At 42.9% G+C, this 288,358-nt stretch overlaps 9 protein-coding genes and 1 long non-coding RNA gene across 27 annotated transcripts; 3 read left to right on the forward strand and 7 right to left on the reverse strand.

The window, feature by feature from the left end:
- Positions 1 to 7,481: 7,481 nt before the first annotated feature.
- LOC148685997 (uncharacterized) lies at positions 7,482 to 11,706 on the reverse strand. The gene is made up of 3 exons (XR_015949789.1): positions 11,582 to 11,706; positions 10,961 to 11,140; positions 7,482 to 8,508 (listed from the first exon to the last, which is right to left on the reverse strand). It is a non-coding gene; the product is annotated as an uncharacterized LOC148685997 (long non-coding RNA).
- Positions 11,707 to 11,832: 126 nt separating this feature from the next.
- ATP1B1 (ATPase Na+/K+ transporting subunit beta 1) lies at positions 11,833 to 42,254 on the forward strand. Its single transcript, XM_035114434.3, has 6 exons — positions 11,833 to 12,335; positions 18,858 to 18,986; positions 34,984 to 35,142; positions 37,343 to 37,527; positions 38,810 to 38,890; positions 40,846 to 42,254. The coding sequence occupies exons 1-6, from the start codon at positions 12,239 to 12,241 to the stop codon at positions 41,110 to 41,112; spliced, it is 918 nt and encodes a 305-aa protein (XP_034970325.1). The 5' UTR covers positions 11,833 to 12,238; the 3' UTR covers positions 41,113 to 42,254.
- On the reverse strand, positions 42,065 to 114,636 carry NME7 (NME/NM23 family member 7). 5 transcript variants are annotated; one of them, XM_088668781.1, is made up of 13 exons: positions 114,416 to 114,559; positions 101,274 to 101,381; positions 99,263 to 99,361; positions 97,033 to 97,199; positions 95,852 to 95,962; positions 94,545 to 94,595; positions 92,288 to 92,495; positions 87,055 to 87,160; positions 82,125 to 82,189; positions 80,150 to 80,218; positions 74,609 to 74,710; positions 61,111 to 61,218; positions 42,065 to 42,342 (listed from the first exon to the last, which is right to left on the reverse strand). In XM_088668781.1, exons 4-13 carry the CDS (start codon positions 97,191 to 97,193, stop codon positions 42,310 to 42,312), a joined length of 1,014 nt encoding a protein of 337 aa, XP_088524907.1. In that variant the 5' UTR covers positions 97,194 to 97,199; positions 99,263 to 99,361; positions 101,274 to 101,381; positions 114,416 to 114,559; the 3' UTR covers positions 42,065 to 42,309. The 5 variants fall into 5 exon arrangements, with proteins under 5 accessions (XP_088524907.1, XP_088524908.1, XP_034970320.1 ...); XM_088668782.1 differs by lacking the exon at positions 114,416 to 114,559 and adding an exon at positions 102,255 to 102,400; XM_035114429.3 differs by lacking the exon at positions 114,416 to 114,559 and adding an exon at positions 101,856 to 102,031.
- Positions 114,637 to 115,282: 646 nt separating this feature from the next.
- On the forward strand, positions 115,283 to 123,642 carry BLZF1 (basic leucine zipper nuclear factor 1). The gene is made up of 7 exons (XM_035115054.3): positions 115,283 to 115,369; positions 117,656 to 117,718; positions 118,271 to 118,698; positions 119,317 to 119,516; positions 120,909 to 121,037; positions 121,473 to 121,695; positions 122,328 to 123,642. Exons 2-7 carry the CDS (start codon positions 117,691 to 117,693, stop codon positions 122,511 to 122,513), a joined length of 1,194 nt encoding a protein of 397 aa, XP_034970945.1. The 5' UTR covers positions 115,283 to 115,369; positions 117,656 to 117,690; the 3' UTR covers positions 122,514 to 123,642.
- Positions 123,643 to 124,205: 563 nt separating this feature from the next.
- On the reverse strand, positions 124,206 to 132,981 carry CCDC181 (coiled-coil domain containing 181). 9 transcript variants are annotated; one of them, XM_088668774.1, is made up of 7 exons: positions 132,822 to 132,981; positions 131,359 to 131,519; positions 128,820 to 129,770; positions 126,913 to 127,059; positions 126,777 to 126,794; positions 125,371 to 125,525; positions 124,206 to 124,600 (listed from the first exon to the last, which is right to left on the reverse strand). In XM_088668774.1, the coding sequence occupies exons 2-7, from the start codon at positions 131,494 to 131,496 to the stop codon at positions 124,438 to 124,440; spliced, it is 1,572 nt and encodes a 523-aa protein (XP_088524900.1). In that variant the 5' UTR covers positions 131,497 to 131,519; positions 132,822 to 132,981; the 3' UTR covers positions 124,206 to 124,437. The 9 variants fall into 9 exon arrangements, with proteins under 9 accessions (XP_088524900.1, XP_088524902.1, XP_088524899.1 ...); XM_088668776.1 differs by having other exon boundaries at positions 125,371 to 125,522; positions 132,711 to 132,827; XM_088668773.1 differs by having other exon boundaries at positions 132,711 to 132,827.
- A 2,110-nt stretch (positions 132,982 to 135,091) lies between these two features.
- Positions 135,092 to 151,966, reverse strand: SLC19A2 (solute carrier family 19 member 2). 2 transcript variants are annotated; one of them, XM_035115043.3, is made up of 6 exons: positions 151,622 to 151,966; positions 147,309 to 147,890; positions 141,972 to 142,194; positions 140,943 to 141,135; positions 138,068 to 138,209; positions 135,092 to 137,451 (listed from the first exon to the last, which is right to left on the reverse strand). In XM_035115043.3, exons 1-6 carry the CDS (start codon positions 151,820 to 151,822, stop codon positions 137,326 to 137,328), a joined length of 1,467 nt encoding a protein of 488 aa, XP_034970934.1. In that variant the 5' UTR covers positions 151,823 to 151,966; the 3' UTR covers positions 135,092 to 137,325. The 2 variants fall into 2 exon arrangements, with proteins under 2 accessions (XP_034970934.1, XP_034970938.1); XM_035115047.3 differs by having other exon boundaries at positions 147,420 to 147,890; positions 151,622 to 151,965.
- Positions 151,967 to 158,770: 6,804 nt separating this feature from the next.
- F5 (coagulation factor V) lies at positions 158,771 to 195,342 on the reverse strand. The gene is made up of 25 exons (XM_035115560.3): positions 194,451 to 195,342; positions 190,756 to 190,847; positions 186,827 to 186,949; positions 185,290 to 185,502; positions 184,739 to 184,882; positions 184,407 to 184,628; positions 183,423 to 183,588; positions 181,377 to 181,554; positions 180,397 to 180,499; positions 179,165 to 179,376; positions 178,250 to 178,400; positions 176,444 to 176,656; positions 173,090 to 175,712; positions 171,487 to 171,646; positions 169,908 to 170,144; positions 169,247 to 169,454; positions 167,410 to 167,589; positions 166,507 to 166,623; positions 165,449 to 165,520; positions 164,224 to 164,318; positions 162,577 to 162,732; positions 160,830 to 160,974; positions 160,572 to 160,720; positions 159,749 to 159,931; positions 158,771 to 159,179 (listed from the first exon to the last, which is right to left on the reverse strand). The coding sequence occupies exons 1-25, from the start codon at positions 194,741 to 194,743 to the stop codon at positions 159,033 to 159,035; spliced, it is 6,582 nt and encodes a 2,193-aa protein (XP_034971451.3). The 5' UTR covers positions 194,744 to 195,342; the 3' UTR covers positions 158,771 to 159,032.
- Positions 195,343 to 198,991: 3,649 nt separating this feature from the next.
- Positions 198,992 to 219,365, reverse strand: ATG3 (autophagy related 3). Of its 2 annotated transcripts, none has more exons than XM_035115960.3 (12): positions 219,154 to 219,365; positions 216,149 to 216,190; positions 211,771 to 211,820; positions 210,527 to 210,597; positions 209,475 to 209,582; positions 209,135 to 209,184; positions 206,973 to 207,051; positions 204,678 to 204,712; positions 204,294 to 204,446; positions 203,181 to 203,308; positions 200,721 to 200,789; positions 198,992 to 199,274 (listed from the first exon to the last, which is right to left on the reverse strand). In XM_035115960.3, exons 1-12 carry the CDS (start codon positions 219,223 to 219,225, stop codon positions 199,193 to 199,195), a joined length of 939 nt encoding a protein of 312 aa, XP_034971851.3. In that variant the 5' UTR covers positions 219,226 to 219,365; the 3' UTR covers positions 198,992 to 199,192. The 2 variants fall into 2 exon arrangements, with proteins under 2 accessions (XP_034971851.3, XP_088524909.1); XM_088668783.1 differs by having other exon boundaries at positions 211,771 to 211,856.
- A 176-nt stretch (positions 219,366 to 219,541) lies between these two features.
- SLC35A5 (solute carrier family 35 member A5) lies at positions 219,542 to 235,455 on the forward strand. Of its 4 annotated transcripts, none has more exons than XM_035115027.3 (7): positions 219,542 to 220,023; positions 221,878 to 222,030; positions 222,636 to 222,734; positions 223,624 to 223,757; positions 228,335 to 228,402; positions 229,311 to 230,100; positions 232,592 to 235,455. In XM_035115027.3, the coding sequence occupies exons 2-7, from the start codon at positions 221,901 to 221,903 to the stop codon at positions 232,658 to 232,660; spliced, it is 1,290 nt and encodes a 429-aa protein (XP_034970918.2). In that variant the 5' UTR covers positions 219,542 to 220,023; positions 221,878 to 221,900; the 3' UTR covers positions 232,661 to 235,455. The 4 variants fall into 4 exon arrangements, with proteins under 4 accessions (XP_034970918.2, XP_034970919.2, XP_088524906.1 ...); XM_035115028.3 differs by having other exon boundaries at positions 219,887 to 220,032; positions 232,592 to 233,298; XM_088668779.1 differs by lacking the exons at positions 219,542 to 220,023; positions 221,878 to 222,030; positions 222,636 to 222,734 and adding an exon at positions 224,942 to 224,989 and having other exon boundaries at positions 223,669 to 223,757; positions 232,592 to 233,298.
- A 3,317-nt stretch (positions 235,456 to 238,772) lies between these two features.
- On the reverse strand, positions 238,773 to 260,265 carry CCDC80 (coiled-coil domain containing 80). The gene is made up of 8 exons (XM_035115025.3): positions 259,497 to 260,265; positions 257,108 to 258,975; positions 249,530 to 249,686; positions 246,186 to 246,322; positions 244,707 to 244,855; positions 243,155 to 243,258; positions 242,060 to 242,140; positions 238,773 to 239,786 (listed from the first exon to the last, which is right to left on the reverse strand). Exons 2-8 carry the CDS (start codon positions 258,962 to 258,964, stop codon positions 239,440 to 239,442), a joined length of 2,832 nt encoding a protein of 943 aa, XP_034970916.1. The 5' UTR covers positions 258,965 to 258,975; positions 259,497 to 260,265; the 3' UTR covers positions 238,773 to 239,439.
- Positions 260,266 to 288,358: the final 28,093 nt, after the last annotated feature.

A 288,358-nucleotide genomic window follows, 5' to 3' on the forward strand; every position in this document is an offset into this window, starting at 1 on the left:
GACCGAGGCCATTTAGGGCTTTAAAGGTCAACATTCTATGAACCCACCCTGCTAGCACGAGCCTCTCAAGGCAGTGAATGAAGCAATTCCATCACCTTCACTTTACGTACACGTGCACCCACACACATAAGTCCTTAGGATTTCATCTTTATGTTTAATGAATAAACTGGCTTTTAGGAAAACGCTCTTCATAAAGCTCTTCATAAAGTCTAGCAAAAACAACCAATTCATTACCTACTGTAATAAATCCAAAAAGTCATCATGAAAACAATCAGAGAGCTCAGCATAAATTCAGCATGCTGACTTTCGGCAATGTCAAAGGAAGTTAGGATGGAAATGTGCATTGTTGCAAAGCAGTGTGGTTACCTGTGCAAGAGCTGATAGGAGAAAAGGGGGAGGATGGGAAATGCAAATATGACCTATTGCATGGCAGGAGGAGTGGAGAGAAGTTCTTCTTCAGGAGGCCACAGTAAATTAGGAGGTTGTCCTCTGCAGCAGGACACTGGGAGGGGTGTCTGTGATTTAATTGTTCCTTATGTTTTTTGAGAGCTAGACATCCTTGCTCTTTGATAATAAGATGCCTCTTGGTTATACAGCAAAAAAAAAAAAAAAAAACAGGGAAAAGAGAACAGTGGATTGTTTCCAATATGGTACCACATGTGCCTGATTTTCATGCACCACATGACAACTGCAATGTGCATCTCCATGCTGCCCCTTCTTGGAAGATCCAACCAATATTTGTCTTGGCAACAAGTGACATGATGCTTGTTTGACAAGATCTGTGTCATGGCCCCAGACCAGGAATCCTTGGAGACAGAGTCCTTCAACAATGGCAGCCCTGAGGAGGAAAAGGATTATCCCCCATGTAGAGCTGTAATCAATGGAACGACAATGTTTGGTCCACAGACTCCCTGGAAAATCAAGAGACTCCCAAGGAGGCATACTAACAAGTCTAAGGAAAACAGCTGCAGAAGAAGACACTGGCCCATTAACTGGCTAGATTCAGGGATGCAGCCTCTAGTCAATAAATACTTAGCCAAGGCTATAAAGATCAGCCAGTTGCCCCAGTACAATGCTGAGACAACTTGTATGTTCTGCCTCAGTTACAGGATTATTAACTTGGTACTGAAACCTGCACCTCAGTCCCTCTCCAAGGTGCTGATCCTCCATTATTTTGCCTTCTTGTCGGTTTGGGACCCTGGAATTACCAACTTTGCCCTTGCTTAGGCCACCACCTATCTATGGGGGCAGGCATCCCTATGGATCAGGACAATTTGTTTCCCAGGGAGGACACATTGCTTGGTATTGATTGCTACACACCTGAGAATTGGTGGCATTCTTCAGCTCATCAAGGGAGGGAGGGACATTCAGATCTTCCAACACAGGCAGAGTTTGTGTTCCCTACAGAAGGTTCAATCCCCGGCATCTCCTGGTAGGGCTGGGAGACAAACTCTTCCCTGAAACCCTGGAGCCACTGCCAGTCAGTGTAATAGACAATGCTGAGCAAGATGGATCCAGGATCTAACTCAGCGCAAAGCAGCTCCTTATGTTCTTCCTATGTTCCTAACACAATTCCAGTTATCTAGATACATATAAATTTACTGGGCATTTCCTATGTATTTCTACATCAATATAATATGTGCAAGGGGCACTCCTATTTGCCCAAACTCCTGACTGCCCAAGTGCTGGGTTGTTTTCCATATCACTCTGATAAATGAACTGTGATACATTCCCACTTTTCCCCAGGAAAGGGTAGAAGCTCTGAGGTGCTTATTACCATATTTAAACCTAACATAACTACATTAATCTGTTCCATTCTAACAGAGGAAGCTGTGCTTTTAAAGGAATTTTATTATATAATCAAAAACAAGCAATATATAATTGAGAGAAGCACAAGTATAGTAACAATTCATTTCACTTCTCTTTTTCATTTCACTTTTCTTTTTGCATTTGGATGCAAGACTTTGGTATATAGACTTGTCCAAAGTAGAACAGCCAAATAGACTATGCAGATCCAGAATCGACCTGTTGTGAAAGATATGGGCAGATCCAGGCAAATTCAACACGCGTTCAAAACCATGACTTCCCCAAAAGGATTCTAGGTTGAGTAGATGCTCAGAACTTTGCATTTTAACATCAGAAATAAAAATAAGATGCAATCCGAATCCGTGCAGCCACAGACATCAAAGGAGTGGAAATAAAAGGCAGAACATATAAAATAGGGCTCTTTGCAGATGACCTAATGGTCACAACATCAGACCCCTTAAACACAGCAATCTCCCTAACCAGAGAACTCAACACATTTGCAACGGTGTCAGGCCTGCGAGTAAACTTTGCAAAATCAGAAGCCATGTGCTTCAACACTCCTCCCCACACCCAGAAAGAACTCACTAATATCACCAAAATAAAACTCTGCCACACCAAGTTCAGATACCTAGGGGTACAAATAACCAAAAATCTCAACAAATTATACCTACACAACTATAAACCCTTGTGGCGACAAATAAACAAAGACCTGAAGAGATGGGACAACATGAATTTCACCCTCTCAGATAAAATGGCAATGATCAAAATGATCACTCTCCCAAAATTAACCTACTTATTCCAAACCCTCCCAGTCTGGATCCCCCCAATTCAACTCCGCAGATGGCAGAGAAAACTGCACTCCTTCATCTTCTCACATAAAAAACCAAGAATAAGCACCAAATACCTGCACCTCCCCACCTCACAAGGAGGATGGGGAATCCCTAACATAGAAACATATTACAGGGCCAATCAAATACGACATATAATCCCGTATATACTGGAAGATGAGACAAAACAATGGATACACTTAGAGAGAGACACAATTGAAAATATCAGCACCACAGCATACCCATTCCTCCCAAACAAACTAAGAAGGATCCCCACAACACTTAATAGGTACACACAAACCATGTTCAAAGCATGGAAAACAGAAACGGACAAACTAACCCCAACCACATCCCCACTACTCCCCCTGGTCTGCCATCCATTATTCCACAAGGCAGCACAAAACATCCAAACTAAAACTTGGCAAACCAAAGGCCTATATCGCCTAACAGACTTCTATAAAAATAACATACCTCTGACAACACGAGAAATACAGGATAAACTAGAAGACACCCAAATACCCTGGTTAGCACAACACCAATTACATGCCCTCTTAAACAAGCCAGCAATAAAATTAGCAGCAACAAGACCCCTGACACCTTTTGAAAACCTCCTTCTAACGACAAAGGGTCACGGCAAAGGGATGGTATCTGCAATATATAAAATACTGCTCCAAAATTCCACAAACTCCCCAGACGCAATAAAAAAACAATGGGAAGAAGATATAGGCTATGAAATCAACCCCACTCAATGGACCAGAATGTGGTCTAAACCCCCATTTAAATCCATATCAGCAAAAAGGAAAGAACTCACTCTGAAAACCATCTACAGGTGGTACCTAACACCACGAAAACTAGCACTAATACGCCCAGGAACCTCATCAAAATGCTGGAGAGGATGCACATCAACAGGCACATATTTCCACATGTGGTGGGAATGCCCCAAAGCCCAACAATTCTGGAGAACAACCGTAAGAGAAGTAGGTAAAATAACCCAACAAACATTAGAACTTACCCCAGAACTGGCCTTGCTAAACATCTTCCAGGACAATAATGCCCACCTACATCACAAAGAACTCATAACCCACTTACTCTCAGCTACCAGAAACACCATAACCAGACACTGGAAAGACCTGGCAGGAGTAAACATGGACCAATGGTACCAGACGGTATGGGAAACAGCCCTATTAGAAAAATTAACCAATAAGTTGAAATTGACACGGGGTCAAATAGAAGAAGACGGCTTCACCCCAGTATGGTTCCCCTTTATCACATACACAGCGCAACAAGACAACGACAGAAATCCACCAACAGCATACAAATCAATATGGCTAACCTGACCCGCCCACCCTACTCACATAAAACAGACCTCCACAGCCAACCACAAAAGAAAACTATATCCTAGGCCAACCCCAACAACTCTCACCATCAAAGGAAAACAAATGCACAACAAAGAACCTGCACAACCGATGCTGACAACCCCCCCCCCAACACACTTTAAGTAAACTAGAAACATTGTCACACTACCCCCACCCCCTCCCCTTATCTACCGCTCTCCCCCTTTTCCTCCCCAATGTCTCAACAATTGAAACTGATCTGTAAAAATGCTATGAGAGACACTGCCCATGTCTTTGTAAACTGAGAAAACCTTTAATAAAAATAAATTAAAAAAAAGAAAAGAAATAAAAATAAGATTTCTTTTAAAAGAAGGAAAATGAACACCGGGGGGGGGGGGGGGCAGCCTTGTTTTGTACCACAATTCAACTGGACTTATTTTGAGTCAACATTCATTCATTTGTATTGTTTCATTAGATTGCGAATAAATAGCACATATTGCTAACACAGTTTTATATAATTTACTGTAAGACAGTACATTTTAAAAAATCACCCAATCGTATCAGCAATCTTGGGATGAAGGGTGTATTAATTCATTAACCATGTTTTTAATCTAGCTGCTTAGAGGGCCATGGAAAATTTAGCATCTTGACTTAAATAGCTTATCGGGGGGTATAATTACATCTTAGCCCAGTATTGTCAACACTGACTGGCAGTGATTTTCCAGAGCTTCAGGGAGGAGTCTCTCCCATAATTCCTGGGAGATGTCAGGGATTAAACTGTAGACCTTCGACATGCAAAACAGACGCTCTACCCCTGAGTAGCAGCCTCCTAGTTGACTTGCTTAGTTAATGTTATGCCACCCTATATCTAAAGTTCTTTGAGCAGCTGATAAAAGCAATCACATTGTTTTACAATAAAAATACAATAACAGCTAACCATATTCTAACAGGGACAGGATGTTGGCTGGGGTTGATGGAAGTTGGGAGTCCACAGCATCTAGAGAGCACCCGGTTGAAGAAGACTGACCACAAGCCATACAATGGAAGTGTTGTGTTTGTGTTTTGGAGTACCAACAAGTTTCTAATTAATCAGGGAGCAATGACTAAGGTTTTTCTAGTCTTATACTTGGGAAAATCTGCTCCTTTATAATGTAACTTCACTGATTTAACAACTCAAGCAGAATTAGGTGGGAAGTTTTGTCTCTTTGCATTCCATGTCCATGCACTCGAATCATCTTATTACATTATTTCAAGCACCATCCTCATACTTGGTTTTTTGTCCCATTAACCTTTTAACCACGAGTTTCTAAAAGGGTATATACCTTTTTGCCTAATGTAGTGTAAAACCCCCTCAGGGGCAAAACCCAATATGTTCTAGAAAGTGAATTATAAAGGAGAGGTGGGGGGGGGAGGAATGTATTTCACTACTTTTAATAGGTACATAATACATACTGGCACAATTCCTTTCCTTTTGACAGAAGAGGAGAGTGATTTTTGGCCAGTATCAAGCCTAGGAAGGATTTGAGAAGTTTCAGCTGCCAAACCCACCTTCGGTGATGGCTGCCTGTCTTTACACTGGCCGGCTGCCACAAATGAAAGAAAACCGAGAATGCCAGAGTTGATCAGAAGTTATGTGCTAGCTACACTACAATTTATTCTGCAGGATATGTGGTTCTTCCCCGAGGGAACTTGTCTCTGTATTAAGCAAAAAGGTGGATGGTGCCAAACTTTATGGAAAGAAAAGCTTTCCTACATGCAAGCCTGCTACAAAGTTTACTAGAAGTGTTTATTCAATATAAATTTTTGGTTTTCAGTGAGAAGGCAAAGTCCCATTCCATTGAGTTTTGTAAAGGTGATATTTTTAGGCACACTGGATCTACCTTATACCAGGTCAGGTCCAGCTACCCCTGTATTGTCTGCTCTGACTGGCAGCAGCTCTCCAAAGTCTCTGGCAGAGGTCTTTTCCATCACCTGCCAACTGACCCTTCTAACTGGAGCTGCCTAGGATTGGACTCTGGGCCTTTCTTATGCATAGCATGTCATTAAGCCATGATCCATTGTTTTGGATAAAGGACAAAAGTTTCTTTCACACACACACACACACACACACACACACACACACACACACACATATATATATATATATATATATATATATATATATATATATATATTACTAATTTTCACAATAAACAATCATTACATTAAAAAGAAAAAAACACAAAATAAAACAATTAAAATATCTATATACACTCTTAATATTGATCCATATTTTGGGATTCCTTGAATCCCACTTCCTTCCCTGATTCCTTTCTATTATTTTAATTTATGCATGTCAACAACAAAAAATCTTTATGTCTAATTGCTTCCTTATTTAAACATTAACCATAACATTACAAATGTTTTTTAAAATAATAATAATAATCCTGCTAATGTATTGACTTCCTTACATTGCTTTTGTATATAGGTAATAAACATTTCCCATTCTTTTGTATATTTGTTGTCGTCTTGATTTCTCAATTTCCCAGTTAATTTAGCCATTTCCACATATTCCATTAACTTAATTTGCCAATCTTCTTTAATATGGACTTCTAAGGACAAAATTTTCAGTTAAGAACACAGGCAATAGCTGGCAGCCAAAACCAGAACTTTGGAAAATGTGTGGATAATACATGTGACTGAGCACCACTATTGCAATTGGGGGAGGGGTACTTTTATGGGTTTTATGGCTCAGACAGCATAGAAATTTCACTGCTATGAGTGGTTAGCTCACTGCACTATCCAGACACACTACCCAAGAGGCTGTATTTTCTGTGACAAGTTATACAGTATATATATATTGTGCACAGGATGGTGGGCAGAGGATGTGGAGCATAACATATTGTTCTCTAGATGGGAAAAACTTTGGAAGTGAAGTTGGAACTTCACCACCTGTAATGTGATCAGAGAGAACTTGTTAAAAATGTTTTGTAGGTGGCATATAACCCCACACATGCTCTCCAAGATGTATAAAGTGTGCATAGTACCAGCTGGAGATGTAAAGAAGTTGGTGATCTGTTTCACATCTGGTGGAAATGTAAAAAAAATAAACTATTTGGGGATGAAATCTATTTAGAATTTGAAACAATATTAGCATTTAACTTTCACAAATCACCAAAAGTGTTCTTACTAGGAATCACAACTCCAGATATACCTAATAAATCACAGAATTTTTTTCTATACGGCACCAATGCAGCAAGATTCTTAGTGGCATCCTATTGGAAGAGTGACAAAATACCTAATAAAAAAGAATGGCTTCTTAAAATTGTAGAATATATTGAGTTGGCTTTTCTATCAGAAAAAAATAAAATAAAATCCGAGAAATAAATTTCTTGAAGAGTGGAATAGTTTTCTGTTATTTAAAAAAGAGGCCCAACCTCAACATGGTTCATGCATTGGATTAACTCTTGTTGTACAAATTTGAGAAAATAGTGATAAAATGAATTGTTAGATTATGATTAGCTACAAAATAACATGTGTTAATCTTATGTTTTTTATTTGTTAAATCAAAGGAGAGTTGGATAGGGAAGTCAATGCTTATATATACAGTAATTAAGTTCCTTTTGTTTATATTATTATTTAATAGTAAGGTCATAATAAAATTGTATGAATATGTTATTTTTGTAAACTAATATTGTGACTTTTCTTCTGTATACAATTATGTATTAGAACATATTATCTATTTGTGTAATAATGTTTAAATGATGTAAAGATGTATTTGTTAAAATTGAATAAAAAGATGTGTGTGTGTGTGTGTGTGTTGTGTGTGTATAATTCTCTTCATTTGTTTTGTGAGAAAAAGTCTGTTTCCACCTTTCAGCGTTTTTAGCCAATGAATGAAGCCATAGCAAGGATGAACGTTTAGAAAAGTAGTTCTAGCCAATCAGACAAAGAATATCACAGTGAAACACCCATTATCAAGACACTCCTTTGGATGTAACTGGCTTGAAGAAAAATCCATAATGATGCCCTTCAGAGGTCTCTTGTCGAAGGCTTGATATGGATTCACATTCTTATATTCAGTGAGTTTATGATGCAGATGGAATTTGAATCAAGGCATCCTTCTATGGAAGACTACTAGCAGCCATCTAGATCCCTTACCCACACAGTACATGCTGGAATGAGTCCTCTTTTCCATTCTCTGAATGTGCTAGTCTCCAACCCAATCAGTGTATCAGGAAAGTAACCCACAATGCTGAGCAAGTGAGAAAAATCAAGTGCTTCACTCGTTTCTCAATCAGAGATGAGATGTTGTTCCACCCACTTCCTGCCTTCCTGGGCATGTGGGATGGAGGATGATAGCATAGATGAAATATATTTCAGTCCCATCTGTTCCATGTTGTCAGCCTACCAAATGTTTGGCTGGAGGTCCCTTCCTACACACTCGGGAGTCGTATTTTCAGTGCTCAACAGCAAGTAAAGATTGGGGAATCCTGCTTTTCTGAAGGTGACACCTCAAAAGATAGGGAACCCCCTATCCCCAAGTGGAAGCTGCAGTTCAGCTGTTGAAACAAATGTAGTAATAAGGAGTTATTAGACCATTTTTATTCTGCTACAGCATGTGCATGTTCACCAATTATTTCTACCTCAAGAACAGGTGTGGATCAATCAGATTCAATAAGCAATGCTTTTGCTTCCACTTCTTGATTTACTAGGAATATTCCTGGAGGCAGAATTGTGTGTTCATGAGGAATGAAGGCTTATTATTATTATTATTATTATTATTATTATTATTAATTTGGCCTACACCAGGCCCTACACAGAGGATTGTATTTAACAGAGTGCTAAGGCTAAGATTAAGCCAGCCCACCTTACACAATGGAACTTTCTTCCCATCTCCTGCCTCCTCCTCCTGACACCCTAATTCCTCCAACCCTCCAGAGCAGATTTGGGGACGGTGCACTGGCTTCCACCAACACAACAATCTAGTTGAATATGGTCCATAATGAGTAAAATCCATTTGCACAGACTAGGCCTTAGTAATATAATTAACTGGATGCCCGCAATACATTGGTGGGAATGCTTGAAATCTGCTGCATGGTGCTCTGGTATTTCTGAACATTCTACCATGGGGAGGGCAAAAGGACACATACACACACATTTATTTATTTCCATTTATGAACCACTTCCTGTACTGTAATGTAAAACATCTCAAAGTGATATAACAGTATAAAAAGGTTGACTACTCCTGATTTAGACAGATGGACCTTCCATCTCTCTGCTACTTTTTAAATTTACCTATTCCTTTCCCAAATCTTGCAACTTTCTGTTTCTCACCAGTGTTCAAGAGGAAGCGATGAATATTCTCACCAATGCACTCGCAGACACCTGGATCATTAGAAAGCCTTTATAACACGAGCAATTTGCACTGGGTGGACAATCAGGAAAAAAAGCGGCCATAAGATGGGGGTATGTGGATTTGCTCCTTTTGAAAAAACGGCAAAGCAGGGCCAAACTACCCACAAAGTTAAATGTGCATTTGCATCTAAGGTGAAAGGGTTTGTTTGTTTGTTTGTTTGTTTGTTTGTAAGATACAAATTGCCCTGGTTGAGTGTCAGAGTGGGCCTAGGCAGGTGCACACAGAGAGGTGTGTGGGAGAGTGCACTCTTGTGTAAGAAGCCATGCAGTGGTGGTTTGCTGCCTACACGGTGTAGTAAATGGCTCTCTCCATGCGGAGAGCTCTTGTGTCTCAAGGCCAGTGTATGATTCCACACAAAAGGTGAAGGGGAGGGGATCAAGGGCAGGGGAGAGGCCCTAATTAGAATCAGTAGCTGTGGGCAGCTCCCCCCCCCACAGCCTTTAATTTGACCAGCAAGCTCTGTATATGTTACTGCAGGGATATATGAGTCCAAAAGCAGCACATTCTTCAAGGTCAAACAGAGAAGGAAACACTTCCTGCCATGTATATTCCACCCACCCTGACATCCGGATCTCTCTTTCTTCCCTGGTTGTCCCTTTTCTTTTCTTTTTCCTTTTGAAGTCCTGCCTCCTCCTCTCCAATCACTCTTTTAGCTACAGTCCCTTCCCACAGGCCTCCTGCTCCCAGGCCACTTGCCTACAAATACTTGCAGGTGGTTCCAATGCAAACACAGGAGAGGGCTGTGCTGGCATGGGGTTGACATGTACTATTGACATTCAGCCTCCCATTGTCATCCTTTTCTGCCTGCGACCTGAGCTGTGGAGCAGGGAGCAGTAGCAGGGGGAGGGGAGCAGAAAAGCGGTTATAGAAAAGGGCAGAGCCCAAAGACAGTGGGGAGAGGTCCCCCTCCACAAATATACCATCCCCATGCACTGCTCTTCCTGCTCAGCTCTCAAGGACTCTGCAGGCATAATGGGAGAACAGGGAATGTGGAGAAGAAAAGTTCCACCATGGAGAAAGCATTCTTCCTTGGTCCCTGGGACCATACCCTTGGGTGCTTTCCCAAGGTTCCCAGCTGCCACCTCTGAGGACTGCATGGGAGCAATGGCCCAACAATCCATGGGTCATAGATTTTGTAGAGTTGGAAGGGACCTCGAAGGTCATTAGTCCAGCCCCCTGCAATGCAGGAATCTTTTGTCCAACGTGGGACTAGAACCCATTCCCCTGAGAGCCTCATTCCCCACCGACAGAGCTATCCCATAGATTCTGTCCAGCAAAGGGCATAGCTGTACATTTGGGGATGCGAGTGGTGAATATGTGGAATCTCCTGCAGCACTGGGGTGGGGTGGGGTGAGTCCTGGGACTACCTGACCTTTCGGATGAAGCAATCTGGCTGAGCGGGCAACGACTTTCCGCAATGAGGAAGCTGGCTGCCGCCATGAAGCCGCGCTAGTGGGGACGTTGACCCAGGGAAGGGCATTCCCCGGGCAGAAAGCTGCAGGGATGACGTTGCAAGCAGGTGGAGAAGCCCCGCCTCCAGCGGGCACCAGCGGCGAACGAGGGACAAGCAAGGCGGGTAGGGCGCGCGCGCGCACCTCTTGGGGAAAGGGGCTCCAGGATCGGGGCCTCCTCCCAGCCCTTCTCCACCCCGAGATCGGAGCAGGCGAAGCCGTTGGTCACCATTCCCAGCCGCCGCTTCGGGCAGAACAAGGCGCTTCATCCGTATGCCTGGCGCGCACCTTTGACCGGGACCTGACGCGGGTCTTTCCACATTCCTTTTTCGAGCAGGAAAAAAAAAAAGAAAAAAACCCCATATTGTGAATCATGGTATCGACGCAATACGCTGAGAGATCTGCACGGTTTTCAGCCTGCCCCATTTTCACTGCCTGGAAGGGGGGGATCCCCTAGGCTGGTTTATTTTTTTAAGGCAAGACCTTTCCCCTCGTCCCCTGCTTCTTTCCTGACCCTCCCCTGGCTGAGCTCAGGTGAGGCGCGCGCCTCTGCCGCTCGCTGCTTCTCCGCGGGACGGGCTGGACGCTTTCCCCGCTTCCAGCAGGCTCCTCGCCCTCCGCCTTCGTCCACCTGCCCACCGAGACCAACCCGCCCGCCGCTGCGCCTCAGCTGCCCGGAGAATGCGGCTGCCCTGCTCCCGCCTGCCTAGCTCTCTCTCTCCCTCTCCCTTCCTCCCCATGCAGGTGGAGCCTCTCTCCTCTCACTGCTTCTGCCGCCGCGCGAAGCAGGTGCCTGCCCGGAGGGAGGGGTACGCAAGGGAGCTGGAAGAGCCGCCGTCGCCGACAACTAGCCCGGCTCCCGCCATCTCCTGCGGCTCGCGCACTTGTCCTCTCCTCCGCCCCTCCGAAGCCCCACGCCCTCGCTGGCAAAGGCGGCGCTCTCATTGGCTACCGGCATTTGGGTGGGCGGCGCTCGCCCCAGGAGTTGGGCAATATATCCCGCACGAATGGGAGGGGACAGAGCTAATTTTTCTCCTTGGAAGAGCCAGGTTTCGTTCTTTCTGCTTCCCTACCCACCCCCCAGCTTGCGCTCTGGTTCACTCTCCCTCCACCCCGCCCCCAGGCCACCTCCTGCACCGCTTTGCCCGGCTGCCGGCAGCAGGTCTCTCTCTTTCTCTCTCCGGGCACGGATTACTCGACACGCGCGCTCGTCCGCCCGCCAGCGCCAGCGCAACCTTGTCTGGGTGGGACGCCCCGTCCGGCACACAAAGACCTTCCTTTCGTCCCCGCGTCGCCTGGAGAGCGCGAGCGCCCTGCCGGCGGGAATTTCGCGGAGGGGACGCTCCGAAGAAAAGGCTGCGGTCTCTGAAGGGGGACCGGACTGCATAACTCCTGGTCGACAAGCCGCGCCGACCTTCGCTCATGGCTCGCGGGAAGAAGGAAGGCGATGGCAACTGGAAGAAATTCATCTGGAACTCGGAGAAGAAAGAGTTCCTAGGGAGGACCGGGGGCAGTTGGTGTGAGTACCTTTTTCCTCCATATATGCTTTCTCTCTTTTTTGCCCTCTCGGCTCCCGTCTTTCCAAACACCCCCGAGGCGGTCTTGCAGGCGAGCCGCGCGGGAAGGAAGAGCGGTAGTGCGCGCTCGTGTGTGTGTAGACAGTGGGCGGCAGGTGGAAGCTCCCCTGTTCGTGCCCTGCCTGGAAATGCTTTTCCACGCGACGAAATTGCCGCTCGCTCGTTGCGATCCGAGGCAGGCGGCTCGGAGAAGGTGCGTGAAACCTTCCCGGTCGCTTTCCTTGCCGGACAAGGCTGGCTTCTTCACCCCAAGCCTCCCCTGCTGGGCAGCTTCCGACGACCTCTTGGTCGGAGTGTCCAGGAGGGAAGCGACCCACTCTGCAGCGCTAGGGCTGCCTCGGATCGTGCGCGGTGCCAGGCTCGTGCCTTTCCCTGCAATGTGTGACTCGTTGCTCTGTGTTTTTTGCTGGGGTGTGGTGTGGTTTTGGCGTGTGTGGAAAGAAGGGTCTCATTCATTTCGTGCCTCCTCGCTATTTTGGAAGGTGCACCCGGGCTTACTAAGGCTAGCCGGCTCGCTTGCTTTTCCGAGGCGCTACCGTCTAGACAGGAGGAGAGAGATTGGGGTGGGGTGGGGAATCCCCGGCTGCTCCCCCCCCCCGCGATGACTTGGGTCGCTCCGAAGCAGCCTGTTGCCTCTGCGCTAGAGGAAAAAGCCGCTTGCTTCTCCTTTGCTCCTTGCTTTGCTTTCCCCGCCTGCAAAGGTCGTGCTGAAGGGCACTTGATGTAGTCAGCCAAGCCTGAGTCGTGATTGCGGGCAGGGTGGAGGGGGTGGGGGCGACGGAGAGAAGGGGGAGCCCGACACACACCCCTCTTACTCCTCCCCACCCGCCATGCTCCTCATCAGGAGAGCAGCCACTGCAGCTCCCTTCATTGCCCACTCAGGAAGGAGGAAAGGACGCACTCACTAGGGTGGTAGTGGTGCCTTGTGCGTGTTTGCATTATCTGCCTCTCTAAAATGGCCACGATGAGATGTGATAGCTCGTGGGAACGGAAAAGAGAGAGAGTTAGGGTTGCCTTCCAGACTCTGCCCAACCCCAAAAGGGTTAATAATGCATCACAGCTCAAGGTTAGTCAAGGTGACACCTTCCCAAGCAAAGAGGTAGTGGAAGGCTGGGTTGGGATCCCTGGGGGGGGGGATGGGGTGCCACCACCACCACCAAGGACAACCACCAAACCACCTTTGGCATCTTGCTTGGAAGCCGGATTTCATCCTTTTGTCATGCACACCTTTATTTAGGGGAGGCCTGCTTGAGCTGCCTGGCAGGGGAGATAAAGAGAAAAGGTCAGGTGGAAAAGCAAAGGGAGCTTTAGGAATATTAAAGTCCTTGAAGGCTGTTTCCTAGCAACTAAACCCAACTTGAATGAGACTGAGGTTCAGGGCCCATTTAAAAAATAAATAAAAAGTCAAACCTTAATTTTTTTCATTGCTACCCTTCACGCACACAAACCTACACACACACACACACACACACACTTTTGCTTCCTGGTCCAGGGCTGAGGCCCTTTCCCCAGTTGACCACCTTGGCTCTGCATTGCACAAGCCGGCTCAAATGCAAAGGACACTGAAGGTTTTCAGGCAAACACACAGTTTCTCCTCCATTTGCTTACACCTCCGAAAGGTGCCTGAGCATCGAACTGTTCCCACTGCTTTTCCTTCTTTCAATATGACACTTCATAATGCTCCATGTTGCTGTTGACTGTATCCTAACCTGCTTTGTGGAGAGGGTAGCATTTATTTTGAACAGGCTCCTTTGATGACAGACAATAAGCGCTTAACACAACCCCCTCCCTTTGTTGTTAGCAGATAGAAAAGTGTATAGCAATACCCATAGGGGTAGCATGGAGCATGCCCAGAGCTTTTTGGCATTGGAAGCATTTAGATCTGTCTGCCCTTGAAGGGGGGAGGGGAGGGTGCCCTTGAATCTCCTCCTCCCTCTGCTGAGGTTTCCGCAGGTGATCTTGAGTGTCTCTGTAGATCCATCCATCAGAGGAGTTTCCGTCTTATCTAGAACTTTCCATTCCCTTCTAAAACTCTCTGTGCAAATTTAGAAACATCTCTGATTACTAAGGCCAAAACAGCAAATGGATCCAAGGAAAGGGGGAGCAGAAAGATTGTTTGTAATGAATAAGAATGGATTTATTTAAGAGGACCTGACGTTATAAATAGCTTCTTTTTTAAAGATGGCAGGGGGGGAGAGAGAAAAGGTTATGGTGTTATTTTTGAAATGATTCACGTATTGGTATAGGAACTTTTTTGTAGTCACGCATGAGTTTCTGCCAGCTGCTGCTGCTGCCAGACTTGCACTGTCTCCAGCCAGTCAATGTCCTGTTGGAAATGTCACACATCCGGAGCTTCCCGGTTCAAATCCTTGGCCAGAGTCTGCATAGAAGGCATATGCAAAAGGGGATTCTTGGCCAACAATGGGAGAGGAGCTGGAATCCACAGAGAGATTGAGCTACAAAATGGGTGTCCAGACAAAATCCTGTCTTCAGAGATTCTGTTGCTTAGAATCCCTTAGAAGCAAAGATGCCTGGTTGCTGGAAGGGCCAGTAAAATGTCCCTGATTTCTTCTTTCCGAACAGCTAGACCAGCTGAGGCTATTACCTATGTCTTGGGAAATAAGCTGTTTTGTTTCTTTTATAGCCCATGCACTTTCTTCATATAGTAGATGCCTTCCATAGCACACAGTAGGCTGTGTTCTTTGATGTGGTTGGTTTTTGTTAACACCCTGGTCAGAAATCTGACTTAAAACACCTGACTCCTCACTCTTTGAAACACTTTGATTTTATAATAATAATAATAATAGTACAGCACCTTGCTGTAAACGGACATACTCTTTGGCTTGTTACAACAGCACCTCCTATGACTGTACTCTGGAAAAAATGTCCAAATCTCTCTGACGTCACAGCTATTTGCCTACTGCTGCCTGGTTACCAAAGAGTGTGTTAGCCCCAAGTGTGAAAAAAAAAGTACTGCTGCTGGTCTCCATGTCTAATTTCCCTCAAAGGAAAACGAAAACAACCCCTATTTGATTAGGGTTTCCTCTTTCACCGGCAACTTTTCTGTATTGGTGTTAACTCCTTTATGGTCCCTCCACATAGGTCTTATCTGCACCATACTATTAAAGGGCTATTTTAGCACTTTAGATAGAAAATATTTTCCCCCATCCGAAGAATATTGGGAAGTGTAGTTTGTTAAGGGTGCTGAGTGACAGTTGTTAGCAGACCCCTGTCCCCCTGAAAGAAATAAAATTATGAGAGCTCCCAGGAAAGAGGGATTGACTGTTAAACCAGAATTGTAGCTCCGTGCGGAGAATAGGGTCTCATAACAACTCTCAGCACCCCTTTAGAATCATAGAATCTTAGAGCTGGAAGGGACCCCAAGGGTCTCGTCCAACCCTCTGCAATGCAGGAATCTCAGCTAAAGTATCCATGACTGGTGGCCACCCAACCTCTCTTGTCTAAAAACCTCCAAGGAAGGAGAGTCCACCTCGCATGGGAGACTGTTTCACTGCTGAGCAGCTCCTACTGTCAGAAAGCTTTTTCCCTTAAGAAGCTGCAGTTCCCAGGATTCTTTGGGAGAAGCAGTGACTGTTTAAAGTGGCATAATACTGCTTTAAATGTTTAGTGCAGATGGGGCCTCCAATATTTTATTTATTTATTTCATTTATTTCTCAACTTTTTATCCAACATGCATGGTTCTCCCTCTCTTTTAATCCCCACAACAACCCATTGAGGTAGGTTAGGCTGAGAAGCATTGACTGGCCCAAGGTCACCCAGTAAGTGGGGATTTGAACCGTGGTCTTCTAGGTCCTAGCCTGACACTTTAACCACTACACCCATTTGTACTCTTGCACTGGGTCTCTTAAGTACTAACATGTTTGCTGCTGTGGACTTCTTAGTACAGTGGTACCTCTGGTTACGAACTTAATTCGTGTTGGAGGTCTGTTCTTAACCCGTGTATCTGAAGAAGTGTGCATGCACATGAAAGCTCATACCATAATGAAAACTTAGTTGGTCTTTAAGGTGCTACTGAAGGAATTTTTTTATTTTGCTTCTACTCAGACCAACACGGCTACCTACCTGTTCTTAACCTGAAACTGTTCTTAACCTGAGGTACCACTTCAGCTAATGGGGCCTCCCGCTGCCACCGCACCGCCGGGGAACAATTTCTGTTCTCATCCTGAGGTAAAGTTCTTAACCCGAGGTACTACTTCTGGGTTAGCGGAGTCTGTAACCCAAAGTGTTTGTAACCCGAGGTGTTTGTAACCCGAGGTACCACTGTACAAAAAACTAGGACATGAGTTGGCATCTTCACCATGTGATGCCTAGCACAGCATGTTATAGAGCTAATCCCTCTAAAGTTGTTGTTGTTGTTTAGTCGCTTAGTCATGTCCGACTCTTCGTGACCCCATGGACCAGAGCACGCCAGGCACCCCTGTCTTCCACTGCCTCCCGCAGTTTGGTCAGACTCATGTTGGTGGCTTCAAGAGCACTGTCCAGCCATCTCGTCCTCTGTCGTCCCCTTCTCCTTGTGCCCTCTAAAGTAGCAACTGATAAAACCAGATTTCAGTATGCGCACAATTATTGGGAACAACCCCAGTAATAAAGTTTTATGTCCCCCTTTGCCTTCTCTAAACCACAACAAAAACCCTTTAATTGCATACAGTATGTAATTTGCATATGAATCTAGCTGATTACAACTCGAAGTACAGTCAAATGTGTGACTTTTACAAGATGCTTTTACACTACATAAAAGCAAGCTAAAAGTTGTCTGGGGCGCATAGGATCACAGGGCCACAGTTCAAATAAATGCTGGGCAAAAGACGTTTCTTGATGTGTTCATAGAGGTGGAAGGGACCCCGCGGGTCAGCTAGTCCAACCCCCTGCAATGCAGGAATATGCAGGTGGCTGGTATGGGGATTGAACCCACAACCGTGGTGTTATCGGTGCCATGCTCTAACCATCTGAGCTACAGGGAATTGAATTTTCATGCATCTTCAGATATGGATGTGACTCCCCCAAACTGGGTCACAGTCACAAGCACATTTACTTGGTGGTGAAGGCTCATTTACACTGGTGCAAGAGTTTCTACCGGTAGCTGCCTCCCTGTGCCTCACTAAGAGCTCTCTGCCATTGCATGTAGCCCATGTATTTCTGTGCTCATATGAACCTAGCCCACATACAGGTGAAACTCGGAAAATTAGAATATCGTCGAAAAGTGCATTTATTTCAGTAATGCAACTTTTTTTTTCTTTTAATTTTTACAATTGCTTTCTTTTGGAAATTCCACAGTAATTAAACAAATAGTTACAATAATATAAAAATAAACATCGCTATTACATTTCATTAATTACATTTCATTTATAATTGACCCGCCTAACGATAAATAATTACAATTACAACAAATAAAGCCTTGACATATCTTGCTTTGCATATCATGCATCTATCTCATATATTGGTTTCACCTTTTAAGTTGCATTACTGAATAAATGCACTTTTTGACGATATTCTAATTTTCCGAGTTTCACCTGTAATCCACAGTAGCTCTTTCCTATTCTGATGGGTCCCATGTAAAGGCCCTGCAGAATCATGTCTGTACGTTCTTGACCACATGTTGGGGTTGGGCAGGTATGATAGGTCCCAGGTTCACTCCATGACCCACTATGTTTAGAGCCTATTATAGTGAGACGCACAATAAAATTCTGCAGTGGATCCTCCTTTCTTAAAGGAATGCTCCGGTTTGAATTTCCAACTAGTCAGTTTCTCTAAGTAGGGCATTCCACTCTCTTCCTCCTCTCCATACAACAATGGGCAGAAAGCAGCAGGTATTAATTTTTCTTCATTTGGAGGTTCTACGTGTCTGTCTAGTACGCTGTTCTGGTTCTCCAGAAGTGGCTTTGTCATGCTGGCCACATGACCTGGAAAAACTGTCTTTGGACAAACGCCGGCTCCCTTGGCCTAACCATCAATGAACAGACCTATGCCCCACAATTTTTTCTGTCCTATATAAGATTAAGGGCATTGAGCTCTACAGAACTTCTAAATAAATATGCCTAGTATTGCTCCCTCTGTGAGCAGCAGTCCTGACTCTCTGCCAGAGAGAAAGAGAGAGATACGATACCACAAATAGTATTTTCAGGTCTGTCCAGGCTATTTTCAATGACGTGTTATTCTTTGAGTGCCTTGCTTTTGGGGTTCTGTAACAGGATTTCCTGTAGCCCTCCAGATGTTGTTGGACTCCAACTCCCATCATCCTTCCCCACTGGCCATGCTGCTTGGGGCTGATGGGAGTTGAAGTCCAACAACATCTCTGGTTGGGCTCCATCACCTTTGAACCCCCTTCCAACTCCGTGATTCTTTAATTGCAATTGTTGCAGAACTTGGTGCTTGTACCCAAATGGCCTATTGCATAATTAACCTTCCATCCTTGACTGTTGTGTTTATTTTTTCTCTTGCCACAGTTAAGATCTTACTCTTCTATGTGATCTTCTACGGCTGCCTGGCTGGTATCTTCATTGGGACCATTCAAGTCATGCTGCTCACCATCAGCGAATTCGAGCCCAAGTATCAGGACCGAGTAGCACCCCCAGGTAACAATGTGCACTGATGAGGGGTGCTGGTCAAAGCTGCCCCCCCCCACAGAAGAGTGCTGTGTGCTTGCTTATTGTGACGCAGTGGATTTTATTTAGAGCTGCTGGGTTTTGACTGCCTCTTTCAGTAGTTTCATGGCCTTCTTTATTTCCTCAAAACTTGTAGGGTCAGGCACAGGTGAGTTGGTAACAAAGAAGGAATTTTTGGCTTGCCTGTTGTTTCACTAGAAAGCAGAGCCGGCTCAATCTCAGGCAGCAGGATCCACAGAGAGCAGCAGATCTGGCTCCCAAGGAATGAATTGCCCATTACTACTACTTATGCTGCTGCAGCAGCAGCAATGGCTGCATCACACTCCTTGTGGGCCAGATCTGCCACTTCCTCTGCGCTCGCCCCCCCCCCCACAGCAGTGCCGCTTCTCTTGGTGAATAGGGGGCACCACCAATCTTCTCCCACCCCTAGGGAAGAGATGGTGGGAGCTGCTTTCTGGGGTCTCCCAGGCTCTGTATCTGCCTGGTGAGACTCAGAGCAGGACTTTTCTCTCCCTGCCAACAGCCTTCGATTCCAACTTAAACCGTTGGATAAGCTTGATTTCCTCTCTTGTTCCTGATGTAGATCTTGACTCATCTCTTCTTCCTGGCTGGGGTGTGTGTGTCATTTTTTGTGGTTTGCCTCAGGTGCCAAAATGCCTTGGGGCAGCCCTGCTAGAAAAGTGTGCCCTCCAGTTCTCGGTGTAATTTCCCAATGGGTTTTTATCTCATTGCTCCTCTAGTAAGTTCAGGTAAGTTCAGAGCAACAACCTCTGTGACCTTAGTTAGGCAAAGATTGGTTTGCTCAAGGCTTTATAGCAGAGTTGAGTTTTAAGGCTGGGCATCCAAGCCCAATACTCTAGCCCAGTAGCCTTCTACCTTTTCAGACCTGAGACCCACCTTTCCATTGTCCCTCACCATTGGCCATGGGCAGAAGTCCAGCAACATCTGGAGGGCCTCAGGTTCCCCACCTGTGATTCAGTAGTGAGCTCTGACCCACCAGCTGAAGACCAATCAGTCTTCAACTGATGGGCTGGGAGCCAAAGTTAGTTCAGACCTCATCTTTAGTGTCACAATTACCACTTGTTATTATGGTTTAACTCTCCATTAAAACAGTGTGGGTAGGGAAGAGAGAAGGGTCACTTCCAGACTATTAATATTTGGTGGGAGGGATTGAATCACTGGCTGCCTAATTAGAATGATCTATTCAAGTGGATTAAAGTGCTATGGTGCTGTGACACAACAAATTCACTTTCTAAGGAAGCAGACTTTTATTGCTAAGGGCAGGTCACCTCAGAGAGCCTCAGATATGAAGATGAAGGACTCCTATCTCCCTCATAGTTGGGTAGCATCAAATATTTCAGGAGAAGCTGCTTCTGGTAAAATCTCTCTTCTACATACCTGTTAAAGGAGCAAGAGCCCTCTGCCCACCTTTGCTTCTGGGCACCCTGGAGAGAAAATCAGGGAAAGGCAGAGATGTGCATCAATTAATTTTAAGTTGATCCTTTGTTGCCTATTAGGATTCTGTGTCTGATTAGACTGCAGACCATTCCACATGGGCTTATTTGTGCTTCATCTTCATGGTACAACGTCCAGAGGGGTAGTTGTGTTAGTCCGTTGCAGCAAAAAATACATAAGGACTCTTGTAGCACCTTCAAGACTAACATATTTATTATGACCCAAGCTTTTACAGAACAGAATCCACTTCATCAGACACATGAAGTTGACAGGTGTGTGTGTACACACATATGCTAGTGTAGTGGGAGGAAAGTAGTGAGCAATTGTCTCAAATGGCAGCGAAAACCAGAAAGTGCAGCCAGTCACAATTCAGTTAAGTGGCTGCTAATTGATAATAATGCAACCATTCTAGTGTTGCTAAGTTAATTTAAAGTTTCCATTCTTCAACAAAGGCACTTTAAAGGGAGACTTCCTGCACAAGGCCACTGAATTACAATTAATCAAGAAGTTTGATTCTGTCTGTTTGGACATGGACTGTGTTGTCTTGTCCCACTACAGGTGCCCATCAGCATAGCAAAACATGGGTGTTTATGGGATCACCAGTTACTGCTGCTGGGAATGGTCACTGTACTTATTTTGCACACACCAAACTTTTAATTGAATTAGGAACATAGGAAGTTGCCTTGTACCAGGTCAGATCATTGGTCCATCTAACTCAGTATTGTCTGCACTGACTGGCAGCAGCTGTCCAGGATTTCAGGCGCGGTTCTCTCCCATCCCATCTGGAAAAGGCAGGGATTGACTCTGAAACCTTCTGCATGCAAAGCAGAGGCTCTCACTGAGCTACAGCCTTTCCCCAGCTGTCTCAGACTATACATTTTGCATTTAATTTCCATTTTACTCTACTGTTTTAACCATCACCCCCCACACCCATAAGGAATATTATATACCTGCCAACTGAGAATAATATCTCAAGATTCTGAAGGGGGTTCTAGCCTTTAAGGTGCCACAAGAATATTTGTTGTCTATGTGGCACAGTACCTTCTTGGTGCCTCCTTTGACATTTGAGTTACTTCTTGGGGATTGCGTACACATATAAGCTGTGTTAAGCACCATCACTCATCACAGGGCAAACTGGGTTTCTCACCAGGCATTTGCTGTCTGCTTGCCATTTCAGGCTAAAAGTAGGCGGTTCTACTTTCAGTTTAGTTTTGACTCCGTTAGCAGTTAACCATTTGTGCAGACTGCGTAATAAGAGTCTGTGCCAAAAGGAAATGGACCTTTATCTTGAATGTTCACTGGGTGGGTGGGACATGTCTCTCTAGATATTGCTGGATTCCAATTCCTATCAGCCCCAGCCAGCAGGGCCCAAAGATTGATACAGTGGGAGTTGTGGAACAGCAAGAGCTGGAGGGCTCTGGGTTCTCAACCTTAGGGAAGAAAACACTGTGATTCGGATTGGCAATGATGCAGAAGGGGATCATTTAGTGAATGGAGGGGCAAGCACAGTTAGGGCAGTTCAGAAAAGTCATTGCAGTTAGAAGTATTGTGGAAGAATGAGCAGGATGAATGCAGGATAAAAGTATGTTCTGGAACAGGGTGCAGCCTGGCACAAGGCACACACAAAAAAGGAAAATGGAAAGAATTTTCGTTTCAGTTCATTTCAAACTTTTATACACCATGCTTCCCTGCAAATTTATCTAAGGCAGTCTACAAATTTAAATCCACAAACAACAACAACAACACAAGAATAAAAGAATGCCATGAAACAATTAACAGCAGAGTGGAAAATTCCTAAAGCTAATTTATGCTTGAGAGACATAAAATCATAAAAATGCCTCTGAGGATGTCCTAACCTGGCATCTAAATAAGAGCAGAGCGGGTGTCAACCCAGTTTCTTTGGGGGAGGGTATTCCACAAGTGAGGTGCCAGTGATGAAAAGGCTCTACCTGTCCAGGAGGTGTCACTCCTGGCAAATTGGCATGAGCTGATAAAATGCACACTATGCCACTGATGATAGCTGGACAACATGATTGTGCGCAAAACAGAACACTGTAAAGACGTTACCTGGAGATGAGGGAAGGGTTAGTTCTGGTGGATTCTCATCACCGGTGTATTCCTCTTTGCAGCTTAGAGGCAGGACTATCCCCAGCACAGGAGTTCTCTGTTCATATATGAACCAAGGAACAGTTATGTGTGTGCATACAGTCCAGGAGTAAATGTTAGCACAGTTGTGGACAGTACCTATATATATGGCACACATCCTTAGATTCAAAAGCAGCCCCAAAATAAACGAGAGAATGATGTGCCATCGCTGAGTCTAATAATCCCTAAAGGAGCAATTACTGTTTTAGAATAACCCCCTGGAGCAGATTTTTTTGGGGGGGGGGTTAAAGGGGGAAAGTGAGGAAGGGAAAGTCTCACTGAATGAGAGGAAAACCACTTGCTTAACTTTCTGCCATCCCTCACGTGCCAACCAAAGCGGCCCCCTTGAGTGCTTGCTGTCTGGTGCTGGGAGTCTTACGTTGTGCTCAGAACATCTGCTTTCTAATCTCGGCTAGCTGCTAAATAAGTTAACTACCTTCCGTTTTGCCCCTTGGGCTATAATCTGAATTATGCTTATTCAGATGTTGAAACTGCCCATTTCACTTGTCTAGAAATATGTTTAGGATTGGAGTGGCATTGGTTGGGCTGGGGAACAATCTGTGACATGAAAGGATAACATGAAACTTCACAGGGGTCTTAATTTTTAGCTTATTTGTTAGCGCCAGTCAGCACTGATCCACTAGCATGATCCCTACTACCGGTAGTATGAATATTTCATTGATAATTGTTCGCTGATGAAGACTTTATTCCAAAACAGTTGTACTATTCCGGATATACTGCCGTTTTGAGACTTCGGAGAGACGTCTTCCTTTGAGACTTTTGTGAGACATCTTCCTTTGAGAGACGGCTTGTCGTTCCTTGCTATTCATTGAATCTTTGTTTGACTCTGATAGATATACAACTTGTAGTTACTTGTATATTTTTTTGAGATGTGTCGTATGATATATCAATTTTTTTGAAGTGGCTTATTCGTATACAGTCATACCTCGGTTTAAGTATGCTTCGGTTTGAGTACTTTCAGTTTAAGTACTCCGCGGACCCATCTGGAACGGATTAATCCACTTTCTATTACTTTCAATGGGAAAGTTCACTTCAGGTTAAGTACGCTTCAGGTTAAGTACGGAATTCCAGAACCAATTACACTCATACTTTGGGCTAAGTACGCTTCAGGTTGAGTACTCCGCGGACCAGTCTGGAACGGATTAATCCACTTTCCATTACTTTCAATGGGAAAGTTCGCTTCAGGTTAAGTACGCTTCAGTTTAAGTACTCTGCGGACCAACTGGAACGGATTAATCCACTTTCCATTACTTTCAATGGGAAAGTTTGCTTCAGGTTAAGTACACTTCAGTTTAAGTACTCCGTGGACCGACTGGAACGGATTAATCCACTTTCCATTACTTTCAATGGGAAAGTTCGTTTCAGGTTAAGTACGCTTCAGGTTAAGTGCAGACTTCCGGAACCAATTGTGTACTTAAACCGAGGTACCACTGTATTTTGAATGACATCATAACTGAATATATATTCACTAACAGTTATTAGCCAGTGTGTTGCATTTGCATTTTTGTAGATTGTTACATTTTGCAACACATGGGTTTGTGTTTGTTCAGACCCATGCAGCTCTGGCATGGGAAAACTACAGCTTCCATGTATTTTTTTTGGGGGGGGGTGCTTTAAATGTAGGGTGTGTACACAGTCATTGAGAAAATGACAGTTAACCTGTGCCTATAAGCTGGCCATATGTAAGTAATCAGGATGATTTGACAGAACAGTAACTACCAAGCCTCTATTATTGCATTATCCATTCCCAGCGGTTAGCAGGAACCAGCTGTGTGTGTGTGCATGGAGTCTTGCAACTGCTAGTTTCCACATTACAAATGACCCCAGGGTTGCTTGATGCTGGAGGCCGTCATCATTTATGTCTCCCTCCCCTTCCTCCCTCTTGCTCACTATAAAACTCTTCAGAAGCTTTTAATAGCAGTATAGTATTTAAACGGCTGCAGCAACACTGCCAGAATGCTGCTTGGTGGGCTAGCTCCCAGAGCAAAATGCATTTCCTCCTCACTGAATCCCCAGCAAGGCCTACACACATTCATGTTGAGGTCCAGCTGAACCACTGTTTTTTTTCCATTGGCTGCCCCCATTTGAAGCAAAGACGTCAGTTCAGGATGCAAGTTGGAACAAATGTTGGAACATTGTATTTTTAATGCTACTGTAGCTGGTCGCTGTTCCTTGTAGCTGTGAGTAAACAGTTTTCTCAAGCAATAATCTGATAAATTGGTGTTGCATGCCACATTGCTGGATTTCTCCTACTGTGTTGAAGAAATAGGGGTCAATGAACAAGGTAGCTTACAATAACCTAGTGGAAACGTCTGCTATATAATGAGTTAGCAATCAAGGCAGCAGTGGACGAAAAGTGCCTATTGGGCTTCATTCTTCAGCTGCACACTTCTTTTGGCTCTGGAACCACATCTTTACTTCTGTGGTCACTTGCACAAAGTAAGACATGCAAGCAATCACAGACACAGAAGGGAAGGCTAGCATAGTGGTGAAGGGCTGCGGACCAGGAAATTCTTGCCAGAAACTGACCAGGAGGTCTTCCATGGCTGCTACCGTTTAAAGTGCCCTGCATATGATGGCGACATGATTGATTGCACTGCTAACAGCTTATGGAAAGCAGCAAAATGGCAGTGAGTATCTGGTCTCTGAAATAGCATTTAGAGCAACTTTAGAGTTTCATATCTAAGATCTCTTTGGCCTCTTCGCACCTTATTAGGTATTACAACATGCAGCAATAGAAGCAGACTCTTTGCAATAAATGGTAATGTCCAAACATGCCTTTCTCCCACAAGGGAAATGTACTAGTGGTTCTTTCCAGGCATTTCCACTACATATTGCAAAGTCTTACTTGCGTGTCTGCTCATTGACAGATGTAATGCTAGAAGTTACCCCCCTAAGAGTATCTGCACACAACTTCATTTCTGCATACCATACACAGTGTGTGTGTAGCCATTCTGCTCCTTATGCCGTGCAGGCTGCCATTATTGTGACAGCCAGGATGCTGGCTGTGTGATTAAGGGCACAGCAGCTATTCCGTGCATGAACATTCCAGGTACAGTATGTTAGATGTTTCTAGCAGAGAGGACAGATAACATTATCACAGTGTGTTGTGATGTCTCTGTTGTACCCTCACTGTTGCAATGGTAGGCATCCCAATGCCAGCCGCTGGGAATCATGGGAAGACAACCCTGTCATGCTCGGATCCTGCTTATGGGCTTCCCATAGGTATCTGGTTAGCCACTGTGAGAACAGGATGCTGCTGGGCTAGACTAGATGAGCCATAGGCATGATCCAGCAAGATCTCTCTCTCGAACTGCACTTTGGCTAAAATGCCTTTTTTGGCTAGTGCCATTTCAAGCACATCGCCTCTTCTGTGTGCCTGCTGTCCCTTGTGGACAGCCAGACAGTATGTCTGAGCCCATGGTTCTAGCCGGTTGTGTCCTCCAGTTCAATTGCCACCACACTGGTTTTCCATTATGAGAGAGACAGAGTGGATGGCAAACTAGGATGGTCATATGTCTTAGTTTACATAGGATAGTCCTCCATTTGAAGGGCTGTCTAGTCCAAGTCTGGTTTAAAGAGACAAACTACCAGAAGGCAGAATGGGGGGGTGGGGGTGGGTCTTGATGTTGCCCCTCAGTCAAGAGACTGAACAGGCACAGTTTCCGCCACTAGGGTGAGGAGTACGGTATTTCTATTAAACTTATCACAATCATTTCTAAATTTGCATCTGTACCTATGAATTAACACACTCAAATATTTGCTTCTCTTCTGCAACCCATTTTCCCCGTGATGCATTTTCTATTTAATTTTTTTGTTGTTTAGTCGTGTCCGACTCTTCGTGAACCCATGGACCATAGCACTCCAGGCACTCCTGTCTTCCACTGCCTCCCGCAGTTTTAGCTTCGAGAACACTGTCCAACCATCTCATCCTCTGTTTTTTAGCAATGCAATGCATAAATGGTTATCCTAAGACAAATATTGCAGCCAACATTATATAGTGCCACTAGGTGGAAACCTTTTTCAATATCTTATAATTGGCATGATAACTGGCTTAGGTTAGGACCATGACACTTAAAAGGATTGCCTAATGTATACTGTTTTGCTGCCTTAACCTTTGATGTCAGTTGTCGTGGGCATTTCTATTCTAACAGAAATAGAGCATAGGAATTATGTTGAGGATTATGTATGCTCCACCCAGTCTTGATCAAGGTCTGATTAAGGACTGATTTAACACCACAAAATTCCTGCATAAAAGGCAATTTCTGTAGGAATTTGCCAGAGATTCATTTATAGAATGTAACATGTAACAGTAGTGGCATGTGGATTTCTCACTGTGTATTCATAGACACCAATGATGTACGTGAGCCAGAAACCCAGATAAGAAGTCATGACATGCACTCTGTGGATTTGGTTTCTAGAAATTCCAGCAGGAAGAGAGTCTCTCTCAGTCCCAGAATTCATACATGAATGAAACAGCCCTCAGTTTCTCAAGAGGGGACAGTGAGGTGAAGCAGTTAAAATGTTGGGCCCAGGAGACCATGGTTTAAAACCCCACTCAGCCAGGAAGCTCACTGGGGGACCTTGGACCATTTGCATTCAGCCTCACCTACCTCACTGGTGAATTATGAGGGTAAAATGGAGAATGAGTTCCAATGGGCTGACATCTTACTTGGACACCCCTGGCCTCTCATCGCTTGGGCTCCCCCAGTGACTGTGCTGCTGCAGCCACTATTTGCCTGCTCTCACTCACTCGTGGGCTTATCTATTAGTGCTGTAAAGGGCTGGCTGTTGTGGTGCTGTTTTACTCCTCCCATTACAGCACCACTACCAGGTAAGCCTGCTTAACTTCAGGGAAGGCCAAGGTTGATGATGGAAGCAGCACTGCTGCAGGGTGTGTGTGAGCAAGTGGTATTGGGCATTGCAGGGGCAATCAATATTGATGAGGGACTACTGCCAAGTACACCCTGCTCTGGGCTCTAAAAAAACTGGACCTGAGCTTGTCCTCACTGCTCATTTTTTGGGAGCTATAATGGTGTTAATCCCTACTTTATTAACTTGGCAGAACCACATAGCTCTCTGTGTCTAAAAACAATTTGTGCCCCTTCAATTGGCTCCTTACTGTGCTCTTGGCTTCACCACGGGGGGAAACGACTCTATCTAGTGCCGAATGTAGACTTGCTGGGTTTTGATGAGTTATTTGAGTCTGTGACTCTTGTCCAGCTCCCTGAGCTGAAGGCATCATGCCAGGATCTGTGCCTCTCTAGACCACCTGGCAAGATTGGCCAAATATCCTAGTGAACAAAAATGGAAGTTTTCCAGACCCTGTCTAGGCACTCATGCCCCGCTGCTCAAAATTCAAAGTCCAGCAGTCTGGATTTTTAAAAGGCATGCTGACCCAAGCAATTTTTTGGAATATTTGGGCAGTTGGGCTAGGGTCTGTTTGCAATGCGTTGTTGTTGTTTAGTCGTTTAGTCGTGTCCGACTCTTCATGAGCCCATGGACCAGAGCACGCCAGACACTCCTGTCTTCCACTGCCTACCGCAGTTTGGTCAAACTCATGTTTGTAGCTTCAAGAACACTGTCCAACCATCTTGTCCTCTGTCGTCCCCTTCTCCTTATGCCCTCAATCTTTCCCAGCATCAGGGTCTTTTCCAAGGAGTCTTCTCTTCTCATGAGGTGGCCAAAGCATTAGAGCTTCAGCCTCAGCTTCAGGATCTGTCCTTCCAGTGAGCACTCAGGGCTGATTTCCTTCAGAATGGATAGGTTTGATCTTCTTGCAGTCCATGGGACTCTCAAGAGTCTCCTCCAGCACTTTACGCAATGCGTAAAGAAGTCCATATTTTAAAATGGCATCCAGTCCACCTGCTGCCAAGGAAAAAAGGTTGTCGGGGTCTCAGAACTGCCCACAGTGTGTCTCATATGACACTTTGAACGACTGCTGGCATATACATAGTTAATTGGCTCGGTAATTATTAGCAGTAATGATGGTGAAAGGGGCAACCACATTTGGAAAGAAGGTGGAATCCTGTATGTAACCAGTTGTAACTGAACAGTTAACTCCACCATGGGTATTAGACTTGCTTTCTTAGGAGGTGTATCCATAACCGGCTCTTCTTGATTCTCTTTGATGGAATACAAACAGCTGTAACCTTTCACCAGATAAATCTCAGAACCTGCTGAATGGCTGACCTTGTTAAACATTCCAGGATTTCAGTCGAACTTTTGTTGTTTCCTGATCTCCCTCATCTTTTTTTAAAAAAAGTATTTTTCCTTGATTTTTATCACTGTAAGCCACATTCAGGTGTTTTAATGGAAAGGTGGGGTATGAACATTTAAATAAATAAATGCAATGAGTTGGGTCCAGAGTTCATCATACTTGGAAGTAAGCCATGTTTATTGAGGGGACATGCATTGATCATGACCCTCAATGTTGACTACCGTGTTTCTCATATTATAAGACACGTCTTATATTTATTTTTTTCCTCAAAAAACACACTATGGCTTATTTTCAAGGGATGTCTTATTTTTTTCCTCCTCCTCCTGCCGCGGCCGGCATTGCTGCTGCGCCTATCACTATGTCTTATTTTCGGGGTATGGCTTATATTCCTTGAATGCTTAAAAATCCTGCTATGGCTTATTTTATGGGTATGTCTTAAAATATGAGAAACAGGGTATGCAATTGGGTAATGATGCAGAAATTTGGCCAGCTTGATAGTAATTCATATGAATATCTAGGCAATAATTTTGCCAGTCTTGTTATTCTCTATCTGCTGACTTTATTTGCAACCAATCGCTTCCTGCTTGTCAGTTACTGTAATCTGCTTTTTTAGAAATGGAGCATCACACTGGAAACTTTCCACTTCGTTTGATTTATGACTCAGATGGTTCTGGGAACAAATGCTACACCGGGGAGAAAGGAAATACTCTTGTTTCAAAGGGGGAACCTAGTGAATGATCTCTACTGCAGGATCCTCATTCAAACACACTCGGACAAAGTTTGACTAACAGCCCTCATCCCTAATGTAGTAGCTTTTACACATGCAGGAAGCTTTTAACACAGTTCTCTATGACCCAGTAGTTTAAAGTGATTCACTCTAGTTAGGACTGTAGCACATGCCTTTTCTTCATGAATCAGCCCTCAGAATAGCAGCAAAACGAACAAATCTGCTTTCATCCCCGGGGTCTGCAGGATCCCAGTGGGTGCCTTAAGTGGCTGCCAGCTGGACTTGCCTTTGGTAAGTGTGAGCTACTGGCACGATGTTTGTTTCCTGAATTCTTTAGTAGCATTTGAGTGCCTTTCTCCTCCTGCTTCCTGTCGTACATGCCCACATTGCATTGTTGGTCTTAGGTTACTGAGCAGGGCAGAGCTGTTGGAAGGAGTTATTCTTGTTTGCCCTTTAGCAAGAGCCAGGACACGTTTATTTATTTTGGAGAGGTAGGCATGCAGTGCAAAGCTGTGGAAAGTAAAGGTGGAAATAAATTAAGCCCTTTGTGTGTGTGTGTGTGTGTGTGTGTGTGTTGGATTGTATTTTAAGAATTAATGAAAGATTTCTGTTTAGTTCTCAAATAGCCTGTAGAGAGACAAATGGCGTTTCTGTTTTTAGAATAGTAAGGTGCAAGCAATTTCTTTGTAATGTGCGAGCCTTTTCATGGGCTGATCTTTCCAGTGCTGCACTAATCCATGTTTACTAGGAAAAGCACGTGTGCTGCTGTAATGTCTGAACTGTGGCACGAGTGTTCTTCCTCTGACATGTACATGGAATAGGCAGCCTCACCACTCAGCAAAAATAATCTTGCATGTGCAAGAATTTCAACTACAGGGGGAAATATAATGACCCTGAGGCAGTTGATCAGCAAATTGTTGACTACCATTATTAATATTCCAGATATGAGGATGAAATCTGGCATGAGAACTGATTTTATTATGGAGACCCAATTTAAGATAGTCAGAAAACAGAATGTATATTGGGGTGGTGGATGGCTGCTATAAACAATTTAGGCAGCAGTGCTTAAGCCTTACACTGGCAAGGAAGTAAGACCCATGGAATGCTGTGGGACTAACTTCTAGGCAAATGTGCATAGGATTTCACTGCATAAGAGTTTTAAACTTTTGAGTCATCACCCACTTTCGTCACCCGAAAGTGAATACAGATCTACACATAACATGTGTAAGGCCTAGGGCAGGGGTCCCCAAACTCATGAGCTTCATCCAAGTGGTCTGCAGCATGTCCATTTTAAATATTCTTATTGATATTTAATTATATTGCTATTTTCTTTACTACTTGTATTGTATTTTGTTGTATTTTTAATTCTGTGAAATTCAGATTGTAATGCAATAAACTGCAGTAAAACCATAATGCAACTAGAAATCATACAGCAACTAGCATAGTGCACTAAAATTGCTACAACAGGCAGAAAAAATGAGCCATTTTCAAGTGGTCCATGGTTTGGGGGGGGGGCAGTTTGGGGATCTAAAATGCTAACTGAGCGGAAAATGTGTGCTGGGTTTGTGTGAAAGTTGTATGATTCTAACTAAGAAATCCCAATGCTGGCAAATAAAAGAGCCCTGCAAAGCCTAGAACTACATCTTTAAACTACCGTTTGCTACCTGATATTGTTTAACTTGACTGTTTCATGACACAGTTATTCTTCCATATTGATTTTTAGTGTGTGTGTGTGTTTTAAAAAGTGAATGCACAGATGACTCCCAAGCCATGGCCCCCTGATTTAGCATTGCATCCAGATCATAGGTTGCTTCTCTCCCAACAAGCCACGAAATGAAGTCAGGGTTTCTTTTTTGACTTACCAGTTGTGGCGATTTCTTTGAGCGAAATGCTAGCTCCTGTTTGGACACAATGCTCTCGCCCATCCCAGATGAGGAGTGAAATATGTTTTTATGGTAAAGTATTTAATTATGATTTGCCATGTTGCACAAACTGGGCCACTGCAGAACAGTAGGGACAGCCTGTCCGAGGATGGAGAGCTTGGTTGTAAAACAGCAGTACCCATAACAGTCCACAAAACGATTCTTGGGTCGCCCCAGATTTTACAACTCATTCCCCTACCTGGGAATCTCTCATAGGATAAGAACAACATAAGAAAAGCCTGCTGGATAAGGCCAATGGCTCATCTAGTACAGCATCCTAAGTAGCCAACCAGATGCTGTAAAGGGGAGCTCACAAGCAGGACCTATGGCTTCCAGCAATTGGTATTCAACTGGCATATAAAGGATAAAACTTTGTATGTGTTTCAGGCCCTATTACATTAAATTCCTCCAATTATTTTGTTGAACCTGCTGAATTCTGGGGTAGGAGAGAAAGAGACATAGCAGAAAGAGAACCAAGAGCCCAGCCTGGTTATAGAAACAACTGCTATATAATGGCAGTGTCTGGAAAAGGTCTTGGCTGCCGGATCTAAGTTAGATGTGCCAAAGGGAAACGGAGCTTGTGCCACAGCAAACTCAGCATGTGGCAGTTAGCGAAGCAGCATGAACTTCATCTCCCATTACTTTCAGCATCGATATCAAGCAAGCATCGGGTAATTCAATTAAAACTCCACCTGAACCTTATGGGAGAACGAACATGTGGAATGCATTCATTTGTATGGAATGGTGACATGTATCTGTCCCTTGCAGATATCATCTTCCATTCCCTCCCTTCTCCTTGCCTCTACCCCCCCCCAAAGAAACAGAACTTATTCTAGAATAAGAATACTGTATATATTTATTGTGTTCAGTTTTTGCTGCTCCTGGACCACCCCGCCCTAATCTGACCCACAAAACAAATGCAGTGATAGTTCAATGATATGAGTGTGGAGTGGCATGATAGCTGAACATTTTGCATTCCAACTATGGGCCTCTTCCTGTCACTATTTGTAATTCTCTCTTGCCCCTTTCTCACCTTTGTATGCCGAGTGGCACAGGCAAGAGCCCAACTGGATTGGGCATTTTCATGCAAGCTAAATGCAGTTTATGCAAACTGTTCCTAAGATGCCTTAATTCATGTGTTGAGTTATTATTTATTTCATCATTGATGAATCGCTTCCCATGAAGCATCCAGAAGCAATTTCACATCAGCAAAAAACGTATATAAATACAGTTTCTAGTCCAATGCAGAGCAAGACTGAGATAAAAATCTCCACTAAAGTATGCTGGAAGAGAAAGGTCTTTGATAGGTGCTGAAAAGACAATAGAGGCAGCAGTTGTCTGATGTGTAATGCACAGGGGCTGGGGATAAAATTCCTAAAGATGGGTGCCTCCGCACCAAGTTCAAATTCTTACATCATACAAAATGGACCTCCTGATATGATGGGCCATGCAAGTGGCCCCAACCTGCAGAGCACAGGGATCAATCAGCCCCCCCCCAAACATGGTCGAAAATCAGGGTTGGTGGGAGTCATCTTCCGAAACATCTGGGAGGCACCATGTGGGGGAAGGCTGGTGTAAGGTGTAGCCAACCAGGAGCTAGAATATGGCCATGATGACAAGTAGCCACTGATAGCTTTATCCTGCATAAATTTGATCTCCTTTTGAAGTCATGTAAGTCAGTGTGTTCAGTGAGCTTAACTAACACATCTTGTGTGTTCAGTGAGCTTAACTAATAGTTTAAGGGTGTTCTAATGCGGGGGCAGAGGGGGCTTCATTAAAATATGTGTAAGTCAGGAGTGTATCCTGCCTCCCTTCACCGCACTTTCATTATCTGCCATGGTTAATGAATGCCTGGATAGAGCTGCTGCCTTTGATCTAGTAAGGAGTCTGTGCACCTGAATCCCTTCCCATTTGGGTACTTGAGATGGTGGAGCAATGCGGGTGCAGTTTTCCCTCCTAGGATTTCACAGACCTGTATATATACTTTTTGTTCTGCAGTTCGTAAGCTGTGCAACATAACAAGGATTGACTGTCAGGCTTTACTCAAAACTGGCTTGTCTGGGCCATGGCACATGTTTGGCTGACGTGACTTGTGGGTGCTGCAAAAACAAGGGACAGCTTCCCTTCCTAGAAACCCCTTCAGTGAAATAAATGGAAAGAGACTGGAGACTCAGCTGCACTGGCAAAGAAAGAACATTTTATATGCGTTGTTTATGCATTCTAACACTGTGACACCAGCTGGCACTATGGAGTTCCGTTTTTGCCAGCCCGATTTCTCATACAAAGTTTACAATGCGTTTAACTGAAACGCTTCTTTGATGTGTCTAGATCCAGCCTGGTTCTCCATTGCCCCATCTTTTGAAAAACCAGCTGCTTGTGAAGGGTCCTTCTGGAAATCTGGTGCCCTTCATGCTAACTCAGGCACATCGTCTCACCTGTAGGATCTCTGGAATGATGTACAATACAGGAGCGCTTTATTGTGGGTAGTGTCTGCCAGTAATCCTACTTCTGAAGCTCTTATATGGACTATACATTTGGGCTTTTGAGAAAGGCGCCCCCCTTTGTGTTAGGGATGTGAAGTGACAACAAGAATTGCATTATTTCTGTAAGCAGCTTCATCTGTTTCAGGGCAACTCTGTCATTTTGATTCAATTTCTTATTCGGGTCCAAATCCAATCTGTTAAACCTGAAGCTGCTTTGCCCCTGGTGAGTGTAATGGGGAATCAAAAAGCTGCTTATAAAGGTTTGTTTTCTTTCTTTTCACATAAGTGGATGAAGAGTGGATGGAGCCTGCCAAATTTCAGGCTGTGCATTGAAATTCTGGGGACAGCTGAGGCCACAGAGGAAATCAGAAACTTAGGGAGTCACTGAAGTGCTTTGAGATACCTTGTGAATTGTGCAATCTGACTCAGGAACATGAGCCCCTGGCCAGAATCACCCTGGGATTTTTTATGTTATTCGGAGTATACACACAGCCAATGTGCAGTCCTCTGTGCACTCCAGGAAAATGCTACAACTCTCTAGTGCCATATGAGGAGGGAGTTAGATGAGCCTCACCATTTGATGAACCTTTAAATTCTGCAGAGACGTGGAGAGAATAAAATTGCACTTTTTAATTTGTTTAAAGGTAGTTCTTAAGTTTAGAATTTCAAAACAAGGTATTTCTGAATTTGAAGAGCTTATAGATTTTTCAAGCTCATGAAGTATTTTACCTCCAAACAAATAGAGCTAAAATAAAAGCCTTGTGCCCATAAGCACCAAAGTCTGCTCCCTCTGTTTTGCTGGGTGAGGAAGGTGACAATTTCAGCATTTCATATTCTGCACCTATACATGTTCCAAAATTATTCTGGTTTGTTGCTGCATAAGGAAAGTTTGGATGTGATCCTTTTCATGGTGGGGGAAGTACAATACGCTACAGATCAGTTTTCTTTGGTCTGTGTCTCTCTGTGTTACATGATTGTTCTTTTCCCTTTCCAGGACTGTCAGCTATTCCCCAGGTATTTAAAATGGAGATTTCCTTCAACCCCACTGATAAAAACACATATGAGAAGTACACGAAGGTCATGGATACATTTCTGAAGGCTTATGAGTTTACTCAGGAGCAAGATACAGATTTTGAGCTTGAGTCCTGTAGCAGTGAGTAGATTTTATTTGCACATAACTTTTATTTCGAATGAATTTGCTTTTAGTATGGTCCATCTAAACTAAAATGCTGCTAGTGCCTAGCGACCCTTGCCAGTAGCTTTTCCAGTCCCACTCAGAAAAAGGGAACACCCTTTTATTTAAGTGAATAACTCAGTTGATTACCTGTCCACCATATGTGCTGTGAGCCGCCCAGAGTGGCTGAGGAAACCCAGACGGATGAGTGGGGTATACATAAAATTTATTTATTTATTCATTTATTTATTACGATCCCAGCTGTAACTATCTCCTCATGCTTCAGTAATCCTGGCTCTGCTGAAGCCAATATGGCTTGAAATAACCTCGCCAAATACCCTGGATTTCCTTAGCCCCTGGTGGTGGTTGGTACGATAGCACTGATCTGTAATGTTTTGGGTTGGCTGGAGACACCAGAACCCTGCTGTTGTGTGCAGTTTTGCTATAGAGTCATTATATATTTGCCAACACAGCAACTGAAAAGATCAGGCTGTAAGAAGCAAAGGAGACCACCCAGCTAGAAATGTTCACTGTGTTTTGGATTGAGGGATCCAAATACTTAGTAGGTTTGGGGACCCCCCACTCCTAGTCAGGGTTCCAGGCATGTTTGCCACAGCATACCTGCCAAGTTGCTGTCGGAGAAATAAGGGACCGGCCAGAAGTAGCAGACCGGAAGTGGCACTGCCGCCATTTTGGAACTGGGCGGAGCATGCTCAGAAGTGACTTTTGATGCTGCTTTGCCCAGTTCCAAAATGGCCATCGCACTGCAGCCATTTTGGAATTGGGCAGAGCAGCATCAAAAGTTGCTTCTGAGCATGCTCCGCCCAGTTCCAAAATGGCCGCCACGCCAGAATAAACCGGGGGGGAAACAAAAAAAACCCGTTTTTTCAGCTAGGAACAGCTGGAAAAACGGGGATTTCCCGGGGAATACGGGAGACTTGGCAGCTATGTGCCACAGTTCAGAGGGGAATAGCTGAGGGGAGGAAACTGCAGGGCAAAATTGGTGGGTGCAGGGGGGAAAAGGTAGGCCTTCCCCTTTCTTGCCCATTGCTCCTTTCCTGGGAATAGCTTACGCCAGTTCCCGAAGCTGCACGCTCGGTGGAAGAGGACGACCATCCCAGATAGGAGTGTACCGTTCTTCGGTCAAGGGTATACGATAGCTGCGCTCCCCTGCTAGAACCTCCCAACAAGCTTACCCCAGAGTTTTCCATCCTGTCTGGTGGCAACCCAGATTCCAGATCTTGTCTGGTTGCCAAAACATGGTCATTTTATAAAAGATGGTGGGTGGGTGTACCACAGAACTGTCCACCTAAAATAAACCCCTTTCAGTTTTAAAACCAGAGGAGAAGTCCTTCCATGGTAGCGTTTGGGGACAGTAATTTTGTTTGGTGTACCATCTTAGCTTGATGGCGGTTGTAAATCCCTAGGCTGTGTACACAATATACCTGTAAATTACATTCTTTCCCCCAAGGGATTTTGGGTGCAGTACTTTCTTAAGGGTTGCTGGGAATTGTAACTCTGTGAGGCATAAGCGACAAGCACCCAGAATTCTGCAAAGAAAACCATTTGCTTTGAATTACAAGGTATAGCGCATGTACCGAGCCAAGGTATCCAGTGAACATCTGGAAGGCACTGTAGGATTAACACAACAGCCCATGTTGGTGATGAAGCCACATGTCCTGTGACCTCCATAGAATAACTATTAAAGGCAAAGGAGCCCTGTTCTCTGTAGGATCTGGTAGACATGTGACAGGCCTCTCTGAAATTAGTCAGAGCTCCTGTGATCCCCAAGCAGTTAGCTTGTGCATGCAATCCTTTTTAAACACACAATTATCTAGGAAAATGGCATGATCAATACTGCACATGTCACAGAGAGACTTTGCGTACGTTCATGGAATCTGTCTGCAGGCTGTACGTTTTGGTACCTGGCAGCTGCAAGCAATTAGATTAAAGCAGGAAAAATAAGTGAACATTAGGAAATATTCAATTTTTCATTATCAGAAGTTTTCCTTAAGGCTAGATGGATGCTTCCCATGCAAAATTATTACACTGTCTCCTAATATGAAGCATGTGTAGGATTCACCATTAGACACTTTTTGTTGGACTGAGGATTGTGGCAAGCTGACCAAAATGCATATAAGCAAGCTTTTTCTTTTTCTCCCCCACTCCCCACCTCCAGCTGAACCTGCCACCCACAAAGGTGACGCTCCTTTTGACCCCTCCCTGGGCAAGAAGCCATCTTGCAAGTTCCTTCGCTCCTGGCTGGACAACTGCTCTGGGATAAATGACCCCTCCTTTGGTTACAAAGAAGGCAAACCATGTGTCCTCATCAAACTCAACAGGATTATGGGCTTCATACCGAAGGCAAGTGCTGCTAGTCCTCTTTTTAAAGGAAGGGGTTGAGGAAAAAGTGGGAATTGGTATCACGACCACATGGGAAGAAGGAGGGCGCTGGGGGAGTCTGTCTTAGCTTCTACAAGATTGCTTATATCTACCGTATTTTTCCATCAAAAAGATGCCCCCGTGTATACCCCCCCCAATTTTGGGGACTCAATTTTAAGAAAATGAGGGGAGGTGGCCCAAAATTGTTGAGCTTCCCCCCTCCCACACCCCCTGCAGCTGTGGGCAGGAAACACTCCCTAGATAGTTTCCCACGCACTGCGGCATCGGGGGAAATTGCGCTCCCGCCAACTGGCTGGCTGGCAGACGCGCTGCTCCCCCCCCCCAATGCCACTATCTGTGTATTGGATGACCCCAGGTTTTTTGACACAATTTTTGAGTCAAAAAACCTCATCTAATACTTTCCATTTTCTCATCTCTGCCACTGCTGCTTGGACTCTTCTTCCCAGTGGAAACACTGTTCATCTTCTTGTCACACAATGGGGTGACCCCTAGACTTGAGGCCCCACTGGCTTTTAAAATACTGATCATATGCCTTTTGGCCAGGAGGCCAGACTTACTTTCCACTGGCAAGTGGTGGTGAGGAGGGCTGCTTACTAGACCAGCCATGTAGCACTTAAGAGGGTTCTCAAACTTTTCTTTGATATTTTTTCATTTGCTTCACTCTGGGTCTGTGAGCAGTATTTGGAGCTTATTTGTCCATTGACTGAAAGTGATGCTTATGTTGGCTGATTTGAGACTGTAGACCCAGCTCTTCCTCGCAAATCTACTAGCCTTCCCCTATATGGCAAAGAAGAGCTCAAATAAATTAAAGCCGTTGTTAGTTTTAAAGTAGTTTCCGGATTAGAAAAGCACAAGTGGGGGAAATATGCTTACCACCTTTTCTTCTAAGGATTTTGAGGTGGTATGCATAGGTCTCATCTTCCCATTTTATCCTCACAACAACCCTGTGATGTGGGTTTCTCTGATTTTTTTCCCTCTCTGCAGGTTCTGCAGACTTTTGCTTTCTCTTAATTTACAAACTTATATACTTCTGCATCCCTAGGGAGTCCTCCATATATGTAGGGCTGCTATTTTATTTTTACTTTGCCCCATTTCACTTCCAAACTGATAGCCACTTGACCATCTTAATTGGCTTCTGGAGCGTATATTTGGGAAATACACTTATTGGAGAAAGGAGTTTGTCTTTTAGCAAGGGTTTTGAAGTTGGTTTAAACCGTTTGTAATGTGCTTGTTTTCCTCTTAGCCTCCACTCAATGACTCCATCCCACCTGAGCTGAAGGCAAGATTCAACCCTCATATCATTCCTGTTCACTGCGCTGCTAAGGTAAAATAGTTCAACTTCTTACCGTAATTTGTTGTAGATGGGGCTGCCCTTGGAGACTGTCCAGAGACTGCAGTTAGTTCAAATATACAACTGCTTGGCTCTTAATTGGGATCCTATCTCAGCAGTCCTTGAGCAGCTGCATTGGCTTCTGCCCTACATCTGGGCACCTCATTCAGTGATGCTTTTGAAGCCATTATATGGCTTGGGCCTGGGAGACCTGAAAGATTGCTGCCTCTATATCCACGTGACCATACATTATGATCCCCCTTGGAGACTACTGCCACCATCAGAGGTGAGGCAAGTGGCAACTAGAGGCCCTTCTCTGTAGTGACACCCTAGCTCAGAAAATCGATGGACTTATGAATACCTAGCACTTTTGTAACAAGCATTCATCATGGCAGGAAACCCTGGTCAAGTCCTACAGTGAAATGCATGCAGGTTGCTGTGCAGGGGTACTTTGCTGATAGAGAAAAGTGCTTGCTCAGTGCTAGAGCTTTGTGTTCAAAAGGTCCCAGATGACATCTCCATGTGAAGCTAGGAACCTGAACAGACCTGAAATCCTCGACAGTCAGTGCCAGTAATACTGAACTAGGCTGAGCAATTATTTGACCTGGTGTAAGGCACCTTCCAATGTTTGCTCTCCTATATGTTATCTGCATGCATGTTAGCTTTTAAATGGACTCCCTTGCCATCTCGCCTCTTACTTGCTTTGAGTGGTTCACTGTCTGCCCAAGCAAAGCAGTATCACTCTATACCAAGATAAAACAGCTGTTGCTTTTTCTAAAAGTAGAGACTCAAACAACACCCAACGGAGAGAACCCAGTCCTTTGTTTTTCCGTTAGAAGCCGAGACCTGATACCAGAAGTGTCGACAGCTCCTGTCATGAGAGAATGTCCTTCAGTTGAAGCCAGACCAAGTCAAAATCTCTCCTCCTCTTCCCTGCCCAACAGGGGTTGGAGTGAGATCACTAAACACTGTCCCTCTCTAGCATGTGGAAAAGAAGAGAGAGATGCAGGGAGAGGGGCGGAGAAAGAAATGTAGAATGGGTCCGTGTAGAAAAAGCGTGTGCTGGGTAAAAGGTAGCAACAAACCTCACCCTGAAAGCGCCTAACCCAACCTCACAACTTGATTCCAGTTACCACACTTGTGTACTAGCTACGAGATCTTGAGATGGCATGTTATGTAAATGCTGAGAATGGGGAGTGCTTCAGATTGTCCTCCAACTTGTGCAGTGGAACAAGATCAACTGGGAGGGTGGAGCTGGTGTGCTCATCACTGCAGCCATCCCTCAAGTATTTAGTTAACACGCCATCATAATTCCTGAATTAGCACATTCTGAAAGGGATGGAATGCTGAACACAGAAGAGTGCTGTTGGATTGGACAGTCTAGTCCAGCCTCTTTTATTTCCTTCAGTGGCCAACCAGGTGTTTCTCAGAATCTCTCAAGGAGGGCAGAAACGCAACATGGTCCTCTGTGGTGTGTTCAGCTGAATGTTTGTGTACACAAGGAAGGCTTGCTTTTCTACAACTGGGAACCCTGGAAAGACAGTGTTACCAGTGAATAGATTCCAGTTGTTCAACTGAATGCAAGAAAGTTTGGAGCAAGGACAGTGGCAGTGACCCCCCACTTGCCCATTCCTCCATGCATTCCTCACGACATGGGGAGTGGTTCTTCCATCACGGTGGAAGTGGCCATTGCTGGATCTTCTGGCATGCTGCAAGTGAGGCCAAGGCAATCCATCTAAGGAGACATTACCCTTCACTCATTCCACAGTTGCAATCAGTCGAGTGTGCTGGAAAGGCACATAGAAAACTCAAGTGACTTTTCAGTGGGACAGTCTGTTTTTCAAAATGTGAGCTTTAAGTCATGACCAAATAGTGAACAATAAAAATATGGTACGCAGAGCATACAGAATGAGGAATTTGCAAGTGACTTCTCCCTTTAATTCCTTCAGAAAGAGGAAGACATTGACAAAATTGGCACCGTGGAATATTATGGCATGGGTGGCTACGGCGGCTTTCCTCTTCAGTACTATCCGTATTACGGCAAGCTCCTCCAGCCCAAATACCAGCAGCCCCTTGTGGCCGTGCAGTTCACCAACCTGACGTATGATATGGAAGTGCGTGTCGAGTGCAAGGTCTATGGTCAGAACATCTACTACAGTGACAAGGATCGTTTCCAGGGACGTTTTGATTTGAAATTTGACATTAAAAGCAGCTGATCGCAAGCAGAGTTTCTTTCTTCTCTCTCCTCTTAGCCATTTAAAAAAGTATAAAAAAGACAAAAACCTACTAGTCTTGAACAAAACTGTCATACGTATGGGACCTACACGTAATCTATATGCTTTACACTAGCTTTCTGCATTTAACTAGGTTAGAATGTAAACTTAAAAGTGTAGCAATAGCAACAAAGATATTTATTCTACTGTAAATGACAAAAACAAAACAAACACAGAATTGAGCCTTGGGACATGCCCATTTCTACTGTAAATTATTATTCCATAACTGACTTGTAGTAAGCAGTGTTTCTGCCCCCTAAATATTGCTGCCTTGTGAGTTTTATTTAGTGTACAGTACTATAGGTGCATTACTCCGATCATTTTTCAAGCCATGTATTATTGTACCTGTTTTCTACTTTCTGTGAGCAAATATTTGCTGTCCAAGGTGTAAATACTCCGTGGGACTAAAACTGGCATGGTACTTTTAATTATTATATTTTTGTTCGTTTTTAAAATGGTAAAGGCCCACTTGTGAGATTATTCAGCAGCACTCCATAGAGCCTTCCCCCCTTCCTCCCTGTAACCGTAGGACTTTAGTGTGGTGGCAGGGAAAATTACCTTGACTTTGAAGCAACGCTAAGGAGCGTAGGTGATTGTGTATTGTGCTTTATAGCGAATGTTGTCTATCTCTCTCTACTCCCCCTCTCCCCGCACTCGTTCTGAAGTTGTGTGAGAGATCTGAGTCAGCCTATCACTCTCATCAGTGACAGGAATAATTATTTTGCTTTGTATATTTTCTTTTCCTGCTAGAGGCATCATATGCAGTGGTGCTGTCTTTATTGAATGTTTTAACCATTTCCATGGTGGAAGAATTTTATATTTATGCAGTTGTACAATTTTATTTTTTTCTGCAAGAAATAAAGTGTAATGTATAAAAATAAACCAAAGCCACATGTTTGAAAATAAATCTTTATTTTGAACTTTATGAAAAGCAATGCAGTTACCCCCCATCAACTGGTGTTAAATGTTGTCTAAAGTGCAAACCTCTATGTTCTAACATATGTAATAGCCAGGAAAATACAGTGCTCTTGTTGATCTTGTATTTCAGTCAGGTTAAAACATTGGTCAATAAATGAATAAACACACATCTTCCCTCCTGTGGCTTGTTTTTTGCATGCCCCGTAATCCTGTCGTCTCTAGTTAGTTGTCCAAGATGTTGAAAAAATACTGGACCTATGAAGAGAAACAAACTTATTTCAGACCATGAGTTATTTTACAAAGCAGCCTTAGTCGAAACTGTAACCTGAACAACCAGCTAAAAACGTCCTTTGCATTCGCTGTTTCAAAGCCAGCTAAAATATGGCCTGTGGCAATAAACAACATGTTCTGGTTGGAGGAGGCTAGTGCTTTGCCTCCCTTGCAGAGTGTAGGAAGATATTTGTTAGCAGGAAATGAGCAAACTCCTCGTGTGTCACAAAATTAAGTTGGTGTCCCCAAAGGAGCCGAGCTAGCACATGCTAACTGATTGTTCTCTAAGTCCATAAAATGGGCTTACCTTTGGGAGCTTCCAACTAGCCTCTCCTGTTGCTCCCCCCCCCCTTCCCAAATTTGCCTCTGCAGAGTGTGACAGGGAAGAGCACCAGTGACTGGCAAACATGAAGGCCTAGAAAAACACCTTAAAGCATGGCTGTTCCTCAGCATACTCGGGAAGGAAGAGGGATAAGACTTTCTAAGCATGCTGAAGGTTGGGACCTACAAAGCCCTCCATTGTTAGCCTACCTCTCTCCCCTCCCAAATCCTTTCCAATGATAAAATTGCTTGCAAAAGGAAGGGAGGCACCAGGAAGAGTGAGCTGGCAGCAAGCCCATTCTAAAGCTGGGACTGTACCAATACAGTACTGGGCTTCTGATTTGCAATGGGCTTGATCTGGAGGAGGGGAACTCTGGATTCTTCTGAGTTCAGCATTGCAAGTGTCTCTTCGTACAACAGTTCCCACCCCATTCTGAAACACTAGATGCACCATTCATTATAAGCAGCCATAAATTAAAGTCCACGATTAAACAAAGAATGGAACAAAGTGAGTTAGGGTGGCCATTTACACCTCACCGAAAAGGGAGGATAAAGGTTATGCAAAAAAATGGTCAGGGGTCCCTTTACCTTTACTCTTAATTTAAATAGTAATACAATGCATCTCACTATTGTGGAGAACACTGACCAGGATTCCTGTGGGCTTTCTCTGCAGGTGGTTAAATATGGATGGGCAATTCAAAGCCCCTGCAATCCCTTATTATAATTCCTTATCTTTAAAGTGGACTTGGATCAGCAAACCCTTCAACTAAAAGGCCTGTCCTCTGAAGTAAGACACATGGCCCCCCTGGATACAACTCTCGAACCAGTTGTTTTATGGTCTCTTTCTTAGTGAAAGAAGTAAGTACCATTTACTTAATACAGTTTTATCAATCCTTTTCAGGTGTGGACTCTCACAGGTAATCTCCAAAGAACTAGAAAGTGGTGAGCTGGTAAACCAGTCTCCCAGTCCTAACTGCTGGCTCTTGTGTTGAGCTCCTGCTCCTACCTACTAAGGCAAAAAGCAAAAGGAGGACCTAGATTGACAATTATTTTAAAGTGTTGGATACCAGAAGTTAGTATTGTAACCAAGGGAGCTGATCTCTGGGAATCCCACATGACACAACCCCCTCTGCACAGAAATTTATACCCTGTTTCCTCCAAAACCACCTACACAAACTCACTCTTTCCTGTTCCCGTATCTAAGAGAGAATTAATGGCTTTGCTTTTATCGCTCATCATCTCACCTTGGAGAACACAAAGTTGCACTGCAGCATACGAATGAGCGTCATTTTCATACTTGCTACCCTCCAGTCATCCAGAAAGTTTACATAGTTGTGCAACCATAATAAAAACTGTTACAAAAGTCCTAACCATACCACTGGTGCGTACAATTATCTCCTGAACAGTGTGTGCCCTAAAAGCAGTGAGAGGTCAGATGCAAGACTCAAAGAAAAGCAAACACTTCAGAGAAGTGGAAACAGTGTTGCACTAAAGGCTCTGGTTAATCCCGTAAATGCTAGGAAATAATACTGAAACCTAGTTGGGAAAATTTCAGGGTTGAATCCCCCTGAAATAATAAAACTGTTAAAACAGAAATGGAGGACAGATACTAGGCACTGTCTACAACAGCAGCTTTTAACACCTTTGAAAAGTAAAGCAGGAATCCTTGCCACAACCTGAATCCTGCTATCAGGCGCATATTCGACAAGTGATGCTCTTTCATGCCTCAGCACAGGCATGAGGCACTTCAAAACCAAGGGGCCAAATGAGACCATCTCTCTTTGGCCCTCAGGAATCTCCACAAGCCGCATCTCTCTCCAGGTCACATCATTCACCATTCCTGCTCTGCACTCTCCTCAAATGCTTGCCTGGATGAAGGATGGAGAGCGGAGTATATGTGCAGAACCTCCTGACTCTTAACATAGTCTATGTACAAGGGTAAGAGCCACAACCATTGCTCCGCCCCCTTTTGCATGTGGCCCCACCCACCCCTGGAATGTTTATCTTAGAAGTGTGTCTATAAGAGAAGGTGACCCCTCTGCCAGAAAAAGCTTCCCCCACTCCTGCCTCAGAGGAATTTAAGGCAGGATTACAGCACTATTCCACCAAGGATGATTGCACTTCCTCTAACTCTATGAATTCCCACAGGTCCATCCTGCCCACAAATCCAGCAACTGATGGCAGCTACTCTCAGCCCTGGCAAATCTGCATCATCCATCCACCTAGCCACTGCAGCTCCTACCACCTAGTTAATTTCTTCAGTGCTAGGGGCTCCTTCCTGTACATGCAGGCATGAAACATCCTGGATTAGGGACTGTACTTCAAACTTGCACCAGTCCCCCATCCACTGAGTTGTAAAGGGGAATGAGGAAATATATTGAAAGCTGGAAAAGCATGGTGGTCATGGTGATGTGGAGGCACACTTTCCTGAGCTGCAGACCCTGGAGATAACAGGGTCTACAGCAAGGGGGAGCATGTGTCCTTCATGCCTTCTCTAGATTACAGTCCCTGCACAAACAGAAGGAGTAAAGTATTCAACTAACCTGTATGTAGAGAAAAATCCAACAAAAGCTTTGGGTTAGTTTATTTTTAAGGCTTTTGGGATTTGTGGGAGAGGTTTGGGATTTCTGGGAGATACTTCATCAATTTCAGAAGCCCCAATTCTACAACAGGTGGATTTTGTCATTTCTGAAGCTTGCACCCTTTAAAAGTATCAAAAGATATTTCAAACATGTTATCTAGGGTATCACAAATATACATACAACTATGGAATAGAGAACTTGATGCCCAATGGTCTGACTTCTACTTCCCTAGACCTGAGTCTACTGCTCTGCAATTAAATCATTATTCTCCAAAAAGATTCAGGTGCGAGTTATTGGACACGGTAAATTTCCATTCATCTGTGACCCAAAATGGAAGGAAATTATCAGATAAAAGCCTCCAGAATACACTATTAATCCAAAGCCAGCCAGTCCTGTTCTGAGGTAGCAGCTGCAGATATGCCTGCAATTCACCAATTGCCATTTCTGGCAGGTCATTCTGACACTTTTATTGTTCTGAATCAGAGCAATATAGCCAACTTTTATTGAGTTGTAATTCAAGAGTCTTAGAATTCCTAAGGGGTTGTCCACTTTAAAAATAAATGAGAACCAACATACTCCTTTTGCCTACCATGCCTGTTCTGTACAAAAATGTTAACCTGTTCGGAGCCACTCCAACCCCTTTTAGCTGCTGGAGGGCTACCTCAACATTAATATCTCACATTTCCTCCAAAGAACTCAGGGCACCATATACAATTTCTCTTTCCTCTATTTTATGCTCACAACCACATTGTGAGGCTAAGAGAGAGTGACTGGCCAAGGTCATAGCTGCCAAGTTTTCCCTTTTCTCGCGAGGAAGCCTATTCAGCATAAGGGAAAATCCCTTAAAAAAAGGGATAACTTGGCAGCTATGGCCAAGGTCACTAAGAGAGATTAATTGCCAAGTGGGGATTTGCCATCCTAAGTAAAAGTTTAACCTGTACAGCTACATGAAATAGAAAATTACTTCAGGAAGGAAGGAAGGAAGGAAGGAATGAAGGAAGGAAGGAAGGAAGGAAGGAAGGAAGGAAGGAAGGAAGGAAGGAAGGAAGGAAGACGTGAGATTCTCAGGATTCTAAAATGCATTTGTAAAGTGTACAAAGTATAGACTGCATGAATCCAGAACAGATCATGCATAATCATTTTTGCCCAAATTTGGTTTGTAAAGTTTCCTCATAATGCTTATACAAGAAAGCATGGGTAAAACAAAGAAACTGTTATTTAGAATGCAAAAAACCCACCATCATGCTCTCTCATACAAGTTGTGAAGAAGATGATTTCCATGCCTTAACCACATACTCAACTTGAAGAAATACTATGAAACGAAATTGCTGCATTAATTAACATTGTCTAATGAAAACATACATTGTTGGAATAGTTGCACTCATATTTTATTTATTCTAAATATTAAATGCATTTTTCTACTTGAAAGTATGAAGTAGTTAACAAGATTGAAAACATAACAAAAATCCACATGAAGCAATAAAATTGCTCCACGCACTATAAAAAGCAAAGGAACAAAAACGAGTGCACACATAAACCAGCAAACAGTGAACCAGTAATAGAAGAAATCAGTAATCAGTAAGAAGTGTATCTCTTAGCATTTCTGCAGGCTATTTCCTAGATATTTTCTTTTTATTATTTAAAGGTGAGGTCCAAAAAGATCATACCATGAAATGGTACCATGTACCATGTACCATGTACAATGTACCATGAAATGAGATGGAAAGTTTCATCTCTACTGCCTTCACCAGCACTCAAACTGCCCTTCTTCACCAAACAGCAAAAGTATTTTATGTGGGATTTTGCTCCTAGTGAAAGGCTGCATTGCAACACCAGCATCGCTAAATGACAGGGAGAAACAATGGCCCTGCTCTTACTTATTTAAAGAGAGGAAATGTGGTATGAAGGACCAGCCTGCTACTTTAGATAATTGCTTCTCCTGTTTTACAAATATGACGACCCTCTGAAAAGGAGAGTTAAATTCCAAACTGCTAAAAGGTTGGCTGGATAGTCACCCAGAAGTTAATATGTAACAGAACCCTTAGGGATGCCTACTACCTAAAAGGAAGCCCAGCTGAACTCAATAGAACTTACTTTTGAGAAGACACGTACAACATTGCACTGCAACTGAAAATGTAGGCTTGCAGCCATTGTCATACATTGTATAGTTAAACATCCTCACACTTTATAGTTTTTTATTGCAAATAAACCACAGTGCAGTGAAAATTTAAACTTGCATCTTTCAATAAATTTGAATTTTTGCAATTCTGCAATTTATTGCAGATTTTATAATGAGAAAACAAATTATGTACAGCAACAATGATAGAATGAGCAACATCATACCCCAGCTTTCCATTGGGGGGGGGGATATTGCCGACTCTCATTAACACAGAGACATATATTCAGAATTTCCATTTATTTATGTGTAGCTCACCCTATCGCAATGAAAGTTAAATGAGGCAGGTTCAGAAACTGACAAAAGCTTACTATTTTTCTTTAAATATCTGCCAAAAGGTTGATTCGGTAAAACACGTGATGTGAAGAGGGTTTACTTGCTGTTAAATTGTTTAACATCTCTCATATATAGGCAGATGAAACATAATTGCTGGAGTTGGAATTGGACACCCCCTCCGTGTTGCAAAATTTATCAGGGCATATCATACAGACTTTGGGACCCAGGTGGCGCTGTGGGTTAAACCACAGAGTCTAGGGCTTGCTGATCATAAGGTCAGCGGTTCGAATCCCTGCAACGGGGTGAGCTCCCGTTGCTTGGTCCCAGCTCCTGCCCACCTAGCAGTTCAAAAGCACATCAAAGTGCAAGTAGATAAATAGGGACCACTCCGGCAGGAAGGTAAACGACGTTTCCGTGCGCTGCTCTGGTTCGCCAGAAGCAGGTTTGTCATGCTGGCCACATGACCCGGAAGCTGTCTGCGGACAAACGCCGGCTCCCTCGGCCTATAGAGCGAGATGAGCGCCGCAACCCCAGAGTCGGACACGACTGGACCTGATGGTCAGGGGCAGGCCCGGCTCTAGGTAGACCCCCGGTGGCGCAGGGCACCATGGCGCCGGCCCGCCAGAAAGGCACCGCGAGCTGCGCCCGCCCGCTGGCCGGCCGATCCGCCGGTCCGCCGCGCAGCTGCGCCTGTGGGAGCCGCGCTGCGCCCAGCACGCTGGGAAATGGGGCGGGAGGGCGCCAGAGAGATCGCGCTGTGCCTGCCTGCCCGCCGCTGCGCCCACCGCGCTGGGAAACGGGGCGGGAGGGCGCAGGAGAGATCCGGCGCACCACAGCGGCAGGGGCGTTTAAGACGGCCCTGGTCAGGGGCCCCTTTACCTTTTATCATACAGACTTTGGCACTGTTTCATATGATGAATGCAACCAAGCACACTTTCATTCCAAATTACGTATTTTAAATCAGAGACAAGTACCATACAAGAACAAGTTGTTTCTACAGAGGAAGCAAAGCACATGAGCTGTAAAAACATCACATTCAGCACTCAGAACCTTTAACATCAACATTCATCAGTGAGCATGCTTCAAACTTGGCTAAAGAAAGTACATTATAACACTATGAAAAGGTGTGAGCAGTGGTTCAGGCAAAGGACTCCAAAGGACCTGGGCTCTGGCAAACATCACTGATGAAAGCTGTTACAGTGTGCTAAATGTACAGAACAAGAAGTGCTGACACACACAAAGCTCAGAGGCCAAACTGCTCTGCTTTGGGAGATTTCAATAACTAGCATTTTGCATTTCTACAAAGTGAGGTAGTGGATCGTGGCACCAGCACTCCTTGTCACATTTCCATTCATTTCACAATTTCTCTTCCTACTCATCCTTCAGTCCCCCAAATATGATTGCCCTTTTGGCATAGCTGCCAAGTTTTCCCTTTTCTCAAGAGGAAGCCTATTCAGCATAAGAGAATTTCCCTTAAAAAAAGGGATAACTTGGCAGCTATGCCTTTTGGTGACCATGATTCAGGAAGCACTGGTTCCTCCTGCTATTTTGAAAAAACAACAACTGATCACATGAAAATGAGCTGACACAGACACACTGGGGGGGTGGGGGGTGTCTGAGCTTCTACAATGATTCTTTTGGGGTAGAATTCAATAAATCATTAAAATGGCTACTTACCATGGAGTGCATGTAAGCACTTTGTGAACCTGTAATCTGAACATTACCACCATCTTACTTCCATTGATTATTAATTAAAGTAAGGATATTTAGCAATTTTTTCCTCTCCATTAGACAGGATGTTAAAAAACAAATAAACCTGGTTTGCCAAGCAGTTACATTGACACTGTGGTAATTTGGCACTTAAATGGATCTAGTGGTCTCTGCATAGGCTACTACAAACTTCCTCCAAATCCTGCTTCATCTTAAAGGTGGCTCGGTGAAATCTACTGCAGAGCTTCTGGCCTGGAATGCATTTAAGAGCACACACTGCTCTCTCTCCCTCCCACCACCATCTCAAGCATGGATCTGCATAGCTATACCACAATCTGTCCCTGTGTCACAACAGCTGTGCTGATATGGCAACAGTTTTTAAAGTGCTAGCTTATTTCAAGGATGGCAAGGAACGTTTCCCCTCATTTTACACATACTTGTGGCATATCCCGAGTGCAACATATTAATGACAGTTGTTGGAATATGCCTGAAAAAGGAAAAGAAAACTTCTCATGGTTCCAATCTGCTGCATGGAGCAGCTGTTTGGAGCAGGTGGGGGATTTTTTTTGGGGGGGGGGGGCTATATGAACTGTCTTGCTATAGGAATCCAATTGGCATAGTTCAGCATATGAAACTGGGCCAGATTACTGAAATCTTGCTATATGTTGTTTTTCTTCATATAAAATGACACCAAGTGTTTCCCCATTTAACTAATTTTCTGCTAACAGAACTTTAAATCTAGCCTCACGGACTACTGGTTTACAGTGACTTTCTATGGTACTCTGCAATAGCACATGAGAAATTTGCAATCCGATTAGATCATTCCCTCTTTGGGAAGAAGAGTTTGCATTACAGGGTTTGCCGAGAGTTTGGAAAATGAAACTATGAAGAGCACCACTGGGACTTCGGATTACTATTGTTATTATTACCATACCATTTATCATATTTACTGAGGTGACACAATCGCTTTTGAGTCCCCTCTCCTACTTTGTGGAGCTCGCTTTGCTCCCTAGTACAGGGGTTAGCAAACCACCATCCCTCAGACCATGTGGTTGGCCGGACTATATTTTGGGGAGAAAACATGAACGAATTCCTCTGCCCCACAAATAACCCAGAGATGCCTTTTAAATAAAAGCACACATTCTACTCATGTAAAAACACTAGGCAGGCCATACAAATAACCCAGAGATGCATTTTAAAGAAAAGGACACATTCTACTCATGTAAAAACACGCTGATCCCTGGACTGTCCGTGGGCCGGATTGAAAAGGCGATTGGGCCGCATCCGGCCCATGGGCCTGAGGTTGCCTACCCCTGCCCTAGTATATTCTAGCACTTAAGAGTAGGAAAACAAACTGGAAGGCGGCTCAAATGCGGGTGGAAGAAAACTCCTGTCAAATGCAACCGAACATTGTTGAGGGTTCATCATTGAGCCTACGTAGTTGCAGTGAAGGCAGCAAAGAAGGCTTACTTTGCTGCCTCCATTGCATCCTCATTGTATCATCGAACAGAACTTTTCAAGGTAGTTTGCAAAGCATTTTGAGGATAGAATCGTTTGCATCTGCCTGGACCTTGACTCTACTGTTACAGGAGATGAATACTGAGAAGTGTTTAGAGCACTGACTATTTTCTCAATCCATTTCAATCGGGGTCTAGGCTTGGTTTTGGCACAGAAATTGCTCTGGTTGCCCCATATGATGACTGTTAGGGCAAAATTCTGGGTGCGAGAATGCTCATCCACCCAGCTCATCAGGCAGGGCCCTGTGGTTGTTGTGGAGTATAAAAGGAAGGAGTCCAGCCACGATCTGGAGCAAACAGCAAGGTTTATTACTGCGCAGCAAGTTCAATGCCAGACTGAACACCGTGAACAGGGCTGCAAGAACTTTTAAAAGTTCCCACCACCACCCCATAATGCACATCAAAAGCATCATACATACATCACTTGTGACAGGGTAAAACGTCAGAAAAGGGGAAGGTGCAAGGGGCATTAGCATACAGGTAAACAAACAGGACTAACATAAGGTAACAATGCACGATGTCCCAGGACATTGATAAGCAAGTACCAGTAAGTATCTGGGAGGGGATCCTTGAGTAGCTGGTGGGGAAAAACAATGGGTCCAGGTGTGTGTATTGCCTCTGGCTTCGGAGGGTCGGGAATGGCAGGAGATGGTACCTGAATGTATTATGGATATGCAGAGGAGCACCACCCTGGCTACGTGACCTCTCGCTTAAAGGATTATGGCTGTTCCCTGCATCCCTGAGAGCCCTTGGCCAGAGTCACAAAAGGGGGTTTCATTTAGAGATACAGATACACGGTATTCATTCATAAAGAAATATGGTTACATAGAGTCTCAGGCAACAGAGAAAGGGTAGGAAAGGGAGCCTTTATTACACAGGGCTTGATCTTGAGGGGTTCGTGTTGGTGCGATACTAGAGTGGTGTGTAGGATCAGACTTGCCCTTGAGGGCATTTGTGCCAATCTTGATTCCCAAATGAAGCCTCGTTTGGGTGCCCCCCCTCAAATTCCCTAACAATGACCTCTGTTGGGAGAGAGGCAGGGGAAATGTGTCCCTGTTAATCTTCCGCAACCTCTCAGCAGCTTTCAATACCATCGACCATGCTATCCTTCTGGAACAGCTGTCCCAGTTGGGGGGGGGTGTCACTGCTTTGTGGTGCTTCTGGTCCTACTTGGATGGTCATTTCCAGATGGTGATGCTTGGGGTGTGCTCTTTTGCCCCACTGAGCCTTCAATGTGGAGTTCCTCAATCATTTGCCATGCTGGCTGGGGCTGATTTTTTTTGGGGGGGGGGTTGGAGTGCAACAACTTCTGGAGGACTTCAGGTTCCCCAACTCTGATCTACAGAAACATTTTTGACTAAAGACGGGTGGATATAATGGCATTTGTTTCCTTCAAGAGTGACTTTATCAGGGGTAGCTGACCTATAGCTCTCCGGATGTTGCTAGACTCCAACTCCCATCAGCCCCAGTCAGCATGGTCAACAGTGAGAAACGATGGGATCTGTAGTCTAGCAACATCTGGCATGTATGTACTCCCCATAATGTGTAGAAAAATCTTTAAAAGTGTGCATACATCAACTCAGTATTGGTGTACTTCTGCATACTTTTTTTTAAAAAAAAGATTAGCTGACACTATATCTGGAACCTATTTCACAATTACAACTTTTCAAGGTTAATTGTGACTGCACTGAATTCAAAGTTCAGTTATGTGCCTTTAAAAAAAATCAAAGGAGGAAGTTGCTCAAAAATGTTACTGCAGACACCAACATTTTCTGATATATAATAATTATAGCCCTTTATTCAGTAAGCTGAAGGGGACTTTGCAATAGGTGTGTTACTGCTTTAGCTTCACTAACACAGGAGAAAAACAGCAGTTCAGTTTTTATGAATGAAAGGGACAGCCAATAGCTTTTTAAATTCCTTTGTTTCTTTCCTAGCTCAAATCAGTCATGTGAGGGTTATTGATTAACTTCACTGTGCTTAGTGAAGGTATTTTCAGAAGGCGGAAGAAGCCTAAAGTCCAGGGTCAAACAACAAAGGAAGAGTCACTGTCAATGAAAATTTCTCTCCCGTCTGAAAGTGTAAGAGGCCAAAATATGAACTACAGGTCTCCTGGATGTGCCATTTCAGGTTGCAGTTGGGTGGATTCAATGCTTGAATGCTCTTATTTGTAAAAGAAAACTTCATGCACAAAGAAAACCCTTCTGTCAAGAGTAAGGTGAAGCTAGAATGTTTCTCCTCAACTTGCTAGTTTTCAATGGACAACATTCTTTTTTGTGTGTGTGTCATGTGGCTAGTAAAGGATTTACCTACCGGCAACCCAAAGTAGTACAGTCTCAGGAGTTTTCTACAATAAAAGAATACAGAAGCTAGTCCTACGACATACCTCAACTTACTGTTGCTATATTGATTACTCTCTGGGAGCACCTTCTATCTATAAATAAAATATCACCACCACCTTCACCACCAAGTAAATGGCACATTTCCTGCTGGATCACTGGCATTTCAAGTGTTTCCTGAGATCACATTCCAGTTTATTACGTCAAATATTGGACAAACAGGATGTGTCAAGGTGGCCACAGATCTTAGCTCTCTCTTTTTAAACTTAAGTCAGTCAAATGATGCCCCTGGAGAAGGTAATGATGTTAATCTGTTTAATTTCCAGAAACAACTGTACTGAAAAGGAAATGGTACCTTTTTCTGTACAATTGTCCCCCAAATGGAAAAGGAAGGGACGTTGTTTCCCAAACCAGGGGCATTTGAGGTTTCTATTGACAGTGTTGTGCATCAGTTCAATTGGCAGCTTTTCTTCCCTGGCTTAATTAAGTTAAAAAGAACAAATGAACAATTGCCTAGGCTGCCTCATAGTAAGAATCCCAACTGGCCTCCACCACCTGAAGTGAATGGTGATTTCACCCTATTCTTGTTGAAATTCATTTGATTGGAGGGGGCTGGTATTGAGGCAATTGAATTGAATTGGTATAATTAATTGAAGGGAAATTGATTTTGGAACCAAGTCTGGCTCATCTAGAAGGAAATTAACCAGTTAAGAACTGAAATGTGTGGTTTGGGATGAGGTTCTAATTTAATAATTGAGGGCATATGATTTGGATGGTCAATTAATTGGCTTGCCTTTTGTGAAATGTAAATTGTAGTAATGGTTTTTTAAATGTGCATATATACATAGACATTAACATATTTAAATTGCTAATTTATTTTGTTTATTTTATGTAAACTGCTTAAGAGTTTGTTTTTTAAAAAATTAAGTGGTACACAAATCCCATTAAATAAAAGTACAGTAAGTAAACAGGTGGCGCTGTGGGTTAAACCACAGAGCCTAGGGCTGGCTGATCAGAAGGTCGGCAGTTCAAATCCCTGCGACGGGGTGAGCTCCTGTTGCTCGGTCCCAGCTCCTGCCCACCTAGCAGTTCGAAAGCACATCAAAGTGCAAGTAGATGAATAGGGGAAGGTAAACAGCGGGAAGGTAAACAGCATTTCCGTGTGCTGCTCTGGTTCGCCAGAAGCGGCTTAGTCATGCTGGCCACATGACCTGGAAGCTGTACGCCTGCTCCCTCGGCCAATAACACGAGATGAGTGCCACAACCCCAGAGTCAGTCACGACTGGACCTAATGGTCAGGGGTCCCTTTTCCTTTAAGTAAACACAGGCAACTCTCGATTTACACACATCTGATTGATGTGTTATTGTGCATGCACGCACAGTGCTGAACTTGGAAGTGACCTTAAGACATCACTAAAAGGATGGATTGGGGGCAGGGCAGAGCGCCCTATATGGGCCCCACTTTACATGGGGAGAATGCAATTGCGCTCATGTACTGCTTGTGGACTAACCATGGGCATCTGGTTGGTCCCTGGCAGAAGAGGATGCTTGGATGGGCCTTTGGTTTGATCCAGCCGGGATTCTTATGGCTGCTATTCAGAGGGCAAAACAAACAGGCAACATACAACTGCAACTGAACCTCTCAAAACAGCAGAAGTTCTCTCCTATTGCTGTATCAAGTTTGGCCCAGAGACTGCCCCCAGGATATTGAAATGTGATATAGTTTACGCAGAACAGCTCCTCCTTATTGTCTTTCCAAACTGAAGTGGGGACAGGAAGAGAGATTATGGTGGGAAAAGAACATCAAAGGGTTTTAAAATACATTTCTGGGTCATGTCACTCTAATGCCCGCGACGAGAACATTCAGTTGAGAGTGTTCCTTTCCTGCTTGCTCTGAAGAGTTGCACCATAGCAAGTCTCTTACTGCTACAGCGCCTTATGACAGAGTACTTTGGCATCTCATCTTAACCCAATCAACACTGCTGCTGCACAACAGCTATTTATCTGGATATGTATCCTTCTCTATCCCAAATGCACTGGGCAGTCAAGAGCAGTTTAGTTGTATACATGGGTCTAGTATTATTATTTGTGTTCATATATCACTTTTCACACAAAAAATATATATCCAGAGTGGTTCACAAATAAAAATATGACACAGCACAGCAACAACAAATAATATAAGATTGTGCATTAACATGACAAAAAAGTATTATAAACTCAAAATAGCAGCAAGGTAACAGAGGTTCAACAACTCAAAGTGCTGCAAGAACCTATTTAAGCACTATAATGAAGAGCCGAAAGCCTAGGTGAAGAGGGGCCACTGGTACTGAAGTTCTGATAACATCGGATGCACCTCCAGAGGCAGAGAATTCCACAGGTACTTAAGCTCAAGCTGTTTAGGGCCTTCTTTGTCAACATCAACATCTTAAATTGGGTTCGGAAATATTTACTTACTTACTTACTTACTTACTTACTTACTTACTTACTTACAGTGGTGCCTCGCTTAACAAATGCCCTGCTTAACGAAATTTCTGCTTAACGAAAGGTTTTTTCTCGTGGAGGTTGCCTCGCTAGACGAATTCGTTTTATGAAAAATTCGTCTAGCGAATCGCGGTTTCCCATAGGAATGCATTGAAATTCAATTAATGTGTTCCTATGGGTAAAAAAAAAAATTCAAAAGAAAATTCAATGCATTCCTATGGGATTCACTAGATGAATTTTTCGTTATAAGAAAAGACCCGTGGAACGAATTAAATTCGTCTAGCGAGGCACCACTGTACTTATTTATATTATTATAATACCCCACCCATCTGGCTGGGTTTCCCCAGCCACTCGGGACAGCTTCCCGCAATGATAAAAACATAATAAAATGTCAACCAGTCCGGTTCATGCGGAACAGGTACAATAATTTTCCAAGTTAGCATGCTCTTCAGGGCAGCATATTGCACCAGATGCAGTCCCTGAACAGTCTTCAAGGATAGCCCCACCTAGAATACATCTGGACAAGAGGTTTCCAGTTCATTTATCACTGTGGGAAAGTTATCCCAGTTCAGGCATGGCTGTAGCTGGCTAGAGCTGGAAATGGACACTCCTAGCCTAGTTGCATAAACCAGACTTCAATCTTTGCCTGCTGTCTTCCCACAGTCTCTCAAACACAGGGCATTAAGTATTTCATTATCACTTTAGATATGTCTAATAGGAAGACTACTAGCTTGTGATAATGTCTAAATGTGCTTTCCACATAACATATTGGGATTGTGGGGCAAATACCCATACCCACAAGAGTGTGGAAGGTATTTCTGGAGGCCACCATGCCAGCAGCAACAGAATGCCTCAGAACAGAGTCTCTTATTGCCCTTAATTTTGTCAGTGAGAAGTTTTGCTTACCAATTCCTCACCTGCTAAAATACCTATTTTTCTTCAGTTCTTCACTCAACATTTTGAATAGAGGAATGAAAACATTGCATGGATCCATCATCTCTCAACGAGTTAACTTCACTATTTTCAGTTTGCCCGTATTATGTTGCAACATATTTTTAAGTATACTTAATCCGTTCACAATATGCAGATGAAGGGCTAAAACAAGGCTGCAATCTCAAGCAGATTTACTGAGAAGCAAGCCCAGCTGAAAGTAGGGCTTGCTTCTGATTATACCTGCTTGTGATCAGGCTGTCAGAGATAAAAACTTTAGAGTTGTTAGTTCCAGTGGTATAATTAAGGTTTACTCCCTCCTAATCAAAGAGTATAGAAATTGCTAATACAGAAGTATGTTCTAAGCTTCCAAAAATTACCACTAACATTTGTTTATATACCTGGCTTTTATATGTACTGGTGCCATCAACTCCTCTACAGTTAATGGTCTATAGTGTGTTTTTTTAAAATCAATTTCATTAACAACCAATATTAATCTTGTCTGACATTTAAAAATAAGTAAATTGGTAGCCTTAGAAATGTCTGTCTGAGGCTGAAGGTAAACATAGCAGAACCATCTTCCTCCTAATAATGGGATTGAACCAGAATACTTTAGTTGAATTTGGGTCCATTGCAAGTGTGTCAAGTTTGGCATGACTAAGTCCCACTGATTTCAGTGGGAACTGCCTTAGTCTGGAACTTCCCAAACCAGTATCTACTAATACAAACATGTAGTGTGGCATCACTGCAGTGTGGGCTTCCCCATTCCCACTCCATTTCATTGGCTGCCACATGCAGGAAGAGGAGAACACAATGCACCAATGTCTCAAAATGCAGTACACAACTGCAACAGTCACAGTATTGTGTGGCCATATACCATACTGGGGCAGAGAGAAGGAGGAGATCGGGATTTGCAGCTTTCTATGCAAAATCCCTAGGCAACCCAGTTTTTGCTGGAGTAGAAGTACAGTGATACCTTGGTTCTCAAACTTAATCCATTTACTACAAAAGAATTTCAGAAATAGACTGGAAAGAGAAGTTGCTGAATTGCAACTTATCACCAAGCTCAAAACCATGGAGGGACCTGGTTTGAACAGAGATATCGGGTTCTTATCTCATTATACATGATAAGCGATCTTCAGCCATCTCAACCCTTGCTTTTTCATGCAAAACCATTTGCAGTCGTTTGCGGTCATCAACAGCTATCAGTCAGTCAATCACCCATTTCCACCACCCTTCTGAGTGATCCCCCCTCCCCATCCCCACCCCTCCCCACCCCTTCTCTACATAAGTGCCTGGAAACTTCCATTTCACTGTATCTGAAGAAGTGTGCATGCACACGAAAGCTCATACCAAAATAAAAACTTAGTTGGTCTTTAAGGTGCTACTGAAGGAATTTTTTTATTTTACTTCGATCCAGACCAACACGGCTACCTACCCTTAATCCATTCTGGAAGACAGTTCCAAAACCAAAGCGTTCCAAAACCAAGGCACGCTTTCCCATAGAAAGGAATGCAAAACGGATTAATCCGTTCCAGACTTCTAAAAACAACCCCTAAAACAGCAATTTAACATGAATTTCCCTATCTAATGGGACCATTGATCCATAAAATGAAAGCAATAAACAATGTACTGCAGTCACACAATCAATCAATCAATCAGTAGCCGAACTGGGTTCCACACAGTCACAAAAACAAAACAAAAAGAGCCGTGAAAACAAAAACACAAAATAAATAGCAAAAACAGACAGACTTCAGCCTAACGCTCAAAATGGAAGTGTGGCACTCAAGTCGGAAGCGTAACACTCAAAACGGAGCACGTTCAGCTTCCAAAAAAAGTTCGCAAACCGGAACACTTACTTCCGGGGTTGCAGTGTTTGGGTTCCAGGTTGTTTGCGTACCAAGGCGTTTGAGAACCAAGGTACCACTGTACTAAGAACATTATGGCTGAAGCCAAAAGCCACAAGCAAATGGCTTTAATAAAACTGGCCACCACTAACCACTTTGTAACCTGAGGCCACAGGAGAAGAGCACTAGATGCGCATCCGAGTCCAGGGGTTTCAAATCACTGACTGCAATTGCCAGGGAATTGGAAGACAGCGTTCAGTGCGCCATTGCATTATTAATGTGACACTGATAAGACAGCCTTTGCAACTGCTGAATAAGGTCCTATTGCCAGGTGAAAAGTAACCAGTACACAAAGTGCTTTGTTGGCATTAAAGCTGCATCAATGGGTGACTGAATTACAGAATGGCAACAGAGTATCGTGCCTACGTTATTAAAAAGAAATGCAAAGCAAAGGCTCACGTTATTTGCATGTGGCAAAGCACTACCACCCCACATTGCATTAATTCATTCATTCAATTTCTATATCACCCTTCATTCAAAGATCACAGGGCGGTTCAAAATATAAAAACACAAAATGCTTATCATAATAACAAACAAAAACGTGTGTTATTCCGTATGACTGTTGCCCTTTCCTCACCAACTTGTTCCAAAAGGCAAGCTGAACATCCAGACTTCAAATAAATGCTGATATATTACAATTACACTGAAAGCAAGTCACATTCTAGGCACAGAACATGCTCTTTGTGGCAGAGCAGGCCAATGGTTTGCAAGCCACAAAGGTGTAATTGTCAATACTCTGTCTTTGGCCCATATTGATTGCTGCATATTGATAGGGTCCATATGTCAGGGACTGGGAAGAGGAGGAATGGTGGAGACCGTCTCCCCAGCCTGACCCTTCCAGAGAAGAGGAAGACAGTTCAGAATTACAAGAGGGGTTTGAGGGAGGTCACAATTCAGAGGAAGATGAGGGGAGAAGTTGGGAAACAATGGGAGAGGAGGAGGAGACAGAGACAGAGCAGCAGATGGCTGACAGGTTATCACTAGAAACCATTCCAGACCCACCATCTCCCAGAACCTGGCGAGCCTTAAAAGTAGGAGAGCAAAGAGCTCCAAGACAGACAGCACTAAGCGGCACCCATAGAGGAGGTGATGCTGATGACGAATAAGTGAGTGGGAGAGAAGGGGGGGGGTGGAGATTCACTCGGGACAACACCATTATCCAAGAGGCTGGGTTCCAAGCCTCTCTGTAAATATAGAATAAAAAGCGGATGGTAAGCACTTTTCTTTGTCTGTACATTCCTGGCAACCGACCGTGGAAGTTGCCTGACACCGTATGATCTCTAGGATCACCTCTGTTGCTGAAAGAATAGTCAAAAGAGCTATGAAGGTTAACATTATCCAAGGTGAAGGCTTATGGTAGCACATCAAACTGCTTAGAGATCTTTATTATAGTAATTATAAAAGTTTTATAAATCAATAGTGTTTGTGCTTCAGATGAACTATTCAAATAACTCAGTAGCTACATGCACAGCCAAACATGCATCAAGGGTGAGTGGGGGATTTTACTACGCACATACACAAAAATATGTAAAATCAGTCCTAATGAGTTCACCCTAGAGTAATTTAATTTAATAAGGTAATAAAAATCCAGTTTGTATATAAATGTTTATTCATTTATTCTAGTGATTTATGGACCACCCTTCAATCTAATTCCCAGGGAGCTTACAAAATGTAAGCTTTTAAAAACTTTTGCTGGAGAATATTTTCAGCTTCTGCTATTACAGGCAGCAACCAATTAACGCGTGTCCAAAAGATGCACAATCACTCCCACACGCATGGTGCGGAACCCGCAAGTGGCCCGAAAATGTCACTCAACATGTCACAAAAGGGGCAGAATGGGAGTGTAACTGGGGCGTGGCACGCTTATGCACATTCCACCAAGGCGCATGGGGGCTGGGAATGGAAATCCCATGCAAAATGTTCGCCGACTGTATTCAGAATTAATTCAACATTTGCTTCAGTTGTTTATTGTCTAATAATATAGTAAAAAAGTGTGCAAGTAACTGCACATGGTGCCGACTTCAACTAAAATTCCATTAAAATTATTGCCACCATTCATTATTATAATATATTTCTTTATACCCCACATTTTCCCCTGACGGGACCAAAAAGACCCCATTAAGAAACAATTGAACATTGATAGAATTAGAACGACACACGTATATAAAATCTATCCAAACCATACAAATAATTACAATAAAAACAGCCCAGCACCAGCCCTTCATTAGAAGCAGTCGGTTCCTAAAAGCCTATTGGACCAAGAAAGTTTTCACCTGCTGGTGGAAGGACAACAAGTAGTGAGCCTTTCTAGCTTCTCTAGGTATGGAGTTCCAAAGTCTGGGAGCAGCCACTGAGAAGGCCCTCTCCCGTATCCCTACCAAACGTGAAAGACTTATATATATATATTTTAAAAAAGTAATTTTACTTCTGCTTAGCATCTCATTGTACAGCTCAAAACAGCTTCACAGACTCCTTTAACATCCTATAATATAAAGATGCATCACTGAGCCTTACCTCCAAAAGACCATCCTCTGGAAGATCTGTGCAGTGCACAGCGTTTTGGATCTTGTTTTTACCAAAGATAGCACGGAGCGTGCCAGGACGCAGAAAACGAGCTATTTCCTATGCAACATAAAAATATAAACAGGTGAAGAAAGTGCCTTGTTATGTGAAGATATAGACATATATTTATAGAAGCATTTTATATAATAAAGAACTCTTCACTATAGCACACACAGTATTTACCAAAAGTAAAAGGGCTCAATCCTGATTTCCCCTTCACATATGCAAAGAACTGTAAAATAATGAGGAAGAAAGTATCGTACCAACAGGCCAGAGAGAATTAAAGTACCATTTGGGCCTTGCATTTAACAATTCATCTGGTCGCCACAGGAGATCAGGAATTCCATGCAGGCAAGCAAATACCGTGTTTCCCCTTTTTTAAGACACCGTCTTATAACTTTTTTTTCATCAAAATACACAGGGTGGCTTATTTTCGGTGGGTGTCTTATTTTTTTATTACCGGTACTTTTTTATTACCTTATGGTCTCCTCGGCCGGGCCACGCCGCTGACTCGGGGCGCTGCTGGGCGCTGTGTGCAGCGCTACTGGGCTCTGTGAGCACTCGGCGCTGCCTGCCTTGCCTGTCTCCCTGGCTGCCCTCCAAAGCTTCCAAAGGATTTCTGTTTAGGGCTGGAGGAGGGTGCCAGGTTTCTTCCACCAGCCCCATCTCTTCCAGATGTTGCGGCAGATGTGCCCGCAGCCAGGCTCTGTGGGCAAGCCAGTTTTGCACGTGTGTGGGTATTTTAATGTGAAACGCAAACACAGTACAGTATGTCAGTAATTGCAGAGTCCTTTTATTGAAGGGGGGTGCAGGACTGCTGCTGCTGTTCCCCAAAAGCTGGGGGTGGGTGGGTGGAGACTCGGATTATAGCCTTGGGTTGCTTTTGAACTGGAGAGCCGTTTCTGGTGCAAAGCATTTGCCCTGCTGTGGGCAGTGCCTGGGTCTATTTCTTGCGTGCTGGGGGTGGGGCGGGGGTAGGCATAGGATTTTTGGGGAGCTGGCAGGGGGTAGGTTATGGATACCTATAGGGCCAAGAAATAACAACAGCAACAGCCATCTTTTTGTGCCTGGGGCTTGCACCTCCCTTCCCCCATCCGCTCCAGGCGAAAGGATTTCTAGATGAAAGAATCAGGCTTATTTTAGAAAAAATATATCTTTAATATATATATATATATATTTAAAAGATTTCATTTTTTTAAAAAAAAGTGGACATGGGCAAGAAATGTGTCTTTCGCTTGTATCCTCCCAAAAAGGTCGTTTCTTCACAAGACCTCAAGGAGCTCTAGTGCAGGTTAAGGCAGCTGGCCTGGGAGCGTTTTGCGCGAGGCGTCTCCTGCCTCTGCGCGATCTTCAAGCCAAGCCTTCCGTTCCAGCTGATCTTCTGGGCGGTCGCAGATCCACTATTTACACCCGGTCGGCCCTTTCGTCTCCTGCTCAAGAGCCTTATACCAGTAAATTAAGTCCCGGGGTTGGGGGCAGAGAGCAGCCCGTCAGGTTTTCACGTAGCCTTCTAGAGAGAGGCGCTGGCGGCAGCCGCCGTCTCCGCGCACTCCAGCAGCCGGCGCTGCGGGGTGCTCCTGAGCGCTCGGCGCGCTCCAGCAGTCGGTTCCGGGCGGCGGGGAGGCAGGCCTCCTTGGCCGGGCCAGGCGGAGGCCGCTGGCTCAGGCGCTCCGCCCGGCCCGGCAGGGCGCTCCAAGCGCTCTGCGCGCTCCACACTGCAGCCGCCAGTTCCGGGCGGCGGGGAGGCAGGCCTCCTCGGCCAGGCCAGGTGGAGGCCGCTGGCTCAGCTGTTCCGGCCAGCCCGGCAAGGCGCTCCAAGCGCTTGGCACTGCGGAGCGCTCGGAATGCTCCACGCTGCAGCTGCCGGTTCTGGGCGGTGGGCGGCAGGCCGCCTTGGCCGGGCCAGGCGGAGGCAAGACCGGTGGCTCGGGCGCTCTGCGCGCTTGCTGCTGCAGCAGCAGCCGGCTCCAGGCACCGAGCTGGCAGGCCTCCTGCTGCTGCCGCAGCCGGTGTTCTGAGTCCCACTGGCTGGCTGGGGCGCTCGGCGGTCTCGCTCCACACGGCATGGAGGTACGTCTTATTTTCGGGGTGTGTCTTATATTCGCAAATCTTTAAAAATCCTGCTATGGCTTACTTTATGACTACGTCTTAAAAAAGGGGAAACACGGTAAGAGTGGTCTCTCTGGGTTGTCTTGAACTTGGTGTTTCTGCTACCGGTAGGTCAAGGATTTCCACTTATGAAATAGAATTCCCTGTCCCTCTCTTCTCCTTGTGCACCCCCTATGCCACACCCCAAATCTGTTCCTGGGAGAGAAGAGGGAAGGGAAGTTCCATTGCACAGCCAGAAGTCCTTTCACTAACTGAAGTACTTCCAGTTATGGGTAGGTAGCCGTGTTGGTCTGCCGTAGTTGAAACAAAATTTAAAAATTCCTTCCAGTAGCACCTTAGAGACCAACTAAGTTTAAATTGTTATTGGTATGAACTTTTGTGTGCATTAAGAAGTGTGCATGCACACGAAAGCTCATACCAATAACAAACTTAGTTGGTCTCTAAAGTACTACTGGAAGGAATTTTTTAATTTTGTTTTAAAGTACTTCCGTTGGCTATTGCCCTCTGTCACTCTACTTGGTTTCCATATTTTGGCCATGGAGAAAGGAGCACTATGTTGTCTATGATGAACATATGGAAACTAAACAAGCTGGCAAACAAGGGGTGGATACTTCCACCAATCCGCTCGACATAAATCTTCTTTTTTTACTAGCCCAGTACCTAAATGAACTTCAGTTTCTTTTTAGGTAGGAATGCTTCCCAAGATGGTGAGCGACAGTTTAGAATTCATAAGCGTAACCTTTTAGAGCGCCAGGAACCTGGGGTTTTTTTCTAGTTGAGATTCCACCCGCATTTACAGCTTGAATATATTTCTGATTTCCTCAAGTTTTTACACGAAATGGGAGGCAAGTCAACACTGTGCCACATACCAAAGGGATAGTTATATTAGACCACTGTACAAAACCAACACCTTAAAATCGAACACTTTTATTGTAGTACATCAAACTGGTTGTCTTTAAGGTGCCATAGAACGCTGGTTGTTTGTGTCATATTTCTTATCAAAAACTAATATTCTGAAATTCATCACAGGTGCATGTTCTAACAATTAGCATTATGTAGCAAACAAGAATACTACATAGCAATAAGTTCAATGCTTCTGCCATAGAACATTGCTATAATTTTTGATAGGTTTAAAATGATATGTTGTAATTCAAGCTAGTTCAACATTATGCAAGAGAGGAGGATTTTCATCTCATGTTAAATACTATATATTCCTGCGTATAAGACTACTTTTTAACCGAGGAAAATCTTCTCAAAAGTCGGGGGTTGTCTTATATGCCGGGTCGTATTTCTTATACGGTGAGTATATACCAAACTCTATATTTTAACTGGGGGTCATTTTAAGTTGGGGGTCGTCTTATACGCCCAGTCGTCTTATAAGCCGAAATATACGGGTATATAAAGTTAAAACTGATTCCTCATCTTTAACTTCCAATCTCTATTTTCTCTGTCATAAAAGATATCCACAATGTTGTCAAAGGTTTGCTTCAGATCTTACTGTTGAGCCCTATAACTCTTTAAGTGTAGCACATTTTATTTTATTTTTCAATTTTGGGATACAATAGACGGCTTTTGTGAGATCCAAATTGTGTGGACATTCACCAGTTGGAGATCACATACTGAAAGGGATAATGTAACAATGCTATTTAGCGAATCCAATTTGGCTATGTGACAGCATTGTGAAAGAACAAATGGAGCCAATTCAGGGTGCAGAAAATGTTTCCTCATTGTAACAACCATTGAAAAATTGTTGGAACCTTTTGGTCTGCCAAAAATGATTGCAAGAAGTACTCCTCAATTTCACTCAGTCCTATGTGTCCGTTGTCATGTCATACACACTGCAGAACTATAAACTCTCCTACTAGCTTGCCAGTTTGAATGCTGAAATTCAACTGAACTTAAAAGTAAGCTCCAATTAGTAAGCCATGTGAAAACTAGGACATCTACTTATCAGCATTATCTATACAGTACATCTCATGCAGGCTCAAGCATGTGGGGAGATGCTGCTCTGGATAATAAAAGTTTTTTTTAAAAAAATAAGTCTATAGAGCAGTTTTGCTAACAAAACAGACTGCTGCAGTGCAGAGGTTTTCCACCTTGCCATCAAAAAAGCACCTGTTAATATGTGCAAGTTTCTAAGCAGCATGTAAATGAGGGTTCAAGTTATAAATTAAGCCACTTGCCTCTGGCATCAGCCAACAAAACTGCAGTGGCAAGTCTGTACAAATTTATTGGAGAAGTGGAAGCTCCATGAAAAAAGAAAGGCAGAAACCAGTAATTGAACTGTAATTTTTTGTGATGGAGAGTAACTCAAGACTGAGGTGACAAATGAGCCAAGGTCTGTCTCTTCATTAAAGGCAATTGATTTAAATGGCAGCAACCCATCCTTTTCAGAATATAATTTCCCATTCAATAACAAGTGCAAGATTCCAGACCAGCTTTACAAATCAGGCAATGCAAAAGACTACATGGTGCAATTAACTTTGGGGTGCATTTTGTAGAGGTTTGTATTGTTTCAAAATCAAAATACAATCATACATATAGAGAAGGTACATAGAAATATTACAATGCCACTGTGTGCTGGTCAAGAACCGTAACAATAAATCAAATCAAATCAAATCAAAATCAATCAAACAATGCCACTGCTCATGGGGTGAGTACCTGTCAAACTCCTCTCTATTTGTGGGTGAGGCTTCATTTTTTAACACTGCAAGAGAAGCTACTGTGACTACAATTACAGTATAGTCTAAAACTTCTGGAGGACGCCAGGTTGGGCAAAGCTGCAGCAGAGAAAGTCTATCAGCATGAGACACCAAATGCAAAGTCCAGCGGGAAGAACACTTGTTCATAGTAAATCCCTTATAAATGTTAAGAACTGTTTGTTCTTCGTTGTCTGTAAATTCTCTTGTAGCTATTTCACTTACATTTCAGGGATGTTTTGAGAACAAGTAGGACAAAGATGAGACGGACATTTAGTACATTAATGCATGTGAACACACGCCAATGAAATATATTTGAATTGAAATATGTTGAATATATATTCATAATTCAATATAACATTTGAATTAGAAAAACAAAAGGCTGTTTCTGCAATACAACAAACTCCAGGGACAGTAAAACATTGCCTTTATTAGGACCAGTCAACATTTACAACATTCCAGGATGCTGGGTGGGACCAATTTTACTAGATCAACACTGTCCTTAACTGCAGCCTGACAACCTGTAGAAAGTTAGCAAATGAAAATATTCTTGGCATGAAAGTAAGTGACAGGGAAAGCTTTGCCTTCTAAATTTCAGTGCATCTGGCCACTGGCAGGGGAGCAGAGCCAATAAAAATGGCGGCTAATTCACTCAGATTTACCTCCTCCTCAGCAAACATTTGAGAGAGATTATGAGATGGTTCGGAAGGCCTGCTCCCTGCATTAGTGGTGCTGCCGCTTTGCAAGGCAGAGATGGTGTGTTTGAGCAACAACAACACTGGGGAAGCCCTGCAGGATACTTGACATCACCTGTGATAGAGTGCCAAACAGGCAAGCAAATAAAAACGGGTTTTGCGGAAAAGGGCAGAACACAGACTATTGAGAGGAAGCAGATTCTCAAATACCGGGTTGAATAAATCAACCAATTCTGCGACAGCAGGCTTCCAGCGCAAGTTATTGTTGATATGCAGCATTTGCAGTCCTTACATACTTAACATTTTATTTTACAAAAATGGCTATTTGAGTGACGTGTCAGCATTCAAATTGGCCAAGCCAGTTCCTGTGAAGCATAGGAAGGAATCTGTCTATGAAAAGTATCTCTTGTTTAGTTTCACACTGCTGGCTTTGGATTTCCAGCATTTGGCAAGCTGGGCTGGGGGCAGGGAAGGACGACAACGAAGACCCTTTGCTTGTGTAGGTTGACCAAATCCCTCGTGATCACCCCCACCCTCAATTGGCAGCAATGACTTGTGCCGTTAGTCCTTCCCGTGTGATTCTGGGCTTTCAAGCAAAGTGGTATAGAAAGAAGCCACGGGGAAGAAAGAGCCCTTCCAAACTGTTGCGTAGTGATACGCAATGAGGCCCGCAATGTTTGCATTGCATACTTCACAAATACACCTAGAAGAGTCACTTTCTCTTGCGTGAAGCTGCCCAGACATTTAAGACCAACCTCTCGACCCACTTCCATCGAAAGCAAGGCAGATGGTAACAGAAGATAAAACCTCAAATTCTTTGGACCCAAGGCATCAGGGCCAATGCCCTTCTGCCAGCAGAGACGTGTCACCAGCATTGGCACCAATTTCTGTTGAGATCTCACCTGAAATCACGTAAGATTTTGCAGAACATGAGAGATCTCACCTGAAATCAGCACCGATACAGGTGCCACTTCTTTGCCAGAGGTGGAGGTTTCAGGGCAGGCGGCAGCGGCAGCAGCACACATCACTCCTGCAAGAGATGATATCTACTGCTCAGTTGCCAATATCCCATTACTGGGCAAGGCAGTCAGGACACTGGTGGTGCTGGAACTCCTAGCACACTTGGAGGCAATTTATTATCTGGGCCTATTTCAATTTGGATTCAACAAACTGCCCTGGTTGTCCTGATTGCTGACTTCTATCAGGAGAGAGACAAGGGAAATGCAACTCTATTGATTTTTCTTGCTCTTCTCAGCAGCTTTTGACATAATTGACCGCAGTATCTTACTGGGTCAGTGCTATAATTTGGGAATTGGGGGCATGGTGTTACAGTGATTCTGCTTCTGCCTACAGGTCTGGTTTCAGGCAGTCGCACTGGGGAAATTCTGCTTGGCTCCATAGCATGCTGACGACACTCAGCTCTATTTCTCTTTGTCATCAGAGTCAGGTGACGCTGTGCAGGTGCTGCATCAGTCCTTGGGGGCAGTATTAAGCTAGATGAAGCCAAAAACAAAACCCTGAGGATGAATCCTGACAATATGCGACACATTATGGGTTAGGGGTTCTCATAGTTTGAGAACAAGGATATAATATAGCCTGTTCTATTTGGGGCTGCACTACACATGAAGGAGAAGGCATGTGACTGGGGAGTCTTTCTAGATCCAGCATTGTCACTGGAGGCTTATGTCAGGCATCGCCAAACTTGGCCCTCCAGATGTTTTGGGACTACAATTCCCATCATCCCTGACCACTGGTCCTGTTAGCTAGGGATGATGGGAGTTGTAGTCCTAAAACATCTGGAGGGCCGAGTTTGGCCATCACTGCCCTATATCATCATCTCAAAGTTTAAAGATCTGCACAGGTGGCTCTTCTCTGTATTCATCATCATCTGAGGCCCTTCTTCATGTGCCTCCTTCATGAGAGGTCCGGAGGGTGGCAACATGAGAATGAGACTCTTCTACAGTTGCTCCCCATTTTGTGGGATGCTCTCCCCAGGGAGACTCGCCTGGTGACTTCATCTTTAGGTGTCAGGCAAACACTTTTCCTTCAACCAGCCCTTTGGCTAATTAATATTCTATGTTCTCTTAAATTTGTTGGGGGGGCAGTTATGGGTTTGCTTTGTTTTTGCTCTTGTTTTTATTATGTATTTTGTGTTTTTATTTTGTATCTTTAAGCTCTGAACCTGCCCTGAGATCTTCAGGTGAAGACTGGTACATAAATTTAACAAATAAAAAAATTAATATAAATATTCCATTGCTAGGTAGGATGCATTAATATGTCAACTCCCATCGGTCTCAGCAAACATGGCCACTGGTCAGGCGTGATGGACGTTGAAGTCCAACAACACCTGGAGAGCACCACATTGACTATCCCCATGCAGATGAAAAGTGGGTTTAAAAATACATTTAATAAATAAATGTTATATGAATAAATATTGTACGCCCTTGTTTTAGCTCTTTTATTTCTTAGCTGCACTGACAAAATTTACTGGAGGCTGCTAAATATTGGAAGTCTTTATAAACCAATAAAGAAAGCATTATTTGAGATTTTTGTTAAAGGTTTGAATGGCTAATTCCACTCTAATGTCAGTTAATGATTTACCTACATGCTATTCATCCATTTGTAAGTAAGGAGGAAGAGATGCCTGCCACTTTATATTAGCAGGAACAAGCAAAGCAACACCCAAGCATACCTCATAAGCATCAGACGAATGACAACCAACAACAGGCACCTGCCTCATTAATAATAGGTCTTATCAAATTAGGCAATCTACAACAGCTTGCTGCATTTTGAATTTTGCAAGTATCTACTGAATCCACGGGGGTAAAGGCTGGCCCTGCCATTGGGCAGAGTAAGGCAATGGTCTCATGCAGCAGATGTTGGCAGTCGGCAGCAGCACTGCTGTTGCCCAGAGCCCCTCATTCATTCCTCTCTGTCGGAAGAAAGAACTCTACATGCCCCTTAAACTAGCCTGCTACCGCAGGTTTACAGGATGACATCATCACTGCTGAAGTAAGATTCAACTCCTAGTTCAGCAGGAATGGAAGGTGGGGATACCACCTTGTCCTTTGCCTCCAGTAGCAAAATGTCTTGGACCACCACTGGTGAAAATACGCTCATCAATTGTATGTACCTTCACAAAACAAACTATTGTAACGCCTGGCTAGGGTTGCAATCCTAAACCCACTTACTAAGTCCCAACCAACTTAGCTGGATTGACTTTTGAATAAAACATTTTATTTTAAGCAATTCTCGACTACCCTTCTTCTAATGGATTCCAGCAATAAGATGAACAAACACACAAAATGATTAAGCAGAGGCTATAAATACATAAATAATGGTATTTGGAGAAGGGCCTCAATTAAAGAACTTGATGCACAGGAAGGCTGTGTGGGAGGAAACACTCCTTCAGGCATTTGGATCCCAAGCCACTTAGGGCTTTAATAAGTTCAGCACCTGTGTAAAATTGTACTGTATGCAAGGAGAAGCTTTTATCTAAATAATCTTGCATAGTTTTGAAATTCTGGGGGCTTTTGGAGTAGTGGATAAAGCTCTGCACTCCTGCCAGCCATCACAGTCTAAAATAAAATCACATTCCAAGATGGAGTTCATAACTTTTGAGCTGACTAGTCCAGGAGTCAGCAAATTTTTCCAGCAGGGGGCCAGTCCACTGTCCGTCAGACTATATTTTGAAGGGGGTAAAATGAATGAATTCCTATGCCCCACAAATAACCCAGAGGTGCATTTTAAATAAAAGGACACATTCTACTCATGTAAAAACACACTGATTCCCGGACTGTCCATGGGCCGGATTTAGAAGGCGATTGGGCTGGATCTGTCCCCTGGCCCTTAGTTTGCCTACCCATAGACTAGAATAAGGCTGCATACATACCATATATTTAAAGGATACATAAAAGGTAAAGGGACCCCTGACCATTAGGTCCAGTCGTGACCGACTCTGGGGTTGCGTGCTCATCTCGCATTATTGGCCGTGGGAGCCGGCGTATAGCTTCCAGGTCATGTGGCCAGCATGACAAAGCCGCTTCTGGCAAACTAGTGCAGCACATGGAAACGCCGTTTACCTTCCTGCTGTAGCAGTTCCTATTTATCTACTTGCATTTTGACGTGCTTTCGAACTGCTAGGTTGGCAGGAGCTGGGAGCAAGCAACGGGAGCTCACCCCGTCACAGGGATTCGAACCGCCGACTTTCTGATCAGCAAGCCCCAGGCTCAGTGGTTTAACCACAGCGCCACCTGGGTCCCTGCTAAAGGATACATACAGACACACAAAAAGAATATTGGGAATTATAGTTTACACCTCACTGAGCAACAGCACCCATAACAAACTACAGTTCCCATGATTCTTTAGTGGAGGATAGATATGCTTTAACTGTGTGGTATGTACACAGCAAAGCAAAGAAGCATAGGAATGAATATTCAAAATGTGGCTCTGCAGCACTACACATTAAATTTTAGGCTTTGTGATTGGCTACAGCGCTCTGTGGGTTGTATTCTTTGGCTTGCTCTGCATCAGGTGAGAAATGGCCTTGTGTGAGGTAGCAAGAGAAGGTGTGCCCTCCTAACCCAGAGCTGGGATTTTAAAATAGCCCAGAATTGTTGTCAACACCCTTCTCAGTGCCATGCTGGTTCAAGGGGAATTAATCCCTGCACATCTGAAATGAAGCAACAAAAAACAGTTATATTTAATATTGTTTGCATCATTCTTTTTTTAAAAAAAATTGCAAATTTGGTTAGTCAAGGATGTTTGTGATACTGCAAAGAAATAAACTGATCAAAATTCTGGTCAGGTTGTCTTGCAGTAGAAAGGAAAGCTGAACACACCAGTGAGCAAACCCTAAATTATTAATCCACCGAACAGTAATTTAGTCACCCACATTTCACATTCAGGGTTGTTGGTTTTTTCTTTTAAAAAGACTTTGTTTAATTAATGGTTTATAAGACAATGAGAAAGGAACCACAGAGTCAAAAGCTCACACTGCAGCTGCTCTGGCTGTCAGCTTTTGCAAATGGTGGCAGTGGCTGTTTTTTTTAAAACAGGAGTGTTTCCTCTAGCACAGAATTTATTGTATATGCACACAATATAACTCTAACAATATAAATTCAGCATTTTTTTTTTTGCTAATAAAGGAAAGCCGGTGTTCACCTGATTCTCCATTGACAGACCTAGCCTCTATTGATATATCCTGATATATCTGAAGCCTTCCCAGATTTCTGCACAGAGGGTTGGCATGATCAAATTACGGTATCCGGCTGATAACTTCAGACCACCGCATCAGACACAGCCATTCTTCAAAAAAATTCTGTCTGATGGGTGTGTTGCATTTTTTTTTTCATGGAGAGGCTGTACTTTTACACAGGAATATGAAGTTGTAGTTAACGAGCAGGGACGTGACTCCCCCCCGTCATTAAAATTCAGGATGCGGTTTAAAAACCAAATGTTGAACGCTTTTCGAGAATGTTTTGAGAGTTCATAGCATTTTGAAGTTATTGTTTTCAACTCACACATACAAATAATGTTTGGATTAAAGGCAAGTAGAAACTTTTAAAAGACATGGTATGGTATGGTATGGTATGGTATGGTATGGTATGGTATGGTATGGTATGGTATGGTATGGTATGGAAGGTTTCTAACATTGGGATTGGGAACCCAACCTTACACACATAGAAATGGTCCCCTTTAGAATAATGCCAATCACGAATTGGCTGGGGGCATGGCCAGCACCCATGGTGCCCTGGAGGGACAGGGGTAGGCCTGCACATCCTCAAAAGCCCTTTTACCCATTTCAGAAGCAAACACGTTAACATGCAAAGTTTCTAGCAGACTGACAATAACCAGTGTATGCAATATAGAATTGATTTCATCTTTAAGAAAGAAAAGGAACACTGATTATATTTGACCCTAAATAACATTTGAAAATATTCAACCATGTCCTTTCCGCTAGAGACAGCCACAGACAGCATGACATACTAATTGCAGTTTCTTATTGATCTGTTTCCTAACTCCAGTCGATAACGGTCTGTCATTGACGGAGAATCCATTTTCCCTTCTGTTTGCATTGCTTAGTGCAATGTGAAGAGCAGCCTAATTATTTGTAATCATAAACTCATCTGCCTTCAAATATGCTAAGCTGTTTTACCGTAGCAATAAGTAATTCATTGTTTGTCAGGTGTGGAATTCCACAAGAGAGAGTCATCAGAAGACGACAATGTGCTTGCGCCAATGTGACTGTATCTAGAATGATCCTTCCTCCTAGACAAACATTCACAGAAGTTATTCCCGTTAAGTTCAATGGGGCTTCCTTCCACATAAATAGGACGTGCAGCCTTACATGGGAGTAACCTCTTTTAAACACAGAGGGACTCCCTTCAAAGTCTATGTGCATAGGATTGCATTGCTAGAATCATACCTGTTTAAGCAGTCAAATTGTACAGTCTGACTTTTGCAAGCATTTTAAAATATTTAATATTTAAAATATTTAATCTGGCAGCAGCTGCCAGTGTCATCGGAAACATAGGAAGCTGGCTTATAGCGAGTCAGACCATTGGCCCATCTTGCTCAACACTGTCTACACTAACTGGTAGCAGCTCTTCAGGGTTTTGGCAGAAGTGTTTGCCAGCCCTACCTAGAGCTGCTGGGGATTGAACCTGGGACCTTCTGCCTGCAAGGCAGATGCTCTGCCACAGAGCTACGGCCCGACCCCTTCCATCTGTGCCATCTTACAGATGGTTAGGTTTATTAAATGTCTGCCTCACTTTCACCTCTTCTTGAAGATCGCAACAACACTTGCCCAGTAGAACAGCAGCTCAGTATGAGCTGCAGTGTTGCCAACATGGCTTAGTAGCAAGGGGCAAATATTCTAAAGTATGGTTGTTCACGCTGCTTTCTGAGTAACAAGCACTGAATTGGCATAGAGTAGCTTAAATAGCACTCCAGTGATGTGCTTTCATATCTAATGCAAAGAAGGCTTAGCAATGGCCATAGCTGCATAAATAATCATAACGGCAACAAAAATGACACATGTTAAGGTGGAGCTGCCCTTTCTGCTTGTAAACCATGACTCTAAGTGATCATTATATTAGCAGGCAAGCTGAATAGAACATTTTTCAAATGTAGGCTTCTAAAGTTGTTATCTGTTACTATGCTGCCATGAGAAGGGGTAGGGGAGAAATCTGGTTTGCATTTTAATAGAACCTACCTAATTCATACCTCTCAGACCAGTTTGGAAACCAAAGCACAGTTATCTTTAAAAACCAAAATATGTGTACAACAATATTTTATATATACATACATATATTTGAACAAAAAAATGCACATATTAAAATTAAATTAAAAATGCACTTAGATGAAACTGCTTGAGGTAATGTGTATAAGTAGGATAAATGCTGATGAATTTCCATGAAGACATTTTTAAAAAGTAATGTGGCAAACTGGAGACTAAAGAAATGAGAAACTCAAAGAAAGTGAAACTAACAGATTTGTCCATTCCTTTTAATAACTGAGTGGCAAAACAGATGCAACACAAGAGATCTACAATTGTATCTACCCAATTTTTAAACTTTAAAGAAGCAATGGGGAGGGGGGAGGTTCAGTTTTGACTGGAGAAGCCACACTAAGGTAGAGAGTATTTAATGTTTCCCTCCCCCTTTTGCCCCATCTATTCTCCACTGCAGCTGCCATGATACCCACTTTTCCCAAGGTGGGGTCTGGGGTGTTAGGCATCGGCATCATGCAGGTATATTTTCCCCTGTAGGATGAAGGAGTTTTAGATTTTAGATGGGAGATTTTCTAATTTCCAATCAAAAACAAAGCCAACTGCCTCCAGGTTCCTTTAAAGTAAAGACCAAAAACTTTGATCGAGACAATCTCAAACCTCATGCATCACTTTTGCTTTGGCCCAGATACAAACTTCTCAAGTAAGTTACTTACGGGATCAGAAGGCCCGCAGAAGTCTCGGAATACTTTTTCAGGATCTACTTGCCTAATCTCTAGAGCTACGCAAGGGCCTGAACAAAGTTCTACAACCATCTCCTGCAACAGGAAAAAGAAACAGATTATTAAATGGTTTTTACATTTTTTACTCTGCACTGTATATCAATTTGCATCATTTCTTGTTTTAAGAAAATCTAAGCCAGCCCAGACCACTCTCTACAATGTTGTTTTCAAAGGCAGTTCTCTCCATTCTAACATAAATGTTGCTAATTAAATGTGTCAGTTCTCTCATGATTTTAATATATTCTGGGGCTAATCTGCATTCTTCAACTTTACTGACATAGTGACTCTAATCAGACCACCACTGTGGCCCCCTCTGTGTTCAATCAATGAAAAAGTGGAAAAGCACATATCCTAATACAGATCCTTGAATGACTCCATTTTTGCATCCTTCCATTGTTTGAAGTGTCCATTTATTCCTTCTCATTGCTTCCTGTTCTTTAACCAATTACTGATCCATAAGAGAACTTATTCCATACCACAACATCCCCTCTTTGGAATATACTGTATATTTTATTTCTTTGATTAAACTTTATTCTCTCTTGTGTTCAATTTTAAGCCATTGAACAAATCAGCTTTATTTCTATTGTGTTATATGGCTGCTTTAGTTGTATGGCTTGATTGATACTTCTCATGGATTTACTTATTGACACAAAGGTTTATTTGGAATTGTTAATACAGTACTTTAATTTTAAATTGTTGTATTGATATGTTAATCTGATGTGTACAACCTTGTGGAAATGCAGTATATATATATATATATATATATATATATATATATATATATATATATATATATAAATTAAAGAATGAATGAAACATCATGCTGTGGTTTTCCAAGCCTCCTTTCCAGGTGCGCAGCCTGGGAGTCATTTTGGACTCACAGCTGTCCATGGAGGCGCAGGTCAATTCTGTGTCCAGGGCAGCTGACTATCTGGGCAGCTGACTATCCATCTGGTACGCAGGCTGAGACCCTACCTGCCCACAGACTGTCTCGCCAGAGTGGTGCATGCTCTAGTTATCTCCCGCTTGGACTACTGCAATGCACTCTATGTGGGGCTACCTTTGAAGGTGACCCGGAAACTACAACGAATCCAGAATGTGGCAGCTAGACTGGTGACTGGAGGCAGCTGCTGAGACTATATAGCACCAGTCCTGAAAGACTTACATTGGCTCCCAGTACATTTTCGAACACAATTCAAAGTGTTGGTACTGACAATTCAAAGTGTTGGTACTCCCTCACTGTGAGAAGCAAAGCTACAGGGAACCAGGCAGAGGGCCTTCTTGGTAGTGGCACTCTGCCTGTGTAACGTCCTCCCATCAGATGTCAAAGAGATAAACAACTACCTGACATTTAGAAGACATCTGAAGGCAGCCCTGTTTAGGGAAGTTTTTAATGTGTGACATTTTAATGTATTTTTAATCTTTGTTGGGAGCTGCCCAGAGTGGCTGGGGAAACCCAGCCAGATGAGCAGGGTACAAATTGTTGTCGTTTAGTCGTGTCCGACTCTTTGTGACCCCATGGACCATAGCACGCCAGGCACTCCTGTCTTGCACTGCCTCCCGCAGTTTGGTCAAACTCATGTTCGTAGCTTCGAGAACACTGTCCAACCATCTCGTCCTCTGTCGTCCCCTTCTCCTAGTGCCCTCAATCTTTCCCAACATCAGGGTCTTTTCCAGGGAGTCTTCTCTTCTCATGAGAAGAGAGGGTACAAATAAATTATTATTATTATTATTATTATTATTATTATTATTATTATTATTATTATTATTATTCCACATCATCAGCTGCTGGCAGGGGCAAAGGAAGTTGCAATGCATATCATTTCTCAGTGTGAGGTAAATGATTCTTAAAAAATATGGACACTATCTCTTAGTATCAAGAATTTTTGCTGGAAGAAACCTACTCAACTCAGCCACTGCAGCAATATCAAATATAACTTTTGTCGTGTTTCACCATCCATTAAAATATTTGAAAAAGACAAGTTTTATGCTGAGCCAAACTAAAATCATCACTTGCGCAGTCTGTCTTGCCAACTCAAAAACATTACTAGGTTGAAATCTTTGCGGCTGAGGTGAAGAGCAGCACTGAAAAGTGACTTTATAATCCCTCAAAGCTTGTGCCATGCCCTTGACAATAAGCCTTCAGGACGGTCCATTAAGATTCTATCCAAAATGGGCCCTCAAACAAAGAGAGACTTTATAGCGCTTCGGTTGTTGTTGTTGTTTAGTCGTTTAGTCGTGTCCGACTCTTCGTGACCCCATGGACCAGAGCACGCCAGGCACTCCTGTCTTCCACTGCCTCCCGTAGTTTGGTCAAACTCATGTTCGTAGCTTCGAGAACACTGTCCAACCATCTTGTCCTCTGTCGTCCCCTTCTCCTAGTGCCCTCAATCTTTCCCAACATCAGGGTCTTTTCCAAGGATTCTTCTCTTCTCATGAGGTGGCCAAAGTATTGGAGCCTCAGCTTCACGATCTGTCCTTCCAGGGAGCACTCAGGGCTGATTTCCTTAAGAATGGATAGGTTTGATCTTCTAGCAGTCCATGGGACTCTCAAGAGTCTCCTCCAGCACCATAATTCAAAAGCATCAATTCTTCGGCGATCAGCCTTCTTTATGGTCCAGCTCTCACTTCCATACATCACTACTGGGAAAACCATAGCTTTAACTATACGGACCTTTGTCGGCAAGGTGATGTCTCTGCTTTTTAAGATGCTGTCTAGGTTTGTCATTGCTTTTCTCCCAAGAAGCAGGCGTCTTTTAATTTCGTGACTGCTGTCACCATCTGCAGTGATCAAGGAGCCCAAGAAAGTAAAATCTCTCACTGCCTCCATTTCTTCCCCTTCTATTTGCCAGGAGGTGATGGGACCAGTGGCCATGATCTTGGTTTTTTTGATGTTGAGCTTCAGACCATATTTTGCGCTCTCCTCTTTCACCCTCATTAAAAGGTTCTTTAATTCCTCCTCACTTTCTGCCATCAAGGTTGTGTCATCTGCATATCTGAGGTTGTTGATATTTCTTCCGGCAATCTTAATTCCTGCTTGGGATTCATCTAGTCCAGCCTTTCGCATGATGAATTCTGCATATAAGTTAAATAAGCAGGGAGACAATATACAACCTTGTCGTACTCCTTTCCCAATTTTGAACCAATCCGTTGTTCCATATCCAGTTCTAACTGTAGCTTCTTGTCCCACATAGAGATTTCTCAGGAGACAGATGAGGTGATCAGGCACTCCCATTTCTTTAAGAACTTGCCATAGTTTGCTGTGGTCGACACAGTCAAAGGCTTTTGCATAGTCAATGAAGCAGAAGTAGACGTTTTTCTGGAACTCTCTAGCTTTCTCCATAATCCAGCGCATGTTTGCTATTTGGTCTCTGGTTCCTCTGCCCTTTCGAAATCCAGCTTGCACTTCTGGGAGTTCTCGGTCCACATACTGCCTAAGCCTGCCTTGTAGAATTTTAAGCATAACCTTGCTAGCGTGTGAAATGAGGGCAATTGTGCGGTAGTTGGAGCATTCTTTGGCACTGCCCTTCTTTGGAATTGGGATGTAGACTGATCTTCTCCAATCCTCTGGCCATTGCTGAGTTTTCCAAACTTGCTGGCATATTGGGTGTAGCACCTTAACAGCATCATCTTTTAAAATTTTAAATAGTTCAGCTGGAATATCATCACTTCCACTGGCCTTGTTATTAGCAGTGCTTTCTAAGGCCCATTTGACTTCACTCTCCAAGATGTCTGGCTCAAGGTCAGCAACCACACTACCTGGGGTGTACGAGACCTCCATATCTTTCTGGTATAATTCCTCTGTGTATTCTTGCCACCTCTTCTTGATGTCTTCTGCTTCTGTTAGGTCCTTACCACTTTTGTCCTTGATTATGGTAATCTTTGTACGAAATGTTCCTTTCATATCTCCAATTTTCTTGAACAGATCTCTGGTTTTCCCCATTCTATTGTTTTCCTCTATTTCTTTGCATTGCTCATTTAAGAAGACCCTCTTGTCTCTCCTTGCTGTTTTTTGGAAATCTGCATTCAGTTTCCTGTATCTTTCCCTATCTCCCTTGCATTTTGCTTGCCTCCTCTCCTCCGCTATTTGTAAGGCCTCGTTGGACAGCCATTTTGCTTTCTTGCATTTCCTTTTCCTTGGGATGGTTTTCGTTGCTGCCTCCTGTATAATGTTACGAGCCTCCATCCATAGTTCTTCAGGCACTCTGTCCACCAAATCTAAATCCTTAAACCTGTTCCTCACTTCCACTGTGTATTCATAAGGGATTTGATTCAGATTGTATCTTACTGGCCCAGTGGTTTTTCCTACTTTCTTCAGTTTAAGCTGGAATTTTGCTATAAGAAGCTGATGATCTGAGTTACAGTCAGCTCCAGGTCTTGTTTTTGCTGACTGTATAGAGCTTCTCCATCTTTGGCTGCAGAGAATATAATCAATCTGATTTCGATGCTGCCCATTTGGTGATATCCATGTGTAGAGTCGTCTCTTGTGTTGTTGGAAGAGAGTGTTTGTGATGACCAGCTTGTTCTCTTGACAGAACTCTATTAGCCTTTGCCCTGCTTCATTTTGAACTCCAAGGCCAAACTTGCCAGTTGTTCCTTTTATCTCTTGATTCCCTACTTTAGCATTCCAATCCCCTGTAATGAGAAGAACATCCTTCTTTGGTGTCATTTCTAGAAGGTGTTGTAGGTCTTCATAGAATTGGTCAATTTCACTTTCTTCAGCACCGGTAGTTGGTGCATAAACTTGGATTACTGTGATGTTAAAAGGTCTGCCTTGGATTCGTATCGAGATCATTCTGTCATTTTTGAGATTGCATCCCATCACAGCTTTTGCCACTCTTTTGTTGACTATGAGGGCCACTCCATTTCTTCCACAGGATTCTTGCCCACAGTAGTAGATATGATAGTCACCCGAACTGAATTCACCCATTCCCTTCCATTTTAGTTCACTGATGCCCAGCATGTCGATATTTATTCTTGTCATCTCATTTTTGACCACATCCAGCTTACCTCTATTCATGGTTCTTACATTCCAGGTTCCTATGCAATATTTTTCTTTACAGCATCGGACTTTCCTTTCGCTTCCAGGCATATCCGCAACTGAGCGTCCTTTCGGCTTTGGCCCAGCCACTTCATCAGCTCTGAATCTACTTGTACTTGTCCTCCGCTCTTCCTCAGTAGCATGTTGGACGCCTTCCGACCTGAGGGGCTCATCTTCCAGCGTCATAACTTTTATATGCCTGTTGTCTTTGTCCATGGAGTTTTCTTGGCAGGGATACTGGAGTGGCTTGCCAGTTCCTTCTCCAGGTGGATCACGTTTAGTCAAAACTCTCCACTATGACCTGTCCATCTTGGGTGGCCCTGCATGGCATAGCTCATAGCTTCTCTGAGTTATTCAAGCCCCTTCGCCACGACAAGGCATTGATCCATGAAGGGGGCATTGATCCATGAAGGGGATCAATAGCGCTTACTTACAGCATATTCAGCGACAACACCTTTGTAAATTGAGTAGAATTCCTCTGCATTTGCACGGTCCATATAGTACTGCATGTAAGAAAACAGAAAGGAAAAGTATTTATTCTGTGTAAAGAGGGAACAAGTGTATACATCTCCAAGCATTATTATTGCCCCTTTTCTTTTCATATACAACCTGAGGAGACTTTAACTTATTTCTCAATTAATCCCTCACAGAGTATTATGTGGAAAAGCTGATAAAAATTAAAAAGACACCAGAAATCAAGATCCCATTTGTGATTCTTCCCCCCGTTTTCCACATGTATGTCTCATCTTATCAAACAAAGCACAAAATACTCGTATTTGTTTTGTACCATTTAGATTGAACAAAACTCAACAAAGTGCATTTTTAAAAAAGATTCCATCTGCTGCCGCTGCAAGTTCAACTCTGTTAAATGGAGGGGAAGGGGGAATATACAGCACATTCACGCTGGGGTCAGAGAGCCACATGACAAGAAGGATCTAAATACAGCGGTATCTTGGTTCTCGAATCTAATTCGTTCCGGGAGTCCGTTTGACTCCCGGAACGGTTCGAAAACCAAGGCGTGGCTGCAGGAGCTTCCTGCACTCAGTCAGAAACTGTGGAAGCCGCGTTGGACATTCAGCTTACAAAGAACATTCGCAAACCGGAACACTCACTTCTGAGTTTGCGATGTTCGGGAGCCGATTTGTTCAACAACCAAGGTACCACTCTACATTAGAAAGGTAAGCATTGTAGTAATTATGCAAGCACTAGCTGGCTTGGAAACAGGTTACTTGAAGGAACACTTTTCCCTGTAGGAGCCTGCTTGAGTGCCAAGATCTTGCAAGGAAGCCCTTTTCCCAGTCCTGCCATTTTCTAGAGTGCATTTGGCAGGGGCCCAAGAGAGGGCCTTTTCAGTGTCTGCGCTCCAGTTTTGGGGCTCCCCTCCCTCCCACAGTTCAATTGCCCCCTTGTCTGTTGACCCTCCAGTGCCAAGTAAAGACATTTTCATTTTGACAGGCCTTTGGCGTGCCAGGGCAACTTGTTCACTGTAATGCTCAAGGTGTTTAATTGTCCACTGTTTCTATACTTGGATTTTTATTGTTCTGACTTTTATCTTCTCTTTTGTATTTGTGTTGATTATATATCCTTTAGCATCTTTATTGTATTTTTATCTTGCCGCTGTTAGCAGCCCCAAGCGCCATGGCAAGATACAAACTGAAGTAATAAATACTAATAAATTAAAGACAACTGCCTAAATAATGGCATATATATATATATATATATATATATATATATATATATATATATATATATATAAAGTGTGTGTGTGTGTGTGTGTGTGTGGTGTAAAACATGCATATTCACCTACTACCTAAGTCAGTTCTGACAAGCTGGCTAGCATTATTTCAGTTTTAAAGACTAGGTAACCTTGATAAGTCCAAGTAAGCCTTAGTCGAAGTCAGCCAAAAGGAACTGAGCTTATATTGAAATGCAGCATAATAAGGTGTTGTTTACCTACCTGTTGAGATGGAAGGAAGAAAAGTACAGAGACAGCAAGAATGCAAATTGTGCATAAATGAGAGAAAAGACAGCAGCTCTCACTGTTCCTCTGTGAGCAAAACCAGACAGACACTCCTCAATACAGACTATTTGCAGCCTGTTCCTGTCCATTTCTATCAACCAATTTGAATAGGGATTTACTCCCAAGGATAGGTTTCTCCTCCTCTGGTAATTATTTTCTGTATTCTGCAAGAGAGCAGACTGGGAACCTGGCACCCTTTAAAAATAGGCAGGTGTAAGAGGCAGCTGATATGTATGGGGTTGCTGCTGGAAGGAAAGGCTGTCATGCTTCGCCCAGGTGAAATGCATTAAAAAGCTAGTGTAGGAGTGGGTGCAACAGGTGGCAAAGGTTGCTTTCCCCTCATCTCATCAAAGAAAAGGTCTGAACAAAGACCAAGAAGAAAGAGTTACCATCTGCAAGGCTGAAATATCAAATCCTCCATCAAGTATTGCTTTTATTATCTTCCCAGTCAGACCTGTGAAGAAAAAATATTATTTTTTTAAACTGGCTACATAAATTCATCTCAAATGCTAGAGTCCTGGGACTATGTTGCTATAGTTTATATACATTTATAATACAGTTGCTTTTATGAGAACATTTGTGTCTTGCACATTTACTTGGGGTATATGAGGCAAGCACATTGTTCATATGGGCTCACAATAACCATAAAAGTTGTTTCCAAGTCAGGAAGAAATGTCACTGGCTCCTTGCAACTCAACAGTAACCAAATTTAACCAGAAGTAGATCGCACTGAAATCACTTCCAAGTAAAAATGATTAGGATTGGGCTATACAACACTGATTTTTCACACTTAACCTGAAGTAAAATACACCCAAATTATGCAAACCAGCCGTCCCATTTATAGGCTTAATCCCCAAATAGTGCAACTCATTCAATTTGTATAATTTTTTTCTACCTGGCCTAACATTGGAGATGTCCAAATATTGTTACATTTTTGGGGAAAGTGAGAAATAGTGCAAGAAACAGAGAGCTAGCTAGGTGAGAAAAAGGAAGATCACAGATACTGTATTGTGACATATGATCCCAATATAAAATAGAAAGACAAATTTAAATGCATCCATTATCCTTTCACAAACAGGAGTTTCACTTTTCAAATATATGCCCAGCACTGTTATAAGTTATAACTGCTAAGTATAACTTATTCTTTTTCTGTAAAACTCTGCACCAAAAACACGCTCATGCCTACCTTTTAGTTTTGGATAATGAGGAAAACACTTGACAAATATTTTGGTTCCCATAAAACATGGAGGGGGGATTGAACTTATTTTAAAATATTCAGACCTCACTCAATAAGGAAACTGGCTATTTAAAAATTAGGAAGACTACATCTTTAAAATGTGATTACTCTAAACCAAATCAGAGCCACAGATTAAGTGTTCGTTTAGGATTAAATTTTTAGTGACAAAGTACAAAAGAAATCACAGGCATTACTAAATACAACTGAAGGAATGTAATACTAATCCTAGCAAAAAATGCATAACAAATAACTGGGCATAAAAAAAACAAGAGAGGGAAGGTTTTATGTCTCCAAGACAGCATTAGGTTACTAGGCACCAATACAGAACAGATAATCTTCAAGCGCATTTTAATCAGATGAAGTGATGCGGTACAACATCTACTCTGCAGTTCAACAATTCACTGCTTTGTGACACATAAGGACAAATTCAAAGAAAGGAGATCTAAAAACTTAAAAGCAATCAGAGGGTGCTGGCTTTGGTAAAAGCTGCACATGCATGAACAACTACGGGTTGGAACAATAACCTTTGCATTTTGAGATCTAGAGATTAATCTATTAATTGGCTTGCCAGTTAGTCAGCTACGGCATTCAGAAAACACACCGCTAAATCCGTTTGACTTCTGAAATATTCAAAAACCAAGGCACAGCTTCTGATTGGTGCAGGTGCCCCAGAAACAATATCCAACAGCCGCATTGGACATTCAGCTTCTGAAAAACGTTCGAAAACCGGAACACTTACTTCCGGGTTTTCGGCATTTGAGTACCAAGGCGCTTGAGAACCAAGGTACCATTGTATCTGCTTTAGGCATTTTTTTACAGTCTTCAATATAAAAATCAATGCACAAGGGCAAGAGGAGAATACAGTTGGAAGAAGTGGGTGGGGTTAAGAAGAAAGAAGGTGCCCTCCTCCTTGTGTGAATACTGGGAAGAAGGTTGTTGGTAAATCCCAGAGTTCCCTTATCAAAACCTCAGTTTACTGGGCATAAGTCCAATAAGGACATACATTATGGGAGTGCTTTAATGGTTCTTAAGATATGATCTGTAGAGGACTTTGCACTGCCAATTCAGCTGATGTATAATAATTCATATGGAGCTTGTGGACTTTGATCTCTTAGATCTCAACCTAAGTTGAAACTACAATCATGTTCCTGTTAGCTGACTTCCTTTTGAATTGACGCAGGAATTACAATTTATGCAAAACACCATGGGAAAAAGGTACGTATTTTGCATTCTGGGTCTTGCCACTCTGGTTGTCCTCAATTATATCGCACTACAATTGCCTTCAAAGCATAATACATACAACAAAGATAAATTTGGCCCAGCTGACGGACCTGGAAAATCAACTGCCTCACTCTGTGATTAAACTCTAAGAAGCTGCAGCAGCTATACTCTGCTTAATTTAGAAGCCCTCGCCCATCTTTACAGATTGGGAACAGCAACCATTGTCTGTGGTTACTAAGTGCAGGGAAAGCACATTTCTTAGCACAGGATTTCTCCTGCAAAGTCACAAGATACAGGGTCAACCAATAATCCTTATTTTTGTTCCTTTATTAAACGAGGCTGCACATGAGCAGTAGCTTGCTCTATGTGGACTGAATATGTGTCTCAGCTAAGATCTAGAGAAACCACCATAGTGGCGGAGGAGGGGAATACAAAAAACTAAGCCAAAGTCATAAATCATCATCTACCTTGGCTCCCCGCTCCCAAAACATGGGTTCAGATGGAAAAGCAAAGCTAAGGTACAAGAGGACTTCACAGACATTGAGAATCAGCTCTCTGCAAGAAACATGAGTTCCTCAGCAGTACCAAGAGGCCCCAAAGACAAAGCTTGTGTCGGGTTTGCCAAAGACAGATTCAAACCCCATTACACCAAAAGCTTTTTAAAATTAGAAATCCGGATGAGCATCAGTGTCTTCCTCCACTATTATAGAGTGAACTGAAGCTAAAAGCCCACAATAAGGACAGAGAAAAGATAAGAAGCCATGGTCTTGGCTTTAAATTATGACCTACATTTTTAATCTGTAGATCAGGCATCCCCAAACTGCGGCCCTCCAGATGTTTTGGCCTACAACTCCCATGATCCCTAGCTAACAGGACCAGTGGTCGGGGAAGATGGGAATTGTAGTCCAAAACATCTGGAGGGCCGAAGTTTGGGGATGCCTGCTGTAGATGGAGAAATTTAGATGAAAATTTGCGTACACATAAAATCTACGTACACATAAAAACTGAACAGTCACAGGCCTCTTGAAGGTAGGCATTGGCAATCTCTGAAAAGCACTTCCATTATTCCCATAACAAGTGGAAAGGGCAGAAAGAAAAGACAGTTTAAAATCATAAAAGCAAAAGTTGCACTGAAAGATGGTAGACAGCTGAGAGGAGTGGTGTATTTAAGCATCTGGGAGCAACTTCCAATAATGCAATAAGACAGATTTTATTTGCAATTAGTTCCAGCAGAAATAGGATGGGTGCTGACTGTTTTGACAGCACAATCCTATACATGTCTATGGAGAATTAAGTCCCAGTGAGATCAGCTACTTACTCCAAGGTAACTGGATACAGAATTGCAGCCTTAGTTTTTTGAAGTAAGGCAAGTAGAAGGGTTGTTACTAAGAAATATGCAGATCTTTTCCCAAGTACCCATAAGTCATATAATAGGCACCAGCATTTTGGATTGATAAGATAGAATGCAAATCATTTTGCCACAAGGAATTGTAATATTTTCTGCAACAGACTAACATGACTACCTCTAGACATCATTTAGAAAAATACTGAATGCAGACTTTAGATAACTTGAATACAGCTGACGCATACTGATTCACATGTCCCTTATCCCACCATATAATGATTTATGACAGTTGCCTAGTGGTGGAAAAACCACAGAATCTTCACTTGTAAGAAGTTTAAATATGCTCCAGCTGCCCCCTCAAATGCCTGGTAACCTGATGTCGAATCTTCCATATCAACTTTGAGGAAGTGGGGTCTAAAAACTACAATTCCCCAAAGGCAAAATAGATCACAGTAAGGTTCTGATTAGCATTTACTTCTTATACAAATTTGTTTTAGAACTTGTCAGCAGCTGAACCAAAGCATATAATCATACTGTAAACAGTCGTAATCATTTTCCAATGTTTGATGGTAGGGAAAGGAAGCCGTTTTCTATATAAGGTTATGTTTAGACATCAACCATTTCAGCTGATCTGATGAAGAAACGACACAAAGAACTCCACCAAAAAGAATACGTTTTCAATAAATCACAAGGATGTTAAAGTGCTAACTCTGTATTTTAGTACTGCATGTGTCAATTAGTCTAAGGCAGGCTTGGGGAGTTTGTGGCTCTCCAGATATTGCCAGATTATAACTGGTTTAAGGGAAGGCTAAAATTCTGTTGGACATGTTTCCAGGTACCCAAGTGTCCTCCAATTCAAAGTCACCCTTTGCCCTGATTGCTTTATTTGGTGGAAGGGGGAATATCATCTGTTTGAATGTATTTCCAGGAAAGGTGATGCCGGGGTGTGTGTGTATAACAATGGTGTACATTGAGGCCATCATGCAGCCCTTTAGGAGTTGGGCTACTCTGTCACAGAATGCTTTGTTAGCTAGTCTGTCACAGAATGCTTCTTCTCTTCCAGACGAAGGGAACAAAGTTACCAAGATGGAAGTGTGGCAGGAGCATCAAAGATGCTCAGAATCTGGGTCACCACCAGCCACTCAGCTGCTTCTTCATTTGCCTCTGGTTGGGAGGTCAGTCATTACAGGTTGTGTGATATTTTGCTACTTGCACAAACATGGACCTTCTATGGGCAAGTGCATATTAGCATGCAGGCTTGTAGCAGTACAGAGAACACCAACCCCTGTTGCACATAATTTCTCAAACGCAAGTATTTATGCAATTTGGTCTGTGTTAAATTTCAACAAGCTGTGAGCTAAAATAAAATAAAAACATACCGTAACTTCCTTACCTCCAGCCATGCACAAAACACATATGGTAGCAATGGTGCAAGTCTAAATCTATGCATCTATTCAGCTAAGAAGAGAGATGCTGAAGGGCACTTTCAGCCGAGGGCCAGGTCAGTGTCACCTACCTTCTTTTACTGAGTGAGGCTTAATAACACAACAAGTACAGTGTGTGTATTTTGCGGTGTTTGCAGGTCCACGGCCTCCACTGGAGGGAAAGAACATCTCCAGCTCCTGAAAATAATTGGAATTAAATATATTTAATTGTGCACAACTGCATGACTCATAGTCATAGGACACCAGTTATGTTTATGAGGGTCAGAGTCATATTCCCAAAGCAATATTGAAATCCTACGTCCTCCCCCATTTACTATTATAGAGCCGTTGGCTGTATTTCAAAGTGCTCTGTGACGCTTTCCTCCAGAAGCATGGTTTTGAACATATTTACACTTACACTCCATTAAACCCCATACACATATGGTATTCCATTAAGCTTCAGATTCAAATTTGCTCGTGCTGCTACCTATGCAAAGGGAACTCCTCACCTTCCATAATTTAAGTCTGAGTGAGCACAAACATAGGGCATCTGCCCTTCAATACAACATTTTTAAAACACTAACTCCATTCTTCCTGGCAAACACCCTTCACAAAGTGAACTCTCCATGCCAGGTTTTGTACCAATAAGACAAATTACCTGGATTTCGTGACCAACATAATTTTCAGACTTTGTAATGACAAAATGTTGAAATAAAATCTTGCCTTAACTGTAGAGCTGCTCTATAATCATATTTGTAAGCCACTTCCCCCCAATGGCATCTTTCAGACCATCTACGGTAGTATGCCTAAGGAATGCCTAACAAGCATCAGAATTGCAGGTGCCTGCCTTTGGCTTTCTTGTTTCTTCCCCTCCCTTGGGAGAAGAGGTACACTGGAAGAGTGAGAAGAGAACAGAGAGGGTAGGAGTGGACGATTCACAGGCAGAAAAAAGGCCAGGCACAGCCAACCGAGAAGACAAGAGAAAGGGCAACTATATCCCCATCTCCACAGGTGGGAGAGACACGGCTTGAAGGGAGGAAGAAAAAGTCAACAGCACAGAGACCAACCCATGGTGAGATGTTTCTGGCCGTCTTGCAGGGTTGAGTGCTGGAGTCTCTCCATCCCCGGGAATGGAAACCCTCACACCCATGGTTACAAAACTCACAAAAAGCAGAAGCAAACCCTAGAAGCGGTATGTCTCACATGCCAAAAGAGATACTGTCCTGGATAACTCAGCAGGTGCCAAACTGTAAATGCGACCTACTATTGGTTGGGAAGGAACAAAGCAACCTTTAACTACAACAAATTCTAACAGGTGGCCCCTTCATTTGTATGCAGGGCAAATGATTTAGTCCAGGTTGACTTTAACAGCTACCGTATTTCTTTCTTCCCAGAGGAGTTTACAGTTGCTGCATCCTACGGGTTTCCTTGGTAACTGGTACAAGGCTGCATAACAGTTTGTGCTACCTGCTCAATCAATACACAATCCCAACTACTGTGCGTCACTCCAATAATTATGAAGTGAAACAAAAACACTGGGGTTTTAGAATTTGTAGGCACTTCTAAGAGAACTGTGCAACAAAATATTTAGTTCAAGAGTGAAAAATTAACTATATTTTTAAAAGCACAGCTGTAATCCCTCCAAGGCAAATGCATTTTAAAATAGCTCAATTTATGACCATTTTGTTCTTTCTCAGCCTATATTCAATTATCCCCGCAGCATTCCAGGACAAAGAAACATCGACACACCAATGAATCAATGAACTGTAGAGTTGGAAGGTACCCAAGGGTCATCTAGTTCTAGTCCAAGCCTCTGCAATGCAGGAGACCCATATGGGGATCGAACCTGCAATCCTGGCGTTACCAGCACCAGCTAACCAACTGAGCTAGCTGGCTTCCCAGTATGCTCCGCAAGACCCCATTGGCTACTGACGGTCCCTATTCTCTGATCTAAAATGTCCCTATTTTTTTTTTACTTTTTGGGAAATGCCTGTTAAAATGTTGCTAATGTGAATTGCTAGCACTGTTGTTCTTTAGGGTTCAAGTCTCTCTCTCCAGCTCAACCTCTGAGTGGGGTGGCACTGGTAGCATCTTCTCTTCCTCCAGAGCACATGAGCATAGAGCTGCAATGTACAGTAGTTCACAGCTTACCAATTTCATAAGCTATGGAGGCTTGTTTTGCATAGTTGCTAACAAATTGTAGGTGCTTAAATCAGCAAAAGACAGTTGACTTCAGGGTAGCTTAATAAGGCACACATGAGGTGGAGCAGAGACTCAAACTAAGTGCAATAATAGTCCGTGTGAGGATCTTGGTATGAGAATCAGGTGTTACAAGGAGCACACTCACATTTTAAATGCATGGTCCAAGATATTAAACTTTCTTCCTTCCTCTCAAAGTTTCCCTTCTCTTTCAGACCTATATACTTTTGTTTTACCGTTCATGTCTCCACTAAATAACCCAAAGTAATGTACTGGTGTACTTTCCAGAGTCTATATATGCTACTCCAGCTCCAGAGGCCTCACATTTCTGCCCAACTGGTCTGTCCAGTGGACAGCTACGAGTTCCACAGCATCAGGCTTACAAAGACCAGGTGTGTGACTGCCAGATGTTTCGCTACACCAGCAAGAGCACAAACAATGCCAGTTGCCTAGCAGTGCAGTCATCTCTAGGGCTGTGGGCCTGGGTTACTAAGGAACCTGAACCTATAGCCACTCCCCTCCCTCTGCTGAGCCCAACAAAATAAGGAGAAGTTAGTGGAGGGAAGAAGGTAACAAAAATGAGGAGTAAAGACTGGAAGCAAGGAAAAGAAGTTTCTTCTTGAACAGTTGCTGGGGTGGGGGGAGATACAGCCAAGTGCCAAGGACTACGCCAGATTTCTTTTGCCTTCACACATTGTAGTTCCTTGGTCACATGCATTTTATAGTGCTATGAATATGTATGTAATATGACAAATAAAAATGTTGATTCTTCTATTTGTCCAGCATCCTACATTAAAATAACTGTTTTAACGAAGAACTAAAGGGAGGCAGAAAAATATCAGAGTTCCTAAGCAATTGCTATTCCACAGAGAAAAAATAAGTGAGTAATTAAGGCGCTGTCCGCAACACTATTCTTAGCTACTCCTGACAGCCGTAAGAAACGTGTTTCCATGGAAAGCAAAACAGGTATTGAAGAGCAAAGCGCAAAAGTGCTATTTTGTCCCTTCTGTTTTCTTATGGCTTATAAAGATATATATAGAAGCCTGGCCTTTAGTCAAGCCGCAGTTCCAGCAGAGCCTCCAGAACTTTTGGATGGGCTTCGTAATCCACCGCAACAAAAGGTCATTAAAACTCTGAGCTGTTCCTTAGTGTTATCGACATGCAGCTTTGACTCTCACAAGATGGGGGGGGGGACCAAGCTCCAATATTACCACCTGTTTAATTTAAGCAGGGTCAGGGTCAGACAAGGGATGCTGGTCTGGGATGCTGCACCAATGAGGAGGCTCCGAAATAGCCTGGGGTTTGGAGAGGGGAGGAAAGAGGGGCTGCCACTCAGCTTAGCTTTATGAGTTGACTGATGGCTGTTCTGATTTTCTTTAAAAGAAGGCGATTTCACCACTCACAGCACAACTTCCTCTATGGCAGGGGTGTCCAAACTTTGATGGCCAGATTTGATGAAGTGAACATGTGTGAGGGCTGACTAAAGTTGTTGACCTTTTTCAATGATTTAAGTTGTTGAGCTTTTTTTATTTACAATTTTACCCCAAAGTAAACTGCCAAGGGGACCGGGTTAGATTGGCCGGCACGCCAGATTAGTAATAATAATAATAATAATAATAATAATAATAATAATAATATTTTTTATTTATTTATACCCCGCCCTCCCCAGTCAAAACCAGGCTCAGGGTGGCTAACACCAATAAAATTACAATAAAACATAAAAAGCAATTAATTAAAATACAGATTAAAATACAATATTAAAATTTAAAATGCAGCCTCATTTTCAGTAGTCCATAAATCCAAACCATGAGGGAGGAAAAACACAGGGGTCAGACTAAGTCCAGCCCAAAGGCCAGGCGGAACAGCTCTGTCTTGCAGGCCCTGTGGAAAGATGACAAATCCCGCAGGGCCCTGGTCTCCTGTGAAAGAGCGTTCCACCAAGTTGGGGCCAATACTGAAAAGGCCCTGGCCCTAGTAGAGGCCAATCTAGCCACCTTATGGCTCGGGATCTCCATAATATTGTTGTTTGTGGACCTTAAGGTCCTCCGTGGGGCATACCAAGAGAGGCGGTCCCGTAGGTACAAGGGTCCCAAGCCGCATAGGGCTTTTAAAAGTCAAAACCAGCACCTTAAACCTGATCCTGTACTCCACTGGGAGCCAGTGCAGCTGATAAAGCACTGGATGAATGTGATCCCATGGCCGGGACCCCGTAAGGAGCCTTGCCGCGGCATTCTGCACCCGCTGGAGTTTCTGGGTCAGCTTCAAGGGCAGCCCCGCGTAGAGCGAGTTACAATAATCAAGCCTGGAGGTGACCGTCGCATGGATCACTGTGGCCAGATCAGGGCGAGAGAGGTAAAGGACCAACTGCTAGGACCCTGAAACGGACTTTGGACATGCCTGCTCTATGGCCACTCTCTAGCAAAACATCACACACACTTCCTAGAGTAATCTCAGAACAATACAGTATCGTGCTGCATTTCCTTCCTGTAGCCCTTCTGGGAAGTGAAGGGGACAGGCGCAAAGCAACACAATCTCCTTTTAAACAGCAACAAAAAAGCTCCGGTCACCTCATAAATTTAAGGTACATGGCAGCCAGCGCATCAATGCTGGATTTAGGGTGGGGTGGGGGGTTCTTCTGCAGAGGGTACCAAGCCGAGGGGCACAACTATGCCGCAACTATGACATAGTGCACTTCAGAGTATGCGCAGAACAGAAGGTGAGATGGAGGGGGGCATGAAAATAAGGGGGGGTCATCCTTGCTCAAGGCGCCATATTACCAAAGTCCGCCCCTGCCTCTTTCCAGCATAAAGGCAGGCAGTGGGGAAGGAAGCCTTTTCCTTTCCTAACATTTCTTTAAAATTTTCTGTAGAGATTGTGAAGCACAGGTTCTCTAGAAGAGTTTTGAGAAAGGGTCCCCTTTCCCTCTGCATGGTAAGGGGAGAAAAGGCAGGGGTGAGTATTTTCTTTCTTTCTGATGCGCTAAGCCATATACAGTAACTACTATGTGTCATGTAGCTAAACCAAGTTCAGACCACAAACATTGGAAGTAGCCAAACTCATAATATATATGCCAGTAAAAGCCCAGTCATCCAGATGCAGAAAGTTTTTTTTGGGGGGGGGGCTTACTCTAGCAGCAGAAGCAAAAGAATCTGGACCATGAGCCACATTTCTTATGCCATCGGTTCCAAAACATGCCCTAACGCTATTTGGGGCATCAGTACGGGCCACAGAAGAATTTGCAGGTCCTAGTAAATCCTTCCATCGGCTTATAGCATCATCTCCCAAGATCTCCATGGCAACAACGGGGCCGCTTGTCATAAATTCAAGAAGCTCACTGCAAGCAGAAAAGAGAGCAGTTAGCATTCACATTGAACAGGACGTTCAAACGGGATTCAGCTGCCCTAAATGAAAGCAAACCAACAGCCCCAAGGTTGGTATGCAACACTGCTGTCCTGCTCACAGACCTCTCCTTGAGCAATGGAACTTCCTCCTATTTCTCTTTTCAACCCTCCGGGGAACCCTCTGGAGGAGCTGGGGGGGGCGCATGTAGGGGGCATTCCCAAGCACAATTCAAAGTGTTGGTGCTGACCTTTAAAGCCCTAAACGGCCTCGGTCCAGTATACCTGAAGGAGCGTCTCAACCCCCCATCATTTTGCCCAGACACTGAGGTCCAGCGCCGAGGGCCTTCTGGCGGTTCCCTAACTGCAAGAAGCAAAGTTACAGGGAACCAAGCAGAGGGCCTTCTTGGTAGTGGCACCCGCTCTGTAGAACACCCTCCCATCAGATATCAAAGAAATAAACAACTACCTGACATTTAGAAGACATCTGAAGGCAGCCCTGTTTAGGGAAGCTTTTAATGTGTGACATTTTAATGAATTTTTAATCTTTGTTGGAAGCCACCCAGAGTGGCTGGGGAAACCCAGCCAGATGGCCAGGGTATAAATAATTATTTATTATTATTATTATTATTATTATTATTATTATTATTATTATTAGAATGGAAGGGGTCCTGTTGTATTAGTGGAACTATCTGCACAGTGTTGGATGTAATGCAGCATATAATTAGTCATTTTCTAAACACAAAGCTGCCACAAAACCACAATTTCACATGAGTTCCCAAAAAGGTCTAGTTTGCTTGTTCTAGTACCTTCAGGCAACAACATCTGGAATAATTTCAGTCTAATATTTTAAGAGAGTCTGCACTGGAGCTGAAAGCAGACTCCCTTAAATACCCAAGTTCTTATCCTATCATTGTTTTATTTCAAATTAAGTAGTTGCATAAGTGCCAGGCTCCTAGTTCTTCATGAACTGGCAGCCTGTAGGACAAATAAGGCTTGCCAAATCTATCTGGGCTGCGTGGTAAGCCTCTCCCTCTGTCAATCTCCACTCATTGTTATTGCTCAAACATGGGTAACTGGGTTCAATCACAAGAATGTATGGGAATATCGTATATTACTTTTTTCATATTTTTGCTTTTATATGTATCTTTGTTGTTGTTTTTCTCCCTCTCACTTTTCCTTCTTCTTTTGCTGTATCTCTTTATTTCTTTTAACTGAAATCACCTTAATAAAATATAAATATTAAAAATAAAAAGTGGCTCCCATTAACAAAACACGCACACACACGCACACACACACACACATGCTGCACAGCATTGCAAAAGCATTCGCTCTATCACTGAGCTGAGGAAAAAGCATCAACTGCCGAATAATTTATTTATATTTTAGAAATATACATGAGGCATTTCAGGGCAAATCCTTCTTAAGGAGGTTTATGAAATTATTTAAAAACACAATGAAAATGTTAATACACAAACAAAACCATGCCATTCCAAACTAAAAACAGCAAGAGTTTGAAAAACAGCAGTCAACACCTCAATAAAATGCATTATTGAGAATGAAACACATTTTTTAAATGAATGATGCTATAGGTCTCTCTTTTGGGAGAGACTTCCATAGATGAGGGGTCACTACTAAACAAGGTCCTGTCTCTGGTATTTGCCGATTTGATGGGTGTTAGCAGCATACCTGCAAGCCATTTGAAACTAGATTCTTACGTTATCCTTCAAATAATCTGATTCCAAACTATTTAAGGCTTTGCAATTTAAATAAGCAAGGTAAGGTGTTATAATTGCTGTCATTGGCCATGAGTCAGTATATGGCAGCTGCTGCTCCTGCTCAGTTTCAGGATTGTGGGGAGAAACCAGGAGGTAAGCCAACCCTGCAAGCCTCCACAGTCCCATATACCTCTAAAAATACTACCCACAATTTATTGGTATAAATCTAAATCTAAAGATCAAGCAAAAATCAACGTCAATTTCATATTGTTCATATTTCACTGGGCACATTGCACAAGTCAAAACATGCTGCAAACTGAAACTTACTTGTAATAAGGCTTAGCTAGGTGATCTGCGTAGAAATCCATTGCTTCTCCTCTACAAAAGATTTGTTTAAAAACATGCATCATTAATGCTTCTGTGAAAAACAATTAATAATCAGCAATGGCTTCACCCACAGAACCACAAGCAGAGTTCTGCTTGTGCCATCAGGTTTCTCTGAACCCTCACAGGATCAAAGGAAGCTGCTATATCCCAAGTCAGGCTGAGTACTGCCTCCACAAGCTGGAAGCAGCAGTCCAGGCTTTCACTCAGGGGTCTTTGAACACTCCACCAGGGATCTGGAATTGTACCGCCAAGCTTATTTTTGCATTAGAAAACCTTTTACTGAGTCTGATGGTTGTTGTTTTTTAAGCAGGCATTGTTTTGGAGCTATCTACTCTGCTTCCAACAGAGCAGGCATGCCCCGGGTCGTTTGGGGCATGAATCCTGATAAGATAGGTAAAGGACCCCTGGGCAGTTAAGTCCAATCAAAGGCGACAATGGGGTTGTGGCGCTCATCTCACTTTCAGGCCGCCGTTTGTCCACAGACAGCTTTCCGGGTCATGGGCCAGCATGACTAAACTGCTTCTGGCGCAACGGAACACTGCGATGGAAACTAGAGTGCATGGAAACACCGTTTACCTTGCCGCCGCTTACCTTACCTATTTATCTACTTGCACTGGTGTGCTTTCAAACTGCTAGGTTGGCAGGAGCTGGGATAGAGCAATGGGAGCTCACCCCGTTGTGGGGATTCGAGCCACCAACCTTCTGATCGGCAAGCCCAAGAGGCTCAGTGGTTTAGATCACAGCACCACCTGCGTCCCATATGACAAGATATACATATGCAGCAGCATACAGTGTGCTGCACCACATCTCTCTGGACCACATCTACTTCACCACATCTGTCCGGATTATGGCTAGGACCCAAAGGGATACAGTATTTTAAATGCATGGCTGCCGCCATCCCATGGATCTCCTCCCTGCATCTCCCTCTAGTATTCAGTTACAGCATGTGGGTGATATCACTTAATGGTGCTCAGCCTTTCTCCTCTCCCCTCTGATACACTGGCTGCTGTTTGTGGAGGGGATGGACAGAGCATAAAAATGCTGAGCATGATGGATTCACAGATCTGCTTTAATGGAACATGACCAGGTAACATGGGGAGATATAGGTTGGCAACAGTCACCCATTCAAGGTAAGCAATAGTTTCTCCCTAGGATCATGGTTTTTCCTTGTGAACCAGTAAAGGGGATTTAAAAGTGTCAAATGTATTTAACTGATTTTTGAAAATCTCAAATTGTTAAAACCTCACCTTGAAACTCTCGTCATTTTGGCTTTAGTTATTGTAAAACCAGCTCTAATAATCATATCAATGACATCTCCAAGTTTGAGTGCTACATCAGGTTTCAATAAAGCCAAGGTTCTAGAGAGGGAAGGGAAATAAACCAATAAAGTCAAAATAAGTCATCAAAATACGAGCTTAAGTAAATCTCCAACTATAAAATACCATTTCAAAAATATGTTTTTATGTCTCTTATATTCATTTTTATCCTTCATATAACCAACTGAAGGTTTTGGATCAAAGATCTGACCATTACAAGTGGCACATATGACAAAAAGTTGCATGGGGAGGGGAGAATGGTGGCAACAGGATGTGCACTTGGGTGATGGCTGCCCTTTCTGCCTTGCCCTCTGGAGGTCTGTTAGATTGGCATATTGGGGGGCAGTAATAATGGTGTCTCACACCAGGAAAATGAGGGTCCCCCTGTCTCCTGCTCTTTTGTAGCACAGTTCTATTATTCCCATATTGAATAGAGAGGAGGCTGCAGAGAGGTATTTTGTCTATACTGTACAGTATTGTGGGGGAAAGCCCGAGACAAAGTGGGTTATGACAACATCACAGTAATGTTCATCATTCATATTCTTTCTCACACTGTGGGCTGGAGGGTCACTTAGCTGAGGGAGATATTGGCTTTTGACAACCCTCTAACGTAATATTTTTTATTGTTTATAGCCTTGAGAAGATTGTATAGAAGATGATTAACAAATTCATCATCATCATCCAGGGAGTATCTTGCTATCTCACTTGAGTGCTGGCACTTAAGGTTCTTATTCTTTTCCCAGAGATTGAAGGGTAACTGAAATAGAACCAGAATTTAGGGGGTGCACGTCACTCTCTTTCTCCTTAGGGGGCCGAGAGGAAGAGTTTGCTGAGGAGTGGGTGTTGTGCTTTAACTATTGTGACATTTGGACAATAAACTCATAGAGGGCTGTGCGCTATTGTGATGCACAGAGAGGGGAGAGGAAATGAGGATGCTTCCCTAACTAATAAGCAATCACTGTAGCAAGGCTCTCTCTTTGCCCTTTCTCTTTTGGAGGCTACCAGCTGGTCCAGGCACCCTGGCCAGCAAGAGAATGAAGGAGCACAGACATCTCAATAGCCTCAAGTTAATAAGGTAGAAAATAAGAGGTTCAAAGAATATATCCTCTCACCTTTCTTTGCGACTGCCCAACATGCGGGAAGTATATTGATCCCCATAGTCAACCAAATTGAGGTGGCGTGAGTAGATAGTAATTTTGTTGCCGACAAACAAATCTTTAAACTGCAGATCTTCATATTTGATGCGATTTAGGAATCGGCAGCGGTTCTTCATGTCATACTGGTAAGGTAAAGAGACTGAATAATCTACATGCAGGTATAAAATACCTTTTCTTTTAAAAAGAAGAAGAAAAAGATCATGCACAAAGAGAAACAGATACTGTTTTTTAAAAGTTACTTTGACTACTGTTATGTGCCCATGCCAATTTTTCAAAACTAGCACCAGCTACGAGTTTGCTTCTGTGCTCGATTCAAGTTGCTTGGGGTTAGGGCTTTAAAGCGCTAAGCAGCCTGGGACTTGGGTACCTTAAGAGCCACTTCCTTCCATACATTTCTTTCTGAATGCTCCAAACTTCATCTGAGGCACTGCTGCAGATTCTTCAACTTCAGAAGGCAAGGCTGATGGAAACCAGTGATAGGACGTACTCTAGGATGACACCTATCCTGCAGAATGCTTAGCAAAATGTGTCAGGCCCCAAAATTATATTCTTTCAATAGGAAGGGAACTGGGGCTAAGGTCATGGCTGGAAAAGACATAGCTCTTCAAAAAGTTATTTAGCTGATGGCTGGTTTTTTTTGGGTGGAGTCCTGGTGTTTGGCTGTGCCAGACTTATTGGGCTTTCTAGGTTTTTAGTTTTTATTATGGGATTTAAACTGGGAGTTCTTTTAGATTTTGATGTTATTTTTTGTATTCTGACTTGGTAGCTACCTTGAGTTCCTTGGAAAGTAAGAGGGATACATAAAATAATAATTAAAGAACAAGATTCTGAAGTACTGGATTCTACAATACTTCATACTTCACAATCTGCATTTATAGAGATCCTTTCTCTAATGCACCTATACCAAATGGTTTGGGGCACAGAAGAAATAGAGGTATCATGAGCTGAACTAAATCATCTGCTTCACAGTGCAGTCATATACATGTGTACTTGGAAGTAAGCCCAGTTGAACTTAATGTAAGGTTACCAGATGTCCCCGTTTCCCAGGGACAGTCCTCGGATTTAAAAATCAGTCCCCTGACAAAATCCATCTATTCAGTAGGAAGTTGAAAAGTGTCCCTGGATTCCTTGGAAAAAAAACTGGTAATCTTAACTTAATGGGACTTAAAAGGTAAAGGTAAAGGGACCCCTGGGGTTGCAGAGCTCATCTTGCGTTATTGGCCGAGGGAGACGGTGTACAGCTTACAGGTCATGTGGCCAGCATGACAAAGTCGCTTCTGGTGAACCAGAGCAGCACATGGAAACGCCATTTACCTTCCTGCCATAGCAGTACCTATTTATCTACTTGCACTTTGACATGCTTTCAAACGGCTAGGTGGGCAGGAACTGGGACCGAGCAACGGGAGCTCACCCCGTCACGGGGATTCGAACCACCAACCTTCTGATTGGCAAGCCCTAGGCTCTGTGGTTTAACCCACAGTGCCACCTCTCAAGTAAATGTTTATGGGGTTTCAGTCTTAACCATACATTTTTTATAAAAAAAATGGCAAAACAAATTCTGTTCATAGCTTTTTCTAAAAACAATTCCTATTGATGAACATATTTATTAAAAATGTAAATCTGATTACTTGCAAATATGGACAAAATTATCTTTAAAGAGAGTCACTTTTTCCAAGCCAGAAAGGAAGACACATTGTATACATGCCTTTACATTTTTACTATGTGTACACATTTATTCTCATCATTTATAATCACACACAAGGTATGAATAAGTCCACTGTGAATAAGCCCACTGTGTCCAAAACAGCTTATACTCAGGTTAGTGTGCACAAGATTGAAGTATCACCCTCCAACACATAATAGCAGATCCAGTTGCATATAGTACTACAACAATAACTGAATATACTGAGTTGTCTTACCATTTATCACTTTCAAAAGTAAACTTTTGGATATTCCTCAAATTGACTGAAGATGATAACTCCAAATAAACAAATACTTTCAATAACCATCCCAAACTGAAGGCACTTGGAATGAGAGAAAGGGGAACCAAACTGCTTCAACACAGAATGTCTGAACAGGACTGAGCACGAAACTTATTTTTACTCTAGCATATTTGGCATTCAAAATCCAATAGTAGGCTTGCTACTGCAGTCAAATAATAAAGTTATTGTTTCCTCCAATGTACCTTCAAAATACTGGATCCCAATTACTTCCTGGCTCTGTTCCATAATATTTGCCAGAGCTTCTGGTATTTACTGCAAATGCTCCAGTTTCTTCTCAATCACTACCAAGAAGTGTGACAAATTGGAAGATTAAAAACAACAAAACAATTCCCCTTCCTCTGAGGTTTTTATATGCTTTGTACACCCCAAGTTATTTATAAATCTGATTAAAACAAAAAGGCAGGTGCAGAGCAAAGTGGGTAAACAAAAGCAAAATCAACATCTGATTTGGTAAATACAGCTTGCAGATTTATTCCTCTCCCTGTTGCTTTCTTTAATAACCAAGAGCAAGTTAACTAGGCTGGCTTGGAACCAAAGAACCCATTTAGGCACATAAAATGAGTTTCTACAGGCACACTGGAATGTCTCCTTTTTTCAGATGGTTGGTGCTTCCATTTATTATTAATATTAATTAGTTTTATCTCCCCACCCCCACCCCAACTTCTTCCTCCCAAAGCAGCCCAACTCCCAATGAGTTTCAGCATTAGCTTGTCTACAGGAGCTGTTGGCTATGTGCATGGGTCCCGGATCTTAATGGTCTACAAACCATTAAGCATCTGAAATTGAATTCTAAGAAGGACATTTGGGGGAGGGGTTAACATAAGGTAATAAACTGACTGACAATTATGTCTTACAATGAGTTGCCTTTATCACTTGCTTTCTTCTTTAGCAACTTGTTAAAGATAAGCATTCCTTAGGGAATGAAAGATGGCCATATAAGTAGATGCATTACTGAACCAATTTCTGTTTGCAAAGAGGAAAGTGAGTTTTTGATAACCCAGAATTAAGATGCCCTCTTACCAACCAAAGAAATAATTTTTATTGGCATAAAGTGCAGGCATTCTTTCCCTGATTTAGATTCTGCTATTATTAGTACACTATTTCTTGTTTCTTCTGACACCAGGAACAATTGCAGTAATTGGCAATTTCACTGAAACAGAATGCAGAAGAGAATATAAGAGCACAAAAGAAAGGTAACTCTCTGAATCACATGGGTAGGACTCCACATGATCAGCCACAATCTCTGTCTTCTGTACAACCATCAGGTCTTGGTAACAAGACCTTTACATCTCTGAGCCAATTAGATCTGGGCAAGTGATGAATGACATTATATACCATACCCAGTAACATACTCACTAGCATTTAAAATATGAAAAACAGGAGGGTACACAGGTGGGAAGAATCCACATCCTGTGTATCAGAACAGAATTTAAACACAGCAAATTAAACTTTAACACATGTCCAACAAGAAATGGCTGCTTCTCAGCTTTACAAAATGGAGTTTTACTCTTAAAGCAGAGGCCAAAGGTTATTGTCAAACTAGGACTAATTGAACAGCCTTGCTTGATATTCACTCATCCACTGAGTACATGGAAGACTTATTTTGAGCACCAGCCATGGAGGCTTGAACCTATGATTCTGCTGCCTTTCCTGGGCTTCTTGTATGTATACCTATTTACCATGGGGGTGGTGAAAGCTTTGTCATGAACTGGCTCATATAAGGCAGGGTTTCTCTTAATTGAAGAAACATGGCGCCACTGCCTCACTGAAGCTAAGCAGGTCAGGATCTGGTCAGTGCCTGGACAGGAGACAACCTGGGAACTACATGCATGCTGCCTTGAGTTCAGTGATGGAAAGAAGGTGATATATGAATTTAAACTATTAAGCCAATATATGGTTTCCAAGGTTTGTCTAGCTTCACCTTATTATCGCTACCGCCACCAAGATGTTTTATGGTATCATCAGGGGACCCTAAAAAAGCTCTTGTTCTTCTAGGACAATTTAGCAGCTAAGAGAGAATAGCAATTCTTGTGTTTTTGGCTTCACATAAGATCAAACCAATAATGCCAAGGGTAGCTTATTTTGCTCTCAACCAATGCAATCTGCAAGGTTGTCTTATACCTTAGACCCCTGGGTATAGGGTGGTATATAAATTCTAATCATCATCATCATCATCAGCGTAACAAGTCTTACCATCTCCACTGATCCATCTTTTGGGTAATACAGAAGCTCATAGCGTCGAAAAAGTGAAGCATTTGTATCATACCACTCTGCAATGAAAGCGTATCTTTCATCCTGGCTCTGAAAGAAAGGGAAAAGAGGAATGTAGGAATTTAGTAATAATCTCATAAAAGACAATTCAGAAAAATGCACTTCATCCAAATGAAAGGTTGATCGACCAGCAAATACATCTGAGGCAAAGCATATAGCAACAACATTGTTAGGCCAGAGCAACACATCATTCAGACGCTGAGGTTTCCCAAATGGTACAATAAGGAGACTGCAATTTGGAAACTACAACTACTGTTGACTTTGCAGGGCCATTCTAGTAATTACTTGAGAGATAAAAGTACATAAAAACTTTGAATACTTGAAAAGAGTTTTCTAAATGCGAAGTATGACTACTGTTACAATTACATTCTGCCTTAAGTTATTTTAAACATAAGCAAATGACTCTTACTGAGGTGACACCACCTCACCCACAGACATCTGCCAGGGGAAGAGGCCTCACAATTCCAGCTTTAGTCCTTCCCACTTTTCCCATCAAGTTCCTACCTGGGCCATGCTCTTTAATATGGGCAGGAATGCCATGAAAATTATGTGTCACATTACGGCACGTCTACTTTTCTGCAGCAACCCTCGCCCACACTGCACTGCACAATATAGCACTATGCAGAAAAGACAGCCTCAGTAGGTAAAATGGGCAAAAGCACATCGGGAGATTTTTATGTGCAGATGGATCACATGGTTTCTCTTGCGAATAGCAGCCCCTCCAATCCGCTTTCCCAATATGCTTTTTAATCTATCCGGTGTATATGCCCCAGGCAGATTTCATATCTACATTCAGCTATATTTCAGCACTACAGTATTGACTTTTTTTCAGGAAGTCCTACTCTGGAATTTGAGATGAAATACACTCTCCCTGACCAAACCCTGAAAGTAAACACTACCAACCTCTGCAGTCAAATGAGAATTATTGCCATTGTTTCAACACATCTTTCAAGCCAGTAGTGCTGGGATCTGTACACTTGATGGTGACATGGCTGTTTGTTAGGAGGGCATGCAGCATATGGGGCACACACAAAGAACAAAGACTGGATCTGATAAAGAAAGACAAGAATGGGAGCAAGGGAAGGGACTGGTTCAAGCGTCTCAGAACAGAGCACTTGGCATAAGTGTTTCCCACTTCCCCAAGCAGCAAGAAGCTCCAAAGTTTAGTTTCCTTTGGAGGGAGAGGCCCCTGGAGACTTATGGGGTCTTTGTAATATAAAAAAGGTAAAAAGGTAAAGGATCTCCAGACAGTTAAGTCCAGGCAAAGGCAACTATGGGGTGCAGCGCTCATCTCACTGCAGGCCGAGGGAACCGGTGTTTGCCCACAGACAGAGTTATATGGCCAGCATGACTAAACTGCTACTGGCGCACGGAGGACCATGACAAGTGCCAGAGCACACGGAAATGCTGTTTACCTTACCACCACAGCGGTACTATTTATCTACTTGCACTGGTATGCTTTTGAACTGCTAGGTTGGCAGAAGCTGGGGTGTGCTTTCTTACAGGCTATAATGGCGATAAAAGCAAGCCTAATTTTGCACCAGACTGCCACAAAGGAGTTCTTGCTCTTACTGCTTTATGCAGTGCATCATTAAAACAATGGGATTTGCTTCCACAAGGTGTGATGCTGTCCACCAACTTGGATGACTTTAAAAGATTACATAAATTAATCAGGGGAAAGGCTGCAAATGGCTAGCAGTCATAATGGCTATATTCTACTATATATGTCCCTGGATAGCAGTTGCTGGAGATCATGAATGGGAGAGTCTTATTGTGCTTATGTCCTGGTTGTTGGCTTTACCCTTGGTTGGCTACTGTAAGAACAGAAGACTGTACTATACATGGGACCTCATTCTCATCGAGGAGGTGTCTTCTAATGTTCTTATGCAGCCATTTTCAAGGGTGTACCTTGGTTTAGCTAATGACAGATAAATTATTTTCTCTCTTCTCTCTCTGCCCAAGTTCAAAGTACAATTATTCTTTCGTTCCTCTCTCTCTCTCTCTCTCTCTCTCTCTCTCTCTCTCTCTCTCTCTCTCTCTCTCTCCTCTTCGCTGACTCACTCACACACAGCCTTGCAGCCCAGGTCCCAGAAACCACTATTTGCTCAGTGAGGAATGTCATCTTGTAGAACATTCCCAGCCATACAGTAAGATTCGGGTTATTTTGTTTAAATCCTTGGCACTCCCCTGCCCAGCCATTCCCAGCAATCAAGGTGGCAATACTCCCAACAACCCTGATTTGCAAACCTTGACCTTCTCCCCACCAATAAATGGAGATTAGTCAAAACCTGCCATTTAAACCACTAGCATTCCATAAGAGCTGATGGCATTTAAAGAAGCAGTCCTGTGCTATTCATTTCCCGGTGAAGCAGAAGAAAACAGTTGCAACCCCCTTTGTGACTCAGCCTGCTTTCCCCAGCTCAGAATCTGCTTCCATACTTTGCCTGTACTTAAAGAGGCAACAAGTCATCATTGTCACCCCAGACTGCAGAATCCTACATGAAAGAGCATGGAAAATTCTTCTTCCTTGTCCTTACTGCTGTTTATCCAACTCAGGCTGAGGCATAGCAGCCACCTGAGCTTTTGTTGCCCTTGTCAACGCTCTATTCTAATGGCAATTTCCACAGATGCCAATCACTCACCTGTCATTCTGCCAAAGGTCTCCCCACCACCATTTCTTTTATGCTACCTACGTGCTATTTGAGGATTTAAATGTTTTACATTATATATTCCCATCCCAGGAAGGCTACTGCTTCCTGAAAAAGTAGACCTGTACCCTATATTTTTGTTAAAGAGGGCTTTGTAAATATTATAATTAGTCAAATTACAGAAAGTAAAGTAAAGTAGACAGCATTGCCAGAGTCGTTTTCCCATTATGGAATCATTTCCAAGACAAGGAAAGGCATAAACTTTTGAGAAGAAATCATCATTAACTTCAGTAATACAAAGGAAGAAGCCAAGCTCCTCAAATGTCCCTGAACATCAAATATCAATAGAGAAACACTAAAGTAATTACCTAGCCACATTATTTACCTTCACCCTGACCTTGGTTTAATCTTGTTTTTTTAGTGTCAATTTTATTTACACTATATATGACCAATTGCACATAAGAAGCATAATCCTTTATGCCTCCTGCAAAGAGAAGTAAGTAAACTTGGTTGTTTAGCAACTCGTATTTAAGGTCACTGCCTCACCCAGAGGAGCAGGAAAACCACTGTGCATATCACTTCATTTAAATATATGCTAATGGTAAATTGCTTGTTTCTATAAAAGAGGCTGCATGAGTAAAGAAAATAAAGCAGGTGGAAAAGAAAACCAAACATCCTGGTTTAGAGCAGGGCTTCAGCTCCTTGGGAAGCACAGCCTTTCCCACGTCTGACACATCAAGGTCAGGTTTACTCAGAAGAAACTTCCACTAAGTTTAATGGGGCTTACGCCCAGGTATACGAGTATAGGATTACAGCTTAAATGTTGCTTTAAATGGGAAAAGAAAACTGACTGGCTCAATATCATCATATTTAGATTGTGATTTAGATTAAGATTGCTTTTGAGCCATAAAGATCCTCAAAGGAGCTTACAATAAAGTAATCATAAAACATCATTAAACATTCATCTGTAATACAAAGTACACAAAATGCTGGCAGCATTTCATCTCCTGTTAAAGCAGAGCCAATCCTGCTTCTCAAAAAGTCTGGTAGAATTTTATAAAAAAAGACGTTTTTAATGGATCCATAAAGATCACAATGGAATGGTGAATTTCCCTTAGCAGAACACTCTACAACGCAGTATACCAGTGGCCACAAAAGCTCTGTTTACAGATACTTCAGATGGCAGTACCACCTGAAGCAACCTCTCTCTGGCAGATTTTAATTCCCTTAATTATTACTTATTTATAGTCCACTTTTCTGCATTAAAAATGGACTCAAAGTGGCATACAATAAAACTGATGATACCTTTCCCCAAATGATCTTGCACAGCAGTTCATGCAGAGGTTAAAAAGCATGGAAAACAAGGAGGAACCCGGCAGAACTGCAAAGGAAAGTTTCCACAGGGAAGACCAATTATCTTCCAGCACCATCTCCTGACTGCTACTAGCCAGGTAGGATTAGAACTGCTGTAAAATAGTACCTTCACTAATGATGTATGCAGGTGATCCAGAAGGATACCCAAGCAAATAGTCTCAAAGCCACGGGGAGATCCAAGAGGACCAACAGTGCAGGTAAGCCACCAAGGGGAAAATGGCAGCCTTTAACCCAAACCTTGGCTTGAAGCTGGCTTGAAATAGATTTACATAAGAAGGGCCCTCATGGATCAGACCGAAAGCCCACCCAGCATCAAGTTCTCACAGTGGCAAGCAAGATGCCTATGGGAAGGGGGCAAGCAGGACATGAATGCACATTAGACAACCTATTTCATAAGTCACTGCCTTTAGCCAATAAGCCACAAGCCATAGTACCACACACACTGGGCAAAAGAAAAACAGGGGCACAATATTCCAGCACAAGGGGACCAAGAGTTTTCAGCAGTGGTCTTACAATTGCTACTTTTAAGGATGCATGTATTACTCCTTCCCCTCAAATATGTTTTGATAATTATCTGAATTATCTCCTCCAGTAAACAGCCATGATGGACATTAGCCCCAGCTGTTTTGTTCACATACTTAGGTGTCAACAACTGAGCGAGAATTACCGGTATATGAAGATGATGTATAGATGGTATATATCACCGGTCAAATTAGCAAAAATGTATAAAAACGAAAAGAAAGAGTGTTGGAGGTATGAGGCTGAAGGTACTTTTTATCATATGTGGTGGGATTGTAAAAATGTACTGGGAAATGATATATAATGAATTGAAGAAAATGTTGAAAATAACATTTGTTAAACAATCAGAAGCCTGCCTGTTAGGTATCTTAGTCCAGGATCTGCCGAAAGAGAAGAGGACACTATTTATGTATGCTACTACGGCGGCGAGAATTTTGATAGCACAAAAGTGGAAGACTGGAGAAATTAAAGCATAGAACAAAAGAATTGCAGAGTTGGAAGGAGTCCTGAGGATCATCTAGTCCAACCCCCTGCGATGCAGGAATCTCAACTAAAGCATGCATGACTGATGACCACCCAACCTCTGCTTAAACACTCAGTGGGGATTCACCTGTGGAATGGAGCTATGCTGTGCAGGAAGGATCATTCCCCAAATAATTAGCTTCTAAGGAAGAAAAAAAGGCTGCCATTTTATAGAGAGATTTGGAAGACAAAAAAGCATTTGTACAAACTGTTACCAATATCAATAAAGAAAGGAAACAAGATTGTGCCAATTTAAGCCATATTAGTAAAATGCCAAAGCACTGCATGGGGTTAAGCCTTCCTCTGCTACTCCATAATAAAATGTTCAGAACTATAAGAAACACTGCATTCGGCTAATTTTGCACTTTAGTGAAAGGAAAGGCTAATGAACAATATTGGAAAGCAAAGCACCAATACTCTGAGGTTATGTTCCCAGCTTTTTTCTTGACATGCTGTGTAATTGTGGACAAAATAGCTCAACCACCTACATGCCTCAATAATCCCCAAATTAAAGCGATGGAATTAGATTTATCAAAAACGTCTAGGACAAAGCAAAGTATGTATAATGTGGTAAAGTGAAACTCTTGGGGTGTGATTCCCTTCAGTGCTACTTTACTTAATGACTATACAGTATAAGCAGTAGCTTTGAGGGCGTCAGAGAAATTAAATAAAGAGGACTGTGGGGTTACATTTCAGCATACCTGCAGAAAGTGAGTAGCACAGATTTACAGAACAAGGAAAAACTCTGTGAAATGTGAGCATCTTGAAATGTGGCTTAGGCCCAGTGTACCTTCAGGAGATCCAGTGTACCTTCAGGAGATCCAAGATTTTTTTATCTTTTGGAAAAAGAGGCTCTGGGAAAACAAACCAATAGGAGCAGAGGATAAAGTATATTTAATTCTGTAACATGGAGCCATTCAGTGTAGAATCTCGTTCAGTGCTATTTCAGTTAATGAAGAGTACGCTGTGATAATCAATTCACGGAACTCCCCATGAGGCCCACCTAAACTCTTCACTGTTGGATTTCAGGTGGAATGTGAAAACCTTCTTTATTCAGACTAGTACTAATTAGAGCTTCTTAGCAATTTTTATAGTTCAGAGGATAAATTAGATGGAATGCAGAAATTCAGGACCTGGTCTATAGTTACACTACATTGACGTTAACACTATTTCATTCACTGGGTAGATATTTTTCAAAATCCCTTCAGCCATTTACTTATTCTGCATAAAGAAGTAACCTAAAAGGCATTTTTTTAGACCGAAGGGCCAAGCTACATATGTGGAAATATTTTATTTCAGAGAGACAAAAAGTGACAACTCTCTTGTTCAGTTTCTGTATACTGGTATATTAACTGAAGGATACCATGTTTACCTAAGGGATGCGGGTGGCGCTGTGGGTTAAACAACAGAGCCTAGGGCTTGCCAATCAGAAGGTCGGCGTTTCGAATCCCTGCGACGGGGTGAGCTCCCATTGCTCGGTCCCAGTTCCTGCTAACCTAGCAATTTGAAAGCACGTCGAAGTGCAAGTAGATAAATAGGTACCGCTACAGCGGGAAGGTAAATGGTGTTTCTGTGTGCTGCTCTGGTTTGCCAGAAGCGGCTTTGTCATGCTGGCCACATGACCCGGAAGCTGTACGCTGGCTCCCTCGGCCAATAACACAAGATGAGTGCCACAACCCCAGAGTCGTCCGCGACTGGACCTAATGGTCAGGGGTCTCTTTACCTTTACCTTTACCATGTTTACCTAGTTCAGTCAGTGGCAGACTTGCATGCAGGGTTCAAATCCTGGTAATGCTGGGGGGGGGGCTGCCTGAAATCTGGGGAGAGCCACAGCTAGTCAATGGACCAGTTGTCTGACTCAGCTTCCGAAGCTCTCCTCAACCCAGTTTTTGGGCAGAATGATTTTGGAACTGGTATCCTACTGGAAACAGTTATGGATGCATAGTTCCATGCCTTGTCTCTGACAGAGGAGAGATGAATCTCTGACAGATAAAAGATGCCAGCCCACACAGGCATAAGCAGCACTATGTGGTGTGACTATGGGATTACTGCTGCTTGGCAAGGCCACGTCTCTTCACAAGTTGTACTAGCCCAATAAAAGAGCATTGCAAACCACAGATGACAAATTACACAAGCGTGTTTGAGAATCACACAGTCTTGTAATTAAAACCAAGTAGGTTATGCTAAAATTGGCCCCTCTGCTTTCACTGAATATAGAACAAGTTCCAAATGTTACCTTTAATAAGAACAAAGTGCTCCTCAAGACTGCAATACAGTACTTGCCCGTTTTAATAAGCAGAATTTACAGAGTGGGGAGAATAAAACTTGATACTAGCAGGACACTGTAGGAACATGCAGGCAGGCAAAATGGGGCTTCCACACAGGGGCAGCAGCCAGTGTTAGAAACTCAGATACAGTATACAGTATAAGCTAGGTGCCAAATGGCTCCTTAAACCAGGGGTTACAGTTGCAAAAATGGAATGAATGCCTAGTTGCTATTTGGTGGGCAGACAGCTTGAAAGCAGTTTTCAATACGACTTTTTGGTTCCTGAAATTCATTCTGATTGCACAGATAAAATATAATGGATAGAATTGTACAGGATGTGTTGTTAAGTGTGTGAAAACAGTCAAGATCCAAGGATCCCTAGGCACACACCTCCAGATGGTGGAGACGTCAGGCACCTGGCACCTGGGCATCTTCATTTAGTGGTCACAAGTGGCCAATAGCCAGGAGGAAAATGCACCAGCAAATTTCAAATGCTGGCAGCAGGACACTTGAGTAAGGGGCCCTGTACACAACCACAACTGGCCACACACTTTTGAAAGCCAGTGAAAAATAAAATGAGGAGGCCTCAGTAGGTGCTAGAGCAGTTTACCGAAATGAGCCCAGACATTTGTTGAAGCCTTCTCATCTAGGTTTTTCCCTACAGAAATTTGCAACCAGAAGTTAGAAATAAAAATGTGTGTCCATTTATGAACATATGGGTCTTTGAAAGGAAATATTCACAAAGCGCACACTGTACCTTTCAACACCACTCCTCCAATGCTTAATTTTTCACTATCGTTTCAGAATGTAATTACAAATCCGACTTCTATCCCACCATTCCCTGAATGCACAGAGGACAACGTACATAGGAGTGTACATGAATGAGAGATCTGAACTCAAGTGGCCGAGGTCCAAGCCAGGCACTCTACGCTACGTTGCTCTTCTGCATTTCGCACTTTCCCCGAGCACTTCTAAAACACGTGGACTCGCCTAAAACTGCAGTGAAGGTGAAAGGTGACCTTCAGCCAGCTGATACCGGTGTGTGTTAGCACCAAATAGCTGGAAAGGCGGTTCCAAAGAGCACACGTTTAGCATTTACCTTGAACGCTCTGAGAGTATCATGGCCTATTAAAAATTTATTACCTTGCTACACAGAAGGCCAAGAGCTCAGCCAATCCCTTTCTCCTTCGCGACTGGGAACATTTTGAGCCAGCATGCATTGTGTACTATAGTTTAACCAAATAGTCTCCTGCCAAGGCTGTCATTAAAGTTAAAACGCTTCTTTCACCTCGTGTTGTGTCAAATATTAACCCTTGGGCAATTCAGCCGAATACAGATTTCAGCCAGAGCAGACAATGTCTGATGGCATACTCATAAATCCTCTATCATAAAGACAGATACCAAGTTAATATTGAACAGGTATGTGTGTGTGTTTTTAAAAAGCTTATCTAATATCTTTAGTAGTGAGTAACGTAATAAATGATGAAAATGGAAAGTTCGCGGGGGGGGGGGGGCAAGAGGATTCCGAATGACAGGCACAGTATAAATTCCTGGAAATAAGTGCAAAAGTACAAAATAACAATAAAATCTTATTTATTCAGATCAACTCATAAAATTGGCTCATTAATTCCCCATTTAAAGGTTACACTATAAATTTACTTTGTTGCCAAAACATGAAGGGCCATTCTGCATGATTTCTACCACAAGCCCCCTCTCAGTTCAAAAGAACAATGACATTTGTTGTCAGTTGCCTTATAAGCGATCAGGAACAAATGATTCATTACCATTTCAGATATTCAATGTAACCAGCTGCAGCACACAGAACCAGATGTTTTAACATTTCTGCTATAATGTGGTTGCCTGAACAGGGGCTGCATATGGCAGAGATGCATAAACAGACCAGGGCATAAGACTTAGTCACACTTGCAGAGCAGAATATTGGATTAGCAGAAAATCTCATGGATTTCAAATAGATATGCCTTTCCTGTTATCAGCTATCTGATCCTTTCATGTCAAGGACTAAATCTGGGGCCTTCTGTCACTGAGAATGACCTGCCGTCCTGCTACTGGGTTTCCACTCGAATCAATAACCATTATAGCAAGCACAGGGGAAATTAGACCACCAGGAAGTAGGTACTTTACCTTTCTGACCTAAACTGGATTTCCAGTCATTTGCTCCCTTTCGTTCCATTGGGATTATCTTTCCCCTTAGTAAAATGGTGCTATTTATTATTCTGAATGGATTAACAGAGGATTGTCTCGTTTAAATTGTAAATACAGTGATGCCTCGCAAGATGAATTTAATTCGTTCCGCGAGTCAATTCGTTTTGCGAAAAATTCATCTTGCAAATCGCTGTTTCCCATAGGAATGCATTGAAAATTCCTTTTTTGCCCATAGGAACGCATTCATTAAATTTCAATGCATTCCTATGGGAAACCGCGATTCGCAAGACAATTTTTTCGCAAGACGAATTTGTCTTGCAAGTCACCATCAGATCGCAAGACACATTCGTCTTGCAAAAAATTCAACTTGCAGGGCATTAGTCTTGCGAGGTACCACTGTATTTATGAAACAGAACAATTCTGGTCATGTGGCACTACTGTTGCCCATGGAACTGTTTGCACAACAGAACTGTTGCTCATGGAATCTTTTTCCATAAGTACATCAGTTAGAGTACAATTAAAAGTAATTCCAGCTATCACAGTATGTTTTCCAATGCTCTGAGGATAGGGAATATTTACAAATGGGTCCAACTAATATGGTTTACATGAACAAACTATAATGGGCAGCAGGCAAACACTCACCCTTTAAAAGAAATGACAGGTTCAGGTTTGTCAGCTAAAGGGCTCCACCTAGTGCTCCACAGAAGTCAGATTATATCAAGTCTCAACTAGGAGAAATTGTATTATTTATCTGAAGAAGTGTGCATGCACACAAAAGCTCATACCAATGACAAACTTAGTTGGTCTCTAAGGTGCTGCTGGAAGGTTTTTTTAAAATATTTTGTTTCGACTACATCAGACCAACACGGCTACCTACCTGAAACTATTATTTATTAATTATTGTTAAACTATGGGTAGTGTGTGGACTGGAACAAATATATGAAAGAAACATAGTACACTTTAGCAAATGACAAAAAATAAATTCCAGGCAAATAACCAATCAAATGTATACTCAAGCAAATTCACACCATTATTTAAACATTTGAGGCGCCCTAGCCTCTTACTCTTGCAGAAATGCACGAGAGGCATGTGAGGCCCTGGCTTATTAAAAAAATGACCAGTGCAGTGCACTGGGCGCATCAGCAGCATGCCCAGTTCAAGGTTGATATGGGCATGAGATTTTGTGACTAACTACAAGTTAGCAGAAATTTCTCCACTGTCTATAAATGCGAACACTTGGATTGTAGCCACTGTTACTCCTACTCAGAATACAGACTCATCAAAAATACTGTTAATGATTCGCTTAGGTCCATTCATTTCAATTGTTTACTCCAACAATAAATAAGCTAGATACAGCCTTTTATTTCTACCCATACTTCTTTAAAGTCAAACATAATTCTGCTCTTGCTGAACTGTTCTGGAGGCTGCTTACATCATGAAAATCCTACCTGAGATTTTGAGAAAATTAAGCAATCTCATCAGTTACACTTAAAGTCATCTTTTAGGAAGAGGGCCAGCTGAGTGGGAAGAGAGCTTGAAGAACAATTACTGCCCACTTCCACATAAATTCATTTTATGCATGATGCAAGTTTAAATCGCACACTCGCTAGCACAGAAGCTAAGCTAAAAATAAAAGCAGACAAAGCTAAGACTAAAGAAAGAAGCTAGCTTTCATCTTGCCAGATGACGATCCTCTAAAACTGATATTTTTTATTATACAATACAGTATAATCCTACTTTGGAAATTCACCAAATGTATGAAGTATTTTTTAGAAATTATTTTCATCACATCTAATCACAGTTGTTTTCAATTAGATGAAAATATGATGCCTAATTTTAGAACAATAAACAAATAAGTAAATACGGTACTGTATTGTAAATCACTCATTATTCTTTCAACAGACTCACAAGAGTTGCAATATATACCCCAATACAATATTGATAAATTTAATAGGTTCAGGATACACTGTATATATAATATTTAAAGTAACAGTTTGGTATATAACTGGGGTGGATCTGGTCAGCAGACTGGATCCGAATCTCCCACATCCACCCCATGGGCCAAGTTTGACAGGTAGACAGTCATTATCTAATGGCACATGTCTCATTTTCGCCTGCACAGATGATCCAATTTTCATCAGGGATTGTACAGCACAAACAAACAAAGCTTTCCCTCTAGCCAGCACAGAACCTTCAATAGAAGGGAAATGTTTGGGGACCCAGTCTCTGTTGAATTAAATTTATTCAAAGAAGAGGGAACTAAGAGAGAGACAATAATAGGTTCCAGGTTTCCTCCAATCTACAGTATGTCTCACATTGATGGGGCCCTGGTCCTGTCTGAAAGGTACAGAAAGTCTGCATCCCTACTATTATGTATCAGATTGTCATGCTGAGTACATCACTGTTCTATGTTTCACCTTTTTTACAGAAAGGGTTATCTCCTTCATCATTCATGGACCAACTCTGACATCTGGGCACCATCACCCACCTGTCTATCATCTGACATCATTATGATGTAGGAGACAACTTCAAAGGTGAGCAACATGATGTTGTTTCTAGGACCAAGGTAAAACTCAAACTCCCTTGTTTTGCTTTTGCCAGCAAGATTAATGTTGTTAATGTAATCTTATTATACTTATTGCACTGAAATGGGTTTTTTATGTTGTTACACTTGCTATTATGTTGTTGTTTTATTATGCTACTATGGCATTGTTCTTGTGATTGTTGATTTCAAGAAATGTTACTGTTTCCTTTGTTTTTGTGTGGAAGAAGCAGCATATAAATAAAATTATGACCGAATGAAAGGGAATCACTGTATCCACTGACCAGCAGTCACATCAAACCCCTTTGAAGTCCATAGGCTGGCATAGTTTAGATCTAATCATCTGTTGCTGGGGCTTCAAATGTTCTCTCTTGAAGTTTGTCCTCTTCAGTGTTGAAGCACACATGTCCCTTAAGTCTTTTTCCCTTTGTCTTTGTTTGTTTTATTACATTTGTAATATTATAGCATCCTTGTATCTTTATATGCGGTACAAAAACAGGCAAAGATGAAGAACTTGTGGCCGTTCAGGCATTGCTGGGCTACACAATTCCCATAACCCCTGACCATGCAGGCTGGAGCTAATAGAGTTGGGAGTCCAAGACCACATGGATGACCACAGGATCCTTCCCCACTGGTGGTACAGTGGTTAAAATGTCAGGCTAGGAACAAGAAGAGCCAAGTTCGGAACACCACTCAGCCATGGGCTCCCCTGGGTGGCCCTGAGCCTGTCACTGATCCCCAGCCTAGCCTACCTCGTAGGGTTGCTGTAAGGATAAAATTAGGGAGAAGAGTAACAGAGACCACTGCCTTGAGCTCCTCAGAAGGCAGGATGTAAATAAATGTAATCAATGACGTCACAAAACACAACATTCCCCCCCCAAAAAAAAATCACCTCCACTGGGGAGCTATTAAGCGCCATTTCTTCGCTAATATACCATCCTTCAATAGGAGTCACTGCAGAAGCATTATATATATATACACACGGCGACTAGCTAATGCATCATTCCAACCCCCCCACCCCGGAACTCACCATGGTACAGTCCTCGCCTGCCCTTCACGCTCCTCTGCCTCAGCCCAAGCACCACTAGCTCCCTCAAACAACAAAACGGTCCAACTCTGCCCGCCCGCCTACCAAAACCGCTTCTTAGCAACCGAAGCCACTCCTCCTTCCTGGAGCGCGCTTAGGACGCGGTGGCGGAAAATAAACTTCCGTTGAAAGAGGAAAACCGCCATTGGCGGTGACTCACGATTGGCTGAGAGTAAGCGCCGCTCTAGGCCTTGACGGTAGATAAAGCCGGGTTCCCTATTGAAAGGAAGCATGCGAAGCGCAACATAAGCGGACGTCATCGCTGTGAAGTTGGACGGAAGCGTAGAGATAAGAAATTTCAGAGTCAACAACTGCGCACTTCTCTCGCGGTCATGCCTCATAAATTCTTTTTGAAGCTCCCTCTCCCACTTCACCTTCCCATACCAAGTGACAGTTGCCCATGGGGGAAGGGGGGGTAGAGAAATGTGGAATAGGGTCATCTAATTCAACCTTCTGCAATGCAGGCATCTCAACATGCGGTGCCACATCCAATTTGAAACCATACCGGACCCTGCTTAGCTGTGCAAATGGACTTGGAGTTTTATTGTTGCCTTTCTGCCAAGGAAATAAGTCTTTTATTTATTTTATCTTTATTTTATTTTATTTTATTTTATTATGGATTGGCAGGGGAGAGTGATGTCACTCAAATCAATGGTACACTAAAACCCGGGGCTTCCCAACTGGTTTTGTTAGGGCGGCTCAGCTCTCGCGACGTGGGAAGGCCGAGAAATTCGAAAGCAATCCGGAAGTTAACTGTACGCCAGTCTAATAGATATGCCTCTATACGCGGAAGTCAAAAGAGCGGAAGTTGATTAGAGAAGGCGGACGAGTGAGAGAGATGGCGAGCGAGTGAGAGGGTCGAAAAGGGAAACTACTCGCAAGTAATCCGGGCCGCTGGTAAATCGGGGGGGGGGGGTGTTGTGCGGAGGCGGCTTGGGCGGCGGCGGCGGGTGGGAGGAAACTACGCCTTTTCACGCGTTGTTGAATATTCCCTCGTAGCGAAGCAACCTGCTGCTGCATTTCCCAAACTGCCGTTCCTGGGACGTAGATCCTATCGAAAGTGTACTGCGGGGTAGCCAGAATCGTTTTTTTCTCCTTCGGGCGTAGTACTGTGCCACTGTGTATATTACATAGCAGGTGTTGGCAGAAGGTGGATCGGGATCTACCGGGAGGCTTCTGGTTGGGCTTGTTTTTGTTTGTTGTTTCATAAAATTTATACAGCTATTGACTGTAAACGGGGGGGGGGGCGGAGGTCAAAGCGGTTTGCCAAAGGTGAAATCAAGGAAAATCAGGGGGGGGGAATACAGCCCTACTTTAAAAACATGCAAAAGCTAAAATACTCAAACCGATTAAAATTATCTCAGCTTTCCAAGCATCTGGGTAGGCTTTTAGCAGGCGTGGAAAAGATGGGTGAGGATTTCTGACTCCTAGATGTTTTAACAATGACAACCAAATGCCAAATTATGCTGCTGAAGTGGGGACTGGGATAGACTTGGGAGCAGAGATCAGTGTGTGAGGACTGTGAGCTCATTTCACTTCTAGTGCTCAAAACAAATTCACAGGGTCAGAATTTTTAATTTCGAAACGCCTGTCGTTTTCACCTGGCTCAAGCTGGTGGAGGGTTTTTAGTAAAAGTGGATCCTGCAGGACTGACATCAGTCCTACCTAGTGAATTCAAATGGGACTAATTCACATGCATAGGAGTGTAGGCTTCCAGTGAGATGGGGCTGAAGGGATTTAAGATACAAAGTGAAAATCTGACACACTTGCAGAATTTGTGGTAGGCACACAGCCTGTGGAAGAAGCATCATCCTATTGCCTCTTTGCAGGTTAAGAATTTTTTATCTAGTATAGGACACTACAGCTTAGTTTCTGAGTTTCCAGTGCAAAATTCCTGCCTCTTTGGGTTTGTCAGTTATTAAAAATGCCAAAACTGTAAGACTCTAGACAACAGCTTCAAGAGCTAGTTTCTGATGGCTGAAAAGAACTGTCATCATGAGGCAGGATGGTGAAGAGAAGTAACTTGGCTAGCCTGATTCTGAACATGTTTGTTCAAATTAAACCCCCTCAGTTCAGTGGGAGTTGCTGCCTAAGTATGATTAGGGTTGCAGCCTTAGTCAACTTCCTGTTTCAAAATAATAGTCTCACTGTGTCTTAAGTTTTTGTGTCTCACCAATCTATGGTGTTGGGCCAATCTGGAGCTGGTGCAGTGTTTGAAAGTAACCTCTTCATCTCTCTTGTACGTTTTGCCCAACTGTATGGGTAGTTTACCTTTTGCAACTATGCAAGCCCTGGCTGAAACTCTGGAGATCCACAGCCAGTCATGGACAATATTGAGCTGCATGCTGGGCACCGAGGTGGCGTAGATCCTATTCCTTCCCAGCTCCTAAACTTTTAAAAAAGAAACTTTGCTTACAGGGTGGTTCTCCTTCTGAAGTTGACCTAAATATGCATCTATATGTATAAATTAACATATTAACTTGTATGCATCCTATATCCTTTAAAATGCGTTTTTCTTGTTTTTATTATGTGTTTTGTGTTTTGTTCTTTTTTATGCTGTGAACCACCCTGAGATCTATGGATGAAACACAATATATTTTAAAAAAAATAAAATTGTGTCATGAGCCTGGTCCCGAAGCCTTTGAAGAACCTAGCACCACCGCTGGCTATAAGGACCAATAATCTAATTTGGTACAGGGCAGTGGTTTCTAAGCTTCCCACACACTGGCCTCTTGAAAATTGTTGAATGTCTTGGTAGTCCAGTTAATTGCTTTTCCGCTCCTTACAGCAGCTGCAATGCACTGTGCTAGATAATTGCATTATTGTTGCTTTTTCATGTTTCTAATGCCCCCCCGGTCATCACTTCTGGTCTGTACCACTCACCAAGCAAACTGTCAGGTTCTTACTGGTAGAATAACAGAGCAGCCACTGTGCCCACCATTCACAGCCACAGAAATTGTGGCCAAGCAATTTGTAAGGATCCTGAATTAACACAGCTAGGATGTATATTTGCACCCTCATGAGTTACGTTTGTGGGAAGTTTCTAAACAGTGCTTGCCTTTTTGGATTGGAGCAATGTGACTTGATAAAGGATGCACTACTGGTTTGGCATATTTCTCAGAAGAATTAGCAGCTAAAATATGCAACTGAGATTTTATGCATTTTTCTTTTTCCTCCACATAGTGTTTATCTGCTGTGTGTGAAGCTCCATCAACAAGATGACAACACTACAGAATACAGTAAACAGTAAGTGTTCATCCTTTTTAAAAACAAATGTTGTGTGAAACTATGCATTCTTCACTTATTTGTAAAGGAAAGACTTTGGTAAAACTATCTGTTTAGACCAGGAAGTAGGTTTCCGAGGGAGGCTAAATGTATGGTAATTGCAAGGTCTAATCATTTAGGGTTTTTACTTAATATTTTTAATTGCCAAGTACAGTATATCAAATATACTAAACCTCTTTCTTTACAGATATTCAGACATTAAATCAATCAAAATAAATCTGCTATATCATATCACGCTATCTGAGTGATAATCTGCTTCGAACTATAATTTTTGGGGGTGGTACTAAGTGTGTAAATATGGCCACTGTTAAAATCAACTAGCAAACAATTTCTTAAATTGATCTTATGTCTAGTTCTGCGGTTTTCTTTTTAAAAATTTGGCTAACAGTGTAGCATGCAATGTGGGGGGAATGTAGTGAAGAAACAGAAGCTTTTGGACGCAACCCAATGACAAGTACTTATCTCACCGGAATACCTTTTTTTGCATTAACTTTTCTGCTTTCTTTCTCCAAGCTTCGGCTGAATATGCCACCTCACCCATCCGTGGACCTGGTGATGGCATGGAAATGGAGCAACCGCCCAAATCTGTTGAAGTAATCCCATCCTCGGCCACTCATACCCATCGAAGCCCACACAAGAAAGCTCTTCCTTCACCAAGTCCTGGAGTTCTTCAACTAGGGAAGATAAAAGGTGATACGGCCGTGGAGATCGAAGCTGTGCGAATCCTGGTTCCCAAAGCTGCTATAAACCATGTCGTTCCTACCAAAAATGCAAAGACGTCCAGGTCTTCAGGACACCAAAGGGAAACCCTCACTCTGTTAGATGGAATTTCGGGTTCTAAAAAGGAGCTTAGAAGTGAAATAGCAAAGCTCAAGAACTCCGAAAGAAGATTGCTACAGGATAAGGAAGGCCTTTCCAATCAGCTCCATGTGCAGACAGAGGTGAGGGACCAAGAAGTGGATTTAATCCATTATACTTTTATTCCTTTTAAAAGATGGCCTGGAAACTGCAATATAACAATTATTCATATTGCATTCTGGGTGGTTCACTCACTACAAGAAACGAAGTTACAGGGAACCAGGCAGAGGGCATTCTCGGTAGTGGTGCCTGCCCTATGGGACGCCCTCCCATCAGATGTCAAAGAAATTAACAACTATCTGATGTTTAGAAGACATCTGAAGGCTGCCCTCTTTAAGGAAGTTTTTAATGACTGATGTTTTAATGTATTTTTAATTTAGAGGTAACACTGTACATGTATATATTTATCTTCTAGCAAATTGCACCTTAGTATTTGTTATTTTAAGCAGCTACAGTTGCATCAAATATCTTAGTATACAGTATTAGCGTGCTTATGGTTTGGGTATCCAGGCATTTTGTTTAAGAATACATATCTGTCTCTTAGAGATGTGTCCTATATATATTTACTATGAAAGTCTGCTAACCTTGGAAGGGGAGTCTTCTTGCATCTTGCACTTGATAGCTTCAATATTAACCAGGGGTAGCTTGATTATATTCTATGTTGACACATGATGAATGGTTAAATAATTGTCTTGTCTTAGGTCAATCGGGAGTTGAAGAAGTTACTTGTTGCTTCTGTGGGGGATGACCTGCAGTATCACTTTGAACGCATGGCACGTGAAAAAAATCAACTGATCCTTGAAAATGAGGCCCTAGGGCGAAATGTGTCTCAATTATCAGAGCAATTAGAGCGGATGTCTATACAGTGTGATGTTTGGAGGAGCAAATTCCTAGCAAGCAGGTATTGTGCCTCAATGCAACTTTATAAAGGCTGTCTTGATACATTAGCTGCAGGGAACCTTTGGCCCTCCAGATGTTGCTGAACTACAACTGGTAATCTGCACCTTGAGTGAAAGTTCTTGAGTTGAACATAAATCCATTCTAAGCCCCTAGAGGACATGCAAGGATCCCATGTGGGATACAGGAAAGCTATTTGTGGGGGATTGATGGCTGTTTCAGATTAAGATAGACCCTTGGGTGCTAAGAACCAAAAGACAGTTGAGAGTAAGGAAAGCCTTGTCAAACTCCTCGTGTCTTATTCACAACAACCTAGACCCGAGCAGTGGCATAGCAGTGCAGTTGGAGATGCCACTGATGAGGTGGAAGCTGGCTGGAAGTGCTGGGCTTTCTGAGGACTGCTGCTCCTGTACTGCATATAACTTTGAATAGTATAACTGGGGACCTCAAAGAGTTAGTCCATCTTGCTGACCCCAAGCTGCTTCCCTCTTAGGCTTGCTTATGAGATTGAATAGAGAGTACAATCTGTTTCTATGCAGCAGATCCACAATTCCTCTTTCCTTGCAGGCCAAGTTTCAGCCTTCCACTCCCAGATGTGTTTTGCTTTACACTTCTAAATACCATAAAAAGATAGACAAGCCTAACAGGGGTTTTCAGTTAGCTCTTGATCAGTAGCATCACCACAGCCCCAAAGATAAAAAGCAGTTTAGAAGTTTGGTTCCTGAAGACGTAGCCGGCCAGAATTACCCCTCCTCCTTGCTGCTGCTTTGCACCTTGCTGGAGAAGTCCATGCACAGCAGGAAAGTAAATAAGGTGCATTGGATAAGGTGTTCAGGTGTCAGTGCAGCAAATTTACGTTCTCAGGGTGACTGACCCAAAGTTGCCTCTTTCAGTCTAATTCATATCCTAGCCTGATCGCTGAAACACTCCAGAGGGGAGTGGTTGGTGGTTTCTCCTGTTACCATTTCCATCCTATGGAAGACGTTTCCAGCAGAGATTTGACAGGCATCCTCGCTTTTGACTTTTTAGGCCAGCAGGCATATGTGACTGTTCAAAATTTTCTGTATTACTTTTAAAAATTGTTTTATGTTGTTGTACAGTGCCCTGATGGTTTGTGAAATGGTTACTTTAAATGATAAATAAATACCTTGCAGTGTTATTATGAGAATAAAATAAGTGTTCCTGAGTGGGGAACAGGCTAAGAGTGACATAATAACAACATAATGTACTTCGGATCAACAAGCTGATTTCTTCTTATTTTTCAGTTATAGCCATTCAGGGTGCATCCTGTAGGTATTACCAGTTCATTTGTTATCTGCTAATGTAACATGAATTAGGATTTTAAGTGGATAAATTCCTTTACCTGTCTGAGCCACATTTGGGATTTCTTCTACAGAGTCATGACTGATGAGCTGACTAATTCCAGAGCAGTTCTCCAGCGTCAAACCAGGGATGCACAGAGTGCAATTCAGGATCTGTTAAGTGAACGTGACCAGTTTCGCCAAGAAATGATTGCTGCACAGAAGTATGAACATTTGGTTTTCCCCCAACTTCTAACAGCTCCTTCCCCATTTGCACCTGTGGGTCATTCATATCCATATTTGTGGGTGGGGGTAGGGAACAGCATTCTTACGTCCCCTTAACAATTAACAGATTTATCGTTGCATACCATTTCATGGCTTCTAACACACATTGTCATAGCCTCTGCTTCAGGAAGGGACCCTGGAGGTGCTCAAGGTCTCCCCAGTCCTTCATGCAAGATTTCCAATCAGAAACCTTGTCCGGAAACTATATGATATTCCTTTTAGCATCAAGATTGTATCTGGTAGTTTCTGCATTTGAATCCTGTCTCTCACCTTCCAGCAGGACTCCTTACTTACCCTGCTAAATCTTTTCATGATGGTCTAGACTCTAGAATGTTAGTCACCAAAATAAACTATTTTCTTTATTTCCTATACAGATTGCTGGAGGAGCTGATGGTTTCTCTGCAGTGGGGAAGGCAGCAAACCTACTATCCTAGCGCACAGCCTCATAGTACAGCAGAATTAGCAGCTGTCAACCACAAACTAGCTAGAGCAGTGACCTCACACCTGCTTGGAAACACTAATAGCACTAACAGTCCAAAAAAGGGCTCTTCGCCGACAGAACTCTGCAACACCCCTGCTGAGAAAATGGCTGAAATGGTAAAAACCCTTTCATTTTGGTCTCACAATTTACCTTTTTAATATATATATTAATTTAATATATATAGATTTCTCAATTTACTCTTTTGAGCATTAAGATTATGCTGTTTCAATGTCATCTTCTGAAACACAAAGCATTATCTTTTTATTGTATCAACTGATGCTACATTATTGAGCCTTTAACCCTATCCCAACAGATCTATCATACTATGAATACAAAACTGTATAGTCACAAACTTAAGAAAGTCCAGCTTACATGGGCTGTCCATTCAGTGAAAGATGGGGGCAGTTGCCCTGGCCCTGAACAGCTTGAACTGTGCAGTATAGTAGAATGCAGGACTTCTACCCATGCAGAAGAAACTACAGCATCTGAGGAGGTTGGGGCAACTGGAGCAGTTCTACCACCAGTCATGATTCCTGATCACTGGAGTTTCCATACCTGTTGCTCAACATACAGCAATTCTCCCCCAGCCCAGAACAGTGTTGCAGATAAAAACATTGCCCCATCCTACCTTTACTGTTGTTAATGAAGTGGGTAAGGGTTTGCTTAATAGCAAGGAGTTCAGAAGCTCCTCATGTAAAATGCACTGCTCCAGGACTTTCACCATAACATAATGATTATTTTCTTGCAGGTTCTGAGAATGCTGGATCCCGGCACTTGTACAGAAGCATCTCCAGAACTTCCTTTTTCTGATCCTTCACCATCCCCTTTCCTTTCCCCAAGGAAGAATATTGGACGGTTTCATCCATACACTAGATATGAGAACATAACTTTCAACTGCTGCAATCACTGCCAGGGAGAATTGATAGCGCTTTAAAAAAAAAAAGACACTGCCTAATAGCCAGATATGTTGTCTCTGAATATGCTAACTTTCTTAAGTGATCAGTATTCACTTTTCTATGCTTTTTTCAGATAGGGTGGGCTTGTGCTAGAAATATACTTTTCACACAGATTTCAGACTTCTAAGAGTTCTTTTATCAAACTTTTTTTTATCAGGCTGGGATCATACTGCAATAAGAGCAACACAAGCTGTTCTCCAAGGCAAATAAGAAAATGTTAGAACAGTGTGTGCATAGGCCCTTAAATAGAATTTACATGCAAACTTTTTTTCCAAGAGAAGGCTGAAGTGGAGTATTATAGAAACCCTACCAGCATCAGGCATTTGGATTTCATTTCTGTGAAGTTCAGATAACTAGTTTAAGTATTTATTTTAATTTAGAATAATAGTGAGTGCTGTGCTTCAGTATCTTTTAGAATCTGTTTCTAGTGCTATTATAGCAATTGTTACATAGCAGGTGAAAATGTGAGAGCTCAGCATTCTTACTATGATAGAAACTGATCTTGAATGAATTTGGTTATTGATTGAGGCAAAAATGAATTCTGGCATGCACAAAAATTGAAGCCAAAGAGTAGCAACAAGCTTCTAGGTCAAACTATTAGAGGTGATTCTCAGTGAATTATGTATCTCTATAAACCAGCTTTTACAGCCTATAAGTATTCCTGGTGGACCTTATATAAGGACATATTTCATTGGTGCTATTAAATGTGACAGAACTGCTCTTCTACCTGTACTTTTAGAGAAATAAGCCTTGAGGATTCCTTTCTCATCTTTTAATTTGGAAATAGGTAAAAAAGGGCCTACTGCTATATGTAAAAGAAGAGGCTTTTCCTTTCATTTCTGGGACAATCACATTGCTAACATGTTGCCATTACACTGAAATACTAAGCAGGTGTACCTGCTCTGTGTCTGCATGCAACAACCTATGTTTGGTTAACAGAATATATGGATTGAGACATGCTGCAGTTTAGGCCTACTCTGATCTTGACAATTTTACAATAAATGTTAGCTGCATATTTTGCAGGGGGAATTTTCTACCTCTTCCAAAGCTGGTATATGTGAACATCCTTTGCTAAGTAACTTGACAATTAAAATGAATAATGCATGATTATGTGTGCTGTTTTTGCAGTAGTAAACAAATGTTTATCTTCAAATGCCTGCTGTATGGGTGAGAACAAATTGACAAAAACGTAAGAATAATGTCGGACAGTATCAGAGCACCTTGCACTTTACTAGTTGTGTTCTGAGCACAAGAACCATTCCCTAACATTTACCTACCTTCACCAGTGCAGTAAATTAGTCTGTGCACATTTCCATTGGTTCTGTGCTAGGAAAGGATGAGATTTCTTATGCGCAGTAAGTACCCCCAAATGAGCAAACAGTGCTTTAGAAATGGTGTATACCTTTAAGTTTCAGTTGTTATTTTCACACTGCCCCCTCCACTACCTATTCAGGATCAGTACAACAGGGAAGAACATCAGGACAGAACTTTGAAACTGCAATGTCCAGGAGTAAGTGCCAACTAGTTGTTGGTAAAGTCCTTAGTGCTATGTGCTAGCACATTGCCATCAGCTGTGACAGTAGTTTAAGTGTAGCTTTTACACAAAATACTTGGTATGAAGGTAACACTGGTCCCCTAGCCAAGTTATTTAAAAAGGATTTACACCACAATTGCCATATGGGCATTTATTCTGTTTTTTGCTCTGTAGAACTAAGAACACCACCCCAACCCATTCACAAATAGAGACTTATTCCAAGTTTAAGAGGGGGAGAGATTAGTAAGATTGAGAAAATTAAGCCGTTATTGAAGGACTATGAAACATCCCAGAAGAAGCTGCTTTCAAGAGCAAGCTATACAAGGTACTGTGAGAGTCATACTAGAGGCATCCGGTGACTCTAAATCTCAGCTGTACTGGTCCGAGAAGCGAAGAGATTTTGGTTCAGAAATTGAACAGAGAATGTTCTCTATTTGTTTTGCTCTTCTGGCTTCCTGCCTAAGCTGCCTTGCTCGCTCTTTGGCAGCCATTTGCTCTTCTCGCCTCTCCCGTCTCTTCCTTTTTAGCCATCTGCAGAGAAATTAATTATTTTGAAGAACTGAATATGAAGTGGCCCAAGCTTAATTTGATTACTTCTTCCAGGTTTACTAAAACCAGGTCACCTACTTTATCCTCATCAAAAACAGCACACTCTCCAGAATAGAACACAGCATCAGAGGATAGTTTATAGAGCTATAAGAACACTGACTACTAGGTGGACCACAAGTGCTTTTGACTAGATAATAATGCTTGAGAGCTAATATGCACTTTTGAAGTTCCTCATGAGTTCATCATGAATTAAAGAAGGCTGTGAAATATAATGACATGATATTCCACAACCAGTTTTAGACCAGTTTTGGAGAAGTCTCAATTTTCAAAAAATTAGGCTCTGGCAATTCAGTATTACTTTCACTACTACTTCTAGTGCTACATCCTGCTGTCTTAGCAGCAGGTACAGTTATGTGGTGTTGCATAGGCACCCTCCCAACATTATCATATACTCGGGTGTGTGCCTGTGCAGCCACATCCTTGCAGTGACCCAGCCCATGTACCACCGTAGTAAGCAGCTGTAATGCTGATGTTAAGAGAGCAGCACTTCTCTCTAGCAGGAGGATGCTCCCCAGAAATACATGGGCTCTAGAGGGTGAAGAAAACTGTAGAGGGAAAACACTTCCGAATGGGGGCAAAAGGCTGTCGTCTTCTGCTTCCTAGGGAAACAATCCAAATTAAGTTGATAAAAAGTGAGATGGAATTGTTCCTGTTAGGCAGTAACAGGACAAACACAACACTGAACAACTTACTGTTTATAAGCCTTGTCATTTTCCGATGTTCTTGGAAGGAAAAACATGCATTCTTCCTGCTCTTTCATGTTCTGCATCTGTTTTTCCTTCATGTGTTCTACCTGCTTTTTTCTAAGCCATGACCTGTAAGCTGCTTCTGGATTTCTGCTTTCCTGCTTTCAAAAGAAAAATAAAATCCCCAAAGATCTACTCCAAATAAATCAAATATTAGCAACTTATTTACAATGCTAATGTGAGCATTTTACACCACTTTCCAGTTACAGCCGTACCTTGGAAGTCAAACGGAATCCATTCCAGAAGTCCGTTCGACTTCCAAAACGTACGGAAACCAAAACACAGTTTCTGATTGGCTGCAGGAAGCTCCTGCAGCCAATCAGAAACCACGGAAGCCCCGTCAGACGTTCAGGTTCCAAAGAATGTTCACAAACCTGAACACTCACTTCCGGGTTTGTGGTGTTCAGAAGCCAAAACGTCTTGAGTACCAAGGCATTCGGGATCCAAGGTAAGACTGTATTCAGTATATATTTTGAGGAGGCATAGTTGCTTGATAATCAACAAAAACGCATCTAGAAGGCATTCAGATTCACACATATTGAGGCTAAGGCTCATGGCATCATACCGGCTTTCCAGAAACGGATAGATACACTAAAGGCTATATAAATATATATATATTCCAATATATACACATACACTTTGGGGAAACAATATTACTTACCTGCGGTGGAAGTCTGAACCTTAACATCAGAAAAACTTCACAACCTGAGAAAAAACTAGATGTAACTCAGTTTTCAAGCTGGTCAGTCACAAAAGGATGCTGTTTTTTGGAATCAAGGCTCAGATTTGCCTATCAAGTGATTTGTTTAGTAACACAATGATTTTAGTTTGAGATGTTTGATATTAGAATTTATGAATTCTCATATCCCATCCTTTAGTTCACTGAGAACTTTCCATTGAGAACAATATTCCTGTACAATAAGGGCTTAAATGCAGCTGCCATAAAAAGTCTGAAGTAACTGACATCATCATCATCATCATTTGGATATATAAAAGGTCTTGCCCACTCCTTACTCTTTACCACCACCACCCCAAGAGCCAAAGACAAATAAGGCCACCTTATTTTCTATGCCTTCTGCAGTTATACCAGGCATTAAATATGTTTGATAAAAGCAAATAAATGTGTCATGACAGAAGATAAGTAGTCTCCAACGGATGCCTATATTGGACACAAACATCTGCTTAGGGGGAAAGCTGCCATGTTAAATTTAATTAAAGGGTAGCATGCAAATACCACAACTGCCACAAAAGGGGTCTTGCAGATGTTTGATAGCCTAGCAAATGGGTTTCTAAATAACTGATAATTGTATTGGCTGTAGGCAAGTGCTCCTAAACTTGTCAGGGCCATATACCTGCTTGCAGCCACAGTTCTGGAAAAAGAAGGTGAGATTGCTGTCAGTCCTTGTCAGGCAGATTGGGTTTTTCTTCGTTTCAACTTTTTAGAACTATAATAGGCTGCAGAAGGACAACAGGCATGGGAAAACTTACTCTGCTATTCAGGTTTTCCAGCTGTTTTGCCCTCTGAATTCGTCTCTCTTCCTGCAGCTGCCCTTTTTTCTTCTGCAGCCAAGCTCTGAAGACCATGTCATTCTCTCTCCTTTTCTCCTCCTCCTCTATTCTTTTCCGAATTTCTTCCTTACATTAAAATGTGAACAAAGAATGTGAACTTTTCAACAATCCCAATTCAAAGATTCAGCAATTTTTCAAGCAGCGGTAGTAAAAGGTGTGAAATTATTCTAGACCACCCTGAAAAGAACCGAAGCATGAATACAGTGATAATAGTAATGTGTTCCGGAGGTTACAATGCAACAATGTTATCAATGTGTCTGGGAGATATTAAGGACATTAAGGCGAATGGATGTTCGTTTGGTTCAACGAGATTTCCAGGTGGAATGGTTTTTTGGAGCTGCATTTACAAACATCTGCAAGCTAGGTGGGGATGGTAACGATCATTATTTGTGTCTAAAAAATACTAGAAGGATCAAAAAACAGTAGAATTTCAAGTTTGGAGACAAATGCAGTGAAGTCACGTATTACTTGGCACCTCTTTACAAGATCCTCCCGTTCCCCATTTCCAATTTCAAACCACAGCGCAAAACCAACAATAAGGGGAACTGCATCTGAGCAATGCTTTAACGATAAAGGCTAGTGGTTTTAGGTGGAAGAGATACATGTAAGCAAGATCTGGATATGCAAAACACTGCATCTACTTCAGATTTCTCTTCAAGTCATACAAGTCTTTCCTACAAGACTTTCTAAGGAGCAAAATGTAATTCTATTGAAAGTGGGTAGAAACCTATCACCTTACAGAAGGGTTGCCAACATAGTGCCCATGGGCATTAGCACCAAAGATCTCAGTATATGTCCCCTAAAAATCCAGTGTGCGAGTTACTGTTTGCTCTTCCTGTTTGCACTGGCTCAGCCTCCCCTACATCACACACACTCCCCTCTAAACATGCCCTTCATTAAATGCTAAAACTGGACACCCATCGTCCCATTTTGAATAGAGCAGAGGTGCAAGGAGTGAGCATGACGGTGACTGATATAGGTGCCTTTTTCCAATGATGATAGTGGCTAACAGGACCACAAAATGGTACAGTTGAGTGTCCATCTCTTTTCCTGTTATTTTAGATGTGGCAACCATTTTGTGGTATGCCAAACCTCCACAGCAGTCATTTTTGACTGGAACTTGTAGAACTCCCTCAAATTTCCCAGTGTGCCCAGTGGCCCAAAAAGGTGGTGCCCTCTGCCTTAAAGATAGATAGATTCATTCATTCATTCTTACACTGAAAGCAAATATACAACACTTAATTATTGCTAATGATGAATTGATGGCAACTAGCTTAGATGGTATTAAAAGTGGAATTGACAGTTCTCATTAAAAGCCATTAGCCATGACAGCTGAAGGGAATTTTCATATTCAAAAGCAGTGTATCTCTGAATATTAGCTGAAGTGGGAATAAACAATGGGGGTAGCTTATTGCCTTCGTGACTGGCTTGTGGGCATTTCAGATCTACCTGGATGGCCACTTTGAGAAAACAGGCTGCTAGGCTAGAACCCCTGTCGCCCCACTCCCACCCCGATTTCACATTCTTATGCTAAAAGAGCACTAATACCTAAAAGAGTGTTTTTAAAAAAGGTAGTTAATGCTTCTCTTTCTGAAAGTAAAGTGATGTGCACTATGCACAGGAAGCTTGTTCCGTAATTGTAGAGCCACAACTGAAAAGGGCTTACTACTTGCAACTGTACTAGTGGAATGACAGGACTCTGCACAAGATTCTCCTTGCTATTCTTAACAAGAAAGTGAGTTTGCCAAGGAGAGTCGCGGAGGGATGTGTCTAAAACAAGACCCAATTACAGTGCACTGATCTTCTCATTTCCTTTCTACTCTCACCTCTTTCTTTAATTTCTCTTTTCTTTGTTCCATTTGCTTTTGCAGTTCTTTTTGCCTGGGTGACAGGCAGTATGTAGAGCTTCTTGCACCGAGACTCACATTTGCTGACTGCACCCTTCGTGGACTTTTCCCCCTTTCTGTGTTTCTTGTAATGTTGATTGCTGAGCATGGTCGAATGGGTGGTGGTTGAGGGACACGAATGCACCCTTCTCTGGTCACAGAAGTTAGTCCTAAGGAGTCTTCCTTTGTTATACAGACAGGGCTGAAAGCAGTACTGTAGGAGGTTTTAGGAGAAATGTGTTGAGCTTCAATGTCACTAAAAGAAACACTTAGTGGAGGAAAGAAGCCTTGGCTCTCAATGTCATGGATACTGAGGAGTTCAAATTTCCCATCTCTTTCTACTAGGATCTTACCATCCTTGTGCTCATCATCTGTACCGCCATTAATAGAAAGAGAAATATCCTCCTTTCCATTACAAATGTGCAATTGAGACAGCCTGCCTGAAATGTTCCTGTGGGAATCATTTTTTTCAGTTTCTAAAGCTTTCAAAGAGGGGATTTCAAGATCTACTAGATCATCCTTGAATTTTAGCTTCCTTTCTTTCGTTTCATCTAAAGGTTCCTGAGAAAGAAGTAGTTTGTTGGCTTCCTCAATTTTTTCTAAGATGTACCGCTTTATATCTTCATCATCATCCTCCTGGTCTTCTAGCTTTGATTCCGGAGAGGAACCTTCACTGTCAGAATCAGATGTTTGCTCCAACTGCTTAGGATTAAGTTCAAGTATTGAATAAATTTCATTTTGTGACTTCTCATCCAGAACTTCCTCAGGCTCAGGAGGCTCTTGTGAAAGATGTCCTCCCACTTCATCACCTTCCAAAGATTCTTGTGGAGAATTTATTCTATCTTCTATATATTCTAAGTCTTTGTCAACACCTTCATTTTCATCATGATTCTGCAAAGAAATTCAAAATACCTATTTATGTTAGGATATAATGGGAAGCACACATAAAATGACTGTCTTCAAATGTCATGCTAAACTCCATTTTATGAAATGAACAAGCCTAGTCTCCTCTCTGACTTACTCCACACACTTCCTCTCTTTATCCCATGCAGGCAGGAATTTGGAATAATTCACTTCCACTTTCAATTAATCAAACTTGCCGTATCATCTGGACCTAAAAAATGTGGTTAACCTAAAAGAGTTAAGCAAGCCAGCTTTGGTAACTATGGTTTGAAATTGGCTTGTTTGAAACTAATCATAGCTGAAAGTAAACACAGTTTGTCAGTCCAACAACAAACCAGTGTCAAGCAGAACCAGAAGCAAAACATTCAAATTCCTCCTCTCTGGCAAGAAGGGTATGAGCTTGAGGCTGACTGCAAGTCACTTCTTTTGCTCATGTTGCATAACTATGGTTTAGTATAATCTGCACATACAGCCAGTGTGCCATTAACAATTATATTTAAGAATATGGGAGAAGGGTTGTATCTTGGGGGTAGAGCATCTGTGTTGCATGCAGAAGATCCCAGGTTCAATCCCCAGCATCTCCAAGCATGTCCCCTTTAAATCCCTGAAAGCCACTGCCAGTGAGATGGACATTACCTAACTAGACGGACCAGTGGTCCAGTTCTGTATAAAAGCAGCTTACTATGTACCTGGAGCCAATTCACATAGTTCCCAAGGCAAATTTCGTTTTTGTTGTAACTAAATAAAAACTTAATAGCTTAAGTTCAAAAAGCGTATAAACAACATTCTAGAAGAATAGCCAGTGAGGTGCAATGACTGAGAAGTTGAGCTTGGATGTGGGAAGCCCAGGTTCCATTCCTCACTCAACTGTGCTGATTCCAAGTCAATTACAGTCGTACCTTGGAAGTCGAACAGAACCCATTCCGGAAGTCCGTTTGACTTCTGAAACATTTGACTTCCTATGCAAAAGTTGATTGGCTGCAGGAAGCTCCTGCAGCCAGTTGTAAGCCGCGGAAGCCCCGTTGGATTTTCAGCTTCCAAAAGAACGTTTGAAAACTGGAACAATCACTTCCAGTTTTTAATTGTCTGGGAGTTGGAACGTTCGACCCCCAAGCCGAGATACAACTGTATTCTCCTTTAAAAGTGAAAAAATTTCCCCAAGTAAGTGTGTGTGTGTTATCTCAATAAAATATTAGATTGCCTGTTTTTAAAAGTTTTAAACATTGCAATCCTATGCATATTAACACTGCGTTTAACAGAGCCTACTCGCTATTATTTAGGATTGCAGCCCTAGACTGCAAACCAAAGAATCTCTTCATTCCAACACACACTTCTGGGTGCACACAAGGAATTATCTCCTTTTGTACCATTAATGCCAGATGAGATCACTCCAGATGTTTCTGAAAGTTGGCACTGGCTTGATCTCGAAGGTCTAAGTTCCCTGGATCTCAGCCTATGTCCAACAATATTTTAAGAACCCCAAATGCCCTCTCATTCCAGTCTATCTATTTACATCAGCACATTTCATATGGAATTGAGATACTGGCACAAGACTAATGTAGTATTTTGCTAATACCTGTATATCATTAGAGATTTGTTTTTCTTCTTCATTAATTAGCCATTCAAGATCTTTTTCAAAATCATCTTCATAGTCCCCACCATCTGTGGGACCTCCAGTGTCTGAAGATTCACTAGTGTCTTTTTTGTCACTCATTGTGGATGTTCCTTAATGGAAAGCTACAAATTGAAAAAATATATGAAGTGTTTCATTACAAAGAAACCAAGTGTTTTGGAATATGGACACTTTAATGACTCTAAGAAGGCAATCTTGCAGAATATTTTCATGACTTGTACCTGATTATTTCACAGCTGTAATTCAATAGCTTTATTGCCTGTCGGACCATGTCTGCTTTTTTACCCAAATTTCATGACCACCAACTGGTCCTACAGTCACCCAGCTTTTTGCAGCTTGTACAAAATGCCATAGGCCTACAAGATTGGATAAAAAAACTTATAGGAAGTTTCCTTGAGAGTCCGAGACAAGAAATACTGCCTGAACTCCAGAGCTTCTGTTCTGTACTAAACATGTTTCCAAATACAAGATTCTTCACTTTTATATTGCAGTTAACGAGAGTTGAATGTGTATCAACACTAAATTGCATATTGACAGAGAAATGCATGAAATGTCCTCTGATATCGAGACACATGTTCACAACAAAAATAAATAAAATTGTCACCAACTCGGGTTGTTATTTAATCAAGTAAGTGTCACATTAACCTGATTACTGATAAACTAAAAGCACAATCCTATGCATGCCTACTCAGAAATAAATTCCACTAAGCTCAACAGGACATATTGATCCATCAAGGAAAACTGGCCAAGCACCATCCCATTCTTACAATGCAAATCTGCCGGGGCAGGCGATGAAGTTATCGCCTGCAAAGCAGCCTCAGACCAACTTTCCTGATCTAGTCGGAGGATCCAAACCAAGCCTCGGGGCGGCCACTTGATGAGGAAGATCGAGGCCCCTCCCGAGGCGAAACCTGCCTGTTCGGACGCCGAGGCTTCCCGAGCACATGAAGCGCCTGACCCAACCGAGCGATTTACGCCCGTCGCCATGGCAGCCGCCTCCCCGCCCACCCCAGGGCAAGGCCCGCTCTCTGCCGAAACCACGGGGCCGGAGGAGGCGCTCAAGCCCCACGCTCCTGCCTTTCCCCGCCGCCCCTTCGGCTCCGTCGGCGGAGAGCGCCTGCCCGACCCTCCCTCGCCCCACGGCCCTCCTGGTTGGGACAACCAGCCAAGGGGGGCGCTTCGGACGGGTCCGTGCCACCCCGCCGAGCCCAGGGTCATCAGGCTGCTGGCCGTAGACCGGAGTCCGCCTCGACAAGACCCGCCTCGGCCCTCGCCCTCCCCTCGTTCATCTCCACCTGTGGACGGCGCCGGGCCGCGACCCGCCCTCCATGGCGTTGTCATGGTAACCGCTGCGCCCACCGGCGGCCCGTCATGCCGCCGAGACTTCCCCTCCCCACGCCACTCACCAAAGCGGAGGACGACGGCGGCTGCGAAGGTCCACACAGAGCTGCTCACGCGCCGCCCACCACGCTCGCCGTCTCCATAGCCACCGCAGGCGGGGCGAGCCGGCGGGAGGACAAACGCAGGGCTTCCCGCCGCGGCCCTTTGCCGTCGCCATGGAGACGCCGCGAAACGTCACGCAGGGCGGGAAATCCGCCCTTGCCGGCCTGCTCCGCTAAGCTGAGGTTATATGTAGTAACTTGGCAAGGAAGGCATTTTACCGGTCAGCTTCAAGGTCGTTTAATGAGGGCTAGTGGCCTCTCGACCTTCCCTCATGGCATCGGGGAGTAAAAAAGCACAATTACAGTATTACACTTGGGATGCTTATCTGCGCCTATGATCATGCTATAGTGACTCAAGATTATTTAACACCAGTTCATGAAAAAGTAATCTTGAGTGCATTTTGGACTTTCGAATTTAAATGGAATGATCTCAGATTGTGGATTACGTTTATTCTAGAACTACCGCTATTAACTTTTGTGCGGTTTTATAAAAAAAAAACAACACGTATCTTGTAAACTGCCTTTAGAACCTATTCGGAGGCAGACATCCATAACGAATAGCGGTACGGACGGGTGGATGGAAGGAAGGATTTTGGTACTTCTGATTCATCTACAGTGGTACATTGGTTCCCAAGCTTAATCCGTTCCTGAAGTCTGTTCTAAAACCAAAGCGTTCTAAAACCAAGGTGCACTTTCCCATAGAAAGTAATGCAAAATGGATTAAACTGTTACAGACTTTTAAAAACAATTCCTAAAACAGCCATTTAACATGAATTTTACTATCTAACAAGATCATTTCTGGGTTAGGGTTAATTTTAGGATTTTAGGGTAAGGATTAGAATTAGGGTTAGAGTCAGTGTTTTATGTTTTCTTGTGATTTTGATTCATTTGTGATTGGTTTGCTTTCAATTTGTTGTGTTGCTGCTTTTTCAAGAGTTGCAAGTTTGTTGGCTTTGTGGTTTTCTGGATAGTTTCAGTTTTAATTTTGAATGGCAGCTGGGGAGCACGAAGCCTCCGCCCCGCCCCACTTGCACGGGAATAGGAGCTGAATTAGGGCTGCTCAACTGGAGAGTTGCAGGCTCCCTCACACTTTTCCATTGTGTAGCTGTATTCATCTCAACATAAGTTTAAAGGAGCATCGCGTGGCAATGTGGAGACAGCCCAACAGCTGCCTCAGTGGCAGTTTAGGGGCTCTCAGATGCAGCTGCCGAGCTGTCTCCACCTTTGCCACCCCAGCAACTATTCTGCCTGGCTGCCTTCAGGTGGTGCAGGGGCTCTGATGCTCCCCTCATGGGAGAAGTTTAAAGGAGCCCCCAGCCGCAAACAACTGTTCAGATTAAGAAAAAAGTTCGCAGACCGGAACACCTACTTCCTGGTTTGCAGCATTCAATTTCCAAGTTGTTCATGAACTAAGTTGTTCAAAACCCGAGGTACCACTGTACTTTGTACGTAATTGTTTCCTACCCAGCGAGATTAACTTGCTGTCATTTCTCAGACCCAGGTTTGCCTTAATTTGCATTTGCCACACAAGTTTGCTGTCAACAAGCAGAATTCCTCATCTAGGAGGCCGATTACTTTTATCTAATGTAGCCAGAGGTGTTCAACCATTTGGGGGTCCATGGCTCCCTTGACCAACTACATTCTGTGGCGCCCCTGTGGGGCTCAGAAGCCATTATGTGACCCCTTGCCTGCCAAGCTGGCAGCCTCTCACCCTTTTTCAAACACCCTCCCTTGTGTTCTCTCAGCCTCCTCTCCCCTCTCCTTGGGCAGCTGCTGCCCCCAGTCTTTGAGCTGACCCCCTGACCCAAAGAGAGGTGCCTCTTCAGACTGCCCCACAGGGGCCTGGGAAGCAGCCCTCGGCCAGCCCCAGAGGCACCATTTGCCTGGGGAGCTTGTAGCCAGGGCTGCTGCAATGAACAGCTGTGCAAGCCTTTGGTAGGGAGAAATGCGAGAAGGCATCAGAGGGAGAGAAGGAAAGAGGGACAGAGGCTAGTGTTGCCTGCGGCAACCCATCATTTAAGGCACCCCAGGTTGCCACAGCACACTGGTTGAAAACCACTGTAATGTAGCTCCCAGTATATATATTTTCTTAAGCTACAGAGAAGTGTGTGTGATTTATTCTGTTAGCTAGCAAAATTTGGGAGCTGGATTTTCTCATGAAATTGTAAGAACTGTTATGAAGGTCATTTAATGTAATTATAACATTGCACTATTAATAACAAGTAAACTTTAAAGAATATCATAAAATAATTTTATTTGATTTAAAAAATAGGTTTGCCACTTGGCTAGAGTAGTGTTTTCCTATTCCAATACCATTACAACAATGCAAGAGAACCTGGAGCCATCTCCAAGCTTACATTCATCAGACTGGAGTAGTCCTGCATAACCAGTTATGCAAATTACTACAAGGCAACTCTTAGGCAAGGAAGACATCTTGGTCATCTACATTATATTAACAGGGTTTATCCAGAGATGAGGTCTTCCTAGTTATTTCAGTTCCCCCCCAGGAGGAACACAGAAGGCTAATCTAGACATGAGTTGTGCGCTTTCCTTTAACATTCACAATTGCAGTGCAAGTAGCAGCTGAAGGGAAGCCTGGAGTTTAACTCTCTCCCTGTGTCACAACAAAAAGCAGCTCTCAGAAGATACTATTTGCATACCACAGAAGTTCCCCTTGACACCAAGGGAGGTTTCCCTTGAAATGCAAATAAAAGTAATTTTTATTAGGAACCCAGCAATAGGAGCAAGAGTTAAAAACTCCCTCTTCACAGACCCCCAGTCCCAATATATAGAGAGAGTGTGTGTTAATTGAATTCACGAAATGAATGTCATATCTTGGCCCAGAGGCAATAAGTATTTGCTGCTTGAATAGGTCCATCTTCCTCTTTGGTTACCCAACACTTCTCTCCCAAGCTTCTTTCCATTTTCCTCATTTGGATTTTAATGTAGTAAAGAGAGCACTAGATGAACAAGTACTGGATACTTACAGTGAACAGGTCTCATACTTCACACACTGGTTTTCCCACTTGCAGAGCACTTCTGTCTTGAACATACAACCACCACACCCATATCTGCTTGATTTACATGAATTAGGAAACACAACTAGCAGTGGCCTCCCAAAGTCTGTATACACAGCTAAGGAAAATGTGCAGTCTTCAGGTGTAAAACCTACTTATGGCTTTAAGTTACATAGAAGTGGTTTTCATGTTAAAGTATGTACCACTGACAACAGCTTCATTATTTAGGCTGGTCTAACATCCTTAGCAGCTTGCCAGGAAACAACCCTGCAATCCTGAGGCAAATGCTCCTTGTTACTGATTCATTCAACCCTCTCATTTGCAATTATTTTGCTTGTCACAGGAAGTAACAGTGGACATGGAAAGGAAGAGGAAATAGAACATGTAATTTAGCAGCATCCCTGTTCCCCATAGTGTTTACAAACACAAACCATGTAAACACTCTTGCAGTTTAATCCCACTCCACATCCATCCTACAATGGATGAATAGACAGAATCTGATATTCTAAATTCTTGCGGATGAGATTTCATCCAGTGTTGTCAAACGCATTTGGTCACCACTGGAAAACATATTAGCAATAGAGGAAAATGCTAATCAAGGTTTCAATTATGAGTTAAGCAAAATAACATTACTGTTGTGAGAGTTCATTCTCCCAGGTGTCATGAAAATCTGTGGAGTTGAAGAAAGCTTTCAGGGAATCGAAGGGTAACTGAGGTTTTAAGGATGCCAAACCAAGCCAAATTTTCATCACATGCTCTCTGTGCCCTATATTATTGATGAATGAAGATGTATAACTGACATGTGGTCAGCAGGATAATCCATCTATTTAACCTTGCTGAGCAAGGGTAATCAAAGGAAGCTGAGCCTTTAGAAATATCAAAAGGCAGACAATACATGACCTACTACATTGTGAAATGTGTTTGCACATGTATATGATAAGTCTATTCAATATTCATGAGTTTGCTTCTACCAGCCTTGGTAGAGTTCTTCTGCTATGTCCAACTTGACTTAAGACTACTTTTGGTATACCTCACTGCCTTAATATTTCTTCTATACCCGCAAAACCCAGCCTACCAAGACCCCTGTAACAGCATGAACTGGGCTAGTTTCAACAACACCTTCACTTCAGTGGCTGATTTATGGGCTTGCTGGTTTCAGGAAGCAATCAGTAAATCTCAAGGAGGCTTCTGACCATCTCTAGTTATGCAGTTTTGACCTAAAAGGCATTATCCAAGACCAATGTGTTGCATATAAAATTCTTACTTACGTAAGATATAAGTAAATCTGTTCCTAATTTATGCTACTAATATAGTACAAACATGTATCAAGGACAATTTAGGTAACAGTCTTGAATTAACAGCATCTGGATACATTAATAAATAGGAACCAGCATATTTAAATAGATCCCCCTTCCCTAACACAGGGGCTTAACAAGTCCATATTCTTCATTTTAAGCACCATCTGTTGTTGCTTCATTTCTCCTCTCCTTCGTCCAGGATTTCTTGATAATACTGCATGTCCCACTGATCAAGAACACTACTGCTATGGCAGCAAAGTAGCCAGCATAGATCATGAACTGCAGGGAACAAAAAGAGAAGGGAGTGGTGAACTGAGAAGCAAAGTTCATTAACCTAAACCAGGGCCAGTCCTACCGTTAGGAAGGGTAAGACGGCTGGTAAGGTAATGTTGCACATCATAGGGCAGTAAACAGCCAAAAAATAGTGCTATCTTTAGCACAATGGGAGGTTGGCAGTCACTATTTGGATTTTATGTCTCAGGCACTAAGATGACAGGCTGTCATTTTATTATAATGAGTAAGAATCACATTTTGTGCTCCATTTTACACTCACCACCCATTTTTGCCAATGCATTTATTAGGTGTATCTAAATAGGAAGCAGTCTTCAAGCCAAGCCTGAGAGAAGCTTCCATTTCAAGTAAAACATGTGCAATGGTTTTATCTCCTGGCAACTCATTAAGACAGATAAGCATGTATTAGAACATGTATTAGAAAATGGGGTGTATGAAGGAAACCTCCTCCCCTCAGCAAGCATAGGACAAGGCACTACCCACCCCCCAATGAAAAATTGTTGCAACCAGAATGACCTCTCACACCCTGAAGCAGACAAAAGGATTTTACTAGGAAGGCTGTATACCCTTTCCCCACCCCACACCCAGCCAAAATAGGCCTTACCTGCGTGAATATGTCCAGGCCAAGCCCTTTTGCATCAACAACAATCACTGTGAGCAGAGTCTGCAATGCCAGGGCAATGAATGTATTGATGCCAAAAACAAGAGCATAGCGCTCTACACTTAGATTTGTTGCAATCTGGAAACTTCACAGAAAAAGAAGAAGAAATAGAGCATGAGTACTGAAAACAAAAGCCTCTTTTCAGGCAAACAGAAGAGATCCACACAAGTTAATAATCAAAAGAGTTGGGATCATACAGGATCAGGGCAGCCAGTGTACTGCCCTCCAGACATTGGATCCCAGCCAGCTACTTTTACCATCCAAATGGTAAGGAAGTAGGCAAACTCAAGCTGTTCAGCTATCTGAATCAGCTGTTCATGTACCAAGGTTTGGGTATAATTCTTTTGTGTTCAGATAACTGAGATTTCAGATATCTTGCATGTACAATTCTACTAACTGCAGGATGCATTCCAGCCACACAAAAGTCAAGAAGTTCTCACACATCTCTCCATTGTCCTTCCAGGTAAGCACGAGGCAATACTACAATCCAAGGACACTAAAGTCAGGTAAAATTACTTAAGGAAAGTGTGGCCTTTGAGAATGGGCCTGGCCTGGGGAGAGTCCCAAGAGTCAAACAGAGAGAACAGGAAAATCCCATTTGGTCCTTGAGCCTAAGGTTCCCCACCCCTGCTCTACATGATTGGTGGCAGCTCCAGATTTAATAACACAATGAAGTGCCACCATCATGTGTAATTTGGCCCTTAAATATTTGCATATGCAGTGATCTTATTGCTTCAACCCACAAACCAAAATACACACACACACATTGATGTCATTTCCCAGCTGAGTATATCAAAGGGAAAATCAAAGCAGTTGAGCTGGTTGTACTATCCCAGCTTGTTCAATGGAGGAAATGGAGGTGGCGTGCCCATTTGTAAAATGGGAACAGTGACCTAATTCAGTGCGGAGGAGGATAGACAAGGTGCTGAAATATTAACTGCCAGGAGCTCTGGTGATAAAATGACTGATAAGTTGCATAGGATTTGTAAACAGTGGGCAGAAGGGAGGAGCCAAGATGCACAATGGAGAGGTGACTAGTTAATCCTGACTACAGCTGAGAAGACTCAATGGGTGGGAAATCAGTCAGTCATTTTTGCCAGCTATGAATCGCTGCTTCCCAGTGCGACTGGTGTAGAGGAACAAGCAAAACTAGGGTTGAAGCTGCAAAGCATCAGATCAGCCCAATCTGATGCACATTTTATGAAGTAACTCCTATCATTCAATGGGGCTTACTTTTCTGAAAACACACATAGGATTAACTTCTACCAAAAATCAGGGTGTTTTTCTTATCTGCATTTGCTCACTGGCACAGTTTTTCAGGGCAAGTTGTACGACAGCCTTCTCTGAAGGCTTTGGGAGAAATGGGTGGTCATCCAGATGTGGTTTTAAGCTGTTGGGCGCAATAACTCCCACCCAACTCCAGTTTTGTAAGCAAAAAGCACTGTTCCAAAACAATAATTATCAGTTGGGAAGGACTGTAGCTCAATGGTAGAACACATGCTTCCCATGCAGAGATCCCAGCTTCAATCCCTCCTGGAAGGGCTGGGAAAGTTCTGTCTGAAACCCTGCAGAGCTGGTGCCAGTATCACTACTGGGGAGTCGGTGGCCCTTCAGAAGTTGCTGGTTTTACAACTCTCATAATCCCAGACCATTGGCCATGCTGGTTGGAACTGACTGGAATTGGAATCCAGCAAGAACTTGTGTTGAATATAGCTGGGCCCAGCTCAGTATAAGACAGTTTTCTTTGTTCCCACATGTGAACACATGGGAGTCTCTCGATAATGCAGTTTCCCTCCCACGACAATTAAAAGATTAAAGCTATTGATACCTATGTCCTTGCTATTCTTACTTGTGTACTGTCTATAACTACTGCCCATTGCTCAGTATTCAGCTACTGTACTTGCAGTAACTAGGACAATCTGTCTTAGTTTGTGTGCTTTCCTGAACTATTGCATTACACTGCAAAATGAATTATGCAAACCCAAAACATAGCTGATGCATGCGAATGCACTGCTTACAAAGCACTTATTGCTCTTCCTAACTTTCACCTTTACTCAAACAAATCAGCCTGGAAGAAACCCAACATATGAGGATATCATAATATGGAGAATCTATTTTTAATTCTGACATTTCTGGTTGCCAGTGTCTTACTGGCTGCATGCCCAAAGTCGCAGTCATTTGGCATGACAGCAATTAGATGTGCATTGCCAAAAAAATAAAAAGACAAATGGTTGCATAAGACAGACTGGAAACCCCAGACCTAGTTTCAAAGTGACACCAGGTACGCAAACCCGACTTTACATTGAAAACTGAACCCTCATCTGCTACATGCAACATTAGTAACTCAATTTAAAACAAAATGTCAGGCACTTTTTCTTATATAACCATAGAATCAAAAGAGTTCAAAGGGACCCCCGAGCACCATCTAATCCAACCCCCTGCAATGCAGGAATCTTTTGCCCAGCATGGGGCTCGAACCCATGATCCTGAGATTAAGAGTCTCATATTCCACCGACAAGACTCATGTTTACAATGTAAACAGCACAGATTGAATAAATGTACCCGCTGTTCTTTGCTTATATTACAATTTTCTGATTACAGTCTGGATTGACTTGTGCTACAGCAGACATAACTGAACAAGCAAGCCACGGCATTCTAAAATTCAAGAATCTAGATGCATGTTGATTGTCTTTGCTTGTTTGACATTCTTAAATGCAGAACATCAATTCAATGCTTACAATGCAATACAGCTTTGTGCTGAGTTTACTGAAACATGGATTATTAATTATAAACTGTCAGTTTGCAAAGATCTACTTACGTTGCAATTGTGATGAGCAGCATATAAAGAATTCGGAATACTACATACGAAGCATAACAGACCCAGATGTTATGAACACTGTCCATGATATATACGGCAGCAGCAATGCACAGGGAAAACATGGCTAAGGCTATCTCGCCCCAGGTAGCCCAAGATATTTTTATGTGGCCCACAACAAACACAGCCACAGCTCCTGTAAGTGCAAAAAACAAATTAATTTAGGGCAGGGTTGCCTAATCTGTGGCCCACACCCACCACTCACCCCCCCCCATTTTTTGTGGTCACCCAAAAGACAGACCTCTGAAATATGTCATTTTACATATATATAATAATAAATTGGGGGGGGGAAGAGACACCCCTGCCAAACACACACATGCCTCAAATTATCTTCTAAACAGAAGTAAAATTGGCCACACCCACTTTGATATGTGACTCCCTGGGCACTGTTCACAGGTCATTGTGGCCCTCAGCCCTAAAAAGTTTAACCATCCCCATTTCAGGGCTTCTACACTTATATGGAGCAAGCAGGCTTGAGAATTTTGAGGGCGGAGAGAAAACAGGTGGGAGGTTAATGTAGAAATGTTGCCCAGTACTAGCAGTTACAATCATTACTCAATTGTGGTTGTGCACAAAAGCCTGTGTAAGCATCGGGCTATTGCTCCAACTGCTGTTGCATTGGTCATATTCATGTACCAAACCTGGGCATACTTTGCTTGGGTAAAGCTCCTCAGGAGGTTGCTATAAACACTATCATCTCCAGACAGAATTTCAAAACACTAAAATTGCTAGCAGAATCAAGTGAGTCATCACATGCACACATCATATGAAACTCACTCAACTGTAATTTAAGGGAGTGCCGTTTACGGGAAAGGGTCTCTTGCTTGAAATAGGAAAGCATCAGTTTCGGCAGCTGCACAACGCACCTACCCTGTAGGTAAGGTATGTTTAGTCCTTTGGATCCAGTGCTTAACGTAGTCCCATAGCATGTATCTTACCTCTTTTAAAAAAATAGTTACAGAGGGAACTTACCCAACAGTGTGGAAACAGCCTCCACACCACCGTTATAGATCTTAGAGGTCTGAGAAGGCAGCACTTTTTCCCATAGACCTTGAGCATAGTTTATGACTTGGAAGTAACCACATGTTGAGAGCGCCCACCAAACAGACCAACACAGCAGAGGCCGGGATGAGTAGCACCGAAGGAAGTCCTGCCAGAGCTCTTTGATTACTTTCACAATGTCCACTTTCTGCTCCTGCATAGATGTAAAACACACACAAAATTCAGCTAATCTTTCTGTCTGTTACTTGCATGTACAGCAGCACAATAGGAAGAATACAGATCTAAATAGGGCTAAAAATAAAATAAAACTGTCTCCTATTCAAGAAGAAGCACCACCAGAAAGCAGTGCCCCGGCTATCTTTCCAATAAAAAGATGAACCCATGACACTGAAACTGAAGACCACTAGTTCAGATACATTCATGGGGTTGGATTAGATGACCCTAGGGATCCCTTCCAACTCTATAATTCTATGATTCTATGGTCCTTTTCTCATCCTGGATTGGGCCCTGCCTGATTATACATGCCACCACAATTCTTTTTGATCTCTGAATAATTGTGTTCAAAAATAGCCACTTTGTGCTAGGAAAACTGCATGATGGAATCTGGGTAGAGGGGTGAAAAGGTTGTGTGGTGCACAGAGACATCATATGAACTGGCCACCCAAAATCTTCAACTGTTATTACGTTGCTACATATACCGTAGTATTAAACAAATATAATATTCCTGTTTAGAAAACAGTCCACTCCATGTATGGACAAAACAATGGGACAGCAGGATAGTGGTTTGGGGTGGAGAATTAGTCAAAGAAATATGCAATTCTGGGGTGAAGATGGATAGAGCCAGTTCCTGCTAGCCATACCCCATATTCTCAACATTCAACAAGTAGTAGAAAGTAGGTCATTTAAATAATGGGACAGCAATGGTTGGACACATGGAGAATTCTACAAAAACCACTTGGCAAACCCTATGCCCAGAACTTCCAAGGCCCAGGGCTTGCAAAGCTTGCTCAGCCCTGCGCACCGCGACTCCCAAACACCCTACAATCGGCTGTAACACATGGACTCCTTGCCTATACTCTGTGCAGGAAAACATTTACACTATGGCTGAGGTCAAACAGCCAAAGGTTCATAGTTTGCCAGTTGTTTTTAACAAGGGAGATGGACATTTATATGCTTGATCCCAACTGCCCATGACCAAGTTGCTGTAGTAGATGACGCATTTGCACTCTGCCTTAGTTCCTTTCCAATAAATAAAAACAGCCACAGTCCCCACGGGATTGCTATGACTACGATCAAGATAAGAATTATAATACTCTTTGTATATTCAGCTATGGGGAATTATTACAGCTGAACTAAAAGGTGCAGGATGCTAAACTTTCACCACCAGCAAAACCTGCACAGACACCCTTCAAGCAATTTAGGGGGAAGGTACAAGCAGCCAGCCAGCCCATGAGGTGGGGGCGAGGAAGCTGGCCCCAAGGGGCAACACACCCTTTCCACTACCCAGCTTTGCCACTGGTCTCCCCAGCCTCTAGGGGCAGAGAGGGACCGGCAGCAAAGTTCTGCGAAATGCCTCCCTTGCTGCTGAGTTGGTGAGAGAGGAGGTGTTCCACCACCCAGCTTGGCTGCCATGTGTGGAAGGGAGATCCCCCCTCCACACATATGTACACAAACACCATCCAGGAGATGTGGTAGGGCTTTGCACCAGTTTCTTTTGAATGGAGAAGTCAATGCAAAGCTGCATCACATGACAGGAGGGGGAGGATCCAGAAAGGATTCATTCACACACACACACACACACACACAGTGGGAGACGCCACAAGAGCTTCTCGAGTAGCCCTCATGGAGTTTGCCCCCTCCATTGCAGGCGGCAGCAGAATATTTCCCCTTGTGCATACCGAGCAAGGACAATGGTAGCCTAGAAAGCACTACTCCTTGTTGTCAATGGGCTGTGCTAGTTAATATCCCTGATTAACTAAAATCAGTGGGTCATTTTCAACCAAGTTTTACTCACGAGTACACCTATTTATATTCACTGACCTAACTTAGTCATGTTCATTGCTCTGAGTAAAACTTAGTTTAGTATCACCCAGTATATTCCCAGAACAATTTTTTAAAGCATTGAAGAAGCTTTTCAGAGACTAAACAGGCAACGAACAAGATGAGCAACTTTCCCTCCCACAATTGAAACAAGCAAGCACTCCGCTCAGCCCTAATATTTAAAACCACATATTTTTCAAGGCACATCCAACTGAGGTAGGGCTGTAAACTAATCAGAATCAGCTGCCATAATTACTCAATGGAGATGTTGAAATACTTGTCAAAAGGTGCCGAAAATACACTGGCAATGGATATTCCACATCATCTTAAATAAGAGATTGTAGAGAAGACTCAGAACCCGCCATCTTTAGTCAATATCCGACACTTGGAAAGCTAGTAGTCCAATCCCTTAGGGAACCTGTAACCCACCGGATGTTATCGGACTATAACTCCCATCATCTCTGCCCAGTGGCCATCCAACAACTGCAGTGATACAGGTTAGGCCACATCTGGTTTAAAGCCACAAATAATGCCTAACCACATCTGCTTATTACTGAAGAAACAAGCTAGGGCACATCCAATGGTACAAGGGAATTATGTCTCTCATGATGGGAGCCAAGCAAACTTAGCTCTCTTAAAATCAATGGAGAGAATGGCTGTACACTGCTGCTAGTTACTCTAGCTAACTTTTTTCCCACAGGGACAAAGCAATGTTTATTAACATTCTATGGATTCTGAAATGTGTTTGTGGGAGGGGGTTATTGCCTTGTTTTTTATTTTGTTATGTATCATTTTGTATTTTTATGTTGTGAACTGCCGTGATCATCGGTTGAAGGGTGGTTTACAAATTTAATAATATTTCTTCCAGCTTTACTGATGAAATGGCTAGCAAAGTAATGTCCCAAAGCAGTATGAGTACACAGTAAGACCCACAGCAAGAGTTGCAAGTGGTACACTACTGCTGTAGTCATTTATCCTGTATGGGGTCTGAGTGAATGTAACTTTTCAAGGTGAACAAAATGTGATTTGTGAACAAAAGAGAAAGGATAACTTTCCCAACAGTAAAACTCATGGGCAGCTTGGAGCAAATTTACCAGAAAAGGGGGAAAATTCCAATACTGCCCCACACCTAAATTCAGCTCCTGTGTTTTACTGAAGTTTTAGAACTTGCATTTTTAAGAGCAGTCAAGCTGTTTTTAGAGAGTGAAAAGCCTATTAATGGCAGCCGAGTTTGTGATTCCTTAAGTGGGACACAAAACATATGCTGGAGCAAGTGTACAAATTCTGCAAAACCTGGCCAACATCAACACCTAGTCACCAACCTGACGCCCTCCAAATGCTCCAAAATCATGCTGTGCTGACCAGAACTGATGGGAATAGATGTCCAAGGCATCCAGAGGGCACCAGGGCCTCGTCTATAGGGTGCAGAAAAGAATAAAAACCTCAAATCCTACTTCCCTTTCTCTCAATGTCTGTGACTATTCTGGAGTCCTGCACGTGAATGAATGGTCTGGGAAAGAGGCAGGTAGAAGAGCTGTATTTGGTTCTGCCTTTTTGACCACAAGTTTGGAGCCAGCATGAGGCAGAACACTTCAGGTGGCTCTACCCGAGGGCGGCACAGTGGTGCCAAAGAAGACATACTGCCTCCAGTTTCCATCAGCTAAGGAAACACAAGTTCCCTCCTCAGCACAGGATAAAGAGGAACAACTATAGAGCTCTATACACAAAGATGGGGGGGATGCAGACTGATGCAAGATCTTCATGTGTATTCTCTCCTCTCCCACAAAGCCTGCTGCCTGGAATTTATAATCTGTAGGGTTCCACCAGGATGTTTAAGATTATATGTGCTTAGGCCAAGACCAAGCTGTATTTGCAGTTTGCTTGTGTACACAGTCCGCAGATAAGGGGCTTTTTTGCCATTCCCTGTAACTAAAGAATCTCTTTTTACAATGGACTTTTTCTCCATTCAGAACTCTCACCTCAACATCAGTGCACTGAGTAGGCTGGTGACACAGCACTGACAATACATTCAACTTTCAATGTATAGAATACAAGAACACAATATGAAAACACCTGAGTTGAAAAATGTCAGTAGAAGGCAGGGGTGGGGGAGAAATGAATGAGAGAATAGGAGAGGAGGAGGAGGAACAGTATTAGCCTATACCAGGATACACTGTTGTGCTAATTTACATAGAACTGAAGAAAGTGCTGCCATCTATCCATACAGGTTCTCCCCGCTTCATGCTAATCCTCTGCTAGGGAAGCAGAGCTTGACTGGGAAACTTTAATTCCATGGAATGCTAAGAGCTTTAATTACCAATTGTAGCCTAGCAAACAAAACAAGAACAAGAACACAGAACCCTTTCTGGCCAAGGGACAGGATTTTTAAAAAGTAATTTCTAGATTTGTTTGCACAATTGCAGAAGTTTGCTTTCTGCTGAAGTGTCAGGCTTCACTATGTCCTGCAAACTCCTTTAGAAGCATCTCCACACAAGCGTCTCACTTTTTCTGACCCAGTCTTCACTTCATTGGTTCTTATCTCTGGACCTAGTTTACCCTGACAATTGGCCAAAACTTCTCTATAGGCTCTCCTAAGAAGCTTGTGGTAACATTTGTACTTGCAAAGAATGTCTAGAGTTTAAAAGTATCGTATTCTTAAGATGGATAGTAGCCCACCTTCAGAAACACACAAGCATAAGCTGTTCTTGGAGCTACCACCTGCCCTCCCCAGCAACAATAGATTCCCAAAAGAATCTCCTTTCTTCTCTCAGGCCTTTTAAGATCTTGTTTTTAAGTTCCTATGGAATGGTTAGTGGTTTTAGCATAAGCATTTGATGGTTCCAGTTTCTGCACTCTGTACGGTATTTGGCTGTGCTTGATTTTTGTATTTGGCTTTTATGCTGGCTTGTTTTATGCGATTATAGATTTTTATTGTAATACTTTATTTTTCTCCCTTTGAATACCTAGAAGATTCATTTAACAAGGCATCTCATAAACAAGAATAATAAATAGGAAGTTAATAAAACTAGCATATTTGATTGGCCTGAACTTGTACTTGTTTCAGCAGGCAATAGGACTCGACTGCCAGAGGCATGCTGAAGATCACATCCCCAGAATTTAAAGTGATCAGACACCTGAAAACCCAATGAACTGCCCTGACATGCCACAAGCAACAGACAATGTAATGGTCAATTAACCCAACAGAGATTTTCTGTGCAATGAGAGATCTGCACCTTCCATTCCCCTGGAAACAGCATTATTGCTTACCTGTTGCACTGCTGGATGCTCATCTCTATTTAAAGGGATCTCCGATTCAACATCTTCCCACCCAGGAACCCTCTTTAAGGCAGGATCTACAACCTTCGTTTCCTTACTGACCTGGGTGCTTGACTGTCGATGGTGAAAGAAAAGGCTTTTCTGTGGCATGGGCAGAAACCAGGCCATGGCGAAGGCAACGGACACAGCAGTGAGAGAGATCACATTCAAATTGAACAGAGGCCAGTCAAATACAGACACCAGGATTTGTCCAGAAACAGAGCCCACTGTAAAACCCACAAGTGCAGCACTCCGACAGTAGCTTGTGACTTTTTGATACAACGTTAGGTCCACAACGCTATAGATGTAGGAATAATAGGCAATTTCCGTGGCAGTCACCAGTCCATAAAAGAACTCCAGGAACTGAATAGCCAGCAGTCCTTCTGCATAAAGCAGCATAAACCATGTCACTATAAGGCTTAGTCCTTGTAGGAGGATGACAGGCTTGTAGCGGAGATAGTCTGTTGCCAGGAAGACAGGAAAGAGCAGCACCAAATAGGAGTAAGTCCATACTGGATAAATTTCATTGAAGACCTAAATGAAGAAGAAAAAGATATGAACATTTGTTAACAGAAAATTCATATTCTAAGAGGTGTAACTTACAGCTCATTCAAATACAAGCTTTTGCGTAACATCAAACTGTGCAAGGGGTAGTTGCCAAGCAAATTCTCTCTAGAGAGGCTATTATACAGCCAGAGTCCCTTGGAAAGCATGGAGCATCTGATGGCATTTGGTAGTCATTTCTAGAGAGGGGAAATGGAGAATGAGAAGAGTATGCTCGCTGGTCCACACTGCAACCTCACTCCATCACCCCAGTGTGAGTTTAGAAGAAACAACCTCATGAAGAACAGCTATTTCCCCCTCATGTTTCCCTATTCATGGTTTTAGGATCGAGTCAGAGATATCCTGCTCTGTTAAGGAAAGGATGGGCAACCTGTGGCCCTTCAGAACTTGTTGTTGAACTCCCACTCGTCTAGGCATCCCCAAACTTCGGTCCTCCAGATGTTTTGGACTACAATTCCCATCATCCCTGACCATTGGTCCTGTTAGCTAGGGATCATGGGAGTTGTAGCCCAAAACATCTGAAGGGCCGCAGTTTGGGGATGCCTGCACTAGTCCATAGCTGCCAAGTCTCCCGTTTTTCGCGGGAAACCCCCGTATTTTAAACCGTTTCCCGCCAGCAGCCCAAGTTGAAAAAAATCCCATAAATCCTCCAGATTTCCTACCTGCCAGGGAGGTCCTGGCGCCACCCGATTTCCTGTGTTCATACATGGGTAGCGCAGCTCCGGAAGTCGCTTCTACACATGCCTGGACATACATAGAAGCGACTTCCGGTGCCACTCCGTCCATGCCTGGGCACCGAAAATCGGGTAGAGCAGCACCGGATGTTGCTTCTACGCATGTCCAGACCTGCATTTTTCGGCGGGAGACTTGACAGCTATGCACTAGTCCCAGGCTGCATGGCCAATATTCATGGCTGATAGGAGTTGGCAGTTCAGCTACATGTAGAGAGTCAGAGGTTCCCCATCCCTGTATTCTGGCTCCACCCCACTGACCTTTACCCCACTGCAAGGATTGATTTTTATGTGTTCACCGCAGAAAAATAAACTTTTGCTGGCTAGGGAGGGAGAAGAGAAGGTAAAATAGGTTAAAAAGAGTGGTCCAAAATTAAAGTTTCAGAAGCAGTGCCTTACTAGGGTTGGCTGGCATGACACTTTATTAATCTCAGGCTCGGACACTGCAGTAGTGGTACAGGCTGATACGGTATTTCCAGCTTGAAATGTACCAAATACATATTGAAACAGAGTGCATGTGGGGTTAGTTGGAAAAGGCAATAGAAGATGACCCTGTAATGTTTACAAGTCCATTTGCACGAAAAAGTTATGTGTTGTGTTGTTTTTGTGTTACTTCTCATTATTTTTAAGCCTTTGCAAGAAAGACCAAGATGTATAAAAAGCAGCAGTGATCTAAGTGGATAAAAACTTGTAGGACTGGATATTTCAGAACCTTATCACAAAATCTCCAGAAAATTTTGCTGTCATCTGCAACAGTCAGAATAAAATCATTTGCAAGGACTTACAGATTGCTGAAGGTTGAGACAGTCTGCTTCATTGTCATTACAGTATTCATAAAAGGTAAAAAAGAATCCAGTTAAAAAACTGATAGAGGTAGGAGAACTATGGAATTTGTTTCATGATTTCTACTTAGCAAGCATCCAAGTGATAGCTGTCCTACGCATTACAACCTGTCTCCAAGGGCAAAATTTTAAAAGTATGGTTTCTCATAAATAAGTCCTATTCACATCAATTGGATTACTCCTTGGAAAATATGTTAATGGTGCAGTCTTCAGCAAAGGTCTACCTGTTCATTATGGCACAAGGTAACTCCTGGCATTACTGAAATTGGGCCTTTAACTGTTTCCTGGACGGATTTCCTCCCTACTAAAGGTGTTCAGCCCTTTAATGACTAGTTTCCTAAATCCAAATGGCATTATTTTCCTGATCTGTTTAACTTTGTTTTATTAGCTTTCCTTCTGCAAGAAACAGAAATGAATTTATTTATTTTTAAGAAAATGAAGATCAAGCATGTGCACTCTCTCCAAAACGCAGACAATAGAAAACTGAAGCAGGGAGCAGGTGCCAAAAGCGTCCACAGGTTTAGAAGAGGTTGAAGGCCAGCAGCACACCAACTGTAGATTCTCTCAACAACTTTGAGTCAACCAGCTCACAGCTGCTGATTGCAGCCTATGCTGATGATGATGGACAACAAAGATAAACTCCCCAAGCCCTCAACCAAGGGTCAATAATGCTTAGGTAGTCCATACAGGATGGCCTAGGCCTGCAGCTTGGATGAATAGCTGCAGGCCAAGGCTTGAATGAGAAAACACTAAAATGCAACAGGCAGCAACTCAAGTCTCCATAATAACTGAGTGGATGATGGCAATTCCAAATAACCGTTACTGTAGACGCAAGTTTGATCTAGGTGAGGGATGGGCAGAAGATAGACCAAGATCTTCTGGTAGGATTAATATCACTCATTTGCACTACCACCATGCAAATCATAGAATCATAAAAGTGTAGAGCTGGAAGGGACCACAAGGGCCATCTATTCCAACCGCCTGCAAAGCAGAAATCTTTTGCCCAAGGTATGGCTTGAACCCATGACCCTGAGATTAAGAGTTTCATGCTCTACCAACTGAACTACAAATATATGGTTAAAAATTATGAAATGGGTCTCCAAATACATGTTTGGGTTAAAAGTGGGTTCTGGGTCTAAAAAGTTTGAAACGTATGGCTCTATATGATTCCACAGTAGATCAACAATTATTTTTGAATCCAAGTCTGGGATAGCTGAGTTGGTAGAGTGTGAGACTCTTAATCTCAGGGTCATGGGCTCAAGCCCCACTTTGTGCAAAAAAAATCCTACATTGCAGGGAATTGACCTAGAGGACTCTTGGTGCTCTCTTCTAATTCTACAATTCTATGAATCTAAGTTGTCTAACAAAGGACTCTCTCCTCCCATTATACTTCTGAAATTACGGAAGGAGAGGTGATCACATGCGGAAAGGACTTTTCTTAAATACTGTAAGGATTATGAGCTATATTGATTTCCAGCACTCAGAATAAATGTGTGGGCTCAGGATTCTTTAATTCAAGCTGCATGCCTTTTGCACAGGGATGCAAGATTCCAGTAAAAATATAAGTAAACCCCACATGCCCACCCTGATCTATCAATCTCTGCATACAATGCAGTATACCAGTGACAGCAGGGACCCCATCGCAGGCTAGTGACGTAAGTTTGGCAAGTGCAAGTCAGAAGATCCACCTGCTGCTGCTCAGGACAGTGACAAACTTTCCCGCCGCGACATCCTCTTTCCCTCCCGCTTCCACCAAGGGGATCACGCGCTTATGAATCTACCAGTAATTCTGACTTCCCCTATAGCTCCAGCAGCCAGCCATTCATCAATACCGAGTCCCGGGGAGCTTTAGCATTCCAAACCAAGAGATGCCGGAGGGGCTTCAGCCTACCTGGAATTCGGCGCTAGCGAAGGGTCCTCTGCACATGTTCGAGAGCCCTCTCTCCTTAGCATGACCGACGGCTGAGGTGGAAACACAAAGCCCCGGGCTACTAGCACTGAACTTTGGGAGTAAAGCTCTACAGAGCTCGGTGGGGCTTACTTCCGAGGAGACACGTGCCCCGTCCCCCCGCAGACGAATCCCCTCTTCGAAACGCTACGGACTAAAAATGCCGCCGCCCCGGAATACCTGAGTCTCGGTGAGGTTCTTGTCCGGTCCCAACAGGTAAGGCGTGAGGAAAGGTTCCGACGGCCGCAAGTTGGCGAAGAAGCCGTAGCCGCACAGCACCGCCGTGGGCAAAGCCCAGCCGAAGGCGCGCGGAGCCCGCCCCACGCGGCGAGGCAACAACACCCGGGACCGGAGCCCGTCCAGAACACCCTGCGCTTCCATCCGACGAGCCCCGGGATGGGGCGTCTCCGCGTACGTACGTCCCTCTCGCTCTCTTTCTATCTGAAGCGCACCGCTCGCTCGGCTCGCACTAATCTGCACCGCTGCCCACGCGGCTGAGTGCCAAAGGCACCTTGGCCCTGCGCAGTAGCGCGCGCGCCAGGCACGCCCCGCCACTTCCGGTGTCGTTTGTTTGTTTGTTTTTTGTGGTACCGGTAGTAGGAGCGCGGGGCGGGAATCTCTGTTCCGTCCCGCAGAGCGTAATAAGGAAGTGCGATGCGGGGGCTCAGGAGACGGTCGTTGAATTGGAATTTAAAGAACTGCGCCTTTGCTGCAATCTGAGAGGTGTGGCTTGCGGATGACCCCACACAACACACGCATAGGCACACTGGGCTCTCTGGTTTTTTAAAAAATAAATATACCTTGCCGACAAAGGTCCGTATAGTTAAAGCTATGGTTTTCCCAGTCGTGATGTATGGAAGTGAGAGCTGGACCATAAAGAAGGCTGATCGCCAAAGAATGGATGCTTTTGAATTATGGTGCTGGAGGAGACTCTTGAGAGTCTCATGGACTGCAAGATCAAACCTATCCATTCTGAAGGAAATCAGCCCTGAGTGCTCACTGGAAGGACAGATCCTGAAGCTGAGGCTCCAATACTTTGGCCACCTCATGAGAATAGAAGACTCCCTGGAAAAGAACCTGATATTGGGAAAGATTGAGAGCACAAGGAGAAGGGAATGACAGTGGTTGGACAGTGTTCTCGAAGCTACCAACATGAGTTTGACCAAACTGCGGTAGGCAGTGGAAGACAGGAGTGCCTGGTGTGCTTTGGTCCATGGGGTCACGAAGAGTCGGACATGACTAAACAACTAAACAACAACAACAACAACTATGTAATGATGCTTCTAAGTGATTTTTTTGATTTTTCAATATTATTATCTCAATACCGTAGCTGTCTTCATCCGAGGTCCCAAGGCGGTTCACAAGTCATCTATATAAGGGAATGAGCGTAGTAAAGGGGGGGGCAGGGGGGCAGCTGCCCTCCCCCAATAAATCAATGCAAATCAATAAAAATACATAGCTAACTGAGGTTCTGCCCCCCTCCTAACAAAAGACCTTTCTTCTCCACCCCCCCTAACAAAAATTCCTATGGTTCCTGAGAGAGCGTCTCAGGGGCTATGGGATTTTGCAGATCTCCTCGGCAGGTGTCTTTCCTTAGGCTACATATTTGACCCTCGGATCCAGCCGTCAGATCAGTCAAAAGTCACTGTCAATAATATCCGGAGTCAGTTTTGAACCATCTGAATGAAAGATGAAGCTGGAACATTGGTGGAAAGGTTGCTGTGTAGGATCCAATGTTGATTAGACATTAGAAACCAAGGCAAACTTCTTGACATGGAAACTGCTAGAAGCTGGCATGGGAAACACTTGTGTAAGTAAGTAGTCAGTAATGTGTGAAAGTATATAGACCCAAGTTCAGACCCCACTAGACCCAGCATCTGTGCTCTCTTACAATAGGAGCCAGCATGGTGTAGTGGTTAAGAGCAGTGGACTCGTAATCTGGTGAACCAGGTTCGCTTCCCCCGCTCCTCTACATGCAGCTGCTTGGTGACCTTGGGCTAGTTACACTTCTCTGAAGTCTCTCAGCCTCACTCACCTCACAGAGTGTTTGTTGTGGGGGAGGAAGGGAAAGGAGATTGTTAGCAGCTTTGAGACTCCTTAAGGGGAGTGAAAGGCAGAATATCAAGTCCAAACTCTTCTTCTTCTAGGTTGTATTCCACTAAGTCCTACTCAGAGTAGACCCTAATGAACCCTAATGATGGGCACCTCACTCAGTCACCTTGGGCCAGTCACTGTCTCTCAGCCTAACCTACCTCACAGGGTTATTGTGAGATTAAAATGGAGAGGGGACAACAAAGTACACCACCTTTTGCTTCTTTGAAGATAAAGTGGTATATAACTGATTAAAAATTCCTTCCAGTAGCACCTTAGAGACCAACAAAGTTTCTCATGGGTATGAGCTTTCGTGTGCACGCACACTTCATTTCACACTTGTGAAAGTGTGGTGTCTGAAGAAGTGTGCATGCACATGAAAGTTCATACCAATGACAAACTTAGTTGGTCTCTAAGATGCTACTGGAAGGAATTTTTTTATTTTGTTTCGACTACATCAGACCAACACGGCTACCTACTTGTAACTGATAAAAAATGGAATGTCCATTAACTTCAGTGGGTCTACTCTGAGTACAACTAGGTTATCTTATCAAGCATATTGTTGTCCTATGTTTCCTTTAAAGTATCTCTCTCACACACACAATTAGATAAAAAGTTGTGCCTTAATTAAGCATCTGACCTTGTGGCTGCAGTTGACATGAATTTTAGGTGATGCAATTGTTATCTGAACTTTCAAAAAACAAAGAGGCTCTAAATAATATGGTGTCACAACTACTACCAGTTCTCATGACTGTTTTGCCTATCATTTTGTAGTTTATGACCCATTGATCTGACACATTATTTTTGAATCTGTGTTGCCACAATTGATCCAGATCTAGAAATAGCAGGAGGAATCCTTGAGAATTAGTGTACTAGAAGGTTACTAGCCACAAGGCTTCCGTTCTGTACACTCAACAGCATCCTTTCTCTTTCCTTGCTGAACTTCAACTGAACCTCTGTTATTGAGTTTCAGGAGTTTTACCCTGATCCAAGGTCAGATCTAAAAATAGTCTTTGCTCTATATTAGGGGAAATGTCCACAATATTTAGAATAGGCCCAGGTCTTTTACATAGAGGGACCACATCAATATTGACAAACAGTACATTCTTCCTGAGAGTCTCTCAAATGAATGTACACACACACCCTGGACTCTCAGGGGCTTTAAAAGGAGTGGAAAGGGCTCAGGAAACAGGGCTGCTTCTGTGTCTTGCCTAGATTAGTCTAGAACAGGCACCCCCCAAACTGCGGCCCTCCAGATGTTTTGGCCTACAAGTTCCATGATCCCTTGCTAACAGGACCAGTGGTTGGGGAAGATGGGAATTGTAGTCCAAAACATCTGGAGGGCCGAAGTTTGGGGATGCCTGGTCTAGAACAAGACTTCAGTCTAGACTACATCATGTAAGGAGTTTCTCCCCTCTGAAATTTTGGGGAGCCTGAATCTTCATCAACCTAATAACACAACCTGGATCCCTCTCTCAGTTGAATTTTGCATGAAGTACAGAGTGAAGTCACCTCAGAACTTGTCTATTTCACCAGAGTAAACCAGTTTCAGTTATTGCTGAAGGCGCTCTCAAAGCACGTTGTAGCAAGCATCATGCACGAGACTGTTTCTGCCTAATGACTAAGCATGGTCTTTTGAAATTTCAGGTGTAGTCACCCAGGAATCATCTTATTCCACATAAGATCAGCTGAATGTATTGCAAAAGAGAGGGCCAACAGACAGAAAGGGAAAATAATATTTCCTGGTTATAGTGTACCTGTTAAAGAGCTCCTGATTTTATTAAGATGTGAGCTAACGGGGGACACTATTAGAAAGTTTAAAATGCTGGCCTGAGTTAAGCTACATAAATTCCAAACAGAATAATCAATGATGCAATATTGCATTAATTATAAAGTACTAAAATTATTTGTTTTAAATTATCATGCAAATATTGAGCTACCTGGATGTCAGCAACTGAATACTGTGGGACTTCCAAGTAAACATGAATAGAATAGTGTTGTTGGTCTCAAACTCAATTTCCCACCTGTGAAATGAGCCTATTTTTAGCCAAATCATCCTTGCTATTATGAGGGATTAAAGAAAAGATATGAAAAGCTTGCTTTGTTTTCATTAGCATATTTTATGGGAGTGAAGACATTGCAGTGAAATCATTTTGCCAAGGTGTGCTCAAGGACCACACATACAACAAAGCAGAGCTGTAGCTCCCTTCTTTACTTTTGCAGGTTTCTCTTCCTTGCATCCTAGGATTTCCCTCTGCTATGTTAACCTGGAGAAAAGCAATGACAAACCTAGACAGCATCTTAAAAAGCAGAGACATCACCTTGCCAACAAAGGTCCGTATAGTTAAAGCTATGGTTTTCCCTCTAGTGATGTATGGAAGTGAGAGCTGGACCATAAAGAAGGCTGATTGCCGAAAAATTGATGCTTTTGAATTATGGTGCTGGAGGAGAATCTTGAGAGTCCCATGGACTGCAAGAAGATCAAATCTACCCATTCTTAAGGAAATCAGCCCCGAGTGCTCACTGGAAGGACAGATCCTGAAGCTGAGGCTCCAATACTTTGGCCACCACATGAGAAGAGAAGACTCCTTGGAAAAGACCCTGATGTTGGGAAAGATGGAGGGCACAAGGAGAAGGGGACGACAGAGGATGAGATGGCTGGACAGTGTTCTCGAAGCTACCAACATGAGTTTGACTAAACTGTGGGGGGCAGTGAAAGACAGGAGTGCCTGGCATGCTATGGTCTATGGGGTCATGAAGAGTCGGACACGACTAAACAACAACAAAATGTTAACCTGAGTTATCTGCATTGGTAAAGGCAGGTGACACAGTATATCCATGTACCGGTACTAATGTTTGTGCAACACCCCTACAAATAGCTGGATGTCAGAGGCTAAGCTAGGATAATAGCTGATTGTTTAATACCAATACAATATTATTTGCCAAAACAGAAATGGAAAATAAAATCCAGTTTAAATAAAGTACAATGAATACAGGAAGAATAATATTCATATGGTAAGCATATGAGCTGGCTGTGTGCAGGAACTTTGATCAGAAAAACATAATAATGTTGCAACCCAGAGTTTGAGTCGGATGCTTTGAAGTAAACTCATTCTTCACAGTTATAAGAAATAACAACAATGAATGATTTGTTAAAAATTTAACATGCTTGATAAAGTGAATCAGATGCATCTAGCAGTAGTCAGCTTGGCAAAAAACCTCACATTTTTAAAAACAACCACTGCCTCAGATTAGATCTATTTAAGCACTTAATCCAGTTTTCTATGATTTGGGCCAAATTGCATGAAAGTCATGATGATATTTCTCAAAATTCTTTTTATTTACTCCAAAGCAGATGTAGACTGAAATTGATTAAGGTTTAACCCAGGCATGGCCAAACTTGGCCCTCCAGAGGTTTTGGGACTACAACTCCCATCATCCCTAGCTAACAGAACCAGTGGTCAGGGATGATGGGAATTGTAGTCCCAAATCATCTGGTGGGCCAAGTTTGGCCATGCCTGGTTTAACCCTTTTCCCCACCACCATTTTCACTATAGAAATTGCTCCTCACTTCTAAATTGATGTTAGCCCATGTGGGGGCTCTCCCATTCCTCAACTAGAACTAATAGCAGCTTTGCGATAATTGATTTTAGTTGGGAAAAAACAGTGGGGAATGGCGTTAAATGCCTCCAATAGCACCAGTTGATTTTATACCTTTAAAAAATAAGAAAATGTCTCCTACATCATATATAGTTTGGGCCTTTGTTCCACAACAGGAAAGAATGCAACAACATTTGCTATTCATAGAAGGATGGGGAATCTGTGCCCCCTCCAGATTGTGCTGGACTCCAAATCCTATCAAGCAGCAAGTATGGTCAGTGTTCAGAGATGATGGAATCTGAAGTTAAGTTCCTGCACCCAGGCTGCAAACTTTACTCATTGCACCACACTGGCTGAGCCATGATTTCAGTGTTTTTGAACTAATTCCTTTCTAGCATTTCCCCTCATACAGTGTCAGTTTTGTTATACAGAAATAAGAATACAACGCATTTTCTTTGCCTCTTAGTAGCAGTCCAAAGGTCTTGCGGATCAGTGATTTTTAAAGATGTTGGAATAAAAGGGAGCTGCAACCAAGTGTGCTTTTAACACATTAGATATGCATTGTTTTGCATTTCATTCAGAAAATACAAATAACAGATCCTGAAAAAGTGTTAAGCACCTTGCAGAAAGATTTACCACCCGCTTATGAATTTCAGTGTTAATCCACCTCCAAAGTCATGGAAGGAAGACCTGTCCATAAATAGTTAGCAAAGTACATGACTGTGCATTTGGAGACATACCTTACATAACCATTTCTACTCATCTTAAATTATTCTCTAATATGCGGTGTACAGTACGTTCTTTTAAATGTTTTCCCCACATACAATGAAGTCAATAATTGTTTGAAGCACAAACATCTAGCTGATACGCAGAAAATCACAGAACTCTACAATTCTATGATTTCCTACTTATATTTGCGAACTACCCTTTTATTAGGCAAGTTTGGAACTCATCTGAGATAATGTAGAACCAATTGCGGTGTCTACTTAGATCAGTTATACTGACAAATGTTGTGAATGTTCATTTATCAGCAGCAACAGCTTTTGTGAAGAATCAGAACAGTGGCTCCTGTGGCTGTAGGGGAGCTCCTGAGGTCTTGCCCAGGTGCCCCCTCTGAGCTGTCTTCTTGGTCATGAGGGTGCTTACCTTTTCTCTCCTGAAGGAGGAAGTTGAAAGAGCAACGCTATTATTCCCCACTTCTCTTTCAGCTCTATGCCCTTTCCAAGGCTGAAATTAATTCTGCTGGATCCAACTTCTATTCAGGTCCCATAGTAAGGGAAATACGTGCACTATCTTTCTGTCTCTCATGGAGGTGGGATGTGATCCGCAGAGAAGAAATGAAAAGTGGGTGGTGTTGATAGCACGGTCTCAAAAATCCAAATGTGCTTACAGGCCTACAAAAGTTGGTGACCCCTGAATTAGAACAAGACCAACTAACCTCACCTGAAGGAATGGCTCCTCAGAATCCTTTGGTAAACAAAGCTCATGTGTCTGCTGACAGCTCACTGATCAGAGACTCCTGAGTCCTGACCCCACTCCTCATTCCTGCTCTTACTATCTGGTTGAAGCATGCTATTCTGAGCATGGAAGAGGGAAGGTGGGAAGTGCAGAAGAAGGCAAAGGCAATGATTGTAATACACATTAAGGTATCTATTCACAGTGATAATGGAAAATACAATTGCTTGTTTATCTTATGCATTCACAGTACTTAAATAGGTACGAATGTCTTTTAATTGAATTTTCAAAGCTATTCCAATCCACAGCTTAAAGTGCTTTGGATACGCACACCCCTAATCACTCTAAAAGAGTTTTTTTGTTCTGGTTTCCCCTTTTAAAACATCTGGTATCAGCAAGCTTAAAGGTTGTGGGGCTTTCAGTATGATAGTCTTCTGTTCAGCCCCTAAAACACATCACAACCAAAGAGTTCGATCCGAAGTACAATACTCTGATTCCATGTTTTTGGAACGACACGAAGAAATCGGGAAAATATCGGTGGCCTGAAGTAGTTCTTGACTAAGCCACCACTGTTAATGTTGCCTGTGAACACCTGAAAACAAGCATAACAAAATGAGTGGACAAAAGTGCAGAATGAATGCACAATGAGTAGACAAAAGGTTGGACTAACTCATATTCCCACAATGGCACATAATATCTAGGTTCATATAAACCTGTGCAGTCCCTTATGTGTCAGGCCATTGGGCCATCCTTTGAGTCCACAACAAACACTGTACCAATTATGATTCTCTATGTTCTCAGGCAGAGATCTTCCCAAGCTCCAGTCCCCACAGTGGGGTGGGGGGATCCGCTACACATTACAATTTGGACCCAAGGCCTCTAGCTTTTGATCTTTACAATAAAACCACTGTTCAGAGATGTAGCTCTAGTATTCTATTCCATGTTACACAAGCCATATCTAATTATCACTGGTCCCTATATTGCTTGTAAGAACTCTAAATCCATAGTGAAGCAAAATGATTTGGCAGTATAGAGTTACTGAGTCAAACCTGGCAAATCAGGACTGTTAAAGGACTTCAGTAGTAGGGGGGAGTGGCCAACATTTTTAATGCTTAGCATAAACGAAAATAATAAATAGGGAGGGGGAGGAAAAATTGGTACCTTTCCCATGGAAGTTGAATCATTCATGTAAGGCTTCCACACTGAACCATCATCGCTGTAGAGGATGGAAAATGTCTTCACATACATTTCACTGTACATTGATTTAGCTCCTTGTGTTATGATGCCTGTTATCTTCTTAGGTTGAAGGAGATCAATCTGCAGCCATTGTTGGTTGTTGTTGGACTGTAAAATTAATGAGAACAATAATAACACTGAGTTATGCAAGTTCACTGGTGAATGTGCAATACATGCAAATCTTTAACTGAGTTCTACAGAAGTGCACAGGGTTACTGAACACTGGGCGAAGACTCTAAAATAGGCAAGTGTTTAGGATCCTTCCATGTATTCTTTATTTAATTACATGTATTAGTTGACCTACAATCAAAATAATTTGTGAAGTGGAAGTAAATCAAAGAAAATAAAACATAGCTGTTAAAAGAATTTAAAGCTAAATAACCAACACTTCATTCAAGCACAATTCCATATATGTCTGCTCAGAAGTAAGTCCTATTAAGCTCAGTATTCCAGGGTTAAATGTGTATGCTAATCAAGGATATCATCTGCAGGCATTACAGCTGCTGATCCTGTGTACGCTGGAGTAGATCCAATGACTTCAAGCTACAGGTATTATTTTTTTAACGGAGTTCTTTCACTAGTGCCAGCGCTAACTTCTTTCCACTTTTTTTGGTTGTTTTCTTTATATGCTATTTTAATATGATGGTTAGCTTGTATGCCACCCTGATTATTTCATTTTTACTCTACTTTTACATTATTAAAAAATAAACAACTGCAGAAGCTTCGGTTTTGCAGCGTTCATTGTTACCTTTGCTTGCCAGGCATTCATCTTCCCTTTGAGATTGAGGCGGGCAAGAGATGGCTCCCATGAACCCAACCAAGTCTTCTTATAAGAAGAGGCTGTAATTTGCACATTCTTGATAGCCACACTTTCCATTCCCAATGGCATAAAGCAATCTATCATAAAAAATATGGACACATCCTGGTTAGATCTCCTAAGCAACAGTATGGTTTACAGCAAAGATGTACACAAAGAAAGGCCTCAGCTGCAGGGTCCAGGTCTTACCTTCTGTATCACAACCCAGGAGTTCCATACGAAGAGTCGGCCTGTTATAGAACTTGGTTGGATACACCCTAATATACCTAGCAACAACAGGAGGATCAATGAGGTTTTCTTTTATGCCATGGGCATCTGAATTGCCTTCAAAAACCTAATGGAAACAAAAGAGCTCTGTAAGTAACTCTGCGGTATTTGTTAATAGATGCACTTCCAGTGAAGTATCTCATGTATATTTTCTTACATGGATTCTGCCCATTTCTATACAATTGCTCGGGCTAAAAAAGATGGACTATAATAGCCCTGAACCAGTTTTTATTCCAATTAACCATGCATAATAAATGGTGGCTCTCTAGGTGGGGATGCGTTTCAGAAGATGCACCCAGCCAGTTCAGTGGGGATTGGATGCATAGCTGCCAAGTTTTCGCTTTTCTCGCGAGGAAGCCTATTCAGCATAAGGGAAAATCCCTGTAAAAAAGGGATAACTTGGCAGCTATGATTGGATGAGAATTGCAATATGAATGGCGATACACATGTTAATGGACATTTATATCCTCATTGGCTACATGTGAAAAAAGTTACTTTCATGTGGTCATATATGTTTAGTACGAGCATATAGTATTCATATAATTTTAGCATTTATATTCTCATATTTATCTATTATTACGTTTACATTCCACCTTTCCTTCCAGGAGCTCAAGGTGGCATACCTGGTTCTCTGTCTCACTGTGATTTTTAAATTTTTATTTATTTCTATACTGCTACGTTATTTTTAAAAAATCAATGTGGTTTACAGTATATGCAATAAGACATGTAAAAATTTAAAATCAGAGACCATCAACTAGCTTTTTCTTAATTACCTGCATAAGACTAGCAGCACAGAAAAGTTTTCAACAGGCATTTCAAAAGGTTGAAACTAAAGGTGCCTGCTGAATCCCTATTGGTAGAGCATTCCACAGGACTAGGCTGACCATACTAAAGGATCTATTTCAGGCATCCCCAGACTTCGGCACTCCAGATGTTTTGGACTACAATTCCCATCTTCCCTAACCACTGGTCCTGATAGCTAGGGATCATGGGAGTTGTAGGCCCAAACATCTGGAGGGCCGCAGTTTGGGGATGCCTGCTATTTCATGTTGATGTCAAATGAGCCTTGCCATCTCAAGTGATGCTCCTGAAGATGATCTCAGTGATCAAGCTGGGATATTAGGGTTTAGGCAATCCCTATGGTACTCTAGACCTAAATTAAAGCAAGGACCTTGAAGCTGACTCCGTAGTAGATGCACAGCCAGTGCAGATATTTTAACAACAGTGTTGCATAATATATTATTATTATCATTATTACCACCCATCTTCCAACACACATAAAAATAATAATACATTAATAGTATTATAGTAACAATCAGATCCTTTAAAAAATTCACAATAACTTTAAAATAAACAATTTTCATAAAATAAAGCAATATTCAACAATCCTTTAGAATCCAATAGTAAACAGTAAAATTAAACATCAGCAAATAATAATTTAACAGTCTGCACTTATCAATTACAATAAAGAATTACTATTCTATAATCAGATTAGTACTGTAGCAAAGCAGGTCTCTTATAAAGGCTCCCGGGACTGGAGGATGGGGCAAGGCAGGTGGAAAAGCCATTCCCTGCAGAACGTGTATTATCCCTTGAGCAAAAACTTCAATGCCTGCTGCCTATTTTTTTTCAAGTGGAAAACAGGGACAAGTACAGTAAAGATACACACCTTCTGTGCCCCTAAGTGATTCCCTTTAAAAGCAACCCATTTTCTTCCATCTTTGCTGTAGGCAATGACGTACTCCATTGTATACAAGGAACGCATTAACCGCTTGGCTCCTTGGGTCTGAATGCCTGTGATTAGAACCTGGTTTTCTAGGTCCACCTATACAGAAGCAAAACAGTAGATCCATATAAGTGCAGTTTCATTGGAAAGGTATCCTCTTTGTGAGGAAGACAAGTGTGTTTTTGCCACATGCACACATAAAACTCCATGGTATATGACTAGTTCTATGTGTATGCTGTGACTCAGCCAGTTTATTTTTATTTTTCAATGTTCATTTTTTAATATAATATGCAGCTTTATTGTCTGTCTGTCTGTCTGTCTTTCTGTCTGTCTGTCTTTCTGTCATGTTATATTAGTGTTGAGAAAATATTTAAATCAGCCATTTCAAAAATTGTTCTTGGGCTCCATGTACTCCATGTAACCAGCTGGCAACTGCCAGGCTTATTGATTCCATACAAGTGACGGTAAGATAAAATGACTCCTTTCTCTTTCCCCATACAATTCCCTCTGAAAATGTAAGACCCCTCTAGATGTCCTTTTCATTATGTGTTCATGATGATTTGCACTCATCAGGGCCACTGGGAGTGGGTTTGGGCCACAATGGAAAAATATTTTCAGGCCCCACAGCAAGGACAGACCAGCTAAAAATCTCTACACAGAATATATAATAAATGTGTGGTCTCATTTTTATATTAATAATAAGTATGATAATATTCATAGCTGTTGAGAATATTAAGATCCCAATCACTAATAATAATACAAGCAGTCACATAATCGTTGCAGAACTAATCATACACTGTAAACATTAAACTTGAATGTGTAACACAATGCAATCTGTATCACAAAACAACTTTGTTGTATTCACACAGTGTTCACTTATGAAAGCATATTAATGTGACTGTGCATAATAAGATGAGAGATCGCTGTCATACTGTCAAAGTGCAGTAGCGAATGTTTGTATTGAGTCGGAAATGCTCAGTTTGCGGCACATGTTCTCAAGCGATTTTATAATGTATGTCAAAAACAACTGATAGATAATGATGATGCTGAGAAAGACAAAAATATATGCAAGATAGTTAGGATCTGGGGCCCCTTTCATACTGTGAGTTCTGGTATAATGAGAGAAAATTTCACCACATTCTCCACACCATGCATTATCTTATAGACCTCTGTTATGCCCCACCCCTCGCTCCACTTTTTATTTAACCTGAAAAGGCCCAATTGTTGTCACCTCTTCTCATAGGGGAGTTGTTCCAGCTCCTTAATCATATTGCATGCTCTATTCTGAACATTTCCCAACATTTTCCATTTTTGAGGTGAACTTTACACAGTTACAAGAGAAGTTTAATAAATCGATCCTACTCTGTTTCAAGTACAACAATGTTCTTTGGCCTGCAACTTTATCCATCAGACTATTCCAGAAGTTCAAAGCTTAAGGACCTTCTGATGTCTAGTCTATTGGTTCTTTTACCCACACAGGCCATCATACCTTCAACTCAGCATTTCCTTTTTAAGCTAAAAAAAGAAAAGCAAGCTATTTTAAATCAAGTTACTTCAAATCTATACTCTGTTTCTGTGATCAAATCATACCTGGATCCAAGGATGTTCACTTTCATTCTTCCCAACGCTCCAAGCATTGTATTTTCCATCATTATTTAATCTTGCCAGTTTAGGCTCCCAGTATCCTGGGTAAGACCCAATAGAAAATGTATTGCAAAAGGAAATTGAAAAGTTTAAATGATGCCAGTTTTCAGAACAATTGTTTTAAAAAAGCAGTTTAGTGGTTGTAAACTATATTATTAACAATAAATAAAAGCTATTGAATCTCATTACAAACTACAATAGGCTACCACATTCTAACCCAACAGAACAGCCAAGGTCTTTACCATCCTTTTTTGCATGCTCCTTGCGTTTTTGATGGAAACACGTTTGAACTGACTGATTCATTCATGACAAGAATGGACATGATACTAAACATTATCAATAATACATTGGCAATCTCTAAACAAAATAGTGAGTGAGAATTTTAAAAAAAAAACAACACCTGCTCTTAGGAACAGTCTAGAACTTGCTAAAACAAACACATTCTAATGCATTTCAAAAGAAAAATTTGCTGTTGTTAATTCATCACCAGCAGGGCAAGTCTTAGGTTGAGATGGCCTTTTCAGAACCAATTTATAGCCCAGGTCTTTGCTTGCTGAACCAAACACCATAACAAACTACACTGAATGGCTGAGAAACTGACCTGTCAAATTAGAGCAGCCAGAGGCAAGCATTATATATTTTCATTTTGCAATATGTGGCAAATATTTATATAATATATTAATTGTGGACTATGATATGAAACTAACAAATATGGGAAAAAATGGGGCAATAATTATAATATATCATAAGAGTCTGTACAAATGCCAGGACAATTCACAATTGTTTGTACAGTATTTGGAAAAATTGTGTTGTTGTAGATGTAATATAGTAAATATTACAATATTGTAATATTTATAAATATTGTAAATAAAAACATTTAAACAAACACATTATATTCAGTATGTTATATTGCATGCCTACTAGTTAGTATATTACCCTTTTGTGCTGTCAATTTTGGTACCATGAATGATAATTTATGTCTACCACCATGGGGAAAAATGGAAGAGTGTTAATGTTGGGCCACTACAGAACGTGGGTGTTCATTAAAGCAGTAGTCTATTGTGTAGTGGTTCCATTGCTAGAGGCTAGAATTTAAAGTATATCACTTGCAAAGAGGCAAAACATATTCAACTTAACGACTTAAATTCCTTCACTTTGAAATTTAACTTACCTATGTAGTTCGAAGCACTGATCTGTGAGTCTTTTATAATGCCACTTGCTAGACCCATGGGCAGCTTGCATCCTATTGAAAGGGACCAAACATGTTAACCCTCCCTAAATTTTGGTGTTAGGCAGAACAATCCTATACCCTAGGTTACACCTGGGGGTGAGATGGAGATGCACCATTGCAACATCTTGTGTGCACTTAGTCTGGGATGGGAAGGAAAAAATACACAGCCAGACTTTTTTTAAAAAAAAGCATAAAAATGGCAGACATGATCCCTGTTGAAGTTCAAGCTACGTGCAGCTTTGCAAGTGAGCAATTAGTGATTTGACTACAGGCTAGGGAGACAGAGCACGGGAGAAATTTGCCTGGAGATAAGAGGTCCTTGTAACAGCTTGGTGATTGGCTGAGGTCTCTCATATAGGCAGCATGACCTATGACATTGTTTGGCTAGTTAGGAGTATTCTGGAGTGCTTGGAGAGTGATGAAGTTTGTGTCTGTATATAGTAACTTGTATATAGCTTGTGAGTTAACTGCCGTATTTACCATAATAAACTACAAAATCAAGTTACTAGTTGTCAGCTTTGTTCCTGATTGTTGTCCTGACTGAGCAGTCTAGATCGTTGCCTAGGAAAAGCTGCACTACTCTGCTAAGTTGTGCATCATTGAAGAAGTTCAGAGGTGAAGAGACTAGTTCTAGCAGCATGCAAAAGGACTTCAGAAAGTGATACACAGGCTTTGGAGTTTTAACAATCCCAGCATCCCTGGAAACTCTGCCAGTACCCACCAATCAGGGCCTGTCCCAGTGACAATGGGTGGCATCCAACAAAGTTTTCGTCAGAATAGACTCACTGAAATTAATAGGCCTGAGTAAGCCATCTTGATTAATTTCAGTGCATCTACTCTGAGCTGCACTAGTTGGACCAGTACTGTATTGGATACAAAACAATGCTCAATTTACTTGCAATAGCTTGAAGTCCCACTGCACACACACTGCTTCCCAACCATGCAATGGCACTTATGTGCCTTGTTTTGTGAGGTTCAATATGGTTAAACTCTGTTACCTGTATCTATAACAGTAAAGGAGGCTTGCATTCCTGCTTCCTGATATTCACCGACTTCTGTTTTTAAAAGCCACGTGCCAGCTCCTGACGGTTTCATTTCAACAGTACCAAATGAACCTTAAAAGCAGAAAGAAAATACATGCACATTTTTGTTAAACATGTCTAAACTGCAAATGTGGTCAGAAGATGAGTAGAGCAGTATTATATTAAACCAAAGCCTACTCTGTTTTTTATGATTCTGCACTAACGGGAATTAGATCAGGTGCAAGGTTCCTGAACTTTCACAGACATCCAGTTGTTTTTGTTTTTTTTTTTGTTGTTGTTGCTCATGGTTAAATCATATTCAGCTTTAGACTGCCAGCTATGTATTCTCGTGCTATATTTTCACTGCATACGTTGGGATTTCTGATAAAAATCAATAAAGCAGAGCAGATCTGTAGACAATAACATTTTCTCTTTGCATACTAACTTGTATTCAACCCAGTTTGCAAAGAGAAATGCTTCGCCCGCTGTCAAGGTGATCGCAGGTGATTGACAGGTGGTTGGTGCCTGCTCACCTGTCAAAGTGGCCCATGGTGATGGGGAATATTAGGATCCAGACTACCAGGTGGATCCAGTTCGTCACCCCTCTTCTTATATAACATAAAGGAGTTAGCCAGTGCATCTCAGAAGGCTAATGGAAGCAAAGTGGATTCTATTGCAATAATTTCTCAACCATTTACCATGGAAATTAGGGGTTGTTTATATGCTGACATGGACTGGGTCATTTGCCATTCTTTTTTAAACAATCATATATTTTTATTCACATTGATATAACTACTTAAGAATTCTTCATTCCAACATCATAGAGAAGAGCATTTAATTTTCTGACAACAATATATGGATCCATCTGATTATATTTACCAGGAAGAAGAGGGTAGACACCAAGCTGATGATCTTCCATTCCCTGTTCTGTGAATGTCTGACCATGGAAATTAACAACATGAATGTCTTTTGGCCCACCCATGTTTAGCAAATGCCAGTGGACCTTCTCATCCTTAAACATCCGCAACCCCTGAAGGTGGTATGAAACCCCATTAATAGCTGAAAGAAAAAGAACATGTGATCAGAGATTAAGAAACAGCACACATATCCTTCTGTGGTTGTTGTTGTTTTTAAACGTTTTGATGCATAACTGCAATTTCTATAACTACTTACGGTAGTTCTACTTACAGTCTATAACTACTTAGTTCTACTTGCAATTTCTATAACTTCCTAGTAACTACTTGCAGTCCCATGGACTGCAAGAAGATAAAACCTATCCATTCTTAAGGAAATCAGCCCCGAGTGCTCACTGGAAGGACAGATCCTAAAGCTGAGGCTCCAATACTTTGGCCACCTCGTGAGAAGAGAAGACTCCCTGGAAAAGACTCTGATGTTGGGAAAGATTGAGGGCACTAGGAGAAGGGGACGACAGAGGACGAGATGGCTGGACAGTGTTCTCGAAGCTACGAACATGAGTTTGACCAAGCTGTGGGAGGCAGTGGAAGAAAGGAGTGCCTGGCGTGCTCTGGTCCATGGGGTCATGAAGAGTCGGACATGACTAAACAACTAAACAACAACAACTTAGTTCTTCAAAGCCTTGACATAGAAGAGTATTTCAGCTCCGTGGTTTAATTAAGATAGTATCATCATAGCATGCAGTAGTAACCTGGAAATCTAATAGACTTGTGGCCACATTGGATAATTTGTTTTTTGCTGTCACCAGGGGCGGCATGTCCTGTTTCAGTTCTTTCTCTGAAGCTGCAGAAGCCTCTAATCCAAATAGTCCCCACCACCACCACTTGAAGTTGCTAATAGGAAATGAAAATTTACAGGCACAACCATCCAAACTGGGACATGGCAACTTGCTGGTTTTACAAGACAACAATTATGTTGGAAGTTCTAATCACAGAATTACAACACATAGTTGGTGCCTATTTTCTCATTGGGGGCATCACCTTCAAAGAATGCATTCAGGAACTATGCTCCTGACCACCTGCTATTTTCAAGGGCTTTAGCAAAAGTTAGCTTTACAAATGTCAGGTTAGATGTGGAAAATAAAAATGGATGTAATCCAGTCAGCACTAAATACCTCAAGCCCTTCCCGTTTCAATGGAAAGGAGTTAAATATAAGCTCAAATCCAAGTAAGTTAAAACTTTTTAACTTTTGCTCATTAGTGCCCACTGATGGGATAAACAATGGCCTTGAGGAATATCTCTGCTTTTCTACCTAGTTAAACTTTATTTAAATAGAAAAATTCAATTTGAAAGGGAGAGTAAGGATGCAGTGTTAAGTTTGAAGAATAAAGAGAAAACTGACTTGCGTATTATGATGGAGGTTAATGATATTTTTCTGTTAACAAAATATTAACAGAATACATTAACATGTATCAAGAGGTGGCCTTGGAATGAAACAGGAAAATATTTGAAGCAAAAATAAGATCAGATGAGTTTGATATTAGTTCAATGGAATACCTGTAGTCAATAGCAGGACTGGTTGTGCTAAAACAATTTGAGACCTCTGATTGTAAATCTACTCTATTCGAACTCTTATCAGGAATATGGGTGACAACACAGAGAGAAAAATCTCATGCAAGTGTTTTGTGTCTGCAAAATGTTAACATTCAGAAAACATCCCTATCATTTTTCTTCAATATAGTCATAGTTATTATTCGTCATCACTAGGGATCTTAAAATAGACAAAGGAAAACATCTATACCAGGAAATTTATGGTGCCTTTTTGCTCCGGAAATTCTCTCAACATGAGTCTTTTTTTTATATTTATTGAAGTACCAGCTTTTCTCCTCATCAAAGACCATAAAAAGCAGGACAAATTCTCTCATGTCCTTTGGCTTGCTATACTTGTCAAGCATTCCTTTTTGACAGACCAAGACTGGTCCAATCAAGCCAGAGTGAATATCTTTTTCCTACAAAACAATGACAGGAAAGAGGTTCCAAAATTAGTTTCTCAGGTAAATGAATTGCTGCTCTTGTGGTTTATTTGAAAGCATCAGTTTACTCCATTCTGATGCAGATATATTAATATGTAATAAATTTAAACTGTTTACATTCTGAATTTTAAATTGCTGTAACCTGCCCTGGGACCAGCTTGTGAAAGGCAGATAATAAATTAAATCGTTATTAGTAATTCATGAATGTTATAACACCGCCATTTCCACACACACCCATTTAATACACAGGGAGTCTCAAATCCAAAATATATCTGAAAAGCAAAAGGCATACAAATTTGGAAGCCAAATTTGCCAACATGTTCTTCATTACTGTTGAAAGAATTCATTTCCCTTTTCACTCAGAGGATTCCACAGAAGTATTACTGCCTTAAAAAAAAGTAAAAAACTTTCTGTATTAGATTGCCTTACCGGGTTTACAGCAGAGTAGTAGGCCCAGGATCTACATGTTCTCTGATTTTCTGGAGGTCCTGACCGTTGGGTCGCATGCCAGACGTAAGTATAGGTGCCATTTGGCAGGATTGCATCATCCTCTTTAAACCATTTTGGAGACTGGTCATCATAGCTTCTACCCTCAGAAGACTTCTCATAATAAAGCCCATGGGCATGGAGAGAATATGGCCTGGAGGCCAGATTTTTAAAGTGAATCTATAATAATAATAATAATAATAATAATAATAATAATAATAATAATGTGATAAAATCTCAAATATTAAAAAACTTCCCCAAATAGGGCTGCCTTCAGATGTCTTCTAAAAGTTAGATAATTGTTTACAGTCAGACCTTGGAAGTCAAACGGAATCCGTTCTGGAAGTCCGTTCGACTTCCAAAACGTTCAGAAACCAAAGTGCGGCTTCTGATTGGCTGCAGGAAGTTCCTGCAGCCAATCAGAAGCTGCGGAAGCCCCGCCGAATGTTCAGGTTCCAAAGAACATTCGCAAACTGGAACATTCGCATTGCGCCACTAGAGTCAATGGGCGAGCCAGGCCTGCTCCAGATATGGCTGGACTCCAAAAGCCATTCATCCCTGACTATTGGCCATACTGACTGGGGCTGATGGAAGTTAAACAACATCTGAGAGGCATATCACATATTCCCACCCCCCATGCTATAAGAAGTTCATGCAAGATTGTTGCATTCAGAGCACATTGGTGAGTATTGTTCAGGCTGCATTCAAAAGGCTTCAGATTTATTATATACTAGCTGGCCCGGCCACACATTGCTGTGGCTCAGTCTGTTAAATGGAGCCTCAGAGTCCCCCCTTCAGATTCCCTCTCCTTCAGAATCCCCCTGTTTTATGTGTGTTCTGTTTACACAGGTGCATCCCTGTGACTCCCGTCCCGATCCGACCCATGACCCATCCCGGCCCCTCCTCCCCCCCACCCATCCCTGTGATTGGCCCCTCCCTGTCCCAACCCATGACCTATCTCGCCCCCTCCTCCCCCCACCCCCCACCCAGGCAAGCCCCCACCTCCACTTGACACAGTTTGGAAAGCCAAGCCGAGATGCTGTGGAGATGGAAGTTTTCCTAGGTGCAGTACCAGTGCATCCGTCGCTAGAGGGCACTGTTTTGCAACCTCTCCTGTGCTGCCAGCATGCACTTTCGTCTGATTTGTGAGTTCTGGAACACATGGGTTTTACCTGGCCCAGGTGTGACACCTGTTTTTGAAAACGGTATGGGGTCACTCGCGTAGTCACATTTGACTTTGTGTCAAAATTTGAACGCAATCAGTCAAACGGTTTTGTTGAACATTGGAGACGAACCAACATACCCAGTCAACATTTATATATAGATAGATATTTATGCTTCTATTTTCATTAGTAATGTCCATTCCTGAACTCAGCCACAAGAAGACACATGGTCTTTTAAGGAATTTATTTATCTATTTTAACACACTCAAACCAAAATAAAATCCATTTTTTATTTTGAAGTTATTAAAAATGAAAAAAGAATGCCCCCAGTTATTCAAAGACTGAGAACATGAACTTACTTGGATGACATCCTCCACCTCAGCTCTAATGACAGGACCAAGGATGCCAAGGTGTTCCTCATATTCCCCTCCAGCTTCCGGTGTCCTAAAAGTTTCGTCTTGATAACTTCGGAAAATCACTTTTTTGTACCCTGTCCTGGCTTGGCCACTTTTCACTGTACTGAGGACATGGAAGGATTGAGAAGAAAAGACTGTAAATAAACAATAACTTTTTGTGGGTAAATTTTTAATATCAGTAAGCACTTGGAGACTGAGAAATGGTGAAGCTACTGCAGAATCAAAGCAAAAGGGCATGGCTCTGTGACTCTGGCCCACTCTGCTCTGTACATTTAAAGGTATATCACACCACTTTAAACAGCCATGGCTTCCCCCAAAGAATCATGGGAACTGTAGTTTGTTAAGAATGCTGAGCATTGTTAGGCGAACATATTCCTCTCACAGAGCTATAATTGTCAGATTGGTTTAACAGTCAATTCCTATTCCTAGGGAACTTTGAGAATTGTAGCTCACAGGGCCCTTATGTATAGACAGGATGAGATCTACCCAACTCTTTCTTTGCTGCCTTTGTAGGCAGCAGCTAAAAAACATTTTTCTTTGAATGAGTACTGCTGTTGTTTTTAACTTGATTGCTGGGGTTTTTTTAAAATGGCATGGCTTACATAAACATTTTTCCTAACTGACATGACGTTTTTGTTTTTAACTGCATTGTACGTTTTGGATGTGAAATGTTCTGCAAACCGCAGAGTGGGATAAAAATATTAAACATTAACTGATTTAATATAACTAAGCAAACATGGTTGCATTTGCTCATCTGCTTAGAGGCGCTCAGTGTACTTCCTGAAACAGCCCCACAGAAGTATCTTGTGCTTTAAAGAAAGAGAATAAAGAGACTGGATTGTGCCCAGTGCTGCTGTTCTGCTTCTGCAACATACGTCTGCTAGTGCAATGAATCTTTTCCCCTCCTCTCCCCTGCAGCCCCTTATGCACCCTCAAAATCTGCTCTAGAGGGTTGAAGGACCTTCCGGAACAGATTTTGAGGACACAAGGAAGGAGAGCAAGGAGAACAGAAAGTCCCCTTGCATGAGCAGAACTCTACGCATGCCAAAGTGGTACAACCTGTTAAGGAAAATCTGGGTGCGAGGCTGCTCTGCCACCCAGCTCGTCGGGCTCTTTCCATAACAAACCCATTATCCCCTAAAGAATAAATTAAAAAAGAATAGTTTCCTGGATTTGCGGGTTTAACCACCTGATTCCGATGATCAAGAAGTACCCAAAATCGATCAGTCCTGATGGAGTGGGCATGGACTTTTGATGAGTTGTTGCTTTACAGTTATATTATTTATTGTTCTTTTCATCATTTGTTGCTTTATATTGTAAGCCACTTCGGACAACCATTTGCCCAGAAACAAACGGCCATCCATCCATTTATTTATTTATTGCAGCCCATCAATAAAGACTGACGTATTCTAAAAGGTTTTAAGCTGCAATCCTAAACACAATTACTGAGGGGGGGGGATTTGCATCTGAGTAGACATGTATAGGATTGCACTGCTTAGTGCGTTGCAAGATGGAATTGGGTCAGAGAGAAATAATTCATCCAAACCTTTTTCTTGGTCCCGCATAATCCCAGAGAACCTCTTCGGCTGCAATGTAGTATCTCCTTATGTTTGCACTGTTCATAGTCCGGAGGTAACGCTTAGCTATGTCATCTGGGTTACGTGCTGTGTAACTGTCAAGTCGGGGATCTGTCATATATGGGTTGTCATAGTGTACTGTCTCATATTCAAATGAGCCACTGCTGCTGTCGTCATAGACTGTGCTGTCTATGTCATATTCCATATATTCCCCATCGTCGCCTATAAAACCTAACGTGACCTCTGGTTTATCCTCTTTTGGTGCCAAAGTATCGTACACCTCATTTGGCATCACGGTATGGTTGCGTTCAGTGGAGACTTGGGTGCTGCCGAATCCTCTAGGTGACATTAGAGGTTTGGAAGTTCTCGGTGCTAAGACTCTTGGCTTTTTTTTCTTTCGCCGAGCCTTCTGGAACGTTCCAGGTTTACTGACAGTACAATTCTCCTTTCTCTTTTCATTCAGGGCTTCCTGCTTGTTATTCATTTCTAGTTGGCCTAACTCAAGCTGGGAGCCAGCTTTGTATGCCTCGTGCTTTCTCTTACTAGGGAACTTGGGATTTTCTGGATACAAGGTGACGTTTCTGGAGCTGTTCTGTAGTTTATTGTCAACAGGTTTGGTGAGATCTGCTTCTGTATCATAACTCACCTTCTCAGAAACAACATTCCATTCAGAAGCCATCTTTTTGGGGGGACACTTTAGACTCTGGTGAGGTGAGTCCTTCAAATTCGCTGGGATGGGAGTAGAAGCAAAGCTATCTAACATACCGTCAGAAGTCAAATCATCATATTGTTGATCTTCCAACAACTCTTGTTCAGAACCATTGTTTTCCACTGTCTCTGCTACAGCCAAAGGTAAATTTGTTGAAAGCACAGAAAACTCAGTATTTGCTTCTTCTTCATCCTCATAATCATAAAGATAATGTGAAAGGTGACTAGAATCTAAGCTGGAAGCAGTTTCTGCACTGGGAACAGGAAGAAATGGAGTATCTGAAGTGGTGTTGTCTAAAGCAGAAATATTTCTTTTTTGTTGCACATGAAACAGCAGGGCATGCATCTCTTTAAGGGCAAATAATATTGCCTCTGTTAGACCTTGCCTTTCACTCTTTTCATGATGTGTATCCTTTTCACCTTTGTTATCTTCTTGCTCCTTCTCTGTAGAAGGTCCATGCGAAGTAGGGTTACTTTTTCCTTGTTCAGATGACAGGTTTCTAACCACTGCAGTCATATCTGCAATCAAAGCATCATTTGCCAAAGATGTGTAATTAGGATGGAGGGAGTCAAGTGCAGCTGTATTCGGAGCAGTACTTGGACTTTTCAGCACATTATCACCATGCGAAGTACGGTTACTTTTGCCTTGCTCAGAGGACCAGTTTCTAACCACTGCAGCAATATCTGCAATCAAAGTATCATTTGCCAAAGATGTGTCATTAGGATGGAGGGAGTCAAGTGCAGCTGTATTCGGAGCAGTACTTGGACTTTTCAGCACATTATCACCATGCGAAGTACGGTTACTTTTGCCTTGCTCAGAGGACCAGTTTCTAACCACTGCAGCAATATCTGCAATCAAAGTATCATTTGCCAAAGATGTGTAATTAGGATGGAGGGAGTCAAGTGCAGCTGTATTCGGAACAGTACTTGGACTTTTCAGCACATTATCACCATGCGAAGTACGGTTACTTTTGCCTTGCTCAGAGGACCAGTTTCTAACCACTGCAGCAATATCTGCAATCAAAGTATCATTTGCCAAAGATGTGTCATTAGGATGGAGGGAGTCAAGTGCAGCTGTATTCGGAGCAGTACTTGGACTTTTCAGCACATTATCACCATGCGAAGTACGGTTACTTTTGCCTTGCTCAGAGGACCAGTTTCTAACCACTGCAGCAATATCTGCAATCAAAGTATCATTTGCCAAAGATGTGTAATTAGGATGGAGGGAGTCAAGTGCAGCTGTATTCGGAACAGTACTTGGACTTTTCAGCACATTATCACCATGCGAAGTACGGTTACTTTTGCCTTGCTCAGAGGACCAGTTTCTAACCACCGCAGCAATATATGCAATCAAAGTATCATTTGCCAAAGATGTGTAATTAGGATGGAGGGAGTCAAGTGCAGCTGTATTCGAAGCACTGCTTGGACTTTTCAGCACATTATCACCATGCGAAGTATCACTGTTATTTGTGAACACCAGATGTGATTTCACAGTTGCATTACCATCTGTCTTATTGCGGGTGCTGTCAATTTCTTCTTGTATGGCAAGAGCAGTGATATTCAGCTTTTCTTCTTCTTCAGCAATCGATCCATTACGATGTGATCTAAGTCCAAGCATCGAAGCAAACATTTCTTGTTCTAAGTCATCCTCAGTTTGATCATCATAGTTATCAAGGACATTTTCATTTATCACACTTTTGTCCACTTTCCCCCCCTTTCGTATTGCTGTCTCAGTTTGCTCAGATGAAAATGTGACAAGTGCATAATCTGAAGCGTCATCATAATTTTCTGTGTAATCGACATCATCACATTTGGCATCTCTAAACCTAAGTCTCATTCCGTTGCTCATCTCATGGGAGCCCCATGATGATAAAAGCCAGGTTCCTGCAAATGCATAATAATGTGTATTATTCATACTACTTGCACAGTTACAGTTTGCCTTTCTCGGACACCTGAATGTATATTCTGTGGCTCACAAATGGTGGTAAAGGATTCACACCAAACCTTAACCTCATTACAATATTGCAGAACCAGAGCTGTTATGAATAGTAATAAAATTTTGCAATATGTTGTCTCCCACCAAGACAGGGATGTGGAACCTGTGGACCTCCAAATTTTGTTGGACTACAGCTCCTGACAAAGCATCAAAGCTTTGCGTTGTGTTGCAACAGCTAAGCAAGTTCAGCAGCAAAGCGAGGAGCCCAGGACACACTACGCTGCCCCTCGTCTCCTTGACCCAAACAAAACAAAACTTAAGTTTCTAATAAGTAACTGAGTAAACCACAAAACAGTTAGGCATGTAGAAAGCCAGCAGGGGTGGATGTGCCCTTGGTCCAAAGAGCTCCTGGCTGAGCTGGAAAATCTGAGAGAGAGAGAAAGGTTGGTGGATGAGGCCTTTGGGGGATTTTGTGGTTTTGTTCCACTCCCAATAATTCCACTAATGTCAGGGCAAATGCCACTCTTGGGGAAAGGAGACTGTCACTCTGAAGAAAAGGGAAACAATCTGAATAATACCAATTCCTGAAAATGGCAGGAGGGGAGAGTGCTTCTCTGCTCAGCTTCTGTGGGCATCTGATTGGCCACTGTAAGAACAGGATTTATAGCTTGCTACTAACCAACGTTGTCCATGGTGACTGTAGCTGATTCACCACTCATCGGGAAAAGATGTAAGATATCTTGATGTTTTCCTCTGTTCAGGAAAGTATGGCCAGAAAGATGCACCGGCACTATCTCATCCTGTGTGCCAACACTGGTGAGGTGCCATTCAATAATATTAGCCTGACAAAATCCAAGGATATCTGTTCTATCAGATGCATAGCCATTGAGAGCTAAAATAAAAACGACAACAACAATATAACAAAGAGTATATAACTTTACCAGGAGCATAGCAAATTTCCAGATCCGATGGGCATTATAACAGGAATGGAACAGACACCTGTAGGAACTGTTTTACATGTTACACATAATGACGTAGCAGAATTTTGGGCTCTACCACTTTTGACTGCATGGGAAGATTTAATTTAATTGTATTTTGTTTAATATTCTCAGGCATTAAAAGCTCCCTGCATCTAATAACTAACTCATGAAGGGGAAGACTACATTAATTTGGGCTGTTACATCATGCAGGGAGCTTTTTTTTACATGGGGCGAGCATTAAAAATATGATTTCTCATTTGTAGTGTAAACATTTATAATTAACATAGTTTTTAAAAATAGAACTGCATGTGACAGAGGCTTGCAGATTGTGTCAGAAAGTCCCAGGCTGGCCCTGCCCCAGACATTTGATCAAAGCAATCTGATGACAAGCTCAAAACAAAATGATCTCTCTTCTCATGCAGTCTGAAGTGGTACAATGTTGAATTTTGCTGCCTTAGTCTATCACTTTATTTCTATGTAACTTGTAGCATTGTATTGATGTAGTGCAGTGAATGCCGTCAAGCATTATGGAAACAGCATGCTATTCTTCCATTAAAAAACAACAACCACCCACATAATTTTATTTCACACTGCAGTACTGAAGTTGGGCTCTCACATGCTTCCTGAAGGCAGTGAATGTCTGGAGGCGGTTGGAGGATGGATGGCGGCTAACAGATTGAGGATGAATCCTGATAAGACAGAAGTACTGTTTCTGAGGGACAGGAGACGGGCAGGTGTGGAGGACTCCCTGGTCCTGAATGGGATAACTGTGCCCTTGAAGGACCAGGTGCACAGCCTGGGAGTCATTTTGGACTCACAGCTGTCCATGGAGGCACAGGTTAATTCTGTGTCCAGGGTGGCTGTCTACCAGCTCCATCTGGTACGCAGGCTGAGACCCTACCTGCCCACAGACTGTCTCACCAGAGTGGTGCATGCTCCAGTTATCTCCCGCTTGGACTACTGCAATGCGCTCTACGTGGGGCTACCTTTGAAAGTGACCCGGAAACTGCAATTAATCCAGAATGTGGCAGCTAGACTGGTGACTGGGAGCGGACGCCGAGACCACATAACACCGGTCCTAAGAGACCTACATTGGCTCCCAGTACGTTTCCGAGCACAATTCAAAGTGTTGGTACTGACCTTTAAAGCCCTAAATGGCCTCGGTCCTATATACCTGAAGGAGCGTCTCCACCCCCATTGTTCAGCCCAGACACTGAGATCCAGCACCGAGGGCCTTCTGGCGGTTCCCTCACTGCGAGAAGCAAAGCTACAGGGAACCAGGCAGAGGGCCTTCTCGGAGGTCAGGGAGATGAACAACTACCTGGCATTTAGAAAACACCTAAAGGCCAGCCCTGTTTAGGGAAGTTTTTAAATCTGTGATACTTTAATGTATTTTATATTTGTTGGAAGCCGCCCAGAGTGGCCGGGGAAACCCAGCCAAATGGGCGGGGTATAAATAATAAAAAATAATAATTCCTGAAATGCTGGGTCAGGTTTCTACTCACTGTGCATGACATTAGACTTGTAAAATCTGGGGTCATCTCTCTTAACAGTGGAGGGATTGCTGCAGAATCTCTTGATATTGTCCTCCAAATACCAGCTCTTGTTTTCATCAAAGACGGCAAAGAGTGATTGCTGCTCGACATCAGCCTTATTCTGGAAAGCATTAAGACATGCCATCATTTCTGATCACATACCAGAGCCCTCTGCACTCCATTCTGACTTATAAAATCATGTATCTCAAACCTGGACAGGCTGTCTAGGAATTCCAAACAATTATGGGCCAAGTACATCATAAGTGATTCCTTTCCTACCTGGGTGATCAATTCCAGAAGGTGGCATTGGGAGACCATGGTTCAGTCCAGTGGCATGGTCTCCTGTACTATTTAATATCGACATTAAGTTGCCTAGACAAGTCATTCAGTCTTGTCTAAGCAAGTCATTCAGAGAGGTAGATGTTATCAGTGTATATTCATAATATAGGAGATGAATTAATCAGTCAATTTTTATTTCTCACCTTTCCAGTCTTTAATTTGGTTTGTCCCATTTCTGCATATATTTGCATGAAAATTCATAGGCATTTTATGCATATTTCTCCTAATATGCACATTTGTATGCAATTTAGCCTAGCACAAGTATTTTTCCAAGTGTAACAGAATGCATTTTAGCATTGTTTTCACTAATATATACATTTTTGTAACCCTTTTTTGGTTGGAGAGCTGCAGGGCATAATTTGCAGAAGTGCAAATTTTGAAGAAGAGCTGTGTTTCATTTCATATACTGATTCAGGACCAGGCTTTCCAGGAGCAGAACAAGCAAAGTGCGGATGAGCCCTTGGAGGCACACTGCCTCAGAACCTTGAGATAGCAGCGTTTACAGCCCCCGTATTTTCTCTCTCAGTCTGCAATACTTGACAGTACCTGTGTTCCCTTCATGTCGAGTGCCTTGCGTTTGCAAACCAGAAGTGGTCCAATAAGTCCTGAGGCGATATCCCTTGTTATATCAACAGCGCTATGATAAAATCTGGTGAGACACTGAGGATCTTCCTTTGTGGGTTCATCTGTGTCAAGTACAGTCCAATGATATGTGTAAATTTCCCCTGGTTGGACTAGTTTACCCTCAGTGCTGTTCTCTGGATGGAATAAGGACATAAATGGAGTAAGATGATAAGAGCAGGAGCAAATGGCATTTACCCTGTACAGTGTGTAAACACTGCCTGCAGACCCCTTTCAGGCTCTCGTGTTCTGTGCTCTTTCCTGCTACACCTGAAACACATCTCTTTCTCTGGAGTAAGGTGCGAATTCACATATTGTATGACTTTTATTCTGACATGCAGAAGGAGAAAGAAGCAGGATCTCTCTCCCATTGGACTATTGTGCTTATATCACTTCCTTAATCAGGGAATCCCCACCCATAAGAAGAGCCTGCTGGATCTGGCTAATGGCCCATCCCATCTAGCATCCTGTTCTCATAGTGGCCAACCAGATGCCCATGGGAAGCCTTCAAGCAGGATCTCTGAGCACAACAACCCTTAACACCTACAACCTCTCTTTTTATAACAGAAAAGAGCTAGCTGGGGCATCTCAGAAGTCCAGTTGAAGCAAAATTAATTCTGTTGCAATAATTCTGCAGCCATTTATCATGGAAATAGGAGGCACCTCAATACGTTTTTTTTCCTGCTTCTGTATATGGAATGGGGAGGGCAGAGAGATTCGTCTTGCCCTTTGCCTCAAGCAGAAAAACACAGAATACACAGTTCTGTCCTTCAGCAGAGGAGAATGGCAGAGAGGTGTGGGGCCACAGGGAAGAATGGCCAGGAGGTTGCTGCCACTGCCCCACCCCAGCATGTCATACGAGGTGGCCAATTCCCTCTGTGTAATGATGGGGCCAGCTGTGTCCTTAATTAGCCAGTTAATTTCTTCAGCTTTCCATTCCTATTTGAAGTACCCTTGGATGCTAGAGACTTTACAGTTAGCTTTGAAGCCCTTTAAAAAGAAATGACCTTAAATTTTTTTAAAAAAACTTTTCGAAAATTACACCAAGAACACCTCCATTGACTGAACTGCTAGGGAAGCTATTTCATATATTTCATTCATATTGCCACCATAAGAAAGATAGGACGAAATCTAGGCAGAAGTCATGAATAACCAACCTTTGGCATCCGAAGGATAAACGACTCCTTCAGCATCCTTTGAAAGCGTAACTCCATGCACATAAATGCTGTAGGGTCGGCTGGCCATGTTTTTGAATACAATCTGTTTAAAATGTAGGTGGAGAATATGTGTTCAGTATGGCAATAATGCTTTACACAAGACGTTTTCAATAATAGTAGTAGTAAGTTGAAGCAATGATAATACGTTTTTAAAAACAAAAACAAAAAAGTACTCTTCTTAACTGTACCCAGAGGGATGTATCGGTAGTGGCGCCCGCCCTGTGGAACGCCCTCCCATCAGATAGAAGGCATCTGAAGGCAGCCCTGTTTAGGGAGGCTTTTAATATTTAATAGATTATTGTATTGTATTTTTCTGTTGGAAGCCGCTTAGAGTGGCTGGGGAAACCCAGCCAGATGGGAGGGATATAAATAATAAATTGTTGTTGTTGTTGTTGTTGTTGTTACCATAAAACCAATTGGAGGAATGCAACTAATAAATAATTTCTAGAAGCAACTGTGTGTGCAGGATAAATTATTTGGCTAATAAGACTCACGGAGGAACATATTTTATGCATAGGGTTGTCATCAACACAGGACTGCATAGGAGAGACAGTGGGTTGGGTCCAGCCTAAATTAGTGGCACTTAAGCTCCACCAAAATCATTGTGAAAAGTTGGTCATGACTAAGTTAAGACCCATAGATTTCAACAGGACCTGAGTACAATTAGCTTCGGTTGGACCCAACTCAATATAAATACAGATAAATGTTAAATTTTGGATAGTCAAAATTTTGGATAGTCCTATTCTCGAAGCTACGAACATGAGTTTGACCAAACTGCGGGAGGCAGTGGAAGACAGGAGTGCCTGTCGTGCTGTGGTCCATGGGGTCACGAAGAGTCGGACACGACTAAACAACAAATGTCTGAATTAAATAAAATGAAATTTTAGATTCTGTCCTTATACCTGTTGCTCAGTACTTACCTTTATGTTATCTCTGACCTCAGCTCTGATAACAGGCCCCAGAATTCCACGTTGTTTGGCCCATATATTGTCTGTGCGTTTGGTGAAGCTGGCATCTTTATATTGTCTGAATATGGCCTTTTTATACTTCTTGCCAATATGATTGGAAAATGCTTCCAGATACTGAGTTTTATATTTCCTTTAAAATTGGGGAAAGAAAGAAGATCCGTAAATGGGGAGATAGGCATCTATTTCTTTTCAGAGTACATCTACAGTATGTAGGTGGGAATGTTTATTTAAAAAAATACACATTAACACAAATGATTACGTATATGCATTGTAGCAACCCAACGAAACCCCAGTAAAGGCAGGAGTAAGTAGAGTAATGAAAGGGTTCTTCTGCATGTGTTACCAAACTGCTATTTCCACATTATATTTGAGCTTTCAAATAACAAAAAAGCCACCTCTGGATATATGGTAGCACCATTTCGGTATTACTTCGAGAAAGAAATCTTTTTGCAAATAATACCAAAATGAGTGCTGAACTTGCTGTATATTCTGCTGTATTTCTGGAAATGGCTTTTATATCCTGTGAAAGCTCAGACACAATGTAACAATCAACAGCCAGGGATACATAAGGAGAAAAGAATAAATTGTTGTGTGAATGCAGACTTAGTCATGTTCCTTAATTTCATGGGATCAATTTAGAGTAAAACCACTAAATATGTTTTGGTCCAATTCATTCCAATGCAGGAATATTTTGCCCAATGTGGGGCTCAAAAACCCATAACCCTGAGATCAAGAGTCTCATGCTGTACCGATGGAGCTATATCCGCAGTGGTCTGATACTGATTCAAGTTAAATAGAAGCTATTTATTGACCAAGTTTCCCACAGAACTGCCATTGCCGCTCCAATTTCCCCTCAAGCTACCTCACAAACTAGTTATCTCACCTGTCAAGGAGATGAATTGTGGTGGAACCTGAGCATTTAAAATTAACAAGCAGATTAGAATTTAAGTGTTCTAAGGTCTTATCTAGGGACGTGGGTGGCGCTGTGGTCTAAACCACAGAGCCTAGGGCTTGCTGATCGGAAGGTCGGCAATTTGAATCCCCGCGACGGGGTGAGCTCCTGTTGTTTGGTCCCAGCTCCTGCCCACCTAGCAGTTCAAAAGCATGTCAAGTGCAAGTAGATAAATAGGTACTGCTCTGGTAGGAAGGTAAACGGCGTTTCCATGCACTGCTCTGGTTCGCTAGAAGCGGCTTAGTCATGCTGGCCACATGACCTGGAAGCTGTCTGTGGACAAACCCCGGCTCCCTCGACCTATAGAGTGAGATGAGCACACAACCCCAGAGTCGTCCACAACTGGACCTAATGGTCAGGGGTACCTTTACCTTTAAAGTCTTATCTACTCTATACAATAAATGTATACTTTGAACCAGTGCTATTTTTCTAGAAAAAAAGAGGCGCTGGAACTCACTATGAATGCTTCCCTTGTTCTCCTATAATAGTAGAAATGGCATCTACCTGAGAGGTGCCAGAACCGAGTTCTGATGAGTTCCGGTTGGGAAAAAAAGTATTGCTTTAAACAGTCATGGCTCCCCCCCACAAGGAATCCTTAAAAGTGTGATTTGTTAAGGGTGCTAAGAGTTGTTAGGAGGCCCCTATTCCCCTCACAGAGCTACAATTCCCAGTTTCCTGGGAAGAGGGATTGGCCACCCTGGGAACTGTAGCTCCATGAGGGAAACAGTAAAACAACTCTCAGCACACTTAAACAAATTACATTTCCCGGGATTCTTTGGGAGAAGCCAGGGTTGTTTAAAGTGGTGTGAGACTGTTTTAAATGTTTAGTGTGTATGAAGCCTAAGAACTGAGAACCTTATTCAGTCTACACCAGGCATCCCCAAACTTCGGCCCTCCAGATGTTTTGGACTACAATTCCCATCTTTCCCAACCATTGGTCCTGTTAGCTAGGGATCATGGGAGTTGCAGGCCAAAACATCTGAAGGGCCGCAGTTTTGGGATGCCTGGTCTACACCCCCCCCAACCAACATATTCTACCATGTTACCTATCAACACTGTCAGGGATTTCCGGAGCATAATCCCAGATTACTTCCTCAGCAGCGATGTAATAGTCCCAATTCTTAATCATCCGTAATTCTTTATAGGATAATTTCCTTGTTAAAGTGTCTGGATTTCCACAGTCTTCTATGTTGAGGTAACCATGCATTCCAGCTGGAAAGACAGATCATGACTGTTAGATGTAAAGGAATGTGCATGCCCAAGTGCTTTTCTTGTTTCCCTTCAGCCAAACCAGATAGAAGTTAAGGATTTTATTATATATATTCAGTGGTACCGCGACTTACGAACGACTCGGCAGCCGAATTTTTCGACTTACAAATGGGGCTAATGGCCACGCGCTTACAAATATCTCAACATCCAAAAGGAAACCGCGGCGGTTTTAGATAGGGATTTTTCAACTTACGAATTTTTAGATAGGGTTGCTTCAACTTACAAATTTTTCCATTTCCAATGCATTCCTATGGGAAATCGCGTTCCCAATGGCGTTTTTCGACTTACGAATTTTTCGACCTACGAAGGTGCCTTCGGAAAGGATTAAATTTGTAAGTCGAGGCACCACTGTATATTATTTTATTAGAGACCTCTGAAAGATGTACATTTGTCTCCTGCCATGATCAAAATCTCCTCCACATTAGCCAGCAAAAAGAATCTGTGGGCCATTCATTACTCTCTTAAGATATAAATAACAAAGCCATGTTAATGCATGTTGAAACACCCACTCGGTGTGTGGAATCCATTTGTATATGCATCCATGCATCCATGAGTATATGATACAGTGGTTACCCTGCACTAACAGAAGGGAGAGAGATTTTCATCATTTCCTCCTCCCTTCTGGGGCCCCACCTTCCCCAGAACACGTGCTGCCATAGTTAAGATGATTTTGCATGTTTTGTACAACTGCTACCGGTATATGAGAGAAGGTAATGAAGGCTGCAGTTGCACCAATGCCTGCTGAAGAAAGATCTCCTTGCCTTGCAAATGCTTTTCAACAAGTGATGATATGAGCCACTTTCCTGTCTTGCTCACGGACATATTTGCTGTTGCTGATGCTCCTGCGACAAGATTGATCGTTGACATTTTATAGTGGTTTTGCTCCAAGGTTTGCCCATTGAAATGGACCGAGAAGATCTCAGGCGCAGAACTCATCCCTATCAAATGCCAACTAATGTGATGGTAAGCACAGGCTTGTACATCTGAAACGCAAAAGAACAGCAGTTGGGAACTTTTGTTTCAAAATCCCTGTACCGTAATGGCAGTCAGTCAAGCAAATCTGTCTAGGTTAACAGGATATACAGTACAGTACCTGGTAGTGTTCCGTTAGTGTAGCCATTAATGGTGTACATGAGGGAGGGTCCTTTTTGCCAGCTTTTGCTTTCATCAAACACAGCAAACATCAGCACATATTCCCTGTCAAAAAATTTCTGTGTTCCATTTTCATGCAGGCTTCCTAGAAAAAGAAAAGGCTGTCACAGACATCGGGGGGGGGGGACAAAGTGTTTTATCAAACAATACATAGATAATGAAGGACCCCTAGGAAGCTGCCCATCAAGTTCATTACTGTTGACACTGATTGGCAGCAGCTCTCTAGGGTTTCTCTCCCAGCACAGGCACCAACTCTATGGGGCTGAGGACACCTCAGCCCCACCAAAGTATGTTGGGACAGGGCTGTGCCCCCCAACCTTGAAGAGCTGGGCCTGCTAGAAGAGAAATTATTCCTGTCAAAAGGGCCTAGTTTGTCAGAGGCCAAGGAGCTGAGGCAGATGATAAACAGGAATGCATGTGTGGGAAGAAGGGACATTACAGATAAACCCCAACAAACACTTGCTGGTTTCTTCAACCTAAATGTTTCATTACCGTTTTTACATATCAGCAAGGCACCGATAAGGCCAGAATTGAAGTCTTGCACCATGTTTTCATGTGAGTAGTAGGCATAGGTGAGGCAATGAGGATCAGCCTCCCGTGGTCCAGTTCCTGCAGACGCCTTCCACACATATTTATAACTTTTTCCAGGAGGCACAGCATCATCGAGTTTTTCGATAGGCAATGTATTGTCAGAATATGAGGAACCTTCAGTGGCAGGGAAACAAGGATTCACCATGTATTATTCATACATAATAATACCAACAGGGCCCTTACGAAGCAACGAATAAATAAATGTACATGCACCCACCTATCCATATACACGCTGAGTCTAATGTCCTCTTTATACCAGGCATGGAGAATCTGTGTCTTTTCAGATGCTGTTAAACTATAATTTGCATCACTCCCTGCCCATGGGCCATGCGAGCTGGGAGTGATGGGAGTTGCAGTCCAATAAAATCTGGAGGGTCACAGGTTCCTCCAATCTATTCCCCTTTCTTATACAGCCCTGCATGGGGACTGTACATGCACATACGGTACAGGAGAACAGGTACTTTTTCCAGATAGCCCTACATAGGCCCATGGACGTGCAGTGGGGGCGGGGGAGGTGCAGCTGGGTACACTTGCCCTGGGCTTCGGAGGGCTAAGCCAGCTGGAAGGGAGGGGAGCCAGAGGCCTGCTGGACTTGGCTGTCATACCAAGAACACCCCGTGCTTCCCAGTCATCTGGGGACAAGCTCTGCACTATTTGCTATTGCTGTGCAAACTGAAAGTTGCCAGCTTTTTTCAGTTTACCATTCTCCTCTACCATTATATACAGAGGACGCTATTGCAGAAATTACTTGGAAGAACATATTTCCATTTACTCGTGCAAATGGCATATGGATATGCCTTCTCAGCTCATTCTAGAAGAATGAATTCTATTTAATATGCCGCTATTTAAATATTAGAGGCATGACAATATATTTCTGGGGGTCAGGTACACCAATTTGGTATCATTATCCCTTGCAATCCAAACAACAACTTGTGTCCGTCACTGGCTGATGCCTAGTACAAAATACAGGAGGGCACAGATCTAACATTCCTCATCAGGAAAAGCGGCATGAAGCCCAACAAAATATATCACATTGTTTAAAATGTTGATATTTCTTGCACTTGCAGTTTACCCCTAAACCAGGTTAAAGTATACAGTATCCACTTTTCCTTTTCCTTCTAAGAGCTGGGGATCAGATCAAAATCTGAGGCAGACCTTAGCTTTTCTGATGTTGTTATATAGTTTAGTCACTAGGTGGCATTTGACTTCATTATATCTGGGTTGGAGGCTGAAGCTTCTTGTTATGGATCTGCTCATTTAAAATAAATAATAAAGTTCTCGTCTAGCTTCCTGACTGGTGTGTCTTTTAAGTTTTCCATTACAGTCATATTTCCACTAATGGGAGCTCTGGTTGGCTGGTCCTGATGGCTGACGAAGCCAGGAATATGAAAGGATCATCACTGGGAGATCTGACAACAGTCACATTACCAGCACTTACCTTCTGAATGTTTGCTGTATGCTATGCCTTGTGGGTGAATACTCAGTGGTTTATTAGCCAGGTTCTTAAAATGAATGACAAGTGTATCTCCCACTTCAGCACGTAGTGTTGGACCCAGAAGCCCTATCAAAATTAAAATATTTTTTAAGGAGAGAAAGAGAAATCCCTAAAATACACAACATGGAAAAAGAGACTTTTGTTTTGACTGAGAGACAAACTTGCACACACAAGTGGCTATTAGAATGCATCATCATTCCTTAGGGCAGGAATTTTATTATTTGTTAACACACACCAACCTTCCTCCAAGAAGTTCAGAGCGGCAATTGAGCTTTATGCTCGCCTGCGACGTTAGAAGGAGAAGATGATAGCTATGCTTATACAAGCAACTCCCCATTTACATGGGGGTTTCATTCCAAGGCAGCAGACGTTTAAGTGAAATCGCTTATATTGGGAACCAGTGTTATAAACTGAGATATGAAAGCTAGGAGCTAAATGGCACCTTAAATCTAGGTTATGGGCGCAACAACGGAAAGTCTAGGTGCAGGGTTTTTTTTAATAAAAAGAATACAAAGCTGAAAAATGAATGAACTGCAATTAAAATATTATGTTCGTTTTTCACATGGTCTGGTCTTTCCCCTGTCCAGCCCCCTATTATTCTTAAGAGAGTCTCTTCTCCAGTCTTCAGAAGAGAGGCTGCAAGTGGGGAGGCAGAAAAAGGTCCTCCTTTCCTTCCACTCTGCAGTTTTAATCTGAAATCTTAGGTGCAGTACTGCACCCAGAGCTCAGAAACTGCTCATGCTAATGAAATTCCCTGCCGCAGAAATGTGCCTACAACAATGGTAGTTTCACTGTTGGGAACACCATTGAAAAAGCCTGCAAACACCATCCAAACCTCTGGAAACCATTGGAAAACCCTTAAAAACAAAAATCCACCAAACTCCACCACAATTGCTCCCTCCAAACCTCCTTGCTCAAATTCCAACTCTCCACAGGCTTCAACGGTCAGCGCAAGGACTCCTAGGATTGTGCTTGCAAAAGCTTGTGGAATTGCTAGACGCTATTTCTGCTGTTTCTGCTCTCTTTTAGGGTCATTTTTGAGTGGCACAGGTGGGGAGGGTGAGCAGAGAGAGAGGGCAGGGAGGACGAGCAGTGCAGGTGGAGCTATGGCAGTGGTGGCAGCGGGCCGAGGCAGCCTGGGCAGGCAAGGGAGGTGGCGGGCATGCAGCCACGGCATGGTGGAGGGGTCCCACATTTTGGTTAGTAAAAGTTGGATGGTATGATTTTGATGATTCCATTTTTTTTTTGATCCTATGGCCTAGCTAAATTCAAAAGGCCTGTGCCTAAATTTTGCTATATAGAACTGAGCTTTCCAAACGTTTCATGTTGGTGACACGCTTTTTAGGCATGCATCATTTTGTGACACAGTAATTCAGTTTTTGCATCATTTCGTGACACAGTAATTCAGTTTTACTATCAAACCGGAAGTTAAACTAACTCCTTCGTGTGACAAACTTACACATTGCAGCCCACACACTAATGTGTCGCGACACACAGTTTGGAAAGTTCTGGAAAGCTCTGGTATATAGAACAAGTATTTGTTCCTTATGTAGCAGATACTCATTCCGGAACACTTAAAAGAATAAACCGTTAGAATGCATTGTGACCGCTGTAGCCTATGCATGAAAAGAGAATCGGCTAGGCGTGGCAATTGTGCTTAATCTTGAATTGTTTTGCAGGTAGATGAAAGAAGATATTGGAAGACATTTAATGAATAGGAAAATTAATCAAAGTCTTCATAAAGAAAGACATTGAAAAATGATTATATGTAATCACATGGTATTATGGTGAGGGAAGATCTGAAGAGTTAATATGTTAATGAATATGGCCAGGCAGGGGGCTTAGACTTCCAGCACAATTCTCTCCACTCCACCCTACCAACACATTGAAGGAATGCCTGAAAAATCTAGTCACTTAAAAACAAGGAAAATTGCATACAAAACAGAGGTACAAGCAACTAACAATATTAGACCACTCTGTCAGCATGGTAGGAAACTTTGTATTTGGGCCGCATTACTGACTTGACACACAGCTGGGTTGTTATTTTTTCAGTTTAGATTGAGACTGGGGAGGGGCGAAGAGCATCAAAATACAGTATTTCATAAGAAATGACAGAATAGATACAGGAAAGATTCTGACTAATGCTATGTGTACGCTGCTTCCCACACCAGCAGTGGGGCCATACATGTGCAGAGCAAATAGGTGGGTGTACACTGTCTTATTTATTGTTAGAAACTACAATAATGACCTGTTGGCATTGGTTCTGTTTTATCGTATCAGGCAAACCATTAGGAAGAGAAAGCACAGGGGCATGCAACAGGGTGGCATGTTTTGCAAGACCCTTTCTCCCACTGAAACACCACTGTATGAATCTGTAGTTTCAGTGGGAAATGATATGCAAAACCCACCTTGTAAACTCATTCTTTTTTTCCTATATGTTTCAGTGGGGTGAAGCAAATACCCAGCCACTCCACTATACTTACACTCATTTATCATTAAAATTTGTAGGAGACTTCATGTGTCATGCAGGAAATTCTGGAACAATGTGGAAGTGAAAGAAGGAAGCCACAACTCAGCCTTTGTGGCAACGTGCAAAATAACATTCAAAGGAACAACAGCTAGGCATCCTTTGTATATTTTGAGTCAGCGATACGACACTAGTTACTGAAATGATTAGTCACTTTCTAGTTAGCTGTTCCACAGAATTCTGGGTTCATTAATGGTACAATGGAAACTACGGTATCTAATTATCAGTGCAAGGAGAAGAACAGAATAAATTTGCCAAAAAAATGACTACTGACCGTCTCCTGGCCATGCTCCTTCGCATTGCTATTGCTTCCTGTTCACCTGCCTTCTGCAAGCAGGTGGCCAGGGATATGAAAGAGCAGCAGGATCCACCTGCCTCTACCTCTACACCTTAGATAAAGAATGTGGAACATTTTCATGCTAAGGGCCACATTCCTCATGGAGACGCTTCCAGGGGCCGTATGCCAGTATTAGGTGTGGCCAGGGGCAAAAGGTGGGCAGGGTCATAGCAGATGTGACCCATGTCTTGAACACTAGGCTGCATTCCAGCCAGGCAAAAGTCAGAAGTTTCTAAAAGGTGCCCCCCCACCCCACCCGTCTCTCCATCCAGCTAAGTACCGTATTTTCGCTCCATAAGATGTACTTTTTCCCTCCTAAAAATGAAGGGGAAATGTCTGTGCATCTTATGGAGCAAAGGCACTGGATGGAGGGGCGGGGGAAGAGACGAGCAGCCTGAAAACGGGCTGCTCCCGCCTCCGCCGCCAATAGCGGCATTGATTCAGAATATTTTTTTCTTGTTTTCCTCCTCTAAAAAACTAGGTGCATCTTATGGTCAGGTGCGTCTTATGGAGCGAAAAATATGGTAAGAAGCAGCTGAGTCAGGCGCTCAAAGAGGGTAGAGTAGACCCATAGGAAGGGAGAGACCCATTTGTCCCACATCAGTGTGCCAACTCCAGGGCAGATGTACTCTCCCCACCTATGCTGTTTTGGGGCCATGTCTAGGGAATAAGAGGAGTTTGGCTTCTAAACCTCCCTTGACCCACCCCACCACCAGAGTACCAATAGCTGAGTGGCAAGGATAGCAGTGGTTTCTCTGCTCATGGTGGGGTGGCTTCCAAATAGGATGTCCCGCCTCTGTCTGCAGACCTGCCTTACTGCAGGCCGAGGGGAGGGGGGAAATCCACTTTATCCTCTAACCTCAGGAACACCCATTGGATTGTGACCTAAATGGGTAAATAAACTTGTAGTGGTTTAAAATGTTGTTAATTTGGATTCATGACAGCAGAGAGATTATACCATACTGTGAAAATTTCACCTGCAATATCTGAAAATGATGCTGTGTTTACCTGATAGGGCATTTCTTGGTTTTTCTTTTTTGAAATCTGCTTCATACTCGCTGTAGATAATTTTCTTAAATAGATGATCTGATTTTGGTAATCTGAAATAGAAGAGTCTTAAAACTATCACAGGAAATAGCTTCCGTGTGGAAGATACGTACAAGACCGCTATGCTGTAAAATACATTATGCAAGTTGAGCACAGCTGCAGAAATCAACTTGTGTACCAAACACATCTTGTATTCTCAGCAGAGCCACCTGCTGAAACAAAGACAGGAGACAGGGCCTTTTTTGTAAAGGCACCCAATCTCTGGAATTTTTTCTCCCAAAAAGTATGCCTGGCACAATTCTCATTTTCTTTTTGGCACCATGTGAGCACTTTTTTTTGTTATTTTGCTCTGGTCTTTAAAAAATGTGTGAAGAGGTTTTACATGGGCGTTTTACACTACATTGTTGTTGTTTTTTAAAAAATTGTGGTTTTTAGTCATATACATTTCAATAAGTTTACAGTCATTTTAACATTTCAAAACTCGACTTCCTTCCTCCTCTTTCTGCGGTTCCTTATATGTATATTTATCATTTGCTGCATATTCTAAATTAACTTAACTTATTCTTTTATTCATCTACTTTAATTATTTACTCTTATGAAACTGCAGGTTATTACAATAATCCTGTCAATGTCCTTATCTGTTTACAATTTATTTGTACCTATTCAATAAACCATTTCCATTTTTTATAAAAAGTTTGTTGTCTTGATTTCTTATTTTTCTGGTAAGTTTCGCCATTTCTGCATAGTCCATGAGTTTTTTTTAATCAAATCTTCTTTTGTCGGGATGACTTCTTTCCTTTTTTGGGCAAATAATATTCTTGCTGCTATAGTCGTATACATGAATAAATTTTTATACTGTTTTGGTAGTTCTACCCCTATAATTCGCAGGAAACTTCCGGGTTTTGTTTTACAAATGTTATTATAAACATTGTTTTCAATTCATCATTTCCCCGTAAGCTTTAACCTTACTGCAAGACCACCATGTATGATAGAAAGTACCTTCTTTCTCTTGCATTTCCAACACTTATTCATTTTTTATTTATACATTTTTTCCAGTTTACTCGGTGTTAGATACCATCTATATAACATAGAATCATAGAATCATAGAGTTGGAAGAGACCACAAGGGCCATCCAGTCCAACCCCCTGCCAAGCAGGAAACAGGAAACACCATCAAAGCATTCTTGACATATGCCTGTCAAGCCTCTGCTTAAAGACGTCCAAAGAAGGAGACTCCACCACACTCCTTGGTAGCAAATTCCACTGTCAAACAGCTCTTACTGTCAGGAAGTTCTTCCTAATGTTTAGGTGGAATCTTCTTTCTTGTAGTTTGAATCCATTGCTCCGTGTCCGCTTCTCTGATGCAGCAGAAAACAACCTTTCTCCCTCCTCTATATAGCATCCTTTTATATATTTGAACATGGCTATCACATCACCCCTTAACCTTCTCTTCTCCAGGCTAAACATACCCAGCTCCCTAAGCCGTTCCTCATAAGGCATCGTTTCCAGGCCTTTGACCATTTTGGTTGCCCTCTTCTGGACACGTTCCAGCTTGCCAGTATCCTTCTTGAACTGTGGTGCCCAGAACTGGACACAGTATTCCAGGTGAGGTCTGACCAGAGCAGAATACAGTGGTGGTACTATTACTTCCCTTGATCTAGATGCTATACTCCTATTGATGCAGCCCAGAATTGCATTGGCTTTTTTAGCTGCTGCATCACACTGTTGACTCATGTCAAGTTTGTGGTCTACCAAGACTCCTAGATCCTTTTCACATGCACTGCTCTCAAGCCAGGTTCATACAGTTCATACAATTTTCTCTTAAACCATTGCATGCTGTAAATTTTATATCCGTATTCCATAATAGTTCCCACGCTTCCATAACTATATTATAACCAATATCTGTTGCCCAATTTTACACTACATTGTTTTGCTGTGCTTGATTGCAATTTTGAAGTTATTAGTTTATTGTTAATTGCTCTAAGAGCATTGCTGAAGAGTGGGCAATAATACCACTAAATAAACTATAAGGTTATTTTTCAGAATTTACTATATCCTAATCTATTCCAACTCTGTGTTAGGCCGGCTTGAATGGAATAAGCCTCAGAGATGTACACAAAAGCAAGAATGTGTGGAGGATCAATAGGAGCAAATCAGGAAGGTAGGTATATGAGCTTCATTAGAAGCTTTACTGAGACCCCTCAAATTCCTGAGCCTTTATAAAAAGCTGCCACAACACCAGGCATCCCCAAACTGTGGCCCTCCAGGTGTTTTGGCCTACAACTCCCATGATCCCTAGCTAACAGGACCAGTGGTCAGGGATGATGGGAATTGTAGTCCAAAACATCTGGAAGGCCGAAGTTTGGGGATGCCTGCACAACACACTCAGATTTAACATTGCTCTCTGTTTCAAAAGAAAAGCTGAGGTTTTTTTTTTAAGAAGATAGAACCTATCTAGTCCTGTTCTCACAGTGGCCAATGGCAGAACCTGCCCCAGAGATTCAACACGACTGAGTGCATTTTTTCAACTAGCCATTCAAGAGTGAGCCCAGAATGTGTGGGAGCCCCATAGGTGCATCCGAGTGCGTATGACATTCTGGCTTAGGAAATTAGTCCAAAAGGCAAGTTACAAAGGTAAATGACTGATCTGTGGGTTTAGCCTACAAGACAAAGATTTGAGAATGTGAGGCTGCAAATATTTTTAAGGAGGCTATGGGCCTATCCAAGGTGGGGTGGAGGCGGCAACTGCCCACCCTAGATCAAGTAAAACAATAGAAATACTTAAATGACCAATCACGTCAGTTCTGACCTCCCCCCCCAAAAAAGTCCCCCCCCACCAAGTCCTGCACCCCCTTAACAAAAATCCTGGATAAGCCCATGAAGGAGGCTTATAAATAAAAATAAAAATCTCCACTTGCCTAAGAAGCTAGCAGAGCTTCATTTTGGATTCTCAATCAAGGACATTTTTACATAAAAAAAGTTAAAAGGTGCCCTTGAAGCACTCTCTTTCCTTTTGTTGGCATATAAGCGTGGACACGCGATCAAATGGACATTCTCACCAGCACTGGTTTATATCTGCATTGCAAACCAGTCTAAGGCTGAAGCTAGATTAGGACAGCAGACATGTGATGGCCTCCACATCTCCTCTCCTTCTCCCCGTTTAATAGGTAGTACTGTATTTCCGATATGGCACACAGAAATTATGAACATAGACAGTCAAAACCATAAAGCTACTTAAAACCAAATAAGAAAATATATCACAAAGTTGAAGAACAACATTTTAACAACTCAGGCTGCAGCTGGGTGTGACGTTTGAGATCTGAATCTTTTTTGAGGTCTGAATCTTTTCTAGCTTGCATGGAAACAACAACTAGTATATCAGAGAGAAAGAAACCTCATGTGAGCAAATTTCATTATGCTAAAGTGGTAAAAAGTGAATAAGCAGCAAAATGCTGAAAGCCAACAATAGAAGAAAATAATAATGAGTAACACTAGCAGAAAACCTGTCCAAAAATCACAGAAATTTAGAAGTCACACCATTGAAAGGAACTTAGAACTAACATTTATCTTGGTTAACCTAGCAGCCCATTCTTCAGGGGTCGGGGAACCTCGCCTTCCCATTACACCCCCCCCAATAACCTACACACATTTAATTACCTGGACAGGTCTTCTGCCTGGGAACTGTAGCTCCAGTTAGCGACCTGAGCCACTATATAGTGCTCTCGGACCCGAGCTGCTTCCGCACTGGGATTCCCCAGACCTGGCCAGCCTACGCCCAGCAGCATTAAGAGAAGATGTTTGTAGACAAGGGCCATGGCACGAGTTCCCATTGATGCAGATTTCTTGAGAGACACATGAGGTACAGGCCGTACTTTTAGTGCTGCAGAGTGCAACTTCCCCAGGAAAATGCTTTCGCTGCGGCTGGTGTTGCAAGGGATACTGGCATTCATGACGCCTAGGTCATTGCTCTTTTCCTCCTCCTCCTCCTCCTCCTCTCTCTCTCATTGCTGAAAGGATTGTAGTCGAGATAAGCAGCTGCTGAATTTGCCTTGTTCTTCCCCTCTTCCTCCTCCACAAGCACCTTCTCCTCCAAGGAACAAATTGCAAGGAAGCGGATTCCACTTCACACAGAGGAGAATATGGTTTATTTGTGTTGTTGCCCACTAGGGCAGGAGTGTATCAGGGCGGTAGCAAGAAATTCAGGGCATGATAGCAGGCTATCCAGTCATGTGGAGAACACCTTGGAAAGCTTTGGCCAATAGTAGCCCAAGGTTGGCCAATTTGGGGAAGAGGGAAGAGCACTACTCGAAGGCCAGAACACCATTTCACTACATAAATACCTGTAGTTATTTCATTATTCTGTTTATATCCCGCCTTTCTCCTGGTGCAGGATCACAACATAAATTAAAGCAGATAGAACTAAAAACCCACGATAAATATTTCCAAGAAAATGAATAAGTAACCCTCAGAAAACCCTGCCACAACAAAGAGTTAGTAGTCAAAGGCCTGCTAGAACAGTAGGGGCCTGTGGAACCCTGACTCTTTCTCCAAAGAATTCAAGGCAACATGCCTGGTTGTTCCCTCATTTTCTCCTCACAACAAATCTATAGAGTAAACCAGGCTGAATTGATGGGCATGTTTTTGTTGTTGTTTAGTCGTTTAGTCGTGTCCGACTCTTCGTGAGTCGATTGATGGGCATATGGTGATCCAACCCACAAGCTTCATGGCTAAGCAAGATTTGAACTTGAACTAGCTAATATGGAATCCTCCAGATTTGGGGACTACAATTCCCTTCAGCTCCAGCCAGCAATGATTGGGGCTTTAAGCTGTAAACAGGCAGAGCAGAGGACCTTCTCAGTAGTGGTGCTCTCCCTGTGGAACACCCTCCTATCAGATGTCTAGGATATAAAAGAACTACACTACTTGTAGAAGACATCTGAAGGCAGCCCTGTATCAGGGAGTTTTACTTTTATTGTGTTTTTATATATTCTGGAAGCCACCCAGAGTGGCTGAGAAAACCCAGCCAGATGGGTATAAATAATAAAATTATGTAATAAAACATCATCATCATCATCATCAAGCCCACCTGTATTAAAGAGGGGGAAACCACACACACAATATACACACAGGTATATTGGAGCTCAGAGCCCATTGGGCCACTAACCCAGCCCAGAGTTGCTGAACTTTATACTGTAGTGTTAAATCTATGTGGCAACTTATACTATTTTGTAGGTGGAATAACACAACTTGAAAACTTGTCTTAGCAGCTTGTATTATGTCAGAACACCAACATATAGTGTACTAAATGCAGTGATTTAAGACTCCTGCTGACTTGAGACATTTGGAACCAGACATTGAGAAACTGGTATCAGTGGACCTTATTCCCACATAATGGTGTGTGTGCAAAGGTGTTTGATCTAGGCAGCCAGGGCTGCTCCACATGTCAAGATCTTTTTTCACCAGGTCAGTGAGGACTTGCTTTTTAAAATTCTCTCATATATACAGAACTCTGTGTGCCTTTTGGACTGTACAGTGGTACCTCGTCTTACGAACGACTCAACAACCAAATTTTTTGACTTACGAATGGGGGTAATGGCCGCATGCTTACGAATGTCTCGACGTCCGAAAGGAAACCGCAGCGGTTTTAGATAGGGATTTTTCGGCTTACAAATTTTTAGATAGGGTTGCTTCGACTTACGAATTTTTCCATTTCCAATGCATTCCTATGGGAAATGGCGTTTCCAATGGCGCTTTTCGACATACGAATTTTTTGACCTACGAAGGTGCCTTCGGAACAGATTAAATTCATAAGTCGAGGCACCACTGTATCTGTATGTTTTCCACCCTTTGTCAAATAACTGGGGTCAAATTAAGTGTTGTTTACTTTTTATAATACATGGAAGATGGATCTCCCTTGGGAGGCTCTGGACTCTCCTTCCTTGGAGGTTTCTAAGCAGAGGTTGGATGGCCATTTGTCATGGATGCTTTAGCTGAGTTTCCTACATTGCAAGGGGTTGCACTAGAAAGATGACCCTTGGGGTCCCTTCCAGCTCTGTGATTCTGTTTTTTCCTGCTTCAAGAACATACAACATGTAATTGTATTTTGTATAAATTATAAAAAAAATATAAATTATAAAAAAGGTTGGGAAACACTGATCAATTTTTAGAGACTTAAATTCTCAAGTGCCGTTGGAGCTAGCCTGGGCACATATTTGTGACAACAGGACTTTTAGCATCGTAGCCAGGGTAAACATTACTAGATGAACCACCTTTTTTGCTCCGAGGTCAGCTTAAAAATGGAAAAGACAGCCATGCAATGCTTTTCTAATGGTGCCCAGAAAATAAGTCCAGACCATGCATGCAGTGAGCACAGAAGTGTTATTTTATTTCTTCTCCCTAGTTCGCAAACAGAGGGAAGTTAATATTTACCAGCAGCAAACAATCAGGTCCTTTTTGGGGAATACATGTGGGAGACTGCTACTTGGCAGGTTGCCTCCAGAGGATTCTGAACTAGGGGCGGCAAACCAACCACTGCTATCATTTTCTACGTCACAGAAAAAGAAGCCATGTTTACCTCTGGATTATGCTATTGTTTTATAACTTCTGTATTACAATAATGAGATTAGTGCCATAGGAACCTATAAAATAGTCATTTGGGTTGTTTTTTTCCCTGAAGTGGGGGAGGCAATTAAAACATGTGCTGAGATTTAAGAGAGAAAGCAGAGTTTTGGAACACAAGTTGTTGCTAGAAAAGGGATGGGGCACGTGATTTTACTTATTTAATAGCAGTATACGGAACAGAATGACGGTCGTGATCTGCAGATTTCACCCTTACCCCCAGCCCATGTCCAGAACACAAAAGAGTCTGTCCAAATCTTTGGGTTGTGTTATATTTCCATTTGACTTGCAAAAGGTTGCATTAAAAACATGCATTTCTGTTATTGCTATAAAAGAGATTATTAAAATGTTCAAAAACAGATTAGAAGTAGCTTGTAAGCATTTACAGTCTAAAGTGAGCACTATTTAAGATACTTCGGGAAACATGAAGTCATCTGAAACACAAGTTGAACAGTGTTACGTTTTTTGCAGCAGAAATTTAGTGGATGAAACATCAGATTTAAATCTTAAATTCACAACTCCTATGTAAAAATTATGGCCATAATAGGGATATCCACTTGCCAACCTTCATAGAAGAAAAGAATAGGTTCTAACTGAACTATATGTTGTAGTTTCCACACTCTATTTTTATGAATCTTACCCTTTTTCTTCCATGGTAGAAATGGAGCCAATAAGGTTCTCCCACCATCCCATCAGAAGGTATGCAAAAAGCCATTATTATTTTTACTTATTGAGAACATTTTTTCTGTTGACGCAAGTTGACTGCTGGGTGGAAGACAGCTGCTTCCTATTCCTTCCAACTGCAACGATGGCAAGAAGAGGCCAATTTCCTTGAATCCTCCTTGACACTTGACATTTCTGATCTCACTTCCTAGTTAAAAGAACACACGGTGTAGAAAGTAGAGAAAGGGTATCTATATCTTTACTGCGTAAGAGGGCATTCATCTACAGGTGACATAAAAAGGAAAGGCAACCATGTCATTAAGGAGATTGGTGCAACTTAAGCTGAACCTTCTGAAAACAAGGTTTGAGTACTATCTTTGCAGACAGAAATTTAGTATTCCAGATAGAAAAGCACATGCCAGGTGTAGTTCCGAATGCAACTTTTCACTAGCTGCACATGCTTTTCTTCAGTACATTAGCATTCAACCGAAAGAAGTGATCACATCTTTTCCTAGTCTCCACACCCAGTCATGCTTTCATTCCCATCTGATGTTCAAAGGAACATGAGAAGAGTTGGGTTTCTAGCATCAAATAAGGACCTAGACTAATGTGCACTTGGAAAATCAGATGTGCCTTAGATACATATTAAGATCTACCTGAGCGATTTGGTCAATTTACTCTGAAATGCCACTAGTCAGAAATCACACATTATTTTCCACTATCAGGTGTGTTAACACTCATGTCTTGCTACAATCTTACTTTGAAAAATTCTCAGAAATTTAATTAAAAACAAACATGAATTGGGATCTTGGTTTGAGATTTTCTTTTTTTCTTTTCCCCAGTCTTCGCAGTAATATATGTCAAAGAGAAACAAAACCCCTCTATGTACCCACAGCACAGGAATGAAAAAAAAAGTGTTTTATTATTTATTTTTACACATAAAGGTCTTTATTAAAAAGTAAGGCTGGTAGTGGAATTTTATTTTGATGCATAAACTTGATAGAGGTTGTACATTACAGAAATTGTATACCATGGTGGATAAACAAGCCAGTCACAGGTATGGGTTATTCTTTTTAAAAATTAGAATCAATAATTAGCATAAACATTCTTTCCCCTAATTACATCGTAAAGTGCCTCGTGTAGTCATATTCTATTGTCGGAATGACTGCTTGTACAAATTTCAAAAAAATTAGAAGGTACCTGAATATTTAATTAAGGAAAATCAACCCAGTAGTTCCACAAGGAGAAGCAAGTTTTTAACCTCAAAGCAGACAAGTAAAAACCACAAGTTTTAACAATTCAACCTTCCTCTATAGTCAAGCACCAATGTAACTCTTTGGAAAGAGATAGATAAGGCTACCAGTCTAGTCTAGTGGAACAGTTTTAATGGCCAGAGAGTGTCTCCCACTTGCATAAAGACGACTCAAAATTTAGTTTTTATTATAGTTATTGCTGCCTATGCAAACTAGAAATAAAACGATAAATTGCAAGAACTCAGGCCAAAATAAGATGGATTTCAAATAAATCTTCACAAGGTTTTATTGATGCGATGCGGAGTTTAAATGGGAATCAATCCGAATGTTGAAGGCAAATAAAGGTAAATTCCAGTAAAAATCAGGACAAGGCCCTGTTTCGACTATTCTTCATCAGCAAAGATTCACAGGTCAAAGTATACCAAATGGAATTTACTGGAATTTACCTTTATTTGCCTTCAACATTGGGATTGATTCCCATTTAAACTCCGCATCACATCAATAAAACCTTGTGAAGATTTATTTGAAATCCATCTTATTTTGGCCTGAGTTCTTGCAATTTATCGTTTATTTCTGGACTTTCCCAAGAACTCCAATTTCTACTGTAATTCAATATGGCCTATGCAAACTAGGCCCATTGGGAACAACGGACTTAAGTAATCTGCTGGATCAGGTCAAGCATCCATCCAGTGGCCTAACAGGTGTCTATGGGAAGCCTGTATGCAGTATACAAGTACAGCGGTATTCTTCCCACTTGTGCTCACCAGTGACGAGTATTCAGAGACATACAGGCTCCAACCATTGTAGCCATTATAGCTAGTATTACGTAATTGATCAGTTTTATCATTCATACTCTCTAACTTAGATGGATATCACCAATAGCACTGCATTAAGGAAAATGACATTGGATGGTATCCAACAATGTAAACTTCTGGAGGTGCAACAGAACTCCTGCCTCTCCACACCCTATGCACTCTCCCCAAATATGGGTGAACCCCCAGAACAGATTCAGGGGGCACACAGAAGAGAAGGGAGGAGATAGAGGAGATGTTCCACTGCACAGCCATACGTCCTTGCACTAATAGAACTACTTCCCTGGATACCACTCATTTTTAGGCTTAGCCATGTGTGAACCATGGATTAATTATAAGTATCTTTTAGATTCACATCACATAGCGATAGTCACCCAAAGTGGGCCATTCTTATAAGGCAATCACTCTGAGTGCCTTAGCACGGCTAAGTGTAGCAGTGCCCCCTGAAACTTGAATGTGTGCTTGAGCAAGGACTGGGAGGGGAAAGTGGGAGAACACACTCTGAAAAAACAGACAAGCAATCAGTGCAGAGCCCTTTTTAAAACCAAAAACCTATTTTAGGCAGTTAGATAAAAGGATACATATGAACTCCGAGTTCTCCCCCACCTTCTGCCACAGTTTCAATGATTTTCTTCATCACTTCCGCATGTCTGAAAGCAAATTGTGAATATCTTGAAATATACATCTATTGCATTATTATATAATACAGTAAGTTATTTGATTACAGTTTGTATGCAAGGTAGTTCATGGCAGCAGAAGCAAGCAATGAGAATTTAAAAATAAAGTTTAAATAGCTACTTCAAGGCATGTCTGCACTAGTATTCACTCTACTCCTATTTTATCATTGTTATTAGTAGAACTGGCAGAGATAATGTGGCAGCATGGGAGAACTGCCAACAAGGCTGGTATTAAAACTTCCTCTCAATCCAATGCAGACTGAACAGGACCAGGGAGCTTATCAGGGACTGAATGGCTACAGCTAATGGGTAGGCCTTCTAACGTAAACGCACATAGGCATCCAAAGCAGAAATCACTACTTGGAGGTAGTATAGTATTTAACGGTTGCTTAAAACATTACTCAAACCAGAATTTCTTCCACCATCTATCTCAATCACCCTATTCAAGGACTTCATTTCCAACAGAATCACAACAAGGAAGGAAACAGCAGTGCTGCATCAACTAGGGTTGCAGCCTTTGCGATGAACCTTATTAAGCACTCAGAACAGTCCCAAGTGGTGAGTATTTTACAACCAATTCCCAGTAACTCTTTCCCATAACATACCCTCACGCAACTGCTGAAGCTGGAAAAGTAAAAGGGAGACAGTGATGAGAGCAGGACAAGCAGCCCAACACCATCAGAGCCAATAACTATTGGAAGTCTATTCCAATACAACATGCTGAAAACTTGGGAGGATGCTGATGCTGAACACAACTTTGCATGTTAATTAACTAATGAAATACTTTAAGAAAGCTAAACAGCATGGATGGAAAACTGCTGTTTTTAAACAATTCAGAAAATGAAAAAAAAAGGATTCCGCCAACAGCACAAGAACTCAAGGGACACCAGATTTTACTTCAAGTTGCAGAAGTGAAAACTGTGCCAGTTTATTAACCCTCTTAGTGTGTTCATCATGAATCCTACTAAGGAAATGATTGCCACATTTTTGAGAACAGATGTTGTGCAGCAGAATGAGCAAAACAAAACTCAGCATAACACAATATTGGGAAACTCTGAGCAAATATTGGTTTCATATTATTCTTGCATTCATGCTGTTATTCCCAGAGATTTCCATTCAGCGTTGTTCAGTCTCTTTTGCCAGAGATGCTAAACTGGCCTTTTGACTACAAAGTCAAAGGGACTTTGCCAGAGAAAGGGCGAAAGGTGTTCACCTGTTCCGGCAGAACACAGAACCGGACTTTTAAAATGAGTTTTAAAAGTTAGCATGCTCCTGTTATTAAAATGAAGGAGAATCCCAGAATCTTCCCACCTTTTTAAACTGCAAAAACAGTATGATGGAAGTAAACAGCCTAAGCAGAACATTTAATTTCAATGCTTTAAGCAGGTAACACTGTATTTCAAGAGTTCAACAAGATTAGGGCTTTAGAGTGAAGACAAATGCATGTTCTGTCTATACAGCAAAGTGTGGAGTTTTGTGTAAACAGACAGCCTGAAAAGTTTTTTTAAAAAATAAAACAAAGAACCCCAAGTAGCAGAGCCCGAGACTGCAGCTTGAAGCATGACAACTGTTCCCATTTCCAGGACAATTGCCTGACACCTTCTGGAGAGTTTGAAAAGTGGAAACAAACCAGAGAATTTACTTTTACTTGGCAAGACCCCAGCAGTCTGACTTCACAGTGGCCATCAAAGTCCAATGGGCAAAATCCAACAGCATCCACCCACTAGTAGGACACCACCGGCAGAACAGATTTCCTGTCTCCATACAGCTCCCTAAAACACCCAAGGTTGGGGGAGCCTTTAAGTACACATGCAGGATGGGCTAGAGAGTTCCAGGGGAGGGGGAAAGGGAAAAAGAGGACTTCCCATTGCATGAGTGGGAGTCTGCTCAAATGACACTGTGCACTACTGGTACGTAACAGACCCAATAAATTAGAATGAGAGCAGTTTCAACTGAGTGCTGGGGGAAAGGGTTTCAGAGTTTAAGACCAATAAAGAATACAGTGGAACCTCGAGTTGCGGACGTAACCCGTCCCAGAGGCACATCAGCAACTTGGAAGCGTTCGCATCCAGAAGTGCCGCGTCTGCGCACGTGCACAGCGCGATTTAGCGCTTCTGTGCATGCGTGAGCGGCGAAACCCGGAAGTAACCGTTCCGGTACTTCTGGGTTGCCATAGGACGCAACTTGAAAAAACGTAACGTGAAGTGGACGCAACATGAGGTATGACTGTACAATAAAGAATACAAAGATGCTAAAAAGTGGCCAGAATACAAAACCCATTTCATCCACCAAAACTTTTTTCATGAATATTTTCATATGCTGTTAGTAAATTCACATGCTGTTAGAATGCAGACTGAAGTATACCTGCACGGATGAACTGAACACATTGGAGGTGGAGGAAGATGGGGATGGTTTTCAATTGTCACAGTCTTTTTGACATGGTCTTGACTAATATCTTCATACATATAGTCTACAGTTAATGGCTGTCGTTGCTAGAGAGAGAGGAGAGATAGAGAAGTAAAGACAAATTGCATAGATTCCTTCTCTGTAATTAAACAAAGAATTTCAGCCAAGCAAATAAGTGTTTTATTCTGGATTGCTTTATTTGATGTTTTAGTGTGTTGTTTTAGTGTGCTCTGGTTATCTCCTGTTTCGACTACTCTGCGTGGGGCTACCTTTGAAGGTGACTCAGAAACTGTAACTAATTCAGAACGCAGCTGCCAGACTGGTGACTCGGAGTGGCCGCTAGGACCATGTAACACTGGTCTTAAAGGATCAATATTGGCTCCCCGTACATTTCCGAGCACAATTTAAAGCCCTAAACCACCTTGGCCCTGTATACCCGAAGGAGCATCTCCACCCCCATTGTTCAGCCTGACAGTGAGGTCCAGCTCCAAGGGCCTTCTGGCACTTCCCTCACAGCAAGAAGTTACACTGAACCAGGCAGAGGGTCTTCTCAGTAGTGGTGCCTGCCCTGTGGAACGCCCTCACATCAGATGCCAAGGAGATAAATAATTATACAACTTGTAGAAGACACCTGAAGGCAACCTTGTATAGGGAAGTTTTAATGTTTGGTGTTTTATTGTTTTTAAATCTGTTGGAAACCATCTAGAGTGGCAGGGGCAATCAAGTCAGATAGGCAGGGTACAAATAATAAAATTATTATCATCATCATTAACTAATTTGATTCCCCCCCCATAAAAAGTAAAGCAGTATAAAAATGAAATTAATAACAAAAATATTAACATAAAAGCAGAACTTGCTTTGCAAACCTTACAGTAAGCCTGCAACTTAGGTGGGGGTTACATTCTGCAGATTGTGCCTACAGCCAAAATCACATATAATTGCATATAATTGAATATAATTGCAGAGGGCTGTGTCTTTGACACAGTATGTCTGAGGCCCCATACCATATTACCAATTTACTGCTCTAATGAGCTCTGAATAGATTCAAATAAGGAAAAAAGAATGTTGTACCTCATCATAACCAAATAACCAGAGCCTTGGTGTTTGGTAGTATTTGTCATATGTGATGTAAAGGTCATACGTCCTAGTCTGTAGGATTTCTTCTTCTCCAACATCAGCTTTTGCCTTGGCAGCTTCCACTATTTTTCTTGTATCCAATGTTGCCTGCTCGAGATTTTAAGAAATAAATTGATAGCTTTAAAATGTTGCCCACTCCCCACCAAATTCAATGACTACAGGCATTAGGTGGTGGTATAAACTCTTTTCATTGGTGGTTAGTTTTTAATGAAAATATACATATGAAGTCCACGTGCAGTTTTAAAAATAATATGCTACTGGACATACATTGAAGTCAGAAGAGACATTGCTGCTGCCCAATGAACACAGTGCACTTACATCATCTGTCTCCAACAGCCCACTCTCTTCATAATCTGAAAGGATATAAAATTATCATGTTACTATTTACTGCTTTTGTTAAATATTTATGCGTGCTCAGGGTGTTCAAGGAAGATGCAAATTAAGAATGAAGTTATCAAGTTTAAAAAATATATATACTTTGCAGTGTATGCTGTAACAAAGAATGCATTCTTCAATATAAGTCTTAAATTTTATTGAGGTGCACATGCTATGTTGTTAACCAGTTGTCACCCCACCCACGGGATAAGCTGCTGTGTTGTCACAGAACGCTCACAAACATTCTGTGTGTTAGGGTGGTAGGAAAAAGGAGGCATGCTGAGGGCTGGGTAGAGTGCCCAAGAGGCAAGCAAAATCAGGATGGAAGAAAAGGAGCAGTGTAGGTTAAGATAGAGGAACCCAAGCAAACTATAGAGTTGAGAAAAGGGAAAGAAGGGAAAGTGTGGTTGAAAAACCACGCATGGTTCAAGGAGCTTTATGGTATAGCTCCCCCTGTAAATATAAATATATTCTATAGTGGAATTTTACCTTTTTTTCTGTATGAAGATTATGAATTTGATTGTATTTCCTAGCAGTTCACCTACAATTACTTCTTGAATTAGTTCTTTTATTTAGGAGCATATACTTTCAAAAATTAAAAGGGGGCAATTGTGTCCTCTTGGCACCTTTTTCATGTTTGTTAATGACCACAGACAAGTGATTAGTAGAGATTAAGTGGAATCCAAATTTGTGTGAGCAGATTTAAGCTCGAGGCACTTCACCCTCATCTTCATGTGCCTCCAAAATCTGCTTCAGAGGGCACCCCAAATGGCATGTCATTTGTCTCTCTTAAGACTACAGTGTAATTGTTATTATTTTAATTTACCTTGGTATCATCCTTTCTACTAGGATGGCTTTCTTAGCCTCTTTTCACCTAATCTGTCCCTTGGAAGTATTGTGCCCTACTCATGAGAATGCTCCTGAGGTGTTAGGCCAGTTGTGTGATTATAGTTATTTAAGAATACGTCTTTTAAGTTTCTCTTATTGATTCGTTAGACTACTGGTAGAGAAATTTTAAAAATGAGAAGAAATTATCAGTGTTTCACACTTGCATCCCACCTTTCCTCAAGACACTCAGGATGGCTAGTAGAATCATGACTATTTGGATGGAACAAGACAAAAATAATCTTGGGCTAGTTTTGTATCAATCAATCAATATACTTTATTCGACCGATAGTCAGAAACTAGTTTTGTATCACTTACATTCCATCTTACATAACACAATGTAGAAACACAAATTTCTTCCATGTACTCTCAACTCCAGTGAGTGACTCCTTGAATATATTACTTTTAAATTTATTACTCCATGAAGGAAGTACTGTAACTCTTTCCTCCAAGGGGTTCCAAGAGGCATTTTAACTTCACCACAACCCTGTGATGAAGTAACAGAGTTACTGATCTGGGAGCTTCACAACTGTGCAGGTATTTGAATCTAATTTCCTACATTTGAGTCCAATACTCTAGTCCAGGGTTCGGCAACCTAAGGCCCATGGGCCACAAGCGGCCCACGAGGGTCGTTTAACCGGCCCACAAGCTGCCCCCGAACCGAGCCACCTGCTCAGTGAGTCCCTGCCCGCTGCGCTATACCAGCACAGCGCAGCGCGGGGATTTGCTTCTGCGGCGCCGGAAATCACGTCTGTGCAATGCCGGAAATTGCGGGTGCGCAGGTGCCAAAAATCACAGGTGCATGTGCTCACGTGCAATCTGGCCCAGAGGGCTCTCCGCTGGAGTGAACCGGCCCAGGCGAGGTAAACCTTGCCGACCCCTGCTCTAGTAGTCTCTACACCTCACTGGAAGTGATGAGTAACTCCCAATCAAACCTCTTGCATCAGAATTAAATCTATATAGATGGATCCCATTAAAAATTCATCTAACCTTCTTCTCATCTAAGACCTCCATTAAGAAAGTTTCCCCAGTACTTTCTCCTTTCTCAACTGGGTCCCAATGTTTACAAAATTCTTCCTAGCTTATCATCTTTGGAGGCGCAGTTTGAATTCATTGCTTCGTGTCCACAAGAGCAGCGACCAATCCCCGTTGACATCAAGGGACTGTTTCATGAATTTAAATAACTGCCGTGAAGTTTGCAACGCTACGCAGGAAGGAATCTTTTGCAGAAAAAATTCCATGTACAAAATGGACTCAAAAGTGCAATGATGACAACATTACTGTTTTGCTTCTGCTACATACCTAACAACAACATGATCTAGTGAAGCATTCCTTCAAGTGACTGGCCATTACCTTCCATATCTGCTGCCTCTCCCTCATCATCATCTTCATCGTCACAAGACCCTGGGCGCTCTGGTAACTTTGTATTGTCCTTTGAAGACAAGAAAAAGCAATGCACCATTTCAGTGTTCCTGACTAGAGCTTTCATGCATCAAATTTAAGAGTTCACTCAGCAATTCCATGAATGGGCAGACTGAATCACTCTACCAACTTGCAAACCGGCCACTCACTGTGGTACCAAAACACAAGGACCAAAAAAGGAACCAATAAATGTGTCAATGAAGCTTGTTTCTTGATCATCATGAAGGCAGCGGCGGAACAAGCCGATCGGGTGCCTGGGGTGGCGCGCATGCCCTGCGCCCAGGGGACAGGACGCTCCGTGGGGCCTTCAAGGAGTCTGTCTGTCTCCTCCCATTCAGCTGCCCTACAGCTGAGGGGGAGGCGGCCGGCAGACCGTTTGGGGCAACCCGGCATTTTGTCACTCCCCTCAGTGGTGACACCTGGGGCTGCCCACTCCCACTGCACCCTCTTCCTCCGCCCCTGCATGAAGGTATATGAAAACATTGTATGGCAGTAAAGCCCTGCTCTAAATGAAATCCAATGCAACGAGTTATGGCTACAGTAGCACCTTAAAGACCAACTAAGTTTATATTTTGGTATGAGCTTTCGTGTGCATGCACACTTCTTCAGATACACTTCTTCAGATGTGTATCTGAAGAAGTGTGCATGCACACGAAAGCTCATACCAAAATATAAACTTAGTTGGTCTTTAAGGTGCTACTGAAGGAATTTTTTTATTTTGCTTCGACTCAGACCAACACGGCTACCTACCTGTAACTAGAGTTATGGCTAGTTTTTCAATTAAAATTCAAATTGTACAGCCCTCTCAAAGCATGCGGTGTCTTTTTAAAAGTGGTGGCCTCACATTCCTATGCTGCATCAGAGACTGCACACCCTGGCTGGGATAAAACTGAAGATAGCAACCACAATGCATGCAAACTATATCCCTCTTAAATATATTTTCCCCTTTGGGAAAATTAGAAATGTTTTGCTTAAGAATGAAGCATTTTTGCCAAGCATAAGCACAACTCAGTTCAGCCATTTGTAGGTAAGATGGAACAAGGGTAAACCTACCCATCCCCTCACCTGAGCAGTCTACGTCAAGGATGGGAAACTTGTGGATTCTCTTCCCACCAGCCCTAGCCAACACAGCCCATGGTCAGGGATAAGGGCAGTTGCAGGCCAGCAACTTGTGTCCATATGCCTCCTCCATGACATATCCAGAGAGTGACAACGTGAGAACAGGCCTTTTTTGTGGTGGCTCCCCGTTTGTGAAATGCCTTCCCCAGGGAGGCTTGCTTGGCGTTTTCATTGCATATCTTTTGGTGCCAGGTGAAAACATTCCTCTCCTCTTCTCCCAGGCCAATCTATGGCCTTTTAAATTGAAGGAGGGAGGGTTGGTCGCTTTTGTTTGTTACTATGCTATGTATGTTTGTGCCCTTATATTGTAAACCACCCTGTGATTCTCGGACGAAGGGTGGTATAGAAATTTAATGAATAAAAGCACTTGGACAGCCACAGGAGTCCCATCCCTGCTCTAGGTAACCAGCAGTTGGGGGGCTGCAATCTAGCCACAAATTAGCTGCTCTCCTATCTAAACCAGCCGCCAAAACAAAAGGACAAAAATGTGCTTTAAATCTCTGCACTGCTCAGGCTGGCTACCTTCAAATTAGCCAACCTAAATAACATGGCTCTGTTACCTATGGGCTTCAAAAACTTTCCTGAAATTGTTTTCACAAATATGCTTGCATTTAATCTACAGAAGAGTGCCTCCCTCAATCCACAAGTATGCAGTGGATTTACTGCTGTGGTTCATATTAGGCATCTAACCTACTGTTCCAATCCATTGGAGACATAAATGGGGAAATATTTTTTCTTCAGGGAGAGCAGTTACTCCAGCAAGCATACCAAGTTGATAGGTTTACTCTGTGCTATTTTTCTAGAAAAAGAGGTGCCGGAACTCACCGTGAACACCTCCCTTGTTCTCTTAAAATGGCAAGGGTGCCCATTGAGAGGTGCCAGAAGTGGGTTCCAGCAAGTTCTGGCTGAAAAAAGCCCTGGGTTCACTTTGTATTACCCATCAGCATATTAATCACAGATTCACAAGTTAATACCTTGCTCTCCAGTGTGATCTCCTTAATGGATTCTGTCACTCCTGTAATGCCTGTAGAGAGCACAGATATAGTCAGAACTAGGGAGAAACCTGCTAATATTTTGATTCTACAAACAGCTGCTCCCCACCCCAAACCCTGGGTGATGGCAACTGTGACTCACAATTTTCAACGGCTGCTTTTTCAAATGGTTAAGGATTCAGATTCAGTGAGGTAACCTAAAATCTGAAGATGGTCTCCAGGTTTGGACACATGTGTTGTGGAGCATTATTCAGAGTACACGAGAATAGAGGCCCCAAGCTGGGCATTTGTAAATTTAATGTACAAGAGAAATATACAATACCTGCATTGTGATATGTGTCCACCCATCCTCCATCCCCATCATCTTCTTCTATAATGGCTTCCAGTTCATCCGAATACTCCATTTGTTTACATCGCTTATAGCATGGCACTACAAAAAACAGCAAACACTGTTCATTCACAAAATCAGCTGGAGATAAATTATCCCAGTGTTTTCAGAACTGGAGGTTGATGTATATACTTCACAAATATCAGCACACATTTTTTGGAGCATGGGTTTAGTCTTAAGCAAAGCTTACCGCTCTGGGGCATCCAAATGTGTCCAGGTACAAAAAGGACACTAACGTAGCTAGGAGCTAAAGCGGACTGAAAGCATTTAGCAAGCGGTGCAGATGTCACTTGAAACTTATATGCACTAAGGCCAAGTGCCTTCCTGAATTTTATTGAAGCATTTGATTCAGCATCACATAGAGGAACTGCTGCTTAAAAGCAAAAGACCTAAGGATCAGCATATATATGTATTGTAAGGTGGGTAAAGCCCTTTTATACTATTTCCTAGGTATGGCATAATCATAAAGAACTGGCACAGTATTTGAATGTTCTCTCAGTTTTGCATAAAGTACATGTTTATCAGCTTCATTCAGTTTTGTTGTTTTCGATCAAGACAGAAGCAGATATTGAAAGAATTGTTCAGGCCTCTAGTCTAACCTGCTGCTGTGGGATAAGAACACCTGTCTGCCCTACACCCCTCACCAACTGAGTCACCCAAGCCAACCTACCCCATAGTGGTGCCCTCCTGATGGTCAGGGATGATGGAGCTGTAGTCCAACACATCTGGACTACATTATGCATTGCATAAAGATGTTTACAGAACAGCACCAAATTACTCATACAAGTAATCCATACCACAAGCACAGTTTGCTTACCCATGTTAAGGATCTCAAAAGTTCACATTGTGACTCTCAAGATATAAAACTGTGCACACCTATCAAAGTTGGTTCAACAACAAGTATGAAAGTAAAGATACATCTGCAGGGCTGTGGCTGGTGCATATTCAGTCACAATACACAATCACAGCACTGGTGCCAAACTTACCATTTTTAGTGACCAAGAACTGTTTGTCTGTTGGGAGATATGCCTTGACCTTTAATTCTTCTCCTGTAGCCCTTAAAAATATGAAGTAAGGCTGTGATAAGCTGCGGACAATCAGAGACCAATTCTGGCTCTTATGCAACAGAATCATATTTCTGCTAAAGCAGAAACAAAAACACTCTGACCAGTTTCAAAGATTATTTGCCCTGGGGCACAGAAAGGGGGGAGGGGGGAGAAAAGAGAAAACTACCCAAGTAGTTTTTTCCCCTTTGGAAGACAGACCTAGTTGTCTAGTGCAGGGGTCAGCAACCTTTTTGAGCCGTGGGCTGGTCCACCGTCCCTCAGATCATGTGGTGGGCCTGGACTATTTTTTTTCCGGGGGGTGGGGGGATGAACGAATTCCTATGCCCCACAAATAACCCAGAGATGCATTTTAAATAAAAGGACACATTCTACTCATGTAAAAACATGCTGATTCCCGAACCGTCTGTGGGCTGGATTGAGAAGGTGATTGGGCTGCATCCAGCCCACGGGCCTGAGGTTGCCTACCCCTGGTCTAGTGCATGGAATCCCAGTCTGCATTTCCACTTCTGTTAAATGATAAGAGCATTCTCAGAATTGCATTTCTTCTGCTTCCCCTTTTACAACATGCAATGCATCAAGCTTCTTGTATCTGTTGCAAGAAGGAGACAAGGGGCTTCTTTGAGCTCAAACCAAAGGAACTGCTCAAAGCCTGTAACAAGTTGTAGACAGATAGGCATTTTTCAATCCTACCATTGTTCTAATCCTAAAAAACACCTTTAGACTGCAGCTAATCCAAAATGTTTCACTAACTATACATACAAAACCCTCTTTTGGTATCCTGTCTTTGTATTCTGATAAATCTTGAAAGCTAAATTGAAAATGAAGTCAGTACAAGCTCACAAAAAATACAACACATGTCTTGAGCAATTTCAAGTGTCCATGTTTTATGTTCAGAAGTCAAAGGTCTTCAGAGCAGATACACTCAAGTAATGGTTTACAACTGAGAAATACAGCCACATATGCTCAAGTACATTCTGCAATACCTTCTCAAAAAAAGTGGGTGGGGTGGGGGGAAGAATTATACAAATTACGGTAGGCGTCTTTGTATAGTTTCTCTCTCACACGCAGTGGGAAATACGTGCACATTCACAATCCCCAGACAGTGAATGTGCTACCCATCCCTATGTATTCTTTTGAGGTGGTTTCTGTAGAACCTTACTTACCATTGCCAAGTAGGACAGTGGTGAACTAAATGGTCTCCTGCTGCCACAAACTGCCAAACACAAAACAGAAGAAGCCTGAAAAATATCTGATATATATAGTTTAAACAACCTCAGTAGCCTTAACATCATTACTTATATATGTACAGAATAAGTGTGAGATCAAATCCTACTCATACCAACTCAATAATTTGTCTTTCCCAATTCATAGACAATTGCTCCTTGAACAATTTCAAGGATGCATATACAGGAAAATATTTTGTCTGAATGGGACAATCACGCAATTAACTTGCAAACTGGAATGGGATTCCTGGATAGATTGTTAATGGGATGATCTACAAGCCAAGTGCAACAGCTGGCATATATATATATATCTATATATACAAACACACTAAATATTTTAAAGGTATATAGCCACAATACATGCTCCAAAAATATAGTGATGAAAGCCAAAAAAGAACCATGCACTTAATAATCACCATCACAAATAGTCACATCTAAGCAAGGTTCTTTCTTCTCTTTCTAGAGACAGAATGACAGCAAAACCATCTTTAATATATTAAATATTTATTGCAGTATCAACCCCTTGGGACAGTGAGCAACAGCCACTTATATCTGTACTACTAGGAAAATCTCCTCTGTTCTGACAGTCCACTAGAAGTAGAAATGCTTAGCTAACCACATTAGTTAACTGATCCATCTCTAAACAAGTCTTCAGGTTGTATCTCAAGTAGTGCAGGACTTTCCCTTCCCTTCCACCCCTACATGCTCCCCAAATCTGCTTTGGGGGATCCTTCAACACTTTGGAGCAGATTTTGAGGGTGTATGGATGGCAGTGGAGGAGTGGGAAGTCCCATTGCACAAGCAGAAGTCTGATGTGCTAACAGAACAGCAGCACTCAATATAACCCTATATCTTTACATCTTGCTGAAATAACAAGACAAAGAGGGGAGAATTCTGTTACTGTTGGATGTGTTTTCCGCTATGTACACTGTGTTAAGTTCAAAGCAGCAAAGATCCAGTCAAATAATCAGGCAAGCAGAGGGAGATAAATTATTATTTTGATGCAAGTTTGCTGGTTAGGCCAGCATGGAACGTAAGTATTCAGTGGCTTCATATAATAACCTGAAGACAGATTCATATAATAACTTGAAGACAGAACTCATAAACACTGCCATCAAAGATTAAATTCTTATCAGTGAATCCCTCTGCAGAAAAAATCTGCCACTCCATCGACATTTAGGAATTAAGGTCAAATAATCTAGCCTTAATTGCTGGCATTCAATTTTTAGATGTTATTTTTTTTGCTTAACAAGTTGCTATTTTGGGTGGCAGAAAAAGGTTTGCAAGATCTCCCATAAGCATCAGGTACTGGTGTTCCTTTGATAAGAATTGTAATAGAAACAAATGTTACTGTGTATCAAAACTGGACTAATCAGTTTTCTTTTTTAAAGGGGGAAAGAAAACAGGGAAGGCCTCTTAAGTTCAGTGCAAACTTCTGTATTCCTGCTATTTGTAACATCATTAGAAATGTTCTAGATCACAGTCATGAGCAAATACTTTCTTCTGCATTTGCAACTGACCATGCAACAGTAAAAAACATGAGTTCCGCCTCACCCATTTTGTGGTATGTAAGATAGGGGCCTTAAGAAGAGGTGGCAAGAATACACAGAGGAATTATACCAGAAAGATATGGAGGTCTCGTACACCCCAGGTAGTGTGGTTGCTGAACTTGAGCCAGACATCTTGGAGAATGAAGTCAAATGGGCCTTAGAAAGCACTGCTAATAACAAGGCCAGTGGAAGTGATGATATTCCAGCTGAACTATTTAAAATTTTAAAAGATGCTGCTGTTAAGGTGCTACACCCATTATGCCAGCAAGTTTGGAAAACTCAGCAATGGCCAGAGGATTGGAGAAGATCAGTCTACATCCCAATTCCAAAGAAGGGCAGTGCCAAAGAATGCTCCAACTACCGCACAATTGCACTCATTTCACACGCTAGCAAGGTTATGCTTAAAATTCTACAAGCAGGCTTAGGCAGCATGTGGACCGAGAACTCCCAGAAGTGCAAGCTGGATTTCGAAGGGGCAGAGGAACCAGAGACCAAATAGCAAACATGCGCTGGATTATGGAGAAAGCTAGAGAGTTCCAGAAAAACGTCTACTTCTGCTTCATTGACTATGCAAAAGCCTTTGACTATGTCGACCACAGCAAACTATGGCAAGTTCTTAAAGAAATGGGAGTGCCTGATCACCTCATCTGTCTCCTGAGAAATCTCTATGTGGGACAAGAAGCTACAGTTAGAACTGGATATGGAACAACTGATTGGTTCAAAATTGGGAAAGGAGTACGACAAGGTTGTATATTGTCTCCCTGCTTATTTAACTTATATGCAGAATTCATCATGCGAAAGGCTGGACTAGATGAATCCCAAACCGGAATTAAGATTGCCGGAAGAAATATCAACAACCTCAGATATGCAGATGACACAACCTTGATGGCAGAAAGTGAGGAGGGATTAAAGAACCTTTTAATGAGGGTGAAAGAGGAGAGCGCAAAATATGGTCTGAAGCTCAACATAAAAAAAACCCAAGATCATGGCCACTGGTCCCATCACCTCCTGGCAAATAGAAGGGGAAGAAATGGAGGCAGTGAGAGATTTTACCTTCTTGGGCTCCTTGATCACTGCAGATGGTGACAGCAGTCACGAAATTAAAAGAAGCCTGCTTCTTGGGAGAAAAGCAATGACAAACCTAGACAGCATCTTAAAAAGCAGAGACATCACCTTGCCTACAAAGGTCCGTATAGTTAAAGCTATGGTTTTCCCAGTAGTGATGTATGGAAGTGAGAGCTGGACCATAAAGAAGGCTGATCGCCGAAGAATTGATGCTTTTGAATTATGGTGCTGGAGGAGACTCTTGAGAGTCCCATGGACTGCAAGAAGATCAAACCTATCCATTCTGAAGGAAATCAGCCCTGAGTGCTCACTGGAAGTGCAGATCGTGAAGCTGAGGCTCCAATACTTTGGCCACCTCATGAGAAGAGAAGACTCCCTGGAAAAGACCCTGATGTTGGGAAAGATTGAGGGCACTAGGAGAAGGGGACGACAGAGGACAAGATGGTTGGACAGTGTTCTCGAAGCTACGGACATGAATTTGACCAAACTGCGGGAGGCAGTGCAAGACAGGAGTGCCTGGCGTGCTATGGTCCATGGGGTCACGAAGAGTCGGACACGACTAAACAACTAAACAACAACAAGGTAGGGGCCAAACAGAGATGTGCACCTTGAGCATGCCTAATTTATTTCTATAAAAATTCTAAACCCCACCTCTTGTGTCTTCTCCTTCTTTCACATGCTCCACAAATCTTACACACTTACTTTGCAAGCACCTTTCAAATAAGTAGTGTCCCAAAGTAAAAGACTAGACCTAGATCACACAATCTGAAGTCTGTTTGATAGTTCACTTCTGGGCCCAATTTAAGATGCTGATATTGAGCTTTAAAGCCGTAAATTGTTTGGTTCTTGAATTCAATCCGTTCCAGGAATCCGTTCAACTCCCAAAACAGTTTGAAAACCAAGGCGCGGCTTCCGATTGGCTGCAGGAGCTTCCTGCACTCAATCAGAAGCCGCGTCGGACATTCGGCTTCCAAAAAACGTTCGCAAACTGGAACACTCTCTTCCGGGTTTGCAGCATTCTGGAGCCGATTTGTTCGGAAACCAAGCCGTTCAACTACCAAGGTACCACTGTACTTGGAAGTACTGTTTGCCATAAGATCAGATACAAGTACATACTTGCAGGGCCCCCATTAAATATATATTAGATTGGTGAGTACAATAGACAGAGCCTTTTCAGGTCCCACATCTTAGAACTCCCTCCTTAGAAGTTACATTTTGCTCCTCACCCATTTGCTTTTAGACGACTCTGATAGACCTTTTAATTTCAATCTGTCTTTAAGTAAAATGGTGTGGACTGGATTTTCCATGGTAAAGCTGTTTTGTGATAGTAATAGTTTGGGATCTCTTTATGCTGCTGGTTTTAGTTCAATATTTTTACCTGTAGCATGCCTCAAAGCAGCTTACAAATACCGTCCATTTTAGAATAGCCAGAAAAGGGACCTGTTTTGCAGCCCAATCCAATGCATTTTTACAGAGGAAAATCCAGCGTGCACATGCAATTTCAGTCGTAGTGGGTGCAGAGATCTGGTTGGTGTGTTCACAATTGTGAATGCCTTTTCCAAGAAAATATGGACTAAATGCGAGCATCATGTCACAATTGTAGTTTGCATTAAGAGGAACTAGAAAACTCTGCAACAGGAACTTCTTGTTTTACTACTTTCAAAAAGTTACTTTGAAAAACAAGCCGACAAGTGTATACATACCTCTTCAGGAGTGATAACTCCAGTTTCTTTAAACTTTGATTCCTATAGTCAAAATAGAGAAGAAAAATAAAGATGACTTTTTAGATTTGAAAGTTATGGTCTCTGGATAAAGACAAACTATACTGCCAGGAAAGTCAATATTACTAAGCTTCTAATCTACCTCATAAAATGACGATAGTGTTAGATATCCTTGTGTATACTACCCTGAGATCCTTGAAGGCAGCACATAATGGGCAGTATTCAACTAAACACTAACTTTTAGCTATGCAATGTAATTTTCCCATCCTCCGCTCTCCTCTCCCCATGTGCCCTCCATGCACCCCCTAAATCTGTCCTAGAGTTCCCCCAGCCTCTGGAGCAGATTTAGGGGACTCATTGGGAGTGAGGAGGGGGAGGTACATTGCACAGCTAAAAGTCACTGCACTAGGATAAGTGTTTAATAGAATACTGCCCGAAATTAACAAAACAAACACTGACAAGTTTTGCGGTCTCATTGGGAAAAATGCCCAGAATTGGGGTGGGGAGGGGGGAAATAAAAAATTGCTGTAGAAAGAGAAATTCACTAAAATCTTTGCTCTGCTATAGAACTACAAACTTTGACCAGGGTCGTTTCTTATACCTCTTGCTTTCCATTCAAATTTTAAATCCCTCAATCATCTGCAGCAAGCATAAAATTTGGCCCATATTTAAGAATACAATCAGGAAACACACAAATACAAAATTTTGTGATTTTTCTATCTTCATTTTTAGGACATCCTAAAGTGGACATCCAAGTGGAAATTCAGATGAAGCCAGAGAAGCTTTAGGTAAAGGTACCCCTGACCATTAGGTCCAGTTGTGACCGACTCTGGGGTTGCGGTGCTCATCTCGCGTTATTGGGTGAGGGAGCCGGTGTACAGCTTCCAGGTCATGTGGCCAGCATAACAAAGCTGCTTCTGGCGAACCAGAGTAGTGCACAGAAACGCCGTTTACCTTCCCACCTATTTATCTACTTGCACTTTGACGTGCTTTCGAACTGCTAGGTTGGCAGGAGCTGGGACCGAGCAACGGGAGCTCACCCCGTCACAGGGATTTGAACCGCCGACCTTCTGATCAGCAAGCCCTAGGCTCTGTGGTTTAACACACAGCGCCACCTGCGTCCCTTTAGAAGCTTTAGATGAGCAAAAAAAGGCGGATTCTGTAATACGTAGCTCAAGGGTGCCAGAGTTATTTCCATTTCTGCTCATGAAGACAAATTTTGAGTTAGGATCCTTAAACTTCTGTTCCTAAAAGTGCTCTAGCATATTTCTCATATACATAGATTTTAAGTCTTAAAACACACAGTTTATATTCCCACCCCAGCTGTGACATCACAAAACTGCCCCCCAACATGGGTACATATGTTACCAAAAAAAGTTCCCATTGGTGTCAAGAGTTCAGGGAAGTTTTTAATATGTGACATTTTAATGTACTGTATTTTTTAAAAAAATTGGAAGCCACCCAGAGTGGCTGGGGAGACCCAGCCAGATGGGCGGGGTAAAAATAAATTATTATTAATTATTATTATTATTTACTGCTCCTTTTTGCCACTGAGGAAGGGTGTCCATTTTGGGAGCAGAGTCACAGCAAAGAAGGAAAGGGATAAATTCAATTCTCCATCTGCTATGCTTCCAATAACAGTAGTGTGAGCACCAGTGATTAAGTAAAGAATAAACAGAAGCATAGCTGCTTGTGATGCATTCAGTGTAACATGCAGCTTGACCTTTACATATGTTCAACTTTTAATTTGCTTGGTTCCACATTATCACAAACTCCCATCTGTCATCTGTTTAAACAAGAACTGTAAGCAATGACAATCATTCGGAGAGCTGCTGGGAGTGAGTCCACATCAGCTTTTAAAAATGCCAACTATGGGCAGAGCCATTCACGAAAGTTACAATTTCTAGGCTCCATATACACACACCACCTGGATTTTTTCCATTCTTTCTCTGGCTCCTGAATAAATTATGCTTATTCTACTGTTCTCTCCAAGGACAGTGTCTCTTCTAAACGAGACAGAAGTATCCTTCCTTCTCATCAATGCAACACAGCAGCACCACTTATCAAAAGAAGCTGTCATATACAGTTCTGTAAGAGCAGGGGAACATCCATTCTGTATGGCTTTGGAGTGCATTTATTCCTCAGAAACCTGAAGCAGTAACTAAAGACCTTTGTACTATATTTAGAAAACATATTTAAGTTTGTGCTGCACCAGTTCTTTTGCAGGACACCTATTCACAGACCAGCGAAACACATCAAAGCACATAACCATAGCTGCCAAGTTATCCCTTTTTTAAAGGGATTTTCCCTTATGCTGAATAGGCTTCCTCGCGAGAAAAGGGAAAACTTGGCAGCTATGACATAACCCGTTACCCATTGCAAAATATCCCACCACCAGCACAGAAAATGTGCATTGTAAGCACATTGTTACCACATGACATACAGAACAAGGCCGCACCACCTTCAGAGAGCAGGACAAGCCACCTTTGACAGCTCCTGCAGGGGAAACATATAGCCTGCACGGTTTTATGGGTCACACGGGGCCATTCCTCCTAAGGGGGAATATAACAGAGGAGGGTGCCTGCTTCCACTGTAGCCATTTTCCAGGGAGAGCAAAAAACAGTGGCGAGGGGAAACAGAAAAGGGTGCCTTGGCACTCCCGATTTGTTGTCGCCGTTGTGGCATAAAGCTTTCATGGGCTCCTTCTTCTAGCCCACAACAACGTAAAATTGAAAATAAATAAATAAATAAAACGCGCAAGTCTTCAGGGTTCCACAAGGCTCTTGGTTGCTTTCCTTCCGCCGTCTCTATTTGAGGGCTACTTCTGTGTTTCTCACCGACAGAAGTGCTATTTTGGCGAGGGGGGTGGGGAGAGAGAAAGCGTCCCCCGCCATGGGAAGGAGCCTCGACAACGGGGACCCTCCCCGCCCTTCCATCTGGCTGTCGCCCCGCGCACTCCATTCCGGGGGCTCTGGGAGGGGCCTCACCTTCAGCACCGGAGTCAGGTACTCGGCCACCTCCAGCGCCTTCCCCTTCACCGTGTTAATGACGTTCTGCATCCTGCCTGGGCTGCGGGCGGGGGCGGGCGGGTGCAGGTGGGCGCCTGTCGCCGCCGCCGCCGACCACCGAACCGCAAAGCCAGCCCAACTGCTCGCCCCGCTTCCTGCCTCCCTTCCGTGCGATCGCCGCCACCAAGGACTCCGCCCCCTCCCCCCGGTGCCTCCAATGAGGGTCGGAGGAGGGAATCACGTGAGGGGGGCCCCTGGACACGGGATTCGCTCAACACACTTCCTCCTCCTCCTCCCTCCTGTTCTGAGGCAGAAGCAGAGCCCGGCCCTTCTCCCGCGCCCTGAAAGGTATCTCTTGCGCCTGCGCGAAGAGGGGGCGGGGAAGAAAAGGTTCCCGGCTGCGGGCGGAGACAGTCGCCCGTAGAGATCGGAAAAAAGAGTCGGACTACTTTATTTCTTCCCTTTGTCAGGTCACACACGTCGGTAGCACCTCAATTGACGCTCTCGGTCCCAATACATACAGCAGCTTTGGTGTGTTTTAAAACCCACAGTGGGGCAATACCTTTATTAGGAGGAATCAATAATATCGCCCCTCCCCCCCCAAAACGGTATTGCCCTATTCCGTCCCCCTCAATATGTGTGCTACTCTACACTTTCCTTTCTCTATGGCACCACCTCCCTCTCCGACGTCGCTCGTGTCAGGTGATCGAACAGGAAGTGGCGGCGGGTGAGCGCTCTGTGCGCGTGCGTCAGGGGCGAGCGGCCAGAGGCTGGAGTCGGCGAGGAAAGGGATGTATGAAGGGAGAAAAGCATCAGCTGTCAGACAACGACACCTCTGGGAGGCTGAAGGTGCGAGAGGTGGGCTAGGAAGACCCAGGGTCCTGAGTTCAAATCTCACCGCAGCTGCAGAATAATAATAATAATAATAATAATAATAATAATAAATTATTATTATTCATACCCGCCCATTTGGCTGGGTTGCCCCAGCCACTCTGGGCGGCTTCCAACACATATAAAAACATAATAATCATTCGGGGGAGGGAAGCTGTGATTTCCTGTAGCCTCAAGATGCCTGTTGAGGCTGCTGGCTTGTCTTCTGTGCCTTTAACAGCAGCTACATATACAAAAATGTAACAGGTGAAGATTTTCCTCAATTGAAGAGAAAGCTATGCCAGAAACTATGTGTTGGACTGCTTATAAAAGGCCTACCCGACAAACTCTTTGCAATACGTTGATAATAACACCAATCCTTGTTAGAAGGTTGTACGGATAACAGAGATAGGGTATCTAAAGCTCTTTCAACACTTGACCTGTGCTATATAAAGGATAATTACACATTATTCTATTACACATACTTGCACAAGATTGGCCAATTTGTTCATTTCAATCAATTCATGAAACAATCGGTCCGATGTTGCAGTTTTGATTTCAGCTTAGTTTTCAGGAGGAAATACACAACTGTGTGCAAGAGGGAGAAATGGAGAACAACAGCGGGAATTTGGAGGACGCAGAGTTATATCTGTTAAAATATTGTGTTGAGTTTCCCTTTCTTCCTATGCAAAATGCAATTGTTTGGGGTATAACATAGCTGATGCCACTTCCAGAGCCCTGCCACTCTTGCTAGCCAGGGAAGAAGGTGGGAGGGGCAGAGAAAAATACCCTTTTGCTACACCTATGTTTTTATTGTCCAATTTTGTTTATTTGCAAATGATTTACAAATGCTTAGGTGGGCTGTTGTGTGCGTTTGTATTGTTGATTTTGTCAATCACAAAATCATAGCTGCCAAGTTATCCCTTTTTTACAGGGATTTTCCCTTATGCTGAATAGGCTTCCTCGCGAGAAAAGGGAAAACTTGGCAGCTATGCACAAAATAAAACATTACTTACATAGAAGAAGGAAAAATTCTAAACTTTTCATACTCTTTAAATTATTATTGCATAATTTGGAGCTCTTGTCTCAAAATGCTTCAGATGCTTTCAGCTTATTCAGCTGAGACAAGGGAAGTTTCTTAATAAACCTTCTATGGGATGAAGCGTGGGTGGGTAGGAGTTACTCTCCTCCTGTAAGACCTGAACCCTGACATATCCAGTGAAGGTGAACGTTGGAAGATTCAGGACTGGCCAAAAAAAAGCATTTGTTTTCACAGAGCACATAGTTAAACTATGAAATTGATTCCCAGAAGATAGGGTGATGCCACCAACATGGATAGCTTTGAAAGAGGATTAGACAAATACATGGAGAATAAGGCTAATAATGACTACTAGAGAGAATGGCTATCTCCTGCCTCTGCTCTCAAAGGCAGTATGCACCAGTTCCTGGGAATCACAAGTGGAAAGAGTGCTGTTACTCTCAGGTCCTGCTAGGGGCTTCCCACTGTGGGAAAGGATGCTGGACCAAATGGGCCATTGGCCTGTTCCAGGAAGCTCTTCTTATGTTCTTAGGATCTTAGTTTAGAATGTGTGCGCCATTCAGTTCTGCAGGCACTTTAATAGTTTTATTTAGAATAGCAATGCAAGAAGATTACATTAGGGCCTCCAGAATATTGTTCAAGCATGTACGGAAAAAACACAATTTCATGCAGGTTACGTAAAGCAAAGCACTATTAGCCTATTGGGTGCTATAATGTTCAATAGTAATAAAACGTATGCTGCTGTTTTTCTGAAAGGATCTACTTGATAAGTTTTTTTGCTTTGCTGTTCAAAGGGCACTGACAACAAGGCAGTGGAATGGAGTCCAGGTGCTGTAGTCAGCCTGCTCGGTCGGCCAAGCCAGCCATGTATACATTCCTTCTAGGAGGTACCTTTATTACCTTGGGATCAAGTCGTATTCTTCTAATGAAATACTCTGCCAATGAAGGTATGCTTGAATATTTAATTCTATACGGATAACAACATGGTTGATCAGCATGCTGTCTGTTTTCATGCTCTCTACTAGCACGAGGCTACAATATTATCAGGGAATGTAAATAGTCCTGATTTTTTAATCAGAATTACCTGGCAATCTGCTTTCTTTCTTCAAAGCCATGAAGACCAGTTGTAATAAGCCTTCTGTGTAGTCAGATAACTTTTCTGTGACATCAAGCAGAACGACCAGCATTTCTTTTATGTCACTTGATATATTTACCAGCTCCTTGTGAGGAAAACGGTAAAAGAGCATGAGATGCATGGTAATAGTGATTTGGGGGAGGCAGGGCAATGTGTAGAATACAGAAGCCTTGCCCCTTGAACCTCAGAGCCCTTTTTTAAAATCTACCAAGCTTTCTAACAGCAGCAGCATGAATATTTTCATGCATTCTTCACAGCTGTATGGCCTGAAAACTTGGTGGCTGCATAAAAATGAAGGCAGCAGTTGCTGGTGTTCCAAATCCTACATCTGCATCTGTGTTGCAGCTGCCTGTTGTTAGTTTTTTTGTTCTTCAGTGTAGATATTTGTAACATACTGTATACCCTCTGTTTTCTCAGATAACCAGTATGATTATCTTCCTGCAACTGTGAATGTGTGCTCGGAATTAGTTAAGCTGGTGCTCTGTCTGGTAATGGCACTCTGGGTCACCAGGAAAGGTAAGCTGTTACGGTTGGGTTCTTACACAATATTTAGCTGCAAAAATGTCCTCCCTACCGGTAGTTGCTTGCTATGTATCAGTGGAATTTAGGCAGCTATAAGATGAATCTGTCTTGCATTGTCTGTACTCACAAAATATGGATCTGTGATGATGCAGTGTTGCTCTGCTGAAAAGTACTGTTTTGGGAAGTGTTCCAGCTCAAGTGGTGTGGGATCTGTTTTGCATGCAGATGGTTCTATGTTCAGTTCCTGGCATCGGCAGGTAGGACTGGGAATGCCTGCTGTATAAAATCATGGAGTGGCATAACTAGTCAGTGTGAACAATAATGAGCTTGATGAACCAATGGTTTGACTTTGTATAAGGCAGCCCTCTTACCATTAGTAGTTAGTCACATGCTGCCTTTGAACTTAGGAGTTCTATAAAGCCATTGATAAACCTATTCTTCATGAATTCTACTAATTCCCCTTTAAAGCTGTGTAGCATTCAAAGCTATTACTTGCCTTCTGGGCCGAATTCATGTTTCATCATATGATAAAAGTGCATACATTGTGACTTTTCACGTGGAGTCATTTTTGGGTGAAGGTTTGTTTGAAACAGTTCTTTGAAAAACTTGAAGATTGCCACAACAGAGAGAACACTTGCAAAGTAGCCTTTTCCCTGAGGCAAGCTATTTCACACAAACGCCTCAAAATGCTAAATATATGTGGTTGCCATTTAAATGCCTTTAGCACATCGGGAAATCAATCTTAGCAAGATCAAGAACCCAGTGACTAGAGACTGGATTTCAAAGAACATGACTGCAAGCATTTAGTCAAAACCCTGGTGTAGATATGAAGCAAATGTTTATCTGATTTCCCCCCTTTCTTCCCTATTTACTCCTTTTTTAGGAGGTTATTCTCATAGTGGATTTGGCTGCAGCTCATGGAGGCAATTGAATAGCTACATTAAGTGGTCAATTCCTGCCTTTCTCTATTTTCTGGATAACCTGATTGTCTTCTATGTCTTGTCCTATCTCCAGCCAGTAAGTAACACTTTAGAAATTCAATGTGTGCTTTATGCTCAAGGTTTTTTTAAACAGAGAATGTGCCCCATACCATACTTACTATTAACTTGTACCAAGTTATGGTCAAGTCAACGAGACTGCAGGGAACCTCTTTTTTCACTGTTTAACCTGTTGAGATGAACTAACAATATCTCAGTAGCTGAACTGGATGCTTAGGGTAGGCTCTGCCAGAGCTACAGTACAGGAAGGGATGGATAAGGAAATGTGTTTTTCACTTGGTTTAACAAAAACTTGTATGCAAGATCTAATAGCTAGTAATTCATCTTAAGGGAATTGACACCAGTCTTATCTGGAGTATTGTGCCCAGTTATGACCCAGCGCTACAGGGCAGGTTCAAAGGGTATGTATAACCTAGGTTTGTTTTTGTTTTTAAATGGGGACAGTAGCATGTCTTTCAAACCTACAAGTTCAAGGATGGGCTATCTTCCTCATTTAATTGAGCCATGGTGAAAAAATTCCATATGATATATTAGTCATAAGGAAAAGAGCAATGTTCTAGAAAGGGTAAGACTGGTTCAAACGTAACAGTGGTTCATTGGGTTGGAAATAAGCATCGTGCTAACACATCCCCCCCCCAAAAAAACCCTGGATCTCCAGCTGTTGTTGGACTACAACTTTCATCATCCCTTGCTAGCAGGACCAGTGGTCAGGGCTGATGGGAGTTGTAGTGCAACAATAGCTGGAGACCAAAGTTTGAGAAACAATGTGCTAACTCCTTCATATATATATATATATATATATATATATATATATATATAAATATTTTATTACGATTTTCAAAAATACAACAATAATACGAAAAAGAATAAAACAGAAAAAACAAGAACAAGAAAAAGACAAATACATATAAAACACAAAATCTTATATCTCTTCACATTGTATATTGGGACCTCCTCGGGTTCCCCTTCCTGTGGTTCTTTAGCACATTTGTATTTAGCAAATTCTATACCAAATTAATCACCTTATAAAATCTTATTTTCTTTCTTTGATATAACATATTCACAAATTCCACAGTCTATTTACCACTTAATTTCTGATCTAATAAATTACTTTAGCATGTTTTTTTAGATACAGTTTAAAATCTTTCCATTCTTCCTCCATCGCCTCCTCTCCCTGGTTGCGGATTCTTCCGGTCATCTCAGCCAATTCCATAAATTCCATCATCTTCATCTGCCAGTCGTCAATCGTTGGTAATGTTTGTAGTTTCCAGTTCTTAGCAATCAAAAATGTGCTAACTCCTTCTAAAGAGCCACACTTGTACTATGTAAACCACTTGGAGAACTTACTGTCAAAAACACTCTATAAATATTCAAAATGAGACAACATGAAACCATAGTTTTCCGTCTCAGGTGTAAGAGGAAATTATGGTTTCAAATAACCATGATGCAAGAAGATAGTGAAAGGAGGTGGGGAAGCACATTGGCACAAACATCACACTTCTGCTTATATAGCACCATATTTTTCGCTCCATAGGACGCACCTGACCATAGGACGCACCTAGTTTTTAGAGGAGGAAAACAAGAAAAAAATATTTTGCTTTCTTGAATTGTCCTAGGCATAGCAACCAACTCCTAGAGCAGTGATGGGCAACCTTTTGAGCTTGGTGTATCAAAATTCGACCAAAAAAATGAGCATAACTCGGGTGGTGTGTCACTTCGAGAAAAAAACCATAATTTCATGATATTTATAGTTTAAATAACAAAAATGTATAATTGTAATATATAACTGTATTTAATAAACCAAAAACTAATTATTTAACTTTTTTTAAAAAAATTAAAAAATATTTAAAAAGGGGAAAAAATAAGGCAAAACCCAGAGCTCTTTCCCAGTGGGACTCTGGGCTCAGGCCTTCCTCCACAGGTTGGGCCTGTGCCTCCTCGTGGCCCTCTTCAGCCCACCTCTCCCCTCACTCCCACTCCTTGAGAGGAGGTTTAAAATGCATTGGGGTTGACCCCCTCTTCCCCTTGTGCTTTTTTTTTGCGCCCACCACGGTCTCCTGCTTCAGTCTCCCAGATTTTTAACAGCTTCCCGGCTTTGTTCCACCCAGCCTTCTACCGCAGTATTTTAATTTATTTATTTTTTAAAAGAAAAGGGGGGAAGGGGGAGGGAAAAGGCTCCCCTCTCAAAAACAGTCAGACAAGCAGGTTTCAATTTAAAGGCAGGCCAACCAGCAGTCAAACAACAGTGACAAAAATGGGAGGGGGGGTGAGACGTGGGGTAGGTGAGGATGATAAGGAGGAGATGAGAAAAGGGGGGGATTTGGTGTATAAAATGAAGGGGGGGAGTCTATATCTTACAAGTGGGAGATGGGGTGATAATAGTTTTAGATAATAGGGTTTTTTCTTTTAATGAAGTTAAAAAGTAAAAGTAAGAATAATACTGTAATGGTAACAAAATTATGGGAAGAAAAATTTTAAACGGTAAAAAGTATAGCTAAAGGGGAGGAAAAAAAAAGATGCTTCAAGGTTAGGAAAAAACCAAAATCAACTTAAACTCCAATAGCAACTTAGAAATTAACAAGGTGGAGAGACCCTCTTCCCAATGAATTGCCAGTTCTGAATATGTGCACAGTTGCTTAAAAGTTGTAGGAGTAAAAAAATAAAGGAGGCTGAAATACTAGCGTTCCTCAATAGCTCCAACACTCCCACCCCCACCCCCAGCAATGACCCAGAGAACAGGGCAACTGCTGGCAAGGAATCCCCCCAGGCAGGGAATCCCCCAGTAAACAAAAGAGGCAGTAGACGAGACAGCGACTGGCCATGTGCTCTGTTCTCCAACGAAAGCAAGCAGCCAGCACACAATATTCTGCGGAGATAGGGCAAAGACTGCAGAGCAATAATAAAAATTAACACACACACCCCACACACTGAGCTTCTCTCACAACAGCTACCAAGCCAATACTTAGCTACGAGAGAAGGAGGAAGGTAATACCAGCATCAAAACTAGGGCGGGGGGGGGGGCAAGAGACGGGAAGAGAGAGAAGGAAGGAAGGAGGAAAGGAGGAAAGGAAGGGGTGGGTGGGTGAGAGAGAGAGAAGGAAGGGGAAAAGAAAGGAAGGAAGGGGAGGGGGGAGAGAGAGCGAGGGCAAAGCAAGCGGAGGGAAAGCGCTGCGATGGTAGTGAGATCGGGCTGCTGGGATCCCTGCTTCAGCCCCAAGATAAGCTGTGAGGCGCTTTTGCTTGCTTTGGGAGAGCGCAGTGGGTTAATTTCAAGGAGCTTTATTGTGGGGGGGAGGGGACAATTGATTTCCTTCCCTGAAAGTTAACCCTTTCTTCACCCACTGCCCGGCTCGCAGCAAAGCAAGTGGGACAGGCTTGCTAGCCGCGGTTAGGAGCGGCGCCTCTCCCTGCTTCTGCTGCTGCCTGCCTCTGACATCAGTTGTTTGACGCCCCTTCTGCGTGTCACTGAAAATGGCTCTGCGTGTCACTGCTGACACGCGTGTCATAGGTTCGCCATCAGGGTCCTAGAGGCCTAGGTGCCTTTGCGGCCCCCCCCCCAATTAAATATTTGAGGAAGCTTCTTTTGCAAAGGGGGAAAGCTCCATTTTTTTTAGGATCAGCTCAAAGTTGTGCAGCTTTTTTGCAAAAAGGAAAAGCCCCCTTTTTGGGGGGGGGGTCCAGCTCAGAGTTGTGCATCATTTTTGCAAAGGGGGAAAGCTCCATTTTTAAGGATCAGCTCAAAGTTGCTGAGTTTCCTTGCAAAGGGAAAAAAATCCTGTTTTTATGGGATTCAACTCACAGTTCTGCAGCTTCTCTAGGAAAGGGACCCATTTCTACAGTTTCCAGACAGATAATCCAATCAGCCAGTCACGTGTCTCCCTCTGCAGACAACAATTGAGGCCTAGGCAAGGGGCCAGGAGGGGCCGGGAAGGGAGCTAGCTCTCTTATCTCCCTCCCCAATCTCTTGCAATCAGCTGCTGAGCGGATTCCTTTCAACAGGCTCATTCCCTCTTGTTAGCCTTTAGCTCTTTCTTTTTTTCTTTAAAAAAAAGCATGATCTGCCTTTAGCCCCTGGGCAATTCGGCTCCAGGGACCACGCACTCGCTCCATAAGACGCACAGACATTTCCTCTTACTTTTTAGGAGGGAAAAAGTGCGTCTTATGGAATGAAAAACACTGTATGTTACGCCTTTTTGTCAATTGTCTCATCTTTTAACATAATAATAATAATAATAATAATAATAATAATAATAATAATAATAATATATTATTTATACCCCGCCCATCTGGCCGGGTTCCCCCAGCCACTCTGGGCGGCTTCCAAAAAAACAGAAATTCTAAAATACAAAAACTGCCCTGGGGTTTATAAGACAAAGAGCAGGACAAAAAGTTTTTCAGAACAAGTTCTCAGCTGTTCTTAAGTCGGATGAGAAGGTTTTTAGATGTTCTTTTTGCCGTTGCAAGTTATGTTTGGACTAAGAAGCCTCAGTTATGTTGTAAAGATTGGTGCTGACCTTCCTGATAAAAGGGCATTGCAGACTGGTGGTTATTCCATTGCTAGGCTGTAACATTGCTCCTCAATTTCTTTTTCTCTAGGCCATGGCTGTGCTTTTCTCAAATTTTGTCATTATAACAACTGCTCTCCTGTTCAGAATTGTGCTGAAGTAAGTAGCAATGGAAGCATGTTTTCATTAGTCTTTCTTTCTAGTGTTGGTATTAGAATTCGCCAATATCTCTTTAAATCAGTTATAAACAAGAGTATAAAGGTGTTTGAAATGTTAAAGCAAGTCAAAATAAATTCAGTAATGTATTATGTCTTTATGTATTAATGAGCATGCTATTGATGCTGACTGAGCTTGGTTCTTTTGCTTTGCAAAAGACACGTGCTTTGGTCCCAATGAATGAGACAGAATTTCATTTGAGTCAACTTGCTTAGGACTGGACTTTTAATAAGCCTATGCAGCAGGTACAAATTCCATCACCAACATCACAGATTAATTTGAAGCCAAGCACCGTTAAGCCTCCTGTCCTATGTATTCAGTTTCCTTCAGGATTTTGAGTGCTGTTTGCACCAATGGCAGAGTTTCTGGCTTGCATTTACCCAGGCTGTAAGAGATAGTCCTCAGTGTTTCAGGTAGCCCTTTTGTGTTGACTTGCATTTAGAGTCCCCGAAATGATGGCTTTAGTAGTCTTGTCATGATATTCTAGTTGAGCCATATTCTAGATAGGGATGGATTCCCTGACATCCTTATGTCCACCTTCATACAGTTTCAACAAATACAAAATAATTCAGTCTTTATATTAGGTGGGAGAGATGTGTGTTTTAAACTGCTGATTGCAATCCAGGTCCTTCAGTACAGCATACCTGCAGTTTTCTCTCTCCTGGTTTATGTATTGTAGCATTGAGAATGTTACTTTAGGGAGCCGAGAAGAGATCTTATCCGTGCAGCTACCTCGGCAAAGAAGACGGGCAGCATATTTCTACCCACGACTTGTTCCGTTTGGGATTGACTTGCTGGGTTGCTTCGTACCTGTCTGTATACACTGAGGGTCTCTTTTTGTCTACATACAGGCGGCAACTCTCCTGGGTGCAGTGGGCGTCCCTGCTGATTTTGTTCCTGTCTATTGTCGCCCTGACGGTCGGGACAGGAAGCCACAAGCATACCTTGGCCATGCATGGGTTCCATCACGACATCTATTTCAGCCACTCTAACAGCTGCCTGCAGTATGCCAGCCTGGAGGAAGAGTGCTCGGGAAGCGAGAACTGCTCGAGAACGTGGCTTTTACCCAGCTTAAGCTGGAACATCACTGCTGCTACTGGAGCCCTGAGAACCATTCCCTTTGGGCTAGGACACCTGCTCATACTGGTGCAGTGCTTCATCTCTGCCCTGGCCAACATCTACAATGAAAAGATATTGAAAGAAGGAGGCCAGTTCAGTGAAAACATCTTTGTACAGAACACCAAGCTGTACCTCTTCGGAGCCATGTTCAACGCCCTGATTCTGAGCTTGCGCCCCGAAAACAGGCGCAGGATAGAACACTGTGGGTTCTTCTATGGCCACAATGCGTTCTCCGTCGCCCTTATTTTTGTCACTGCCTTCCTGGGGCTCTCTGTGGCTTTCATCTTGAAGTTCCGAGACAACATGTTTCACGTCCTGTCTGCCCAGGTCACCACCGTGATCATCACCACGGTGTCTCTCTTTGTTTTTGACTTCAAGCCTTCCCTGGAGTTCTTCCTGCAAGCTCCTGTGGTGCTCTTGTCCATATTCATCTACCATTCCAGCAGCCCTCGATGCGTGGAGTACACCGCTCAGTGGGAGAGGAGCAAAGTCGGTGGAGGGCCCTGGGAGCGCTCCAATGGGGTACGGCTTGGGAAGGGGTTTGTTTTGAGTCCATTGAGTGGGCCGGCTGATGCCATCCCGCCACCACTGTAGTTGTTTTGACATAAGCAGAGGTTTAGGCCTCAGTGGTTAAGCTGCAGGTCTACCCCTTTGCAAATGAGGGGCTCTGCTTCACTTGCTTGCAGTGCTGTAAACCCATGCCTTTGTGAGGCACCTGATGCCATTGTAGACATTTCCCAGCCACCCAAGAATGTTGGCTTGGTGTCATTGTAATAGACATCTGTAGAGACGAGAAGTGACAAAATGTGCTGGCAGTAAGCAGGCAATCTGACCCAAAGTTAACTGTGCTTACGGCTATTGATTTCCATGGGCTTAGTGCGGTGTTGAATTATAGCCGCTTCTTTGTGCAGGTGGGCACCAGAGGGCGCTGTTGACAGTTAAAGCTGCTCTTAGGTAACATTTCTGCAAGCTTGGCATCCCCAAACTTTGGTCCTCCAGATGTTTTGGACTGCAATTCCTATCATCCCTGACCACTGGTCCTGTTAGCTAGGGATCATGGGAGTTGTAGGCCAAAACATCTGGAGGGCCGCAGTTTGGGGATGACTGCTTTACAGTGATAACTTGGAAGACGTATAGGAAGAGGGAGCTTTCACATCTGCATCCATAAACAGGATCTTGGATTTCTGCTGGGTTTGGTTCGCAGATGCAGCTCCCCCAAACCTGTGCAGGTGATTAAATGTTTCCATTAACAAATTGTTTCATGACTGTCAAGTCAGAGCTTGTCCTGCTCCTGCTGGATGCATCTGTGTGGTACCTTAGCAGAATAATATGGAATACAGTAAAATTTTATTGTCCTGTTGCTGAAATCAAATTCTGGATATATCAGTGCATGTTAAATTCATCAGCAGTAGCCCATAAAAATATTATTCAATTGATACAAAAAGAGAGGAGTAAACAGTCTTACCTATTAATACATACGAGAGCAAAAGTTTCAGTAGAGATCTAAGATAGGCGTGGTAGGACACGTGGAAAATATGTAGGATCCGTGCTCCAGGGTGCACTCAGATGTATTTCCCACTGTATTTATTGAGGTCAGCATGCATAGAATTGCAGCCTTAGCATCCAAAAGAGAATTAAAACCCAGCTGCTCGGTTTTATCACTTTCACTTGATTGTTTCAAAGTAACCATTTGTTACAACTGACCTTGCATGATCTTCACTCTGATTATTTGCTCAGGATGGCAGTAAAGTTTTGCTATGCAACCTTCACAGGCTGCTGCTTGAGCTGCCACCTGCTGCCTGTTTCCATTCAGCCTTCCTACTTGCAGTTCAGCTCCTAATTCTTAATAAATGGCTTGTAACAACAAATATTTATAGATATTTTAGGCTCATGAAGTGTTCTTAATTCATAGGCATCCATAGAGCCAGCACCACATATTTGGATGACTAGGCACCTGGACTTTTTGTGTCCTAGTCCAGTAAATATTTGTTTCAGCATTTAATCTGATTCATCCTAGGGGGATTAACTTGAACTACGATGAATGGATAGTTCAGAACATGATTTTATAGTGACTTGGGAAAGAACATGCTTCGAAAGAGACACACTGAAGCATAGCTTTTGGCACTAGCAAAGGGCCTTTATGCCATATAATGCGCACAGGTGAAGGTGGGGGACACTGATCACCCCAAGAGCCACAGTCTGTCCTGGGCAACCTTCTGGAGGCCCCATACCAGGGGTGGGCATGACCAGAGGCACCAAGTGGGTGGAGCAGCAGGTGTGGCTCTTGCCTTTGTACAGTAGGCTTCAATCAAGCCATGCAAAAGCCAGGGGTTTCTAGACCAGGCATCCCCAAACTGCGGCCCTCCAGATGTTTTGGCCTACAACTCCCATGATCCCTAGCTAACAGGACCAGTGGTCAGGGAAGATGGTAATTGTAGTCCAAAACATCTGGAGGGCCGATGTTTGGGGATGCCTGTTCTAGACCCACATATTTCCTTCCTGGCAAACAAGGCATTATTGCAGCTCAAGGACACATTCCAGCCAGGCAAAAGCTCTCAAGGAGAGTGCAGAGGCAGGCCAGTAAGAAGTGTGGCTTGGGGAGGAATGTGACCTGGAGAGAGTCCCAAGGACTGGATAGAGAGGCCTTGAAGGACAGCATGAGGCCTGCAGGCCCAAGGTTCTCCAGCCTCGACATAGATACATATGAATTATCCTATAAAACCAGTCTGCTAACTCTGGAGTTCTCTCTCTTTTCCCCAGTCACCCACCCTTGGTTCTTGGCCATAAAAACCCCCAGCTGAAATGAAAAGATCTTGCAGCAGTTCCAAAATATACCCAGGTCAAGTGAAGCCCATGATTGTGGGACCTGTAACAAGAATATTCTATAAATTGCTGTCACTTCACAAAGCTGAAATATTTAGTGCTTACTTTAAAACGTTGTTTATTATCAATTGAAAATGTTAACCAAGCATAAACAAATGTTGCCTTTTTGCTCTCTTTCCCCTTTCTGTAGGATGGAGAAGAACTTGAGAGACTTACGAAGCAAGACAGTGACCATGATTCAGAAGAAGAGGCCTTATAGCCTGGCTTTGGATTTTTGAAGTACAGAGACATTCTTATTTAAGAAAATGAAGTTTTACTCTGGGGAGTGGTGGGGAGGTTCGGACCATGACCAACAGGTGGAAGTTTCTTCTTTCTTTTTCGCTAAGGTGGGATTTTAAATTGTGTTTTCATAAAGCTGTGCAAGGTAATATATTAACTACTGTGAAGGGATCTTGACAAGGGAAGGGACCTATTCATAGAGGATGAGGATAATGCCATAGTTGGCTCTTAATGAGGACTCCAGGATCAAATACAGATGCCTCTGAATACCTGTTGTTGGGGATTAGCAGCCTTCATGTCCTGTTCATGGGCTTCTCATAGTCATCAGGTTGGCCACGGTGAGAAGTGGGATGCTGCTCTTTTGGTCTGATCCAGCACAGCTGCTCTTATGTCCTTGACTTCTGTAGTTCACGAGAGTGAATAATTCCTGCAGAAAGAGAGCGGTCGGCAATGGTTGCTAGTTCAGAATGCTTTGGATGAAGAGACGTAGAACTGGAAGCATCACTTGGAACTTTCTCACTTGGTTCTTTCACATGAATGTAAGAAAGCATTAATGCTACTGAAGTTAACCGAGGTACCTTGGTTCAGAGCAAATGTACAGTAAATGAAGAATCAATAGATGGAGCCATAGAGGCTGTTCATCTTACAGTATTCTGGAGACACGAGCTGTCAAACTATTCGCAATTGTATGCCACCAACATCTAAGGATTTACTCATATTTCAGGGGTACTTGAAACAATGTCAAATGTGTCTTGACCACCATGTGTGTATGCTGTTGCCACTGACGGTTCCTGGCACACATTTCTGTGATTTGCACAGTTGAAGAAGTGCATTTGTCAGACGCACAACTATGCTTTTAGATGTATATTTAAACTGCTTTACAGGAGCAGCTTTAAAGTATTGGGCTGTCCACAGTGCTAGTCCTACCCGGAGTAGACCCACTGAAATTACTGGACATAAAACTAGTCATAGCCATTCATTTCAGTGGTTCTGCTCTTAGATAGGAGTAGCATTGGATACCTCTGGTACTGTGTGAAGTGGGGTTCAGGGGTGGATGCAGTTGTAATATATTAATTCAAAGCTTAGAGTCTCTGACCTTAAATAGGAGAGGCTTATAGTATACATAATGGCCAGAGATGGTCCTAGGAAAGCAGTAAACTGAGTTTTGAATGTAAAACCAAGAGTAGTGATGGAAGGAAGTCACAGGCTCGGCGGAGTATCAGTATTCATTTGTACTTGTGCCGGTATTGATTTGCATTTGTGTTGATTTGTAAAATGGAAAGTATGTGTTCTAAATGTATGTGTTTGTTATTGCAAAAATAAAAATATATTGAAAGGAAAAAAGGAGCACAGGGTATGCACAAGTTGATTTCATCTGTGTGCAGCCCTTTTACACGAGCTGTGAAACAAACCAGGAAAGTGCACTTAATCATCATTTCCCATGACGATTCCATCTCACTGACTATAGTTAACAGTTTCCAAATCAGCCAGGATTCCAAAGCCAACTTTAAACTATGGTTTCGTATCCTTTCTTCTTTAGAAGTCACTAACTATATTTTCCTAGTTTGAATGTATCAGGAAGATGATATATTAACTGAAACTTCCTGGTTTGTTTCACAGCTCGTGTAAAAGGGCTGCACACAGATGAAATCAACTTGTGCATTTGCTGGCCTATTCTTGCCACTTGAAATGGCAAGCTGCAGTGCCTCTCCATATTTGATTTGGGAATAAGTGCCCACTCTGCCTTTTGTCCCTTAGTTTTATCTCTTGTCCTCTTTAATGCCTGTCTCTGTGTACAGTACAACTTTTCTGTGTACTACAACTGTGTAAAAGTGCAGCACAGGGACAAAAATCTGAAGGATAAAATAAAAAGTAACAAAGAACAATGTTATGGATGTAGGCTTAGAACTTTTAACAATGCCTGCAACCCTTTTCTTAAGTATGATTCAAGGAAATGCATGTTTTGTAATTTAACTAGGGTTCAATCAGGGATGAGACTGTGTATAAAGGAAATAGTATGACTAGAAATGGGGTGAGGAGGTCAAGTGTTTCTGATTTCTTTTCTCTTGTATTTTTGGTTGGTAGGGGGCTACAATATAATTTGAAAATCTTGGTAATACTTGAACTGTCACAGCTTCAGTTTTACACTTCCAGGCCAAGTCCCTACTTGCCAAAAAAACAAACAAACCCAGCAACAAAGCAGTGGGATGGGCAGAAATACAGGCACCTATCTTGCAGAAGTAGATAAATGCTCCAGGAAGTGGTGATCTGATCATATAAGCTTCTTCTTCTTATTGCACAGATAACAACTCATTTTTGTGTCTGTTGATGGAAAGGTGCAGCCTCTGTGGGTTTCTCAGACTGTTTTATGACACTCCTAGAACTCAGAAGTATATTGGAACAAGTCTAAATGGAGCATTCCTTTGAACCTGGCTTATTTATTTGAACAGAGTTTGAAATAAGGAGTTAATTGTTCCCAAGAGTAGCTTTGAAGCAGGTGTGGTTTATGCGGACAGTGGTTTTGATTGTGCTTTAGCTCCTCATTTGCATTTGGGATAGCCTTGCTAGTAAGACATCTGTTCCATTGTTTGCTAGTGTAACAGAACAGGAGCTTCCTGGTGTCCACTCTTTCGATGTTGCTATTCAAGTGCATTCATTAAGGAACTCTGCCTGAATCCGTTATAGTGCCTGGTGTTAACCAAAATGTGGGACCTCTTTGTGGTGTTTCCATTGTTTTACAGCCCACATGGCCAAATAAACTACAGCATAAATGGATCTTGGATTTTTGTGTGTTTGTAAGGCTAGAAGATACATGAGGAAAGAAGACATTTATGGATGATGAAGCAGAAATCCTAAGGTTATTTTTTACAAAGTGGTAATAACATGAATAGGGACGCAGGTGGCGCTGTGGGTTAAACCACAGAGCCTAGGGCTTGCTGATCAGAAGGTCGGCGGTTCGAATCCCTGTGACGGGGTGAGCTCCCGTTGCTCGGTCCCAGCTCCTGCCAACCTAGGAAAGCATATCAAAAGTGCAAGTAGATAAATAGGAACCGCTACAGCGGGAAGGTAAATGGCGTTTCTGTGTGCTGCTCTGGTTCGCCAGAAGCGGGTTTGTCATGCTGGCCACATGACCTGGAAGCTGTACGCCGGCTCCCTCAGCCAATAATGCGAGATGAGCGTGCAACCCCAGAGTCGGTCACGACTGGACCTAATGGTCAGGGGTCCCTTTATCTTTAATAATATGAATGGGTATATATGCTGCCAGTAACTGCGTATGAATACGGACTGTTCTGTTAATGGAGTTTTGTGAACCACATCAAATTGATCCACAAATTGCATGCAACTCACAAGTTGGGTATCCACTTTATCCAAGGTATTATTAATACCTTGGATACTCATTCTGGACTCACAGCTGCCCATGGAGGCGCAGGTCAATTCTGTGTCCAGGGTAGCTGTCTGTCAGCTCCATCTGGTACTCAGGCTGAGACCCTACCTGCCCACAGACTGTCTCACCAGAGTGGTGCATGCTCTAGTTCTCTCTCGCTTGGACTACTGCAATGCGCTCTATGTGGGGCTACCTTTGAAGGTGACCCGGAAACTACAACTAATCCAGAATGCGGCAGCTAGACTGGTGACTGGGAGCGGCCGCCAAGACCACATAACACCGGTCTTGAAAGACCTACATTGGCTCCCAGTACGTTTCCGAGCACAATTCAAAGTGTTGGTGCTGACCTTTAAAGCCCTAAACGGCCTCCGTCCAGTATACTTGAAGGAGCGTCTCCACCCCCATCATTCTGCCCGGACACTGAGGTCCAGTGCTGAAGGCCTTCTGGTGGTTCCCTCACTACGAGAAGCCAAGTTACAGGGAACCAGGCAGAGGGCCTTCTCGGTAGTGGCACCTGCCCTGTGGAACGCCCTCCCACCAGATGGCAAAGAGAAAAACAACTACCAGACTTTTAGAAGACATCTGAAGGCAGCCCTGTTTAGGGAAGCTTTTAATGTTTAATCGATTATTGTATTTTATTTTAATGTTCTGTTCTGTTGGAAGCCGCCCAGAGTGGCCGGGGAAACTCAGCCAGATGGGTGGGGTATAAATAAATTACTACTACTACTACTACTACTACTCTGGAATCTTCTGGGGCAAAAGAGGAGTAAAGCCTGTGGCGACTTGCCCAAACAAAGAATGCCCTTAAAGGTAAAGGAACCCCTGACCATTAGGTCCAGTCGTGACCGACTCTGGGGTTGTGGCACTCATCTCGTGTTATTGGCCGAGGGAGCCGGCGTACAGCTTCCAGGTCATGTGGCCAGCATGACTAAGCCGCTTCTGGCGAACCAGAGCAGCACACGGAAATGCTGTTTACCTTCCCGCCGGAGCAGTACCTATTTATCTAATTGCACTTTGATGTACTTTTGAACTGCTAGGTTGGCAGGAGTTGGTACCGAGCAATGGGAGCTCACCCCATTGCGGGGATTCAAACCGCCGACCTTCTGATTGGCAAGCCCTAGGCTCTGTGGTTTAACCCACAGCGCCACCCTCCTTAGTTGTCCCTTTATTTCAATCCAGGACACAGCCCAAAGAAAGGAAAAATACTGAAAAACAGCTTAACCTGTAGACCAACCCACATTTTATAACAGCCCCCTATTAGCCAAGAATAATACAACACAGGGAAAACAAATATTTCTCTAAGAATACTAATATAGGACCAGAGGTTTCATGGTAATAGAAAATTGCCAAGTGAGAGGGTGATGCTTAACCTTTCCTGTGCCCAAATCTCCCCTGCAAATCCCTGCACGGCTATGTGGGGTGGGCTATGTGGGGTGGGATAGAGTACTTTTGTTGCCATGATTGGAAAGAAACCAAGCTGCAGCAAAAAAACTACCTAGGATAATTTTGGGGAGGTGCTGGAAGGCTTAAGTTTCTCCTGCTTTTCAGTCAGTCCCCTTCATATGTGCCCCCCTGCTCCTCCATTCATATTAAATGCAGACATGTTGAGAAAGCACATTTTTGTCAGTGTGACATGTAGTTTTGCCCTAGGAAAGAGGAAACTCTGCTTTGTTTGGCTTGTGTGAAATTTGATTTTGTTAAAAATATTTCCAGATAAAGATTCTAGGTGCTTATTTTAATTAATACTACAGTGGTACTTTGGTTCTCAAACTCAATCCGTTCTAGAAGTCTGTTCGACTTCCAAAATGTTCCCAAACAAGATGCAGCTTATGATTGGCTGATTGGCTCTGGAAACAATGCCGACAGCCAAAACAGATGGCCGGCTTCCGGAAAACGTTCACAAACCAGAACACCTACTTCCGGGTTTGCGGCGTTCAGGAGCCAATTTGTTTGTCAGCTAAGCCGTTTGGGAACCAATGTACCACTGTAGGTAGCTTGCTTTGCAAAGGAAACTCCTAGTAACAAAAAAAATAAAAAATAAAACCCACCAAAAGAGTTAGAGCTTGGACTACTGTTGTGCAGTTTACTTTTAGTGCTTTCCACTGCATGGAATGTGCATTTTAATCGCTTGGGTCTCCTCACTTTGACCACAATTACAACTGTCCTTGCTAGTATGTTTCCAGAAAGCATTTGTGAGGCCATTAGCTTCAGATTACATTTCAGTTAAAGAAGCAAGAGGCAGAGAAACTTTTACTTAAACATTCCCAGAGAAATTTCCTCCCATAAAAGGTCTGCACATATAAATTTGCCTAACACAGTCTGAAGATTGACATTAAACAGGAATAGTTAGACTTTCACACCACATATTGTGGGCTAACTCATTGTGCTAGCAGAAGCTGGCACAATTTTCACTAGTCTTTGAGCCCTTTTGTTAATCTGCTAATCTACTGCTGATTTCTGGTTATTGTTGTTTTGTTTAGGTTTCTAGGATGCATGTCTCAGTTTCCTTAAAGAGCTCTCTGAGAATGACTCCGCTTTCCTTGCCAAGGCAGGAGGATAACTTAGGATAGGGAGAAGATGTCTTCCTCCTTGGAAAGTGTTGTTATTCTACCTCTGCTGTCTCACAGGCAGGACCTTCCCTGAGCTGCCTTCAAAGGGAGAAAAACTCTTAGCAAGATAAAGAGGCATAGCTAAAGCAGCAACATGGTTGGCACAAATTATCTCTCACTGTATTATTTCAAACCTTTAACAATCTCAAGTTTTCCGTAACAGGCGAAACCATTATACTACAGAGCTGGCATGTTACAAAATAAATCATTCTACCCAAAACATTGTTTTAATTAAAAACAACAACAACCCTTTAACATTAGTTTTTCTAAAAGGATTTCTTTTGAGTGGCAAATTTTGTAATATGATCCACCATTCCATTCCTCTTCTTCAGCAAAAATTCACAACATTTTCTAATAAATATTTCCTCCCTCGGGACGGGGAAACAGGAAGCTATAGGAGTGTTAGTGTCTTATTTTACAGTTTATAGTCTGCCTACAGTACAATGCCCATCACTGGAGTCAGGGGGTGTGTTTCTATACATACATACATACATAGCACCAAGATATACCTTCAGATTAGAAGGGCTCCAGAATATAAAGGAGTCTTTATTCCATAAGGCACCAATGATACTGGTTTGACCTATTTCACATCATGCGTGTTATAGAGAAGGCCAAAGTCCGATACTTTAGTAGTCCCTTGACTGAACGAGGGAAGAAAAGAAACATGGTCAGGTGACCATAAAATGGTCCCCACGTCTGGCTGCTTGTGGTCTGAATGGCTACTAAGATGAAAGCAGGGTGCAGAGAAAGGTTAAGTTCCTAATTTCAATAGGGGTATCCATGGTGGTAACTTTCATGATGACGGTAATCATCTTGGTAGCCTTCCTGGTACCCTTGGTGATAACCATGGTATCCATACCCGGCGTATTCGTCTTCTGGGCACCGCATGCCAAGAGACTGCTGGATGGCCATCTCCTGCCGTCGAAGTTGCATAGAGTCAATTAAATCGTACACAATCACCATGGACCACATTGGGGAAGGGTACCACGATTTGACGTTCCCATCTTTTCCAACCAGAAGCATAGAGAAATATTCGGGGCTGATCTGGAAATAATTGCGGATGTCTTTCACCAAATGAGCAGGGAGCTCTTCCCTGTCCACGCTGGAGCTCCCTAGGAGGAGACAGAGATCGGGAATAGCGTCAGCATCTTATGACACACAGGCAAGTCATGCTTAAAAGCAAAATGTATATTCAAGCATACTGTATATGCAGCTGCAGTAGAACAGGCTGGACTCTGGGCAGCCAAGTGAGCATCATTTCCTGCCCACAGCAATAAAAAGCAAGGTGCCTTTTGTTGGAAAATAGTCAGGTTTGCCTGACACATTAACCTCACTGTGGACTGAAAGTGTATCCACTAGGAGCTCGTTTCCTCAATGCTCAAATTCTTTGGCTTTCCAATGTCCTTTGGAAGCAAACGGGGCTTCATTTCTATTCTTGGATATCTGTGGGATGCAGGTTAATAAGGGGAACGTGTGTTTTTGGTTTAAAAGGGAGTGCCATTGAGCTCCTCTCGTTCAATTGAATTACTTGTGTTTATGTAACTGAGTTTTTCCAACTGGGAGAGAATTGTGCCAGCTTGTGGCATCTCATTCCTGCCCCCAACCCCTTTCACTGCATGTACTGCCCTGAATTATTTTCTCCTTATGTTGAATTATAGCATGAAAGACTTGGGGAAGTACGATAATTTTGTATGTTGCCCGTTTTTTCAGTTGTTAAATATTGTTAATCTAGCTGGTAACTTTAAATATACAGTGTGTGTGTGTGTGTGTGTGTGTGTGTTTCTCCAGAGGTTTTGAGGTGTTACGTTTGAACAGGAAATATCAACCTACGCAGAAGTCATGGGGGCCCTGCCTCATCATCCCTATGCATGCTGACCACACTAGCACCCAATCACATTGAGTCTTCTACTCATGTTAAACCAAATGCAGCCACAAGCCCTCTTCAGTTCTTCCTGGCTCAACATAGGAAGGTTAGGGACCAAGCAAGTGGGATAGGGACTTTGGCAGCGAGGTCAGCGTGCACAGACCTATGTGTCCTATTTCCTGTTTGGGCACAATGCCTGAAGAAGACTACAACTGATGAAGGCTGTTTGTTTTTTGTCCTCCTGGCTTCAGGAAACTCCCAAGGCAACTTAATAATAATGTTGGATAAATACGGAACATAGTAAATTAAGTTTAAACAAAATAAAAAAATTCCTTAAGTAGCACCTTAAAGACCAACTAAGTTTTTATTTTGGTATGAGCTTTCGTGTGCATGCACACTTCGTCAGATACACTTGAAACAGAAGCAACCAGACCCTTATATATATTCAGAGGGTGGGGGGGTGATGGGAATGGGTGATGGGTTGTAAGAGTGGTAAACCTGTTGATGGCTGTTAACGACTACTGATTACTGCAATAGGTCCTGCGGGGAAAAAACAAGGGCTGAGGCTAAAGAAAGCTTCATCATGCATAATGAGATGTATAGATTTATGTATGGACATAAATCTGACACCAGGAACCACAAGACAAAGAAACCAGTAGGAGAACACTTCAATCTCCCAGGACATTCTATACAAGATCTCAAAGCAGCTGTTTTATTACAGAAAAATTTCAGAAACAGACTGGAAAGAGAAATTGCTGAATTGGAAATCATTACCAAGCTTAAAACCACGGAGCCACCTGGGATGAATAAAGACATAGGATTCTTATCTCATTATGCATGATCAAGCTTTCTTTAGCCTCAGCCCTTGTTTTTCCCCTGCAGGACCTATTGCAGTAATCAGCAGTCGTTAACAGCCATCAACAGGTTTACCACTCTTACAGCCCATCACCCATTCCCATCACCCCCCCTCTGAATATATATAAGGGTCTGGTTGCTTCTGTTTCAAGTGTATCTGACGAAGTGTGCATGCACACGAAAGCTCATACCAAAATAAAAACTTAGTTGGTCTTTAAGGTGCTACTGAATGAATTTTTTTATTTTGCTTCAACTCAGACCAACACGGCTACCTACCTGTAACTAAGTTTAAACAATCACTGTAGGGGCATGCTTTTCATACGTCTCTTTGCCCACTAAAACAAACTAGGGCCATGGGAAGTTCCACATTGGGAAGTTCCTTAAAACAATTTCTCAAGTGTTGTTACTCGGATACTGCATGTTCCACGATTTGCGCAAGATAGGACTGTGCTGTAGCTTCACGTGTGACTCTCATCCACCTTCTATGGCCTTCCTTGCAGCCACAACTCAAGACCCATTTGAGAACAACTTCTGAAAGTAAACTTACAATAATATGCATTCTACTTTTTAAAATAATAATAATAATTGTGATACATCATGCAGGTATATGGCTCAGAATGACTGGAACACACAGAGCTGTCTTACAAACTCAAAATAATTTCTCACCGTTGATTGGATACAATTCCAGCATTCCACCAATATCTTCTCCCACACCTAACAGCTTGAGGACAGTTATGTGACGCAGACCTGTTAAAACAAGAAGGGTGTCAAAGACTGGTGCAAGCTTTTTCTACTAAGTGAAAGGCAAACATTAATGTACTGCAAAATTTCAATGCATTCTCAGATGTACACCCACCCACAATTCTATGAGCTCAAAACACAGGAGGCTGATATGCAGTTTCTTTAGGAACATTGCATAGATTTCCCCAAATCTTTGGATGGAAGATGCTCTTTGCTAATGGTTTTAGAAGGCTACAGAGGAACCATGATCAGGCTAAAATTGAGGGGAGGTTATGGATTTCCTCCTACCTCCCCCACTCCCAATAATTTGAGCACAGATTCTAAACTTAGAAACTGTTATTTTACAGCAATCAAAGAAGGTACTAAAGAATCATTTGATTCAAGCAGTCCAGAAAGATTTGAGGAGGCTCGTTCCCTGCTATGTTTTGGTGAAACAGATGTTGGAGGATAGCCCGATGTCTGCTTTAGACTACAACCACCATCAGCCCCAAAACATCTAGAGGACACCAGGTTGGCAAAGGCTCTTGTAGGTAATGAAATGCTGAATGCCACTGAATTAGGTCTGCGATTGTATGCCCAGTTCTCATGCACTATGCATGTGGAGGCTGGCAAAAAGCAGCTCTGCAAGGCAATGCCTTTACTCTTCTACTTGATCACATAGACAATCTCTCCAAACCAGCACTAGACATTTTTGCTGGCATGCAAGGCCCTTCCAATGATCAGACTGGTACATGTTCCAAACCTTGCACAGAGTACACACAAGCAATTTTTGGCAGCCTCCACATCCAGGCTGCCATGGGTTAAATTACTCTTAGATGCACCCCCCGCCCACTATACATCCCATGAAAAGAACAGGATTGCTGTAGCAAATGGTACTATCCAAATGTATAGGGTTATGTGTAGTTAATAAGCTAAATCTGACCCATGTGCTTGAAGGTCCTCATGCTGGTGCAAAGGACTTCAAAAACAAACAAAACCAAGAGTAGTTAATAGCTTGAAAGCAAACATATGGAGACTTACCAAAATTGCAGGCTTGCCCTGTAAGGGCTGCAAGCTGCTGTGAATATGCCCAGTCTTCATCGTTGGCAGCAGATATCACTAGCAACCTTCTCCTCCATCGGAATCTGGAATGAGAATAGGTGGAGAAAATCTATTCACAAAGATTATTTCAAACCAAATTTAGTCCCTGTTGGTTCTAGCAGGAATCGGGTTTAACTTGTGTGGATCAAACCGACTGCAAACATGAGGAAGCAATTGTGCTCAAATGTCTTTGAAATGCCATTTTAGGTTTCAGGTTATTCTGTTGTGCTGTCAAAATCTCAAGTTTTTTTCCCCTAGGCAGGCAGAACTAATGTAAACGAAATACTTTTTCCATTTGAGCTTTCCACCTCTCCTTTGAAGATCACCTTCCATTGCTTTATTCAGGAAAGTGAATGAGTGTGGGTTATTTTGTACATTAAAAAACAGAAGAGCCAAAGCTAACTAGATATAGAGAAATGTACAGAGTAACATGTGCCGTTTCAAAGCAGGAAATGGTATCTTAAACAGCTACAGATGTTGTCTTACAAATGGAAACTCTGTGCTCCTGTTTATACCTATCTTCCTGAACTTTCCATTTTCCTTCTTTAACAGTATGTGTGCTCCCTCTCCTTCCTTCCCCAATTCATTAAACTTGACAATCCCTTAGTCATTTTATTAGTTTTTACCATGTAGTCCTATGCATGGTTACTCAGTAGTAAATCCCACCGAAATCAATGGTACGTGCTCCCAAGCATGTGTGTTTAGAACTGGAGTCTGAGACTGGGTTCTCTAACTTGAGACAAATTAGGAGCCTGCCTCTCTGAATCTAGAGGGTTTTCTCTCCCCACCACCACCGGTTGTTCACTTTGCTGGGGCTTGACATGCAAATTAAGAACAATCAACATCATTATTTTGAATGCTTTCCCCAGAGAAGCAATGGCTCAGAAATTATGCTGCTGCCTGCTGTTTCATTCAGGGGGAGAGGTAATTATAGAAAACAAATTAGTACTGCCAACGCTCATAGAAATGAGCGGACTCTCTCCATTACAATCAGTGAATGCCCATTTTGTAGGGGTGGGGGTGAGAATAATAAACATGATGTTTGGAGATATTTCCTTTTATAAGTGTTCTTATAAGTGGTTATTTCTAAATGTACTTCCCTCACTCTGTGCTTGATTTTAATGATTAGGTATCTACTCATCATGATAACTTTAATTACTAGATATTTAATTGCAAACAAAATTGTGCGGTTTCCCCATTGGCAGAAACATAGAGTTGTATCCAATGCTAGTCTTACTAAGAAGAAACATACTGAAGTGAATGAACTTGACTTAGGTCTATTTATTTCAGTGGATATTCCTTGGAAACAATAAACAGGTCTGAACTCAACCACCTCTCTGTTTTGGAATTAACTACTACGAAGATGATTGCTAGTTTTTGAACAGAGTAATCAGTTAATGGAAAATATGTGAGTTCAACAAGTGATTAATATTAAACCAATTTGTATTACTAAAGAGCTCTGGCATAGCCACAGGTAGGCTTTGGGAAATACCTGGACAAAAAGTTTTCCAGGGACTGTTTCTTGTCATCTTTGCAGGTAATGCCGTCACGTTTCTGCTTTTCCATATCTTTGAGACGTGATTGGAAGGTGTCAATCAAATCAAAAACAGACTTCATTGCTATGGGCACTTCATAGTATTGCTGTAAAATGAAACATTGAGAAACGGTTTGATTACAAACAAATCTCTTAGCATCTGCTTTCCCATGGAAAGTTAATGGCCAATGTCATTATACTGTCATCTTCATTCTTCCTGACAGATTAATACTGATGGGTCTCAGGCATGGTTGAAAGCATATGAGCGAAGCAGGTCTGGTTCTGGTCGGGGAATTCTGTGTCTGCCATTTAGAATTCCATGATGAAATAAAGGTCGAGTATAAACCCAGGTGGCACTGTGGTTAAACCACAGAGCCTAGGGCTTGCCAATCAGAAGGTCAGCGGTTCGAATCCCTGCGACGGGGTGAGCTCCCGTTGCTTGGTCCCAGCTCCTGCCGACCTAGCAGTTCGAAAGCACGTAAAAATGCAAGTAGATAAATAGGAACCGCTACAGCGGGAAGGTAAACGGCGTTTCCATGTGCTGCTCTGGTTTGCCAGAAGCGGCTTTGTCATGCTGGCCACATGACCTGGAAGCTATATGCCGGCTCCCTCGGCCAATAATGCGAGATGAGCGCGCAACCCCAGAGTCGGTCACGACTGGACCTAATGGTCAGGGGTCCCTTTACCTTTACCTTATAAATTAAATATCACATGCAAATAAAGTCATGTTCATGCCACTGAAGATTTTTATAGTAAGTGCTTTCTGTCACTTTGCAGAATCATTCTGTGGTAGGAGCTGAATGCCATGAAGGAATGGATGAATATGTCAGTTTTGGTTTCTTGTTCATCCAATCTTTAATTCAATTCTCCACATTTCTGTAGCAACTTGCATTTTAGAAAATCTTCATGAAATTCCTCAGCATATTAGTGTCGATTTCTCCGTGTGTGTGTGTGTGTGTCCAGTTTCGACTGCATTTTTGCAAGCATTTCCTGATAATATAAAGCACTATTGTATGTTATTTCCCCTAATTTATGCATTTTTGTGCAGACTTTCTCCAAAGATATGCACTTTTGTAAACATGTTTTGGTTGAGGAACTGCATTACAATATTCGGAGAAGCGCAGGTTTTGAAGGATTCTTATGTTGGGCCTTTATATTGGTTCAGTAAGTGTGAATTAGGTAAAGTTTCACGTTAAAGTGCAACCAAAATCAAATTATTCCTCCATTCTAATGCCACGAACTGTAAGCATACAAGTGAGCATTTCCCCACCAAAATCCCTGATTCCTACCATCTGGATTTGGGTTCCATGATTCCTACCATCTGCAACTTCTTTTGCCTCTTCAGGTACTAACTAGCACAGTTTTTCGCTCCACTCTGCCCTGATTCATCCTCACTCCTGCATCTCTCCTGCCCCAGGCTAATATACTTCTCCCTACCTTGGCCCTCATATCAGTGTCAGTTAGCACCATGAAGAAGTCATTGTATGTCATTCCATATTCTCTCCTCAGCTCATTGATGAGACGCTGGTCCACGAGGTCTTCATCCTCTATCGCTTTCATGGGCTTCTCATTGTCTTTAAAGGAAAACAACATGGAGATTAGTGCCAAACAAGGCTAAATCACGTTTGAACAGCAAGGAAGAGGGGGTAAAGTTATTCAGTTCACCTCCTGTTCAGACGTACCCACCAAATCATACTGATTTAGTCTTTTCAACGGGGAAGTGAGTGAAGTTTTTAAAAAACATCACTTCTTCCTAAACAAACATTTTGAGCACCATCCTATATAATAACGTCCCTGTGTCTCTGCGTCCAGATTCCCTGTGTCCCGTTTCCGCGCTACTGCGCATGTGCCCCACGGACACAGGGATTGGACCAGAGACTTGGAACGCACACGCACGCGCTCTCCCCCCCAACCCCTCTGCCTACCGTTTACCTACCTGCGGCCGCCAACCACTCGCTTCTAAGCAGCAGTGCGAGGAGGAGGAGGCTGCAAGATAGACCCGTGCGCTTCTCTCTCTTTCTTTCTCTTTCTCTCTCTCTCTCGCGCACACACACACACAAACCGCCCGTCTGCCGCCACAGCAAACCACCTCAGGCGGTCACTGGAGGGAAACGCAGCCGCAACTTTCCCCTCTCACGTCTGCTGCTTTTTCCCTTCGCCCCTCTCACGGCTGATTCTTTTCCCCTTCGCTCGCGCAGGCAGCGCGTCCCGGAGAAGCCCCGCTCGCTTCTCTCTCTCTCTCTCTCTCTCTAGCGCCCGTTTATTGAACGGGCTGAAATACACTAGTTCATATATGAAGCTGCTACTGCAAAACAGCACAAATAATAGAAAGGAGACCAGTGAGAACTTTGACACCACCAACCCAGAGACATAATGATACTTAGGTTGCAGCCCTGTACCCATTATCCTGGGGTTTGGTGCCACTGAACTCAATGGATCTTATTTCTGAATTGATTTGTATAGAATTGCGCTGTTTGTCAGTGCAACACTTACATCAATCAAGGGTGTATAATGTGTTTTAGGGACGTGGGTGGCGCTGTGGTCTAAACCACAGAACCTAGGGCTTGCTGATCAGAAGGTCGGTGGTTCGAATCCCCGCAACTGAGTGAGCTCTCGTTGCTCGGTCCCAGCTCCTGCCCACCTAGCAGTTCAAAAGCACGTCAAAGTGCAAGTAGATAAATGGGTACCACTCCGGCGGGAGGATAAACAGCGTTTCCGTGCACTGCTCTGGTTTGCCAGAAGCGGCTTTGTCATGCTGGCCACATGACCCGGAAAAACTGTCGGCGGACAAACAGCGGCTCCCTCGACCTATAGAGCGAGATGAGCGCCGCAACCCCAGAGTCGTCTGCAACTGGACCTAATGGTCAGGGGTACCTGAACCTTTACCTTTATAATGTGTTTACTTCCTTAAGGTTTTGGTTTCTTTAGAGTGTGTAAGTCCAAGAAGGCTAGACTACACAAATCACTTTTATAAGGCTTCTGTACAATATTCAAGTTCATACCACAAGCTGAAACCAAACAGAGTAGGTCAAAAAGCCAACCAGAAATGCCATGGGGGTGGGGGAGAACTGTTGAGAGATTTCATGGATTGGGGGTGCTAAATTCCAGGATCTATTTTAAACTCCTGTTGTTCCCTATTCAAAGTTGGTATTTCGACACTTTAAACTAATTGAGGCCAAGTATGCTTGTTTGTTTATGTTTACACAGCAGTGCAGCTCTTGCCCATGAATAAGATCTCAAAAAACTTTTTATCTGTATAAAGAGTCCTCATTATTCATTCTTTCTCAGACCCTCACAGCCTGAAAAAAGAACTCCAGTGGTGCAATTCTCCCCTGCAGAGAGGAACACCCAAAGAGCTGCCCAAATCCAGTACAGTGGTACCCCTACTTACGAATTTAATGCGTTCTGAACGCACATTTGTAAGTCAATTTTTTTTAAAGTCGAATCCCATAGGAATGCATTGGGAGAAAAAATTTGTGTCGAACCAACCCTATCTAAAAATTCGTAAGTAGAAAAAATCCTATCTAAACTGCATCCAAGATGGCGGGCGGAGCTCCATTCATAAGTAGAAACATTTGTAAGTAGAGTTATTCGTAAGTAGAGGTACCACTGTACTTGGAAACATTAGGAAATCAGTGTGTTTTGAAACATTATGATTACGAAAAAAGGCTGCATCTGTGACAGCCTACATGAATGCAATTTCAGAAGCATTCAACGGTAGCCCAAATCTGATCTTTTACAGCTAAATATCTATTTCTGCATCGTTTCATGCACTCCTCTGTAAACAGAAACACTTAAGAGCACGTGAATCTTTAGGTTACCATCTAAACTATTCTGATAAATGAGGTTATACTGCAATTAAACTATCAAACTTTCAAAGGACTCATGACGAATGAACTTTGCCTTGGTGTGAATTTTATTAGTTTATCGTTATTGTTGCATTGGTTTTATACAAAACCAATCAAACGTTATAAAATTGTCATTGTTTTAGCAAGAATGTAAGGTTCACGGAATGACAAATGTGAACACAAGGACAAAGGTCAATTACTTCTTTTTTTAACACTAGCCAGTCAGCTTTGTGTGTGTTAGATAATATGACCCTATAAACAAAGACCTGCAAAATAAGCTGGACACTGAGCATAATAAAAAAACCCTATTTAGGTGTTCATCTTTATTCTGCCCATGGGTCACACATGCCACCCGCTTCCTCAACTGAGAGTGGGGAGGTCTGAAGGGGGTTGTAAGCACATTCTTCTGAATGGGCTTATGGTCCTCCCTGTGGCTGGGAACCTACATCACAGAGGGCTCTTGGTCAGAGGAAAGCCAAATGCCATGTTTAGTTGAATGCATTTATAATCCCTCTTCAGAACTTTCCACTCATGACAAAGTCAGAGGTGGAGGGGACAGCCCAGTAGCCGCTCCAGGAATAAATAAACACCTGAAAGGGGGTAGTATACAAAGATCTGGAGACAAGAGATATTCCTAGTATTGAACCAAATGACTTCCTAGCTTATGGCATGGTCAGGTCACAATTCTCTACTTTCTGCTGTTTCATTGACTTGATAGACTAGCGCAGTGATGCTCCAATTATTTGAACTTTTTGCCGTGGGAAACCAAACGGGGGAAATACCAACTATGCAAATACAAAGGGTGGGGGAGGGAAGAACCATATTACCACAAAGGGACTCTCAAGGTTTTGATATAAAAACAACAACAATAACAAAAACCACCACTAGTTTCATGCCTCTACCAGAAAGAAATGAAAGGAACAAAATTTCAACCTAGCTGGAAGTGGTCGATCTTCATGCGGCTGTTGTTCACGGTGCCAGAGATGGTGATCACTGAGATTTTTCTAGTTGCCATTTTGCAAAAGCTCTCCAGATACTCATCTCTCTGTTGCACATACATGGTGCTGTCAACCTTGGGGGTTGTGATCAGCTAGGGAGATGACAGAGAATAGAAGGTTTAGATTGTTGGTTTTTGAAACATGTTAGTATCGGAGGTCGTACATAGATAATACTCCCAGGGTTTTCACAACAATTTGTAGACAATGGGCTGTATATAATGCTAGCACTACTCAGAGTAGACCAAATAATGAGCCTAAGTTAGTCCTTAATTTCAATGGGCCTCATCGGAGTATGACTAGCATTGGCCTACATAATATATTTGCTAGAGGGATCTGCTTCTATCCTCCCATCTAGAAAGTTTAATGCAACTCTCAGTTCACCATATGAGTCAGAGCTAATTACATATGCTTTTATCCAAAGCTGCACTTATGCATGTGTGTGGCCATACCCCCCCCAACAAAAGAAAGGTTTCCCCCCCCAAACACTCTAGAGCAGAGGTTTTCAACCTTTTTGGGTCCACGGCTCCCTTGACCAACTACATTCTTTCTGTGGCACCCCTGTGGGGCTCAGGAGCCCAGTTATGTCACCCCTTGCCTGCAGAGCTGGCACCCCCTCACCCCTTTTTGAACACCCTCACCCCTTGGGGAGTGTTCTCTCAGCCTCCTCTCCCCTCTCCTTGAGAGTCCTCTGGGCATCCACAGCTGCTTCCATTCGTTTCTGAGCTGTCCCCCCCCACCCCACCCCAAAGAGAGGGGCCTCCTCACACTGCCCCACAGGGGCCTGGGAAGCACCCCCTGGCCAGCCCCAGAGGCACTATTTCCCTGGGGAGCTTGTAGCCAGGGCTGCTACAACAAACAACTGTGCAAGCCTTTGGGAAGCAGAGATGAGAGAGGGCATCAGAGGAGAGAGAGAAGGAAAGAGGGACAGAGGCTAGTGTTGCCCGCGGCACCCCAGACCATCATCAAGGCACCCCAGGGTGCCATGGCACACTGGTTGAAAACCACTGCTCTAGAGTGTCCCCTGACCCTTCGTGGCCAGTTTTTAGGGGGGAGTGCCCCCCACCCTCTGCACAGTAGAATATTTGAATCCAAGCCAGAGGGAGGTTTTCTGCCCCTGCTGCATATCAGTGATTGCTTCCAAAAGGGATGACAAAATTCTCTATGCTGATCACCTAGCAAATGCAATGCTTACCCCAGGCCCCAGATTTCCTATGTAAAACAATTAAACAATGCCTTAAGCATGTTGCAAATAAGAGCAGGGTGTGCTATACGTGACTGTTTAAGTACACCGTGGAAGCCACAGGGAGGAGGGAGGAGGTCTTTCAGAAAACTATTAACTGAGGTAAACATTAACAACCTATGTCACAATCGCCTATCTGCTACCGAGCCACATTCAGGGTTGGTGTATTGATTTACAAAGCCCTGAACAAGCTGGGTTCAGGACACCTCAGAGATCACCTGAACACTTCTATCCCAGCTCAATCACTGAGATGATCTGCAGGAGCATCTTTCCTGTGTTGGTGAGGCTCGTTCGACAACGAGAAACCAAGCCTTTGGTGTCATTAACCCAGTCCTGTGGAACTCCCTGCCAATAGAGATTCAGCAGGCACCTTCTGTGCCAACTTTTAAAGGCCTGCTGAAAACTTCCTGTACCACTGGGTATGCAGGCAATTCAGAGTACACCCACACACAATGATCTAATGTTGACTGTTTTCAATTTGTTTTGCTTTTAAATTACTTTTAACTTTTTCTGGTTATATTGTTTGGTTTTATGTTGTAAACCGCTGTGATATAGCTTCATGTTGCAGCGGTATGTGAACATTTTTTTTTGTATAAAGAAAGAAAATTAGTTTTTTTGCATTATGTGGCAACTTAGTGCAGGCCAGAAATTCCAGGGGGAAATAGCCACTGCTTAACTTTTTGAGAAATACCCACAGTCTCCTAACCGGGAACACCCTCGCTTGTGTGATTGTTCTAAGCCAGTTCTATATGGTAATACACTATCAACCTTTTGCAATTGGAACTTTAGATAAAAGTGGTGGCTGGTTTAAATTTCTCACCCGGCAGCAAACCAACGGCGTTTGCCTTTTATTTATATAGGACTGGATCAGATTGTAGTGCACTGCCAGAAACTTGGCTGTTGATTGGGAATGCACTCAGGCGTGAGGAGTCGCAGGCCAGGATCTGAGTAATGCCTGAGGGGTCTATTTAATTATCATTCCTAAAGGCTCTCTAAGCAATTGCACCATGGTCAGGCAAAGGTCAGTATCCAGAAGGCAGCCAATAGCACAGAACATGGAAATGGACTTAAATGGACAGGAACAGAAGAAACAAAATGAACAGGGTTTGGGCCGCTAAAGACTGATGAGTCAAGGATTACCTTGATTACAGCCAACAAAGGCCAGAGGCCATTTTGTGACAACACCGCCTTAAAATTCCTGAACTTTCATAGTTTCATTGAACTCCTACCGGTAGAGGTATAGGGTTGCCAGGCGTCAATAGAGGACAGGACACCTGTGCCTTTAATTGCCCTTCTCTCTTTTGAGTCTGGAAACCTTAAAGAGAAACCAGCAGACCCTTTGCTTGGAAATTAAACAAAGGGTCTGCTGGTTTCTCTTTTAAGGTTTCCAGACTCAAAAGAGAGCAGGGCAATTAAAGGCACAGAAGTCCTGTCCTCTATTGAGTCTGGCAACCCTATGTATGAAGTGGAAGCTTCTGCCTCCTAAGTCGCCAAATTCAAGCCTCAGAACTGCCACTGCTTCATACACACACTGCTCTTAGCAAGAAATCCAGTATAATGGGTCAGATCCAGACTTAGCCATATTGAAGTACAGATCCATTAAAATCAGTGGGGCTTAAATTAGACATGGTTATCTTAACATAGCTGCCAAGTTTTCCCTTTTCTCGCGAGGAAGCCTATTCAGCATAAGGGAAAATCCCTTTAAAAAAGGGATAACTTGGCAGCTATGTATCTTAAGTCCCACTGATTTCAATACCATCTATGACTAAGTCTGATCCAACTCAACCATTATTTACATTTATATCCTATCTCCCCTCCAGGCAGGAGCAGTCAGGAAGTATGGGGGCTGTCCCGCCATGGACTTAGCCTCCTGCTGCCATTTTACTGCTGCATACTGAGACAGTGCGGATGCAGAGCAGCAGTGAGGTCTGGGTGGTGCACATGCACTGGAAGCAGCACCATATTGTTTCTGCTAGTGCACCCACACCGCACCAAACTTGCTACTGGCCTGCAATACCCTATACCATCTTGATAAGTGGTGCTGGGAGATCAGGTCAGCAGTGCCACCCTTCCTTGGTTCAAGTTGAGTAGTCTCTCATTACAACACAAACAAAATTGTATTTCTCTCCAGTTCCTACCTCAAATGTGATAGCAGGAGATTATTTGTTGCTTACACCTACCACGTTTTGGTGGATGGTTTTTTTTTTTTAAAAAAAAGGTTAATACTGCAACTGAAGACCCTGATTTTAGACCAGGGCCGCAGCACTGGGAGAGTTAAGCTCCCCCCCCCCCCGTTGCTCCCTGCTCCATAGTAATCCCAATTTCCCCTACTTGCTTTGAGCAGCTGTTTTGCCCTGTGTAAGCAAATACTTGTATATTTCACTCTTTAAAAAAATATATGTGGGGGGCCCTGTTCATGCAGGAGGTTAATTTTAGTATATGTTATACATGCAGGCTGGCTGCATCCTCTGTGGGGATGAACTCAGGCTTTCAGACTGCACTTCCACACCGCAGAGTAGCAAACAAAAGCAACGTAGCTGAGCCAAAACAGATGGGCCTGAAGCAAAACCACAGACACAAACAGTAGGTGGAAGTCAGGAAGTCAAAGCCAGTGATAAGTCTAGGTTTCAGAGTTGGCTCTTGCTTCCGTTTCTTTAACAGGACCTTGAATGTCTCCATACCATTAAAAAAGTTTATCTTGCAGATTTCTACAAATCTGGTTGCTGTTGACGGCACAGGAGCAGGCCAAGACATATCAAACAGACCAAGACATTATGCCCTGGTCAGTTGGCATCTCTTCTCTGCTTTGATCAATGACTTTCCCTGAATCTAAACCACTATCACCTGCTAAGTGCTGTATTAGGACTTCACTTTTAAAGAATCAAGATCAAACTATAGGGTTGCCAGACTCAATAGAGGACAGGACTTCTGTGCCTTTAATTGCCCTGCTCTCTTTTCTCTTTAAGGTTTCCAGACTCAAAAAAGAGCAGGGCAATTAAAGGCACAGAAGTCCTGTCCTCTATTGAGTCTGGCAACCCTATCAAACTATGAAGATTAGGTTTCATTTTCTAATCTGCTACACTTTGAAAAGAAAGGTTGATTGTTTTGGTTGAAGCAGTGCTAGAAAGGAAGTTGTCTGTAAATTCACAATACATTGAAAGCACCTTCCATAGTTCTAGTTACAGGTAGGTAGCCAGCCGTGTTGGTCTGCTGTAGTCAGAACAAAATTTAAAAATTCCTTCCAGTAGCACCTTAGAGACCAACTAAGTTTGTCATTGGTATGAGCTTTTGTGAAGTGTGCATGCACACGAAAGCTCATACCAATAACAAACTTAGTTGGTCTCTAAGGTGCTACTAGAAGGATTTATTTATTTATTTATTTTGAAAGCACCTTTAAGGCACAAGGCTCTTGTCACCCCACCCCCGGAACATTGCTTGGATATTTTCATATTTAAGTGGTTTAAACAGTTTGCAAAGTAAATCAATAATAATAATAATAATAATAATAATAATAATAATAAATGTATGGTTGGTGCTGCATTTGCAAACAAGGCTTATAGTTTAAATTCACTCATGGGCACATGCTTCATTAAGATGCAAATCCATATATGGGATGATAATCAGGGCTTTCACTGGTGGAATAGACCTTAGTACCCAACACATGGTAGGAAATCATAGTCATGGATTTACCTAATTTTGACCACCCGAACAGTGGCTCTGCTTTGCAATGTTTCTCTGTAGGCATCTTAAGAGCAATATGAGAGCATTCGTCTCATCTACTTATAGTGTCGGTGCCCTCTGCTTTTTATATGCTCACTTGGTAAAGCATGAGACTCTTAATATTAGGATTGTGGGTTCAAGCCCCACGTTGGGCAAAATATTCCTGCATTGCAGGCAGTTGGACTAGATGACCCTCGTGGTCCCTTCCAACTCTACAGTTCTAAATCTCTGCTTATCCCATTAACTATCATCCTGATCTCATCCTGACCTCACCCTGTCCTGCCACTAATTTCTTTCCATAAAAGTTAGCACCTCATTAAAGGCACACAAACACTCCTGTATGTATTCATCATACCGGAAATGATGCTTCATTGGGGCATAACCTGCCATTGCTCTGCCATAAACTTTGCTTTAAAAAAAATTTTTTGTACATGCTGCTTAATTCCTTTTTTTTTTGCAAACAACAGAGAAAGCTGACCTTGCACAACCCAGGTATTATTATCATTATCATTATCACAATTAATCAACCAATTAATTAATTAAGATCTGGGAGAACCATTCACCCTCAAAATGAAAGAACTCAAGCAGTTATTTATACCAAACAGCTAAGCAGGTTAGTATGCAGAACTGCAGAAGGAAAACACACTAAGGCTGCAATCCTATGCTCTTGGAGTAAATCCTATTGAACTAAGTGGGATTTACTTCTCAGCCAACATGCCCTGGGTATGTGCTGTAAAGCTGAAAACATGTACAGACTTACCTGGAAGTAAGCCACATTGCAACCAAGTTGCATTTACTTCTCAGTAAGCATTCAGAGGAATATGGCGCACACACAAAAATAAGGATTTTTTCTTTACCAAAGGCTACGGGTCACACATTATATTGCATGGTTTCCTAATCATTATACTTTGTGGCAAACAAAACAAGTGTTGTTCACTTAAGAGATGCGATGTAGATGCTTTTTGTTTCATGGAGATATCTGTGTATGAAAAATGTGGTCTATGAAGGGTGTCTGAATTGTCACACTATGCCTTCAAGCTGAATTCCGTCTGCCAAAGGAAAACATCTGAGCAATATTGCTTTGTGTCCTCTGTAAAAGGATTTCAGAGAGGAGCCGGCTAATAATATGTGAAGTTATTAAATTTTGGAGATGCAAAGCCACGTTGTGCTGCTTTTAAGGTTCAGAAGCTCACCACAAGCTGTTCTACTTAACAGAAAGGCAACTCTGTGCATCTCACCAACAACTTTGTAAGGGATATGTTTGCAAATGGATTATGTTCCTGCCCAGGAAAAGTGCCAAAAAACAGTTGGCTTGATTCTGGAAACCCAGAAGTTATCAACATTACTGTGAACAGATGTCAACTGGAAGAGCTATGAGTTCAAATATATATGAAACAGTGACAACGCAATCATGCTGAAAATAGCACATCCTTATTTGGATTTCTTTTAAGCCCCGGACTAGCAAAACACAGATTCTACCATCTTCAGCTCCCCAGTTATAGGTTTCTGGCAGCTTCTGCACATGGTTGAGAAAGGTTGCATCATATGCCCTATGAGACTTATAAGGCATACATCACATTACAGTGGTACCTCGGGTTACAAACGCTTCAGGTTACAAACTCCGCTAACCTAGAAATAGTACCTCAGTTGAAGAAATTGTGCTCCAGCGGCGCGGATGCAGCAGGAGGCCCCATTAGCTAAAGTGGTGCTTCAGGTTAAGAACAGTTTCAGGTTAAGAACGGACCTCCGGAACGAATTAAGTTCTTAACCTGAGGTACCACTGTATTAGGCTTCATTCATGCCTTTGGACAGACTAAAGATCCTTTGGCAGGGCTGGGGAACCTGTGACCCTCCAGATGTCACCAAACTCCATCATTAGTCCCATCCAGCATGGACTATGGTCAGATATGAGATAGTCCAACAACATCTGGAGAGCCATGGGTTCCTCTTCCCTGTCATGTGGTGGTGATACTGAACAGCGTTTCAGGGCCACAGTCCAGTAGGGTTAATCTGTCAAGGGCCACCTGCTGACTGTGGGAGGAGTTGAAGTCAGCAGTGGGTGGGGCCACCCTCTTTCTTTCTCTTCCTCTCTCTAGTGTGGGAGGAACACATCACTCTTGACAGAGGTCTGAAATGACTGCTTGCAGAGGGATCCTGAAATCAGGCCCAGGGCTGCATAAAACTGGGCTGACATTGACTCCCACCTTCCAGCAGGACTTGTCCATTTCTTTTCAACTCGCTCTGGTATCACCTGCTTTGCCCTGAAAGCAGTTAGGGGCGAAGAGATGCCACCAGAGCAAGTGAGGTGTTTTAAATTAAGAAAAATGGGCACCCAAGGCTTTCAGGAGACAGAATTGTGTGATGGTTGCCTGCTTTGGCTGCTACACATAAAGGTAGACACAGGGCCTCAGTAAGAAACTTCCAGTGCAATCGTACTCAGAAGTAAGTCCTATGTAATTCAATGGGGATGACTCCCAGGTAAGTGGGGTTAGGATTGCAGCCTAAGTTGTGAACTGACCTCAAGTGATGCATGCCCATGTATAATCTACTTACCAGGAGACGCCTTCTGCCTTCAAATAAATCCAAAAGCGTTGCCACAGATTTCCTGGGGGTTTGTGTGAAAGGCTTGGCATTGGACTTCAGGACTCCCTCGCTGTCCGCTTTGCTTCCTTTCTTGTTTTTCTTGTTGCGCTCTTTCTCTTGCTTGTTTTTCTTTTCAGCTTTGTCCTTCTTGGCCTGTTTCTCATTTTTCTTCTCTGATCTTTCTTTCTTCTTCTTCTCAGGTTTATCTAAGCGGTCATGTTTCCTTGGATCTTTCCCTTTCTTTGGCGGGATATGTCCCGCCGGAACATTTTCCTCTAAGCGAGGAACAGCAGGCTGCCCTGAGTCGTATTTATCCTCATATTCATTGCTCAGTATTTTCTCTTGGGCTTTCTTTTTAGGTGGTTTGCTTTTAGCAGGCTTGTGCTGGCCTGCTGTGACACTGGAACCTTGACTGTTATAGTCCTTCCGGTCTGTGCGGTTGTCTCTGTATCGCCCGGCACTTGCCCTCGTGGGATGCTCTGAGGTGGCTGTTGGGACCTCTGAGTGGGTGTCATAATGAGTGGCTTTGCTGGGTCTCCTTGTAGTGGTCTGTTGTCTCTGTGTGTGAGCTGGATTCCTTTCTCTGTGGTTCTCTTTCCATACAGGGGAGGAGAAACTATCTGTTACCCGAGCATCAGTCACCTCAGGAGTTGTGGGGAGTAAAGTGTGTGATTTTGTGGTCCACGTTCTCTGTGTAGTAGGCACAGTCGTGGTGGTGGTGGTTGTAGGCCTGCTTGCTATTGTCATCATTCTGGTGATTGGTCTGAAAGTTGTGGGAGGAAGAGTCGGAGCCCTAGTTGGAGGGGGAGACTGTGTGGTTGTCGAAAACTTCTTCATAGTTTTAACCCGTGTTGGCTGCACAATGCTTTTCCTTGTTTCTTCTTTTCTGGGTCCTGGTTGGACATGTCCACCACCTGGCGTTGCCCTAGTGACACTAGCACCATTGTTGCCTTCCTCAACAACCCGGCCCTCTGTCCCAGCAGCTTTGCATTTCTGGATGAAGCCTTTTTGCCTTATTTTCTCAATTTTTCTGATGGGACTCTGGTCAATGACTTCATATATGGCCTCCAGCCTAACTGGATAAGGGTATCGTTCCTCTACTTGCAATGTCTTCTTTAGGAGCACCATGCCAAATTTGCCCTTCTCCAGCTTCAGAAAGTTCATGAGTTTGGAAATGAGGCTGGGATCTAGAGGTTGTTCCAGGATTTTCCCTTCCGTGGTTATCTTCCTGACTGTCCCTGCCTCTTCGCCCTCCTCATGGAAGAAGACAATCTGCTGAACATGCCTCTCGGCCAGTTCACAATAGACATCATCCTTCAGAAGGCTCATCATGAGCCGGTAATAGCCATCAGAGGCATGAGGAGCAGAGATAATCCAGACTCTGTTCTTCCCAGCAAAGCTAGCCAGAATATTGGGGGAACTAGACCCAGATGGGAAACGCACTGTGCGTGATCGAAACGCTGTGGATGGCCCTTCATCCTTAACCATTTCCACCTTAGGTCTTTGTGTCAGCCGTACTTTAGTCCCACCATTCTTCACCTGGGCATGGGAGTCATCTCCTAGCGGGGCTCCTTGTGGCCTCTTTGGTTCCAAAGAATCCCTTTTGACAAGAGGACGTTGAGGAAACCTCCCAGAAGGGCTTAAAGGTCTGTGGGACACCTCAGCTCTCCTCGTCTGTGAAGCTGATTTGCTACTGCCCCTGTAGGCCAGAGGCACTTTCCTAACTCCATGCCTCCCTCTGTCAGCTTGCCTCAATGGCTTTTCCACGCCACACACTAGCCACGCAGCCCACAACACAGTTAAACTCACAACCGGTGCCCAGTTCATTGTGGGATTGACTTTAAAAATAAAAGAAGATGGGGACAAGTGTTAATGACCATTGACCATACTGCGTATTCATATAGACTGCAAAAAAAAAAAACACTTTCATTCCTGAGAAATTTTCCTAATCTTTCTTAGGTGCTTTGAACTTCCTTCAACATTTCTGAGAATCAGCACCCTCCAAATTTGCCCAGTTTTTCCTTTTTAGATGGAACTCCACTCTTAACATAGGCACGAATATACAGAGAACAGCACTCTCTAGCTTCTCTCTCTCAAAGAAGGGAGATTGGCCAGCTTGCGTATCAGATTAGAACAATTTGCTGCTATCTGTATGGTTTTCACACTAGAGCAGTGTGGAAATTTCATTTCAAGAAAACATAGTCTTAAACAGAAACGACTGAGATAATCAGCAATGGACAACTGGGATCTGTTCAAACATCTGCCTCCACACATGCATCTGTCTACACATTTAGTACACACATACATACACACATGTCAGCTTGTCCCTCAAAAGTAGCAGAGCATTGTCAAAACTTACCCTTCCGGGAAACTCTCCTTTCAAGAAGTGATTCTCTCGGAGCCTTGTTTTAGACTGAGGGCTTTGCCATCTAGATCTGCTGTAGGCAACTCAGCAGTTTTTCTGCTACACAAAACGGGCTCCAGGCAATGTCCAGGTCACGATGGCTCCCTTCCCTCCGGCTTTCCCCTTTCTTTCTCTTTTCTCTTTCTTCACCAAGCTGGGTGCAATGAAAGGGATTTTTCTAAAGGGTCTTTGCTTTTCTCCATCTATCCGCAGTTCTGACTTTCCCCCCCTTTTCTTTTCAGGAGGCAGCCACACAGAGGCACATTTCTCTGATGTTAGAATTGCTGCTATTGCTGGAGCTCTGTGCTCTTCCCCCCTCTTTTTAAAGTCCCACAAAGTTCCCCATCAATGCCCTCCTCCTCCGTGGAGCGCAGCTCCTTTGTCTCCCTCCAGAGAGCCAAAGCATCAAGGCTAATAGATTTTCCAGGCAAAATTCAAACACCCGAACAAATGTGATACCGAGGAAAGAGTTTCTCCTCACCTTGTTCTCCCTTCCTAATCTTCCCTCTCCCTATCCTCTATTTTTCCTCCTCCTACCCCCCCCCAACCTCCAAAACCACTTTTTTGGATCTTCTCCCAGAAATGTCAGGATAACTTCAGGCCAGCTCCAACCCAAACTGAAACAGCAGTTTCAGCCACTGGAAATAAGAGAGGCAGAGGGAGCTTTGGTTTAACAGATCAACAGAACATTGCCTCCTTTCCCCACTTCCGCACACTTTTGAAGGAGAGAGGAGGGAGGGTTTTTTGGGGGGTGGGGGAGCAGCTGAAATGTTACACATCATCATCATCAATCACTTTTTGCAACAGGGGGTGGCTGAGACCTTAACTCTTTCAGCACTTTTGGCTCCATTACCAAATCTCCCTCCTCTGTCCTTCCATGTTTGAAAAGTGGGCCCACAGCTTTAAAAAAACCTAAGTAACATGTTGTCCTCACCTCACCTATGTTCAAAACAATGTCAGTTTTTCAAAGAAAAAAACACATTGCTTTCTTTTAATATATATATTGCTTTCTTTTCCTGAGAAGTAACACTAGATCACTCGGGTTGTTTTTTAAAACAAATTTCCCTTTCCAGATTGTTTTGTGGAAATGCAGACCTCATGTTTGGCTAGCAGACCCTACAAGGCAAAGCTGTGTTGTGTGCATGGAACTTTTCATACTTTAATATGACACTCTGTAGATTTCAGGCATGGGCTGTGCGCACACTACAGGCTTAAAATGCAGCTAGATCATTATTTTATTCAATTCCAATAAAAGTTGGGGAACCCACAAGAAATTGCAAGATTGACACAGGGTAGCCATGTATTGTGTGGCGGACAGTGTGCGAGCATTACTTCCCAAACTAGCAGCAGGAGCACACAGTCAGAGTATGCACTTTATATTGCATTTATAACCTGCCTGTCATTCAAAGAGCTCAAGGTGGGATGCGTGGCTCCTCCTCCCATTTTACCCCCACAACAAGGCAGGTTAGGTCAGGGCCGTCTCTAGGCTTGGGCTGGGTGGCGCAATGTGCCAGGGCGCCTGACCACCAAGGGGCGCTGCTGCTGGGGTTGGGATGGAGGAGGAGGAGGTGGTGGCGGCCGCCAATGCTGCTGGTTCCGCCTCCGGGCTCTGCCCTCGTAGGTACCACGCACGGCATCAAAGGAGGAGTGATGGTGGGGGAAGGAGCCCGTGCCTGCTGCCTTCGGCCCCGGAACCTCTTCGGCCGAGGGGCACACGCCTCTTGAGGGGGTACGGAGTGCAGGCGCCCACCGCACGGGTGGTGAGAAATTGCTGCAATAATAGTAGTGGGAAAGGGGGCAGAGGAGCCATTCTGCTGCGAGGAAAAGTTTGGGGAAAAGGCACGGGGAAAGTGACACGATCATGGCAATCATGGAGAAAGTGGGTAGAGGAAAGTGTTTTCCTCCCTCTTTTACCCAACACTCGAACTCCTGGACATCCCGCAAAGCTGAATATTGGGAGATTCAAGACAGAGATAAGTGGAAAAGGCCCTTCTTCATGCAGCACAAAGGTCAGCAACTCTGGGAAATGGGGGGGGGCAGAGGGATCTTTGAACCACGGTGCGGGATAATCTTAAGACGGCCCTGGGTTAGGTCAAGGTCAACCACTAAATGGTCATGGCTAAGTGATATGAACATGGTTCTCTGCAATCCCAGTCCAATATGTTATGCACATAGAGTGGGGGACACAAAGTCACTACTTTGTGTCCCCCACTCTATGTGCATAACATATTGGACTGGGATTGCAGAGAACCATGTTCATATCACTTAGCCATGACCATGGCTTAGCTTCACCCTTATGGATGTGTACAAGCTCACACAAGTATAAACTGCACATATAATGCCCATTCTTGATCTTCAGTCACACATACAATGTGTACTGGCTGTTTCAGAGGTTATGCACATGTCAGTCTCGTCCACACATTACATTTTGGGTGCACACTTTTGTTCTAAGGCTCCTGGTTGTACAGGGTGGCAATATCCATTCTGATTGCAGTATGAAAGTAAAGAGATACGCTCCCTTTCCCTGAGCGCTGCCTTCTCAGTAAGAATACTCCCCCTGCCTGAAATTAATTAAGGAAAAAGAAGATATATAACTACATGGTATGTAAAAGGTAAAGGTAATGGACCCCTGGACAGTCACGTCCAGTCAAAGGGGACTACAGTATGGGGTTGTGGCGCTCATCTTGCTTTCAGGCTGAGGGAGCCGGCGTTTGCCCACAGACAGCTTTCTGGGTAATGTGGCCAACATGACTAAACTGCTTCTGGTGCAACAGAACACCGTGATGGAAACCAGAGCACATGGAAACTCAGTTTGGTATGTATTAAGTGACTATCTAATTTGGCCCAAAGGCACCATTCATTGCATAGCCTCACATTTCTCACACTGCATCTCCTGAAGTTTACTATGACCAGTTGAGGAAATATTGTAGGATAGTTATGCTTTCGTAGCACATCTTTAACCCAAATGTCGTCTTCGCTTTTAAATCAGGTCACAGCCGCACCACACATTTAAAGCACATGACTGTAAACTGCCCTGAGATCCTTGAGAGGACAAGTTCATTTGTGGAAATGAAGTAGTTGCAGATCTGTCTCAATTCAGTTAATAATAATAATAGTACGTACATACATACATACATACATACATACATACTCATTCATATTACTGTGTTCAAGAAATGAGAGTGCTCTTTGGATGTAAAGGAAACAGAATCCTCCCCTCCAGGATGGGTCACCAGTGCCCAAATTCCACCACATATTTTTATGTGACCCAACTGAATCACCTACATTTAATGTATGAAGAAGAGCAATGGTCTGCTGTATAAGCCGTTTCAGATATAGGACTTTGACATTATATTTTGTAAAGAAAACCTCACTTTCTCGACAAGATATTATCTAAAATATGGCAGATTCATCCTGCATGGCACATTGTGACAAATACCTGGGCATTCTTGGCATACCTGTATGTTCATTCCAAAACAGAAAGTCCTTTCCCACACAGCACAAAGTTAAACTATGGAATGCTCTCCCGCAAGAAGTAGAGATGGAGGATAAAACTATCAGTGGCTACGAGCCACAGTGGTTATATTCTACCTCCACTGTTGGAGGCAGTATACCTCTGGATGCTGATTACTGGGATTCACAAGTGGAGAGAGTTTATGTTGTGCTCAGGCTCTGTTTGTGGGCTTTCCGTAGACGTCTGTTTGGCCACTGTGAGAACAGGATGCTGGACTTGATGGGCCTCTGGCTGAATCCAACAGGGCTCGTCTTCTATCTCCTTATGCTATCGCCCCAATTTCAGCACCCTTATTTGTCCACGTTGCTGTACTTGCTGGCATGAGTGCACACGGACATAATTTTTCCTTGGCATCTGTTTGACATCTGGAAGCATGACGTCAGCCAAGGAGAACAAAATGTCTCTTGGCCAGGGCTGTTAGGAACATTCGCCCCACGTTGAACATGGTATCTATGAAGGAGATGTAACCGCATGCATATTTTATGTGTGCAATGGGGAGAGGGTATCCCTTACTGCAGAACACAAAGGCATAATAAAATGTGAATCCATGTGGGTTACCCGTTTTTCCTTTTAGGAACATGGCTGAAGTTTTCAAATCCAGGAACCTCCTAGGCTTTCAACAGCCCAGTCGCCTTGAGTTCAGCCAGCAATCTAACACAGAAGGAACAAACCATTTTGAACTCAGGAATGCCTTCCAAGTGCACATGCACAGGACTGTGCTGTACATTAGGTAAATCCAAACATTTAACTGGTTTATAAATTGGGCTGAATGGCATACAACTCCATGGAATCCTTCTTCATTCCGTAAGGCTTCTTTATGATGACATATTGATTTGGCAGTCACTGTCTCTACTGTCACAAAGAGTGCCTTCCACGCCCATACCAGGGCTTCTCTTCTACACGTATTATAACCCTCTTCAGATATTTGGTATAAATGCATGAGTGGGCTAGACCTGCCCCTAGATGTGCTTATGCACCCATCAGCCATGTCCCTCCAAGTGGAGCATGATCAGTGTTTGTATGAAAGGAGACTACATCCTACCAATGCAAGCATATAGGGCTCCTAACATATGGCAGTAATCCTAATTGACAGTGTCATAGTTCATTAATATGTGCATAGCCCTTTAAGATGGAGACCGATCATGCATGGCCAGGGAGGCATGGCTGGTGCATGTGTTGGCAACTAGCGGCCAGGAGTAGCATGCTCATTCTTGACAGCATGAAGCTGTAATGAAGAAGTCTTAGCTGGTGCAGAAGAGACTTAAGATACAATCCTATCCATGTTTACTTAGGAGTAAAAGAGTATCCAGTGCAGCTAACTCCTACATAAGGGCCCTAGCTCAATGGTAGAACATTTGCCTTGCAGGCAGAAAGTCCCAGCTTCACTTCCTGGCATCTCCAGGTGGGACTGGGAAAGATTCCTATCAGAATCCCTGGAGTGCTACTGGCAGCAAGTGTAGATTATACTGAGCTGGATGAATCAATAGTCTGACTCAGCATAAGGCAGTTTCCTACATGTGTTCCTATGTACTCTTACATAAAAATGTAAGGCTGTCGTCACTCTGCAGTTTGTGTGGCCACCAATAATGTGGCAGGTGGCCCAGGTGAGCTGTTTAATGGAAGTGGGGGAGGCACTTCACAGAGCAGTTTGCAGGAGAGGCAACTGCCCCCCTCCATGAAATGCAGCTGCAGCTAGGCTTAAGGGAGGGGAGAGGTGTCCCAATGCATATCTAATGTTTTTAAAAAGCACACTTGGTGGCAGCTCCCTTTTATTCCAACGTCTTTAAAAATCACTGACCCGGAAGACCTTTGGGCTGTTACTAAGAGGCAAAGAAAATGTGCTGTAGTCTATTTTGTATAACAAAATTGATATTTTATGGTCGTGGTGAGGGGAATACTGGAAAGGAATTAGTTCAAAAACACCAAAATCATGGCTCAGCCAGTGTGATGCCCCAAACTTGGATGCTGGAATCCAGGAATTCTCCTTTTATACAGTACTTATATTTTTCCAGTGAACCAACACAGACCTGAGTATTTGAACTGAGTTGCAGCTTCTCCCCCAGAAAACCTCTGCTTTTCCTCAGTTGCTTTTCTCCCTGTGGGGCCATGGGTGCCTTCACTGCAGACTGTTGCTATTTTGTGGGAGGGATTCAAGTGCATGCCAGGAAATGTAGGTTTGTGCAATTAAAGTGAATTAAAGCGCTCTGTTGCCCTAGCACAACCAATCCACTTAAAAGAAAGGGGTTTGCGGTTAGGAAGGGAAGAGGAAAACAAACTGAAAAGTGTGGAATCAACAATGATTAACAGCAAGACATGTAAACACCCTGCCAGAAAACCAGTATGAATACACAATGAATGCTTATTGTAAGATAATATCCTCCTCACAAACAAATCAGAATGAATGCTCAGTAAAGACTGTGTACAATCTCAGTCCCACAAAAGCTTTGTCCAAGCAAATCAGGATGAATGCTCAACAAATAGGTTGTATGTCCTGTGAGAAAGAAAATAATTGCTGCTGCGATACAAATAATGAGAGTGAAGTACTGGGCAAAGACTGCAAGCAGAGGGAGGTTTCAGCAACCCCATGCTGGACCTTAATTCAACCCCCATCTGACCCCTTTTTAGCAATTAAGTATGACCTACATTCTGACACATGGATCATGTCTCTATGACATCTAGCTTGCCCAAGGAATAAAAGAATGCAAGCAAGTTAAGCCTTGCCATAAATGTCAGTTGGCTTATTTCCATCAACACTTTCCTCGTAGTGCAAAGACAAGTGTGAACTGAGATGCAGAGAGCACAGGCAATCACTAAGGGAGAGAAGGCACAAATCGCTCATATATTTATAATTGGCTGTTCATACCATCATCCAGCTGGCTCCATACAGGTGCTCAAAGATACGTCACAGGGTACATATTGTCTTCTGGTAAACCCAGAAGGACTTTGGGTAGCTGAAGCTTTTGGTTGCTACTAATTCAGCTATTGTATTTGCAAATACCTCTGCAGCATTCACTGGGCCATTTGGCACCCCAAATCAGCTAGATGTGACTAGATGTGGAGCCTTCTCCATGTGAAAATACTCTGGGCCGCTTCACAGGTTACTGAATCAGCAACATGTGTATAGACCAGGCATCCCCAAACTGCGGCCCTCCAGATGTTTTGGCCTACATCTCCCACGTTCCCTAGCCAACAGGACCAGTGGTCGGGGAAGATGGGAATTGTAGTCCAAAACATCTGGAGGGCCGAAGTTCGGGGATGCCTGGTATAGACAGTACGCATTCATGTGTAACATGCGACACAGCTACACATTCATTCATTATTGGTTATGCCAGTAAAGGAAACTGTGTGTGAACTTGGTCCCTGCAACTTTATAATCAACCAATTAACTGCATTTCTTTCCTGTCCTTCTCCCAAAGTAAGCCCAGGGCAGCAAACAACCAAACAATAAAGCAATACAATTAAAATAAAACCAGAACATATTTTAAAACATCTAAAAACATTTTTAAAACAGTCACAAACGCACACAGTTCACGAAGTAAAGGTTGCCAGAAGCACTCTCTTTCAGCCATCAAATGACTGAGTGAATAGGGATGTTTTTTAACCTCCTGCTGAATGTTATTAGTAATAAGGAATACACACCGCACCAGGGAGGGTATTCCACAAATGAGGAACTACCACCCTTTCTTAGTTCAGCATGATCTGGGCAGTGTCCAGTGATGGAACCACCAGCAGTTGCTCCTGGATGGTTGCTAGATACCTAGTGTGCACTAGGATGCAGCTGGTGCTGTGGTCTAAACCGCTGAGCCTCTTGGGCTTGCCGATCAGAAGGTTGGCGGTTCGAATCCCTGCAACAGGGTGAGCTCCCGTTGCTCTGTCCCAGCTCCTGCCAAGCTAGCAGTTCAAAAGCATGCCAGTGCAAGTAGATAAATAGGTAACCCTGCGATAGGAAGGTAAACAGCATTTCCGTGTGCTCTGGCTTCTGACACGGTGTCCCGCTGTGCCAGAAGCGGTTTAGTCATGCTGCCCACATGACCCGGAAAGCTGTCTGTGGACAAACGCCAGCTCCCTCAGCCTGAAAGCAAGATGAGCACCGCAACCCCATAGTTGCCTTTTGTGGGACTTAACTGTCCAGGGGTCAGTTGATTGATCACTACTGCAGCAGGATATCCTTATATGAGCCAGTGTAAGATCCAATATTTGTAGTGCTTAGAACAGGGTTAAGTAATCCTTTTCACTATGACCCATGACCACTGACCCATTACCAACTTTCTAGGAGTTTTATGCCAAAGTGGGTATGGCCTAATTCAAATTTTCTCATCCATTTGCCCCATTAAATCCACTGAGCACCACTACCAGCCTTCCCCTAATTTCTTATTAATTTCCACTTCATTTCAAAGACCTTATTAATTTCCGCTCCATTTTCCCATGTCAAAACTCTTATTGATTTCTATCCTTCTTCTTTTATTTGCATATTAACTTCCACCACATTTCATACTGTTAATGTGTTAGACCAGGGGTCCCCAAACTTACGTCACCGAGGGCCGGTGCCGCCAGCGCCAATTGCACTGTGGGCCGGAGCACGTGGGAGCGTGCACCCATACGCGTGTGCACACGCGATTTCCAGCACACTTCCGGGTCACTGGAAAACCAGAAATAGCTTGTGCGCATGCACATGGGCCTCCTCCGACCCAGAAGTGCTCCAGAAATGACGCTTGTGCATGCATACAAGCTATTTCTGACGCTCCGGCGACCCGAAAGTGGGCAGCCACGCCGTTAAGAGCAGGCGGCAGCAGTGGGCGGCCGGGGGCCGCATAAAAGTGCCTCACGGGCCACATCCGGCCCCCGGGCCTTAGTTTGGGGAAGCCTGTGTTAGACTATGACTTGGGAAGCAAGACTTCAAATCTCTGTGCAGCAAAGTAGCTCACTTGGTGACCTTGAACCAGCCACTATCTCCCAGTCAAACCAACTGCACGGGGCTGTTGTGATAAAATGGGGCAGGGGCAGGGGCAGGGCCGGTGCTACGGTTTTTTGCACCCTAGGCGAGATCACCTTCTGGCGCCCTCCAGAGGGTGAGAGTGGGAGAGAGTGTGTAAGGGCAGGAGGGAGGGAGGAGGGGTGAGAGGGAAATAGCGAGAGAGAGGGAGGGAGGGAAGAGAGAGAGAAGGAAGGAAGGAAGGAAGGAAGGAAGGAAGGAAGTGGTGGGTAAAAGAGAGAGAGAGAGAGGGAGAGAAAGAAGGGAGGGGGGGAGGAAGCCTGCTCTTGCGAGAGGCGGCGGCAGGATGAGTGCCGTCTGGGCCGCTTTCCCTCCCCCCGCACCACAGTGAGCCGGGGAGAAGGAAGACACGGACGCCCGCCCCTGCGAGAGTTTGCGACAGGATCAGCGCCCCGAAAGCGTTCCTTTCGGGGCACTCATCCCGCCGCCGCCTCTCGCAAGAGCAGGCTTCCTTCCCCCCCACTCCTTGGCAGGCTGGCCAGCGCCCCCTCAATTTTGGCGCCCTAGGCAACTGCCTAGTTCACCTAAATGGACGTGCCAGCCCTGGGCAGGGGAGAACCAGGTATGCAGTCTTTGCACCTTGGAAGGAAAAGGATACAAATATTAGAAATACAGCGGTACCTCAGTTTACGAACTTAATCCGTTCCTGAAGTCCGTTCTTAAACCGAATCCGTTCTTATACTGAGGCGTGATTTCTCTAATGAGGCCTCCTGCCGCCGGTGCCCTTCCACCATTTGGATTCCATTCTTAGTCCGAGGTAAAGTTCGCAAACCGGGACACTACTTCCGGGTTTGCGGAGTTCGTAAACTGAATCGTTCGTACACAGGACTGTTCTGAAACCGAGGTACCACTGTAGAAATACTGTAGGTATACACAGTGCATCGATTAATTAAAGGGTGGAAGAAGAGTTGGTGGATTTCCTATCTACATGCATATGGAGAAGAGAGGATACTGTTACAGAAGATTTTCCTAACATACACATCGCCTCTCAAGCTTAATGGCAAACTTTTCTCTGCCAAAGAATTAAATTTCAGCCTCCTGCATGACAGAGATAGTCCATATTATGGAGACAGGAAGGAAATTCCAAGTGACTGGTAATGTTTCCTTTTCTTTCAGCGTAAGTCCAGGAAATGCGGAGGCATTAGCTTCCTCTTGAAACAGGAAACAGGCAGTCCTGATGAATAATGGCCCATGGAGCATTGCCTATTGCACTACCAGTCACTGCCCATCACTGTCATTACTGAAGGGAGAAGATTGCACAATGGGGGGGGGGGTCCACAAATAAGCTGTTTGCAGTTATCTTGTGGATAACCCCTTTACCTTTGCATCCACATGTATGGAACTTTGACACAGTACCATACCTGCCAAGTTCCGGACGTAAAGAGCCGGGATCGGCAGCGCGCGCATGACCGGAAGTTGCGTGACGTTTCTGGTGGCGCTTCGCCCTTCTATGGGCACCAGAAAATGGCGGTGCCAGCGCCGGAAGTCGCTTCCGCGCATGACCCGAAACACGTAAAAGCGACTTCCGCCGCCGCCGCCGCCATTTTCTGATGCCCATAGAAGGGCAAAGCGGCACCAGAAAAATGGCCGCCGGGCCGAAGCTGATTTAAGGGACAATACCGGGATTTTAACCTAAACGGGAGACCGCCGGGAAACGGTAAGAAAAAAGGGGTTTTCCCGGCGGATACGGGATACTTGGCAGCTATGCAGTACTGAGTTGCAATGAGTGACCTGGACGTAAAGCAGTGAGCTGGGGAGAGACTCGGAGCAACATTCGAGAGCAATGTCTGATTTCTGTTTGAATCCAAGGTTGCGGCTATGGGAGAAACAAGACCTCATTGAGGCGTTAATGCTGTGAACTCCCCTTTGTAGGCTTATGTTGTATATATGTGTAAATAAACCGCACACAATCAGCATTCACACGCAACCGCTGACTTGCACACTGTTTTTGGCGCAGAGAGGGGGCGGGGCAAGGCAGAATGGACTTGTGTGAGTCCTACTGACGCATGCGGAGGCCAGAGACAGAACACTCACATAAGCAGTGATTCCCCTATGAATCATAAAGATACCACAGTCTCCATTGTGCCTCATTCCAAAAGGAAACACAAACCCTGGAATCTTGCACCGCTCAGAGACTAGGGTGGCGTGCAGCACTAAGCTCGAGTGTAGTATGAGGGAACGAACCACATAATAAACATGACAGGAACTTTGGGAGGTGCTATAAACAAAAGCAGCCAGAGCTATTTAAAGAGGTGCATTTGGCTTATTTGGTAAAGACCTACACAAATAATTAAATGACTTGAGGACTGACTTATGAGGAGAGATGAAAAGAATTAAATATGCTTAGTTTGGCTCCTTGACAAGTAAGTGAGAGACGCGGCCTAAGCCTAAGAAGGTAGAGGAATTTTTAAATAGGTTGAGCCAAAGGTTAGTAGGGAGAAACTGAACAAAGGCAAGCTTACGTTGAGGATTAGGGGGACTAACTTATCATTGAAAGCTCACGGACTGGGCTGTAGCTTTCTCAGGAGACATGGAACAGACCCTATTGGCAGACTTTATGAGAGGTGCAAATGTGTGCCCTATATTGGGATGGAGGCGCTTAGTCTAGTTGACCTCATCTTTCCCCACTTCTATCATCTACAGTTTAGTGCAGGCATGTACTGGCCAGGGTGGAGGGGATGACAAATGGAGCCCCTCTAGCTTCCTCTATCTGGCCCTTGGGCCTCTTCCCAAGCAACACACCCATCTGAGCCAGAGTCCTCACCAGCCCTACTTTGCACCCTCCCTGCGTATTTGGCTGAAATGTGTCCTTGAACTCTGATAGTGCATCCTGTTTGCCCAAATAGGGGATATAGATCTCCTTTATTGCTGAATAATCTTGTCCTGTTTATTCAGTTTTCGAGGGGCATCCAGATGATGTAGTTCTGCTTTAGCTACCCTCCCAATCTCCCATGTCTGTGCAGGGTAGCTGGCAGGAGGCAACGTTTTCCCTGCAAGTCCTCGTTTTTTTTACCTTTATCTTCAAAACAGGATCTATGCAAATTTGACATATAAGAAGAAAGACTGTCATCCAAGCCTCTGCCATCTGCCTTCCCTCACTGCTCCTCATGCCTATCCTCTTCATCTATCCCATGCTGCAATGCCATCTGAAGGTGATTTGCACCTTAGGGGGCAAACAGCAGCTGAAGTGGGAGAGGGTTTTTTGCAGGAATTGGGAGCAAAACCCCTGACCTGAAAGGGGAGCACATTCTGCATCACAGACCTACAGCTGCTGTTTCTTAAAAAGAGGGGGGGAGTGGCTAGGTTAAAGCATGTTCATTGTAACATATAGTTTGGCCCTGAAACTCTTTTAAAATGCCAACTCTCTTCGCCTCATCAAGTATAAATCTCACGAAAGCAAGGCCACCTACATATCCATCCCCTGGTGTTAAGCAAACACAGCTGAGCCTCTCTACAGACGCAATGCACATAGAGCAGGGATCCTCAGATGTGGCCTGCAAGTCAGCCAATCCACATGCTTCTATTATTACTACTAGCCCTGCTCAGCATCAATGTGGATGGAACTTCATAGTATTATACACTGCAACATGCTGTTTTATTTACAGGTAGGTTGGTCTGCCGTAGGAATTTTTTTTATGCTGTTTTATGGTATTGTTGTGAGTCTGGGGTGGGGGGTTAGGCCATGGGCGTACCCAGGATCAAAACTAGGGGGGGGCAAGGGGAGGGGCCAAGGCACGGAAGGGGAGGGGCCACAAAGTGGGCGGGAACGGCGAACTCGCGCTCCGCCGGGCTGTGCCCCTCCCTAGCAGCAGGGCTGGTAGGCGGAGGCGGAGCCCAGCCCAGCGGAGCGCGAGTTCAGCGTTCCCGCCCGCCGCGCCGCGCTCTCTGGTTCCCCGCCGCGCTTGGCCTTGCCAGAGGGCGCGACGGGGAGCTGGAGGGAGGGCGCAGCGCGGCGGGCGGGAACGGCGAACTCGCGCTCCGCCGGGCTGTGCCCCTCCCTAGCAGCAGGGCTGGTGGGCGGAGGCGGAGCCCAGCCCAGCGGAGCGCGAGTTCGGCGTTCCCGCCCACCGCGCCGCGCTCCCTGGTTCCCCGCCGCGCTTGGCCTTGCCTGAGGGCGCGCCGGGGAGCTGGAGGGAGGGTGCGGCGCGGTGCGGCGGGAATGGCGAACTCGCGCTCCGCCGGGCTGTGCTCCGCCTCTGCCCACCAGCCCTGCTTCTAGAGTAGGGCAGCTGCCCTAACTTGCCGCATGGTGGGTACGCCCTTGGGTTAGGCTCATAGCTGTCAAGTTTTCCCTTTTCTCGTGAGGAAGCCTATTCAGCATAAGGGGATTTCCCTTAAAACAAAAGGGAGAACTTGACAACTATGGCTTAGGCTGTATGCCTGAGTACTTTCCAATTCCTGGATCCAGCAAAGGTTAAAATCTAATGTAGAATTCCATTGTTGAAGTAGCCAGGCCAGCTTCTTGGTAATTTAGTTGTTTAGTCGTTTAGTCGTGTCCGACTCTTCGTGACCCCATGGACCATAGCACGCCAGGCACTCCTGTCTTGCACTGCCTCCCAGAGTTTGGTCAAACTCATGTTCATAGCTTCGAGAACACTGTCCAACCATCTCGTCCTCTGTTGTCCCCTTCTCCTAGTGCCCTCAATCTTTCCCAACATCAGGGTCTTTTCCAAGGATTCTTCTCTTCTCATGAGGTGGCCGAAGTATTGGAGCCTCAGCTTCAGGATCTGTCCTTCTAGGGAGCACTCAGGGCTGATTTCCTTAAGAATGGATAGGTTTGATCTTCTTGCAGTCCATGGGACTCTCAAGAGTCTCCTCCAGCACCACAATTCAAAAGCATCAATTCTTCGGCGATCAGCCTTCTTTATGGTCCAGCTATCACTTCCATACATCACTACTGGGAAAACCATAGCTTTAACTATACGGACCTTTGTCGGCAAGGTGATGTCTCTGCTTTTTAAGATGCTGTCTAGGTTTGTCATTGCTTTTCTCCCAAGAAGCAGGCGTCTTTTAATTTCGTGACTGCTGTCACCATCTGCAGTGATCAAGGAGCCCAAGAAGGTAAAATCTCTCACTGCCTCCATTTCTTCCCCTTCTATTTGCCAGGAGGTGATGGGACCAGTGAGCACTCAGGGCTGATCTTGGTAATTAATAACCCTAAGTATTGGCTCTTAGCATAAGAAAGGAAGTTGTTCTGTGCAAGAGGGCAAATGGGTGGGCCCTCTCTCTCACCTGTCTGGTAGTGAAGAAGGCAATAGCCAGAGCTGGGTGTGTGCAAGCTGCAAGCCAGAGAGGGAGAGCCATGTTTGGTTTCTGCTTGAATCCAAGGCTGAGACCATGGGAGAAGCAGGACCTTCTGGGGTGTTAATGCCATGAGTCCCTCTGATGCAGGCTCAGGTTGTATATATGTGTAAATAAACCATATAACATGAAGACCCCACAGTTTTTGCTGTCCTTGATTCCAGCCCTGGGTAAAAGCCTAGAACCCCTGGAATCTCACACCGCTTGCAGATTGGGGTGGCATGCAACAATAGAAAGTGTTTGCTGCTGCTAATAAAAAGAAACCTAGGTGGAATATAAAGAACGCTGTGAAAATGCTATTTTAAAAAAAGTGTTTTGAAAAATATATTGAATTTGCCATAGCTCACCATTGCCATCTAGTGTCACATTTGTATATTGCACTTTATAACACACTTAAAACATTTTATTTGCAGCTGTATAGCTGAGTCCCTAGATAAATAGAATAAAAGACTATTTTGCCCCAGTCATTGCCCCTGTTGCAATGTTTCCCAACACAGTGAGTATCCTTCCCAAACTCAAGGGTTACTACACCAATGATTCGCCCTGCCAGCCTCTACTCGGAAAACTGCAGACCCTCCAAGTGTCCCTATTTCCCCTGATTTAGAGAAGCCATAACAGTTTCTGATTTGATCCCAGAATGTCCCACTTTTCCTTAGGATGTCCCTATTTTCATTGGAGAAATTTATTTCCTTTATCCCCCTTTCCCCCCTTGATTCTTCCAGTAGGTATTCTTCCCTCCTTGGTTAATTCCCTTTCTGTCCTTGCCTTTCCCTTCCCCCAAGAGGGACTTTTGTCCCATGGGGCTTCGGCCCCTTGAGCGCTCCATGTCTGTGGAGCTTGCCGCTGCCTGTTTAATTTGCTGGTGGGGTTTCGCGCAGCGGCTATTCCTTCTGGTCCTGGCTGCGGTTGCGGCTTTGGGGCTTGGAAATTTTATTGCTATTTTATCTGTTGCAATCTTTGGCATTCTGTCTAGCCAATCGCTTTCGGGCATCGCAGAGAGTTCCCTCTTTGAGCGAATTGCCAAGTTTCGCTACTGTTCAGCTTTGGGGCTGGTGGGGAATTTCCTAGGGCCGGGAAAAAAAAACAAAACACACACACACACACACACACGGTTTTAACGTGATTGCCATTTTGTACCCTCTTTTCGAGTAGGGGAGGTGTTAGCCCCAGCTAATTTTGGCAGGAGCGCCTTCTTGTTTTGGTGGGAGCGCCATTTTGATTGTGGGGTGCCTTTTTAATTCTGTCTGTATTTTCTGTAATTCTCCCCGTTTAATAAGAAGGTTTCAGGATGCCTATTAAGAGGAATCCCAGTCCTGCTCTCCCTTCCAAAAGGGTGCTCAGAGGCCCGTCTCAGTCACTGCGTTCAGCACCTCCTCCAGCAGTTCCTCAGCACACGCTGGATCGCTTGGGTGCAATTATGGCTGATATCAGATCAGATCCTGCGGCTGTGTCAAGGTTTAATACAGAGCTGGAGTCTTTGGCTCAGCAGTTTGGAAGGCAGCCTGTTTTTCAGCCCGGACCTTCCATGTCTTCCACTGTTTTTAAGGCTCATGGTCCTTGGGATGTGAGCGAAGGGAGCGAGGCTTTTGTTCAGGCATCCCCAAACTGCGGCCCTCCAGATGTTTTGGCCTACAACTCCCATGATCCCTAGCTAACAGGACCAGTGGTCAGGGATGATGGGAATTGTAGTCCAAAACATCTGGAGGGCCGAAGTTTGGGGATGCCTGCTTTTGATCCTTCTGGTGCCTTGTTCTCCCAATTCCAACCTTCCAGGATCCCAGTCCCAGCTAGCCCTAGGGGTCATCCTAGGAGTATGGGTGCCATGATGCAGTCTGGACTGCCTTGTCAGCACCCCTGGGGCCTGGGAGTTCAGGCCTCAGTTTGCACAGCAAGTGGAGGGTGGGATCATCTTCCTAGCCAAGCTCCTCACATGCTTTTAGTTCTGTGCAGGTCTGGTCTGCTCCTTCGAGGGAGGCAGTCAGCATCCAGTCTTCTGAGGCGGATCTCCCGGTGCCTAGAGTCCCTTCTTCTGGTGGCAAGCGGCAGAAGTGTTGTTGCTCCAAGTGCAGGGCCAAGAGGCGCAGAGATGGTGACTCCTCCTCTTCTACTGGTGCGTCTTCTCAGACCTCCGATGATGATTCAGACGTGGCGTTGGGTCTGTATCGGGGTCATGGTGAGGGGGCTTCAGGCTGTAAGCTACGATGAGAGTTTTTGTCGTTGGGCCAAAATTTGAGTCAAGTGTGAATTTATTTAGGGGGGAGGTTTCTGGGTCTGAACACGCAACTTCCAAGTCTAGGCATATTATAGTCCGCTACCCTAACGTTAACTCTCAAACATCATGACTTTATGAGTGCCTAGACTCCACACTGGAGCCCACTTATTTGTAAGTAGTGTACAGACCTTGGTTATTCAGAACAACTTAAAATGTACTCCTTTCACAATGCACCTTATTGTCTGGTGCTGTGAATTATGAACTTTGTGGGCAATACACATAAAGCGCTAGATTCATTCTCCTCCTGGGAGAGAGAGAGACTTGTGTAAATCAGGCCTGCTGTCAACCCAATAAACTTGGTATCTGGGCTACAGATACTTGAGAAGTCATTGGCTACCATGTAAAGCAAGCATAAAACATATCTTAAATTGCTATCACTTTAGTTGACACTTTTTAAAATGGATGCTCTTGGCAGATAGTTTTTCTCCTGAAAACAAACTCAACTTTCTGTGAAATAATAAGCATTTTTATGTGGTCTTAAACACAAGCCTATACATGTTTACTCAGGAGTGAGTCCCTTTGCATTCAAGGGGGTTTATTCCCAGCTAAATCTAATAAATTTAATAGATTTGTGCTCACAATGTTATCTGGCAGTTACACACAATTGTGCTTTCAATACCATTTGCGATGGGCACTGCGTTGGTCAACAGAGAATGTTGCAAAACTGTGGGGGTTACCACCAAAAAGATGCTCTCTGTTGTGGCCACAACCTGTGCATATTTATTTTAATATGACACCACCTATACACATAAAATGCATTTGCTTCTATAGCCACTCAGAAATGAAGGTGACCATTAGCAAGCTTGTGATTTAGCACAAGACCTAAATGCATCTATTGCAAAACAGAAAAGGGAGAGAAAACTAAAAAACAACTTGTAATGTCCTTAGTCTCTCCCCCACCCCCACCCCATTTCCCGCAAATGTGCAGTTCTGGAACACACAAACAGGCCAGGGCCTTTGTTTTGGTATTTTTTTAAAAAGAAAAAAATAGGGGTGGGTTTGAATTTTTTATCCATTAATGTTTCATTTTTGACACTGTCTACTTGTACTTTTCTGGGGTTTTTTAAAGGGATAATGAAAACCTTCTGTTTGAAAGAAATGCAGTAATTTCTGAGCAGAAGCAGGAAAGCGCCTAATATCCTGTGGCAAGATTGTAACATAATTCTACTCCTTTCTGAAAGTATTTACATTTCTCTTCTTCTCCTCTCCTAGGTCTATTACACTGGCAAGAAATGGCTTTACCAGCACGAAATCACTTCTCTTCTTTGACCCACCTCCAAAAGGAGTTGAAGCAGGGGATAAATGCACCGTTTTATTGTTGTGTGTGCAAGAAATGGGAACGGAGTTGGGGTTTTTAGTTCTTGTTGCTTTGTTTAAAAGACATGAAGCATTAAACTGATCTCTTAATCTGAAACAGGCCTAACTTTCCAAATTGAAATGATGAGCTGATTCTTCAACCATGGAATATAGAAGTAACTTGCAGTTTTCCTCTCTGAGCATTATGCTCAAGAACATCATTCCTCAAGTGGGGGTGGGGGTGGGATTCAGTTCAGTTTGAATTCAAATTTACACCTATCTAATTCACTTTCCAAAACAATATGAAAACTGAAACCACCATTCTTTGGAACACACATGCTTCTGAATCTTGCAGCCAGGTAATATGTGCAAAAATATGTTTTGCAAAAAACATTAGGCAAAATTGCAAGCTAACACAAGGATATTAGGAACAAATAGCACTAAAATGCTGGTGAATTTTCATCCCACTGATGCGGAAATGTGAATTTAATAAAAATGGAGAAATGGGAAACAGGAAGAAACAAAAACTGACAGATTCACCCATCCCTACTAAACTGCCTTTCAGAAGCTTTGGACTACAATGATACGGTACAGTAGTTGCATTCAGCACAAAGGGTATACTCTAAGGCAGACATAGGCAACCTTGACTCTCCAGATGTTTTGGAACTACAACTCCCATGTTCCCTAGTTAACAGGGCCAGTGGTCAGGGATCATGGGAGTTGTAATTCCAAAACATCTGGAGAGCCAAAGTTGCCTATGCCTGCTCTAAGGGAAACAGGTTGGGGCATAAAGAATGGTTTTTGGACCTCTTCTGGAACATTAATATTTCAAAAGCTTCTCATTTTTACTTTAAAAAAAAAACACACAACAAAGATAGCTAAGGGATTTAAAGCTCAAAAAAATAATAATGTTAAGAATTATACAGCATTAAAGCTTACAGATCTTGGATGACTCGCACAAAAAAAGCAAAGGAAACTGTGTTGGTCCATAAGAAACCTTTCCAAAATCCAGTCTGACACTACCTTTATTAGGACTAAGCACAATAGCGAGCAAGCTTCCTCGTTCTCCATACATTTATCCTGAACTATCCAACAATATTATATGCTTGAACATTTCACACATGATGATAAAAAGCACCTCTATTGTGCTATTAAGTATGGGGCAGAACATGGAAGAGAAATTGAATGCAGATTCACACAATTGTAGGTTTGTGTTTGCACGGAAGAAAAATAGGAAAAGCCAATTTTAGCTTTACATATGACAACACCCTTATCGCATTTTCAGACAAGACATTGCATGCAAGTAGCAGGAAATGAACAGACTCTTCTCAAACTGCATGTCCTGAGTTTCAGTTTTTCTGGTTTTACATGGCTGCATATTTATTGCTAGAATGCTGCCATGCTCGGACAGTTCCTGTATATAATTTCTGTATATAATCTCCTGTGGTGTAGCATGCGTTGGACACAGGCATGGTGAATTGTTTAGCGGGATACCATGGTTAGAATTGCACTGTAAGTTACCAAGTTCAACATGGTTCCCACTTAATAAAATGGAGCACACCCAAGCTAGCTATCTGACAAAGCTCCCACTTGCCGTAAGAATTGTTTTTACAGAATTACGATTCCAACTGATGCCCTTGATTGTGTTGGATAGTTGGTACGGCAAAGTACAGTATGAGGAGAGACTTTGTATATGTGGGCAACCCTGTGTAGAGGGTCTGTATCATTTTTTATTGAAATGCCCGCTATACATAGATCCAAGAGACCGATTTATAAAACCCCTGCTTATGAATGGAATACACTCTAACAGTGTGGAAAGGGTGAAATGGCTGCTGAGCGATACTGATGACTTTGTATTATTTATTTATTTATACCCTGCCCATCTGGGCGGCTTCCAACAAATAGCAAAATACATTAAAATATCACAGATTAAAAACTTCCCTAAACAGGGCTGCCTTTAGGTGTTTTCTAAATGTCAGGTAGTTGTTTATCTCCTTGACCTCCGATGGGAGGGCGATCCACAGAGTGGGCGCCACTATCGAAAAGGCCCTCTGCCTGGTTCCCTGTAGCTTTGCTTCTCGCAGTGAGCTGCGTTGGCAGCTAAGAAGATCAGGAGAAAAGAACTAGATAAAATAGAGGTCAACTGCAAAGGGGATTCGGACATTTAAACTGGCATATTTTACCTGATATTTCCTTGATATTCTAGTTTATGCAACAAATAATCTCTAGGAGACTTGACCGTGGTTTATTGCACCGGTAGTGCTAAATGTTTGTGTGGGGGTTTTTTTTGGATGTTTTTATGGTTATTGCTGTTTTTCCTTTTGTTTCCCCTGTGAACAATGCCATGGCCTTTGGCTAGCCGCTAGCGCAATAAAGTTTATGAATGAATGTTAAGTTACCAGCACATATGTGGAGCCTGAATTATGTAAACATGAATCAACAAACAACACACATGTAAAATTGCCTCAGCATTAAGGGATCTAATTTTGAATAGGCTGTTGGGCATGCTTATGGCTCTCAAAGCGATGTCCAGTGCTGGAGCTACTTGAGCACGCATTATGTTCCTCAAGTCCTTTTTTTACCCTGAGACATGCACCATCTGTTGTTCAGCAGTGCTTCAAATAATTAAGTGATCACAGACAAGTTGGGGTGAACTTTGGGATCATGCACTCCCCTTCCTTTGCACAGGGGAGGGGGAGTTTTATTTTAGAACCAACTGAAGTTTACCATTATATGATTCTATTCTGCCATGGTTGCTTTAGTTGAAATTCCTGAATTGCAGAGGGTTGGGCTAGATGACCCTCGGTGCCCCTCCCCACTCTACAGTTCTATGAACTCAGGAAGCTGTGGTTTGGTCTTGGTGCATTTCAACCAACTTTGATAAGAAGAAGCAGTTAGCCAAGTTCACATGTAACGCAGAGTCTACTGAATATGCCATATCTGCAAAAGGTCAGTTGATGGGGTGGCTACTTAATGCCATTCTAGAAGCACTATGATCATGTTTCCGACTTGAAGAATCAGCATTGTACTAAGCATTGATGTGGTCCTCATGTGCACTTCAAAAACAGGACTTACCCCTCACAGCAGGGAGCAGCATAGATTGTTGGCTGCACATCAGCCTATATACCTCTCTCAGCAGTCCTCAAGGACACACATGACTACTCCATGCAGCCCTATAACTTCATTCCACTTTGTTTTTTTTTTTCGCAGAATGATAGAATTGCAGAGTTGGGACCCCAAGGGTCATGTAGTCCAACCCCCTACAATGCAGGGATCTCAAACATCCACGACAGATGGCCATCCGTCCTCTGCTTAAAAACCTCCAATGGAGGAATGTCCACAACTTCCCAAGGGAGTCCGCTCCACTGTCTTTTTGCTCTCGTAGTATCCTGAATCCAGTTAAACACACAAGATCCCAAAATGTTCTTAAGTCGTCAGAAGTGTCAACTTTAAAATGCCTTCATATACAATTAAAGTTAGGCATTTCATTCTATTAACTTAAGCACAAGGAAGCACACACCATATTTAGTTAATGGAACCAACCATTACTCTCAGTCCTCAGACCAGAAGTTTTTGTATCTGTTCATTCCCTACAAGGTGCATAGGAAGCTGCCCTCTACTGAGTCTGACCATCTAACTCAGTACAGTTGACATTACACAGATTGGCAGTGGCTTTCCAGGATTTCAGGAGATGCCCAGGATTGAACTGGGGACCTCCAAACAAGTGTGTTGCTATTATTCCCATTCATCCCAGACGTGCCATCACCCCACACTCTAAATTTAAAACACGTGCTGTCTGATGGGGTCAAGTGTTTATAGCAAAGACCACATAGGTCAGTCCCCAAAAGAGTCAGCTTCATTAAAAGAAAGCAGGGTGTGTGGAGGAACTATGGCTGTGCAAAGCTGACTCCAGAACAGTTTGCATCATAGCTGCCAAGTTATCCCTTTTTTAAAGGGATTTTCCCTTATGCTGAATAGGCTTCCTCGCAAGAAAAGGGAAAACTTGGCAGCTATGGTTTGCATATTTCAACAAAGCTGGCAAAAAGGCACCCATACCAAAGCAGTGAGAGAAGGAGGAGGTTGTGAAGGGTGCAGAAGGAGCAGAGGGCAAGCTGCAAAGCTAGCAAAACACACTTCTAGGGGAGGCACCAACAAAGGATTCTTGCAGTGTTGCCAAATAGGCAACCCTTAGCAGCCTTCATCTTTCCCCTCCACATAGTATCTCAATGAACATCTGATGTAACATTTTCCTGTCTCTTCATTGAGTGTTATATGAACTCAATTACAAGAGGTTTACGATAATGATATCGAAACTGTCTTGTCTAGCGAAGTCAGAGCAGGGTGTTTTTCTCCTCCTCAAGGCCCTAGCAGTGGGATTTTATCCACTTCCTGCTAAACATGAATTGTGTTTATTGTCACCACATCCGGCGGAGCACTCCTTACAGACGGGGAAACTGAAGTTTGAGATATTGGTGAGAAAAGTGCTCAGTTGTCATCCCACACTTTTCAGTCACGTTAAAATTGGTTGTCATCGCTTCTTGTCATGCCACAAGCCACTCTTTCCCCCCATATCCTGACCATTGCAAAATGAAAAGGGGGAACAAATTACTTCACAATTCAGTCACCTTTTATAATTCACTCTACAGGTTTCTCCCAACATGCATAGAATGCATCCCTTGTCATCATGAGGAATGGCATATCTTAATTTGGATCATTCAGCACATATGGATCTTTAGCATGTTAGAATATTTCATCCTGATGGATATATATTATGCATCCTCTAAGAAGTTTAGAGCTTTCCACCTAATAAACTACAACTGTTCTACACTAAGATACGACAACTTGGGCTCTCAGAGGACCTTCTAGGAGCCATGGCTTTTCCAATTGCAAAAGCCATGTTAGAAACTAGGTTATGGGACATAGAGCGTCAGGAACTGACTTTAGCTGCGAGAAAAACATGTTCCCCTCTTTATTTTCAACTCTCTTGGGCGCAGGAATCTAATCCCAATTTTTACAATTTCTGTTTAACCCGCAAGAAAGAAGGGCTTTCTTGCTGGCTAGGTTCAACGCTAATCCCTCTAACCTCCTCTGGGGTAGGTTCGCAGGGACGGCAGAAGGAGACAGGATCTGCCCATGTGATGCCCAGCTGATTGAAACTCTAGCTCACATGGTCCTTAAATGCAAAATGTATGATGATATCCACCAGCAATACCTGAACCAACTATGTATTCCAAAATGGAAACCAGAGATAGAGGTTACACGCTTTCTATTACAGGGGAGAGACCAGGAGCGTACCAAGACTGTAGCTAAGTTCCTCTATAATGTATAGCTAAGTTCCTCTATAAGTTCCTCTAAGTTCCTCTAAAATGTATCCTCTAAGAGCTTTGGATCTGCCATGCTATTGAAACAAGTGTCACATCATTTTTCAATAACTAGGGGCTGCCCCCACCCCCATTTGACCTCACCAAACCCCCCACCCTCCAAAACCGTGACGACAACCCCCCTCCAGTCCCTTTACAAGTGCTTGCATGTGACATTTAGATGAGTCTTCTCAGGAGTAGCACCCCAATAATAGAATTTTCTCCTTGGAGGCTTAACCTGGAACCTACTTTGATGTATTTTCAACATCCAGTAAAGACCTTTAGACATTTCACAGGCCTTTTAGACTTAAACTTAGCCATCCTGATTCTTTTTTTATCTGACTTTTTAAGAGCTTGCTATATTTTAGTCTTTGTGTTTTACTATGTTTTTTATTAGTATTTTAGGCATGTTATTTGTGGGTTTGTGGGTTGTTTTCTTGGGGTATTCTTCCTTTACGTAAGCCACCCAGGGTTTCCATTGAAGAGCAATATACTGTACGTACAAATGTCTATAATTAATAATAAAAAATAAGCTGCTCAGTTGAGAAATTTATGCTAACATATCTAAATATACTTCATAAAAGAACAAAAATGGCTCAAATCCATTTGCGTAAACTCTTTCAGCACACTCATTTTCATCAGTCATGTGCATTGTTGCATATTAAAATGTATCGGCCTGTGAAATTCTGATATCACCTCACTTCAAATAGCCTATTAGTGAAGTTTATATGCTGAGCTGGCTTTTCTGTTGTTTTTTCTGGCTGTTCTTCTAGCATCAGTCATTTCCCCCCTCCAAGAACCCATACTCCATACATAGCTATAGTTTACTTAATTACTTTATAACAGAGTCCTTTTTGCTACAAACATAATGAGAACAACAGTTTGGCCCTCATTCTTCTCTATATTTAATATGTCAGCTTTGCAAATGACTGCACAAACAAGCAAGAAAAATAACTCTTTGTGTTGGCAAAATGTACAAATATGCTGTACGAATAATTGATTGTGTTTCCCAAAGTGTGTTTCAACCTTTTAAAAATTCTCAACACAGCAATACCTTTTGATCTTTGCTATTTTGGGGATGAGGGAGATACAGAATCATAAATTTTCAATGCCATGAAATCCAGGATTCTAGGAACTAACCTGGACTTTTAAAAAGCTTTCAACAAGGCACTCTCCAAAGACTCCAGAGTAACCTTAGCAGTGGCGGAATAAGAGGTCCACTTGTGGATCAGGAGTTGGTTAAGTAGCAAGAAGCAGAGAGTAGGAATAAATGGCTTGTGCTTTTAAAGAGTTAGGGATGAGCAGTGAGGTGGCCAAGCTTACTCATGATACTGAATTGTTCAGTGTTGTTAAAAGAAAAAGAGACTGTGATAGGTTCCAAAAGGATCTCTCCAAACTGAGTGAATGGGTGGTAAAATGTCAAACGCAATTCAAAGTGCAAGTGTAAAATGATGCACATTAAGGCAAAATATCTTTCACATATACAGTCATGGGATCTGGAGTGGCAGTGAGAAATGAGACCAGGGCTTTTTTTCCAGCTGGAACTCCTTCCAGCACCTCTCAGGTGGGTGCCATTGTCATTCTAAGAGAATGAGGGATGTGTTCATTATGCATACCGGCACCTCTATTTCTAGGAAAAATAGGACTGAATGAGACATTAGGGTTGTGGTGGATAATGAATACTACTACTACTAATAATAATAATAATAATAATAATAATATATTTATACCCTGCCATCTGGCCGGGTTTCCCCAGCCACTCTGGGCGGCTTCCAACAGAAAAATAAAATACAATAATCTATTAAACATTAAAAGCCTGCCTAAACAGGGCTTCCTTCAGATGTCTTCTAAAAATCTGGTAGCTGTTTTTCTCTTTGACATCTGATGGGAGGGCATTCCACAGGGCAGGCGCCACTACCGAGAAAGCCCTCTGCCTGGTTCCCTGTAACTTGGCTTCTCACAGCGAGGGAACCACCAGAAGGCCCTCGGCACTGGACCTCAGTGTCCGGGCAGAACAATGGGGGTGGAGACGCTCCTTCAGGTATAATGGACCAATGCCATTTAGGGCTTTAAAGTCAGCACCAACACTTTGAATTGTGCTCAGAAATGTACTGGGAGCCAATGTAGATCCTTCAAGACCGGTGTTATGTGGTCTCGGCAGCCGCTCTCAGTCACCAGTCTAGCTGCCGCATTCTGGATTAGTTGTAGTTTACGGGTCACCTTCAAAGGTAGCCCCACGTAAAGCGCATTTCAGTAGTCCAAGCGAGAGAGAACTAGAGCATGCACTACTCTGCCGAGACAGTCTACAGGCAGGTAGGGTCTCAGCCTGCGTACCAGATGGAGCTGATAGTCAGCTGCCCTGGACACAGAACTGACCTGCACCTCCATGGACAGCTGAGAGTCCAAAATTACTCCCAGGCTGCACACCTGGTCCTTCAGGGGCACAGTTACCCCATTCAGGACCAGGGAGTCCTCCACACCTGCCCGCCTACTTTTCCCCAGAAACAGTACTTCTGTCTTGTCAGGATTCAACCTCAATCTGTTAGCCGCCATCCATCCTCCAACTGCCTCCAGGCACTCACATGGGACCGTCACCACCTTCATTGGTTCTGATTCGAAAGAGAGGTAGAGCTGGGTATCATCCACATACGGATGAACACCCAGCCCAAACCCCCTGATGATCTCTTCCAGCGGCTGCATGTAGATGTTAAAAAACATGGGGGAGAGGGCAGAACCCTGAGGCACCCCACAAGCGAGAGCCCTTGGGGTCTGAACACTCATCCCCCACCATCACTTTCTGAACATGGCCCAGGAGGAAGGAGCGGAACCACTGTATAACAGTGCCCCCAGCTCCCAACCCCTCTAGATGGTACAGAAGGATGTTATGGTTGATGGGGTCAAAAGCCGCTGCGAGATCCAGCAGAACTAGGAAACAGCTCTCACCTTTGTCCCTAGCCCGCCGGAGATCATCAACCAGTGCGACCAAGGCAGTTTCGGTCCTATGATGAGGCCTGAATCCCGACTGGAAGGGATCCAAATGGTCCACTTCTTTCAGGTGTGCCTGGAGTTGTTCAGCAACTTGATAGCTTGGTGAAGATGTTAACCTGGTATGTGGCAGCTATGGTATGAGGCAAACCTATTTATTAAACAGACTTATTTGCTGGCGTTTTGAATTTTATTTTCTTCTCTCCATTCCTTTTCCAACCACTGTACTCTATATTTTTGCAAACTAGATTGGAATGCACAGACTATTTTCAGATTTTCATGGTCTATTTTCAAACACCTGGAGGAGGAAGTGTCAGATGGACACAGGCTGGAGGGTGTATTGAACTTCTCCCGTCTAAGATGGCTTTAAAAAAAAAAAAAAGACTTGCTTCATTTTCATCTTGTTGCTGTTGGCAAGAGCTGAACACTAAAGAAGAATTTGTTCCTGGTTGACTTCAAAACCAAATGAGGTTTTGTTTGTTTTTTCAAGGTTTTTTATATGGGAATGTTGGATTGCTGCTGCTATTTTGTGTGTGTGTCAAGGACTTGAAATCAGAATCATGCAGTTTGTTAGCCACAGCAGTTTGCTATAGGTAGACATACATCCCTCAACATATGAACTGGTGCTTATGGCAAGCACGGCCACTTGTAGGAGAAAGAGTTCTTTCACTTGTGTTTCAGAGATGATGCTGTAATAGGCTTCATGGTTATTTTCCACAAATTTGTTTGGAATGGAAGCTCTATGGACAGAAAATAAAGAATTGTCTGAGCCCAAACTGTACCTTGATCTTGCAAATCCATTTCCATTTTGCAATTTGCCTTTATCTTTGTAATAACCAGCACTCAAAAGATCACAAGATCACCACAGACTTCGGAATGATATTACTCTGAACTGTGCTCAAATTTTTGTTGCTACACCTTGAGAAGCCTCGTATTTTATGACTGGATATCCTGTGGTATTCATTATTGAACCTGGGATCTACTACCTACTGTTTTACTTTTTAGATACTAGATTTCAACTGCCTGGGATCTTGCTTTTTCATGTTTTCCTTTCATGAGCATCTTACATCCCCTAAATGTGGATGTAGGAGATGTGTAGTACAATACTATAATATTTATTCAGCAGCCATTAACACCCATCTACAGGTTTACCACTCCCATCAGCCCATCTCCCATTCCCACCCACCCCCACCACCCTCTGTATATATATAGGGTCTGACACTTCTGTTTCTAGTGTATCTGAAGAAGTGTGCATGCACACGAAAGCTCATACCAAAATATAAACTTAGTTGGTCTTTAACACTCAAAGCGGTTTACAATAACAATTAAAACAGGAAGAATAAACAATACCATATAAATAGATAAAAGCAATAGAAAGTAGTGGTTAAAAACCATCTGCAATATTCAGTAGAATGAATAACAAAACCTATAATCTATTTTCAGATTTAAAAAGTCCTAGGCAATTTTTTAATTTTAAAAATGTCTACCCTGTCTATTTCTCCAAAGAGCCTTAAGGCAACTATCAAACAGTAATAGAAAGGTTTGGACGCAGTGCTAAGCTATCCCCTTCTTGAATTTACTCTTACAAAAGGAGGAGTAAAGTGAGAGAGACCAGGTTGCATGCATGGTCATATACTTTGGGCACAGTAAGATTTATTAATTCCAGGGGTCTTGGCTTATTGTTACAGTACATGCAAATGTAGCCATCTGCATTGAGCTATTAAATGGGAGTTGCAGTTTAGCAACATCTGGGGGGGTGCAGGTTAGCCACCCCTGCCTTAAGATGCAAATGAGAAAGAGCAAAAATAGATTCCCAAAGCTTAACAGTGACTTTTAAGACCACTTTTTAAATCTCAAGTGCTACTTAGCTGAGAGAAAGAGCTATTGGCACTACTGCCATACAACATTATAAGATCCTGTCAAAATTAAGATTGTGGTGCCTTAAAAATGTATCTGTATTAAATTAATGCGGCCTTCTTTATTACCATGGTACTTCACAACATCAGCATCAAAGTTATGTTTCAAACCTGAAACAAGATACATTTCTTCCGTTGTTTATTTTTTCAGGGACTGCTTGCTTTTGGAGTTGACTGAAGGGCAAAGCTTTCCCCTCCTTCACTCCCTCTGGAAACATCTAAGAGAGAAGTGAAGATTCATAGTAGGCAACAGCTGAGAGTGCCAAACCACTGTACAAAGGCTGCCAAGCCAACAAGCAGAATTCAGTTCACAGCGATCAATGGGTTCTATTAACCAACAATGGGCCTGTGGAAATGGAGACTGTAAATATGGACTGTAAACATATTTACAAAATCCTCTAGCATTTACCCTGGAAAAACTCTTCTTGTCAGCACTGAGACAGAACAGCTTCCTGATCCATAGCTATCTCAGGCCTCTCACAGATTTTAATTGAAATGCTATTGCTTTTCCTAGAGAATTTGACTATGAATAGCAGAGAGTAAGGATGAGCGGAGGTGGAAGCCATGGGAAGGTTGTGCCCCAGGGATATGGATTCTTAATAGACCGCTATATAGTACACATAGAATCATATGGCAAAATAGAGAAGTATCAAACACTTAACATTGTCTTGACCTGATGCCCTAGGATGTCCCTGTTTAGGAGCGGAGAATAGAGATTGCTGGTGAAAAGAAAACAGATTGTGGGGGAAATTAAACAATGGATGAAGTATGGGCAGTGCAGGAATAGAAGACAAGCGTGTTGTGTTCTGTCTCTTTAAGACAGTGTGGTGAACTTTCCCCCCCTGTAGATGACCACATTTCCTCAAGGGTAATTAATTCATGTGTTTAAAAAGGTGGCCTTTCTTGTTTTAAAATGCATTTAATCTCATGATTAGGCAAGCCACCTTGGGAAAGCTGTGTCCTAAAAAGGGGCCCTTTTTTTCTTTCAAAAAAAATTGTTTAGGGTATTCTCATTTACCTACTCATATTGAAATACTGCCTCTCAATGAGGCCAAACATTCACAAAATGTTTAGGGGTATGTGTACCCTTGCCCCCCCCCCAAAGCACTGCCTATAAATAAGCATATAATTGTAATGGCAATAATTCTATTCATCTGACATTGCAGCAGTGAGCAGGCCA

Source organism: Zootoca vivipara, chromosome 4, assembly GCF_965207765.1.
Source record: "Zootoca vivipara chromosome 4, rZooViv2.hap1.1, whole genome shotgun sequence".
Taxonomy (NCBI): domain Eukaryota; kingdom Metazoa; phylum Chordata; class Lepidosauria; order Squamata; family Lacertidae; genus Zootoca; species Zootoca vivipara.

Coding starts and splice junctions, on each gene's coding strand:
- CCDC80 (XM_035115025.3), bottom strand. CDS start 258,964: ATGAACTGGGCACCGGTTGTGAGTTTAACTGTGTTGTGGGCTGCGTGG. Junction 244,856..246,185: donor ACACTGATATGAGGGCCAAG/GTAGGGAGAAGT, acceptor TTCATTTTACAG/CAATACTATGAAGTGCCCAT. Junction 243,259..244,706: donor CTGGAAAACTTTTTGTCCAG/GTATTTCCCAAA, acceptor TTCTCATTCCAG/ATTCCGATGGAGGAGAAGGT.
- ATG3 (XM_088668783.1), bottom strand. CDS start 219,225: ATGCAGAACGTCATTAACACGGTGAAGGGGAAGGCGCTGGAGGTGGCC. Junction 210,598..211,770: donor CACTGTCCTACTTGGCAATG/GTAAGTAAGGTT, acceptor CATATTTTTAAG/GGCTACAGGAGAAGAATTAA. Junction 199,275..200,720: donor GGAGAACTCGGAGTTCATAT/GTATCCTTTTAT, acceptor TTAAATATTCAG/GTACCTTCTAATTTTTTTGA.
- BLZF1 (XM_035115054.3), top strand. CDS start 117,691: ATGACAACACTACAGAATACAGTAAACA. Junction 119,517..120,908: donor AGCAAATTCCTAGCAAGCAG/GTATTGTGCCTC, acceptor TTTCTTCTACAG/AGTCATGACTGATGAGCTGA. Junction 121,696..122,327: donor CTGAGAAAATGGCTGAAATG/GTAAAAACCCTT, acceptor ATTTTCTTGCAG/GTTCTGAGAATGCTGGATCC.
- F5 (XM_035115560.3), bottom strand. CDS start 194,743: ATGAATGCCAGTATCCCTTGCAACACCAGCCGCAGCGAAAGCATTTTC. Junction 184,883..185,289: donor CTTGCTGATATGTAAAAACG/GTAATGAAACAT, acceptor TTCTTTTTCTAG/GAAGCCTGCATGAAAATGGA. Junction 181,555..183,422: donor ATCCCTGACAGTGTTGATAG/GTAACATGGTAG, acceptor CCAATTTTAAAG/GAAATATAAAACTCAGTATC.
- CCDC181 (XM_088668774.1), bottom strand. CDS start 131,496: ATGAGTGACAAAAAAGACACTAGTGAATCTTCAGACACTGGAGGTCCC. Junction 129,771..131,358: donor AAATCTCTAATGATATACAG/GTATTAGCAAAA, acceptor ATTTCTTTGCAG/AATCATGATGAAAATGAAGG. Junction 124,601..125,370: donor AATGACAAGGCTTATAAACA/GTAAGTTGTTCA, acceptor ATTTCTCTGCAG/ATGGCTAAAAAGGAAGAGAC.
- SLC35A5 (XM_035115027.3), top strand. CDS start 221,901: ATGGAGTCCAGGTGCTGTAGTCAGCCTGCTCGGTCGGCCAAGCCAGCC. Junction 222,031..222,635: donor GAAATACTCTGCCAATGAAG/GTATGCTTGAAT, acceptor CTGTTTTCTCAG/ATAACCAGTATGATTATCTT. Junction 223,758..228,334: donor TCTTGTCCTATCTCCAGCCA/GTAAGTAACACT, acceptor CTTTTTCTCTAG/GCCATGGCTGTGCTTTTCTC.
- NME7 (XM_035114427.3), bottom strand. CDS start 101,891: ATGGCATTCCTGCCCATATTAAAGAGCATGGCCCAG. Junction 87,161..92,287: donor CTTTTGCTTCTGCTGCTAGA/GTAAGCCCCCCC, acceptor AATTATTTTCAG/GAGCTGGAGATGTTCTTTCC. Junction 74,711..80,149: donor GTGTTGTCGCTGAATATGCT/GTAAGTAAGCGC, acceptor TTCCTGTTGCAG/GAGATGGTTGTAGAACTTTG.
- ATP1B1 (XM_035114434.3), top strand. CDS start 12,239: ATGGCTCGCGGGAAGAAGGAAGGCGATGGCAACTGGAAGAAATTCATC. Junction 18,987..34,983: donor GGACCGAGTAGCACCCCCAG/GTAACAATGTGC, acceptor TTCCCTTTCCAG/GACTGTCAGCTATTCCCCAG. Junction 35,143..37,342: donor TGAGCTTGAGTCCTGTAGCA/GTGAGTAGATTT, acceptor CCCCACCTCCAG/CTGAACCTGCCACCCACAAA.
- SLC19A2 (XM_035115043.3), bottom strand. CDS start 151,822: ATGGAAGCGCAGGGTGTTCTGGACGGGCTCCGGTCCCGGGTGTTGTTG. Junction 141,136..141,971: donor GGCTGTTTCCACACTGTTGG/GTAAGTTCCCTC, acceptor TTGCACTTACAG/GAGCTGTGGCTGTGTTTGTT. Junction 137,452..138,067: donor GCCTGGACATATTCACGCAG/GTAAGGCCTATT, acceptor TGTTCCCTGCAG/TTCATGATCTATGCTGGCTA.